Source organism: Juglans microcarpa x Juglans regia, chromosome 8D (genome assembly GCF_004785595.1).
Source record: "Juglans microcarpa x Juglans regia isolate MS1-56 chromosome 8D, Jm3101_v1.0, whole genome shotgun sequence".
Lineage (NCBI taxonomy): Eukaryota > Viridiplantae > Streptophyta > Magnoliopsida > Fagales > Juglandaceae > Juglans > Juglans microcarpa x Juglans regia.
In genome coordinates, this window is record NC_054608.1 from 1,457,518 (window position 1) to 1,740,540 (window position 283,023).

Here is a 283,023-nt window from a genome sequence, read left to right on the forward strand (position 1 = left end):
ATGGTTTGATGTGGTTCGTTAGATTGTAAAATTATTTTTATTGTAAAGTAGATCTGACAATCACATGAAACTACGTCAACTTGTAGAATTACTTTTGTATAATCTCTTTATAATTGTAGGACTCCTCCGTGTTTAATAATTGTTGCACATCCTGATAAATGCATTGACACAATCGTTTGAGAAGTTTTTCTTCGCAAGAATACCAAGCCCTTCTGAAGGGGAAAACAAATGAGTCCAAACATGCAAGACTACTAGACATTAATGGGGTTGAATCATCCATGTGAGGCTAAGCTTCTATAATCTAGACAAGTCTTCATGAAGCCTTGCATGCAAGTAATGTCACCCTTTCAAAGGGTGGAGAAATAAATGTTAGGTTATAGAGTCTGGTTTTTTTTTTTAGCTGAGAAGACATCAAATCGAAAATTTACTCAACTCTCACTCAACAAGGTGCTCGAGCGAAACTCAGACAGTAAGTTTGCCCAAGGTGTGCTCGATGGTTAATTCGAACAAACATTGGACAGAGAGTTCGCTCTAGGTTCGCTCGATAGACCGCTCAAGTCAATATTGGATTGACTGTTTGTTTGCGACCCGCTTAACACCCGCTCGAGCGAAGAACCCTGGTGTAAGGGCATTTTCTCCCCTTTCTGACCTAGCGAGCATGTGAATAAAAACTAAAGGAATTAAGACCAAAGGCCCAATCCAAAACGAACAAAGTCTCCAACCCGGCCTGTGGATAGGGTCATCTGGATGAAACATGTAGGAGAGAGTGTGTTGTAGGGGATAAGACTCGTCGATCTAGAGGCCCCTCGAGTAGCATCTAACTCTTGAGTGCTCATCCGTATAGTGTGCGTAATATACAGGGAACCTTCGATCTTCTAACAGGAAGGATATCGACAGACCACCAAGAATAATGTCTGGGAGAAGAAAATCAGAAAATCACATCGTATTAATGGCACCACTACCTAGGCTACACGCCACATTTATGACTAGGGTGTTAGCCGGTGGGTCCAGATCAGAGAAACAAACCAGACCGGACCAGACTGAACAAAAGTTGGTCCGGTCTGGTTCCGGTCCAAAAAATAGAGGACAGAAGTTGGTCTGGTCTGATCCCGGTTTAGAGGTTTCCCACCCCGAACCGGACCGAATTAAAAAAATATATTATTTTATATATTATTTATATAATAATTATATAATTTATTACGTAATTTTCATCTAACTTGTCACCATTAAAAAATATAAAATTTTAACTATGTTATTGACAAATTAATATTCTATCAATTAACTACTTATTAAAAAAATCTATCAACTAACTAATGTATAATATCAACTAATTAATTATATAGTAATTATATAAGTTAATAATGTAATTTTCATCTAATTTATTATTATTAAACATATAAAATATTTTTTTTATTAATTTAGTTACATAATCTATTTAGTAGTTAAAATAATTTTTTTAATTATTTTATTTAAAACGAAAGAATAAAAAAATAATTGGGCTGGACTGACCGGATCGATAGCTACCGGTCCAATCTGGTCACTAGGGATGTTTGGTCCAGTCCATCACCCCCTGGACCGAACAAGACCAAATTGCACCTATTTATGACTCCGTTATAGAGTCACACTGTATTAAAGGACTCTGACATAGGAAACAGTACGAATGACGCGGACTCCATGGAGGCAGACATTATTCGTCCCCCCAGGCTTACAAGAAAACTCTCTCTGATTCCTAGACTATTTTTACTTATTTACAAACTTCTAAGAATATTTACTAACTTCGGCATTGGAAACTCCCCGGCCTCAATGAAACCATCCCCTGGTTGTCTTCCCCCTTTATTTTTTGCAAACCCATTTCTGAAGGCCTGAGTTGTCGAAACTTGGCCCAAATACATACAAAACACGACATTAACAACCTGGTTTTGCCAGATTAAAATTTTTAGCGCCATTTGTTATATACATGATATGTTTATATTCATAAGGTATCATATTGAACTAAGAGGAACAAAAATAATGTACAACAATATTGTAAGAGAGAAAAAGCCCTAGAGAGAGAGTTGAGATTTGTGTGAGTACAATGAAGCTCTTGTTATTCACTATGTGTGATTTTGATTTCCTCTTAAATAAAGTCTCCTACAGCTTTGTGGATATAAGCACGTTGCTGAACCACGTTAAATATTGTATGTTGTGTTTGTGTGCTTGATTCCTATATTTCCGCACTGATTTCCGTGTTTGTCTCCTTATGTGTGGGTGTGGTGTTTTCACAATAATAAAAACAAATGAAGCAATGAAAAAGTGAATCCGAAGCAACTGCAACCAACATTTCGGATTGACGACAACAGGAAGATTAGACAAGACATTTTATTATCTTCTAACTATTCTTTTGCAGGCATGTTAATCGCAGCCCCCTAAACTTTATGCGAATGGACGCTCACACATGATCCCTCGAGAGCAATAATTTTACAGGCAATTAGAAATCGATTGAATGGACAGCAAGCTCTTGTCTTTCATGCAATGTGCCAAGACAGGCTTGCTGCATTGATGACCCATTTATGTGTCACTCCCTCTCCTAAGACGGCTGATTTGGATCTTTCCGAAGAACCCGTTGGAGTCGAATAACTTCTCGTTGCTGTTCTGGAGGCAATGAACTCAGCTGCTCTGGTGTCAGCTTCTGTTGCAGCAAGACAGACTCCACCTCAGGTGGAAGCTGTGACTGGCGAATATGATAACACAGTCAGAGACCAGGAGCATTATTTCAGTCCAACATGATATGAATTAATACTATCTCAAAATCACTAATAATTTACAGAAAAAAGTATCAGAAATAGTAGAAAAATACTCTCTCCTTCACAATTGGACTTTTAACACTTGCATAAAACAATTGGGATGTTAAAAATTCCCAATATGAGAAAAGCTATGCCAAACAAAAACATCATAATATTGCAATAGGTACACATTATGGGCAAAAATGTGAATGTCTGTGGTTGATATGCAGATAGAACTTCAACACGGCATAATTTACTAGAAAGGCATATTGATTTTCGGGCTTTTCAATTAAAAGAAGAGCTGGATACAATAATCAGACATGGCAAGCCAGCACCTGAGAAAAAAATGCTTTTAAAGTCCTAAAAAACCCCATTATAAGCTCTGAACACTTACTAACAGGTCATCTGACTACCATATGACCAAGTTACTTCAAAAACGTCAACGATGCGGACCTATTGGTATTTTTAACCAAGTTACAGGTTTGATGGTTGCAATTGGAACCAGGAGGGATGAATGCAAGCAACCAAAATCAGCATAGTCTCTCAGTATTTTACCCTAATCAACATAAAAAGGTCTTCCTGTGCAAGATAAAGTAGATGTTGACTTACTAGGGTCGGTGCCATAAAATTATTTCTTCCAGTAGAACTATTTTAATTCAACACAAACTTTGAGAAAATGATCTCCAACTATTTACTCACTTTATACTGATGATCGATGTTTAATATTCTTTTTTTATAAGTCAATGGTTAACACTCTAGAAGGCTGAACATTGATTTTAGTGCTCGGAAATATTATGGTCCAAAGTAATCATCCCCTCCCACCAGAAAATAAGTTCTGTATCAGCTATATTTTTCTTGCTTTTCATCTGCACACATCAAGAACACGACTGAAAATATAAACTAACAGCAAAGAGCAGGAAGCCACAATTGAGGAGCACCATTCCTCCAAAAGCTTTTAATCTTTACATCACCACTATATTGCTAAAGGCGTCCAAATAAAGTCAGCCTAAAATTTCACCAAAATGGTAGATGACAGAAATGAAATACAAAAATCTTTATGCCTAGAAAATCAGTGAATGCATGCAAAACAAACTGTGCTTGAAAACATATGGTTGTGATCAATTCAGATGCACCAACAGAAACTTCTTACCTCGTAAATTTGTTTCTCAGTATATTTCCCTTCTGATTTTGTAACTGGATTCATAGGCAATGAGCCAGCTCCAAAAACTTGAGATGGTCCAGATCCATTGACGTTGGTTGCATTCAAACTTCCTGCTGAGAAAGAGGTGATCCTTCCGTCATCCAATTTCGTCAGCTTTGGAGGGTGACCAATTGGTTCTGATGAATCTTGAAAAATGCTCCCTGAAGGAGCATTAGAATTTGCATTACTTCTGTGGACCCGAGTTCCACTATCAGGAACTTGAGCAGATATATATCAGCATCCTTGTTAATTGCCTGCAAAGTACCTAATGATATCGAGGGGACAGGCTATTGAAGTAAAGTCAGAGAAAACAAAATTATATTAGGAAAAATAACTGCAACCATCTTAGGGGTAAGGGAGGGGGAGCAGTTTCTAGCTGCTAAGTGCTGTCATTCATACAACGGAACTATTTAACCTCGTCAATTATTTAAAAAACAAAAAAAATAGAAAAGCTCGGTACCTGAAAGCCTGCATCCAATAAGGGAGGATGTGATAAAAGAGAACGCAGTATGGCAACATCTGGATTAACCATATGAAAGCTAGGTCATAAACTGGCAGCCCCAACCTGTCCACTGCGTTGTAGCGAAGGGGGCTGTATATGATGGTTCAAAGAAGAGGAATTTGCTGCTAGTATTTGTGGTCTAGAGGATAAACTGACCAAAGATGGGGGTAATACAACAGGAAATACTGAGACTGTAGACTGTGCAGAAATTGTAGACTGCTGTACGTTATGGTTGTTTGTAGGTTGTGGAAACTGGTTTTGAGGTTGTGGGAATGCAGAAAATTGGCTGCGAACCAAAGAATTTTGAGGCACTCCAGCAACTTGATTTTCTTGCACTTTGGCTATCAACCCAGACTGCATCTCGTTTGATCCAGGACGGGGTAGCCTAGGAAGAGTTTGCACTGCTGGTGGCTGGCCCTGCTGGCTATCATGCAATGGAGGCTGAGTGGATTGACCTGAAGTCTGCCTAATATTTGGCATCTACAACTGCAATGTTTTAAAAAAAGAAACCTTCTTGTGACAAGACTACAAGCCTGAGCAAGGAATGAAACAAGCTCAAGTATGAAACCAACCAATTGGGGAGTCACCATTCCTAGCATTATCTGTGCCTGCACGTATTTCTTAATAAAAATAAAGATAAAGACAATTTTTTATTGCAAAAACAATACATAACCTACCAGAACCCAAGCACAAGTAAATAAGATATGGATACATTAACCCTAGATTGTATATAAGAGAGAGCATGGAATCTCATAGGCAGAACAGGCAAATAGCATCCATCTTCTTAATTACAAGAAATATGAAAGAGAAAATGGGAGTAATTCACCTAAATTCTTGAAAATTTCAAAGCTCTGCATACATGCACAATGAATGAAATGAGTGTTTGCTCTTGACTTGAGAATCAACGAACAGAGATGAGGATATCATCTCCTAAGGAATTGAAAATTATCAAATACCGCATGGAATGAAGAACTCTATGTTCTTCAAAGAGTCAATGAGAGCTGTGTTTGAGGCATTTGTTTGCTCTCATATGAGGTTTCACGGAGATGACTACAGAGATTTGAAGAGATGCTCAAAACCTGATAAGAGGAGAATTAGGCTAAGTTTGGGTAGTGAGAATACTTGAGAAGTGTTGAGAATGTTTATGAATAGTAGTGAAAAAGTAATAATAGAATAATGAATAGTAGGTAAAAAGTAATGAATAGTAAAAAAAGTAGGTGAAAAGTAATAATAAAGTAACGAATAGTAGTGAGAGTACTTGAAGTACTCTTGGTACCCAAACGTAGCCTTAATCTTCCTCTAATTTATCAATGCAGATTTGCTTTGAGAATTTAAATCAGTTTTCCGAAGCTTCAGGGGTCATTTGGTTAATTCCTAATGGCATTTTAAGACTATAATTTCGATACTCATCTCCTCATTTAGTACTAAAACAAAATTTATTGGAACTGGTCCCCAAAGATATAAGAAATGTATGGACTACTTCCTTAGGCAAGACATTACCATTGAACCTAAGGAAACAATGGATCATTGTGTTAAACTGTTGTCTGTACAAAAAGAATGGGAAAATCATAGATCATCTACTACTACCTTGCAAGGTAGACTGGACCTTATGGAATGATTCTTTGATAGTGGGTTTAGCATGGGGTGATACTAGAAGATTGTTTAACTTTCTAGCTAGCTGGAGGGGCTTAGAAAGCAATCCACAAATTGCATCATTATGGAAGATGGCTCCCATATACCTATTGCGGTGTATTTGGAGGCAAATGAATAATAGAAGCTTCGAAGATCGCAAGTGGACAATGGATGAACTTAAAGCCTTCTCTTTCAACACTTTGTTCCCCTGCGCAACTGCAATAGGTTTTAAGGGACTAAGTGTTCATGATTTTCTTGTATAGGTAGCTAATCCTGCCTAAAAGTATCTTCTCTATACGTCCTTTGTACATGGGCTATTCCTCATGTTTTCATCAACAAAAAAAAATTCTTGATTACTAGTAAAAAAATATAAAAGAAATGCAAATACGGATGGAACATCTCCCACAGAATATAAACAAGAAAATTAAATAATACATTCTTGGCTTTCAATTATGCAGGCAAAAACAATGATGGCAAGGCTGCAGAAAACGGAGAGAACATATAAATAAAGTATATAAGAAAATTAAAGTTCATAGGTATAGATAGAAACTGTTACAAAATGGAAACCGGAAAACACAAAACTCTATATCATCTATTCTTTCACAGGACCCTTTTAGGACGAGAAACTTACATTGCATGAACACATATATATAGAATCATGCACAAAACAGACAAAGAAGCTACTGTTTTCAAAATATATAAATATCTTGATGAACTAATAGTATAAACAAGAAAAATAGAGTGATACAAGACCTTTGGAATTACATAATCACCTCCTGTTACCCACAAAAAAATAACAAAACTGGATAAATACCTAAAAAAGAGCCTTTGGCAACTGTGGTCTTGCAAGCAATAGCCGGTGAGCTAGTTCCTTGGTTTCTGTAGCCATTACCTGTCACTGGAACAAATACAATAAATAACAAACATAAGAGTTAAATGCTTTCCAGCAAAGTGAGAGAGCATTCATTGAAATGCTTACTTTCAGCTCAGACAATATTTCATTCAGCTGACTCCTAGACATTTTGGCAAGACAGAGTTAAAGGATTGTTGGCTGATGCTGAATGGTTGTACAAACTATTTGGATTTGACTGTATACCAGCCTTAGCACCACCTAGAGTTCCTGCCATGACAGCTGCTACAGTTATAGCTATATGGAGACCAATTGGCTGATGATGAACAGACTACCCTTGGATCACTGAGTTGGCTAACTGCTTCTGAGGGTCTTTCATGTATCCATAAGAAAAATGAACATGAATAGCGACAACTCAAAACACAAAAAAGTTGAAAGAACGAAACTAACCAACATTAGCAGCAAGTCCAGGTCCTCCACGGCCATGCAAGAGAAGGAAAGGCAATTATTGCTGCTATAAGATCAGTAAACAAGAACGAGAATTGTAAGCATCATATATTTACATTCAATATCTCACCTGTTCCTGATTTCTGTCAGCACCTTTGTCATTTTCAGCAAAGTCAATCCGCAATTGCTGGCCATTGATCTCATAACCCTGAAGATTACAACGCGCACTTAGAGCCGTCTCTTCATCCTTATACTCACAGAAACCATAACTTTTTGGTTTCCCAGTTTCTCTATCAATTACTAATCTGAAAGAAAACAAAATTGCTTTAAGCATACAAATTACTACTATTCACTAGTGGGTAAAAATAAGTGAGCTAAAAGCAGATTTTAATAACATTTCTTTATTCCGATAATGTCAGCACTTCAAATTTAGCATACTATTTTGTGATCAATTGAAAAGGAACAACTTGGCATAAGGCTCCTGATGGTCAATGTTATTACATTGCTGAGATTCCTGGGACTACAACACAACCAAAAGATTGACATTAAAAAACAAATCATTCAGTCCAACCAGGTACCTCTTATCACCTAGATACATACTCAAAAACTTTCAAAATCAAATTCCATCATGCTGATTCACCATAATTTTTTTGTTTGATAAGTAAGATGAAGTTTCATTGATATAAAGATGGGCATAGCCCAGTTATACCGGAAGTATACATATGAGTACACCGATTTAAGAACTAGAAACTGTTATAAGAAAATCATAGAAGCTGAGACCATTTAAATCTAAAGCAATGGCCCACATAAATAAAGTCTTCCAGAAAAAAACTCCTAAACTCCTTTGAGGAAAGTTCATGATCCTCAAAATTTCTATCATTTCTTTCGCTCCAAATACACCAAAGAATAAAAATGGGAGCCATCTTCCACATAGCTGCAATCTGTGGTGTCCCTGTGATCCCTCTCCAGCTAGCTAGTAGTTCAACCACCATTCCTGACATTACCCATGCTAATCCCATACAGCTGAAGATATAATTCCATATGTTCCGGGCAAAGTCACAATGTAAGAGTAAATGTTTGCACATACAGCACCGGTCCGTAATTATAAGTCCACGCCTTCTTAGATTATCAATGGTTAGAATCTTCCCTAAAGCTACTATCCAAACAAAGAACGCAACCTTGGGAGGTGCTTTACTCCTCCATATGTTCTTCCAAGGAAAATTGGGCCTAGGTTGAACTGTAAGTGTGTCATAGAAAGAGCATATCAAAAATTTCCTTTTCCTAGAAGGTCTCCATTCCATCTTGTCTTCAGCTGTAACAACAGAAGTGGGGTTATACAGCAGGTTAAAAAAATCCACCAGAGCACTCACTTCCCAATCATGTACCTCCCTAGTGAGGTTGATGTTCCACTCCTGTGAATCATGACTAATTGCCCTCAAGTCATTCACCATAACTTCTTTTTCTCATGTAATTTTGAAAATATTGAGATAAGCAACCTTAAGAGCCGTATATCCCACCCACACATCATGCCAAAAGCTGATTCTACTGCCATCCCCCAAACACATTACTAGAAAAAGCACCCCAACCTTTCGATATATACTTCCGTAACCCCACACCATATGCCCCCCTACCCTCATTAGAACACCAGCCCCCCCCCCCCCCCCCCCCCCCCCCCCCCCCCCCCCCCCCCCCCCCCCCCCTCACTCTCATACTTCGCATCAATCACCCATTTCCATAAGGATTCCCTCTCGTGATTATAATGCCAAAACCATTTACCTAATAGAGCCTTATTAAAAGCCCTCACATTACAGACCCCCAAACCTCCATCTGTCATAGGAGTACACACTTTATTCCATCCAACTAGATGAAATTTAAACTCATCACCTACTCCACTCCACAAAAAATCACGTTGAAATTTCTCAATCCTATATGCAATGCTTGCTGGAAGGGCAAATAGAGACAAGAAATATGTGAGAAGGTTGGATAAAGTGCTCTTAATAAGTGTGGTCTGCCCCTCTTTCGATAAGTACAACATTTTCCACCCGGCCAGCCTACGCTCTAATTTCTCTAACACCTCCTCCCAAATTGTCTTAGCTTTAAAATATGCTCCCAACAGGAGACCAAGGTACTTCAATGGCAGCGAAGAGATCACACATCCCAATATGTTGGCTAGCCCCTTATATTTCTTACATCACCCACCGCAACCATCTCCATTATAGCAAGATTTATCTTTAGCCTAGATACCGCTTCAAAACAAAGTAAGATAGCCTTCAAAGATTGAATATGTTCTGCATAAATTTCACAAAACAGTAACGTATCATCTGCAAACAAGATATGAGAAATAATGGTGGAGCCATGGTGGATAGCCCCCGCTAAAAATCCTGAAAAAAAAAAAAAAACCACCCTCTACGGTAGCCGACACCATTCTACTTAGAGCCTCCATCACAAGGACAAATAAGAGTGGTGATAGTGAATCGCCTTATTGTAGCTCCCACGAACTATTAAAGAAACCCACAGGATCACCATTTACCAAAATAGAGAAGCGAGCCGTTGACACACAATGCCTCATCCACCCCCTCCATCTTTCCCCAAATCCACATCGACGCAAGAAATAGATCAGAAAATTCCAGTTGATGTGGTCATAGGCCTTCTCCATGTCCAGTTTACATAAAATACCCGGTACTCCCAACTTAAGCCTGCTGTCTAAACACTCATTAACAATAAGAACCGAATCCAATATTTGTCTCCGTCTCACAAATGCATTTTGAGACTTAGAAATAATCTTATCCATGACTGTGCTCATTTTATTGGCAAGTACTTTGGAGAGTATCTTGTACACGCTGCCTACAAGACTAATAGGCCTGAAATCTTGCACCTCTATTGCACCAATCTTTTTAGGGACAAGTGCAATAAAAGTAGCATTTGAATTTTTCTCAAATTTTCCAAAAGAGAAAAATTCCTGAAAAACCTGCATGGCATCCTCTCTCACCACCTCCCAACAAGTCTAAAAAAATGCCATAGTAAAACCATCCGGGCCCGGAGCTTTATCTTTATTCATTTTTCTGATTACTAGTCATACCTCTTACTCTTCAAATGGTCTCCCCAACCAAGCCATACTATTTTGATCAATGACCTCAAAAGCTAGACCATCTACTGTAGGCCTCCATGCATAAGGTTCCGACAACAATTGTTCGAAATGTCCAACAACATGACCTTTTATTACTGCTTGATTTGAAGATAAACCGCCATCTATGGTCATGGACTCCATGGCATTAAACCTCCTATGTGAGTTTGCAACTAGATGAAAAAGCTTTTTACATCTGTCCCCCTCCCTAAGCCACAATGCTCTTGACTTTTGCCTCCACAAAATCTCCACCATTAGAATCAACCTTTCTAACTCTGAGACTACTTGACCTTTGCGATCGTTCTCATCATCTACACCCTCGAAGTTTTGTAATTCTTGGAGGAGATTCTTCTTCTGTAATGCTACATTACCAAATACCTGTTCATTCCAAGTCTTCAAATCCATCTTCAAAGCTTTCAATTTTCCGCGGTAGAGTACCCTGTAATTGATATGAGTTCCACCATTGCCTAACCAATTCCACAAACCCCTCCCTTTTTAATCACATATTCTCAAATTTGAAAGGCCTTCTACCCCCTGGAATTCCTCCACAGTCTAACATTATGGGAAAGTGGTTAGAGCATAACCGAAGAAGTCTTTTCTGACATAAATCTGGAAATTGCATCTCCCATGAAGGAGATATGAGGAATCTGTCCAGTCTTGACTAGGCTTGGTTATTAGACCAAGTATATTCACCTCTCATGAGAGGTAAGTCCATGAGTTCCAGCTCGAATATGAGATCCGAGAATTCCAACATAGCATGGTTTTGTAGCCCCTCCCCCGATCTTTCACGGGGAAATCTTGTCATATTAAAATCTCCACCAATACACCATGGAACCTCCAACCAAGTACATAAGCTTGCAAGCTCATCCCAAAGCCACTGCCACTCGCAATCCAAATTAGGGCCACAAACCCTAGCAATGACCCATACAAAATCATCTTCAGAATTTTTAAAAGAACACCCCACCGAATATTCTCCCACAAATTCATCAATATTCTCCACCGCTCTTTTATCCCACATAACCAAAACTCCACCCAAAGCCCCTTTCGAAGGCACGTATGACCATCCTACTTACTAGTAGCTCCATATACTCCATATAGTTCTTCTTGTGACAAGCTTCAACTTAGTTTCTTGCAAATAAATAATGTTCATCTTCTATTGTCTTAACAAAGATCTTATTCGAGGGCGTTTGTTGAGCTCATTCAACCCCCTAACATTCCAAATCAAAATTTTGGGCTTCATTTATCAACTATTCCAGCCCTCCTTTTGTTCCTACTACGGCTTGCACTCCCCTCCTTGCCATCATAGTTGATACACCAATTTAGCCGCTTCAACTCCCTATTTCTTTTTGACCCTGCTCCCTGTTTGTCAATGGCTATTAACAGTTCCTTAAATTGATCTGCAGAGCCCTCACACAAAATCCTCACACAACTCTGCAATTCCTCCACCTTTTTCATTACCCAATAAGGAGGTAGAGGAGGCATAATACTTATTGGAGAAGGGTCCTCCCCTGAAGGCTGCTCACCCTCTGTTCTAAAAGGCTCAAAAAGGATCAAAGATCCTTCCCCTTACACCTCCCCCTTCTCCATCTCATTCCCACTCTCCAAAAATACAATATCTTCAACCACAAGCAACTTCTCTCCCTCCATTGGCATGATCTGAGCCTGCCCCTAGCGTGGCAGCGAGTTCTGTGGCAGCCCAAGACTCACCTACATGTTTTGTGGCTCGCCCTGTGCAACAAAAATCTTTCTTCAACAAGGGGACAGTGTTCCAGCCCTTCACCTCCTACGTCATTCTCCATAATTTTCCCCTCTTCGACTTCCGGTACCTGAAGAGCCGAGCCACCACCAGACCAACAGCTATGTCTCCAGGGACCACCGAATTTTTCTATACCAGATCAGGAGCACTCGGCCCAAGATTCGGCTCCAAAACAGATCTTTCCAACAAGTCCAATATTTAGGGATTCAGGGTATTGGGGATCTGTCCCCCCCATTTCTTTCCATGCCCTTCTCGGGCTTTTGCACAAACCCGGCCCATCCAATTTATTCTTTCCCTTCAGCCCGTCAACATTTATACTACCCATGAGTGCAGGCACCTTCACATTCTAAGGCCCGCTAGACTGGCCCATCGGTGCATGACCACTTGAAGCTCCCCTTATGATTTCTTCACTCAATCCACAACCCAAGCCCAAGCCCACCCTTTTTTTCTCCTATGCCTGCTTTATAAGCCAATTAACTTTATCCTGCATAACATCTAGCTAGCTCTTCAACTCCAACAACACGCGATCCTCCATTTCCATATTCAGACCGACAGCACCCCTGCCATCTCCCTCAAGGCTTTGTACACCTACAAAAACGGAGGCACTACCTTTCCTTAGCAAATCTACAACTCCTCTCGAGCAGGCCGAAGTGTCAGAGCTAGCTCCCACTCTGACACTTTCTTTGGGTTGTTGAAGAGCCTCCCGATATGACCTAGCAAGGGGTTGCTGCGGAGCTAGTGTCGTCGGTGGCGGTGATGGAAGATCAGGACCTCTTCCAACCTCCCTCAATACCTTTGCCAGCTTCCTCTAGCCCCTACCATCCCTATCCTCTGGAATAAAGATGAAGCACCATACTCCACCAATGCCATATAACAACCCTGGGAGTTAGAACATTGTTGCGCAATGTAACCCCTGCCTCCTTCCCGAAGAGCAAAATAAAACTCCTTTCTCCCTGCCTTCAAACAATCCTCCAGTGCTCTAGTGAACCATCGTGCCATGCCTAACCCCAAGCTTATCTCTTTCACCACTTTCCAGCCTCTCTCGGTTATAAGCACATGTCTACCATCCCTTAAAACCTCAAACGCCTTAGACTCAATAACTACAAGTTTCGAATGACCCATTGCTACTCTAAACTCAATCAATAACTCGTCGTGGCAAGCACCAAAACATCACCATAAAGAAAAATGAATACTTTTCATCATCGGAGTTTAGAGTGTATGGAGAGCGAGTGTATGGATTTTTTTTCCTCTGATTCACCATAATTTACACTCAAAAACTTCCTCAGGGAAAGTTTAGGTCAGGTATCCTTCTTGGTTCTGAATGTTGGCAATCCAGAAACGTGTCCATAAAATGAGGATAGCAGAGGTGAGGACAGTAAAGTTGATGGGTGACAACTCTAGGAAACATAGTATAAGGAATGATTTATGACAGAATATGCCCATTTATGAGAGCATCATAACATTGCTATGGCAATACTCACATACAGTGGATTTTAAACCTGAGACCATGTCCTTTGCCATGTACTCGCCGGGAAGGAGGTTTCATTTCGGCTAGAACTCTTTGGCTCTAGCAGCAGATATTCTACCATAGAATTTAAACATATAAGGAGGACCTCATTCAAGCAATATCATACATTCAAGTGTGGCTATGTGTCCGTTTTGGCATTGCAGTAAATCAGATTCTAGCTCCCAAGCCTTTGCAGCCAACCCATAGTACACCCTAAACCAAGCCATCCAAATAAACTCTGCCCACATACAATGTGATACAATCAGTCACAAACTGTAATTGTCTTGTTCTAGGAAGCATCTACACCATCTTAATATTTATGAGTATATACAGGTTCCTAAATCTAAACTAGATGAAACTTGCAAGTTTTAGACTGAATTCACGAGTAATCATCTGTTGTTGACATGACATAACTCCCTCGAACCCCACAAAGAGGATCGAATTTTCTTTCAACCCACCTATAAAGTTTAATTGATTTCAGATAAAGTACGACTCTTCCTTATTACTGTAATTTATGCCAAATTTAAGCAGAAACAAAAACAATTAACTTTTCGAACCAATGCTATTGTTTTAATAATAAACCAATTAACCAAAGCTAAATAAGTTGCCCGATTAGAAAAGCAGAACAATTGATTGCATCACATGGCAGAATCTTTTTTTTTTTTTTTAAGTACACTTGTAATTTGGTAGCTAAAGATTACAATTTCTACGAAGCCTCACCTCGGAAAATTACTCAGCTTCCCAAAGGGATCACAGAAATTTTGAATTATAGCCAAATACATGAAGTTTACGGTTTTTTAACTGACCTGAAAGACACAACTGGACCAACCTCCCGGCAGATATCTATAAGCTGTTCCTCAGTTGCGTCATATGGTATATTCCCAACTGTTAAAGAAATCCCAAAACAACTAATCGATCAAAAAAACACCCAAAACCTCAATTTTACTCAATCCCATTCAACTGCCGCCAAAGCAGAATAAAAAATACTGAAAATGTTAAATCTTGAAAATCGTTTTTAATTGAGTCGCTGTTTAAATATTCCAAGATCTTTTTTTTACGGCGGTTTCTTGGAAACCAAACGGTACATGAATAAAGCTTTTAAAATTATAACTAATCAATAAAGGAGAAGTAGAAGAGAGAGAGAGGACTAAAAACGCGACGATGCTGAGAAGAGGCCATGAATCAACAGCAGAAGAAGAAGGCTTCACCTTATTCCTGCTAAGCATCCTTCTTCTTCTTCTTTTTCTTCTTCTTCTTCTACTAATACTACTACTTGTTTAGCACTACTTGTGCTTCTAACAAATAGACATGAATATGTGTATAAGTTCCAGCCAGCGTTTGAGACTAACTTTGAGTTGCTGTATATCTACGAATCAAAAGGTTGAAATCTGTTTTACATGTTTTAGAAGGCAGAAAGAAAGAGAAGCTGGGTAGAGTGATGAAGATCATGGGCAGAGGCTCGACGCCTACGGGGTGAGACGTCATAGTGAGAGACAGTCTCCTAATTTTTTTCACGATGTCCCTGCCTATACCATGTCCACAATCTGATGCCGAAATCTGTAACAAATCAACTCGATAAATACACTCGTAGATTTTGGTGTGTTATAAAGGAAAACCATACTCATAAATATACCCCAAAATCTTATAATTCTATCTGTATGCCCAAATCCTGCGGGGGTATTAGCCTGAAAAAATTTTCTCAATTCCACATGGCACTCATGTCAAAGTTTGCTTGGATTCTCATTAATGATACTGATAATCTTTGGAAGAAATGCCTTCAAAAAAAAAAAAACTTGAAAAATACCTCCTTTTTCGACACTGGAGTCAAACCAACAGACTCTTGGTTTTGAAAATGTCTCATAAAACAAAGAGATTTTATCAAAGATTCCATCTGCTTTCAAATCAATAATGGCACCACTACGAGGGTTTGGATAGACCCCTTGGTCCCAACCATAAACTCCTTAAAACCACAACCAAACCCGAATAATCCATCAATTGATCTTGATATGAAGGTGTCTGAGCTAACTCTTGAAGAACCTAGACATTGGAGCTCTCTTCTGTTTCAAGCCCTTTCACACCAGAATTAGTGACAGTTATCATGAAAATCCCACTTTCGACTCTTAATTTCAGAGCACACAGTGATAAAACTAAGTAGATCCATCACTCTTCTGGCAACTTTTCTGTTAAATCAGCATATGTAGCCCCTTTAAAGACCAAATGAATCCACTCAAATTCAACAATCATGCACAATCTAGAAAAAACTTTGGCAACTTAAGCTTCAAGACAGACTGAAATTCTTTCTTTAGAAGGTAATGCACAACATTCTTCCCACAAGATCCCTTCTTAAAAGCACTCTTCGCCTAGATGAAAGCCATACTAACTGTCCTCTTTGCACCATAGAGGAAGAAACCCTTCCTCATCTCTTCCTAAGCTGTGCTTTCTCTAGGATTTTATGGAGACATTCTAAATGGCCAATCAACATTTCCCAATTTGCAAAACCAGCCCATTTCCAACTGGATTTCAATCATTCTAAATCCGTGTAATGGTCTGAACATTCCTGAGGAAGAAATACAATCTTTTCAACTGTTTGCTACAATAGGTATGGATAGCTTATTATGCAAGAAATCAGGTCATCTACAAATAATTATCCCCATCTCCAGTTTGGTTTGTCTCCAAGGTCACAGAGTTATTCAATGAACCTAACAAAACCTGAATCACAAAAACAATTCCTCATGAGCAAAAATGGTAGCCACCACCCCAAGGAACATTCTCTCTCTCTCTCTCTTTTGATGTAGCTATTAGACAAAATGGGAGTTCAATTGCATCATTATGTAGAAACAGCCAAGGGGAATCTATCTTCATACAAACAGACTTCATCAACAACACAAACCCAAATGTAGGAGAAGCAATGGCAGCTCTGATGGCAATACAAGAGGCAGTCAAAAGGAAGATTCCAAAAGTTATCATAGAGGGAGACTCAAAGCAAGTCATACAAGTAATATCCAACTCATCAAGGACAGCGGATTGGACCATACAACCCACCATTAGAGACATCAAGTACTTACTCAGACACTTTGAAGAATGGAGGGTGCAAAAAATACATTGTTCCCAGAATCGGTGCGTGCACAATCTTGCGAAATAGACAGCTTCCAAACTAGCTTATGGAAGCATACCCTAGGACTGGATTCCACCTAGCCTTCTCAACTTTCACAGTGGAAAGGATCCCCCTTCTATTGTATAATTAATACTCTAGTCATGTACTATTACTCAGTTTCATTATTAATATATTATTGCTTGCCAAGAAAATATATATATATATATGTATATGACTTATCAATGAAAGATTATAATTATAACAAAATTTACAACAAGTTTTATTTTTTATTTTTTTTTATAAATGTTAGTAAAAATCCTTGTGATCTAAATTTATCCAATATAATTAACCCAAATAATATTTTCGGACAATATAATATGATGAATATTTATTGGAAGAAAAAATTTTAAAGATAGAGAATTACATATAAAGTCCTTCTCATGTGTAGACAAACAAAAACAAACCAACCGTCTTCCAGCTCTCTTCCCTGATGAGCATTTCTTCCATCTCTCAGTAGATCCTTCCTAACCATCCTTGTAGCCCACCAAGACTCCCCAGACCAAAAGTCAATCCTGCCAAATCTCAAACAACCAAAGCTCCACAATTCTCACTTTGATTACACTCGCAACCCTCCTCTAGCAACAACACCACAGAAAAAAAAAAGATGAAAGAAGCAGAACCAGACATTGGCTCTCTCATATCTCAAATTGAAGCACTTCCCTGGGAATGCATTATTCTAGAGCCAGCAACTAAAGCAGCGGAGAAAATATCAAGCCATGCTCTTATTGGTAAGCTTGTTTCATCAAAGCCTCTAAACAAGTTTACATTCCATACGACAATAAAAGCAATTTGGAGCTTCCTCCAGGGCTAACCATTGAAGACCTCGACCAAAATAGCTTCCTATTTACATTCCCAACTGTAAATGTTAAAGTTGGCTAGGATTAGTATTAGATGACTAAATGATAAAGTTTATCTTATCATTATAAGTTTGAATTTGAATGAATGTAAAACAATTGTTGACTTTATCTTTAACAATATTGAGTTTATCTAGAAGTCCTTAAGGTTGTTTAGATAAGTCAGTAATGTGAAAGTCGAATCCACAAGAGATCTGCAATTATCCAGAATAGAATTTGAACACAGATCAGTAACCACAATGAAGAGTTATTGTAAAATGTTAGAAATCCATCGGGAAATGTTCTCGCGACTGTCTCTACCTGTCAGCAGAATCCTACTTCAACTGAGACTCTTTCTAGTTCTAATATTTAGAAGGGATTCGGTTTCATGACTCTCTAATGAGTTTGATCAAGGATCATTGAGATATATTTCGTGTACTTATGAAGGGAAAATCGACTTGAGGATTTTCACTTTGATTTTCATCTCTCCTTAAGTGTGATCGTACTCCAAGTATGGAGGATCGTGTGATTGAACTTAATCCCTAGAGTTATAAGAGAAAATGCAATATTTGAATATTGTCAGAAGTTCTGGCTACTACCGCGATAGAAGACAAAAGGATTATTTGTTTGGGCAAGTAAGAGAGTCAAGTTGTAAAAGTTTTGTAATTGATGAATATTTGTAATTGATTTTCAAATAATAAAATTGACTTTCTTGGATTTGGCTGTCCCGTAGGGTTTTACCTTTAAACAGTTCTTTAAAGGCTTTCCCTTTGAAACCAATCATTGTATTAAACAAAGTATTTAATTTACTTCAAGTATTTGATTTATTTAATAATCCTAATATTGAAATCTAACCAATTTGTTCAAGTAAATTAGTAGGTAAATTAGTGAAATTACAGGGGTACATTGGGAATTTCACTAACCCCACATGATAAAAACATAATATACAGCCAAAGACCATGGAGCTTCAAAGGATGCCACATGGTTCTCAAGGAATGGCTACCAGGACAAAGTCTGTAAGAGATAAACCTCAAGCATTTGGCTTTTTGGGTGCAAATGCACAGATTACCTCTGGAAATGATGACTCAAGAAAATGCAGAAATGATTGGTAAAGTGATGGGTAGTTTGCTGGAAATAGACCGAATTTTTGAAACAAATGTCTTGGTAAAAAGGTTTCTACGAATTAGAGTTGAAATAGACACCACAAAACCCTTCCTTGATGGATTCTCTCTACCACAACTAGACAGAGGACCAGCAAAAATAACCTTCAAGTATGAACGTCTCTCTGAGTTTTGCTATATTTGTAGAAGGCTGGGTCATATCCATATATCTTGCCGATATGACCACGGAAAAGGAAAATATAAAGCCCAATATGGTCAAGGAATGCGTGTTGAAGGACAAGATCAAAGAAAATCCAACTGGGCGAGAACACAGACCATGAAACCTCAAGCACTAGAAAATCGAACCATCATCAAATCCTCAACCCTTCCCCCAATCATCATAAACGAGCCCTTAAATTAAAGGCCTTAAGTTGCAGCAACAACCCAAGAAAAAAAATCAAAATATACCCATGCTACCCAGAACCTAGTAGCACCTCAAAGAAAAAGGAATACTAAGGTTATAGGAAGTGGAGGAATCAAGCTTTCAACATTTCGTTGTCAGCAGTTCCAACAAAGGCAGCAGCAGTGCTTTCAAGCCATACATTCCCGCTCTTCTTCTTACTCCTGAAAGTCAGCCATGCATTTACACTGTATCAGCATGCAGGTCAATCCAGCCATGTGGCACTCCTCTAAAACTACAGACAAAACATTCAAAGGAAATAAATGGTAGCAACAAAGATGATGTGCTGAGTCAATATCACGGAGGAAATATTCAAAGAAAACCCCAAAAGATTGGTCATCTGGGTCATAAAAGTCTCATCGCACACATGGCCACACCAAAAAGCTATAAAACCCACCCAAGCATTCTTCCCCTGCAGCAAGAACCCATCTTCCCGACAACAACATTAATACACCATTTCAGTTTAATCACCCAAAACGCAGCACTTCATGAACCAACTCAAACAAACAAACAACCAGTAGTCCATTTTTCAACAATTCATAGAACAATTCAGAAATATCCAAAACCCAACGAACACTCTAGCCCAAAACCTAAAACTATCCATTTTACTAAGCCCATCTAGAAGAGCATGCCACACACTCAACCCATACCCGACCCAGAAGATCCATCACTACAACCCAACATCCATAACCTAGATAGCCCAATCAAGCCAAGTAAAATGCTCCTCTAACCAAAACCCAAACACAATGAAAAGACCAAGCCCAACAAAAACACAACTGAAACCCATGAAGACTCAACAACACTCAAATTGCTCACAAGCCAGAGCAAAAATCGAAAGGAAAAGGAAGACTTGCTCACTAGGGGATGGAGATCACCTTCACTCTCACAAAAAATACTTTCAGAGTGTAGTTATCCCAGTGGATTCGAAAGAGGATGACGAAGCTTCAAGCAACATCAAAGGCAGTGAACCTGTGGAAGCACAAGACGTACAGAAGCCCTGAACCCAGAAAAGGGAAGACATCCCTCGCGCGAAATGGAAAAAAGAAGGAAAATAGCTGCGTCTCTCCAAGAAAATCTGTTTCTTACCATACCAGCAGCTATACATGGAGCAAATCGGTAACAACCAAATCCCTCAAGAAATGACTCTTTTCCCTTTAAGTATAACAACCTCAGTGCCAGGGTTTAAAATGCCACCAGATCATCCGTGAGAGTTTTATCTTGGAATTGTCGGGAGATTGGTCAACCTCGAGCAATTAGAGATTTAAAGGCCAATATCAGGAATCTGAATCCTAATGCTATATTTCTATCAGAAACTCTTGTGCAAAACTTTAATATGACTACTAATGTAAATAGACTAGGATTCTCTAATTTTGTAGACCACCCATCGACTAGAAAATGGAGTGGTCTTTTGTTTTTGTGGCATCCTGGACTTGTTTCAGAAATTGTACATATTTCTAGTAATGTAATTGCAATGTTAGTGTACTCGGATCCTATACGCACTCCCTGGCTCTTGATCTTAGTTTACTGTCCAGCAAAAAACAATCAAAAATCACATTTTTGGAACCTACTCAAGACAATCATTGAAGCCTACCCGAGCCCTTCAATAACAATTGGAGACTTCAACACTATCTACAAACAATCTGAAAAAAGTGAGGGTAGACCATTTGCAACTCCCTCCAAACCGAAAGATCTTCAGCTTTATATGGACCAACAAGGCCTAATAGACATTAAACATACAGATCCCAATTTCATTTGATCTAATAATAGGCATGGTCATCATAACATCAAAGAGAAGCTTGATCGTGGAGTTGCAAATGTTCATTGGAACAACCTCTTTCCTGATTCAATCATTAAAAATCTCCCCAAAATATCTTCAGACCACTCCTCCATCCTCTTGGATATAACAAATAGCCGCAAAGGAAAAAAAAAATCCTTTAAATTTGAGGAATTTTGGACAAGAGATCATTCTACCTTTGAGGTTGTTAAAAAGGCTTGGCAAAACCAATTTACTGGTACACCAGCATACATCCTAACCTGAAATTAAAAGCAACAAAAGAAGCCTTGAAACATTCGAATGTCACTAGCTTTGGTCACATCCAAACAATCATAAAAAATCTCAACAATACACTCAATGACATTCAAACTAATCTGCCCACTCAAACCTGAACTAGAATGGAAGAAGATATAAAAGAGAACCTTATGGAACAACTTAGAAGAGAGGAGTCTTTATGGAGGCAAAAATCTCAGATAACATGGTTAACCACAACTGACCTTAACACCAAATACTTCCACACCACTACCTCCATAAGGCGCAAGATTCACAGCATTGACAATCTTAGAATTGAGGATAGGCAATGGGCCTCAAATCCAACCATCATCATTTCAAAATTCCAAGATCACTTCCAAAAAATGTACAAAACTTCAAATCCAGAGATCACGGAGGAACTTAAAACACTTTCCTAATAAAATTTATGAATTTCAAAATGAAAAACCTTTGCAAGATTCCAATTGATGAGGAAATTCTAGAAACAATCAAACATATACCTTCAACAAAAGCCCTTGGTCCAGATGGTTTCACTGGCCTCTTCTATAAGCACCATTGGACACTGATAAGAGATGACATGCAAGCTGCTACAAAAAATTTCTTTACCAATGGGAAAATACTGAAAGGGATAAACCACACAAACATATCACTTGTTCCCAAAACTGAAAACCCAAATGCAGTTCATCAATATCGGCCAATCAGTCTCTCCAATGTATGTTATAAAATCATTACAAAAATATTGGCCAACAAACTTAAGACTCTACTTCCAAGTCTCATCTCCCTTTACCAAACAACCTTTGTGCCAAGTAGATTAATTTATGAGAACACCATTTTGGCACAAGAAGTCTTTCACCACTTGAAAAAAAAAAAGGGTATCATGGCTATAAAAATTGATATGGAAAAAGCCTTCAACTTCATGGAATGACATTTCCTCCTTAACATTTTCAAAGCTCTTGGTTTCAACCAGACCTGAATAAGTTGGCTAAAAGAATGTATCACAACAATATCTTACTCCTTACTCATCAATGGAACCCCCACTAACTTTTTTCATCCTTTAAGAGGTCTGAGACAAGGAGATCTAGTGTCATCTTTCTTTTTCATTCTAGGAAGTGAAACACTCTAGAGATTGATTCTTAGAAAAGAGACTAAAAGAAACTTGGAAGACATCTGTCTATCAAGAAGAAGCCCAACTTTATCACACATTCTCTTTGCTAATGATCTCATACTTTTTAGAAAGGTAACAAATCAAACAACCCAAACCTTTGCTCGCTGCCTAGACACATACTCCTTTTGGTCGGGCCAAAAAATCAACAAAGGAAAGTCTTCAATTCACTTAAGCAACAACACCCCCACTAGAAACAAAAGAGAAAAGAGATTCTCAGCTTTAAAGAATCACCTCCAAAGCTCAGATACCTTGGCCTCCCTCTCTACATTGGACCATCAAAGCTAAATATCTTTAAGGACATACTTGAAAAGATTCAAAACAGAATGCAAGGTTGGAAAACACAACTCCTCTCTCAAGTAGGGAGAACCACTCTAATCAGAACAGTTGCTAGCACCACCCCTTCTTATGCAATGACCACAATGCGGATGCCAAAATCTGTCTCAAACGGAATGGATACTATGTTTCAGAAATTCTAGTGGGGAACAAAAGATCAAATTTCTAAAACTTATGCACCAAAATCTTGGATCTCCATCTGTAAGCCAAAATCTTTAGGAGGGCTAGATCTTAAAAATAGCACTATTTTCAATAAAGCTCTCATCTCAAATTTTCTTGGCATCTCATAAGTAATTCCAACAGCATGTGGAAGACACACCTCACTAAAAAAATATCTGAAAAGTTACACTTTCTTTGAACACAATACCAAACCAACAGACGCATGGTTTTGGAAAAGACTACTAAAACAAAGAGACCTGATAAAAAATGATGTCTGCTACCAGATAAATAATGGTACCACATCCAGGATTTGGCTTGACCCTTGGATTCCCACACTTCAAAATTTCAGACCACAACCAAATCTAAACAATCTAATCATGGAACAAAATCTGAAAGCTGTTGAATTGACCCTAGAACAACCAAGAAGATGGAACTCAATTCTCCTCTAGGCTTTTTTCTCTATACAAATAGTCAACGAAATCCAAAAAAGTTTCATCTACTACTACATAGTCGTAGATGATAAGATCAAATGGATACACCAAATAACTGGAAATTTCTCGAAAAAATTAGCTTATGCAGCATTGGTGAACAATCAAGGAAACAACCAAGTTCCAAACACTAGTGATATATGGAAGAAACTCTGGAAATTAAAAATGCAAGATAGACTAAAACTCTTTCTCTGGAAAATCATTCATAACACATTGCCCACCAAAGAAAACTTAAACAGATTCTTAGCCCTTGAAATTGACCAAAACCCTCTATCCTCTATGCAATATTGAAAAGGAGAATCTTACCCATTTGTTCCTAAATTACCAATTCTCAAGAATTTTGTGGAGACAATCAAAATGGCCCGTTAACACAACCCTTTTTGCCTAACAACCCATGACCGCTTGGATCAAAATCATCAGAACCCAGAAACAAAACTGACCATCCAAGAACAAGAAGCTCAACAATTCCAACTCTGGCAATGGACGATCTGTGGTTCTTAAGAAACCAAGTTATTCACAACTCAACCAGCCCTTCCATTGAAATGTTCATAACAAAAGTCTCACAAACATATAAAAAGCATGCAAATGCTTGGACAGTTAAACATCATCAGGAAGAACTCATAACCCTGCAGCCTATAGAAGAATTTTATACATTGGATTTCGATGCAATAGTCTAAAGTCATGAAAGTACAGCAGCAATTTGCAAGTCTGAAAATGGGACTCCAGTGTTTGCTTAAACAACCTTTCTTCAAAGTAATAACCCAAACATTAGAGAAGCCACTGTAGCACTCACAACCATCCATGAAGCCCAAGCATGGAACTTGGGAAAGATCCTCATCCGAGGGCACTCAAAGCAAGTAGTTATGGCAATATCAAAAGCAAAGCAGCCCATAGGCTAGAAAATGAATTCCATCATCAATGACATTGACCATCTATTAAGCAGCTTTGAAGACTGGCAGATTAAAAAACTTCATTGATCTCAAAATTGATATGCGCATAACATTGCGAAATGGGCAACCCCCAATAACCTTTATGGAAGCATACCCCTCATTAGCATCCCTCAATGCTTGTTAGATTTCACCCTCCCACTAGTTCTGATCTTGTGTAATATGTAACTAGACTATGTATTTCCAGTTCATTTCAATGAAACTTAGGAAAAAAAAATCATTCTCATGTTTTATATCTTATGAATTGTAAAATATGTTGATCCAATTAATTGAAATATTAATTTAGTTTTAAACTCTTGTCGTATATGTTAGTTTTCTGTATTAAACTCTTGTATTAATGAAGTTACTTGAGAAAAAAAATATTAATTTAGTCACGATATTTAGGGCTCGTTTGGATAGTGAAATAAGATGAGATGAGATGGTTTTAGATGAGTTGAATAAAATATTGTTAAAATATTATTTTTTTAATATTATCATTATTTTGAGATTTGTAAAAGTTAAATTGTTTATTATATTTTGTATCGAAATTTGAAAAAATTGTAATGATGAGATGAGATGAGATGGGTTGACAGTGCTTTTGCATTCAAACGAGCTAGTTTATAAATAGTCAAATTCGAATTCATTGTATTCAATACCCATCCTCTCTGGAAAAAAAAAACAATATCAATCCTCTCGAGTACGAGGAGAGATTATATATATATATTTATATATATATATATATACACGAGCGCGCGCACACACACATATTTTAGGTCAAGAAATAAAACATTAATTTTGCATTCATTCATCATGATGTGTGCTCTTTTTCTAAGTTCTTCGTCAGCATATGTTGTTTACTCCTAGTTTTGGTGCTTTCGTATCATTTTTTTTTTATAAGTAAGAGTAAATTTTATTGATACGAATGAAATAGGCATAACTGTAAGAGTAAATTTTATTGATACGAATGAAATAGGCATAACTCTTTTACACATGAGGTATAGAAAAAAACAACTAAATACATTCTAAGATCGATTGATTAAGGACAATAAATCATGAGCATTGTATCCATTAAGCACAAGGGCTGAAAACCAAAGTATTAAAGTGTGTACAAAAAAATTCTAAAGTTTCGCCATTGTACGCTCTCTATCTTCAAAGTACCGTTCATTCCTTTTCGACCAAATACACCACATGATGCACAACGAAATCATCTTTCACACTGCTGTCACTTGAGGACAGCCTTAAACCTTTTTCCAACAGGCCAATAAATCTACCACCCTCAATGGCATTACCCAAGTGACGCCGACTCTTCTAATATCGCATCACACAACACTCTTGTCACCTCACAATGCAATAATAGGTTACATATTCCCACTGAGAAATATCACCGATAAAATCTATCGATTGTTTTTTTTTTTATTTAATAGTTAAGGAAGTATTTTTTTAATGAGTTTTTTTATTTTTTTTTTTAAATGTTTAAAGGGTTTAAAAAAATTTAAAAAAAAATTGCACTATAAGTGACTTTTTGTTAGACCCACTCTCAGTGGGTGTAGCAGTGCCCTTATCTAAAATCCATATAGATATGATTGGTGGTGAGGATGAATAATCAAAATGAAACTTATGTCTTTATTTTTATTTTGGCATGAGCAACAATCTGCAACCCATTTCTAGTTATACATACTTGACATTAAAAACTAGTTCCACTTTGGAGCGGTACTATTTGTTTTTGAGGTGAAACCAGCATCCAATAGACAACTGCCACATAAGCAATGTAGTAAAAAGTTTTATGAGAACCATTCCATCAGATTTTCCCCTAAAATACTCTAAACATATTTTCACTCCAACATTTCACCAGCAGCCTGACGCAGAGCCTTATCCACAAACCAAAAGCCATCGTACCCATCCACTGCGACTTATCCACTAGAATTTCTCCACCAGTCGCCACCACCAACTAGACTGTTGCCACCAGCTAGTCTGACGCCAGGCAGCCCAACACAACCACCCAATCCAAAGCCAACCAGTTTCGCGCAGGGCAGTTAGACACTACGCAGTCTGACGCAAGCACCACCGTCGTCCTCCATGGTTTGTTTTTTTTGAAGATGCATTGTTTAACCTTCTCCCAAAATGAGTCTAGGGAAGTTGCTTATAGTGATGAGGTTTATATATTCTTTAGTACATTCATGCTTAAATTTTGGTTACTATCCATGCTTAAATTTGATTAGAGTCACATTTTTTTTTTTTGTCTGTGCCATCTTTAAACTTGTGCCAGCAGCACAAAAAGCTGCAAAACCTTGTGCTAGTCTTTTGTCCCATTTTTTGGAAATCACCTGAAAAAATTGAAGTTCTTTAATAGTGTATTTTACCAGTAATTATTGCTTTTGTTGAATTGTGGAGCCTGAATTTCATACAAGCCTAAAAGACAGTTCTTTGAATTGCTTTGAACAGAACTAAAACATTACGACTATATTAGAAAAGCATCATATCTCAGTTAATAAAATTCGAATGGTTGGCAAGTACTGAAAGTAATTTTATTTTGTATTGAATGATCATATATCGAGTTGGGGTAGTGATGAAATTGGGATAACTATAAGTAGAAATTATCCAGAAGTTGGAGATGTAGGTGTTGAGGACAAAATTGTGGAAAAAGAACGTGATGAAAATAAGACTAAAATTGTGGAAGAAGAATGTGGAAGGACGGGTGAATATGATTTCCTTTTCCAATAATAGTCTTGAAGAGCCATTTATTGGTATGACATTTGATAACGTAGAAGACACCCATGCATTTTACAAGGTGTATGCAAGATGAAGAAGTTTTTTAATGCGAACTAACCATACGAGATTGTCAAAATTAGAGAAAAAATTAATTGCGGTAGACTATGTTTGCTCAAGGAAAAGATTTCGGCGTGAAAGTCGCAAACAAAAGGAACGAACAATTCCTGAACTTACTGAGACAAAAATTGGATGTAAAGCAATAATGGCAATAAGGAAAGACGGTGAACAGTGGACAGTATCCAAGTTTGTGCGTGAACATAACCATGAGTTACTCACACCAAGAAGTACTAGTTTGCTCCATGGATATAGAGGAGTGACACATGCTCAAAAGAAGCTTATTCTCATTTTGAATGAGTCTGGTGTACCGACAATGAAGATAATATCGGTGCTGAGTAAAGAATTAGGTGGTCATTTTAATATTGGTTGCATTGGCAAGGACATGGAAAATTTCTTGTGAAACAAAAGAAGAAAATTATTTGAAGAGTGAGATACACAAAGGTTATATGCTTACTTTCTTGACAGACAATGTAAAAAATATGGGTTTGTGTACTCCTTACAAGTTGATGAGAGTAAGTGTATGGAAAGTTGTTTTTGGGCAGATGCAAGGTCAAGAGTTGCATACCAATACTTTTGGGATATTGTGACTTTTGATGCCACATATTTGACAAACATCTATAAGATGCCATTTATGTCATTTTCTAGAGCTAACCATCACCATAAAACCATAATGTTTGGTTGTGTCTTATTGGTTAATGAAACAGCAGAAACATGATTATTGAGAACATGGCAAGAGACAATACTAAAGAAGACTCCTGAAACTATAATTACCGATGATGACGAGGCGATGGCAAAGGCCATTTCTGAGGTACTTCCAAATACAACTCATGTGTTGTGCTTGTGACATATTTTACAAAACTTTCTAGAACATTTAACCCATGTAAATAACAAATTTTCAAATTTTCAAAAAGATTTTTATCATTGTATCCATCACACGATCACAGTTGATAAGTTGAAGAAGAATGAAGTTCAATATTGGTCAAGTATGGGCTAGTAGATAACACTTGGCTGCAAAATCTTTACAACCGACGGGATATGTGGGTTTCGGCTTACTTGTGAAACACATTTTGTGCCAGTATGTCAACAACTCAAAAGAGTGAAAGCATAAACAAGTTTTTAATGATTATGTTCATTCAAGCACTATATTGAGTGACTTTATTCATCGATATGAGAAAGTCTTATATGCACGTTACTTTAAAGAAAAAGAAAAGAATATGCGAACAAAATCTATAGGATAATTTTGAAAACATGTCATAAAATTGAAGAAGAAGCGGCCTTAGTCTATACAAGAAAGTCTTTTATAATTTTTTAATATGAGTTTTTCAATAGCCAACGATATAAGTCAACCAAATTTTAAAGGGATGATGAAATCAAGACATATGAAGTGGCACCTCATGGTAAAGAAACCCTTATCTATTATGTGACATTCAAAAGTAGACAAGAGAAGGCAACATGCACATGCCACATGTACGAGTTTATGAGAATTATTTGTAGGCATACTCTATATGTTTTTGGCAAGAAATCCAAGTTAGATATGTTGTCACAACATTATATTCTAGAGAGAATGACAGTCAATGCTAAGAGTCAAGCCATTCTCGAAATACCATCTTCTAAAGCACATGTAACAACACAAGATGATCCTATTATGAGAAAAAGTAAGTTAATGATGCAATTTTACGAGATTTCAGAACTTGAATCACAGTCAATACAAAAATTCAACCTCCTCTCTCTTGCCTTAGACAAGGTCCACAAAAAGTTACTCTTAATTAAAGATATTTAGGAAAAAAATTAAGAAAGTGAAGATCAGTCAACCAATGATTCTGAAATGTTAAGAAGTCAGCTTGTATCAAATTTTTCACAAACAATATAGGATTCTTCATGGGTGCCAACAAAAGGACGACCAAAAAAGACTTAACCAGTAAAGAAAAGACATTGTAATATTTGCAAAAATGATGGATATGCTAAGAATAACTACCCTTCAGTGAGGTATACAATCAATACAATTTTTTTTAGTTTTATACATTTTAATCTAAGAACTTATTTCTTGTGTTTTATTTGTATTTTGTTGTAGGGATCTTAGGCATACTAACTACATATCTCAAAACTTAAATTTTTAGTTTTACTTTAGTTGTACATTGTATGTGATATTTGTATTGATTTCATTTTTATGTTACGGTGATAATTTTTTAACAACTATAATTGATTTTATTTTTATATTACAGTGAATGATCATTGGAGTGAAATGGTGAAGCTTTTGCATTCTGGATGAGTTTTGGCTTATGTTACAGTGAATGAAAAATGATGTATTGCTCATCAACTTATTTTGTGATATTGTGGAGTGAATGAGATTTTATGTAACTTATTGGTGATTTTAGGGAACTTGGTATTTTTATGGAGTGAATTCAATTTTATATTATTTATATTGTGTAGTGAATGAGATTTCATGTAACTTTTTAGCAATGACTGGGCTATATTTTCTTTAATAGATTTCAAGGAGTGGATTTGGAGCTTCATTTGGTAGGGATGTGGTGATATTGATAAGGAGCATTTATTGATTGGGCAATGCTTTTTTTTTCTGTTAGTAAAAACTGTATGCCAATTATGTGACGTGATGATGCATAATTCGCCCTCCACGTTCATTGAAATCTTTATTTGTATTAGGTGTTCTATTTTCCATTGAATTATAAGCAAAGGTTTTGAACCTTGTTTTATTTCATTAGTCTGCATCAAATCTTCATTCTGAAATATCAATCATAGCAAATATAAAACACTAAGGATTCATAGAATGTTTGAAAACAACGGCAGATATAGCAGACCCACTCACTAGTTTTCATGCATTTTAAACCTTAAAGCATTGGCATTAGATTATGCAAATCTAAAAAAATGAAGAGTTTGGATAATAGAGTCTAAAAATACACTGCATTGAATTATGCAAAAAAAAAAAAAAAAAGACTTTTAGCTACAGTAAATTAGTGTTGTGAGTCATATTTGGATTTAACCGTAGCTAGACCAAATGGACTAATAAAATACTCTCTCTCTCCCAATTCTCCCTCTCCCTAACTCATTTCTCTCCCACGGATTTTTCCCTCCATTTCTCATTTCTTCCTTTCTAGGTTTCTTTCATTTCTCATCACCAATTCAAATCACTGACTTTTCTTTCGGTTTCTCTCCCGCAGTCTTTTTTTTTTTTTTTTTGATTCCTTCCCGGGTGTTCCAAGTCCATAATATACATTGCCGAACCCAGTGATTTTTAAGGTTTCGTTAAACCCAATCTCATAAACTCACCCTTCCCTATATAAATCACGATTGAACTCAAGCAAATCTTTAAGTACTTACCTTTTCGGCTTTTCCCGATTTCCTCTGTCATTGAGGTTTTCTTTTCTTTTTTGTTAATTGAGTTTGGGCTTGATTAAAATATCCTAAGTTCTTTCAAGTTCTTTTATTAGATTATGCTGGTGATTTTTGTATTTTTTTTTTCGAGTTTTGGGTTTATTTTGCCTTGAGGTAATGCAACCATTTTATTTGGTTGGGTGAAAAAACAAAGGAAAGAGCGGAAAAATATAATTTAGAGTTTCTTTGTTTATAAAGTTATACGTTTTTTTAATTGGAATTGGCTTTTACAGGCCAAATGGTATTTTCTTGCAATTTTTTGAGGACCCAAACTGAGAGATAATGGGTTGACTTTGTATGAAACTTGAATTTTCGTGTGTTTCGTTTATAGTTTACTGAGTTATTGGTGGAAGTGAAAATTTTCTTTTGGTGGAAAGGAAAAAGAAAAGGAAAAGAAAAATGTGGGCAGCAGCTTCATTTGGTTGCAACTTCATTTTAACTGTGAAATTGTCAATGCATCATTATTAGTCAACAGCTAATTGTAAAGGATTAAAATGGAATATCAGTTATGTTATCTTGAATTACATGTTTGTTCCCAAATTTTGAACTCAATGATTTTACTTCGGGCTGCTGGTTTTCTTCTGCCATGTTACATTATGGCCTGGGCCATCAGTATATTGTAGCGGCGAAGGCAAAGACAAGTTACCACTTGGTTATGCTGTTTTGGAAGGAAGAGAATTGCAACCAACATATATAACTTGATAATGGCTAGCTGTAACAATGAGATTTTCTTCTTGATTTTTCTGTTTTGTTGTTTGTGTGCTTCAATTACAACTGTTGTGGTGGCTAAGATACCCTTTTGAGTGGTCTAAAACAAGGTTAATCAGTGACTAAGGTAGTGAGAGTTGAGAAGAAGGAAGGTTGAATATTTTCCTTACTGCTACAACAAGATTTTCTACACTGGTTTGGGAGTCATGTGCATGTTAATCTATTACTGTTTCTATATTTCTGTTTTCTTCAATAACACAATGGTTCAGGTTAAGAATGGTTGTTCATGGTGGCTTGAGCTAAACTAGGTAAAAATTGAAAGCTATTTAAATTGATCACAAGATTGAAGGATATATAAGAAAGACTTAAGAGCTGACTTACAAAACAAAATCCCTCAAAACATAATTAACATACAGGAATCATATTCTCACTTGAATAGCCACAGCACACTCTACTACCCCGCAATATGACACTAGTGTTGAGGATAGTCAAAAGGAACACCACACTGAATCAAAATGGCATAAACTTGAAGGAAAAGGAAAATTGTTTGAGGTGTTCTCATGGCATCCAACTCCTCAAATAATCACGATTTTTCACAAACTGTTTGATCCAGCATATCATTTGCACTGGAAATCTTTGTATCAAGGAAGTTCATGACTACTTGAAGACTCTTTATCCTGACTTGCATATTACCAGAGGTGAATATGATGAAGAAACACGCTATCTAGAGACCAAAACACTAACCATTGGCCAGTTTAAGTTGGGACTTTGTCATGATCATCAGGTATAATGAAAATTAAGTTTAAGAGACTGTCGATTCAACATAAGGATACTTATGACCCATCCACATCTTTATCCAAGTCTCATATTGTATATTATTAATATTTCCATATAGCTTTTAATCTATAAAAAAAAAAATTAATAGAATAAAAAAAATTGAAAAAAAATATATTATTAAATTTATAATATTTTATTATTATTTTGACTAATATATAGATAATCCAATGTAGAAATAAGTTTTAAGTAGAATAGTCAAATACAAAATCATGTCATATTATGCAAATTTTGCATTTGCATTTGCATAATCCAATGCTAATGCTCTTAGTATACCTTTTGCTTTTGGGATGGGATCGGTTAACATTGGCCTTTGCCCTCGTAAACAACATACACATGCACGTAAACATAAACACCAAAAAATAAAATAGAAATATTATTTATAATTCATTACAAACACATAGCAGATAGGAACCTGCCAAATGAATTGCAAAAGAGATTGACATTGTCTTCCAATGAGCTAGAAATTGGCATCACAATAGAAAATGCATCCAACTTGTGGAGCTAGAAAACAACATCTCCATTGTTAAAAACATTACAACTTATAGCAATGACTACATCAAAAGTGCTCTAAACATTAAAAAAAGTAACTTAATGATTACATGAGTCTTAGCAATGACTAACATACACTATTTTTTCTCGGATACATAAAACTTACAGTAAAAATCACAATAAAAAACAACCATGACAAGAACAATGCTTTCAAGGCTCCCTTCTACTTCTTCTCCATGGCTTGTAATTTGGCTTGTTCGATCTTTACATGTTCATCATGTATCCTGTCGTTTCTTCATTGAGGTAACTCCAACGTCATTTTGCAGCATGTGTTTTGTTCAATTTGAAGATCAATCCATTCAAAAAGGCCACATTGTTTGTTGCTCTTATAGTTGGGACAATTATAAAATCTTCTACCAAAACTAGTATCCTTACCAGAAATACGTAGCTTCAATGAAATGCCACAGTAGTAAAAAAGTCTCTCAAAACTAGCCATGTCTTTTCCTCTTGCAGTCCAAGAACTTGAACTGGAATGAGAACTTGAACTATTCATTTACTAAAATATAGATAAAAAAAAATGATATAAGCATGTTACAAATATTCTCAAAACATAGTCATAATTTCCTTTTACCATTGAAATAGAAACTCAAAACATAGTCCAAACCGAAACACATGATAGAATATAAACTTAAAACACGTACGAGTCTTTGAGGAAATTTATCAATCACCTTCCCTGCCTTGCTCTTATTTCATCACCGAATTCTTTCATTACATTTCGTTGGTTCCCTTAATACAATATTGCATCTACATTCCAAATTAGAACCAGATTGTTAACAAGGTTCATAACACATACCATACATCAGGGTTATTTCATGCAAGCGAATTTCAAGCAATAATCCAAGGTCACTTGCCTCCACACCAAAAACAAGCAGAATTAAAACCAACACATAGTCCAAACTGAAACCCATGATAGATATAAAATCCGATGAGATTTCTAGAGTTCCAGGGAAAAATTAAAGTGAAGAAAATCCATGGCAAAACGTACCCCCAAGGCTGGTTTCGATGGGATGTGGGAATCCGGTGTCAATGACCGTAGAACGCAGCGTCAACACCCAATCCGAAGTTCTTGGCGTTGAGGAGGGAGGGAAGTTGACTGCGTTGGCGTCGATGCGTTTACGGTATTTTCATGGCGGCGGATTTGATGAGAGACAGAGACGAGCAAGAGGGATTGCCCTTTGATGAGAGAGAGACGACTCAGGTGAGGGTGAGGAACTAAAGTTTCCAACGAGAGTGAGCAAGCGGCATTGTCTTTGCCCAATCATATTTGCAAATTTGATGAGAGAGAGGAGGGTGAGGAATTGAAGTTTGCTTCAGGAGAGAGAGATGACAAATAGAAAATTGAGAGAGAGACGATTCAAACGAGGGTGAGGAATTGAAGTTGTTTTTTAGGGTGAAATCATTCTGCTTCGGTGCGGTTCGTCCCATTCCTCGTGTAATGGGTGGGCTACGTGACCTTAGTCTATTGAACGCTGTTTTCGGCCCAACATCAGACTTACCACTCGAGATTTTCTCTTAAAAAAAAGTCATTTAGCGTTTTATTTTTCAAATTGCATCAAGATTTCTAAAACAATAACTTGTAACCCTATATATCACCACATTTTTTCAATCCAAACCCTCGTAAAAATCCTAGACTTTTTCAAATAAATTGATAAAAATATCTTCACTATAAAAACAAAACCAGGTACTTAGGAAACGAGAATAAAATTACTAGAAACTATAAGTAATAAATAACAAAGACAATGTGAAAAGTAACAAAAGAGAAAAGAAAACTGGGTGACCACAAGTATCCGCTGTCCTTCTGGGATGTAGAGTATAAAATAAATAAATAAAACGGTGGAATAGTTGAGGATTTTAGTAGCTTGGACGGTAAATTGACAAAAACATGATAATTTGAAGAGTAGATCAATAATTTTGTTAGTTTTGAGATGAAATCCAAAAAAGAATGTATGATGGTTTGGGAACGAGAAATGAGATTTCCACAAAAATTTTAGATATATTTCCTCCCAACATTGGAAGAAAAACTGCACCCTTTACATTAGAAATTCACAGAGATATGAACTCCTCAGTTAATATGTTGAGCATTTCTACTAATTCCGGCAATATTTGGAATAAATACAGCAGAAAACTTCATGTTATTATATATATTCAGGAGGATATACGTGCCCCCAGCACTCTCACAGTACCAATCAACGCCCACAAAATGGCACAGACCACTCCAAAAACTGAAATGTACAACAACCCCTTGCTATTACCTGTTCTCCTTATAGTTTCAGCACCACTTCCAGCAGAAACATTTGTGTTTTTGAGATTCACTCTAACCCGACTAAAGCTAGACATTCGCTCGAAAGCCCGATTTACGAAAGCATTTTCTGCAGCTGATGCAGGAGTAGTAGGTATTGACTCCACAAATGCCCACAGTGCAGAGGAGAACCGACTAGCAGCACCACCATCGTCATAGCCTATTTGATTTTGATTTTCTTGAGTAGGAATGTTTGTAGATTCATGTGCAATGCCTAAACAAGACCGAAAATCACAATATTAACAGATGTCTAAATCATAACAGACACATCCCTTAAAACATGCTTAAACTTCAATTTTTTTCCCGGAAGGAAATAGAAAAAGTTAATCTTGTTCTACTCGTTAGGTTTATGATGCACAACAAAAATACTTGTTTAGAAGAGCCCTTGAAGCTGGCTCGCTATTTCACATCAGTTTCTTGCCATGTGTATGATGGCATCTGAACAAGAGCTCTGCTTGGATGGGTAAATGAAGCCAGCAACTTTGTCCAAATCAAAGACAGTTCCGTAAGAAAAGGAAAAGTGATAGCCAAGCAAAAAAGCGCAGGCACTGAATCCCTTCATGTTTACTTACCGGAGGGTGGTAGAGAAAAGGAACCCAGAGTTGATTCTGCATAAGTATGGAAGTTTCTTCTTTGATCATGTGTCCATGGCTGATTGTCAATCTGACCAGTGCCTTCTAGATTGTATTGAAGCTGAAAATCAGATTGGTTTATTGTGTTATTCTCCATGATATTTATATATGGATCTGCAACTATTTCCTGATTAATTGGCCCCATTTCATGAATAAGCATGGGCGCATCATAGAACAGGTCAAACTCGCTCAATCCATCAGCCTCCTCAAACAGGAAGTTCTCCATAGCTTTGTTGTCAAAAGACTCAAAACGAGGTTGGGGACCACTGAGATCATCAATTTCCAGAAATTCCTCCAGATTATTTAAGAGAGGTTCATCTTGTTGAAGAATAGGAGCTGATGTAACCTCCGATGTCTCGTGCAATTGAAATTGAGAAGTAGCTGACTGTGAGTAGCCAAAGCTGGCCTGGATATCATGCAGCTGACCACTTGGGTGCAATGCTCTGCTATGTTCAGGAGTTATAACTTCCCTGGAGGATGGATCCACCATAGCACTCTGTGTTTCTTCTTCGCCAACCTATATAATGAAATCATAAAAATCAGTATGTGTTCCACAACACATTAGCTCGGACAATACAGTGAAATGATACAATTCACACAAAATTTTAACTAACCCCACGACTAATTCATTGTGTGTTTTGGGGGGGGGGGGGGGGTGTTAAATGCCATTTCCTCGAGAGCAGTTGCCACAGAATACAACAAAATGCAAGAAGGAACATAACAAAGTATGATGTTTCTTGTTCAAAAACTCTATTAGGCAGGTTTATCTAGGAGTTAATAAATACTTTGTTTGTAAATGGAGCAATGAATACTACTAGTGTGTAAAAATTACACAATTTGCTGATACCAAGCAGGCTGCACAGATACATTTACTTCTAGACCCTTATCTCTGAAAAATCAGACGCAGTTCACCTAGTTGTGAAAATATTCCATGTCAGAATACAAAGATTATAACAAGCAGTGATGTCACCTTCGAATAAAAATCCAGAGGGAAAAAAATTATAATGAAGAATACAGCTACAGCAAAGAGAGAATGTCGAAAGAGATAGGACAGCAGAGCATATACCTGGGGTAGGGTGTGAGCATGATCATTGATTTGTGGTTGGTGGAACTCAGTCTCATCTTCAATTTGCTTCATAATCTCCTCAATTTCATCTAATGTAAGCTGGACTTGACCATTGACTCTCACATCAGTGACAGAATTAACCTCGTTTAGTTGCTTTACCGAGATATCCCTAGCAGTAGCAGCAGAGTTGTTAAAATCTGGGCAGTCATCATCAGCCCATTCTTCTTCCTTAAATGGCGCCCCATATTGCTCACCATTTTTAGGACCAGGTCCACTTTTTTTATAAAGCTTGTAGAGTGCATAATACTCCTGAAATATAGAAAGCATCCAATTTCAGTTAACAGCAGTCAAAGAGTAGAAACTTGTTAAGGTTATGTCACTCAAGGTAATACCTGTACATTCTGGCATCTCTTAAGCTCCTCCTCATCCACGGTATACTCATGCATCACCCAGTCGGTGCGCTCCCCATTAGGTGCACGCCCTCCGTAGAAAACTAGGGTCTTCTTCACTCCAACTGTCCGAGAGTTGCATGTAATGTTACGATCCTTTCCTGTTGCTTTCCAATATCCATGTCTGGTTGCCCTATTTGACCTTCCTCCATTTGGGTACTTCCTATCTCTTGGACTGAAAAAGAACCACTGCCTATCTCCAGTTTTCAGTTTACATTGCCCTGCAAATCATGTTCAATCAGAAACCTGAAATTCAATCAACCCAAAGAGACAAAGCTAGAAAGTAGTTAAACCCAACAAAGATAATTTCCATCTAGAACTTTCAAGTCCACTTTCTAGGATCTCGAAAAAGTAGATTCAAGAATCAACAATTACAGACATAAAAAAAAAAAAAACAAAATACCTGTAAACTTCACCAATTCCCTTGCATTGACTATCTACACAACCTAAATCAAATTATTTTAAAACCGAGCTTAGGTTATTCTATTTATTAAAAGAATAATCCTACTTTGCCCTCTCATTTTGACCGCTCATGTATTTAATTTTTTTAATTTTCTTTCTTACTTACTTTAAGGAAGTGACTATATTTAGCTTCATTTGTTTTCGCAGATGAGATGAGATGAGTTGAGATAAAAGTTGAATAAAATATTATTAGAATATATGCCTAACGGCACGCCCAGCGGTCCGCCCAATGGTCACTGCTGGGTGACAACCTAGCATTACTCTTATTAAAAAACAATATTATAGTACACCCAAAAAAAGAACCAAAGAGTAACTCGAAGTATCTAAACGAATTCTGATAAAAAAACAAGATGTTGCCACGGTAAGCAAGACTATAGCACCCCCAAGACAAATTTATCAACAAATCCCTTCTGATACTAATCCTAACAATGAATTAAATTTTCTACATTTAGCTGCAAAAAAAATAATAATAATAATAATAATAAACAAATACAACCCCACTAACGACTTCAAACCCTAGTTGCAAACCAATCAATACATAATGTCAAACAGCCAAAACACAGATATAGATCAGCCCGAATCAGATATTTGCTAACAATCCAGGAAAAGTTTTAATTGATTTATTAGGATTAGTAGCAGATATAAGCAAACTAAAAAGAAATAATTGCATAACAAAACCAGGAAAACAAGATATAGTCAACCAAACAACATTCGTGTCAAACCAAAACCAATAAACCAACGAAACTTCGAACGAAACCCAACCAAAACCAAGCTTCAAAATTGAAGCCAGATAAATTCTAAGCAGCGAACCAGTTTTACAAAAATTATTAAAACCAATGCGAAGCTTTGACCTAAACCCCAACTCACCTCCATCAACTCTAACTCATCAAGCCCAATCAATCAAACCAAACAAGACCTTGACCCGAATCCAATAATCCACACAGTCCAATCGCACAAACGCAATCCAAAACGCACACAAAAAATTAAAAATAAAACCCAAAAAAGATCCAATTCTGCAACATACCAAGTCAACGTTTCAAAAAATCCCAAAAACCCCCAAACAAGATTACAGAAAACAGAAAAATAGAAGCGATACCAGGCAGTTCCTCAGGGTCCCACTTGTAGACATCTATTGCGGCGATGATATCGAGCTTGAGCCTTCTTCCACAGATCTTCCTCTTCAGATAGTACAGGACAAGCTCCTCGTCCGTTGGGTGAAACCGAAACCCCGGTGGCCACACATCGTCCCTCAAACACGACTCCGATTGCATCTTCATCGCTTCCCAGAGAACAAAAACCCTCGCTACTTAAACAGGTACCCAAAGCAAAACCTTAAAAAAAAAAAGGATCTTTATCTTATTTCTGGAAGGAATGAGAATTGGGATCTCGAAAAAGAGAAACAAATTCTAGATAATAGGATTTCGGATGTGAGAGAGAGAGAGAGAGAGAGAGAGTGGTGGCTTGGTCAAAGAAGAATGTGATATGGGAGTGGTGGTGGTGGTGCTCTGGCGGGCGTATTATTATGTGAAGGGGACTCGGAAGTTTCCTTGTAACGCAAGTCATTTGGGAAAATTACTTTTTTTCCCGGATTGATTTTGATGGGTTGAGTATTGGTTCTTCGTGCGACTGTGCGTGAGAGTGTTCTGGACTTTGGGTTTTTGGACTTATTTACAGACACACAACACCTTTTAGGACCATACTTTAAACTCCTTATTTTATAGGAAAAATTCACATTGATGTGTTTGGTTTCAAAGAAAATTTGTGGATTTGTACTGGGTTTAATTATATGAATAAAAAAAATGGTTGAATTTCTATCAAAAGATATATGTCTCTAGTCTAACAGATTAATTCTAATAAAAACTAATTTCAAATTAAACTTAAAATTGAATGTTGAAGTAAGAGGCTAAGATTTTGCTACAGAATAATGACATACTTGAAATCTTTTTTAGAATCTTTTATGATTTTTTATCTTTTATACATTCATGCTTAAATTTACGTTGGATTCATACACATCACAAGTTTAAATGCACGTTTATATGGCTCTGACTGTTAAACAATGTAATTGCTCTTTAACTTGACCTCACTACATCTTAAGACGAGTAAATCCAAATAGATTCAGCAATTAAAAAAAAAATCTTTTTATTAGTAATTGTTTACTACTCCACACCTCACCACATATCTTATGAAAAATACTTATATATTTTATGAAATACACTCACACCTTATAAAAAAATTATAAATATAAAGTGTGATAGTAAATAATAGCTGATGCATAATAAAATTTATTATTTTATTAAAAAATTGCTCCAAATAGAATTCTACTATGTTTTGTGTTTGTCAAAGACTTGCAATCTTTGCTTGGTCTTGAGTTGTTGGGTGAACTGTTTAAACGACACGGCCGCATGGAGAGAAGTGTAAAAGACGGGTCTATCACTCTTTTCATGAACAATTCTAATGGAGAAGAAGGCAAGCCGATGATTACCCTAAGAACCTAGCAGCCCACCCAACAAGAGGTTGGCATCATTCCGGATGAATTAATGCAGTTTACAGAGACAACAGAGTACTTCGAGTTCTAAAATTTAATTTTGGTAACTCTCTTTGATTACCATTTATATTTAGAACCATTCTATACTTTAGCTTACAGTTGCAGCACACTTATGTTATATTTTTTTTTTCTTTTAACCGCAGCATACCATGCAGCATATGATGTGCTGTGGTTATAGGCTTATGTTTATATTTTTACTTATATTTATATAGGAAAGTGATTTGAAATTGAAGAATTCTACTAGATACAAGTCCTAGAGCGGAATTATAAAGTCTCCGAATGAACGAATGATAGGATAAGTGAGTAATGCTAAGTTTTAGGATATACAAGATTGTAAATTCTGCACACTTTTTTATTAAAATAAAAATATAGAATTCATCATTAGAAATATATCTTTTTGTATGTGGGTTTAGATTTACCCACTTTTTTTAACGGGATTGTGCAAAAATTACATATTTTAAGCTTGAAATCATCTCAACAAGTCATTCATCTTGCTAAATTTTGAAATCAAGATATGTAATTTTTCAATGGATTTTCCTTTATTCCACATAATCTCATAATACTTCATCTTCTTCTATTTGTTATAAAAAGGGTTCATGATTAGAACTCACAACCTAACTCTTAGGGTGAGTTTGAATGTTGAAGTGAGTTGAATTGAGATGATAAAATATTGTTAGAATATTATTTTTTAATATTATTATTATTTTAGAATTTAAAAAAGTTGAATTATTTATTATATTTTGTGTTGGAATTTAAAAAAGTTATAATGATGAGTTAAGAGGAGTTCATATTCTAAACGAAGCCTTAATTTTATTTTTAATAAACCATGAAAATATCAGTTGAATCATGTCATCTAAAGACAGAAAATAATCAAAGTAGTGGGTTCAAAACTTCAAACTGATGAAGTAGTGGCTCAAAATTCATTGTTTTCTTTTTCCAATGAATTGGAGGCTCAAGGTTGGATGAACAGTTTAAGAACCTCAGTCATGGTCAATTTAGAAAAATTAGTACATTACCATTGGAAGTACGCTTGACAACTCGGACATATTTTTTCTTTTTCTTTTTTGGTTGGAAAGGGATTAATACAACATAAGATAAAAGCGTCTTAGAATCCTTTTTTCAAACATATACTATGCGATCCATAAGAAAGGACGAACTATTCATTTTTCTTGTCTCTCATTTTGGAAAAAGCTAAACTTTTTATTTTTTAAAATCGGACTATCACCCTTGTGGCCAGCATTTTCGACCGTTTATTCCAATTCAGTCCTAGATCTGAATCCGAAACAAACGCATTTGTACCTTCGCGTGCAAACTTCAGAGGATAACAGCATTTTCGTCGACCCGGGTCTCGGTAAGTCACTACGTGGTTTATAGGTTGGGTTGTTTTTGCTGTATATTATTTTGTGATAAAATTTGATTTGCCTTTTGTTTGGTTGCCGAGAAAACGATAGGGCTAGAAAAAAGAAAATTTTGAAATTTTGGTTCTACATCGTCAACTATGCTAATGCAATTTCTTTTGGGCTTCCGGCCAAACTCAAGTGGCATTTCATTGCGCATTCCTTCTTCTCTTTTTGAAAATTTGTACAGCATAAGATTCAAAATCACAGTTGTACTTTATTTTCCTCCGTTTTCTCGAGAACTAATCATATTAATTTTGGATATTTTAATTGCGCTATGTAATTTTCTTTTTCCGTTCGGTTACAGGGTTTCGAGAGCAGGTGAAATTCTAGATCTTGAGCTGTAATGTATCTTAGGATTCAGATTCCTTGAGTTAATTTAAGCTTGAATTTTACCTGCTTCGCTTGTGAATCCGAGAATCGGCCATGGTTTTCTGGGAAGGATATGTGAGCGACGAGGCGATGGGCACGTTTGCCCCAATCGTGGTGTACTGGTTGTACGCGGGGTTTTATCAGCTGCTGCCGACTCTGGACAACTACCGTTTGCATACAAAGAAAGAGGAGGAATTGAAGAATTCGGTGCCGCTCTCGTCCGTGGTTAAGGGCGTCTTGCTTCAGCAGCTCGTCCAGGCGACCGTTGCTCAGGCGCTCTTCCTGGTTAGTTGTTGAGCTCATTCTATTTATTTGTTTCTCTTTGCAGGATGTGGTGTTTGTAGGACTCTCTGAAAATGTGGCTCCTTTTATGTTTAAATGCATAGAACATGCGTGATTGCTTACTGGAGTTTTCATGTATGGTATAAAGGACTTAGCAATCTGTTTTGGAATCTTAGTTCTTGGCATCAACTTTTTTATCTCTTGCTCTGTATTAACCTGTTTGGGTTATTTGTTGGAGTTCCCCTCCTCTGCTGTATTCTTCATTAGTTAATTTAATTATTATCATTTTATCGTCCACACCATTGTCATCCTTTCCATTGTTGTCATCACTAGTCACTACCTAACAAAAAATAAATAATTACTACCTTCTTTAGAGATATGAAAATGGGAAAAAATATATGCTTAGTTTGAGATCTCCCCTTTGGAATTTACATATGCCAGAGCCTATTATTTGCCTTACCTCTCAAAGCGAGTATAGATATGACAGTTTTTTAATAGGTTTCCTAAGAGAACTGGAATCGCTGAACTGTGTAATTTTAAGCCACTAATGAATTCATATGGGACCTCTTCTTTGCCAAATTCAATGTTGGATTGGACATCACTTCTTTGCATGCAGTCTACACTCTATGTACTAAATTGAGGTCACGGCTATGATATGTTTTCCTAAAATAATGTGTGAATACATATATATGTATAACATGAGATTATGCATATGCTTGTCTTAGAGAGTTGGACGTGCTAAAAAATCCATGCCAACGTTTGAGTATATTGTAATTCTTAAGCAGTGTCTAGTTCGAATTTATAGTCTCCCTGAGTTTTCCTTTGGTAACTCATGATCCATGTCGCATAATTTGCCTTTGGGTGTGGTTCAACCTTGAAGGAGAATTTCTTTATTGCTTTTCCTGATACGGCGCTAATGGAACACTCAGTGTTTGTCGCCTACTAAAATAATTGTTGTTCCCACAGAAATAAGTGTTTTTTTCAAAGGAAATGGGCATTGAGAATTTGCTTGGTGATGCCAAATTATCTCTCCTCTTGCATTGAAAAACTTTGCTTTTCTTATGATTGGACTTGTGCATGTGGTAAAGGTTAAGATCAAGATTCCTGCTTAAGACAGTATCTTGATGCATTGAACCTCTATTAGTATAGATGGTAAACAGGTATAATTGGTTCCATTTTCTGTGAAAATTGAATAGACATAGCAGTGTTGGGGATATTGGAGCTGAACTTAGGTCGATATAAGTTCCACCTGTCACTTATAATTTCAGTAGTTTTCTTGCCTGGAGAAGTGGCCAGCATGTTTATTTAGAGTTGCTTAATGTCCCTACATTGTTAATCATAGACTTCATAGTTTCTACTTCTTTAAACTGATCAGCGTCATTATGCTGACTCAAAATCTCAATTCTCAAATGAAGCTTTATACTTCAGAATCTATTTTAATTTCTGGCACCCTGGACTGTAGTGAACATTCTGTTAAATGGTTGGGAGGAAAAAAAATTTCCGAAGGAACCTGTAATACTATGTTCTTCCCAACAGCAATTGATGTAGGGCAATGCTGGATAATATGGTAAATATGTTGGATCTAGGCTTGAAAAGGTGTACCTTGTGAAAAAGAAGACTATCTAGATTCAATACAATTCCTTTTCTTCATAAAATAAAAGAAAAGGGAATAGTTAATTCCACAAAATACAGTATATTTACCATGTAGGCTCTAAGGACATTTTAGCATAACCGTTGAGGCAAAGTGGGGTACAAGTAATGATTATGGCTTTTGGGGTCAACTATGTGTAGAGTAAGCCAACTGGGGAAGCTGTGAACAATGCTACAGAAGCATGACGCTTAAAATAATTGAGGTTAGGCTTTAGAGTCTTTGGGGTTCTAGGTTAGATTGGTTGATGGAGGAGAAGTCTAGCTTGTCAATTAGATCCTTAAGGCAAGATGCTGACCAGACAGATGTATCTGGCCATTTAGTGCCATAGGTGGAGAGGTCTGATATGCTTTTACAGTCAAGATGGGCATTAGTTATCCAACAAAAAAAAGGTTGACGTGGGCATTGTGGAGATCACATGGATGGCTTAATCTTGATGTGATTTAAGATGGTTCTCTGTTTTTTCTTTTGACACTGAGAGTTGGTACCTTTAATTTTTTTTTTGTATATTAACTGGCATTTATAGGCTTAATATCACTTAGATTTATAGAAGTGTCTCCACAAAAGACTTTGAACGTTGGTGTCATTAGTACTAGTTCCCCCTTTTCAGTATATTTACTTTCTTAAATTTGACTAATGCTCTTAGCATTTTTGCTACAGTTGACCTCAAAGGCAAATGAATCAGGGATCACGATTCAGCCCTCCATTCCTGTCCAAATTGTTCAGATTGCTGTTGCAATGTTTGTCATGGACACATGGCAGTACTTTGTGCATCGTTACATGCATCAGAACAAGTTTCTGTACCGCCATGTCCACTCCCAGCATCACAGGCTGGTTGTCCCCTATGCAATTGGGGCCCTTTATAATCATCCGCTTGAAGGGCTCTTGCTTGACACTTTGGGCGGGGCCATCTCTTTTCTGGTCTCTGGAATGACTGCACGAACAGCTGTAATTTTCTTCTGCTTCGCTGTGGTTAAAACCGTTGATGATCACTGTGGCCTTTGGTTGCCTGGCAATATCTTACATATTATCTTCCAAAACAACAGTGCTTATCATGACATCCATCATCAACTTCAAGGCTTGAAGTATAACTATTCTCAGCCTTTCTTTCCCATATGGGATAAACTACTTGGAACCTACATGCCTTACAATCTAGTAAAGCGACCCGAAGGGGTCTTGAGGCAAGGCCAATGAAAGACTAGATGTTCACTAACAATTTCTGTGTGTAACTTCGAGCTCTCACCCGGATGGAGACCTTTTTTGGTCACGATAGCTGTGCTATTTATGGTGAAGGTGAAAGAGTCATTATTCATTGATTTGAAGCTATATTGCAGGCATCTAGCAACAGTTGATTTGAGTTCATTCCTTTTTTGATTGCTTGAAAGTGTGTTGGCTCGTTTATTGTTGCCTCACCAACCTCTCTTATGAATTGTAATTGTGTTATTTTGAGGTGTCTATTTGTGTACCATACTTAGTTTCCTCATTATGCATCAATTAGGATCTTCAGGACTATTGAGATTGGTGTACTTGGGCTTGTATGTTGCTTTTGGGGGCTAGAAATCATTTGCAAGTTGTGAATTTGTAATGTGAAATGCTCAACAGCCTGAATTCTGGGATTAATTCCCCAGTTGGACTAATGTTTTCTTCTTGTTTTCCCACCATGTGGAAAAGAATTTATTCCATGTCAATGCCATCTCATCATCTCCTGTAACACACACACACATAATCCTTCCCCTTCCTAATGCCAATGTTGAGGAATGAGAAGTGGAAAAATCCTTCTCCTTTCAAAAGCATCAATTTTGATTGGTTGGCGTGACATATTTATGTTATGTGTATGCCAATCGAAGGCTGACACATGAAATTAATAATTTAAGTGGCACTCTTCAATTAGTTCTTTAATTGATGATTGACAAATTGTCACATTTACCTAATTAAGAATTTGACTTACAAGACCAATTGCTTTCTTTTTAAATTCAAATTTTGAAATTTGAATTTAATGATTTTCAACATAATATTTGGAAAAGTAAATTTTTTGCAAGTACCTTTAGTATTTTCTTCAAAAATTTTATAAGTTTAGGGATCGAATTAGTGATCTTGGGATCGAATTAGTGATCTTGTTCATCACTTACAATTTTTTATAACAGTGGATCCCACAAACGATTTTACATAACAGTAGACCCCGCAAACTCCTCTCTCCTGAATCGTGTTTAGATTGCAGGACATATGAATGCTTGCTCAAAAGGCTCAAGTGCCTCGTTTCAATCGCTTTGCATGGCAACTGGCAAACGCCGTGCTCGTGATTATCTGTATAACCAGACACTTTCTTAAGCGCCTATTATTCTTAAGCATCATACACGCTTTTACCAATTAAGTGCATTACAAGCTTGAACGCTCATGCCTAACTTCTCTTCCCTCCCATGACATACTGGTGAATCTTTTCGACTTTCTTTTGTTTCAAACACCTTGAGAGAGAGAGAGAGAGAGAGAGAGAGAGATCCAAGAATAGTGGTTTTATTTGGCTTCGAAGTTTGAACCCTTCACCCTCGTTTTGTTTAGAGTAGCACCGATCGTTACTACCCTTAGTTGCAAAAGAATTTTTTTTTATTCACATCTTTTTAATGTATTTAAATATTTTTAAAAAATAAAAAAAATACACTAATACATTTAAAATCACTTCTATCATCATTTGGTAAAAACAAAAAAAAAACAACGAACAATCAAATCGAGCAGTACGTTTGGGACGACAAAATAGCGTTTTTCTTTTGTTTAAGAAAGCTACAATTTCACTGGGTTTACTTCCCTGAGCCAACCCGTCATTTTCAACCTCTCTGACACTCATTTTATCAAAAGAGCAGTGCTACTCCCACCACTGGGCTCCCGTTAGTGGTTTTGAGATGAGTTTTTTTTTTTTTTTTGTATTTTTTTACATATATTTTTTTAACACATTTAAATATATTTTAAAAAATAAAAAATTTTAAAATATTATTAAAAAATACTTACTTAATCATTAAGTAAAAATAAATAAATAAAAAATTCACAGTGGTAAAAATTATCAGAAGAAACAAATGGTAAGAGTAGTATTTTCCTTTATCAAACCTTCTCCACAACATCAAGGTCGCCGACTTTCACGTTTACGTCCAACGAAAGTGGTCATCAGAAGAACGTCGGTTGTAGAACCCAAAGCGCGCGCACGTCTTGAGAGCAGAGGACAACGAAAGGGCGACAACTCTACGAGATCAAGTAATTTTTTCCATCTTCTGTCACTTTATAATGATGAAGAAATTAAAAGAAGAAACAAAATTCCGAAGGAGTTTCCAACTCAATGAGCATCAATCTTCTCTCAATCACGCAGCACCAATTCCAAACATTTTTTTTTTTTTTTTAAGTCTACTACAGGTTTAAGAATGCTGCACAAATTTATCTAAAATAATACTCAAAATAAATAAAACATGTATGAACTACATAATAATTGCTAGGAAAAACAAACTGCTAAGCAAGTTTGGGAAATATAAAGAATTTTCACTATCCCAATGGTCCATGCCGTAGAATCCTCTGCATCAGCAATCAGGCAGTCTCATCACAATTTCAGATGGTGGTCGTAAGGTGCAAACCATCTCTTTTGTCTTCCCAAAATATACCTGCAATATGTGGATTGTGGGACTCATTGACCCAATAAATTATTTCATGTTTCCTAGTAGTACTTAATAATTCAAACACCAAAAGACCTTCAACAACTACAGGGTACAGTAATGAAAAATATTATCATTGAATATATGTTCGGATCTGTATATCAATATCCAGAGTAAAACTAAGAAAATATTTAAAAGGACTGACGTTACCTGATCCAGTGAATTCCTCAACTTACTCTCCATTTCTTCTATCATCCTTCCCATGTTACAAATATGGCCTTCTGCAACTGAGAGATTCATATCCATCTAGAAGATAAATGGATAGAAAATAAATAAATAAATAAATAAATGTACCCCTCCCAAAGTAGATAGATTCCAAGACACTTGAAAACTACTCGTAGATTTGTACACGAAAGGATATTAAAAGGTCAGATATTAACATTTTGAGTCATAGATTTCAGAGAGTAAAAGCTGCTAAACTTTAAATAAGACTAAAAACAAATTGATCATGCTAAGGCTCTTTCAGGTTTTTCAATTTTTATATGGAGGGTTCCCTATGGTCCCCCACTCCACCTTTCCCCTCTTGGTATGTGGGTGGCAAAAGAAATGTGGAAAGAGGAATTCCTATAAGGAGAAACAGATCTACTAAACTTTAGTCTTCTCAATGGTGATTCCTGTTACTCAAAAAATGGCATTTTATATCCTCATTATTGAACAGAAAGGCTCATTATGGGAGAGCATGCCAATTGTCCAAGCGCAAAACTTTTGAGGAATTATTGTGACAGTAAACTTCTTTATCAAACCCTTTCTTTGGGCCCGGAATCTTCCCCAACACTAGTCCACCTTTTTACCATCTGAGCTAGCAGGAGTACTTATTAGATGGGAGATAAAGCTGATCCCCCTCCTGGAACCACTGTTGCAATCGACTGATTTTGACTCCATGCATAGAATGGTTTTTCTCATCTTAGGATCAGATTACCGGCAAATGGAATAAAAGAAATGTGCAATCACTTATCCATAAGCATAAAGGTGCATTTCTCTTGCATTTGGCTTTAGCAGGCTTCCAAAGAAATGTTTCAACGTGTAAACTCTGAGGTAAGGATTGAACTCCTCAATAAAAAAAAAGAATAAAGTACCTGTCGTCTAATTGATCCAGACAAGCTAAATGTGCCTGATGACTCATTATCCGTAGTCAAAGATAGCATCACAGTACTGGTTAAACGGTAATGAGCCATTCCTTCATCCTCTGGCCCCACCTAGATAAGAATGAGACTCAGCCTGACTATAGGAACGAATGACAAAAATATACAATGAGGAGGAGGGAAAGGAGATGGAGGGAAAATTACAAGGACATCCTACACGGGCATCCCCACATCTACACTGCAGTCAATGGAAAATGAACTTCACCTCAATGACATGTATAGCATCCCATGCTCCCTCCTGCAAGTAACCCCTTCGACCCTGCCCGGTCTTTGAGCCATCTGCACCACAAAAATAGTAGCAAATCAGTAAAAGATACAAAGTCTGCTGACTGCCAGCCCAGGTAAAAAGATTACCTTTCTTTATTAGAAAGCATGCTACAAAACCTTCATTATCATCTTCCCACATATAAACTGACGAAATGCCACCTTCATAATACCTACCAAATTATTGGTTAACCAAACTACAAGATTTTCCAGACGCAGTAATTAAGCAAACAAGAAAATTTGCACAGAAGAAATTGTATAGAAGATACACCTGAATATAGTTTTGTTTAAAATTGAAAAAAAAGCAAGTGGAGAGGTTACCAAGAAGAAGTTTTTTCAAACACATAAATCAAATAAAAAAGAAACTCAAGGACGAGGTGTAAGTAAAGGACCTCACTGGTCACGATAAATTGCAAAGATGTCGTTCGCTTCGACTTCAAGTTTCCTCAACTCCAGTGATGGGAGTGCCCCATCCTCCAAAGGTGGATGGTATTTATTTGTCCAGGGTGATCTACATGGAAATGAAGAAACAAAAAAAAAAAAAAAAAAAATCCTTAAGAGCATTTTTTGGGTCTTCTGATAAAGCAGATTCCCAATAGATTACAAATAATTAAGGGGGTAAAACCAGCTAATCAATCAAATGATATGAAAGCTATTCCCCACAACAGAATATGTAAAATACTTAAAAGCAAGGTTTGCTGAGTATCTGACATGCCTGGTTACCAGAGCACAAGAGAGCAGTTTCATACTTCAATCAAAGGTTCAAAGGACCGGTCAATGCATATAGTTGAAAAACAATAAGCACATCCACTTTAAATAGCTTCTAGGCAAATAAATCTATCATATTAATTGTACGCCCATAAGAACCAAAAAGGTACACATGCATAGAAAAAAAAGTTCTGGTAGTAACAGGTGCTTTAGACTAGAATTCAATAACGTGCTTCTCTCAGTGAAAACCATGCAACTCCTTTCAATGGATTTTTACAATGCCCTGCACGAAAAATATCCAAATCCACAAATTAAGGGCATACATCTTTAAAATTCCAATAGCATGCAAGCATATACAGTCCTGCATGCAGATCCAGATTACTAATCTACTATGCTATAACCTACACCAGAACTTTTTAAAAGTACAAGCACTAGAGCATCTACCTATAAGAGTCAGCATCTCTGTTGTATTCACACAGAATAAACTCCTTACCACTCTCTATGTCACATAAAACCTGTATTACAAAAAAAATTTCCAAAAGAAGCAATGGGTTAGGAAATACTCATAGATGAGGAAGTCAATACATTATTCATCAAAAACTGGCTCCAATAAAGTTGTTCGTGGCAAGTTAGCATGGTACACCATATACTTTGATATAGGGACAATTGAAAAAAGGGAGGACAGAAGAGCAAAATTTCAATTATGGAGAACAATGCAATGCAAAAGCCTGAAAGAACAAGTATTATTTCGCTCAATTGAAGACTTCTCAATTATGGAGCACATATCTTCCGGATCACAAAATACAGATGTAAACCATAGCAATAGCAACACTGAAGCTATTGGATAGAAACAAGCACTTGCACTCGTGCACAGACGCACTGATAAAAAAATTATTGTGTACTGATAAAAAAAAAAAAACATTAACCTTTTCCCAAAAGCCAAGCTGCAAAAGGAGCAGATTTCTAAATAATCTCGAACCAATTAAAACCCACGTACATATAACAAAATCCAAATTTGATCTCCAGCTCCTCCATTATCTCATAAACCAACCACGGATTAACAAAGAAAACGACCCCAAACCCTAACGAAAACACAACAATCCTTTGTTCATGCTCCAAAACAAACTAACAGCTTCAGAAACGCATGTATCGGTCAACAGCAACCGACTCAACCAATCGAAATTCAAACCAAACCAAAAAGAAAAACCTAAATTCAATAAAAAGAATCCTCCGATAGATAAATACAGACACGTAGATAAATACAGAAACGTGTATGCATGTACTGGAATGTGTGTGAGAGAAAGGGGGGAGACCTGGAGGGCTGATCGACTTGAGAGAGGAGATCGGAGGAGTGGTGGGGCAAGAGGCTAAGGAGCGCAGAGAGAGCAGTGTCGGTGTGCTTTGGAGGGATTCTTCTCATCAATCCCATGGCCGCCTCCATTTTTCTTTCCCTATTTGTCCTTAAGACTTGCACAGCTACTGGAAGAAAAAGAAGAAGAAGACGACGATGAAATGAAAAAAAAGAAACAGAAAATGGAATGGACCCTCTATCTTTAGCCTTGTAGATTTCTGTCGACCTGTGTGTGTATTAATGCGAGAGAGAAAAGGCTCCCTCCGCCTAGTTTGATCCGAGTTTCCCTCGCGGGAACCCACTGTCCCCTATTTTGGAATTATATTACGTAACGGTAACGCCACCCTGCTGAGAATATAAAAAATCATAAATATATAATTTACCATTTTGTAGACAAATAGTTTATTAATTATTACATGCCTAAATAGGACACTGACTCGTATAAATCTACGATTTTTGTTAATTTTTACTTCTGTAAATTTATAACCTGAATTAATTTTGTTTAAACTTTTTTACTGACCCTTTCATCTGTCGTGTACTATCAATTTTATTTATTTATTTTTTTCAACTGGGCAGTTGTCGGTTATGCCCTTACTAGTACATACATATATGTATAGTATGGTAATATTATATATAACCTCCTATGATTTTGGTAGGATAAGTTTGTAGATTCATTCATGCCTCTCGCTCTTTGTAGATACCCAATGTAAAAGATATTTCTAGGATTGTGCCCAAATGAGCTTCCCTATTTTTTTTTGCTGAGAAAAGAATGTGCATAGATGGTACCATGTTTCAATAGTTAATACATTCACAAGCTTCAAATGAATAATAATACGCGGACAATCATTTTTACAATCATTTATACAACTATGTTTTAAACTGCAAATCGAAAATTTGCACCTTCTATTACGATTTAATTATCAAGATAATTTAACTATTAAGATTATATTGCATCACTTATTTTCCATCCTTATTAATGGTTAGAATTGTTTGGGTTGTAGCATGATGATTTTCATAGTTTAGATATGAAGAGTAAAATTCATGATAATATAAAGATAAAAGTATATTTTTCCCAATAATAACCGCACACCACTTTTATGAAAGGGATTGCCCACAGTTGCAAGAATTCAAAACATCCCATTGAAGAGAAAATGTACAGATTGCTTTACGCAAAAAACATTGTGTGGGGCCTAGTGCATGGTGAGGCACCTCACAGTCATCATTTGTATGGCATACAATATTCGGAATTGGTTGGAGCGTAATGTTTTGTGATGCATGCATGTTATCTCCACTCATTGCCTCTCATTGACCCCAACGCAGAGAGGGCCGTATAGAAAAGGATGATGTTTGGGACCTTGTGCTTCTACTTTTTCCAAAGCCATGATTGGCAATTAGGGGTGGATTTGAAGGCAATACAAATACATATTACATAGCCGAGTAAAGAGTTTGGGAAATAGCTTTTGTCTGTGTAGTGATCTTGCATAATAGGGACACACACACGGTACCAAATAGTTGGTAAAATGATTGGGGATTGGGAATGTATTGGCCTGCGGCTGTTAGGATAAAAACAGCCTCAGATCTTATGAAATCCAATAACAAAGATTCTCTTTTTTATTTTAAAGAGAAATGATATTTGCAGTAGTCTTGGAGTGTGCAATCCACACGCGCATACTCCTTTTGAAAAAAGTGAAGAAATCTAGACCCACATGAAAAAATTATATTTTTAATGGTGGTCTTCACGTTTTTTTCAAATGGACTTCGTGCGGGGACTGCACACTCCAGGATTATATATAGTATTACCATTATACTTAAAGAGCCTGAACAGATGAAAACAAATTGCCGACCAGCATATGAGAGGAGAAACGTACCTTGCAAGGATAAATATTCTCTCCTATTGAAGAACATCAGCTGCTAACTACTAAAATTCATTGCTTGAAAATTACATCACTTGCAAAAATAACCTTACGCTGCCATAAAGCGTGGTTGATCTGCATGGCAGTGCATACTCTTCAAGAGGATTTTGATAGACCAAATGTTTTGGAGTTCAATTTCAGACGTCGTTCTTCATATGATGCTGCAATTTGTTCAAGTGGTAGGGAGAAACCACACCATGTCAATAAGAATTTGGCAGATAATTGATTTAGAAGGAAAATAGAAATAGTATCTGCAGACTTTTAAACAGTTATCATATATCAGCAGACGCCAAACATTTCAACCATATCTCAAAGCACGGGTGATAAAAGCACTAGTAAGGACTAACTACCAAGTGAAAGATGCATGGCCAATAATTATATGGAACTGATAAAGCTAGAGCTGATGTTTTGTTTTGATTCTATGTGAATTCGTGGCTCTCACATTGCACATCATCTTTCATGTAAAGCTGGAAGAGTCATAACTAAGGGAAAGATTCCTCAGAATTGAAGAAATTGAGCATATTATTTAAATAACCCAGAATCTCAATGAAAGCAAAAGTCAAACATGATAGATGAACAAATTATCTTATCAAGACTGACATTTTAATGTTTTTGGGGGGGGGGGGGGGGAAGACATTGACCATTCAACCGTATTAGAAATAAACAATTCCAAGCCAAAAATTGTGAATGGTTAAGGGACAATGTAACTGACGCTCAGTTGGCCGTGACATAAGCGGTATATAGGAAGCTTTTTTCTTGGTTGTTCCCTTTAATGATCTCTGACCTGAAAGCACAAAGGGCAGTCTCAGCAATACAGATACATAAGTAAACAGTAGAAAGTAATGGTGCCTCGTGGTAATGGACTGAATAATATTTCTTTTCACCGCTTGAAATCGGCAAACAGCTAAGCAGAGCATCATTAAATATTGCGGCCTGAAGCTGGTAATTGCGGCATTGATTTGCCAAATGCATACGCAGGGCTTGTCCGGCATCTACAGAGAATAGCAACTCAAACAAAATTCACAAATGTAGGAAAGTACATGATAAATGATAAAACAGTAAAAGAGATGTAACAGAAGTGCCCGATTGCTACAGATATGCAATTTGTAGAGTTTTCAAAGAGGAATCAAGTGCATTGTACAGAGTCTACATTCATACTTTGTAAATACCTGCTGAACAAATAAACTCGATACTCTCAAATTCACAGGAATGAAGAACCAATGGAAGCTCTGGAGCCATGGTGTACTGAGGTTTCCTTGGTGTCTTCTCAGTATCCAATAATGTATCTACCACCTACATATTTAAGCATTTAAACTGAGTTTCTTTCTGATTGTAAAACAAAAAGATGGAACAGAGTGACAACTTCCGAGAGGAGACCAAATCTAAGCTCCTTTATCCATTGAGGCTCATTTCAGAAGTGCTGCAAATGGTGGTCATAAGCAAGAAGCTGGTTCTTATCCTTGGAACAGGGTGACAACTTCCAAGAGGTTGCAGAAAGAGCAGAAAGAACAAAGCCAAAACAAGACACGAGTAGAAGTTACAAATTATAAGGAAAGACATGAAGAGAGGTAACTAGAAACATGACACAAGGCAGGGCAGAGTGGCATAAAAAGACCCATGTAGTGGATCTTAATCAGTTGGGACTAGGGCCTAGTTGATTCAAGTGCATTGTTGGATAAAATTCAGCCAGATAAGTTTTACAGTAAGATAGATGCAATTCATTAAAAATTGAAGGTGTGTGCACATGCCTTGAAAGATAAGTGTCGTGTATTGGCCAACCATTAATGCTGGTCACCAATCTGGTATGTATGGTACGTACATCGGGGGATTCAAGACCTTGGCCGATCATTAACATTACAGCAACCATGCAACGGACTTGGTGCCACAAGAAAGCACTACCTTTAATTTTAAATGCCCAAAGTTGATTGCCATCATACCTGCAGGGATTCAGAAAACTCTAAGTACTTACTACTAAGAGTAAAATAAAAAGGCTGAGAATGTTGAGTTATGAAAGGCATTCATGCTTTACAGTAATCTCTCTTTCCTTATCTTTCTTCTTTTCAATTCTCTCAGATATTGTTCACACCAACTGTTTGCACCACTTCGAACATCAACCATTTTCTTCCTTTTCATCTCTAAACCACATCCCCTCTTTTATACCTTTTGAACCCTTGAGCCCTAGATAATTCTCAACCTTCTGATGAAAACAACCCTTCCAAACCAACATTGGAAGCCTAATTTGTTGCAACCAGGAAATTTCAAACATCCAGTTTTCTTTAAAACCACAAGCCGCAACCTTGTTATGACAGCTATAAAATGCATGATACATAGGTTGCCCTACATCTCTGTACTCCTATTGCCTTGAAAAGACTACCCCTTCTTACAAGCATGGTTGTATGGCAATAGCCATCATAATAGAACCCAGTTTCATCTATCAGGGAAAGAAAATGTAAAGTAACCAATTCAAAAACATAAAATGGCTAAGAAGATTTCTCTACCAATGATTACCTCACATCAGAAGGACAAATTTCGAACAACGTGATATTCCGCTTATAGTTATGCACATTTACTGCATCCATTTTACAAAAATTTCTGAAGTCGTGTTCCCCAAGAAACTTTTTTCCTGCCTCCTCCATAGCCTGTTCAAACATGGACCAAAGAGAAGGAAGTTTCTCAGTTCTATGAGTAGTACCAAATTCAATTCGCAACATATTGCAAACCTAATCTGCATACCAAGAAATTCAGGTTCTCCCTCCAAAAGAAATATTTATAATCCCTGCTCAAACAACTAAACCTGCAAGGAAAAGAAAACAGATTATTTTAACACATAAGAAGGTGAATATAGTGACTAGAAAAGCAGTTTTTATACGTAGCCACCAAATGAACCCAAAAACCATTGTGAATTGCAAATAAAGCAACATTTATGCTTTTGCAACTGAGGGACTCTACATCCATAAATAATATAAACATGTGCTACAAGCACTTGGTTTCAAACACCATAAAGTAAAAAATGGCTCATCACATCAACAATACTTGAGGCATCACTTCTCACATATGACCCAATTAAGAATCCATATTGCCTGTGGACCCAGGAGTCCATACTGTCATCAAGGAGGCAGCTAATTATAAGAACGATAGGGCCTAATCCAGATTCCTCCCTAAAAGGAACGGGACTCAATTTATTTTTACTTATAAAAAAAAAGGTAATGGGACTCAATCCCGATCTCTAGCTCACTGCACAGCAGACCGCATTCAGAATGTCTTATTAATTAAGCTGATTCACAAAGATTCTTACTGGCCAGAAGATGACATGGCCGATTCCTCTCATCAGCTAGGATGACCTTCAAACAGGCACTTGATTTTTGCAGTACTAACTATAGTTCACTTTAAATAAGGAACACAATAAAATGAACTGACTCCTTTTGCAAACTAGGAAATTTATTGTACACCTACACAATAAAAAGCCAGAGAAACCGTTTCCATGAAGGTATACAAACCTTGCACTGAAGCCAACTGGAACTGGAGACCAGCCTAAAACTCGAATATCATCAGGAAGGACTCGATTCAGCACCCCTACATAATCTATTTCACGTTCTGTAGAAAAGATTAAAAAAATTGAAAAAAAATAATACCACAGTTAAGTTGAAAGAAAGAAATAAATTTATAAAGTTCAGCCATAATTTAAATTCTTTACATGCTAGATCATATGCATCTTGTAAGAGTAGCATAAGAATGAGATGTTTTAGTAGTACTGGTGAACCACACAGTCGTGGTGATGGAATCTTTACAGAGATCATTATGAACTGATTGAATTACTAGCTTAGGCTAATAAATAGCATTACCTCTCATCAACCAAATCAATATGCTTTTTAATAAATTCAGGGTAACATCCTTCAATTAAGAGATTAACTCAGACAAGCAAGGCTGGTCATAGATCAGCTAGCATTCTCAGTTAGCTGACTTTTTTAGGCTACACCTTCTGGTGTGGGAACCAAAAAACAAATATCCACCCATATCTCCAATGAATTTAACGTTGAAAACAAGATGCCATTTATCATTTAAAGAATGCAAGATTTCACCCACCAGAAGCAACATTGTGAAAGGGTAACAAAAAAGGATAGTTTGGCTCACCAATTTGCTCTTTGAAAACAATTTTTTCAGAGTTTTCATTGCTTGCATCAGTTTCCTTGAGGCTTGATCGTAAAAGGAGAGCAATCACCTGCATTGAGCAGTTGCCATCTTTTCAATCATTCACCTAACAGGGTAGTGAAGAATGTTACCGAATACTAGTATAATAAAATCAATCATGAAAAACATGTTCATGGTTTATAGATTTAAGTAGGATGACAGCATCAGAAGCTCAGTCCACTAGCATAGCATTTGGATTTGAGACTCCATGGAAATGACATCGTTCAGTTCTTACATTTTGTTCTATTTTGAACACCAAAGTTCATAATGATTTTTCTTTCTGACAAGTACCAAAGTTCATAATGAAAAGTGGTATCACAAAATCAACATACTGAAATTTTTGGTGTAAAATAAAGGCCTATTCGTTCAAACGTTCATTTGGTGCTCAAGCAACTTATCTGCATAGAAATGGACACCCAAGTATCCAACAGAGTAAAGGAGATTGCAGAACTTTTTGTCATATACAGAGGATGAAAGGAGTTAATATGAGCGGCAGAACTGTCATCAGTAGGACTGACCAAAGTCAAGGAAAGACTTTTCCAAAGCATAAAAAATAAACAAAAATACTTGAATGATTATAACAACTTGAGAAATCCTAAAATATCTCAGCAAAATACACAGAAAATAATCTTTTTGCATAAACTTACTTGTCCAACTGAGGAAACCCCCTTATCTGTCCTACCACACCTCGAGTACCGTAGCTCCTTCTTGTCACCAACTAGTAGCCTTGTTTTCTCGAAAGCACTGAAAATTTCTGACTGGAATAATTTGATACCAGAAAGAAGTTAAAAGTGTGACACTAACTGATCTTCTTATGCCTTTAGAAAAGAAGGGAAAAAAAAAAAAAAAAAAAAAAAAAACACCGATCTTCTTATTCCAAGTAAATATTCATAGCCCAAATACACAGGATGTATACAAACGAGAACACCTACTTACAAGCCAAAGCAGAAAACAACTAAAGCAAAACGTTACAATCATTCCCGTTCCTCACAAGATTCTTCATCCAAAAGCTTAAAGTACTAAGGAAAAACCCCCTAAGTTCCCCTATAGAACATTCACAATTATCAAAGCACCTCCCGTTCCTTTCTAACCATAAACACCAAAGTAAGCACAGGGGATCATCTTCATCACAGCAGTGTTGTTACTTCTCCCCTCAATACCTGGCCATCATGCAAAGAAATCCACCACATGCAAAGGCATCACCCAGAAAATGCCAAGCTTCGAAAAAATCTCATTCCACAACGATGTTGCCACTTCCCAATGAAGGAAAAGATGATCAATAGATTCACCATCCTTCTTACACATGAAACACCATTCAGCCACCTGAAAACCTCTCTTCCTCAAGTTATCAATGGTTAGTATTTTCCCAAGAGACACCAGCCAGCAGAAGAAAGCAACCTTACTAGGCACCTTGGCTCTCCAAATACATTTCCACAATCTTTGACCCCATGACTGGTTAATGCCTTGCAAAAAGAACTCACTGAAAATCTGGAATTAACTGTATATGCACCCACAGCAAACTGTCCTCCCTGTTCTGATCAAGCTTCATTTCGTATAATCTTCCTAATAATTCTGAAACTTCACAAACTTCCCAATCCTGCACATCTCTAATAAATTCCACAATCCAACAAATCATATTGTTAGAAAAGTTATAGGAATCAGCCACTGCAGCCCCTTTATCTCTAGCAATCCTGAAGAGATTACGGAAAACAACCTTAAGAGGTGAATCTCCACACCAAGTGTCATGCAAAAAATAGATCTTTGCCCCATCCCTTGAATTTAGCTTTCTTAACAAAGTCCCCCCATCCCAGCCAAATAGACTTCCACAAACCCACCCCAAACGTCCCTCTTACTTCATTCGTACACCACACCAACTCCCCCACATCCTCCTATGTTTAACATCCACAATATTTCTCCAAAATGCATTACTCTCATTATGATACCTCCAAAGCCATTTCCCAAGGAGAGCTTTACTGAAAAGTCTTAAATTTTGCACTCCCAACCCTCCACAGGAAACCGGAAGACAAACCTTAACTCAACAAATCAAACTTTCTTTCCTCCCCATTAACATCCCACTGGAAATTCCTACAAATCATCTCAATTCTTTTAGCAACCCCAACTGGTAAAGGAAAGAGAGAGAGGAAATAAGTGGGGAGATTGGTCAATGTGCTCTTAATCAGGGTAACTCTTCCACCTTTAGACAAATATAATTTTTTCCAGCCAGCTAAACTCCTATTCATCTCAATTACCCCATCCCAAATAGAAACTGATTTGCAAGGAGCACCAAAAGGTAGTCCAAAGTATCTCATAGATAACAAAGGTACCTTACAACCCAAAATATTGGCCAGATCTGGAATATTTCTGACCGTACCCTCTGGAACAATTTCAGACTTGGAAAGATTAATTCTTAACCCAGAAACAGCTTCGAAACATAACAGTAAGGCTCTCAAAACACGAAGGTGATCCCGATTGTTATCAGATAGAATCAAAGTATCATCTGCAAAAAGCAAATGTGATACTGAAATACTATCCCGAGTCTCATCACCCACCACAAAACCAGACAGAAATCTTCATTCAACAGCCGCTTCAAGCATTCGACTCAGTGCATCCATCACTATTACAAAAAGAAAAGGATATAAGGGGTCTCCTTGCCTTAAACCCCAAGAGCTATTAAAAAAGCCAACTAGATTGCCATTCACTAATATCAAAAAATCAGGCCATCGAAATACAAAATTTAATCCATGAACACCACTTCTCGCTAAAACCAAATCTCCCAAGAATGTAAAAAAATTCCCAATTGACATGATCAAAAGCCTTTTCCATATCCAATTTAATTAAAACTCCAGATTTACCCATTCTTATTCTGCTTTCCAAGCATTCGTTTGCAATTAGAACCGAGTCAAGAATTTGTCTTCCCCTCACAAATGCACTCTGAGGCTTTGATATAATCTTGTCCATAACCACACTAATACGATTGGCTAACACCTTGGCAATGATTTTATACACCCCATTTACCAAGCTAATGGGGCGAAAGTCCCTCATCTCCGCTGCACCCGCCTTTTTAGGAATGAGAGAAATGAAAGTAGTATTGATACTTTTCTCAAATTTCAAGAACGAGTGGAATTCACCAAAAACTTTCATAATGTCATCCTTCACGATGTCCCAACATGCTTGGAAAAATGCCATGGAAAAACCATCCGGGCCCGGAGCCTTGTCGTTAGTCATGCCTCTAACCACATCAAGAACTTCTTCTTCCTCGAAAGTTCTCTCCAACCAATTTGCACTCAATTGATCAATGGGCTCAAACACCAGCCCCATCTAACTTTGGTCTCCATGAGTGTTCTACCCTAAAGAGCTTCTCATAATAACTCACAATGTGATCTTCAATCTCCCCAATATCGGACAGAACATATTTACCATCTTGAAGAGCTTCACAGCATTGGATCTACGATGAAAGCGATGAGAGTTTGGTAAAGTTATTGACTTCCTTCAACCAAAGGTCCGGGATTTTTGCCTCCACGAAATTTCCTCAATAAGAGAGAGCATTACAATTTCTGCATTCACCTCTTTTTTCTTCTCCTTCTCCTCAAAGGAAAGTCCTCCCGAAATATCTTTATCTTCCAGAATTTGCAACTGCTCCATAAGCTGTTTTCTTTTATTAACTACATTACCAAAAATCTCCACATTCCAGCTCTTCAAGTCTTGTTTCAGTGCTTTGAGTTTGACCGCCAGAACAAAACTTGGAGTACCAAAAAAACTATAAGAGGCCCACCACCTCCTAACCCTTTCGACAAAGCCCTCATCCTTCAACCACATATTTTCAAATTTAAAATATCTTCTCCCACTTACAATGCCCCCACAATCCAATAAGATAGGATAGTGATCAGAAACAATTTTGTGTAACCTTTTCTGCCTCACATCCGGAAATAAGACTTCCCAAGAAGTCGAAATAAAAAATCTATCCAACCGGGACCATGCTCTCCCATTTGACCATTTGAATTCCCCTCCCGTCGTGGGTAAATCAATCAACTGTAGCTCAAAAATAAGATCTGAAAATTCAGACATAGCTTTAGTAATCTGAGAATCCCTTCCTCGCTCACAAGGAAACCAAGTAACATTGAAATCCCTACCAAAGCACCAAGGGAGATCCCACCAACTGCAAAGTCCCACCATTTTGTCCCACAAAATACTCCTTCTAGAGTCCAAGTTAGGTCCATATATTCCAGCAAACGACCATTCGATTCCATCATCCACATTCTTAAAATGACAATCCACTAAATAATTTCCCACATAGTGGTCTACTAATTCCACAACCCTCCTATCCCACATAATAATAATACCTCCCGAGCCTCCATTAGAAACTAACTCAACCCAACCCACCCAACAACAGCTCCATGGGCTATTAACCACCAAATGGTTAACTTTCTTCAATTTAGTTTCTTGAAAACAAATAACTTCTACCTTCTACTGACAAACAATATTTTTCACCCGGAGGCGTTTCCTATAGTCATTAGCCCTCGAACATTCCAAGAGACAATATTGGGCTTCATTGGGAACCATTGGCAGCCCTCTCCTTACCTTAATTACTGAAGGCACTCCCTTCCCTGGTGTTATAGTTGATAGTACACTCCAACCTTTTCAATTCCCTCTCTTTTTTGGTAGCTGATCTGGCCAGCGCAAGTTGGCTAGCCTCAATGGCAATAAGTAAAGCTCTAAACTATTCCTCAAAACCATCACAAGAAATCCTCACACAATTCCTAATTTCTTCTACCTTCCTCAACAGCCAGTCAAATGATTTATTTGGCCATTCAATACCATGATTAATAGAACACAGGGGAATAGTGTCAGGATCTTCATCTTCGTCTGAAACAATTAGCTCTCCTGATTCACCATAAATAGAGCCTTCACCTCCACCAATCACCATATATAAATCAGAGAAATTGAACTGAGTACAAGGAACCTCAGAAACAGACTTCTCGACCCCAATCAAACCCTCACAACAGACATCTTCTTCCACACTTGCCTTTCCTAGCGCTATACCTAAGGAAGACACCTCATTCCTGTCAATCGAATAGGAACTCGGCCCCATAGTGCCCCCTAAAGAGCCTCCAGTTTCTATTAAATCCTTCTGAGATACATGCTTTTCCACCATCGCCAAGATGGGTTTGGACCTAACAGTGCCACAATACTGACCCTTGGAAGGCTAGGAATCAGTTTGAGGAGTCGCTTGAGATGAACCTACCGCCTTATTGCTACCGGGAGGATCAACTTCAACCATCGACCTCTTTTGTGTAGTAAGAGCCTTCATCGACGCCGCCACTTGAGTGGCATGTTCCTTAAATGGCATCGTGATTTGAGAAAGCCCTTTCGCCATATTAACCGTATTGAAACTCACCGCTGGTGTACCCCCAGAAGGTTCGCCCATTGTCGTCAGCTCTCTCTGAGAAGACGGACCAGCCGTTGAAGCCGCCATAGAAATGGGTGGAAACTTCACCCTTCTTGGGCTTGTTTTGCTCTAAAGCCCATCGCTGTTTTGGTCTTTCCAAAGCACAGGCCTCTTAAGTGGGCCTCTATCAAGCCCATCTCCTTTGTTATTTTTAGAAACAATAGGCCCATCCAATTCCCCCTTCTTCTTGACAAAAACTTCATTATTGTCTTTAGAAACAAAGCCTAAGCCCAAAGTTAGGCCCAGTCCATCATCAACTATCTTCATCAATGAGTCTAGCCTCTCCTTCCACCTCTGGAGCTCCACCCGAACGTGCCATTGTGACCCTTCGACTTCTCCTAATTTCTGCGACTTCTGGGAATGCCAACCATCAACCCCAGCTACAATAAGCTTCCTATTGATCATATCCATCGCTCTTTCCTACTTATATCTTGTAGTCATCACTGCCTCATTATGCCTGGAATGAACTTTTCTAGATGCTTTGCTAGAACCAAGAATCTCATTCACTGGTACCATCAAAGCTAACAAGAAAGGGGCTTCGTGGGAAGAGGAAGCCCTCTGAGAGGGTTAACATTTCTGTAGAATTATAGAGAGATTTATGTTTAAGGATCTGTTAGCAATATTAGGGGCTAATATCTAGGAGATCTACAGCTAACAGATCAGTTTTTCTTATCCCATGATTTTAGGAGATTTGGTAGTCTGTTACCAAATCTGTAGATATAAGTTTCCTGTTTTATAGCTTTCAGTTTTAGGTAGTTCTGATTTCCTTTCTAGGTTAGCTGTAAATATCCCTAAAATAGATGAGCATTATCATCTATATAAAGAGGGACCTGTAACCTTATTTTCGATATAGTGGAATCTTACTCTTTCCTTCCACAAACAAGATGGTATCAGAGCAATCTCTGAACCCTAATTCCCTCATATGACCAAATACGGGAAAGGTGATTCAAGAGCTACCGTTTCCCAAATCACCTCCAATTAGGAAGCCATGGCTTCCAACAATGATAGTAACCTCATGCCCATTACAGGACACAAACTGAATGGGAACAACTATCTCCAATGGTCCCATTCCGTAATGATGTTCATATGCGGAAAGGGCAAAGATGATTATCTCACCAGAGATGCTGCCAAACCAAACAAGACGGATGAAAAGTTCAAAGTCTGGAATGCCGAGAATAATATGGTCATGTCATGGCTCATTAATTCCATGACAAATGACATTGGAGAAAACTTTCTTCTCTATGGAACAGCAGAGGAGATTTGGGATGCTGCCAAGGAAATATATTCTAACAATGAGAATACATTGGAATTATTCGAGGTGGAAAGTGTTCTTCATGACTTCCGCCAAGGAGAATTAACAGTGACTCAATACTTCAACACTCTCAATCGGTATTGGCAACAGCTAGACTTATTCGAGGAGCACAATTGGAGCTGTCCGAATGATGGAATCAGGTATAGACAAATAATTGAACGGAAAAGAATATACAAATTTTTGATTGGATTAAATAAGAACCTTGATGAAGTACGAGGAAGAATTTTAGGATTCAAACCACTACCAAATATCCGAGAAGCTTTTTCAGAAGTTCGGAGAGAGGAAAGTCGAAAGAAGATCATGATGGGATCTCAAGATTCTGTGACAAATCCTGAGAGTTCAGCACTTGTGGTGAGAGGGAATCCATCCAACAACAACAACGATCACAGACCAAAGAAAGGGCGACCATGGTGTGATCATTGTCGAAGTCCTGGTCACACCAAGGACAACTGCTGGAAGATTCATGGCAAACCAGCAGATTGGAGGCCTTCCCGGTTTGCCAATGACAAAGAAGGACGAGGCAACCTTGCTTCCATGGATGAACAACCTCCACCCAAACCAACTCCCTTCAGCAAGGAACAGATAGAGATCTTGCAGAAAATGTTCAGCCAATCCTTGCCTGCACCAGCTCCCACTGTAGTTGGTACCGGATCCCTGGCACAAAAAGGTAATTTTTTAAGTGCTCTAAATGCTAACAAGCAGAGACTCAGTCCATGGATTATAGACTCAGGAGCTTCTGATCATATGACTGGAGATGAGAAGCTGTTTTCAACTTACACCCCATGCTATAAAAATTTAACTGTGCGAATAGCTGATGGTTCACTCTCAAAGGTGGCTGGTACAAGCTCGGTTCAAATTTCAGAGAACATCACTCTTGATTCTGTTCTACTTGTACCAAAATTAAATTGCAATTTACTGTCCGTTAGTAAACTCACTCGGGATCTCAACTGTGTTACTAAATTTGGCTCAAATCTGTGTGTATTTCAGGTCTTGGACTCGGGGAAGATGATTGGCAGTGCTAAGATGTGTTCGGGGCTCTATCTTCTAGAGTTTAATGATCCTCCTCAAGGAGCAATTCATCAATCAGATTGTTCAGTGTTCAGTAGTCCTGTTTCTTTGTCTGTGAGTCAGTCTAATAATGTAGTGCAATTATGTTATGGCACTATAGGTTAGGTCATCCAAATTTCTTGTATCTTGAGAAGTTGTTTCCTTCATTATTCCATAGTAAAAATCCAAATGAATTTCAATGTGAGATCTGTCAATTCTCTAAACATATTCGCAATTCTTATCCTAACAGATCCTACAAAGCATCTCAACCTTTTTCCATGATTCATAGTGATATATGGGGCCCTTCTAGGATAAAAAATGTTACTGGTTCTCGCTGGTTCATTTCATTTATTGATGATCACACTAGACTCACATGGGTATTCCTCATGAAAGAAAAATCTGAGGCAAACCAGATCTTCAAAACCTTCAATACCATGATCCAAACACAATTCCAAGCAAAAATTCAAATTCTCAAAACTGACAATGCCAAAGAGTATTTCAATTCCAGCCTTAATGATTATCTCATGAGTCATGGTATTGTTCACCAAAGTTCCTGTGTTAACACTCCTCAGCAAAATGGTATTGCCGAAAGAAAAAACCGGCATCTTCTTGATGTGGCTCGGTCTCTTATGTTCTCTACCCATGTACCCAAATATTTCTGGGGTGAAGCCATCCTTACTGCTGCATACCTCATAAATAGGATGCCATCTCGGATTCTTAACTTCCAGACTCCCTGTCAAATTCTCCTTCAGTCCTTTCCCACTACTCGTCTCATCTCCACCATCCCATTCAAAGTTTTCGGGTGTTCAGCTTTTGTCCATGTCCATCAACAACACCGGGACAAACTTGATCCTAGAGCTCATAAATGTATTTTCCTTGGGTACTCTCCAACTCAAAAAGGATATAAATGCTACTCACCGGTCACTAAACAATTCTATCACTCCATGGATGTCACCTTCTTTGAGCAACAACCTTATTTCCCCAAATCTGATATTCAGGGGGAGACTAATTTTATCCTAGAATATCAGCTTTGGGATATTGAAGAATCACCTCATGTCTCTCATAATTTTGACCAAACTTGCCCATCACTAAATCATGAATCACTTCCTCCTCAAAATCTCTCCCTTGAGTCTTCTTACTTCCTAGAACCTCCTACTCAAGATCAAGCCAACAATCCACCTCAAAATCTGGACACACCTCAAAATCTGGACACTATTCAATCAACAAAGAGTGATGAATTGATTACCTACTCAAGGAGGAGAAAGAACCAAAAGGAGATGGAACAACAAGCATCTCTTGAGCAAACCCAAGAGTCTGACTCAAGTCCTAGACCAAGTGAAGATCCACCAGGTAACATTAATCCTGAAACTAATGATGATAGTGGCCTTCCTATTGCTGTGAGAAAAGGGGTAAGATCATGCACAAAACATCTGATATACACATTTGTGTCATATGAAGGATTGTCACCGAAGTTCAAAGTTTTTGTTGCCAACCTCGACAACATCCAAGTTCCTAATAATATACAAGAAGCTCTCGGCTCACCAGATTGGAAATCAGCAGTGTATGAAGAAATTCATGCACTAGAGAAAAATGGAACTTGGGAAATCTCTGACTTACCAACCGGGAAACGCCCAGTAGGCTACAAATGGATCTTCACAGTAAAATATAATGAAGATGGGAGTGTTAATCGGTTCAAGGCACGGCTGGTTGCAAAGGGATTCACCCAATCATATGGAATCGATTATGAGGAGACATTTGCTCCTGTAGCCAAGTTAAACACAGTTCGGGTTTTATTATCTTTGGCTGCAAACCTTGACTGGCCTCTCCACCAACTAGATGTCAAGAATGCCTTTCTAAATGGGGACCTAACTGAAGAAGTGTACATGGAAATTCCCCCCGGATTTGAGACACAAACTACATGCAACAAGGTTTGTAAACTTAGGAGATCTCTATATGGGCTCAAGCAATCTCCAAGAGCTTGGTTTGAAAGATTCACAAAGCTAGTGAAGAAGCATGGCTACTCTCAATGTCAGACGGACCATACACTATTTGTTAAACACTCTTCTGCAGGAAAACTTGCTGTCCTCATAGTGTATGTGGATGACATAATCCAAACAGGAGACTATGAAGAGGAAATCTGCACCATCAAAAGTTTACTAGCTGCAGAATTTGAAATCAAGGACCTTGGGAATCTTAAATATTTCCTAGATATGGAGATTGCAAGGTCAAGAAAGGGAATCTCTGTCTCACAGAGAAAATATGTCCTAGATCTCTTAAAAGAGACTGGAATGCTCGGGTGTAAGCCGGTAGATACTCCTATGGATCCAACTATCAAACCAGGAGCTAAGGAAAATTGTGCACCCGTGGACAAAGGAAGATACCAAAGATTAGTAGGTAAACTAATATACCTATCTCACACACGACCAGACATTGGATTTGCTGTTAGCATGGTAAGTCAGTTCATGAACAATCCAAATGAAGAACACATGGAAGCTGTGTATAGAATCCTGAGATACCTGAAACTATCACCAGGTAGAGGATTATTTTTTGAGAAGAACCAAAGAAGAGATATTGAAGTGTTCAGCGATGCAGATTGGGCAGGATCAGTACAAGACCGAAGATCAACTTCAGGATATTGCACTTTTGTGTGGGGAAATTTGGTCACTTGGAGAAGTAAGAAGCAGTCAGTGGTGTCAAGAAGCAGTGCAGAAGCTGAATTCCGGGCAATGGCACACGGTATTTGTGAGGGAATTTGGTTAAAAAGTATGCTAAAGGAATTAAAAATTTCAGATGAAGAACCTATGAAAATGTTCTGTGATAATCAATCAGCAATCAGCATTGCCAAAAATCCAGTTCATCATGATAGAACAAAACATGTGGAAATTGATCGACATTTTATAAAGGAGAAGATAGAGGAAGGAATAATCAAGATGTTGTACGTGCCTACATGTCTTCAGATAGCAGACATCCTTACCAAGGCTCTATCGAGAAAGGTGTTTATTGATCTGAGTTCCAAGCTGGGGTTAATTAATATTTACCGCCCAGCTTGAGGGAGAGTGTAGAATTATAGAGAGATTTATGTTTAAGGATTTGTTAGCAATATTAGGGGCTAATATCTAGGAGATCTACAGCTAACAGATCAGTTTTTCTTATCCCATGATTTTAGGAGATTTGGTAGTTTGTTACCAAATCTGTAGATATAAGTTTCCTGTTTTATAGCTTTCAGTTTTAGGTAGTTCTGATTTCCTTTCTAGATTAGCTGTAAATATCCCTAAAATAGATGAGCATTATCATCTATATAAAGAGGGACCTGTAACCTTATTTTCGATATAGTGGAATCTTACTCTTTCCTTCCACAAACAAGAATTTCTCACATCTTTTCCTTTGGAAGTCTTATTATTAGCACCATTGAAGAAGACACCTCTGTTTTCAAAGACAAAAATAGAGGAACTTGAGCCGACAAGGTCTCTCAACTTCCTCACAAAACCTTCCCAACCACTACTATTTATACCTTTGGGAATTACAATGATACCCTTTCCTTTGTAGGTGCCCAACTCAGCCAATTTCACAAACCTACCATACGTGTTTTGACTAAGTTGGATCAAGAAAACTCTATTTCCATCCCTTTTAGGCCCCGTTTGAATTTAAAGATGAGTTGAGATGGTTTTAGATGAGTTGAAAAAAATATTGTTATTTTTTTTGGGATTTAAAAAAGTTGAAATTATTTATTATATTTTGTGTGTGAATTTAGGAAAGTTGTAATTATGAGTTGAGATGAGTTTCGAATCTAAATGGAGCTTTAGTCTGATACGGAGCCCTACTACCGAGAATTTCAAGCAATCCTCAACCGCCTTGGCCAACCAAACCACCAACATCTCTATTGATGTATAAAGCCTTCGTGAACTTTCTACATTTCTCAACTATGCAAAATAGATTCCCCCCCCCCCCCCCCCCCCCCCCCCCCCCCCCCCCCCCCCCCCCCCCCCCCCCCCCCCCCCCCCCCCCCCCCAAAATCACGAACAGCTTAGCTTCAATCCAAACACTACACTCCATCAACCCCTTACGCCAAAACTTAAAAGAAGAAAAGAGCAAAAACTAAAACTAAAAGAAGAATGGATCCAGAATGAAAACAAAAAGGAATCATCCATGAAATGAAAAGATTAATTAATTGACCATTCATCTTCTTGTTTCCTTAAAAATGCAAGTTTAAAGTGCAAAAAAAAAAAGTCAAATATTGGTAATTCTCTACCAAATACACCACAAAACATGGAAGACATTAGACATCTATGAAACCAGGAAAAACAGCTGCTATCTTCCATCATGTTTATGTGTTTTTTGCAAGAAGAGTACTTGTGTACCCAATTACATGTACGATACATAGACGATCGCATTGGTTTTGCATATAGCTTAGTTCATAGTATTTAACTTGGCATATATGAGTGGGCTATCTTAGTGGGATTTATATACTGCATACCTGGCAGTGCTAATATTTGTTAATTCATATGCTAGAATGGAAAACAATGTGTCTTATCAAAAGAAGAAAAAGTAATCTGAAAAAAATGTTAGTTAAATCTTTTTCTTCTGGTTTCAAAGAGAGAGTGAAGAGAAAAAAATACAAATTTAGCATCTTTCTTTCCTACATCTAACTTCATTTCCAAATAACGATGCTGATTCTTTTCTTTTCTATCCCTAATGAAGAACCAACACTCAGAAGAAAATGTTTTTTTACTTTTTCTCACATGTTCTCTAGGATGAATAAAAAAAGCTCAAGCGTAGCATGCAGAAGAGAAACTCTATCTAGAATCTAAATTTCAACTGCTACTCTGCTACTGATGCAAAACTTGACAGCACTAATACTACTTTTAGCAACACTATTGTTCAAAGATTTGAAAGCCATCCAAATGCACGATTATGCAAGGTTAATGATCATCTTGAAACTTTCAACCCATGAAGTAATTAAATGATAAAAGTAGCTCAATCACAAATCTTCCGCTGTTTGTATTATCTGGATGCTCAACAATATGGCACATGAACTGATGTACAAGGTAACAGTAATTGTATGACTAAGTATGGAAACCTATCAATCATTTACATTCAATTGCATCACTTAAGACCAGTCAGGCTATGACGAGCTTAATTAAAAATTAAAAAATTTTCTAGAGAAGATTTTGCTCATCAATAATTTCAAACTAACATTATCTATTCAAATGTCTTTTGTGCATTACTAGTTCATAACTCGGAACATGAAAATAATAAAAGTAAAAATGAAAACTATACCTCAATAGTTGGATCCATTTGTGCCTCTGAAGCAAAACCATAGAATCTGTAATGTAGCACATAAGTTACATTTGAATATATAGTCCACTACCATAACAAAGACTGAGTATTTCTAACCTAACAATTATGATCATGTTGAAAATTCACAATGAAGAAGACGCTGCACAAAAGAGGAATATGCTTTAGTTAAAGCCAAACCTTTTCACCTTTACCCAGCTAGCAAGTTTAAAGCCCTAAACCTAAAGATACGGAATATTGTTTAGAAATACAACTTCTATGTTATTATTAGTGCAATTGGAGAATAAACTATACATAATAGTCAGTTCAACAATAATCCAGCAGTATTTCCATGATAACATTTTCATTTTTCTTCCCCATTCATAAAAAAAAATAACATGAGTAAGGATTGTACCTTTTCCCGAAGTACATGATTTTCAGAGCAACATATCTCTTGCAATGGTGATTTATGGCCCGTGTGTTAGAACCTGCACCCAAAGGTTACAATCAACCAAATTTCATATCGTAATCAGTATTCATCAAGGTAGAATTGTTTCTTTTAGTTAAGAGAATCATCAAATGGCATTCTATCCATTTTGTGGTTCAAGTGTTAAACTCTCTTTTCTAATCACATCTTTCTGCTGGTTACAGAAAATCTAAGTCGCAATGGATACAAGCAATGTTTTTTAATCAATGGATCGATAGAGACAATACCTGAAATTTTCTCTACTACTTTCTTCTTTGTGGTCGTATTACCACCTGTTTTTGATTCCCTTCTTTCAGCAAGAAGACTATTACAATCTACAACAACGCTGTCACATGCTTCCTCTATCTGCATAATAATTACTTGGTAAGTTCCAGTGCACATGCTCAGCTTCAGATGCGCTAAAGGGAAATACAACATAAGAACCAAAATACTAAAAGTTTAGACTAGCAAACCTTATGACAGCAACAACTTGAAAGTCGAGACGATAGCTTTGCATTCTCTTCCTCTAATTCCTAATTTATAATTTCCAAATTGGTAACTAAAATCATATAAAGAAAAAATCCGCAGTAACAAGGCAATAAGGATTTAACATTTTGTTTCGTTGCTCATATTATCGAGGACAGAAAAAAGAAATTCAATGAGTCGAGTTTTTGTTTCACTCAGCTCCAGAGAGACTTTCAAGGCTTCTAGTTCAATTAGTTTTCCTAAAACTTAAATGAAAATAGATTTTATGAAGTTCAGTTCCGAGGGCATTGTCACTTGCTTGTGAAAGCAAATACTACGTTTTCAAAATTCCAGCTCGTAGAAGAAATGAAAGCAGTTCCGGAATGATAATCAAAACAGTTCCTTCTTATTTTCTCAACCAGTTTATCGACACGGCAACCAAACTAGTCCAAGTAGAAGGCAGACACAGAGAAAGAGAGAGAGTACCTTAACTCTGTTTTGGAGAGAGTCTACCAGGGATTGAAGACTGGAGATGAGGTTTCTATCGGGCAGGAGAGGATCCCTCACTTCATTCGACATGGTTGAATTTGCTATGGTCTGGTTCTGTGCGAAACTCGCCCGATGCGAATGCGACTGTTACCGGCGGCCTCGAGTCGAGGGTGAAACAAAATGCAGCGTCGAAGAAAACGACGGCGTTTGGGGTTCGAAAACACTTGAAAGGCCCAGACTTCCTACCATTTTTTGAATTAAATCATTTTTACTAGAAATGTTTTAGTGTTACAAAAATAAATTCTTAAACATATATGACTTAATGCGATATTGATAACTTCAATTGTAAAGTAAATATAATATATCATATCAAATTGTGTTATAATTTAATCTCTTTTAAACTGTAACATTTCGCTTCATAAATGCTTCATAGATGCATGCACATGTATATAGATTCAAGGTTATCTAATGCTAAGGCCTCCAACGTATATCGACAACACTAAAGTTGTAAGGTTAAATTAACTAAATTAAGTCTGTCTTGTTTCGAATTATGACAGCAAAAGTATATTTGCAGTCAAAATATTGCAGACGCCGCATACTAATCGACATGGATGGCCACGATGGTTTAGTGAAATGATGCATTTAGGAGCTCTGACCGTAAATGAAATGGAATCAAGCGTGTGGGCAGGAAGGAAACAAAAAACAAAGAAATGAGAGGTGGGAAGTTCAAAGAAATGGGACTAGTCGGTCCGCTTAGGTGCTAATCAAAACACACATTTTGATAGGGAGTTAGTGTTGATCAACTTTCCCATTCACATTCTCAGCTAGGGTTCACCCTCTCCCTTCCCCTTCCCCGTCATTGTCGCTAGGGTTCTCCATTGCTAAAATGTCCCCCTTATCTCAGTCGCTATGGTCTCCCATCCCTTTCGCCATGTCAATTCCCCCTTCCCTTTTCAGTCGCCTACGATGGTTCTCCCTCCCGTTACCCGTCGCTACGGTGGTTCCAACTTCCCCCTACCCTTCCCCGTCTCTACCGTTGCCCTACCTCGTCTCAATCCACTGACGCCTCCATAGGTCGAGCTCAAAATCCTACTTAATCAGAGTTAAGACTAACTCCAGCTTCAATTTGGAATGTTATGGTCAATTTTTTTTGTAGCTGAATCAAATTGCCTGGTCTAATTTTAATCTTTGAGAATTTTAAATCTTTGGGTTGCCTACTTTGAATCAATGGCTCTATTTGTCTAGTCTACTTTATAATCCTACTTCTTTCTTTGTGTGATTTAGTGATGATCTATGATTTGATTAATATGGTTGTTACTGGTTGATTTGATTAATATGGTTGTTTCTATAGACTATTAAATTTGGGAGAGATGATCACGGAATTGATTTGATTAATATGGTTGATTTTACCAGATTACTCGAATTTCAACCATGGCATAAACAATAACAAGCACACACAGGAATTTTAGTCAAATTTTCTTGTTTATGTGTGAATAAAGCTCTGGTCCCTCTCCTTCTTTGTATGACCTCTACATTTGTCCTCTTTACAACTGCTTTCTTAGCCATTTCTTATATGTAAGTGGATTATTTTTGGGTGCCTATGGTGCGAATAAAAACACCCATCGATTTTTGGGTGCCTATGTAAGTAGATTCTAGCCATTTGTTTCTCCCTATAGGTTATTACAGATTTTACCAGATTTAGTGCAAAAATATGAAAAGATGTGATGTTCATTTTACAATAAACTAGCATTTGTATTTTTTCCATTTTACTCAAATCTCATCTGTTGCATAAACAATAACAAGCACATAATTAACTAGCATGCATGTTTGATTGGCTGATTAATTAAACTGGTGGTGGTAGTGAATGATTTACAAACTAGCATGCAATATTATAAGATGATAAGATAAAAAAACTGATCATATTCTAGCTCATAATAGAATCTTCTTGTAATTGTTAGGTTCGTCAAGCTTCTCATGATTTAATTATGCAGACCAAAATTCAAGTTCCTCATGATTTAATTATGCAGGCTAGAACATAAATGTTAGTTTGAGAGTCACTCCATCTTTTTATATTTTGCTACTGAAATGCGTTTAAGAAGTAAATGTAATATGTACCAGAGTAAATTCAGCATGCTATTATACAGATCATAAAATTTATACCATAGTTGTTGCTACTTAAAGTCTATTCATAAAAGTCTACACCATGTTATTCACTAACAAATTTTTTTCTTTATATTGTTGTGGCAGTTCCACAACTAGACATAAGCAATATGAAAGGCACAAAAACTCATTCTAGTTCAAGTTCTTCAACTGTAAGAGCAAATGACTATGTTGGTTTGGATAGACCATTTTGCAACTATGGGATTCCATCCAAGCTAAACATTTTTGGCAAACCTTTGACAGAAAATTTTACAACTGTCCAAACTATAAGATCAACAAACAATGCCATTTTTTGAATGGATTGATCTTGAAATTGAACAAAACACTGGCTACAAGATTTCATTGGAGTTAGCTTAATGAAGGAATGACAGAATAAATGTTGAACGTGTAATGATTGAACAAGCCAAACTTAAAACCATAGAGAATAAGTATAAGGGAATCTTGAAAGCTTTATTATTGTCAAGATTCTGTTTTGTTGTGATTTGTGCTAGAATTATTCTGTATCTGAGATACAATAATATATGTTGGCCAATGCTAGGATATAGTTATTAGGTCATTTGTAATTATCTTTTGTGAATGTTGACCAAGATGTTGTAATGTTATAATGTTTATAAGACAATTTGGAATGTAACCCTTCATCCAACAAATGTCTTTTTTGAAACGTGGACAACTACATTTCAATTAACTATTCATGTAACAAATGTCTTTTTGAAATGTATCTTATGACCCATTAAGTAAATAAAACTTCTAATATAAATCTATCCATATTTACAATAACCAAAATATGTCTAGAATTACAACAACATCCCTAGATCTGTTTGTGAATTACAATAACCAAAACATGTCTATAATTACAAGTCAAAATCTGTATTGAATTACAAGCACAACCTATCCAGAATTACAAAAAGCCAAAATCTGTCCATAATTGCAATTGTCCATAATTACAACAATTCTCATGCACATCTGATACTTCAAATTCGAGGGAATATCAGTTTCAAGCTAATTAACCAGATAACCAAATAAACAATAGGTTTTTTTAAATAATACTATGATTCTTCTTGAACTCCCAACATGTAAGAACAACATCTTCAACATAATACTAAATCTTCTTTAATTCTTGATGCTACTTTCCTTTAACTTTTTAACAAAATAAAGTTATCTTTAGTATGTGTCATAGCAAAATCTATGTCAGCTATCTAGAAAGATAGTAGCAATCGCATTTTTCATTACTCTATCTTGATCTATGATAATAACCTTCAAAACTTTACCATCAATACAATGCAACTATATCTATTTGTCAAATATGTGGTGTCGAATGTTACGATATTACCAAAATATTTATAAGCTGCCCTACTTCGTGCATCCGCCCAAAGAGCATTCCTCAACCTATCATCATCATCTAAATCCATTAGTGCAAAAAAATCATTATTCTTGTATTGCATCCTAACAAAATATTCACAAAGCGCTCTAGTCCCACCTTTCCCAAGTCGTAAGTGTTGTTCCTTATCAATGTAATTACGACAATCTTTTTCTAAAAATGGCAGGTTCTCAAACTCACCCACGTCAACCACAAGAGAGTTGAAACTGTTATTCATTCGGATGTCAGCCTGGTCATTTTTATCTAATACTCTCTTTAATGAGTCGCTCACTTCATCCAAAGAACCTTGATTTTTGTGGACTTAGGTCGTAATTATGTGTATTATGAATCTTTGTCACCCGCAACATCCCATCAATTTTTATAGCATTTATCATTACCTTAAAATCCTTCTTTGTTATCGGACGTGGCTTGGAGAAATTTGACGTCCGATTTCACGCTTTGCCACCACGAGCACAACTAAGCGTGAAGTATCTGACACTTCTATCCTCTTCTCTGACACTCATTTGTAACATTACACTAAAAGTGCATTGTTTAGTGTATATGCTATAATAAGCGATTAATTCTTCCTCAGAAGTAAATGTTATCATCCCTAACTTTGACTCATTAATGCTATCACCCTCATCATTATACACTATCTAAGGTGTCTCAAGATTGTCATCGTCATTCTTGGTTTTACCAGTATTACCCAAAGAGGAATTAGACGGCGCTTCAGCTTACCTAGAATGTAATGTGGTCTTTTTAATTTCTTCCACAAGTCTTGAGCTTGTAGCGTTGAGCCCAATCAGAGGGCTAATTGTATATTAAAATGGGTATGCAATATTTGGATGCAATGAACAAGAACAAAACCATAAATGAGTCAAAGAATTTCATTGTTAAAAACTAAAGCACAATATATAAAATTCCAAAACATCACTTGATTATGGCTTCAATATGGGTTGACATCTGGACGAGGAACAAAATGTGGTAAAGATGATAGCGGTTGAACTTCTCTCAGATCTGTAGCAACGAGCATCATCAGAGGGCTAGGTCCAGCATATAATGGGTACTGTGAGTTTTGCTGCAATTTACCACAAAAAGATTTGTTAAAAAAAAAAATAACAACCATATTATACAAGTTTAAAGCACAATATCTACAAGTCAACGCATCACTTGGTTGTGACTTGGATAGTGGTTAGCATCTGGACGAGGATCACATTTGGACAAGGAACAAAATGTGGTAACCATGTATGTGGCACTAGTTTATAGTAACCATGCATGTAGTTTGCGAAGTCTAAATAAAATAATCCTAATATGTCATGACATATAAACAATAATGATAATTCACCTAAGATTAAGTGCTAAAAATTAGGGGTGGGCAGCGGGGCCCTGCCCTCGCTGCCTCGCCCCACCCCGCCCCGCCCCCCCATGTGTCGAGGCAGATTACCCTATCCGCCAGATGCAGGGGGCGAGTGGCCCTGCCCTCATCTGGCATCCAAGGCAGGGGCAAGGGTGGGATAGGGTGACCCCCGTCCCGCCCCGCTCCACATATTAATATATATAATTATATATATAAATAACCTAGGGCATGAAACGACATCGTTTCATGGTACGTTGTTTCATGCCTGGGTTTTTTTTTTTTACTTAATAACGAAATGACGCCATTTTGTCAATGGAAAAAAGACGTTGTTTCGTTATTTGTTTAGATCCCCCTCCCCCGACAAGCTCAGTACCCTACCCAGTTGAATCTCTCTATCTCTCTCTCTCTCTCTCTCTAAGTCTTGCTTGGTCGTTCCCTCTCTGCAATCTGCATCTCCATCGACATCTCTGTCACCGTCACCGTCACCGTAGCCTTCCGTGACTTCGTCTTCATCTTCGTCCCAAAGGTAAGAAACCCTAAATTAAGGTTTTATTTTTTGTGATTTATATTTTATGAAATGGAGATTAGAGGAAGGATGGGGTTTAATTAGAGATGGAGGATGAAATTTTATGAATTGTGTGTTGTGGAGACTTAATTGTGCATGTGGTTTGAATCATTGATGATTGATGAACGATGTGTAATTGTGTGTGAATTTATCCGTGTGTTCTTTATTTTTTTTATTTTTTGTTTGTATTATGTAATGTATGTGAATTTTGATCAATGATAAGTTGATTTGTGACTAATTAATTTGGATTAGACCTTAAATTAATTTAGGATTTCAGATTGGAATCCTAAATTAAGGTGGATGGCATGGTATTTGGCTTGGGCCTTGCGTACGAGCAAGTATGGGCAGAGCTTATTGCAGCAAGAGTTCTGGAAACTCTTAGTAGATTATTTGATGAGTTTATCATCCTGCGGGGTGATAATATTGCAGCACTTACACCTACCCCCAACAAATTCCAGAAGCCGAGGTTGGAAAAAGACCTAAATTGGACTACGGTGAGAGGTTGGTGCAGACACCCTTCATCCGGAATTCTGTAGAGGCTCAGTCAGAGATGTATAGATACTTAGAAGCAGAGCTTCTACCATTTTCACGAGACTTCGATATATTAAATTGTTGCAAGGTGAATGCCGTGAAGTATCTTATCCTTGGAGAGATAGCCTGTAGTCTTTTGGTCATCCCTATTTGCACCGTAGCCTTAGAGTTGACCTTTAGTGCCGGAGGACATGTGTTAGATTTATTTTAGAGTTCATTAGCTTCTACCACTGTGGAAACTTTGATTTGCATGCAAATTTGGATCAATAGAATTCCAATTCATGTTCCGGATGTTCTTGAGTATGAGGAGACCAATGTCGAGGAGGAAGGTGGTGATCAGCCTAGATCTGGTATTTATTTTAATTTCATTTTCTAATTTCTTATTTTAATTTATTTATTTTAATTTAATTGGTATTCATTAATTTCATTTCAAATTTAATTGTTATAATGATACATGAGACGGTATTTACGGCTACCTCCGATACGGTATACCTTTATGTGTATTGCACACACCATTGCCATGATTTGCATAATTTGTTCCTTAATTATTTTTTACATTTATAATTTTATATAATATTTTAGTATCTAATTATTTTGCTTGTATGCTTTTTAACTTTTATATTCTCAATATACATATGTCGAATCCTAATGATCGATCTATACTCATCTGCCTTAATATTCTCAATATATAGCCACAGCTACGTTTGTTCATGTTTCCATAACACACTAATCTCCCCCCTCTATAAGCAAAGAAACACACACCAATTTAGTTTTTTTGTTCCCTGAAAACTCGATCAAAATCTTCACTCCCCTTTTTTTCTTCAATGCTTATTTGTTTTCCAGTTTTTCCTTTTAAAAATTTTCTTCTGTTTCGAGAGGAACTCCTCGAAACTAATACGCACAAGAAAAGAAGGATAGATTAGAAAGCAAACTAAATTTCTTACCATTTCTCGAATTCCCACGTCCATGTCTTTGTGTAGGCACACCTTACTAAAGGTCATCGTTTTTTGCAACAACGGGTACATTCTTAGTGTTCTATAATTTGTAACCATGTTCATATAGCGAATATGTGTTATATGTGTATTTATATACATACGGGGTGATGCTAATTCTTTTGTCTTTAGATTTCAAGATTGGCAAGACGTGGTTGATGAATTAGTATCCTCTTAGCTTAATTGATTTATTTGTGAGGTACGTATTTCTGATATTCATTTATATATGTGGATATTTCTACATTCATGGATATTTCCCTAGACAAATCCAGCTAATCCAAGGACATTTCCGTATATATTGCTTGGAAAAAATATTGATGCTGATGGTGGGAACAGTCGAGTGGTAAGGATATATAGTTGCAATGTTATCTATGATTCTTTGTTCTGTGAATGTTGTTCTAACTATCATCTGTCCCCATTTTTTAGAAGAAAGCTAGGGGGTGGTGTGCTTCAAAAGACAACCTTCCTTACTTAGAGACATCCATGAAAGAGGATTATAATGTTGACACTTCATTCTTCTGTATTGCCAAGACTGCCCTAGCCAACGAGCGTGAGCAGGACATATATGTTTATTTTGAAGGTTGATAACTTTTATAGATAGCCTTGACATTATACATTTATTTCCATTGTGCTAATTGTCAAATGTTTCAATTTCCTTTCTCTAATCTTTATATTAGTTCATAGTATGTATATTTTAATGCAGTAGAGCATGGGCTTTAGAACTGATACTTTATACTTACTATTGGTGTATTCTAAAACCATTCAAATTTTGGAGTAGTCTATGAGATGCATGAATGACCTTTCTAATGCATTTTTCCATTTCCAATTGCAAATATTTTCAAGGCATACCCGAGATTGTTTAAGAGGCAGAGCCAAGCAGTGATTGTCACTAAAACATATATGATTTTTTTAGCCAAATCTTTTGTGGTGATATAATTTTGGACGCAAAAGCTAATTTTTTTCATGTTCCCATTGTTTCATTTTCAGCAAACCATGTTGCGTCGCTAAAAGTTACTTTTTGCAGCAAAACTCAATCATTGCAAATAATTGTGAAGGAAAAAAGTAATTCCCTTGCATTTTTATCCTTTTTTGATGAAATTAAATTTTCTCAAAATGCCATAAACCAAAAAAATATATTTTCGACGCATTTTCAAATTTTTGCAGTGACATTAAATCGCCACAAAAGTCCACAAATGACAAACGAAAAATTTTAATTATGGCATGTCTTTAGTTTTTTGCGGCGACATTAAACTACAGCAAAAGATCAAAATCAAAATTAAAAAAAAAAAATACCAAAACGGTGTATTTTTCGTTCCCCCTTTATTTCTTCTCCCCCAGCCGATACCTTATTTTTCTCATTTGAGTTTTCTCCCGCTCCTCCCCACTCCATCTGCCCACTAACATACTGTCGCTACTCTCTCTCCCTCTGTGATTAGGCTACCCCACCTTGCACCCCTGCAGCCCAAGGTATTCAGCCACATCCTTCGCTCGGTCTCCATTTAGTAAGCTCTCTCTCTCTCGCACTTTTCCCACTGTTATTCAATCAATTTCTCTCACAAATGATTTCTTCCTCAGGAACATCATCTTGATATCTGGATCTTGTGGTATATCTATAAAAATCTCATATCATTATATTGATGTTCTTACTTCCTTGCTACTTAGATCGAAACCTGATATATTTTTTGCATTTAGATTGAAACCTTTGGTCTCCAGGTATATTTCCTACAACTTCTTTTTTTGTCTCTTGAGGGTAATTCGATGGTTTTGTTTTCTTATGGTAGTGTGTTATTAATTTTCTTTTTGGGTTCTCTGCCAAACTGATATATATGTTGTAATTTAGGGCTAGTACTATATTCTCTAACATTGAGGGCATTTGGCTTGATGGAAACAATGTATATTTGTTTTGGCTCCACAATCAGGAGATAGGAATTTGTATTTCATATGCAAACAACATATGGAAATACATCTCTTATTACCACTAAATTCACTGAGATTAATTAGCTAATTGAGGTTGATGAATCCTTTTAGCTTATGCCACGCACATTTTTTTCCACATACTTTGATTTGGGTGTGTTTAAAACATTTATGTATTGTGTTCCTTGTATGATGGAAAATTTTAACTTGTTTGCAAGGATGCATGATTTGTCGTTGCACATAACATAAGATTTTTGTTGGCCATTGCTCCAACAAAGATTTCCCACAACCTTGCCATAACATTAGCAAATTATGGTGGTTCAGTTCAAGGAGTTGAGCCTAACGATTTTAGAGAAACATGTTCTATCAATCCTAATATTTCCCCTCACCTGTTTCAACAAACCAAAGGTGCAAGAGATGTCATGGACTTGAATGCATTTCTGGAATAGCTCCAGCAAACACACCACCTTTCTTTTCTTCGAACTTTAATTTCATGTGGGGAACAAACAGCTAACACAAATAGATTTAAGGCTTAGATTTGGACTGGAGAGACGTCCATTTGTATTTATGAGGTGATAATTCTATGGAAGAAGATTCTCTAGGTATCAGAAGTATGATCTTTTTCCCTTCTTTTCAATTGAGCTATGTGATTAATAAGAACAATCCTCAAGAGGGGATGAATGTCCATCATGACATTTATTTTTTTCCTATTATTATTATTATTTATATAACATATTGCAATTACATATAAGAGACTATTCTTCTGTATGTTATCTACTTGTTTATTTCTAAAGATAAAATTGTGACCCAACCTGCTATGATTGTTGATCCAATAATTGAAATACAAACATCTAAAAAAAAGTTGATGGTATGCATGATATAGGCTTATGTGCCTACCGATCCTGACATCTCACATAATTAGATAGATCCAATATTTTGTTGTTCTTCATTTTTCTTTTGGTTCTTTTGATTTATCTCATTTTTTCGTTTTGTTTTTGGGTACAGCCAGCTGTATATTGATGAGTTCTTGCAAGTCCATGCTCGACTGTGATATTTGTCCATTTCAAGAAAAAAAAAAGGTATACCTTTTTGTGGTCTTGTAGAAACCTATCTTGAATTGGTTCACCACAAGTTGTTCTAAGTATAGATCAGGAACTGAATGTTTCATTTTGTAGTCATGAGATTGTCTATCTAAATTTTGGGGTGGAACTACTTTTTGTTGCTGGCATGCATTGAATGATGATGGTTGTGACAATTTTATTATATTTTTTTCTTTGTCCTATGGTTTCATAAAAGCAACTTTCAAGATAAGAGGTATGTACTCTTTTCGCCAGTCTCCCTATCAATATTTTTCAAATTTTATTTATGCTTAGTAAAATATTGCCAACTCCTAACTGCAAGATATGGAAAGACAAAAATGAAACATGATGGTGTAACAGATGTAGTAGCTAGCTAGCCACCATTTCTAGCTCTTACCATAAAGACAGTGTTCATACCCCAGCTTAGATGCCAAATGGCAGTGCTATCTATAGCTAGCCATTTTGTAAATCAGCTTTCCAATAATGTACACATAGTTCTATTCTTTTCATGTATGGTTAGCTTGAGATGGACTTCCTCCTTGAGTCCTTTTGTACAGTTCTATTCTTAAGAGGAGCTAGTCGATGCAGCAATTAAGAGGAGCTAGCCACCACATGTGGCAAGCATCTGTCTAAAGTTCCAACATAAGTACTAACGATCTAGTTCTCTTGTTGATCACAAATCCTTTTCTCTTTGCATATTTAGCTTAATTTGATGTGGTCTAGTGTTGTCTCATGCTCTAATATTATAGGTTTATATAATATTTGGTTTTATATAAACTTGGTTTTTGAGTTTTTTTTTTTCAACCCATGCCCAGATGAAAAATGTTGGATGTAACTGCCTAGGGAAATCGCAGGGAAATTGTGCCCCACGTGACATAAGTAAAATGACACCGTTTCTATTTTCTCTCAAAATGATTCGTTACTTAACATCTTCCTATTTTTCTCGAAGACAACCACAAACCTCCTTCATCTTCCCCAAGCACAAAGATCCCCAAGACAGAGAAGCCAAATCCCTTTTCCCCTTCATCTTCCCCAAGCATAGATCTAAAGTCTTTCCCCACTCTTTTCGAAACTGAAATCTTCCCATTCCCACGAAGTCCCAATGTTCATGGGGACCTTTCTTTACTCGGGAAATTTAGATTCCTCTGATGTTCATGCCTCCCACACCCACAATGATGACCAATTTTAGATCTATTTCTCTGGGTTTTTTTTCGCTCAAGACTCTGTTTCTTGTTGGTCTTCCATGAGACCGCATTGGAAATTAGCATATGGGTTTTTGAGAATTCAATCACTGATTTCAATCAATCAAAGTAATCAGGCTCCTGGGTTTGGAACAGCTTCCTCTCTCACAGATCAATGGGTCTTCACAGAGAGAGAGAGAGAGAACGGACGAAAGAAAGCTTCAATGTTCATGGGGACCCACGAGACAACATTTCTTTGCTCAGATGTCATGAAGAGTTGTAAACGACCTTTCTTTTTCACATGTAAATCAAGACCTTTCTTTTTAGCACACTTCAGAAAAATAGTTCATTTGTTGTTTAAGTGATGAGCACTTTACAGAGGAAGAATTTCATTTGTTAATGCTGCGAGCGATGACATATAAAACTGTTAGTTGTCTTAGTGTTTTACTGTAACAAGAGTAAGAAGTGATTGCCATTATCATCTTCACTTCTTTACAGATGACCCTCAGCTTTTTCTCCTACCCATGAAGACAACACAGAGCTCTATATTCTTCATATCGTCTTATTATCACAAGCATCCTAGGTATCCCCAACTTTCATAGTTTTCAATTTTTTTTTAATCCATATTAATATTAGTTGCTGATGTGGCAGACTGCCACATCAGTCGATTCCACGGCAGGGATGCAGGGGCAGTTGTCCCTTGCATTTTTTATGCCAGAAAGCCTTCACAACAGATCATCATCAATTCTCGTTGAGCAGTGCTGTGGTGTAGACTACAAATTTCTTCTTCTTCTTCTTCTTCTCCCGGCCTTTTTTCTAGCCCTTTATATAAACATGACCTAAATTTTCCTATCAAAGTTTTGAGATTATTTCTTTAATTAATCATATGAACGTGACTCTATGAACATTAATGTTAAAATTAAAAACCAGATCACGTCGATCTTGCCTGCTCTTAGTATATATAATAAGTAACCATGCATGCATGCATTAATATTAACGTACGTAGTAGTCTTAAACCAATTAATAGTACTTACATATAATAAACAACTACTTAATCACATCAAACTAACTTATTCTCGCTCGTTCGAGTCGTCAAAATTTAGGAGCCTAATGGGCAATGAACCTTCACAAGAAGGCATGTAAGTAGGGGGTTCGCGGATGCTCGTCTCAGGAGTGTCGCCATTTTTCACTATGAAGACAGTGTTCATTCCCCAACTTAGATGTCGATCCAAATGGCAATGCCATAGCCATACTCCTGAAACAATTTTTCCATTAAAAAAAATCAAACTACTAATTCTTTAATCAATTTAAGAGAAAATTATACTCATTCTGATCCAGACTTATTATCTTTAATAATTCCTATGTTTTTCCTTTAATTTCTTTTTTGTATGGTAATTTGGTCAATCTCAGCTCTTGAAAATGCAGTACCATTGCAATGTAGTTTGGAATTAGAATGTATGTACCTGGATTACTAGCTTTGAATCTAAGGGCAACCCATCCTCTCTTGGGCAGGGAAACGGTATTCATTTTAGGCGGATCGACCAAATTGTAGCTATTTGCAGGGTCAGTCTCATTATCGAAGTTGCCATCTCCTGAGCCAACCACGTAAAAGGTGTAGCCATGCAGGTGCATTGGATGGTCCTCCGATGCATCAAGCACAGTAGTACCCTGAAACACTATCTCCACCTCTTCATTGTAATCAAGCACCTTCACCCTCGTTCCTTGTGAGGTGTCAGTTGTATAATCAGGAGCTGTGTCTGCCGTGAAGTTGTATAAAGTTGGCGGAAAGTCTGGAAAATCTGTGGTGTAAAATCCACTCATGTTCCTGCGCTCATTTATTAAAGGTTTTGGCATGAAGATATGCTTAAGTGGTGTTAGGACGATATAAACTAAATGATTAAATTCATCTCTTCCATCAGCTTAACATTCTATTAAAAGTAAAGATCCTGAGTTCAAACATCTTAATTTCATACATGTAGTAGTTCATCAAATTTCAAACAAATTAAGGCGCTAGCTCTTGTTTCAAAATTATATATATATATATATATATATATATATATATTATATTGATGATCATCATCAGTTGAATACAATATTATTACAGAAACTCATTTCAAATACAAACATCACCTATTGACATTAGAGAAATTTTCAACAAACCACTCATGTTGTATGCTGAAGTTATTTCTTCTTTGAACGTATATAATAAGAAAATATCATGAGAAAGTTGATTGGGAAAAACAAATTACCTGTAGTAGGCCAGTAGTACATCTGTGGTGGGGTTAACCCAACTGACGTTGTTTAAGCTCGAAGAAAGAGAACTTCTAGAGGTTCCCTCATAGTCAAACGTAATACTGTTCATGGCAACTGAAATATACATCATGGTGGTTATGTTTTTGGGGACATTAACCGGGTGGTCTTGATCGGCTAAACTCCTAAGACGATCTGTGAAGTAGATTGCAGACTTGATGTCCTCGTAGGTTGGAAGACTGCTAGGGAAAATGGGGGTAGATGTTGGAGTGTAATTGCCTCTATATTCAAGAATTGCTGTGGCATTTGTTTGGTCATAGTCTGTGTCATCCGGCCTAACACTATCAAACTGTCTTGCAGCCATGTAATAGCGGCCGGGACGTGTCTGGTTTGCTGTCACCAAAATGTCCATGGTCTGTCCTGGGGAGATCATGACATATTCGGTGACAACAGGTTTAAGGTATGATCCATCCAATCCTACCACGGTGAGAACATGTTGAGCAATCGCAAAATAGAGCTCTGCGTTCATGGCTGCATTGACTAACCGAAGAAGGTACGTCTTCCCATAATCCACTTGCCACCTGTATGTATTTTCTGCAACACAACAATGATCAATGAGTACTGCACGCATTAATAAAAGATGCTTGACAATCATTCTTCTATACATATATATATATATATATATATATATATTCGTGTTCTCTCTCCTCCACACGCACATGAAGCTGTAAACATTCAGTAAATAATCAATCTGAGACTGGACAGTACTCTTTCAAATCCTTTCAACTGCATCGCATCTGCCACACATATGAATATGGTACTAAAGCCAATCCGACACATTACGACATAGATCAAACTGAAATGATCCCATCTTCTCTTAAAACATATGCGCGCGCGCTCACACACCACATGCAACGACTTAACTATTGCAGAAAGAAATTAAACTTCTTAAACAAAAGTAACACGATGATATATCTTTACTCTAAGTGTGTATTGAATCCACGTACCGGCAGAGCAAGGGAGGAGATCACCAGGTTGTCCATTGATGATATAAGAATCTGAGCGAGGAGTGTCAGAACCATCTTCGAGGTCCTCAGCAACTTCCGCATTTACGTCACCTTTATACCAAGATCCTGCATCAATACATCAAGGGTAGCTATATGTTGTATATGTCTCGGAAGGATGCATACATGCATGCCAAGTTAATATTAGCTGAAGATCTTTCTAAATCCAATGGACTGATCGATGTAAGTACGTGCGTGCATGACTCATGAGGATTAGAATACAGATTAAATCAATAAGTAGTAGTATTCAAAGCTGGCGTGACTTTAGAACTTCTTAATACTACTTAGGAACATTATAAATAATTTGTAAGAATTAATATTTTGCATATATATATATATATACACATACCGAGTACGAGAATTTCTTCTCCATCAGGCTGGGGAAATGGAAAACCGGTGTCGTTGTTGGGCATAACAACAATAGCACCATGGACGCCAGCTCGTGTCCAGTCACTGTGGGCATGCCACCAAAGTGTTCCTTCCTCATCCGAAAATATGACCTCATATGTGAAGTTTGATCCTGCCTCTATGGGGCACTGTGTAATGTACTCTGGACCATCCGACCATGGATTCCTCGGTTGATGCACTCCATGCCTAATAAAATTTGAATTATCTCCTTTAACAATATTAATCTTATTTTTTGGCAATCACGCTAGCTAGATCGATCGGCCTTAATTATTTTATGATCTGATATTTCTTTGGTTTGGCCTATTAGCTATATATATAGCACTACACTCCAAGGGCAAGTATATATATATATATATATATATATATATATATATATATATAAGGTCAGGCTTTTATTTTGGCTATATATGATGTTCATATCAATAAATAATTCCCATCTTGCTCAAAAAAGAAAAAAAAAAAAACAATACTAGAAAGCTGTGCATGCATGCAGGAAATTGCTTTTAATTTTATAATTAGGGTCGTCCCAGTCCCTCCTACTCTGTTGCTTCAAGTTTCAAAGTAATACTTTTCTTAAAAAACAACATACATGAATTACAGTTAGACCTAATAGTCAAAATATCTCACGAATTTTCAAGTGTTGTTATAATGGACAAATATTGGAGGTGTCGTGTCGCCTGGCCATTGGTACTGGTGTAAATAGTATCTTCGCTATATAATACTAAGAAAGAGAGAAACTACATTGTCGGACAAACCCTTTTACTAGCTAGTTTGATTCCCTAACACTACTCAATATCATTTTGGTCCAATTAATTATTATTTCAAAAATAAAATAGAAACATTTTGGGTTTTTTGGTGTTTGAAGCAATTGTGATACATGCACATGCATTTGTACAGACACAAACAAAGAAGTAAGTACATATATAGATCAATAAATGCATAAAATGATCATCGGGTGAAGATCATGAATATTGTCAGTGAAATGATCATCACTTGTCTCAAAAGTTTAATCTGATGAAAATAAGTAAATTTTATTATTTATTTTATATGATCATACATGCGTACATATGTATCACGTATGATTATCATGTTCCTTTTCAATGAGAGAGAGAGAGTCATTACCAATGAATCGTAACACCATAGTCTCCTTGATTGTGGACGTTTACAAATACAGTATCCCCTTTCGTGACACGAATCACAGGGCCTGGCAAACTTTCATTTACAACCAACATACTCTTGCTGCTGCACAGCCTTGTAAAGCTGGTCTCCTTCAGCTACAAGTACATGATTTAAACGAACAAAAAATTAACCAAAAAAACAAAATGGATGGACTTCAAAGGAAGTTCAATGAGGCAGATCACAAAGAACTTAAAGTACTCTCTTAAAGGCATGCAAGACGAATTTCAGTGGGAATAACGTCCATGAATCATCAACATTGTCCCCTAGCTTCCCTTATTATAGTTATTATGTTTCAAATCAAAGGCATTTCTCACGTCCAAGTACTTGAAATAAGGGCCACAGCCAATGCAAGAATGCCACAATTAATGGTAGTACTGGTCATTCCAGCGGTTAAACACCAACAAAATGAGAGAGAGAGAGAGAGAGAGATCAGAGACTTACGACAAAGTCGTATAAATGGACGTCGCCTTGAGCCAAACCAAAGAGCATCCCGTGGAGAAGAAGAAGCAGAAGCCCAAGAAACCCTGAAGGCAAAGCCATCCCAAACCCCTGCTTTGGTACCTGAACTCCGGAGCTAATTTATCTGTTGTGAGTTTTGGTTTTCTGAACTGTGTTATAACGACATATCTATATGTATATATGAAGGTCTCCTCTCAGACTAGCTATGTAGTCCTTGAATCGTTAGTTGTGGTGATCATGTTGAATGCTTGTTCCAATGTCATTGGCCTAGAATGCTTGTTGTAAGAATTTAGGTGGAGGCTCAACCAAGTTTCTAATTTTCTTTCTCTTGTTTATCGTCATGTATTTGTTGATATAATAATATATTTTAGGCGCGCGACTTCATATGATTGTTTTTACTACTTAAATAGACAATAATTTAAAAGGTGCGACATCGGTATTCTCGATCCATAAATAACGACGCAGTTTAATTTTTTTTTTTTAAATTTTGAAATGCCAAAGTTTTGGGAGAGTTGAAGTAACAAGAAGGAAAATATATAGATGAAAATTTCGTTTTTAAGGCACTTGTTAGCCAGATTCGTATGATAGATTCCTATAATACAATACAATTTTAGTTAGAAAACGATAAATTATGATTTGTAGACTCACAGATAAAACGTGCAAGAAATAAGGTTGGAAGTTGGAATTTTAAGTTGGATTTGAGTAGCGAAGTATTTTGAGATATTCTGTTAATAGTAATAAAAAAATAATAAAAAATAATTATAGAATATTAAATAATAATAAAAAATAAATAAAAAAATAATAAATAATAATGAGATATTGTCTCATTACCTAAACTAAATCTTAGTTGAGGGAATTGTAGGGTTCGGCTTCGGCCGTTGGACAACGACAAGCCCACGTAGGTAAATTTAATAATAATAATTCTGGTTGGGTCGGAATTTGAATCTGGGAGCTGCTGGATAATTGGAATCAATTCTTCTAGGTACAAGCGAATCGGTGGACGAATTGGTGTACGAAGCTCACGTGGAACTGCTGCTGTCAGAGTTATTTAAAAATTAAAAATTAAAATTAAAAAAGAAAGAAAGAAGGAAAACGAACATAAGAAGACTGCCCCTTCCGAAGAAGACTTCCCCTTCGTACAAATCCCAAGATTCGGTGGTGGTGCTCTCTCGTTCCTCCCTCTACTGCAACTTGGCCAGTCTCCTCCGCACGCGACCCGCATTCGAGATTTTTCCTGTCGTCAAATCTTTATCGTCATCTTCAAGAATAACCACAGTCTGCAAAGGTACGTAAGGTGTAGTGTTTTCTTTCTTTGATCACTTATGTTCATTTCCCTCATCTCTACTATTGTCCGCTCCTTTTATCCCTATCACTGGGTGTTCCCCTGCGCAGTTGACTACTTGGGAGTTCTGTTAGTTTTATCACTGGGTGGTGTGTGTCCTTTTTCATGGAAATACACATATAAAGCTTAAATGCACTCTGGATGTTTGATAAAAATTCCAAGACACATGTTGAATAAAATAAGACGGGATTACAAAACTGATTATGGCTGTTGAAAATAAAATTGATTAGAGAGGTTCCAATTGCTATTCCGAAAATGAAGGCCAGCCTTCTTTTATAGCCAGAGTTGGTGTCCAACTAACATAACATGCTTCTAGTTCTTTTTTCTTAAAAAAAAAGTAACAAACAATTGGGGATTCACTTTTCTTTTTCCATGCATAAATACATAACCCAAACTCTAGGGTCAGTCAATGCCCTATCCATTCTTACGCCCATTAATTAGAAGCCCCTTTCTGAATTAATCCACCAAGTTATAAAATAAAATATAAGCACTCATTTGTGAAGCACTCATTTGATTTTTTGTCATATATACCTTCAATAAGCACACATTTCATGTGAAGCGACTTGAAAATAATATATACATGCATCTAGTTGCAAGTTGAAGTTTTAGCTTGATAGTTATTTACTTGTTATCTTCACTAATAAATGCATTATTTTGATGTTGATTAGAATCTCTAAATGGTCTATTCAGCTGATTGGTTGTTGGCGGTGCTTAAAACGATCCATACTTGTTTGGAGCTGCAAAAAGGAATCTTTTCTTTAATCTTCTATATGCTGAAGGCAGTAGCTCAATGTTGCAGTTATGATGAATTTTAGATTGTTAAGAGTTTTTGTTGTTCCTCCATTTAGGTCCTGACTTTTTGGAAGCTGTTTGATGTATCATCATTCGAGTAGTTGTTATGCTCAGTCCACCTCAGCATTGGGTCAGAGTTTGCTCAGGCTGAAAGAGCCTACTGTTTTGCTGCATTGCCGCGAAGATGATCTTCACTTCATCTGTGCTGGATTCAGCCGCACAAGAATATTCTGAGAAAGCAAATGTTCATCCACCTCAGATCATAGTCGACAATATTGTCTATCTCAAGTGTATGGAGTTGATCATTTTTTAATGTTTCAACTGTAATGGTACTTCTTAAGTGTTTTGGTTATGATGTACAAAAGGGATATTTGTTGGTTCATTAAATTAACCTTTCTAATGAAAAGTTGTGTAATGAAAACAGCTTGTACACATGGTTTTGGAGAGATTCCATTGAAATGAGAAACATTAGTTCTTGAATTGAGTTCATAACTGGCAAATATTACAGCAAATGAAACACAAAGTAAGCAAATATTACAGCAAATGAAACACAAAGTAAACAAATATTACAGGTCTCAAAAAGCCTAGTATGACTTTTTTCTAACAAAAAAACAGCTTCCTTCCTTCTGACCCCAAGATTGTGGATTTGGGTGACTGTTGACGAGGTTGAACTTGCTCAAAAATAAAACCTCCAATATGCATCATGTGCAACCTTCACCCAAGTAAGAAACCTGCGAAGTGTATACAAATTCATGTTACAACTGATAATTAATTATATGACAAATTTACAATTTTCACATCAACAATGTCTGAATGGTAAGCAAAATAGACAATCTCATGTCCACTCCAACGTAGATCAGCCATGCACTATGCATATACAATATAAGAGAAGCTAGCTATACAAGAGAAGCTACAATCTATTAGTGGTAAAAGTCTTAGAACTGCATCTTACAAACCACAAGTGGAAAAAATATAACCTGGACTTAATAACCTGCATCTTATACAAAACAAATATGCATTGGAACAGAGAATCATGGTCTGAGTACATCACCACCGATTACACATGAGTGAACACAATTAAAACACAACATTACAAATTTAAATAAATGAGCTTGACAATATGCACAGAAAACACAGAGAAGCAGCCTGTAGTACATATAATACTTTTTATTTAAAAAAAAAATTCTATACATGCAAATTGCCCAGGTCTGCGAGTAATCAGAATTAATGATGTACCAATATTAGTGTTTAGCACAGGTAATACTATTGCAAAGTTACCTTCGAAAAAGAAAGCCATCACCTGTTCTTGAGGACATAAGCTTGCTGGTATAAATGTCTATGCAGACTATGAGCTAAAATTGAAGTTAATAAACCAACTCAATAGATAATTACAAGTATCATGAGCAAGATAGGGCCAACGTGTTGGCTTTATATCGTATATGAGCCAACCTTTACCAAACCTATTTATTTAAATGAATCAGACCCCTCAACTTTAATCTCCTGGTTTATCTTCTTGAGTTGGTTTTAAGTTCACAAATTGTAATACCTCTATCTAATTTCGTGCAACACAAAGTAGATAAGCATTAATTACAACAAAATCAAAAAATAAATAACAGATTGGTTCTGGAATCAAATAAAAATAAATAAAACCAAAAATAAAAAATGAGGGAGACCTATCGATGGTTACTGAACTGGCTTACAGAGTGAGGACGACGGAAAACACGCCAAATCCGCGACTGAGGGGGGAATGGGGAACCGCCTTCAACAATGAAACGAGGATTGAGCGGGGAATGGAGAAGAAGGAGAAGGGTTCGGGAATGGATGAAGGAGAAGGAGAAGGAGCAGTTGACGAGAATAGATAAAGGAGAAGGAGAATGAGCAGTCGACGAAAGGAGAAGGAATTGGTGTGGGGTTGATTGAAACGCACTGAGCTAGAGTTAAAAAAGCAAAACGTGCCGTTTCGGTCTCTTCCCACAAAGCCCTTTAAATTTTGTCTCCCGCCTCACGAGCACGCACCGTTTCATTAACCACGTCAGCTTCGGTGCGCATCGGTGCACAAAAATGCCTGAAAGAAGAGTTTTCCAATTGGAATTGGTTCCTCTGACTAACCCACCCTCGATTTCAAATCCTCAAGATTTGGCGGCAAAATCCAAAAAACCCTCTGCAGATTACAAACGCAAACCAGAGAGAGAGAGAGAGCGAGAGAGCGCACATCTAGGCCAGCAATGTCGACGATCTTCATTGCGGTTCAATGCTGCCAATGCTCCACAATGCAGGCAACTTTCTGTGTCTGTGTCTCTGTCTCTAGATCAAGATATCTATATAGGATATAACTAGGATTGACAATTGATGGAATTTCTCTCAGGTGAAGCAGCAGCACAAGAAGAAGAGCAAGATCGTTAACAAGTGGACGTGCGTGGTGTGCAACCAGAGGCAGTCCATCCGGAAGGTGTTCGCCCAGGGCTTCATGGCCAAGGACCTTCGCCACTTCGTCCAGACCTTCAACATGTCCCGCAAGTCCTCCGATCACCAACCAACTAACCTCCACGGAACTCCTCTTCCGGAATCGCAACAAGTCGAAGAAGAAGATATTACCAACGACGGGTCTCCGTGCCGTCACAGGAAGAGACGAAGCGATTGGAGCGAGTATCTTGACTCGGAGCGCGACGATCGCATCAAAGGAGAATTAGAAGCAACAGAAGAAGAATTAGGTACTTCAATTTATTTGTACCATTTTTGCGAAATTATTTGAAAATAAAATTGGTAAAAACATTTTTTTTTTGGGGGGGGGGGGGGGAGGGATTGTGCAGGTGGTGGTTTTGAGCCAAAGATCGTGACAGAGTTGCCGGAGGGAATGTTCAAGAAACCAAAATTGAAGAACTCCTTTGCAGTGGTTGATGCTGGAGAAGGAGAAAGCGATGTCCTTTACAAGCCGGTTTTCTCGAAGAGAAATTCCAGCAGCAAAAGATTTATCTCCCAAGGTCATTTTAAGCTTATTTTTTTCTTAGCTAAACTTAAAATTTTGTGATTCATTGATATCATCACTCTTGTCATTTCAATTACTAGCAGAACACTGATGAAATTCAAGGATATACGCAGTGCACTACATGAATCATTTCTTTTAAGCTAAGATGTATAAACAATTTTTAGGACGTGTGAACTAATTTTCTACGAATTGCAGACAAAGAGCTGAGTTGTCGGCCATGGATGACTGCCAGTAGCTCTTCTAAGGGGAATGAGTACATGAGACAGGATGAAGACAAGCCAAGGAGAAAGGTTCAGCTGCCGATGGCAACTGCTGCGCGAGTTTCCAAATGGAACGACTACATGACAACTCACGATGACACCGAATTGGAACTCGCCAGTGGTACAAATATAGAAGAACATCATGGAGATCAATGGAGCGATGATATCTTGGAGTTGGAGACCATAACCCATGATCAAAGAGTAGAAGATGATGTCCACCCTGATTTCATGTGCTGAAGCTCTGTTTAATCGCCCATCTTGTGCTTCTTCCTCCATTGTATCTACCCCTTTCTAGATGAACAACCAAAATCGATGGCAGTTGATGTCCACCCTGATTTCATATTATGAAGGAAAACAAAAAAAGTGACCCTGGTAGGGGCCAGGGCCTGGCTATGCAGCTAAACTGCAGATTTATTCATACACTTCATGCAGATACTTTTGAGTGTTCATCACAAAGTTCTTAAACCAAATGGAGATGTAGATTTAAATAAATAGGTTCACTAATACAAATGACAAAGCAAGGAGATTAAAAAAAAAGGTCTGCCAAAATCCCAACTTAACTCCTAAAAGTTCATAACAAGAATAATAATGATAATAATCTAAGTAAACAGGACAATGCTGACAAATCCTAATAAGACCAGGCCCTTGGATACTCTCCACTCCGATCTGTAGCCTTAAAATGCCTTCAATCAAGTTGCCAAATGTAACCCCACAAAATAAAGCAGTAATTTTGGAGACAATCCCAGAAACAATTGAAACCTCATTAAGCCCTGTAAAATATGGGCTCACAAACAGAAAAAAAAAAAAGAAAAAAAAAATTTCCATTTTGCTTCAATCATTCAGCCAATGAGCCTAGCTGATCACTAACACCAGACTCTGATGCAGCTTTAAGGAGGACTTCCATTGCCTCGGCCACCTTCTGTTTCAGAGCGTCTGGAGATTCAAGGAGATGGATTACCTCAGATTGGTCCATCTCCAGCAACATCCCAGTCACCTTTGAGGCATTATTGGACTCGAGCTTCTCAACATGGGGATAAAGTTGTTCACCGAGCATCTGTGATTTTTCAAGAAACATTAAGTACAACAATTGCCTTCCACAGATTATTACTAATATTCTCTCTTTAAGTGATTTCAATATCAAAACTCAATCTAGTTTAATATCTTATTTGTTGTGCCCGATCTAGAAGTAACCATTTCCTCAGAGATAACCTTGTTTGGATATCGGGCCATTATGGCCTTTTTCTATAGAGTGACTAATCAATCTCTCTCACAGTGTTGCTTAAGATGAAAAATCATTGGATTCTCAAGATCTCTTAACCAAAAGAAAGGGCAAATCCTAATACCTACGAACTATACAAAATTAAATACAAGAGAAAAATAACATACTGCTCGCTGATTCTCTGGGGTAGCAGAAGCCAAAGCTGATAAAAGTGCTGAGATATGCACTCGTCCAGGTCTTTGGATATCAGTAGAAGTCACTGGCATCCCTGAACCATCAAAAGGCACTGGCATCACTGGACCCACAACACCTTGAGGAACCACAGATGCATCCATGCCATTTCGAGAATTTCCCATATATCTAGGGCCTTGGTGAGGGTTACGATGCATTAACTGAATTTGAGATGTGAATGAATAATATCAGAGATGAACAATGAATTATTACACCATAAAGCTTCTAAAAACTAGCCTATGGCATAATCTATTTATCCTGGACTACAACATCACCAAGACAAAATAGCAAGTTAAAACTTATATGCAAAACCAACAAAAAGTACATAACAGAAAATCTGGGCAATAAAATAATGAACCCACAAAATAGTTGATCGGGAAAAGATCAATTAAATAATAAATTGAGTCAAGAATCATAATCAAGTCATTTAATTCCTATAGTCATCCATGTAATATAGTCAGAGAGTCATGCAATCTCAAAGCCCCCGTTGAAAAGTTTTGGTATTTGAATGAAAATAAATTGTTTGCTCATAATGGCGACAGCATTAATATTACCCTTAAATTACATGGATAACCATACAATTTGTTGAACCCAAATAATGAGGGAATAATGAAAATGGAAAAAATTAGTCATATCACCTGCTGCGGTAGAAGGTTTCCACCTCGCCTCACACCCATCCGCTGCCCTGGTTGTCCTTGCCGCTGAAGGTGGTATGGCATAATGAAGTTTGGAGAAACACCCGGTCGCATTCCAGGTAAAAGTTGCTGTTGGAAGCCGTAACCCGCAGGCTGAGGGGGTATCAGACCAGGATTACCTTGACCAAAATACAACTGCTGTGAAGCAAATCTAGGCGCCCCAGGATGAAATCCAGGAATTCCCGAAGGCAACGGAGCCATCCCACCATGGGCTTGGATTTGAGAAAAATGTGCCTAGAGGTCGGATAAACAGATTATTGCCCATCAGGTTTGACACATTTGACAGAATGAGAATATAAGCAATGGCACCAACTTCTACCCATCATGATAAAAAATGGTAGGAAAACTGCTGTTCCCCACCTTTCTTCTAGTTCACACAACACCCATTGGTTGGGTCATGCACTTTATGACCTACCCTCCCATTCTTAAGGTTTCTTTTATTGGGGAGAGGGGGGGCATATGAGGCACAATGCCAAGCAGAATTTAAAAGTTTCAAGAAATTACAAATTTGTACCTACAAACATTCAACATGGGAGTCCAGAGGAAACAAATTCCTACAGAGAAAATAATTTGTAAGCATGTAAAAAGCAAAACATGCCGAAATAAATAGGAAAACTTTTGCTGGTGGGATAGCTTTGAAAAAACAATCGCATAATAATTTCGATTCAAAAACTAAAAATTCAAATTTGTTGATTTAGCAAGTATCTGTCCTCATCCAAAACATGATCCAAAAGTTTGGGAAAAATATCTTCACTCCTTAAATCTATGCAGCACTAACAACTTGGCATTTGACATTTACAAAGAAACACATACACACACTTGAAATATAACAAGAAGGCTATCTAAATTACCATATTGCAGGCACTAATGCCATTTGCTCACATGTTCCTTTTTTCTTTTCTTATACTTTTTCTATTTTTCAGAAGAAAATGCTAAAGTGATTACAAACATAATTTTCACAAGTGCTAAAAGATTCCAGTAAGTCCAGCGCTACTTGTGTCATAGTAACAACAAATAGCTTCTAGACATTAACTGCAAAAGTAGGCAATATTTTCAGCTAATAACTAAACTAGATTGGTAAAGACCCTCACTAAAAACATTAAAATCAAATGTTTCCACAAAATTAAGAGAGAAACAGCTGCAATTTCAAAATGAAGAACTAGGTTTCCTATATGACAATCGAAATGCATAGAGATAAATCACCTGGAGCCGAGCCTTTCTCTCTTCTTTCCGCTGGGCAACAGCAACATACAGAGGTTTCCGTCCAATGATCTTTCCATTCATTTCATCCAGCTGAACAACGACGAAAAATATTCAAGCATGCATGAGAGAAAAATGGATGAGCAAAATGTTTAAAAGCAGGGTCTGCCAAGTGGCCCTAGAACAAAGAATTAATAACTTACAGCTTTAGCAGCTTCCTCTGGTGTAGAAAATGCCACAAAGCCAGATCCTTTGCTCTGACCTTGTGGACCAAGCATGATCTACAAGAATCGTACAAAAACATAGCCAAACTAAAGGTCACTACTTCAAAAAAATTATTATAATTGACTCATAGACATGTCCCACTAAGGACCAGCAAAGAAAGAAGGGAAAAATTACTCCACTTGAAGCAGAGTATATATACCTTGCATGACGTTATCGTTCCAAACTCAGAGAATAACTCCTTCAGCTTGTCATCATTGATGCTGTCGTCAAGATTTTTCAGATACAAATTAGCACCTTGTAATTTTTCATATCTACTAATTCTTTCCTGTTCAAATTTGGCCTTCAATTCTGCCTCCCTTTCTGCTTTACTCTGAGCCCTCCCTACAAATAAAACATTGTCATCAATGGCCGCAACCCCATTCAACTTATCAACTGCTGCAGCAGCAGCATCTGGGCTCTGGAAGTTTACAAAACCAAAACATCTGGACTTCCCATTTGAGTCCGTCATAACAACTGCACTGGTGATTGTACCATAGGTGCCAAAAAGTTTCTTGAGGTCTTCATCAGTAGTTTTTTCAGGCAGATTTTTCACATAAACATTAGTAAACTTTGGCGATCCATTTGCTTGAGACCTTTCTTGACGTCGAACAAAAAGTCCAACATAAACCTTTTTATCATTTATCAGCATGCCATTCAATTGTTTGATTGCATTTTGTGCTGATTCCTCATTTTCAAACTGTACATATCCATGACCCCTTGACTGACCATTGCTGTCAACGACCACCTTGGAAGAAAGGACAGTCCCAAAGGCAGCAAAAGTTTCATGCAATGCCTTGTTATCTATTGATGTGTCCAGGTTCTTAATGAAAACATTGGCATATCCACTTTTCCGAACACTAGGATCTCGATGAGAATACATAATCCTGATAGGTTTCCCATTTATAGGAGTATAATTCAAAACCCCCATAGCAAGGGCAGCTGCAATTTAAGTAGATACTTATCAACAAAAAGCTTGGCCAAAAAGTCAATTTTAAAAACAATAAAGAGGAACAAAACAAGTACATACTCGCTGACTCTCTTTTTTCAAATGCATATCAGGATAATTAAAAGGACAAAGGAAAAAGGGAGAAAATAACCACTAGAAAAAATTGCTTGTTGAAAAAAGAAACAGTTAAATTAGAAAATAATATAACTCCTAACTTTTCATAACTCAAACAACTCTACAGGTTTTCACTATGCATAAAAATATAATTATAATATATTTAATCATATAACATACATGAATACACATATGTAGATAATTATACATAGATAAATGTTTTTATATGCATATTCTAAAAGAGGGCACATGATAGTTTGCTCACATCACATTGGAAATTCACAAGCTCAGTGGTCAAATAAGTCTGTTTCACAATTGCAGAAGTAATAGGAAATGGGGAATGTTGGCACTTGACTGAAATTACTACAGGAAACAAAGTGAACATAGAGTACTAATATCACCATCATAGGATCTCAGAAGGTCATTCCAAAGCTCACAAATACTATGTATATACATATTCCGTTTTTAATTTTCACAATCTTAGGCTCATTTCTAAGAGAGGTCCAGAATACCAACATGTTTACAGAAGAACATTCTTCTAAAGAGCTCTTGGTCATAAGAAAGCTATTAAAACAAAAAATGTATTATATGTCTTTCCCTTTCTTAATTTTCAGCAAAAACCAAAGCAGACACAAATTAACTACTCATTTAAAACAAATCACAAACATATAATATTCATATCATCCAGAACCCATCCCCAGAAAATACAAAATAGCCTCCTCAATTCCACCTCCAGAGAGAGAGAGAGAGAGAGTCTTCTTCGTAGGACTAAAACCATCATCCTCTTAAAATGACACAAACATGGAATGTACCCACAAAAGTGACTTTACATGGACACAAAAACTGAAATTTACAAAACTAAAAAAAAAATTGCAATTGAGGCCACACGCAATCTGCTCAGATACTTGCTATAAATATACCTAAAAAAAATAAGAATAAAACCATACAAGAATATAAAATTCATATGATCCAGAACCCTATCCCCAAAAATACAGAATATCCTCCCAACCCCCACAGAGAGAGAGAGAGAGAGAGGTGTTTTCTTCACAAGACTAAAACCATCATTCTCCTAAAATCACACTTTTTTTTTTTTTATAAGTAAAAATCACACTTAAACCATGCAATCATGGAATATCCCAAAAATAGTGACTTTACCCAAACACACAGGAACTCCAAATTTACAAAATCAAAACAAACAGTGATCAAGGCCATAGCACTATGCTCAGATGGCATGCTTGCAATAAATATACCTACAACGGGAGGGAAAAAAAAATTCAAGAACACAAAACCATTCATTGACATTAAAGGCCCTAAATCATAAGGAGCTGTCCCCCGCACGCGCAAAGACACACTCAAACACAGAGCAGAAAAGAAAAATCCACAAACACTCATGCACATACGCACATGCGTATACGTTCTCTTCTCTATGTATGCATGTCTATATCTACGTCTAGTCGTCTACATATACATGAACACACATAATTATATGAACATTACGATTGAAAGCAAAAGAATTGAGTCGGACAACAATGGCGACCAACGGCTCATCGAATAGCGTCGTAGTACGTACCGTCCTGAGCGTTGGCGTAATTGACATAAGCGTAGCCGAGAGAGGACCTCCGGGTCTGATCCCTACAAACCCTAATGGACACGACCTGAGCCACCTGGCCGAACACATCGAGCAGCTGCCCCTCGTCCACGCTCGGGTCGAGATCCCCCACATACAGCGACGGGTTCGCGAGCGCCACAGTCGCCACCTCCGACCCCGTCGTCACATGCTGAGAAGTCACTGACGCTGGAGCTGTCTGAGCCGATATCGCCGCCGCCGCCATTGGTATCTCAGAAAAGAATTTCGAAAAAAAAAAACTTTTGGAAAATAAATCGAGAACTTTGAAGTGAACAAACAGAAACAAAAGCCAAGAAAAAAAACCCCAAAAAAAAGAGAGAAGGATAGCCCTTAGGGATAGGGTCTGTGATCGAATATATGAAGGAAGGATTTTCTTTTTCTTTTTTTGTTTTTTGTTTTTAATTTCTCCGAAAAAATAGAGGGAGGAAGAGGGCTCAGAGAGCGAAGAATGGTGGTGAAGGCTTACATTTTATAGAGCCAGCGAGAGCGAGAGCGATAGCGAGAGGGCATGGGGAGTGTCGAATCGAAACGGTTCGTTTGGAGTTGGTAGCGTTTAAGAAAGCGAACGTGTGGGGGTGATGACGTTGACGCGACCGTTTCGACCAATGTACTTTGTGTCCCAAAGTTGTGGCGATTTAAGAATTATTTTTGGCCCCACTTTTTCTTCTTTTGTTTGCATGCATAACAAAGTGTTCATATATGCTGTCATATGATCTTTCATTTTTATCAAAAAAATGTTATATATTATGGTATTATTTTATTGATATCATACTATTTGTTAATCTCTGTATCTATTATTTTTAAAGGTAAAATAAATATTGATTGAAATATGTAATCACATCACATGATAAGATAATATTATTAATATATTTTTTTATTGTCACCGAATGTCCAAGAACTTAGTCCCGACTAATTCCAAGGTAAATAAGCTCTCGATAATGAGTTTCTCACAAGTTCACATCGATTAATTTAAGGAAAAGTACCCCTAATCCAATGGTCACTGAAGAAGATTCAAATATTAGATTTAGATGAAGCACACCACCAAGATCAAAACTTTTATCGCTTTAGCCAACCCATATATATATATATATATATATATATGTATGTATATATAACTAATGAAGATGCTTTTAAACTTAATGTTGATAGAGCAATATTTCAATAGAGTAAGAGTGTGAGCAATTTTAAGAGATCACAAAGAGGATGTGATTATGACAAAAAACAAAAAAGAAAATGAAGTGTGTGACTCTTTTGAGATTGAATTATTGGCAATGTTCGGTGGCTTGCAACTTTATTTTCACCGAGATATACACGATCTCATCCTAGAAAGTGACTCCCCACTATGTTTAATGAAATTAAAGTTGTTGGGGATTCAATATCCATACAAGGAAACCTCATTGCGGAGATAAAGGAGCTTATGAAAAAGCTTAAGAGCTATCCATAAGCTTGCAAAATATTCTTGGTATGTAGATGATATTTGTGTATAATGAGATTCTTTCTCAGATTGTTTCTCACAAATTATCAGGTCTTATGTAAGGTTTTGATGAAATGAATGTTTGGCTATAAAATAAAATAAAAAATAAAAAATAAAATAAAATAAATTCAAAATCTTAAAAGAGAGATTCGGGATTTTCTATAATATTTTTATTGAAAAAAATTACTTTATCTCTCAATTTTATCCATTTTATTTGACCGCTTGTCAAAAAATTTTATTTTATTTTATTTTTTATTTAATGATTAAAAAATAATTTTAAATATATTGATATATTTTTTTATTTTTTTAAAATATTCAAATATATTAAAAAATATATTAAAAAAAATTTACAGGCCAGCGGTCAAGTTGACCGGCATATAGCCGCACCCATTTTTATTTATGAAAACACCTTATATAATTGGGAGCATAGAGATTCATTGTATTTAATGCAATTAGCAAATAGCATTAAATACAGCATTCAATGCTGTAGACTTCAGGAACTCTTTCTATTTTTCAATCTAAATAGTAAATAGGAAAATCTTAAAAATTATCAATTCAAAAAATAAAAGCACAAAAAATGCCGAACTTCCAATTGTCAAAATGGGGATATTGTTTCTTTTTAATTGCACTTTTAAAAAAAGGAGACACTTCCAATTATTTATTATAAAATTGTAAAAATATGTACTGCTTGTGTTCAGTACTTTGACTTTTCTTTTAGGAAAATATGCATTAAAAAAAAAACAGAGGAGATGGAGCCCAACAAAACCCAAATGCCACTATAATGCAATGAAAAAACATGAAATAGAAACTAGTTTAACGCATACTTGCCAATTTGTTTAAATTGGTATAAACAAATTTAAAACATCAAGTTTTATCATTCAATTATGTTACAAATATCCGTCTTTGGGTATCCGTTGTAGAATCGTCTGACGTGGCCATGCTATGTCAGTTTTATATTAAAAAAAAAAAAAAAGGCGGAAGATCGATTTCAGAAACCTTATCTAGGCGCTAAACTCGATTTCAGAAACTAATTTTTGCGCTCTTAAGAAGAATAGTGAGGACGTTTTCATCGTCTCACCTTGCCTTCATCGTCTTCATGCTATCTTCCTTGGCCATCTGAGCAACGGGCATCAAGTGAGTGACGATATAGATATGCTCTGTTTTACTATCCACTCCCCCACTGACTATGCCGACAAAAGTACCTGCACATGCACACCAAATGTCAATAGCCCAAATGCTGCACAGACCTCACCGATAAGCACCAACCCACGTCCGACTCCTTCTCCCTCATTCGAATTATTCCTCACAACCCACGTCCGCATGCATGCGCAGCAAGCTTCACGCAGTAGCGATCACGGCAAATCCACCATAGACCCCAACCGATCCACAGCACCACTCTTGCATGCACACACCAACAGCTGCTGCCACCCTAGCATCTATCGTAGAGAAGCCCCGAGAACAGCCGCTGCCACCAAACTGAGAACCACCGTAGAGAAGCCCCGTCGCACTGCCCAACCATTATTCCTCTACTTTGGCTCCCGAAAACAGAGCATCGTTCCCTCCACGTGAGCCATTGCCTCGCCACCCCGAATCCAAGCCAACCACTGTCGTTGCTCCTCCCTCAGACGACCACCGAAAGCCACTGCCCAGCCAAAGCGTCGGCAGCACCAGCACCTTTGTTTTTCTCACTCAAAACAGAGATTTTTACCCACCGAACCATCGCACCTCGCCAGCCGCTCCAAGATGTCGCCACCTGCATGAAAAGGGCCGCCGGACAGACCCAAGCCACCCCAGCCCGTCGCAACCCCTTACAGTGGGTACTCCCTCTCTCGACTTACTCTCTTCTTCTCTCACCCAAGATTTACTCGAGCCAATCATCAAGAAATCCAACTCCTAGAGATTCCAGTTTCAACCACATTGATTTTGTACTCCATGGTGAACGGTAAGAACGCGAGCAGTGTGAGCCCGAGGCAGTCCAATTTTGGTAATCTGGGTTTCGACGAGAAGAGCGGGGTAGGCGTGCTCGGGAATCCCACAACGGAGACCAGACGGAATGTTGGGATCAGATGAAGACTACCACAGACGGAATGTTGTGTCTGTTTCACAACAAGCTTAAGTCGTTTTCACGAAGACGAAGACGAAGACGAAGACAAAGGAGAAGATGAGAAGAAAAAGAAGATGAGAGGGACCAAATTTGAACGAAAACTTCCCGTTTTATTTTGTACACGTGGATGGCCGTGTACGCCAGGTTCCCCAACGCGGGTGCAAATAGCTTTTTTCTTTATCATTTTATGCAATTATTTAAATTGCTTTATCAAGTTTAATTGGTATAGCAAGTACTCTCCACATTCTTTTTGTCACAATCTTTTGGAGCCACATTTTCTAATGAAAAGTCAGTGATTTAACTAATTTTATGCAGAAAAATTTTTTAGGGAGTGATATACAGGATCGAGATTTACTCTGCAGGATGGGTCCGAAGGGCCCCTTTCTAACATATAACAAAAAAAAGTTTAATTGTTAATTATTTTGTCATATTAATAATTGGTATGAAGAAATTTATCAATTTTCAAATTGTTTATACTAATTTATAAATAAAAATACTGTTAAAAAATAGCTATTCTATTTACAGTTCTACACCATACATTTTGAAAAAAAAAATAAAAAGATAAAAAATAAGAATAAGAATATAATAAGCTGGTAAATAGAATTTTTCGTTAAAAGATCACTGCCGTCGGATCAAATCACGTACTTGTAATTCCGATGCCCACCATCTAAAAAGCCGAAATCCAAAAGGCGTAACCCAGAAGAACAAAAATGGCGTCGTTGCACTCTCACATAGAGACAGTCCTATGGACCAAGGACGAAATCTCCTGCCGGGTCACCGAGCTCGCCTCCGAAATCTCTACCGATTTCGGCGCCGCCGATTCACCGGTCCTTGTTGGCGTTGCAACCGGCGCCTTCATCTTCTTGGCCGACCTGGTCAGGAACATCCAACTTCCCATTTCCGTCGATTTCGTTCGCGCCGAATCCTACGGCTGCGGCACCCTCTCCAGTGGTGTCCCCAAATTCTCTCTCGACTTGAAGGTTGATGTCAAGGGCAAGCACGTCATTCTGGTACTACTACTATCTCTCTCTCTCTCTCGCTCTCTAGTATAGCAATTGGCAAGCAAGAAATTCGTTTTATTTTAAAATTATATTATTTTAAATTATAATTTTTTACTGATCTTTCTGTTCGTTTAAATTGAAAGAAAATTCGTAATTTACTTGTTTCACAATGATATGTCGAATCTAGAACGAATGTCTGATATTTAAGAGGAGTATTATGTGTAGAACTGAACTTGTTGTCTCAGGTTGAGGACATTGTTGACACGGGAAACACTCTGTCCTGTCTGATTGCGTATTTGGAATCAAAAGGAGCATCCTCTGTATCAGTGTGTGCCTTACTTGACAAACCAACAAGAAGAAAGGTTCATTTTCAGCTCGTGGGTGAAGGGAAGTTTTACCGGGGTTTTGAGGTAACGATCTCAATAACGCAAGATTGTATTATTTGGGTGATTTCTGATTAAAATGGAGAATTGGGTTAAATAAATGAGTGGCCTTTGTTAAATTTGAAATTGTTAATATATAATAGAGGAGTTATAGGAAGAACATGATATTGTTGAGGTTTTGAGCCTGCTTGGGACTTACTCAGTAGGTTTTTTTATCATTTCTCACTTAGTAGTTGATAAATGGGATACTAACATGTTTGAAAGATAGAGGTCCCAAGATGTGTAAACTGAAATAAAATGAAGAATTGAGGAAGATCAAGGAACCTAACTCTTGAGGTTACTTAAGAACACACGAAGGATTATGAGTAGTCGCTTACTAGAGGAATACTTGCATTGAATAAAAAGGAGTGAGTGTGGTTTGATGCATATGGATGATAATACAGCAACCACATTAGTGACTGAATAAAATGCAGTATAATGAGTGGTTCCATTTTTCATGTTTCTGGTCGACCTATAATAATAAAAAAAAATGTTTCTAGTCAGCGGCTCCCTTTTGTAGACAATTCTCATATAACTCAAGTTTTAATAATGGGAATGATAGTGATTGTAGATGCAGTGATCTGCTTCCATGGAAACGATGCATTGCATGTTTAATGACTGACATTTCGAATTTGATGCCTCTGTTAAAATCTTGGACCCTGGATTCAAAATCTTGGAAATGAACAAGATGACTCTCTAATTAGTTAGCGGCACTTGATAATTGCTAATTTTCATCGCGGAACCCCAATAATCAGAGTAATGAAGTTTTAGTGACTGTAGATAGCATACTCTGAAAAAATATTTGATTTTGGCTGCATATTTGTTGCAACTTTAGCTTTGTATTAATTGCCATAAACGTAGGTATTATTCTTGAATTCCATTGTCTGATTGCCTAGCAAAGTAAGCAAACTGATCTGAATATATATATATATTTTTTTTGCAGTGCCCAGATTATTTTGTAGTTGGTTATGGAATGGACTTTGCAGAGTTATATAGGAACCTGCCTTATGTTGGTGTCTTGAAGCCTGAATGTTACAAGTGATTATATAGGGAGCAGAAAATATACAATTTATCAGACTTTAAGTGTCTCAGTCATATTTTCTGAATCATCTTATTCCACAAGATGAACCAAAATAATTTCACATTTTTAGATGATGGCCAAATACAGTTGGATTTTTGATATTATTCAATAGTTGCTTGAAATACTTATTGTTGCACTGAAGTTCAGGAATGCTTACTGCTTACTGCAGCAGAAGTACAGAAATATGGCCACTATATAAATACAATGTTTTTTCCTGTACATTAAGTACAGTATTAATGTTCCTTGAATGTCTTTTCCTTTTCTGCATATAAAGTGTCCCAGCTGATGAGATTAGTTGTGGGATTTTCAGTATTCAAATCAACCTCTTCTTCCATTATCTTGTTGAAGAATCATTCTTTTTAGAGAAGGCATCAGTTTCATTTATTTGGAGGTAATCTGAATAATCCAACGTATCTAAACGATGCAAGGCCTTATACAAAATGCAGACTTGCATGTGAAGTTTAGATCAAGTTTATTTCTATCCTGAAACATGTTACAAACACCCAGTTATGCATAGAAGGAAGCTTCAAAACAACATGGAACATAGGTTCCATTTCCATTTTACCACAGGAATTGCATTTTACATATCCCTATTACTTCCAGGTGAGTAAAGGGCGAGGAGCTTGGGCAGGGACTACATTCCCATTAGAATCATAAATTATGACACCAGAAAAATCTGGTAGCTGGCACTTCCCTCCCATAAGTATGTTCTTCTTCCAGACCGAGAACTCTCCACTAAACATGCTTTCTCCGCTGTTTGATGTTCGGATTGTTGCTTCGGTGTTGAGCTCTATTACAGGGTCATCGACGTCAGGAACATAGCATGCAACCCAACGACTATGCCATTTACGTGAATGAGAAGCACACATGAGCAGAGCAATGGCACACACAAGAAGAGTCATCGCTGCTATGCAGAGTTGAAATGTGCTTGGAAGAGTATGCATCAATAGAAGCTGGCGAGCCATGGGGGGAAACGTCTGATGGTGGGTTATGCCTGAGATAGTGAGAGAAGGGGTTTATGTAGTCTTCATGTTGGCCAAAATGGGGTTGTTTGGATTAGGAAGATTCGTTAAGATTATAGCTTTAGACTTTTGACCAAGTTGTATGGTTTTGGTGATCTCTGATCACTGCTCCATCTGATGTAACTTTTACTACCATGTAACTTTTACTAACTTTTAAACAAACGTTTCCTTTGTTTAAAGATAATGCAACTTCTACCATAATGTTCTTTTGCAAACCAAAATGAATGTTGAATCAGCACTTGATATGTAAACATTGAATTTTAGTATTCTATCCTGACATAACTTATTGTCTTTGACACCCACTTTCCTTTGTGGGTTAGGTGACATTTCTGAAATAATAAGGGCATCACGTAGGCCCTAAGTTGCATCAATAGACCTCGACTCGTTGTTGAGAAATTCCAAGTTATGATACAATCTTAAAGTACTTTCAGAATACTACATCATGATTTGGAAAAACACAGTAATATGAAAAGGTGACCTTTTGTTGTGTATATGCATTGTATTCATTTTTGGGTCCTGGTTATTAATGGTTGTATAGCTTGGGAGAAATTCTGTTGAGGTAGCGAATGCTACGATAGGAATGTTTTTGGAAGGGTCATCTACATTGGGCATTCTTTAGATGCAATGCTGTTGTCTCGGTCCTCAAAATGGATTGAAAAATGGATACGAGCACTAGCATTAGTTTCTTTATATGCATCTTCAAAATCATATCTTTTAAAGATTTATTTTGCATATCAAGAAAAATCTCCACATTAGATTATGCATCTTTGAACCAAATAATAATAAAATATTATTATTTTTAATTATTTTTTCTTAAAATTATTATTATTTATATATTTTACAATTAGCACCATGTGCTCAAAAATACAAATTCCATATATCTAAATATTACCAATTTCATATATTAAAATGACCAATTTTATCAATAAATATTAATATGTACTAAAAAACACTTTATATCATCAACTTAATATAAATTTTATATATCAAAATCATCTTAATATAAATTTCACAAAGTTGATTTTAATGGGAATGAGAGAGAAAAAACATTAAAAATAATGTTTGGAGAATGAATAGTTCATAGCTATGTAAAAATTTAGAGAAACATAAGGCGATGTAGATGAATTTAAAGACATTATGTAAATATAAAGATAAAGATGAATAAGCCATTGCTAATGCTCTCGATCATAATGAAAAGAACGGATTACATGCCCTGAAGTGAAAAACATCCTGTAGATATTGAAACTACCGGAAAAGTATGGATTGTTAAAAATTATACGTATGGATAGATTCCCCATTGGAACCTGCTACAGCCACAGAGGATTCTCAGCACCGAAAGGCAAAAGGTTTTTTTTTTTTTTTTTTTGCTTTTTTTCAATCATTTTTTTAAACACTTTAAATAATTTTTAAAAATAAAAAAAATTATAAATTCATTTAAAAATACTTTCTTAATCATTAAAGAAAAAAAAAATGCAATTCGGTAAAAATTTTGGGTGGAAAGTTTCTGTGGGAATAGAATTTTCCTTTCCCCATTTTCTGATTTCTACTTCCATGTTTTGCCGTGGAAAAAGCTAATTTTCTTGGAAAAACAAAGCCTATGAGAAGAACATTGGAAAGTGAGATGGTATGGCTTTATGTAAAGGTATAATTATGAAAAGGAAGCTTGATAAGAAATGTTTTTTTTTTTTTCCTATCTAATCCGTTTCTTTTGGCATTTTGAGAAAAGAGAGACACAGGATGCAGAGGATGAGACTGCTCTAGGACATCGAATTTATACAAAGACTCGAGTTTTTTTCTCTTTTGGACTAGAAATAGAGCACAAAATGCGAAAAGTGAGACATTTGATGCAGAGGATGAGACTGCTTTGCTAAGGACAGGACAAGGTTCCTTTCTAGAATAAGTGAGACTGAGAAATGTCCAGGCCTTCCCCTTTACAACTACTCCTTTTGGGAACGCTCATTATTGGGAGGCTCAAGAACAAGTTGAATGTTTTCTTGCTTTTAGCTTTAGCTTTTTGTGCCATGATACCATCTACTCTCTGGCCAAGAGGGCAAGGCATATGGTGAAGGGGGAAGGGAGACATGGCCTTTTTCTGTCTGTTCCCTTAAATCCTGCAGAACAGGGCCTACATAAAATATAAACACGAAGGTGTTGCCCAGTATACATGGTGTTAAATTGAAGTCGATTCAAATAGAGCCAGGCTTTTGTCTGAATTTTGGTAAAAAATAAAAATGGTTTCCACATTGAGAAAATGATAATTTTTTTATATTTCCAGAAAGCACCAAAGTAGACTTGGCCAAATTTGGGCAGAAATTCAAGGAACCTTAGAAAAATTGGATTGGACATTCAAATTGTACAAATTAAATGGAAATTCAGTCAAATACTTAGCAGTTAAGAGCAAGTTGGTGGGATAGGCATATAGAAATGCCTGGAAAATTGCACATTAGAGACTGATTATGAAGATTTTAAGAGAACAGGATGTGTGACATGAAACAAAATAAACCACCTTCATGTTTGCTGAACTGTACAATCCCAAGACCATCCAAACTCAATAGAATAGACCCCAAACATCACTAACCTATGCTGCCTCCTCATTTCGCACAATAACATCACTCATTTTTTCTTTCCTTGGGATACGAAAGAGATTCAATCATTGATACCCTTGGATGGAATTGAACCAAAAAAGAGGAAAAATCAACTTTGATTTGAGGACTGCTTTATTAGAGGCTGAGAAGTCTTTCCCCATTCCTCAGGTGGGCTCTTCACCTCCATTAATAGTGCCACCACTTCCTTCATTGTTGGCCGTTCTGCTGGTGAAGAGTTCACACAAAACATTGCAATTCCAAGTGTTTGAAGCATCTCTTGCACCATTTGATCTGGTAAGCCATGCAGCTTTGTATCTAGTACCGATATGGCTGGCTCAAAGCTTCCCATCTTCTTTTTCACCCACTCAACAATATGGAGTCCATCACCCAATCGGCTCTCAACTGCACTACGCCCACTTAAAATTTCCAGCAGCACCACACCATAGCTGTAGACATCACTCTTCTCTGTTATGTTCATGGTGTATCCATATTCTGCATTGAACATTGAAATATCATTAGGAATTAAATCGGAAAGTCACCAAATAAAAGATAAATCTCTAACACTTCTGTGAAGGGTCTATGATGTCTTTCTTCTTTCCAAATGACATACAAGATTAGTTCTGCGCTAAATGTGTTTTGGGTCACATAAGATATCCCATGGTATGGGAAAAATTGACCTCCAAGACCTAAAAGAAACAAGGAATTTTCTATGAAATCGGATGATCAAAGTTGAACAAGATAGATATAATATCTTAAGATGTGCATGATGGTACAGTAATCTTACCAGATTAGCGATTTTAAAAAAAAAAAATCTAAACAAGGACAAATGGTAGTAAATTATAATGAAAGGCAAGCATTACAGATGTAACAGAGAGTGAATATCAAGAATACTTGCCTGGGGCAATATAACCATAAGACCCAGCTACTCTTGACATTGCATGATTGTAATTTGGAGAGTTCATCAATTTCGCGAGGCCAAAATCTGCCAGATAAGCTTCAAACTTGGAATCTAGAAGTATATTATTGCACTTAACATCTCTGTGAAGAATTGCTGGCACACAATCATGATGAAGATAAGCAAGACCCTGAGCTGATCCAACTGCAATCTTGTACCTAGTTTCCCAATCCAAGTTTCTATTCCCCTGTAACAGCTGCTGTAAGTTACCATTTGAAATGTAGTTGTAGAGAAGTAGCTTGACACTCCTATTAGAACAGTAACCTAGCAGCTTCACAATGTTCCTATGCCGAATGTGTCCAAGAATCTGAATTTCTGCAGCAAAAGAGTCCACTGGTTCTTCATCATTTTTACTTTTCCAGAGCTTTTTTACAGCAATCAACTCACCACTGGGCATTTCTGCCCTATAGACAACCCCAGAACAACCTTTTCCAATAACATTTTCATCTTTCAGGCAGTCGAGGATGTTATCAATGCTGAAGTTGAGCTTTTGAAACGGGATGAAAGTCCATGGATAAGAGAAATCTTCAGCCCCTGATGAAGAAGGGGATGTTCCTGAAGATTTTTCCACCATATACTTGTGATTACGCATTACTAGAATCCAGGATGCAAGAACTAGAATGGTTACTGAAGCAAGAATAACGGAAATCAAAGCCACAGTCTTGGAAGATTTTAATCCATTTCTCCTAATCAGACTTTTAGAACACGTAGACCCATCAATGGACTCACAGAGTTTTGGGTTCTCAAGGTATGAGTTCAAAGATAGGGTTCTGAAGAATGGTGTCACCGGGATAGTACCAGAGAAATTGTTGTAGGAAATGTTAAGGGAGGTTAGACTAGTTAAGGAGCCCAAAACTTTTATTTTCCCATAAAGCATATTATGGGAAAGATCAAGTGATTGTAACTGTGTCAAACTGGCCATTGTCTCAGGTATTTCCCCTGTCAAACCATTGGAGCTCAAGTCCAAACTGATTGTCAAGCTTTTTACATAACCAATTTCAGGTGGAATTGCACCAGAAAGGCTGTTGTAGCTCAAATCAAGTAAAGTTAGTTTCTGCAAGTTCCTTATGGACGTCGGAATTGAACCTGTCAGGAGATTATTGCTGAGAATTAGCTTGTTCAAGTAACTGAAGTTACCAAAACTCCAAGGAATTTCTCCCGTGAAGCTGTTTCTGCTGAGATCAAGCAACTCTAAATTCACAAGCTCACCAAGCTGAGATGGGATTTCCCCAGTAATGTGGTTATTGTGCACATCAAACAGCTCGAGAACCATAATGTTAGCAATCTCAATCGGAAGGCCACCAGAGAATTGGTTCATGAACAAGTCAAGAAAGACAAGATTTTGCAGTTGTCCTATCTCCCTAGGAATCTGACCTGAAAGCTGGTTCTCCCCAAGCCTCAACCTCACTAAAGACATACAATTGGCAACACTTCGAGGCAACCCTCCTGATAAAGAGTTCCCCAGAAGCAGAAGCTTGCTCAGCTTCTTCAAACTGAAAATCTCTTCTGGGATAGACCCTGTAAGCTTGTTCCTCGAAAGGTCAAGCGCATAGAGTTCTGTGCAGTTCCCAAATGAGTATGGTACGGTTCCCGTCACCAAATTTCCCCACAAGAAAAAACTTTGCAAGAATTTCAAGTTACCAACCTGCAATGGAATCTCCCCTGATAACTGATTCTTATCGAGCTGAATAGCTGTGAGGCTTGTGCAATTGCATAACCGCGATGGAATTTTTCCAGTCAGTGCATTGTCTGACAGATGAAGCTGTTCAAGAACCATTAGCTTCCCCAAGTCACCGGGGATTTCTCCAGAAAGCTCATTGGCAGAGGCATCAAATATCACAAGCGATGAACAATTGGAAAGCGCGGCTGGGATTGGTCCAGTTAGTGCATTGCCCCAAAGAAGCAAGCTGGTGAGCTTTTGCAACTTACCCAGTTGAGGAGGGATTGAACCAGTGAGCTTGTTCATGTGCAAATACAAGTTCCTTAGTTCCGAACACAGCCCAATTTCAGATGGTATAGAACCAAATACATCAGTATCGTAAAGTGCCAGCGTTTGTAGATTGATCAAGTTCCCAAATGTAGGCGGTATCACACCGGAAAGACCAGTGGCCGCGGCACCAAATGTAGTGAGATTGGTGAGTAGTCCTAATTGAATAGGAATCACTCCAGTTAGATATGGGTTACCCCCTACTCGAAACTGTTGGAGAGAAATCAAAGAGCCTAGCTGTGATGGTATTGACCCATTCAGGAGATTGTCTTGGAGACAAAGAACTTCAAGCGAGGTAAGATTAGCAAGTTGTTGAGGTATCCTACCAGACAGTCTGTTGGAGTTCAAGAAAAGGAACTGTAGGAGAGAGAGAGTGCCGAGTTCTGGAGGAATGGGACCCGAGAGAGAATTGGAGGAGAGGTCAAGGAGGCGAAGATGAGTGAGTTGGCCAAAGGAGGGGGGTATGGTGCCGGAGACATTGGTGGAGGAGAGGTTGAGAAGCTGTAGAGATGATAGGGAGGAGAGCTGTTGGGGTAGAGAGGAAAGATTGAGGAATGTGTTGGGCAGAGAGAGGGAGATGACTCTGTTTTGTGGGGAGCATGTGATGCCTTGCCAGGTACATGGGGTTGGGCTTGATGGGTTCCATGTGGAAAGAATGGAGGAGGAAGATTTGGCAGAAGGGTCAGCAGCAGAAAGGAGGGAGAGAAGGGCCTGTCCATCAGGTGAGAGGGAAGTAACCATCAATATTTTGGTCAGGGTTAGGTAGAAGAAGAACAGGGAAAATGTAACAAAATGGACCGTATTTCCCATTTGGGACATGGAAAATGGCTGGGTGATTGGTGCTATATCAGGGTTAAGAAACGAGGTTGGTGGAGAACTGGTTTCTGCGGTGGTGGTGGTGGTGGTAAAAGTCCACTCAAGGGAGAATGTGTACGTGATGGAGGTCAGTGGTGTTGAGGATGCTTATACTCCACTCCAAGGTGTTGAACCCATGCATGTGAACAAAAAATATATCATTTTCATGCGTCCTTATGGTGGAAGATATGGTTGAACACAATCGAAGTATAATGGGTGAAGAGTGCTTCACTGCTATCTTTCTTACCGGAAAATGCCCATCGTTCCTAGTGTTGCCAGCTCCGAGGCAGGTTGTACTGCCGGTAGTGGCTATAGTACATGCTTGAACTAGTAGTGGTGGCGGTGAAAGCTCAAGGCCAAGCTATTCGAGCACCTGCTAACTCCACCAATGTGGCCATAACAGTGCATAAATGATGATTTCAGTGTGGTGTTGTTGGCGGCGACAGTGTTGGTTTGGTGGCTGGAGCTTTGAGTTACAGGGGTATATGTCGATGAGTTTTTGAAGTCCGTTGAAATATCAACATTTTGTCTTGGTGCAATGATTTGGGCGCCACTGGGTTTTCGCTTGCTGACCCGAATTGTTCTTTTCTTCCACTGGATAAGGAATGAACAGTGAAACCCTTTGCTTTTTGTGGGGGTTAGTGTTGACTGTTTGCAGTGGAGGTGCTCATATTACTTTCCTTCTTGCTCATGTACTTTGTCAGTATATATAACCAGTGAAGTCTCTCAATTATGGTATAGGGGGGCCAACTTTCTTTCCAAAAAAATAAAATGCATATATATTATATACTCCAAGTTCTTATATCATGAATGCATGTAATCCAAACCCAGTGTAAATATCTCTCTGAACTGGATACATTTTGCAGCATAGCTATTAGCTGAGACGTGAATTCATTTACCAACATGTTTAAACAATACCTAGACAAATTTATAAGATTAATTCTCGAAAATTTTAAGGTAATTCAATCATTAATTTTTAGTTAAATGATTAGGTCTTATAAATCACCAAATATATATATATATATGTATGTACATGTATATTTATCAATAATGAGAGGTTCATCAGATGCCTATACATTAAAATTGTAAGTTCTAAATCCAAGAAAACGCAAATTACTCTGATCTAATGAAACGACAAGGCGTACTAGGGTCAGATTTTTCTTGAAAATGAGCTTGATAGTACCAAAGGATTCAGAGCTCCATGTCCATGGAGATGGAGGTGGTGGAAAAGTGAGTGTGTCTGTCTAGCCAGTGTCTACGTTGCCCAAAGTACTGTCTAGGGAGGAGGAAAACTTTGATGACAATATAGCAGTGAGGCAGCTTGGGGGATTGTGAAAGGTTAAAGCTAGGGTTGGAGACTTGGGAGTAAGCAAAACCAATTTAAATGTCCTTTTTCTGCATAAACTATGCTCCCTCAAACATGGCCTCAGAGTTATTATAAAGGGTTAGGGACCTAGGGTTCAAGGGTGGCGTGCATATAGAGAAAGTTTCAATTGGAGCATCTGGTTGTAAGCCTAAATTGGTGTACATTACATGAGAAAATATATTTATAATTGAGAATTATATAATTGTTGTGTAATTATTTTTAAAAAATAAATAAAATATAGAATTTATATGAAAAAAAAATTTAATTTTTTAATAATTAACCTTATTCTTTTTTAAAATGATTATACAGTATTTATGCATTTCACAATTATATGTAAAATTATTAATATTGTATATAACTGGTAACATGCTTATTTTTTATGTTTTTACTGCCTGATTACTCATGTGGTAAGGTGAAGTTTAAAGCAGAGATGGGTGACTTTGGTTACCGAGGAAGAAGTGGTGGGTTTGTTTGGGGAGTGGGGCAAAAGAAAATGTTTAGTCACATGATGAGAGATCATAGATAGAGAGGGTTTTAAATGTTTCTTGAATAATTTAGGGCACAAGTAACGATTAGGGTCTTTTATATATATATATATATATATATATATATATAGTGCTTTAATTTAGGTTTTGACTGTATTCTAACAGTTTAGCACCACGAGACACTTCTCTCATTAATGTCACAAAATTTCTCATTTTTAGCATTGATTTGAACGCTCAAGGTTGTGATCAAATTGATCAGCTATTTTTTTTACTTTCAAAATACCTATTTTACCCCTGTGAAATTTCGGTTTCACAGGCAGAATAAGAAAATTCTATACATCATATTATCATCCTATTTTTATCATACTAAATAAGATGTGACATATTTATCACCATTAAATGATCATTTATTACATGTTTCTTTATCATCTAATAGTAATGAATGTGTCGCATATTACTTAATTTGATCAAAATAAAAAGAATATATGGTATATAGTATTACTCGAACTCATATAATAATGCATGTGCGTATTTTTAGACCAAGTTAAGTTAACCAGTTGTACTAGGAAGTAACTCGCTAGTTTCTTTGAATTCATTCATGGTTTTAAGTAATCTAAGCATGATATGCTATATATATAGAGAAAAATGATAATTGGAGTTATGATAGTATAAGTACGGTACAATCACTTTAAAAAATATGAATAAATATGTAATTCACACGAAAAAATTAATTTTATAATAATAGACTTTACTATTTTTCAAAATGACTGTATGACTATTGCACACTCTATGACTATATGTAACATTACTTTTATATAAATAAATATATATATATTTTTTTTTTTCTGTGCTCCATGATATGATTGGACTCTACTTTCCTCATTTCAAAACTTGATACTTCGCTCGTTTCAAAACTTGAAGCCAAGTACTGAGGCAACAATAAGAATCTCCCGACACTGATCATAACATGCGTATAGCATACGAAGTGGTTTCATGAAAATACAACATTCTGCATAAGCTTGGTCATCAACAAATGAACCACAGAGAGAGAGAACCAAATTGGGTCAAGAAAATGCATGTTCCACTGTTACATGTGAGCCAACTTTATAACCATCCATATGATATATATTTTCTTAAAAAATCAATACAATCAAACCCCCTATCACTTGTTTTTAAGTACCAAGCTGTCATGCAAACGATGAGGTTATCTCAAATCAAAACCAGATCATGCATTTATGAGAAATACTTTTCAATCAAATCAGATCATAATGTACAGATATTTGCAGAAAAGAAGATCATGGTTTTGCATTTCTTAAGGTTGACGTATAATATCCTGCATTAACTCCTGCATGCATTAATATTATAATTATATATGTATATAGTTTCATATATTAACCAGCAATGTGCATAGTAACGTAGCCCGCTCGCATGCGTTTTTGCTGCATTAATAAACAAACATCCACAAAGTTATACGTATATATATATATATATATATAGTTTATTAATAGTGTGATGAACTTGATCATGAATTCGACTTACAGCTGTGTCAGACTAGCTAGTTTTTAAAAGAGATCGTATGATCTGATAATGGTAGGTAGAGAGGTCCAGTTAGCCGTCCAGATCATAGTCCCACTGTCCAAGCAGGGGAGCAAGACTCGTATAATAGGGCTCCCTATTAAAGTTTACGTTATTGCAACGCTACTTGTCTGCTAACTGCATCTACAATAATTATACTTTCGATTATAATATCTCATCAATACCAGGTTTCATGGTATTGACCTACCTCATCACCTAGCTAGCTATATAGTCTTAGGGATTCAACTCTGCAATATATATTTGTCTCATGTCATGCCTCTTTCTCTCTAAATTAAGTTAGATACTTGGCATGCTTTCATTGGTGATCAGGCCATAAGATTAAGATCAGGGAGCTGAATTTAAACGGCTGCGTTTGAATATTAAACTGAGCTCAATTCTTTATGAATAGATATGAATTGAGTGATATAAAGAGTTAAGTTAAAAAAAATTGTGGGTTCTATGTGTAATGAGGTTTTGAGTTGAGATTAGTTTAGTAATTTGAAAATTGAGTATTTGAATATTAGACTCAGCTTAAAATTAGACTAAACTTAACTGAGTCTTACAACTAAATACAACCTCGGACATAAGCATGCAGTTAGCTCTGCACTTTACAGTGCATGCAGTACTAGACATGTATGGAGCAAGAATTATCTTCATCAGGCGCAGCTTAGCCCACAGCGTATAAAATACAGCTGCACGAGCTAACTTTAGCACGTTGTTTGCAGGGGACAATGATAGAGACACTGTTTGTTAGTCATAATAAGGATAGAGAAACCTGCATTTGGAGTCAAACTGAAACATGCAGTGAAGGATTCTGTGTAATCAAGGAGACCATGAAGCACTGATAATATTATCATGTGTTAGTACTACATGTCACGATAATTCTTTCTAATTAGTTCTACATGATGTCACTGGACGAAACAATCAAAACAGATCATCACAAGACAAGCTAGTCACAGAGAAATATGCAAATCTGATCTCTTGTAATTGTTGAGTAATATCCCAAGTAAATGAAGAAGTTAAGAATTAAAGTATTGCACATTTACTCTGAGATTTTGCAGTCATGCTACCATATCACAGATAATACGTATTACCACACACACACACACTTAATTTTTAGGCAAATAATGGTTTTAAGACCACATGGACTGACCTTAGGGTACTTTTCTTGGCTTATATATATATATATATATATATATATATATATATATATATTATGTCTTTAGACTATGTTCATAGAGCCCCAAACCCTATATATATATATATATATATATATATATATATATATGTTGTTACAATATTGTGCCAACTTGACTTGGATTCTAGCTATGATCTTTACATGACTAATTGATATTTCTGGATTAAACAAAGACATTTTCAAGCACTAACGCATAAGAAAACACGAAGATGACAAAAGAGAGGAAGAAAAAGAAGAGAGAGGAGCCATTGCCTCTAAACTAGAGTTGAGCCGCCACAGCGTGGCCTAGTTATTATTAAATGTCTGATAGCAGATGGAAAGGATATGTAGGGATGATCAGTTGGTACGTGAAGGACTCAAACAAAGGTTTCTGCCAATTAGATTCCAAACTAGAAGGCAATGATCTCACCGGAATCCTGCTTTGGAGTCAAGATGATAGAAGATTGTTTGCAGGGCATGAAGACATTTTCCCTAATTTTTCCACGGCTTATTAATTATGACCAAAATAAACATCTCAAGAGTTATTAATGACATCCTCCTCATAAGCTAAATAATAACAAACAACGATAATACACACTTCATTTGAAAAAAGAAAGTATTGATCTTCTGAGATGTATATTTAATTGAAAAATTATTATCTTCAGTCACTATTTACCACACCACACTCTATGAAAAACACCCTCATACCCTATGAAAAACATCCCAACACCCTATGAAAAAGCTATAGGTGTAGGGTATGAGAATGGATAGTAGCTGATGCATAATAAATCTCTTATCTAGCTCGCACATAATTGAAACCAACTATATTGTTGAGAGAGAGAGAGAGAGAGAGATTGATGGAGTCTGTCTCTCCATATGGAAAGACCACCACCATGGTCAAGAAAATGTGACAAAATAATCTGGACTACTAGATTTTAATAGAGTATGCATCATAATTATTTGAAATTTGGGTGGATATATTGCAAAATATGCTCTCTTAAAAATATAAAGCATTAGTGAGTCCTTCGTTTGGCTTAAATCAAAGGATTTGATTGAACTGATGCATGTAGAAATCACATTTACGCACCATTTGCCCTTGAATGACAGTAAACTACTGTATTTTTCATCTCCATTGCGTAGAGCTACAAAGAAACCGTTGCTGACTTGTTTCCATATGCATAATAAACGCATAGCAACGGACTTGACTGTAAATACTCTTGAAGATCAGCAGAAAAAAATATATCAAACAATAATTTCAGTTCGACATAGCCCCATCCCAAGTTGATTAGGGTGAAAAAGAAATTCTGTACGTGTTCAAAAGAATATGTAGAACCTAATTCAAGTAAAAAAGCTTGAAAAAAATCATGCATTGTTTGAGCACAAAAAATGCATTCTTTTCACTGTATATTGCTGATGAAATTTTTCAGCAACAAACTGAATCAAAAGAGAATGAATCAATCATTTCCATAGGGAAAACAAAAACAACAGTAACCAGAAAGTTTGGAACAACATGCAGTTGAGAGTATATTCTAACACATAATATTACACATTTGTAGGGATTAATAGGAGGAAAAACCAATTTGACACTCAGAACATCCCGAGATTTCACATGGCTTGTGATCTAATTGCATACCTGCCAAATGACCTGATGTTGTGAACCCAAAAGGAGAAAATGACCGATTGAAAGTTATTCCCTTTTTTCACGTTTCAAGGTGGGGAGTGTAGTTAGGTGTCATGTCAAGCCCACGGTCTCTTACTATTTGATCATGTCGCATGGAAACCTTAAGGAGCTGGACCATCTTCTCTTTCAAACTTGAACCACTTCCAATTTGCATACATACTTGCTTCGTTGTCAAAAGGTAAAGCATTGGTTGGAGAAAGTTCTGACTTATAAGGGGCTAAACCGGCAGGTAGCTTTTCCCTATACTTCTTTGCCATCACTGCAGCTTCGGCAAATACTTTCTGCAAAAAGGAAGAATTTTCTCAATTCAAGAAACAGGATAGAAGCAATATACACTATACAGGCCACTGAAGAAATTTCAATTCTGAGAAAAATAATAACAATATTGCACCTCCTTGTTTGATACAAATAGCCCAGGCTCACTTTCAAGGTCAGCAATACTGCAAGCCACAAAAGCATAAATTTCCTATCAGAATAATTTATAAGAGAATGAAAAAAAGGGCATTAACTTGTTCATTAGAATGCAATGAGTTATGGAGGTCAGCACTAAAAGGCATTAAACTTTCATCAGGTAACTTGTCTTGAAATTTTCTGGAAGTTCATACTTTTCACAATCATAGGTAAACTCGGTGATCATAAAAATTATAAAGGAAATTGCAAAGTGACAAACAATGAACTTCAGAAGACCAAAACTGGTAGATAAATATTATAAGGACAGTTGTGATATTAATTTCTAGCCTAGTTCACCAAAACTCAATGATGCAACTAGATGCCCCTAAAGCACCACTCAACATTCCTATATCACAATTATCGGTATTAGTATGATGCTGGATATATTGAGCAAATACTAGGAAGTGCAACGTGGTAGAAGTAGTTGTCTACTGTTGATATAAATACAGGTAATTGTCTTCTGCAAAGGGAGCATGCAATTAAGCCGACAGGAAGGCAGGGGATCACGGCTGAAAATTAATAATACTAAGGATTTAGACCACTTACAATGCTAGTAAAAAGCAAGTTTTAGAAAGCAAGTGAAAAAGTAAATAATTATGCCAGTGCATCAAACATGCATGGGTTTCCAACCTGCAACTCAATTTTAATTACCTTAGAGATATTTTGTCAGGAAACATCGACTTTGCAACAAGAACTTTAACCTTCTCATCAACTGCAAGTAAGTCGCTGACAGAAGTAATTCGACCACGGGTGATGTTTGAAATATGCAGTAACCCACTGTGAAATGTGGAGAAAGCTTAGGACAATTCTCAATAATTGATAAACACAACAAGAGAAAATGCACTGTTCACTCTTCAACGAACAAGTGTTTTAAACTTTGATCCCAAACCACCAAGGCAGTGACACTACACTCTCAAACTACCAAAACGTTACAATGTGCACACTCCATTAAGATCCAACCATCAAAATTGTGCTACAACACCTATTTTCACCTACTTTTTTATCCATTTCATAATTGGAGAGTGTTATATGTCAGTTTTTAGTAGTTTCAATGTGTAATGTGTCAATCCCCATATCTCCTGCTCATCTAGGATAGCACATAGAAGACTGTTGTCCTCCTCCATGATTACTGGTGTAATTTTTCCCTGTAGGTCCTGTGAAAATTGGGGGTTGGTAGAGGAGTATATCTGTTTAAAGTGCTCAACCATATATATTATTCCCAATATCCTCTCTTGAATTCAGCCAAACCCCATCTGTGGTTTTTAGAAATTCAATGAAATTACACCGTCAACAGACAATGGTCAATAAGTAAAAATGTTTTGTATTAAGATCCTTCATTGTTAGCCAAGTAACTTTTGATCTGTGCTTCTATCGCATTGCTTCTCGCCTGAGCTCCTCAATTTTGGTAGTTTCAACAAAATCCCTAGGGGTTAGCTTAAGCAAGGAAACTAGTAAGTTTTGCAAAAGTTAACCCCTCCATTCTATATCTACACTCATTGGAACAAAACCCACCATTATTTTTTTTTATTGGCACTTGTTATCCAGAAACAAAGTCCCAACTAATCCCAGGGTTACACAAGTACTTGACAAGAGTTTGCCACAAGTGCACCTTGAGTAATTCAAGAAGTTCCTCCAGTCCAATGGCCCCAACAGTGGATGCGGAGTTTTAAAAGTAGAACGTCCAGTTTATACACTTATCCTAGGACCACCATGCCATCCCCAACCAGTACCTATAAAGACCGCCCGAATTCTTGAGGCCGGGGAGGGGCACCCCCAGTGCAGGGCCAATTTAAGTGCCGGTTGGAGACCTGGTTCGAGATGCATATCTTGAAAGAGAGGCATCACCTCGCCCAACATCCCTTCCTTTTCAATAGTAAATTCGAGAGCCAAATAGAAAAGCTTAAGAAGCAGTTGATCTTGATCCAATGCCCGATGCATGAAAGTTGAACCACCAAAGACAGCCTACCAGACAGCTCATAAAAGAATTCTCTTGCTTTTTTTTTCACCTTTATCTTTCTCTCAGTTTGAAAATTATACTTTCCAGGTCCTTTTGTCATCCAAAAGTTTTTCCTTTTTCTAAGATCCAACTGAACGTGGAAAAAAAACCATGAAAATAACAACTGCACTACAACATTTTGATGCTCATTTCTTTTTTCGATAACCAATAAAATTTCAAAAAAAGCACAAAATGTGCAACCCAAGTAATATACTCATAAACCTCACTTTATCAAAAAAAGACATAATTAAACTGAGTTTTTTTTTTTAAATTAATTTTTTTTTATATAATTAAACTGAGTTTTAAGACAGTAACACAGAGGAAATAAGAATTCAGCTATATGACTAACTAAACATGGCTTCCAACACACTTTTACGGTGTTCTTAATTGTACTGAAATCAGCAACTTTATTCACCAATCACCACGATGTCCTGAATTGTATGAGAAGTATGCCAGCTAGGACATAACAAAAACCACCCACTCTAGTCAGTTCTCAGAACCTTGATAACTTTCTTTTCTTTTCTTTTCATTTTCAAAACCTAGTGTTTACATATATTTGTTTAATATTTTACACATTTATGTTTAAATTCGTTGGAAACTCCACACAAACTTTTTATTTATCTCCCTGTCTTGGTGCTCTAACCCACACTCTCCCCACAGAATCTTATTTCTTTCAACACGGAAAAACAAGGGATATACATAACCAACTTTCTTCCAGGATATGTTTCCAATACAAATCATTCCTTACCTTCTGTTAGTTTCGCCTATCCTTATTTGAGCTCCATATGGGAAGATTTTTTTAACAGTTCCTTCTAAAAGTGTTCCCTCACTAAGGTATAATTTTTCCTGCAAATTATGCATCAAGTTAGACCTTTTTAAATAATAGCGAAAGAGAGAAAGTCAAACAAAAAGAGCAAGATCACACCAAATGCTATAAGGAAAACTAACCCAAGCTTCCCTCTCACTCAATATTAGGTCATTTTTAGTCTCATCTATTCGAGTAATCTGCACATATATCTGTCGTCCAACCTACACCAGCCAGAAGCCAATTTTGTCAAGAAGCATACAAGGATAGCATAGTACATAACTGAAGATAGACACAAAAAGAGAATAGCAGGAGTACATAGGAAGCTCCCAAACTTTGTTTTTGTAAAATCAAGGTGTCAACATCCAATATATTTTCTGTTCTTTTTATTTCTGCCTATTATACATGATATACTAATTGATTGAGGGGCTGAAGGCATCATGCACAGAGAAAGCACAAGCCATGATCTAATAAGTTGATATCTTAACTGAGAAAAAAAAAATGATATCCTGGAAAGACTACTCACATTTTCTTTCAACTCAGAGAAGTTGTTAACTCTATTCAATAACTCAGCTTTGGGAAGAAAAGCTCGTAATCCCTGAGAAGTAATCGTCAAAAGTTATAGACACCAATACAATGCATTGGCACATACACACAAATCACATGCAATTAACGAACAAACCTCAATTCTTGTAAGAAGGCCCCCCGTATTCCACTCTGTTATTTTCACCTCGATAGGTTCATTGAGCTGTTTTATCTGTTCAATAGAAACCAAAAGATTTTATTCTCATTGTAAAATTGATTTTTCTATGACAGATTACAAAATGAAGTAGGAGCCTACATTGGCAGCAACAACATTGCAAAGAAGATGAAAATTTAGCTTTAGTGTGAAATCAATCTTGGGTTATTTTGTAGATCATAAACATCAGGTTCATATTTTTTAATTTTTCTCAGAGTAACATCTTAAAAAGGCTATTATAGTGTTTCGAAAATATAGCACAACATATTTACAAAGAAAATCCCAAATTGCAGTCGCGTGCCAAGCTCTAGATTCTGCATGGAAGTTTCCGTATCAACTAAATAGAAAAGTAAAAAGCTAGAAAAGAACCTGCCTCACTCGGTGCCAAGAAATCCGCCGGAAGAATCGTCTAGTTGAAAGCAATGGCCTACCACTAAGAGTTCTCCCAAGAACCTCTGCAAATAAAACAGTTCCAGTCTCAACAACAGGTCTTCCCGGCGCTGATCCCCTGCCCAATGCTTCATCATTCTTCACAATGCCCATCTTCCCGCGAACCATAAACTCATTGGCATCCCTATCCATATCACATAACAAGTATTCCATCTCCTTGTCATACAAGGGGAGCACCTCCTTTGTCAACATTGTACCCAGCAAGTCTGCTCCCACATTCAAATCAAGCTTATTCTCATTACCAGAAACTACCACCCCCACCACAAAATCACCGGGTTTGGGCTCATAGTACTCAACCCCGACCTTATTAGCCTCCTCATATTTATCATCCACATCAAATTTCTCCTCTAACACACCTGCCTCTTCTTTCACTTCAGCCTCATCATCTCTTCCCTTGAAAAACTTCAAGAAAGGCTCTAAGGCCTCCTCTTTACCAGGTTTTTCACATTCCTTGTCTAATTCAGAGGAAACCCCATTATTTATAGGTATTGGGGAAGGCTTATTTAGCAATTCAAGCTCTTCATTTCCTTTACCATCTTTACTCTCGGGCTTTTGGGGTACCTGGGTACTTGAAAAACCATCAAAAACCTCATTCCTAGAACAAAAAGCAACATGGGTACCTCTCCGGCTTGGAGAATGATTAGTAAACCCCAGATTTTGAAGGGGCCCTAAAGTGGAAAAGGAGTGAAAGTTGGATGGTTTTAGAGCTGGCCATTTCGGTATGCTTGGATATGCTTTGTTTTGGACAGCGTTGCATACAACCGTGAAACTGTTTACCGGTAAACTATAGTTGGGGGAACAAAGGGACTTACAAGGTTGAAGTAGAATTGTCATCTTCTTATCCCGAGCACCTCATGAGCACTCTCTGTTTCATAAAGCTCGGAGTTCGGAACTGATTTTTCTCCCAGGGTCTTCCGGCTTTTCCCGGCTTCTTAGCCTTCTTTTATCCGTTTACTAGTTTTTCATTTTCCCATTTTTTTTTTTCCCCCTTCGGTACAGTACATGTTCAGCGCGTCTATCGTGGACTTGAGGGGGCTGAATACATGTGGATCATAAGCCCCGTAGGGCTGATATATTGGGATGGCCTATTCTCTATTAAACTGGGCTTGGGTTTGGGAAAGGGCAAGAACTTGGGCTTGAACTTCGGTACAGTACACATGATCATACGGAAGCTTTGAAGATAAAGTTGGTAGTGAAGAAAATTAGTGAAAAAAAATATATCATATATTTGTTTTATTTTCCTTTCACTTTATATACTAATTAACCAAACAAGAGAATAATGCAACTGATCTTTTCCCAATTTCTTCTTTTATTTTTTTAAATTATTTTCCCTCACATATAGTAAAAAAATATTATTTTCATATTAGGATTTGGAGTTTTGTTCACTAATTAGTCATAGAAGAAAAATCTATGATTTGGCATTCCTTGAAAGTTTTCAAGCACTATTTGAAATTTGAAAGGGTCCTGCATTTTGTTCTAAAATTTTATAGAAGTGTGATTTTTAGAAAAGAAAAATCATTCTCATCAGTCACTATTTAGTACCCCATACTTTATGAAAAAAGAAAAAAGAAAAAAGAAAAAACTGTAGTTGTGGAGTGTGAGAGTGAATAGTAGCTGATGAGTAGAATTCATCTTTATGAAAATAGTCCATCAATAATGCATTTGGTATATGAACAAATTAGTTTACAAATTGATTTTTTTTTCTATTCATATTGTCTATATTAATTTAACTTTCTTAATTTCTTAATTATTTGGACGTATGGTGATATGGTCAAAAATTACAGCTTGTATAAACACATCATGCTAAATGGAATATTGTAGGTTCGGATACATTGCCTGCATGAACTTTCTAAATCGCATGCATGCATGACCTGAAAAACGTTTAATTAATTTTTCCCCTCCGAAAGGCTATATATTTTTATCCAATTTTGACTTGTAATTTTTTAAATATGCGCATTCTATTATTCTAGTTTGGATTTGTGAGAGTTTGCTTAAATATAAAATTAATTTTTATTAATCTATTTACAACTTAGCATCACATCAAATATATATAGGGTAGTTCTACAGGCCTGCTCGTTCCTCCCGCTCTAACTTCCCGCTTGACGTGGCATTCTATGTGGCAGCCACGTGTTTGTTTTAATTTAAAAAAATAAAAAAGAAAAGGATATCATGTTCATTTCAGAATCTGCATCTCTGCTAACCCCAACCTCGACAGCCAACCCTGCCTCTCATTTCCATCGTCTCCTCTGTCAGACAAGTTTGGCACTGGCATCGAGTCTGCGTGGCAAAGGATTTCATTTCCGGCGTTCCATCTATCCTCCTCCGTCATCTAGAATCCAAAAACCTTTCTGTACTAGTTGCATCGATAGCCCCTCATTTTCGCGCGGCAAAGAATAGGCGAGTCTATGTGGGTTTTTTATTGATTTGCATTTCTATCTCTTATACCAAAAAACAAAGAAGTGTGAAATGACCAATGTCTATTTGTAACCTAGAATGTTACAGATCTACTAAATCCTAGAGGAATATTGATTTTTTTGCTAAGAACATAGATTTTAGAACTATGTTGGTTGGGACCTTTAATGGAGAATCCCTTGTGTGGGTAAGCTGTGGCGCCCCCAATCCCCCTTATAAAAATACACAGGGATCGAGACGCCAGGATGGTGACGACACGGTCACACATCCCAACGAAGTGCCAGTGTGTGTACATGCAACAGTGTTCAAATAAAATAACGCAGCGGATAGTCTACTAAGTACCAGAATTTATTTACAATCAAACATCAGTAAAGATTTAAATAGCAGTTATACAGTCATCCATAAAATAATTTACAATAGTTTTAAAAGTACAAACGAGTGATCCCAGATCACTCCTCAGGCGGAGCCGTCTCCTCAGGCTCGCCCTCCTCCTCCTCATCAGCATCAAAATCTACGATACCACAAAATGGTCTCGCAGGTAAGTATAACCCAAACAACAACGTAATACAAAATGCATTAAATGCAACTAACATGCATGCACATGAAAACATGCATTTTTTCACAAAACATCATTTTCCCCGAAAATGATAAATTTTCCAACACACACCAAAATCTCATTTTGGTCCAAATTATCCGTAAAACATTTTCCCAGAAAATGATTTACTCAAAAATCAACTCGCACTATTTTCCCAGAAAATAGTGCATTAATCCCAAATGCACCATGCATTATTTCCATATGCACCATGGTCTCCCCTATGGACCATCCGCACGTCCTGGCTTCGCAGCGGTGCTCAGTTCCGCGCCCAGCGCGTACATGGCCAAGCACTCACACTACGCAACGAGCGATGCCCAGTTCCGCGCCCAGCGCGTACGTGGCCAGACATCCTCTAGTCCCCGCCAGCAGAAGGACCACGGAGTCGGCACGAGACCATCTCGTCCGATCCCATTGTCGCCCGGCGACAATCCAGGGGACGTTACTCAGTATATTCCGCTCCCGAGTAACCAGAGGAGCTCCACCGAGTTAATGCCCCATCTCGGCTTGGGGTCGTGATACACACGCACCAAAAATATTATCACATAAAATCATAGCTTTTCAAATCACATGAACATGAATGTAATACACGAAAACCCAGTTTTCTTTTACAAACATGATCATGCATGAAATAATGAAATGCACATGTACCAACACAATATCTAACATCCATCAATGAACAATACCAACAAATCCAACCAACCCATCAACAACCAATATCCAATTCAACCAAATCAACCAAACAACTCCAATCACAAATCCATCCGACCCCCGAACTCCTCGGACTCAGTACGGCATGCCAAAAATACAGTGAAATGGGTTAGTGCAAAAATACATTTAAATTAAGAAAGTTCTTTGGAGAAATACTTACAGTGCAATATAATAATTTTTCGAGGATCACGAAGTTGAAAAAGGCGACGTTTGAGCAACACCACAGTGTAAAATACACTGTGGCCGTGGGTCACAAATACCAACTTTTCAACGAGGACAAACGAAGACCCAAGATTGATAGGGTAGGGCCTAGGGAGGTCGGTGAAGCTAGTGGTGGTGGTGGTTTGCCGTGGGTGGCGGCGCAAGGGGTGGTTTTAGGCCAAAAAAGTACAAATCGGAGATGGACTTGGTGGGGCTTCACCGGTGACGGATCGGAGCTGGGGTTGGGTCCAATGGGTTGCCAAGAGGGCGGGGATGAAGTGGTAGGAAGATGGTGGCCAATGGCGGTGCGACGGCGGCGCGACGGCGGCGCAATGGCGGAAAGTGTGCCGCGGCGTCGTGGGTTTCGTGGGCTTCGTGGAGGCTAACGGCGGCACGAACGGCGGTGATATTGGTGGGGTAGGACGGCCGGCGGCTGGGGAATCTAATGGGCTGGGCGGTGTCGACCACCGCCGGCGGACGGCGGCGCAGCTGGTGGGGGGAGAAACGGACGCGGGGAGAGAGAAAAGGAGAGGGAATTCGCGCGCACGGGGGAGAAAGCCAGGGAGAAGAAAAAGAAAAAGAAAAGAAAAAAGAAAAGAAGAAAAGAAAAAAGAAAAGGAAAAGAAAAATAGAGGGAAAAGAAATGAGGTCCAATCCTCATAACTTGGGTCACAAAAATGATCCAACGGAAACGATTTTAAAACCACAAGTTAAATAAAATAATTTAAACGTAATGGTAAAGTCAAATTGAAATAATTAAATTCCACGGTAATTAATTTAATTATTAAAAGCAATTTAAATGCATAACAATAAATAAATATTAAGAAAGCATATAAAAATAATTTCCACCAAATAAAAATCATAGAAATAAACTCACTAAAAATCCAACCAATTTAAAATAAGAGAAATTATTTTAATTACATAAAAATAATTCCTTCAGTAAAAATACACTAAAATACGGGGTGTTACATAAGCAACAGAGCTAGTACATAAAAGTTTTCTTTAAGCAATCCACGTTTATTAATGTGATAATTAGTGATATACAGAACTATAAATAGGTGAATCGTTTTGTGTTGTAGTAGTTTTGCTGCAGAACTCCTTTTAAAAGATTGGTGATGAGATTGTTAACAACTTTTTAGAGAAATTACAATCTCCCTTTGGCACTTTGTGCTTGGAAAGTAGGTAAGAGTCACAAGATACCTGAAGTATGAGTCGTTTCCTCCCCTTTTGTCCTATTCTGTTGGTTTGAAAACTGGAAATTTACACAAAAATCATAGCAGAATCACCTCCTTTTAATCCCATGAAGCTCAACTTTTGATTGGAAAAATCGAGACATAAAGGTAAGGACTTGGAGATATACAAGAAGATAAAGGAAAAGGCAGCTCTGTTCTCAGTTTTCGCTTGAAGAAGACGAACAGTCACAGACTGGGCATCGTCGATTTTCGATTTTTGCTTGAGAAGACGACGGCCACAACTTTATTCAACAACGATAGATTTTACAAGGGCTCAATTTTTGCTTGAAGAAGCAGATCTAATTTTCAATTTCCGCTTGAAGAAGACGAACGACCACAGAGCTTTACTTTATTCAACAAGAGAGTAAATCGAAAGTGTTAGTTTTTAATTTTTTAACTTATTTCATGTGATAGCCACATCAAGCGGGGGTTAGGAGCGGGATGATAGAGCGGTAGACATAGCTTTTTCCATATATATGTGCATGATGACATCACGAGTTAACCAAATAAATTAGGGAAAAAAATATAGTTTACTCCTCCAAGTTATCACTTCTTTTATATCACAACCACCAAACTATCAAAAGTATAAACTAATCCCAATTTGACATATAAATTATAATTCTCCATGTAAAGATTCAGCTATTAAAATTGAAGATTAAGTAACAATGAATTCAATAGTTTGGTCATCATCAAATTACAAGAAATAATGATATAAGTAATTTTACATGAATCTAATTAACGTACCACGTCAACTCACGTCAGTCGGTAAATTTATTTTTATAGAATCTATTTATAGTTAAAATATTTCTCTAAAAGAATTGACTAAAATTTTGCTATAAGTTAAGGTATTACATGATACGCTAGCAATCTCCATGGACTAAAAAGAAAAAGGTGAATGCTATTCTAAAATAGTGTACCAACACAATCACAGCCATTCAGCACATGATCAATCTTAACTCCCAACACATGAAATATTCCCTATCATTCATATCGCTTTTTAGCTCCATTTTTGAATAGTTTGGAAAGAATATCGAAGTACTGTAAACTCCAGTGCTCACGACTTGGGACCACCACCACTTCTACACTAATTTGAAAGCTTTCTCCTCAACCTCCTACTCTCTCCCCACCAAAATTGACAATTGACGAAGAAACCTCTCCTACTTATTGCCGCAATAGAAAATGATAAAGATTACTATATTCTTACTATTTATTTTTTATTTTTTTATATTTATTTTTTTCTTAATTTTTTATTTTACTTAATGATTAAGGAAGTGACTATTAGTGAACTTATATATTTTTTAATTTTTTTTAATGATTATGGATATTAAAAAAATACTTAAAATAAAATGATAAAAAATAAAAATACTATAAGTAGTAAATAGATAGTAGATGGGTAGTAACCCTATCACTACGTCCCTTGCCACAATATATATTTTACAACACTCGAGAGTAAATAACAAAAAATAAAATTAGGCACAAACAAAAGCAAAATGATCGATGAGTTTGTAAAGATTTTAAACATAAGAGAGATAGACAAATAAACTGAACTTTATAATATTTATTGTTGTCTCTGAGTAGTTATTACCCGACCTTGATCAAGAGATCGATCTTAGTCAAGCAGTACTACGTGTAGTCGTTTAGCAAAGACTAGAGTGAGTGCTATATATTAGGAGATGGAGAGAAAGTTGGCAATGTTACAACTGATTGTCCAATGTTAATTGTACGTGGGAAGTTTGATATATATAGACGGATTGATGAGCATTAATATATATATATAGATCATTGCATGGGAGTCATATTCTTTAGGTGTTCGAGATAGCATGTGTATATATAAATATATATATATATATATCCCTTATATCTTAAAAGTGACTATCTGAGATGATCATGAATGAATAGTAATCTGTGTTTAACATTTTTTTTTCCATTTTTTTTCATTTATGCCTCTATTTTGCTTGGTCTTATTACGTTTTCTTTCCGTCTTCTCTTTCATTTTCTGCATATTCTCTTTCGTCTTCTCTCTCTGAAACCAAACTCCTTCTTTCTCTTTTCGTCTTCTCTCTTCTTTACTTCTTCTCTCTTCTCTTCATCTTCGTCTCTGTGTCTTCTCTCTTTAGGTTTTTTTTTTTTTACAGTGTTAGGTTTTTTTTTTTCTTCATGCCATTGAAAGGATTAATCGATGATATAATTATAGTCTCATTGAAATATTATAAAGAGTAAAAACTTCTCATTCTTAAAAAACATGAGATCTCATACACTTCATATCATTATTACTTATTAGAATAGAGTATCACATTAACACGATATCAAGCATTTTCTTTTATATTTCCCTTATGTAATTTTGTATAGACATGAATGAATATATATATATATATATATATATAGAGAGAGAGAGAGAGAGAGAGAATCCTATTATATATATATGGAACAGACCATAGACTTCACATTATTGTTCTGATCACATCACATAGTTAGTTGTTGGTCTGTACGTGGTCCGTCCATGCAAATCATGACATAGATGGATTTCGTTGCCCCGTGATGTTATATATATATATATATATATATATATATATATATATATATATATATATTGATTCTCTCTCTTTTTCTTTTTTTCCTTCTTATATCTCTACAAAATTGGGCAGCAATATTTGACCATCTCATATACTTGTATATGCAAGGGAGACAGCAAAAAACAACCTGCATTAACGTCTAAACATCCTTAATTTGTAGCTTGTAGATCAAGTGCCAATCATTTGTAGATCAATCAGAAACCTTTTTATGCATACGCATATGCGCGATGTTCGTTTTGTATAAACTATATATATTTCATATATAATTATTGGTCTAAGAATCGATACGCATATGCGATATATGATGTTCGTTTTGTATATATAAACTAATATATATTTCATAATCATTGGTCTAAGAATCGAAAAAGAACATGAAGAATAAACATATAAATTAGTAATTACAACCTCAATTTATATATAAACACCAAACATGCATGCATGCATGCATGGTACGTATATACAGGTATTCTTAATATTATTTTTATCAAATTGCCAAATTGGAAACCTGAAGTGATGTGTGAGGCCACACACACATACATATATATGTATGAAAATTAAATATGTCCACTATCCATTATTCCCATGCCACGTTACACTTTTGACTATATGTTGGTGACGATATAGACAAGATTAATACGTGTCAACAATCCACAATAATGTCACTAATAAAATTGCCCTTTATTTGATTCTATGTATCACGCCTTTTTTACATTTGAAGAGGATTAGAGTATTTATTTTACTAAATCAATTAGAGGCTCATCAAATAAAATTAATAAGCCGCTAGGTGTGTGCTTTTAGTTGGAATATATGAATTAATATAAAGAAATTCTATAAAAATAAACTCACAAACTAACATACATGGGTTCATATAATACGTTATATATATAATCTAATTTACATGAATAAAAGAAGTTTTACAATCTAATGTGCTACATCAAACTACGTAACAAGTTTGTAAGTTTATTTTTGTAAAATCTGATTGTGACTAAAGTATTTCTATCTTAAATCCAGGTTAATTAAGCTTCGCCATTACTAATATAAAGTTCTTTTTCATCATTTTTTTTTTGTCCTGTTTTGATCTTCACTATGATGTTACTCGGTTGATAAAAAATTAATTAATGAGTAACGCTAGAGTTATCGTTGGGAGCTCCTGCTAATGTATTTTATGTATTTTTTTTGTTCTTTTTTTACATACATTTTTTCAATACTTTTAAATATTTTTTTTAAATTCACAATATCATTAAAAAAATACTTTATTAATCACGAAGTAAACAAAATCAAAAAATAAAATCCCAGCGGGAAGACTAGTATTGTTCATAATTAATTGGTCAATGGGTCCTATTCAAAAAGTCCACCACATGAAAAACAAATATACAAACCCCCATTTTTTCCACTACAAATTAAGTCGAATCAACTCATGATCATTCTATTAGTTCATATTTATGTCGTGACACAATTAGTAAATTACAATCAAAGCACATTTCAAACATCAACAGCGAAAAAGCACTTGATCAAGCCGATTGATTGATAAAAAAAATAAAGCAAGCATGAATTGTATTTTTTTTAATGGTGGGGACAACATCATTTTCATTCACATGGGTGGCGCCTAAGTTTTACTTTTGTTGCTTTGCAACATTTTTTTTCTTGTTGTTGTTGTTGTTTCTATTTTCATATTAATTTCTTGTTGTTGTATGTATGTATGTATGTGTGGTTTTTTATGTTGCGACAGAATTACTGTCAAAGCACGTGATGGATAGTTAGATAAGAATATAGTATAGCTAGTCGCTAGATAGTTTCAAGAATATAAATGGCATAGTATTTTCGTATAATTATCACGTAATATCATATAATTATTTAAATTATCATTTATTCTATCATGATCATCACTAATTTTTATTGACAAAAGATAAGAAATCGCGTGTTCATATTTAAAAAATACCGAATTATTACTCCATTATATCACAAAATATCAATAAAATAATTTGTATCGTGAAAAAGATTTGTATCAATAAATGGGTATTTTAGTTTTGAATATATTAATAGTAGCTTAGTTAGAATCCTTGAAACCGACACTAAGATCGATCAAGAAATATTGTCAGACGAAATTAATTAATAATTTTGTCTGATGATTTGTTAAAAAATCTGGTTGCAATTAAAGTGATAATTAATGTCTTATAATAGGATATATATATATATAGCAAATATATAGGAAAATACTATAGACATCATTACATAAAAATAAAGTTATAAACTGATATAGTTTGATGTGATATGTCATATTGTAAAGTTATTTTTATTGTAAAGTATATTTAATGAATTTTATAAAATTACATCAATTTATGAATTTACTTTATATAATCTTTTTGTGTGTATGTAACAGTTCTCAAATATATATAAGAAAAATATTAAATGTATTTAAGAAAAATTTACTTATCCACATGTCAGTTATTGATATGTTAAAAATTATAAAATTTAAATTCAAAATTTAAATTTTAAAAGAAAACTAACAAAATGAGTTTGGTAAATAAAATTATAAATATATGATATAAATATATATATATGTATGTATGTATATTTATATGTATATAATAGTACACTTGAAACACGTTGAGGAAAAGTACCCGTGGAATACTAACAAACTGGAAAGGGACCCAGAATATTGATTGTGGAGAGGACCACGTGTAAGGAGGATGTTGGATCAAAGAGTAGTCGAATAAAGGCCAGAGCGCATCTCTGCTTAATTATTTCCAGACACCGGCCAAAACCGGATCAGAGAGACCAGTTTTTACTACTTTGAAAGCAAGATCAGATGCAATTATTCAGCTAGCTGCTTTTCTATATACCAATAGTAGCTGGTTTTGCTTGCTAGCTGGGTGTGTTCTTGTCGTTTTTTCCTATAAAAGCGAGCGAGGTCCTACTTCCTAATTGCTTGCTTGCTTTTCCTACTAGATGGAAATTAAGCTGAAAAAAGGTTGCTTTGAAGCAGATTATATAAGATATCCATGATCATGTTCGTGCAGATCTCTTTGATGGCTGAAGCAGGGCCTGGCCACTGAAGCGCGCACGGCCTACAGACAGATACATAATATATATACATATTCATGTATTTAGACAAAGGTATGTTAATTCCATTCATTTACTCTTTAATTGATCTCCAAGTCATGCATATATATATATATATGGTTGTGTTTTCTTCCTTTTTTTTCACTCTCTCTCTCTCTCTCTCTCTCTCTCTCTCTCTCTCTGTGTTCTGATATTCTTTGTTTTCATAATGAAAGCATCTGTTGAGATATGGATCGAGTTTTACATTTGTTCGTGTCGATTGGTGTTTGGAGAAACTTTTTCTTTCCCACATTTTCCTCAATTTATGATGGATAAGATCACGACTTTAGCTGTCAAAAATGAAGATCAAACTACTGTTAATTCCCAGCTTTTTTGTAAGACTTGCAATATTTTTTTAATTTTTTTTTTTTTTGGGAGGGTGGGAGAATATATGGAAATGAAAATTTTTATCATCAGTCACTGTTCACTATCCCATACTCACAACCTTATAAAAAATACCCCACTTTATAGAGAAAAAAAAAATTATATTGACGTGAGGTGTAAAAGTGAATAGTAATTGATGAGTAAAATTCTTCAGATGAAAATTAGGAAAGAAGAACATCATGTGAAATAAATAAATAATTAGCAAAAAAAAAAAAATACTCGTTCGAGTCGTTCCAGCAAGCATATTATAATAAAGTGGGTGATCGGTACTGAACTCTCTGAACCCTTTTTTTCCATTCAAATTATTTTTCCTTTCTGGATAAGGTGTTTCCTTTGATTCACCGGACCAGAAACTTCATGTTTTGATCCGGCCAATATTTAGGTCTAAGAAGTTGTCAAGAAAAGAAAGGTTTATAAGTTATAATTCACAAGCTAGCATGTGGATTATAAGACTCGCTTGATTATGCAGTTTAAATGAGATGAGATGAGATATTTTATTAAAATTTGAATAAAATATTATTATAATATTATTTTTATTTTAAAATTTAAAATTTAAAAAAATTAAATTATTTATTATATATTATGTAAGAGTTTATAAAAATTATAAGAGACGAAATAATTTAATTTTATCGAGCCAAACCAACCTTAATTATCATATTGTTCTTCCTACATTAATAATGAGGGAAAGAAAAAGAACAAATTATTAAAAATAATAATCGCATTTCACATGATGACCATCATGCATGACATCATTGGCCAGAATCCACCAATTAAATGATAGAAGCTGGCAGTAGGTAAACTTGGATTACCTGGCAGCCTATTATTAATGTTTATCATTTTTTATTATATTTAATTATTACTAATTAGTGCTTTACAAATTATAAAAAAAAAAATTGGTGTAATAATTAATTAATTATTCACCTACCTGGCTTTATATATATATATATATATATATATATATATATATATATATAATTTACTATCATCTAGTTTTTCTGGGAAATTAGGTATATATATATATAGCAATTTCAGCATATGTAGTACTTAGCTAGATCATTAGCAGTACCAGATGCTGATGATCTCAAAGTGGCATGCATGGTTATGGTAAAAACATATATGATATATATACCAAACATGCTAGCTAGCTAGCTGTCGTGATCAATTATCGATGGATCGCAAGCATATTAATTGCAAAAGTCTAGGGTAGGACTATATATATAATTAGAAAGATGAGATTTTGTCTACTCAACTTGTCATTCATTTTCACCTCTTGTATATTTTAATTTTTTTTTAATTTTTTCCATTACTTAATAGTTAAAGAAATAATTATTAATATATTGATATATATTTTTTTATTTTTTAAAAATATTTTAAAATAATAAAAAAATTTGAAAAAAATAAAAAAATATTTTTAATTCAACGATAAGTTTGAGTAGTGTATTTTGAGCGGTAGAGTAATATCACTCATATAATTAAGTTATGAAATTCTAAGTCTGTTTAGATAGTAATGAAATGAGATGATTTTAAATAAAAATTAAAAGTTATATTATTATAATATTATTTATTATTTTTTTTTTTAATTTAAAAAATTAAATTATTTATTATATTTTATATAAAAATTATAATAATAAGATAAAATTAAATTAAATGAGTTGACACGTTTCCTCAAACTAAAGTGAACAAATTTGACGAAAAATCAGTGTATATACATATAGTAACTTCTTATTGGATGGGTGCTGCACATCATGTGGCACTAGTAGTGGGACCAGTTTCACTCCATATTAATCATGATGTCTTGTGGATCGAGGACCATTCATGCGACTTCCCAGAGTTTCTAATCTTCCAAGCCAACTTCCCCACAGGCCCCACCATGCGACAAAAGGCTCTGACACTCATATTGGCTTGTCGATCCCATCCATCCATCCATCAAAAGGCACCAAAACTCCTCACAAATTAAAATACTAAACAAGAACAAACCATCTGGCCACCGACTTATATGTTCCAAACAAGTAGTAATTCACCTTAATTTGCACAAAAAAAAAAAACATAGAAATATTGCATGCATGTTATTATTTAGTAAATATTTGTTTGTATGAGTTTGGATTAAAACAGATCGAAGTTTTTTGGAAAAGAATTTTTTTTTTAAGACCGAATGGGGAAGAAACAAAAGCAAAATAAAATCATCTGGTATTTTGTGCAGCGTTGCCTAGATGTTGTCATGTAGTTGTGGTCCATTTCTTTAGAGTGTACTGTACTTCAGAATGTAGCTGGTCACTGTATTGAAAATGGCATGCACATGAAAAAAAAAAAATTTAATTATAAACGATTTTATATGATTAGTTAGAAAGTGAATTTTATTAAAAATTGTGTTAATTTGAATTTAAAATATAAAAGTAACAATATTAATACGCAGATTGGTATGTAAATTTATTTGTATATAATAAAACTCTATGGAAAAAACAATATATTTTTGGATAGCAACCAATAAAGCAAGTACATATAAAATAAATAATAAAATTTATCTCTTTCTATTAGTTTAAGCTTTTGAGATAAATGATGATTTCATATGGTATCAGAGTAGAGGTTTTGAATTCGAATCCTGACTCTATACTCTATCTCATTTAATTAAATATTTCACGTGTTGGGCTACCCGTTGAAGGGGAGTCTGGCCCACACATGAGGAAAATATTAAGATATAAAATAAATAATAAAATTTATATCTTTTTATCAGTTTAAACTTTTGAGATAAGTGATAATTTTACACTGTCAAAATTAAATATTAGTGCCGCTGCTTATCATCCACATGAGTACTCTTTCTCCCTGTCCCTGTTCTTCTCGTGTTTTTTCTTGCAACTGGATGCAAGTAACAGAAAGCTGAACAGCCACAGTTATAGCTTTAAGGTTTCATGCTGCATGGTTAGCTATGGCCATGAACAAATTAAGATATATAGCCATTTTATAACGCAAGATAATATAATTTATTACATAACTTAACGTAGGCCGGTTAATTCCTTGCTAGTGATTACAGAAAAACAAAAAAACTATGAAATTAAAATAACAAGACTAATTTAAGGATAATGATCATCTTATATATATATATATATAAATATATAAATTGCCTAATGCATGATGCTGCTCATGATCTCTCTCTTTCAAGCATTTGTTAATGAGATATTTCAATATATTCTGAATAATTAAGCTTTATACATACTGATTGATTAATCGTATTGGGTAGTGCATATACATTTCATGTGTTAATGTTGGAAGCTTGTTCAAAGCATCACCAGTGAATTCTAGATAGTCAATGTATATACAATCAACGGTACACGGGACCAAAATTTACTCTACAAAGATGAGCCTGAAGGGTCATGTCTTGGAAAGGTTTCCGATATCTAAACAAATATTTTATATATATATATATATATATATAATGCATTCACCTTGATCATGAGGACCACAATAGCTAGAGGCAATGCATTGGCGTTGGTGGTTGGATATATGGATGTCTTTGTGCATGAATTAGATAGTGATAAAAGGGGAATGATATTTCACGAGGTCTGGTTGGGGTCCAACGGCTGTAGTGGATAATTAATATATATAATGGTAAATTACATGAAGATTATCTCCATGAGTCGACTTCTTATAATTATTATTATATGTTCTTGATCATGGACTTGGAATTGAGGTATTATTAATCGATGCATTTCGACTCGAGATCAGAGCATCTGCAAACCGATCTCACATTAATTTTTGTGACACATGTCACAAATATATTAATATAATAGTATAGTTATAAGTTGGAGAGTTTCCATTCATATGAAAGGGTGAAATTCCAGTTTCTGTCAAAAGAAGCATGATTAACCCTTGCTTTCAGATCAATTTTTCACGCCACTATGGAAGATAATAAAAAATATATATATATAGAAAAATAAAAAATAATTATAATTTTTTTAAATTATTAAACAAAATTAATATTATAAAACTATATTATTACAATATTTTAAGTTTATAATATTTTTTATTTAATTTTTTTCCTCTCATTTTTTAAAACACAAAAATAACAACATTTGGATAATAAAAAATGTTAAAAAATATTGAAAAGAGTTATGAATAGTAATAATAAAATAATAATAAATTAATAATGAAATATTAAATAATAATAAAAAATTAATAAAAATAATAATAAATAATAATAAAATATTTTAAAAATATCTAAGATATTCTTAATATCCAAATTATTACAAATTTTTACAAATTATTTTATTATTATTCATAAAATTTTCATCACATCTCATTATTGCCACTTCCCATACAAGCCTCAATGTCAAAGCACCCAGGGGGGTGGGGGGGAAAAAAAATTAAGTCCCACGAAACCTTCCACTACCGTTATTCTTTCTCCTTTAATTGTTTCCTCTCTGTCTCTCTTGCTCTGTGCTCTCTATTGCAAGCTGCACTTTCATTGTTCTTCTTCTTTTGTTTTGTACCATTTGGTTATCAATCTGTATCTTCACAGATATGAAGCAACGTTCGAAGAACCAACCAGAGGTACTACTGTTACTCTTTCTTGCTCCGTGAATTTTCTTTTGTGAATTCTATTTTATGGGCTTTGGTTTTTGGATAAACAATATTGATGGAAAACTTGCAGAGAAGTAGAGCTGAAATATGTTGTTTGGGTTGGTGGTGCGTACAGCTCTTCTGGCCCAGAGTGGTGATACGCAAATGGCTTAACATCAGCACCAAGGACTCCGATTTCAGCGCTGACGAGGACGACTTCGATATAGATTCCGGTTCCGATTCAGATTCCGAGGCTGAAGGTCACAATCCTCGCGTTAAAGCCTTCAACTTTTTGTTTTCTTTTAAAAAAAAAGTTAATAGTTTTTCTCAATATCTTACTTCTATATTGGAACTTGGTTGGTTTGTGTGGATTTGGTGGTGTTGCCGATAGCCCGATAGTGCAAGAAAGTCTGAGTTTGACGCCTTCAAAAACAAAAAAAAAAAAATTGAGGAACTCATCAAGAATTCTAACTGGGAAATGGGCCTCTGGGGAAACACTGGAACTGGTTGCTTATTAGTTTGTGTGGATATCTTGGAAATATGCTTTTGATGGTTTAATAGCTTGTTTGGAAATAAATCTCATCCCAAAATTCTCGTCTCATCTCATCCCATCTCATTTCCAAACATAATTTAAATACAAAATTTTCAAACTAATGATTACAACTTTCACAAACTTTCAAACAAAAAATAAAAAATAATTCAACCTTTTCAAATCCTCAAACAAAATTAAAATTATAGAACTATATTTTAACAATATTTTAACTCTATAATATTTTTCATGAATTCAACTTTTTATTAAACTATCTCACTCCTATTCATAAATTATTTTACTACTATTCGCAAAATTTTCATTTTATCTCACTCCCCAAACGAGCCTGCATGGATTTCATGGTGTTAATGGGTTTTTTTGAGGACCCATTGAAGTAGGTCCTTGGGCAGATCTGAAGTTTATAATTCTGTTTTTTGGCTTATGCGGATGTTATTGTTAGAACGGGATAGTGTTGTACTCGGATTGTTTTTTTTTTTCTCCTCATGTTTTAAAGAGTCCCTTTCAAGGCTTGAGTCAGACTATCAAATGTATGTTTGCAGGATTTGGTCAACAGGGAAGACAATCGCGGTTGATGGGCAAAAAAGGGGATGATGCTCAGGTTGACCTTGAAGGTAATTTTTCATTTACACAGTTTGCACATTGTGATCAGTGTTTTTAGATATTCATTAGTTTCAGTGGCTTATTGAAATTGTACCAATTCTTGGTTTTGGTGATGGAGGAAGACGTTTGGTATTGAGGCTGCTCTTGACAACATATTTCTTGAATAAACATCAGTAATCCTTTCATTGGTTGGACACAATTGGATTTCATCAGACTATTCAAATTTGGGTAATTTGAAAAGTTTTGTCTCTCAATTGGAATTTCTCCGTGTCCCTAGAAATTGGCTCTCAAATGCTGACCAAATGGAACCTAGAATGATTTAAGATTTGAAGTGAAGATTGCTTGATATAATTAATCACCCCTGTGTCTTGTATTGGCATCAATTTATTTCAGAGAATATGAATAAGAAGGTAGCTATACTAAATTATTACCCGAAGTTAGGTAGTAATGCAATAGCATTTTTCCATCTTAAGTTGGATAATACCTCAAATTATGACTATTCTATTCCGGATGCTTCTTGTGGTTGGCCATTGTTGCCCCTTCCTGTTCATGTATCGAGATATATAATGAGGAGCTTATTGAGAGGGTAGAGGGTGTGGGCTCCACATGAAAATTGAATAATTCTGTAGCAATAGATATTAGTCAGTTCGAAATTAATTGTATTCTTTGGGAAAAAAATCCATTTTATCAACAATAATGCTGCTTAATCTCAAATCTTATGCGTATTTCCAGTTCTAATACTATCCTCTCATGCTTCATTACTTTGTAGGCTGATTTTTTATTTTTTATTTTTGGACTTCAGATGGCCTTCCAATGTTAAGAAGAAGAAGAAAATCAGAAACTTTTAGGGCACAATATATAAACAGCGAGGAAGTCAGGTATAGTGTGCCTAATTTTAGAGTGAACACTTGTTGCACTCATTCTGGAAAGTACAAAAAGCCATGGTATCATTTTGAGTTAGTCAATTATTTTTATTTGGCTCTCCTTTTGTCCTAGAATATGCGTTGGGACTTGGAATGTTGGAGGGAAACTTCCACCTGATGACCTAGATATTGATGATTGGGTAAATATCAACGAGCCAGCTGATATATATGTGCTTGGGTGAGTTTTTTCAGAAGTTTCATGTATATGTGTAGATTATATGTTATGTTAAATTTGGTGCTTTTATATTTGCTTTATGTTGCACTAATCTGTTTTATTATCTCATAATTGTTGATATTCTGCATTTAATTGTGATACATGTCAAAAAATGTGAGCGGTTCTTTCTGTTACAAAAAAATTTGTTCTATACCGCTCTCTCTGATCTTAACCTGTTGTTTATATCCGGTGGAGTCCTTGGAAGCATGACATCTGCTTTTTGTTCACAGTCTTCAAGAGATTGTGCCATTAAATGCCGGGAATATCTTTGGTGCTGAAGATAGTCGCCCAGTTCCAAGGTGGGAAAAGATCATCCGTGAAACACTGAATCGAATCCGGCCCAAGGAAACAAATATAAAATCCTTTAGTGATCCCCCCTCTCCATCAAAGTATAAGCCATCTGATGATATCCCATATATAGAAGAGGAGATGTTTCTTGAAAGTGATAGTGATGTAGGTGATGAAGTTCATCCATTGGATGAAGAATCCAATGATTTTGATGAAGGTAAGGATGGATCAATCACAGAGCAAACCACATATGTGAATTCTGGAGTTTCAGACTGTCCTGGAAGTGCCAAATTAGGCTTTCCAGGAGAAGAAGAATTACAGAGCCAATTTTCTTCTCCAAAGAGGTTGGATAGGTTAAATTGTTTGAGGACAGAACATTCAGAAAATGTGGAAACATCAGTTGCTCGACACTGTGGCAAATTAACCAAAATTCTTAGTGGATCAGAAAGGATTGGTTTGAGCTGGCCAGAGCCTCCATTAAACTTGTTATCTCAGCGTGTATTAGAGAGGCCTAATTCCTTCAGATCAGTTAAATCTTTTAAAGCATCCAAATCTTTCACGACATATAGTTCTTTCAAGTCAACTACAAATGAAGTGCCTCCACAGATAGCACTGCTTGCAGAAATTGACCTCAAATCTCTCTTGAAGAGGAAGCGAAGATCTTCATTTGTAAGGATGGTAAGCAAGCAGATGGTTGGGATTTTCCTCACTATATGGGTCCGTAGGAACTTGCGTAGACATATTCAGAACTTAAAAGTGTCTACAGTTGGTGTTGGTGTTATGGGCTACATTGGTAACAAGGTTTGTTTCTTTCCCTGATGTTTTTTCTTCATTATTGTGAATTCTTTTTGGCCGTAGTGCTTGTTTTTATAATTTCGTTGTGAGGAAAAACATTTTATTTTATTTTTATTGTTATTTGCAGTTCTCCTCTTTACTTGCATTGCTTTCAATCTGATGTTTTAGGTTAGGTGCTGCATGCAGTAGTTGGCATGCATTATACCAAATGTGTCGTATTTTTAAAGCCAAGTATCTCATTCCTCAAGGCATAGGGATTAAAGTAATCAAAGGATCTACTAGCATAACGTAGATATCCATGAATTGAAAAGTGTGAGTTTTCCTGCGATAATAAGAAAGGTGCCCATTGTTTTATGCTAAAAGATGTAGTAGAGTTGATTTAAAATATAAAGTAAAAAGAAGTAACTTCTTATCTAATTCATTCTGAGGAGTAATATTAATTATTTTTTTTTCAATTTTGAAATGCATCTATCACTTCAGTCTTCACTTATTATATAGTAGTCTTTCAGATTTCAAGACAGTTCTTCAATCTTCCAGGGATCAATATCCGTCAGCATGTCCATACATCAGACCTTTTTTTGTTTTATATGTACTCACCTGACATCAGGTGAAAAAGATGGAGATGAACTAAAAAGAAATGCTGATGTGCATGAAATACTTCGGAGAACTCAATTTCAATCGGTTTCTGATACTGGACTTCCCAGGAGCATCCATAATCATGAGTGAGTATATCACATGCTATTGCTGAACCCTGAGACTATATCTCTCCCTCATGTCCCGGAAATGAGGTTTTCTTTTTTCCTTATGGTTTATTTGGTGCTATCATTATTTCTCGTGAGTTATGATGGAACTACAGTTGGTTCTGTAAAGTCTAAAATCTTCATGTGCTTATGTGGTGGTTAGGTTCTATTTGTTCAACTTACTGATTAAAAAAAAAAAAAAAAGGGTTCTATTTGTTCAACTTTTATGCATCAACTTCAACATTTCTTCTGTTATGTTCTGTTACTGAGTATTGTTAGAGCATAGCCCTTGAGTATGGCTTAGGCGGTAAAGGCAGAAGGTGGGGTTATGGTACGTCTTAGGTTCAGATATTTTTTTTTTATAGGTTTCAGATATTATCAAACAAAAAATGTTCTAACAATGGTATATTCTGGATGAATTTACATCCTTTTAGAATTTTGTTATTGTTTGAGTGTGTTTGCATTGTTTTTGTGTTCCCAAGGTATGCCATCCCAATGAATGCATCAGTTTCCATCATGTCTTTGAAGAAAAGTTTCTAACATTTTGTAATGCTTCAACTTGGAAATGGAGAATCCACAAATATAGGAGACTCGCAATACAAACCAATGGACTCAACTACAGCTCATAGCAATAAGTATAAAAAGTGCAAAAGTATTGTGACTCGTAAAACTAAATAAAACCATCTTCTTGCTGACTGTTTCATCTACTGATATATTAAAATCATCTGTATGAACTATTAAATAAATTTTTGGTAATTTGTAATTTCATTTCACTGGTATGTTTGAGGAGCATCTTCCTCCTTCAAAAGGAGTTGGTTTAGTAACATCATTTTACTTTCTTCTGCAGAAGAATAATTTGGTTGGGTGATCTCAATTACCGTATAAACTTGCCTTATGAGAAAACACAAGAACTAATTTCCAAAAAGGAGTGGTCTAAGTTGGTTGAAAAGGACCAGGTATGTAATCAATTTATTGTGATACTCTATCTAAGTTGGGGATTAATATTATTGTAGCGCTGTTCACAGCCTTGTCCATCATACCTTAATGTGAATGGGGCTCACATGACATTTTGAACAAATACTGAGCCAAGAATGTGTTGTAGACATCAAATTTTGAGTTCACTTATATTTATCAAACAATTCAAAAACTCTGGTCATTAGTCTGGTGCAAGATAAGGGAAAGATTTGTTAGATCTACATTTTTTTCCCCATTGACATTAATATACACTTAAACATACAAGCATGGATGTTTATATCAGTAGACTTCTTTTTTTGATAGGTAATCAAGAATTTTTATTCATAAAAAAAGAAGAGATAGCCCAATTACACAGGATGTATACATGAGAAGTACCTAACTAGGGTTTACAAGCAAATATAGAAAATCATGGACATTTAGTCCATTAAAGAAGGCATAGCCCAAGTACACAGGATGTAGAATTACTTCTTATTAGACCTCTTTGTCCAAATCATTAGAATTGATCTTGATTTGATCATAATTGAGAAATTGATCATAGATTTAATATTTTTAACATGAAAATTAAGAAAGCAAAAGGTGCAGCACACTAGAAAATAATGTGCTATAATGCTCATGTAGTCTATGGCCTTACATTTATAATGGTTTGAATTATCTGGATATGGTATTTGAAAACTGAAGTTTGTAGTTAATTCTTTCTCAGTTGCACATTTTGAGATTATTTATCATCCCAAATATGTAATCTATGGCTATTCATATATATGCAATGTGGCTTTACATTAATGGGCTATATAAAGAAGAATGGTCAGATCATGTTTCTTGAACATGGGTATTGGCATTCCACTTGTTACTCTTTACTTCATTGGGAAACACGAAACAAAAGGCAGAAATAATTGAAATGTAAAACTTAGTTTTCATATTCGGTGAATGAGATGCTACATTGAACATTAAGGCATATAGTCGAGCATGGGTCACTGATGACACCAGTACTTATGACTGAGTTCCATCCTTATATAGAGTTGTGCTAGTTGAGTATGGATCACCAATGCACAACATTACATTAAATCTTTATATGTATTTATATTAAGACATGCTTTCTTATCTGTCATTGCAAAGAGAAGGTAATTTTCTTATTTGATTGGGCATAACATTGGAGAAAAGCCAAGTTATAGGAATCCAGTTTGGCTTTCAGTTGTATTGACATCTCATTCTAACAGCTTGTACGAGAACTTAAAAAGGGTCGTGCATTTGATGGATGGTCTGAGGGTACTTTAAGATTCCCACCTACATATAAATATGAGATCAATTCAGAAAAGTACTATGGAGAGGATCCAAAGGCTGGAAAGCGTACACCAGCATGGTATGCTTCTACTTGCCTAGTCCGAGTGCTTGATCCCTGCACCTGCTAATATTATGCTTATTTGGTTGCTAACTCAGCCCCAGAAAATGGTTGTTTCATCATGTTAGAGAAGTTATGATTTAGTTTGTTCTGTTGAAGTAAACCTTTCCAGATAACTTCTAAGTGTTGGTTTGTTTCATTTGGCATTTAGAGTAATGCTACATACAGTCGTGGAGTACGCAAGCGTCGCGCAATCCTTTTCAAAAAGAATTGGGTCCACTATTAAAAAATTAGTTTTTTTTTTTTGTCATGTGGGTCTCGTATTTACTCACTTTTTTCAAAAGGATTGCATGGCGCTTACGCACTCCACGACTGCAAATATCATTTCTCTTATTGGATACAAAGTATTGAAAAGGTCTAACCGGCAAGCATTTTGTTGTCATCTCAGTTGCTTTTCCATTATCTGCCTTGTGATAAATTCTGGAAAAGATTCTAGGAACTGCAATTTCGTGTTCGTAAACTGTGAATGATTGTATTTAGGGAGTGAATCTAATTGAAAGACTAGATTGCTTTGGAATAATTTTAACCCTTTGAGTGAGTACCATGAAAGGAAAGTTTAATGTCTTCAGTAGTTTAACTTTACAACTTTGGCATCGTACCCGCCGGGCTACATTTGCACTATGGATTCAGTGTCTCTTCTTTCTTAGTTCTACCATTACAACTAAGACAAGTTATTCCACATAGCTTTCATTTATAGTAGTTATTAAAACTTTCATTTATAGTGAATATAAATTTAACAAGTTAGTGAACATGTGCTCTGGAAATCCCCAAAGGTGCTTTGTTTAGATCTATATTAGATTTTGACCATTGTTCAAATTTAAACATAATAGGTAGCAACATGTAAATACATATATTTGTTTGTGACAAATCTCAATTATTTCCTTAAAAAATCACTGTAGCTGACACTCTTGTTCCAGGTGTGATCGTGTTCTTTCATATGGCAAGGGACTGAAGCTATTAAGTTACAGGAGGACTGAGCTTAAACTTTCAGATCACCGACCTGTGACTGCCACATATATGGCTGAGGTTGAGGTGTTTTCTCCCAGGAAACTACAGCGGGCACTCACATTCACTGATGCAGAGATTGAAAGGGAAGATGTTATAGCAAATATGGGTATTGATGCTGGAATGAGCAGCTTAATATTGGGAGAGGTGAGTACTTTGCCATGCCGTGTGTGTGATTGCATGAGGTTCTCATCAGAGTAGCTAGGCTGTACTAAAATAACTATTTCTAGGGAAACATTCTGTTAACTCCTTTTTCGGAATATAAAATAAAACAAAGCCCTTTATTTTGAAGTTGACATGCAATCTCCTTTTTACAAGCCTTGGCTGTAGTTCATATAGACATGAACTCTGAATTCTTTTGGAATTTTTAGAGAAACCACTTTGGGTGGCTGGTCCAGTAATCTTTATAAAGCTTTTGAAGCTTTGGGGACATTCTTTGACATGACTATTCAAATTTATAGGATTATTCTAAGGCTGGATCTTAGAGCCTTTATCTGGTTGAATTTTAACAGGCCTGATTCTGGTGTGCTTCATTTGGTGATCTGATGGGTTTGGTCATGCTATGGCAAGATTGGTCATCTTATGTGCAAGCTGAGACCAGAACTAAGCTTGAAAATGAGATTGAGCTATATTCTAGTTCTCCATAGCTAAGGTTGCTGGTCATTTTATTACGTATGTTACTGTATTTTCTTGGGGTCCCAAAGTCTGTGATAAGACAATTAGGGAAGCCCGCTGTCTTTCTATTAAACCCCCTGCTCTGGTGAAGCCAGGATTTGATCATACGTCTATAGGATACCAAGAAGCTTTACCATCATGCTGGTTGACGCCTCCAAGGGTGCCAGTGTTGAAGCAAGCAAACCTATATGTTTATCCTCTCTGTATAGAATGATAAACCTTTCATTGAACCTACTTCGACATACTAACCTTATTTTTTTCCTCTGGCCTAGTTTTTTTCGTTGGAATACCAACCACTTCCCAAGCTTCCATACTTTGTCTCCACTAGCACCCTCCATAAACTCTCTCTCTCTCTCTCTCTCTCTCTCTCTCTCTCTCTCATAACCATAATGCCAAAATAATTTCCCCAGAACAACTTGATTAAAGAGGATTAAAGTTCTAAGCCCTAGCCCACCTTCTTCAATTGCCAATTGTACCTTGGTTCACCTCACCAGATGGGGCTAAGGTTCCACCCCGATACCTTCCATAAGAAATCAGGTTGAAGCTTCTTCAATGGGATATAGTTACATCATACATGCAGTGATCACTTTTACACCAAGAAACCCAATGCAAGAGCATGTCACCATTGGATCACATGCTCCCTCGCATAAGTTAAACTCTCAACTTGGAACCAATGACACTTACTTCTCTGTTCTTCTTTTTTTTTTTTTTTCTTTTTGAGGCCGCCGATTGGGGGGGGGGGGGGGGGGGCATCCATCATATTCATTTATTCTGTTTTTTCTTTGCCACTATCCTACTTTTTTTTCCTTTTTAAATGAAAATCTCTCTCTAATGCAGGAAATACATGATTGAGGGAGGATTTCTCAACACTTAAAGAGTGGATGAGAGATCCGGCAACTTGTGAAATTCTCAATAGCATTACTACATTTCACGTGCATTATTTCAATTTCATTTATTGGTCATTGATATTGTATATTGCAGTTAGTGTGTAAAGGTCTTAGCTGTAGGGGTTTTACCAATAGGTCTCATAGAGCATATTAGTTCTGAAGGCAGGTTCACACAAGTGGATTATTACTGTAAGTAGTGTGTATTGGAGATCACAGCTACGAGTGGAAAGTTCTCTAGTTGCTTAGAAAGTAGACCTTGTAAAAGACGGTTGATCCATATTCTCATGAGATATTGCTGCTATATGCAGATTTGTGCTATTTACCTTCCAACTTTAGTTTCTTTTGAAATTCTATTGGGAAATATATCTTATGTTCCAAGAATTTTTTTTATAGGTAAATTCATGTGTGTGTTTGGCAACAGCTGTACGAAAAAATGAATTCCATCATATGAACATAACAAATTTCACCTCCACCTTCCCATCCCGAAACCATTTTATCCGCCCGAGTTGCTGTATGCACATTTGGAGTCATTACTCATTACTCAATATTGATCTCACACATAAGTGGCATCTTAGAAACTAGGGGTTTGGAATCTGGATACAGTCCTACCCTCCCAACATTTCTTACGTTGTGGCTTCTCTTAAGACTTGAACCCACGAACATGAACTTCACAACCAGATTAACCTTTCCATACATACTTGCATCTTTCCAGATTTATGTGCTTCTTGTGATATTTGTGCAAGAGTAGGAGGGTTAAGTATCCTGTATCTGTTTGTTTTGCTGGAGTTCCAAGATATAACTCATTATTTCCAAAATTATGCAGTAAGTTGTATAGATATCATTTCCATACGTTTTAGAAGCATCTGTCCTTCACCATAAAAAATTAAAATGGTTGCATAGGCCAAGATGGTTTACCTTATCAACTGCTAGACCTGTGATTTAAAGCCTAAACCATTATTACCAAGTTGTAGGCACAGAGTTCCCTTTTGGTAGTTCTTGCACCAATCCAAACCCAAACCTCTTTCAAGGGAAGATATTGAATTAATGCAACTTTGATCCCAGATCCTGCTTATCTCTAAATCCGTAACTTATATCCTGGTCAGTAGTTTACAAACAAATAGTGATTGTCCAGACTCAGAGGAACATATTCTCTCAATCTTTTTATTCTGAGATTTGACGTTTTAATAATCTATTTGCACTAAATGATGGAAGATTGCTTTAGTTTAATATATCACAGTAATATGACAATCCACTCTCCCGCCTCACCTTAAGAATTTTTAACATTTCCCAAAGAATATAACAAAGGAAAAATTCAAGACACTCTGCAAAGGATCCTCTCTAGCTTAGTTAATAAATTTAAAATCGAGTTGATATCTGACCGATACAATTTGAATTAGCTAAATTAGTTTAAGGGCTCGTTTAGATGATAAGGTGAGATGAGATAGTTTTAAATGAGTTGAATAAAATATTATTTTTTAATATTATTATTGTTTTTAGATTTAAAAAAGTTGAATTGTTTATTAAATTTTGTATGTGAATTTAAGAAAATTATAATGATGAGATGAGATGGATTGAGAGTATTTCTGTATTCAAACAGAGCTTAAATTGAGTCCTTTTTGAATGATGGGGACAACTATGGCATATGAGAAGAGAAAAAATAAATAAATCATGTCAAAATATAATTCTTCCTATAAATTAGATCCTATCTTTCTTGCAGATAATACATCTCCTAATCCCTTGAATCATCTCCTTGAAAGCTATCTATCATTTAATTTGCATATATCTATTTGTCCCCAAAAAGAAAAAGAAAATATTTGTTTTGAGTTAATGAGTACTACTAGAAATGTTTTTCTATCTTGGATTTTATCAGAGAATTATAATCATTTATGTGATGCATTTTAAGTAAACATTTGTTAAAATATTTCATCAAAATACACTCAACAAATTAAAGTAGTATTGAAAAAAATACGTGAAGAAAACTTTTTTTTTCAATGGAAAATGATAGGGTTATTATCTTTTTATTACTTATTTTATATTTGATTTTTTTTTATTTTACTTAATGGTTAAATAAGTGACTATTAGTAAAATTAAATATTTTTTAATTTTTTCTTAATGGTTAAGGATGTTAAAAAAATACTTAAAAGAAAATAAAATAAAAAATAAAAAACTTGAAGTGAACTGTAAATAGTAAATGAATAGTAATAAGATAGTAACTCTATCACTCTTTTTTTCTTTTTAAGTTGTATTATACAGAAGCCTCACATTCTATACACCACTTAAAAAATATGTGATTTTATTATTTTATCCTCATATTTTATATTTCATGAAATATGAAAGTAAAAAAATAAATTTATATATTTTTAAGTGATGTGCAATAGCGTGAGATTTATGTATAAAATTTTTCTTTTCAATTACGATCATTTATCAAGCCAAAAACCCACTTTTTTGGTTATTTGTCAATGGTCACGCCAAGCCTTGATGATTTTCTCCGGAGTTCAAACTCCAAACCCGGGACAAGGAGTGGCTGAAACTTCTGCTGCGTGGCAAAACGTCAGGCCATAACCCACACCAATATGCGCACGTTAGCAGCTCCCAGTTTAGAAGTTTAGAACGACTCTTCCAAAAGACATGAAAATCACTGCAACGCTGCAGTTCCAAAGTCACCTCTCCATTGGACTACTCACAATGTTCCTTCTCAAGGTACATATTACTGCTTATGTATATCTTTCATTATGTATATCTACTAATTACTGTATTTTTGTTCTTGATAACGGAACTCATTTGATATTATTATTACTGCGATCACTGAAAACACAAAGCAGACATGGAGATCGACGGCTTTTGGTATATTCGGATACCTCAATTTCACCAAAGCCGGTTTCGTGTAAGCCCAGTTTGTGCTCTTCTCGTTTTCTTTTTGGGTTGTTCTTCATTTTCTTTTTCTTTGTTTTGGGGGCGGTGGGCTTGATGGGTGTGTTTAATATTCGTGTCAATCACGATGAATAAAGTGGTCATGGTTTCGATTGTGATCACCTATCAGTGTTTTAAATTCCAATGCTTCATATAAGAATATAGGTTGCTGAAAGGGAACTCATGTAAATCTTCTATGCTCACATTTCCAGCTGATTGGTGAGTTTTTTTGCTTTGTAGTGAACATTCAAAGAAGTTCAAACCAGAGGATATGGAGACAAGAATGAATGGCAAGAATTGCATAGTTACTGGAGCAAATTCTGGCATTGGTTATGCAACTGCGGAGGGTCTTGCTTCACGGTGATGATTATGATACAACTTTACCTTTATCTTTAAGTATTTTGAGCTTGTGTTTTTAGATGGCTGACCTATATCTCTGTATATATGATGCGCAAATCAGTGGAGCAACCGTCTTTATGTTATGCCGTAATAAGGAGAGAGGAGAAGCCGCACTTTCTAAGATTCAGTCTGCCACAGGCAACACAAATGTACATCTGGAGGTATCTGCTTTCTTTAGATTTAAATGTTTCACTTCTTGCTAATTTTCTTCTTCATCATGGTTATTTTCGAGGGTTTTATGTATGTAATCATATGCGTTAGTGAATCCAAGTATGCTATATTCTTTGAGATTATACAATGGCTAATTGTTCCAAGAACCTCATGTTCTTTTTCTTTCCTTTTTTTTTCTCCTTTTATATAACTGCAATGATCTCTATGAAGTTGGGTTTTGCTTGCAAGCGGCTTATAAAATTTAGCTTGCAGGTCTGTGATCTTTCATCCATCAGTGATATCAAATCATTTGCATCTAGATTTTCATCAAATGATGTACCCATTCACGTACTGGTAAAGCTGTGATTTTTTCCTCCTACACACACACTTATTCACATAAATAGGGTCAATAATTTTGACAGCCAACCCTCGAGATGATATTTAACATGGAAGATTAAACTGCCTCTAGGTCAATAATGCTGGTGTGCTTGAGAATAAACGAGTTACCACTTCAGAAGGGTGTGTCCTTTTCACTCTATGCTAAACTAATCTGTATCCTTTTTCTTGATGCATAGAAATTGATGCATTGTGGCTTTAAAAACTTCTAAAATTCCAGGTTTGAGTTAAGTTTTGCGGTGAATGTGTTGGGTACCTATGCCATCACAGAACTGATGCTGCCACTACTGGAGAAAGCTGCACCTGATGCTCGCGTTATCACAGTGTCCTCTGGTGGAATGTACACATCTCCTTTGACCAAAGACCTACAGGTAACTGCTTTTTTGAATTTTGAGTAAGCTTCAATGCTTCCACTAAATATTTATTTAGTTTCCAATCGATTGTCTTGAGGCAGTTCAGTGACAGCAACTTCAATGGGGTGGAACAGTATGCTCGAAATAAGCGAGTTCAGGTCAGTTGAGTCAAAGATCTGTAAGAATTTTTAATTTCCAATATTGCAATCCTTTTTTGTTGAATAGGTCACTATTTTATGGTTTCCGAGTTCTAGTGGAATTTCTTGCAAGTTTTGGTGCTTGCTAACTGAAAATCTTTAGAATTTAATCTTAATGAGGACACGGTATAAAACAGGTCCTTTACACCGTCCAATAAAAAGCTGACACACCCACAGCTTTTTAGAGGAGAACAAAAGCAACACACCTAAACTGTAAGTAAGCAAAGCTTTGGGGTGGGCAGCCGCCCCTTATATTTTCTGGTTTTTTTCATAATTATTTTATATTAGAATTACATTTTAAGTTTTAGATAAATTTTATTAGATTGATCTGATCTACCCATTATGGAAAGCAAGTCAGCCTTCCATTGGGTAAGTCTTACACCACATCCTGACTGTAGATGCTCTCTTCTCTTTTGTTGCTCCAGTTGCATCTCTTTTTGTGTCTTTATTAAATCTCTTATCAAAGAAAAATATGTTTAGATGGTTGAAGTTGAGGGTTTTGGTACTACCATATTTCTTTTGAACTCTGTTCCCTTGTTGCTTCAGTGAAATGTGGAATCCCAAGTTACACCGAAAGATTTTTGTATGTGTAGCTGTAGTGAAAACGCTGTCACTCAGTGTTACAGAGTGGTAACCTTCTATGGTGCTATATGTTAAAGAGTTGCAAAATCAATTCCTTCTGGAAATCACTTGGGAGTTATCTCTTGTCAGGTAGCACTAACTGAGAAATGGGCTGAAATTTACAAGAATAAAGGGATTGGATTCTATTCAATGCACCCAGGTTGGGCGGACACGCCTGGAGTTGCTACGAGTTTGCCTGGATTCTCTAAATCGTAAGGAGTGTATCCTTCTAATTATATTTTGAGATCACCCCATTCACTTCCTACTATTCATTTCCTTCTTTTTCTTTTCCTATTGATCATAACTTCCTTTTCTTTTTCTTTTTTTATCTTGAATGTATTTCAGGCTTTCAGGAAAACTTAGAACAAGTGAGGAAGGAGCAGACACGGTTCTTTGGTTGGCAGTACAACCAAAAGAAAAATTGGTACCAGGTGCATTTTATTTTGATAGAGCTGAAGCACCTAAACACCTTCTGTTTGCAGCTACTGGTGGCTCTCATTCAATAATCGATTCCATTGTCGACCATCTCCGTTCCATGTCTAATATCTCTTCGCAAAGTTGAAGATGCTTCCATTGAAATATCAGTTGATTATAGAGAAATTTGATGTTAAACTTTACATCCGAACCAGTTTCTAAGTTTTAATGGTGAAGATAGCTTTGAACAAGTTGTTGGGAGGGAGTGCTACCAGAAATTCTGTTTGCCCCCCCCCCATTAGCAGAATCGTCTCACTGCCTCTAATGTTGCGTTTGTACAGATAAAGTTTGTCTTATTATCTTTCCAGCTCAGAACAAAAAGTTATATTGAATGTTTATTGATTCCACATTCAAACATGCACTAGCTCTAACCCAAATTTTGGAAAAAAGATTGTGCCAGAATTTCTGTTTGCCACCCATTAGCATCATCTCCCTTCCACCCACTTCCCCTGATTTGGCTTATTTGCAAAGAAAAAGTTTGTTATTATTTTATATTTGCATCAAAACAAAAAGTGTATGACTTCACTTTAGAAAATACTTCCCAGGTCCCCATCCGGGCAGGGGAATATTATGGAAAATACTTCAGCCACAAAGGGATTACATAAAAGTAAACTCACAATCTAATGTGGCTTAATGTAATACGTCAGATTGTAAAGTTACTTTTATTATAAAGTAGATTTAACGGATTTCATGAAATCACATCAGTTTATAAGTTTACTTCGGTAATCTCTTTGTGTATCTAACATTTCTCTAATATTATACTACTAAACCACCGGCTTGATGTGAATCATTTAAAAACAGAACTTTAGACATTGATATTAACGTAAATAAAATTTAAGGAAAGGACCCAAAATTTGAGGATTTGGCGGGTACTACACTACAAGCATATATTTTGTAAGAGTTTCTTCAGCCATGAAGCAGAGATTGTTATTGAGAGTAATAGCCATCAGATTTTGGGATTCGATTCCTTGTGCTGAAAAGGATGTGCTCTTAGCTAATCTGATTGACATTTCCTCTCAAACTTACCATTTTCACATTCTAAAGATAATTTGAGTTCCCCTCTCAATGAATAAATGGTTATGGAAGAAGAAAAAATGGGGAAGCAGTGGAAACACACTTTATTATTATTATAAGGAGTATTATAATGTTACAAGTGGATCTAACAACAGCTTCTCTGCCGTATGCGGATTACTACATGTTTAGATTCTTACCAATTCCAAATCTAGGAAATCATGAAATTTTATACGAGTTTGCCAAGCACTTCATGAATAGCCCAATAATGCTGGTTTCCTCAGCCAGTACTGATGAAATCTCTGCCTTGCATACTCCATGTAGTCGAAATCAATCTTGTTCACATAATCCTGCAGACAAGCAGATGGTTAAGTTAATCTTACCCTTCCAGTCTCTCATAATTAATAGTGGAACATGTGGGAATGCTTACTGAAATAACTCCCCATAAGCCCCAAAAGAGATGGTTTGCAAGAGTGTATTTCTCCACATCGTGAACTAGCTGCTCCACTTCTGTGTCACTTTGTAGGTTGCCTGTACACCAATGATGGAGTTGCTTTTAAGAATATTAAAATGAGAATCATTATAATTTTCAAAAGATATGCATTTTATTCAGAGAAGCGTGTTGGATTATCTACTGTAGTTTTGGAGAATGGTTTCTAAAAGCTTTCAGTGTATACTTCGCTAGATTAAGAGTCCGTACACCTAACTTTTGCAGAATGCAATACTCACATGAATCCTTCATCTATAAAGGGTTTGAAACAGCTATAGGTGCTCCATCTTCACCAGTAACAAATATAACTGAGTGGAACTTGTTTCAATTAATGCACTCAGAGGATCACACAGCTAAACAAAACACACAAGTCCCAGAACCTTTTTCTCATACAAATCACTAGACTGAATTGGAAACTAATGGCTAACCTGCTGAACTCAGATATATGCTCACAAATCTTTGGCGCTCCTCCAGATCTGATACCAAATGCAATGAAGTAAAAGGAATGACTTAGTCCAAAGAATGCAACCCCAATCTCACCTTACAAGTTTCATTAAGCAGAAGGTAATTTTGGAGGCAGTGACATCCTCAAATATATACATGTCTCTGTGTGTGTGTTTGTGTGTGTGTGTTGAGTGTGTCTATATAAACATACTTGGATATTGACTATAGTCTAAAATATGAGGTGTCTCAGAATGGTAATTTGCAGCCATTTCACAGAAATGATTTGCTATGTCATAAGCAACAGGGTTGTAACTTGCATACTCGTAATCCTGCAAAAAATAACAAAATAAGACGGAGAATATGAATGTGCTCATTAGGTTTCATGCATTTATTCTACCACAAATGTAACCTTATGTTTTTTCTTTCTCAAGAAAGACCACACAATTCTTACTTCATAAAGAAAACCATAAGAGGTAGAAGAATCAATACCATGCCGGAAGAATGTAACTTTGCAATTATAACTAGGAAACAATTGCAATAACAACTGAGAATCGGATGTCAGAATGCAGAGGCCATAGATACAGCTAAAAATAGGGAGTGACAAACTTACGATTATAGTGATTGATCTTGTCTCTTCGTCCATCATTATATTACCATATTGCAGGTCATTGTGACAAAATCCAACCTCTTGATGATCCTGTGACAACTCTTTCTCTAGCATACTAATTTCCTCCCCTAGAGAATTGAAGCAAAATTCCTCGGCGTCTCGAGGAGAGCACAAACTTTTGGCCTCACAGAGCCAGTTTCTGAGGAAGGAACACAAACGGCATTAGATATCTTCCTATTTAAGAGGGAACTTTTGACTAGTTTGAAGTATAATTTAACTTTTTTATTATAGGGAAAAAAGCCTTTTGGTAATAGATATCAATACCTCATTCTGTCCCAGACAAATCCATTCTTTGGACCAGGCACATCAAGATTGTGGAACTCTCTCATCTTAGCAGCTATGAGAGCAGATATTTCAGGATCTCGGAGGTCAGCCGCAGATAATGTCTGAAAATCACAGGAAAATAAAAAAAACTGTTATCTAAAATGGTCTTCTGCAAAGATAAGCAATCGGTGGAGTAATAACACCGAGTCCTCAGTACAAATTTTCCCCAAGTAAAATTTTAACTCTATTGTAGCCATTTTCTTATCTTAATGTTATCTAGATGTATCTTAAATGTGTTCAGGAAGAAAAAAGCATCTAGTGGAAGGGGAAAAAAAGGCAATTCAATAAATACATATAAACAAGAGTTCAGACTCTCAAAAGCCATCACTAAACCACCAGAAAGGATGGCCAAGCCTTTTCAGCCCTGAGCGCTTGAGTATATTTTCCTTCACTGTGCCCCACTAATTCGATTCCAAAGGTGCATTTTTCATACTTTATCAAACAGTCATAATTACCCATCAAAGTAGAAACAAAGTAAGGAAAACTTAAAAAATAGGTAAAAAGAGAAGTTTTCCTGATTAAAGCAGGTATAATGGGTCAACACAAGAAGATAATCATTGAAGCACACCTATTCTAATCCATCCCAATCCATCTTTCATAAACTAAAACTTCATTCAAAATAAGCACCATTTTTCTCAAATAACATGTAATCATAGCACATAGGCATCACAAATAAGACATAATCTCATAAGCATCCAAAATTCACATACCCTAGCATGAATGAACTCCTCAACCCGCCCATCCGGGAAGCGACCGAGAAGGCGAGGCCCCTGGCCGTGCTTTGAAATACACTCAAACGTCCTAATCTCATCGTCCCTGTTAAAGAAAACCTCCACTCCTTCACCATAAATCCTAACCAAGACCTTTCTAACAACCTCACCATTCTTTGTAGGCCAGTTTATCTGGTAAACCTCATTGGTCATTGCACCGCTCAATTGGATCACCTGCAACGCCTGCATATCATCCATCACGTCCCCCCAGTTTGCAGCCACCGATCGAAGCACTTTCTTTAGTTCCTCAGGGAGACAACCTTTGACAAACCCTTTTTCCTTTATGGCCATATCGCTTCCAACACCGTGAGCTAGCTAATTCCTACCAAGTTTAACCTTTTTCTCACCTATAACACAAACAGAGGAAATGATCATTTCTAAGCTTGTTAATATCAAATTTAATCAACAGATTCAACATCTCATATTCTCAAGCAATAGGAAATGGAAGAAAACCTTAAGAACGGTGAAAACATACATAACAAAAAACGAAATTGGAATTGAAACTCACCCAAAAAAAACTGTCCTTTGAATGAACAGAGAGTTTCAAGGGTGATGCTAGACTTGTTGCGAGCTTTTATTTAAACTCAGAAAGCGAATTCAACCGCCTTTGAAAGCTATGCTCTTTAAACAGTAAACAATACCCAGAATAAGATGCAATCTATGATATATATATATATATATATATATTTTTTTTTTTTTCTAATCAGCCATGCATATTATTATAGATAAAATGATACAAAGGGTGGGTCCTTTCCACTGTCAAGAAACAAAATGCATCTAGATAAAAGATATACAATAAAAAATAAGGTTGGTTGCTGCCTGCCATTTGGTGCGCATATCGATTTGCAGATCGATTAATTTTAGCTAGTTCCAGTGAAGAAGGAAGAGACGCTGAATGTCTTCAACAATCTATGATATTATTTGTATGTAATCAGCATAAGACCAAGAACGTGCTTTTGTTTCCTTTCTTTGCAAAAGAAAGAGAAGAGATGGCAATATAATATCTCAAGTGGATTAAAACTACCACGCATCATAGTTGAAACCTTTGAACAAAGCCAATAGGGAGTTACCACGTGTAGGAGACCAAGTACAAGGTGAAGCGTGTCAAAGATTCAAGATTCTTCTTATTATTCTTACTTTCCTCTGGAACTGCGCTTAGAGATTCTGGGGCTGGCAAGATTACTGCGCCCAACTGAAACGGACTGATTCCAAACGGAAAATAAAGTCCTAAACCAATGGAAAAGTGACAACCGTGCTAAGCTTTTGCTTCTTCGACCTTAAGCAACGTAAATAGATCAAGGAAGTGAGAAGCTATATATGTGTGTGTTTGTGTACTGTTGCTTCGTGCGCGTGGAGCTTGAGGACGTGTTCCACATGCGGATACAAAACGCGTTGAAACATACGCATTGAAAGATGCGCAAACAGTCAGTCTGCATTGTCGGCAGAGAAGATTTGTTACGTTCTTTCGTCGATCTTTTCTATTATCTTTTGATATATATTTTTTTAGAATAATGTTATTGTGTCTCATTAATTATTTTTTTTATCCCTTATATATTTAATTTTTTTTAATTTTTTTAATAATTAAGGAAGTAATTATTAATATATCAGTATTTTTTTATTTTTAAAAAATATTTAAATATGTTTAAAAAATATTTAAAATAAAAAATAAAATATATATAATTTGCACTAAGCGACGAGAACAGAATAAACGGCAGAATACACAACTCATTTTTTATTCCAGTCTCTTTAAAGGCCTGTGAGAATGTTTTCTAAAGTGGGAGAGATTTTTGGGGAACTTATTAAAGAGAATGAGATATTAGGGGCCAAATATTTCTTTTGTCTACACTCTCTTAAGTGATATTTTATGTTTGATGGATGCTATGATCAAACTTCAAAGGGATCAACTTTAGAAGTTTAAAAGAAAGTATTTCTCTCGTTAAAAAATTATACCAATTATTTTCTACGCCACGTATCAATATGTTATTTGTTATTTTTATTCTTCTATTTAAACACATATATTTACATATTTAAAAATTTTATTACTCATCATCTCACACATCACGCTTTTTTTTTATTGCTCCTAAATTAATTGAGTTATTCTACTTATCATCTATACATCACTATTTGGTAAGGGAAGAAAAATTAAAAAGTAAAAAAATTATGTATAGTGTGTGGTGTAGAGATGATGAGTAAAATTTTTTCATATTTAAAATTTTAAACACACTTTTGGTGTGTGGTGTGGGATAAGTAGTATTTCTCAACACCATTTCACAATTTAAAAAAAAAAAAAATCATTTCTAGGTTTTCTATTATATCATTAACATTTTTTAATATTGGTATCAATCAAAGGTGTATTATGTTTACGGAAGTGATATCGTGAACAAAAGATTCCATAAGAATAAACTCAAAAACTAATATGACTCCATATGATGTATTAAATCTACTTTACAATAAAAAATAATTTACAGTCTAACATAACATATCAAGTCACGTCAATTTGAGTTTGTTTTTATAAAATCTCTTTGTAATTAAAGCATTTCTTTTATTTTTATTATATATATATATATCTTATTATTCTTTTATACTCACTAAGAAAACATGTCTCAGTTTTCTTTAAATGTAACAAAGACATTGTTTTTCAACTAGAGAATGGAGACAAAGAACCTCACAAAATCCTTGAAACGGGAATGATAGGGATGAGAAGTGGAGGTTGCAATTTGAGGATTTATCTAAAATTATTTGATATTTATTCATACATGAGAAATATTTAATGCGTCACATTAACTGATGCAACTGAAGATGGCAAATTCTACAATATAACAATATAGAAATAGAACTTTGGTTATCTACAGAAGATGCAAAGCATTTAGGACTTCATAGACTTTTAAGAGCATTAATGGAGAAGAGCATTTAATTTCTGTTTCTTTTATGAGGTAAAATATACTTTCATCTTTAACAAAAGTAAAAATATCATGAGTTTGAAACCACAACTGCTCTTTTGGGCCCTACAAGATGTCTATGTTTTGAAAGGTTATTATTTTTCATTCTCCTCCGAAATAAGAAGCAAAGAAATCCTATAATAACAATCAAAATAAAGCAAATTTCCAGATGGCCTTCCCAAAGAAAGCCTAAAAATTCCAGCCTTCTTTTATTGCCAGAGTCACATTCACAGCTACTTCGAAGTAGATTACCCTTAAGTGTGACTTCTGGATCAAGAACAAAATCCAGTGTCATTGCAGCTCCTTCCAACCAGATACGTGTGCTTCTGGATTTGTATCCAGGCACAGTGGCAATAACTGCAGTCAAACTCAATATATCAAAACCACAAACATGGAAATCGAATAAGCTATCTTGGAAGGAAAGGAAACATGAGAAATTTGCTGCTTATTTATATTAAGCAAACTGGCGAAAAGCAAAAACATATAGATGCCAACCCTTTTACTCAAGAAGTACTCAACAGAAGTCCCTTATCTCTCTCTCTCTCTCTCTCTCTCTCTCACACATTTCATTTTAAAATGTAGAGTCTGAAAGTGTGTGATCGTTAGCTCCTATGTAGTGGTCGAGAAGAAAATAGTTGACAACTTAGCGGAATGTTCTTTGACCACTGCAGTTCATTCCATTCATTTTCTCCCTCCAGTCCCCTCAGACTCGCACCAGGTGCATGCAAACAGAAAGGCAAACCCTCATACTCAGTAGAATCCTATCCTCCGATGAGGATGGTGCCACATTGTTTACAACTTCTCTTTGGTAGGAGATGAAAAGACCATAATATATATATATATATGCCTTCATTCCGCATCCCCAATCATGATGAGGCCATGTTGTCAATAACTTATTTCAGTCGACTTTTTAGTCTTTATCATACAAAATGTGGCATTCCCCTTTTTCTAATAGATTATAATATTTCAAAAGTTTTCCATGGGCTTCCTAGATTACCGCATAAATGAACTTTAAATCATGTAGTAAAGTATGATACCTTCATATCGCCCTCCTGGGGCAAGCAAACGATGGTAATCAGCAAAGGTTCTGCCTGCTTTGACCTGTCAATGAAGTTAAGGAGACACCAAAATACATGCTATGAAAAAGGAAGAACCCAACCAATGCTTTGTCAACTAACAAATAAAAGTTCAGTGGATTGACCTATGTTCAACCATAAATGTACAAAAGATCAGATCTTCTGTATTCATAGTTCAAGAAATTGATCGATCAAACTGGTACAAGTGTATGCACAGATGAAGCTGGATAATATATGTGTGTGCGCGCGCGAGCAAGGGCATGTGTGTGCGCGCGCACGTGTGTGGATCTAAGATGTCCCAGAACATAACTCAAGAAACAAACTAGGAATCCATGCAGATCAAACTGTATACATTAATAAGCCTTAATAGTTAATTCTCTTGTAGTTTCATATCAAATGAAGGTATCATTTTTCAGGCCAAAAAATAAATATACCATATTAGTCAGCCGTGACATGAATGTACATTGACAACATTTTACACAAATACATCCACAATCCTTATGACTTACATGATGATAATGCGTGAAGATAAGTTTGACTGTCATACTACAATTAGGTCACCCCACACATAATTTCATAACTGGTCAAATAGCTTGCAAGCACTAGGTCAAGCTGGCAACAAGCATATAATCTTTTTTGCTAACATTATGGAGGTAAGTTACACCACATGAAACAAAACTTAGCATAAACAATTAAGTATGCAATATATTGACCACAGGATACTCAGTGATAAAAACATTGGACATTGAGTTATTGAAGTTGTTTTTTTTACTGTACGTTTTAAATCTTTTAGACATTGCATTCAATAGGGAATCCAGCTGATCCTTAAAAGTGATACTTCAAAGTTTGAAATGATTTCTTGACTGGTAGACTTAATTGCTGTCCCAAAAAGTTTTTACTGCCAATGCCTACAAGAAAGCCATATCCACAAATGAATTTCCACCCCCTAAAAGTACTAGATTTTTTTTTTTTCTTTTTTTTTTTAAAAAAAAAGCAACAACATGAACACACAAAATAGAACTAGATGTATCTGTCCAGTAGTAAACATACAGTGTGATTTATTCCTTTTACTGTAACAGAGCCCAGCAGTGGCCTTCCAGTATCCGATGAAAAAATCCTTCCATGTACTCCTGTCTGAAAGTACGAGCCATACAGACAAACATTGTCAATGCACTATGTCCAATTGCATGCATGTCATGGAATGTGTGTCATCATACTAATATGTCACATAGTCTATTACAGAAACTGCAAGAAGGAAAAATCAGGTCTATATTATGACTTTATATGAGAAAAAAGTTCACAGTCAAACCACAGAAGTACCTTAAAAAGGCTCGCAACAAGATTTAGCATGCTCATTTTGTTGTATTCCCAGAGAGTAGGAAGCTGCATATTAATATAGAGGTAAAGAAGAGAACACTTCAAAACAACTAGATAATAGAGTTTTGACAAGTAAAACAACTAGATAATAGTAAGACCAGAAAAAGAAAGCTGAGAGTTAAAAGTCACTGAAGTCAATTAATTATCCAAAGCACTTGCCAAGTGCTTTAACTAAATGGTAGGAGACTAGAAGTATCGCATGGGGAGAGAGAGAGAGAGAGAGAGAGAGAGAGAGAGAGAACTTTAATGCTTTAATGTAACACAATACCCGCAACACAACGTTGGAAACTACCAATAACAAGATACAAAACCAAATGCATAATGGAATACCGTACCCCTTTTTTTTTTCTTGGCTATGTAGGGAGCACCCATGGAAGTCTCAGACACAAATTGACCATGCCAGACAAGCATAAACCAGAAACATGTATGTCAAGATCTTTTTATGTTTTATTTTTTTACAACTAATAAGATACTACATTTATGATAACATTAACACCTCATCATCATACCTTTTGAACTTCTTTAATAACATTTCTTTCAAACTACCATTTAAAAAAAAAAAAAAAAAAAAAAAACAGTTCTTTCAAACAACCTTGTCATAATTTATGCATGCACTAGATTGCATTTTGTTACAAAATGCACTTTGATTAAGACATCAAATGCTCCTCAATATAAAACTAAGAAATGTAGATAGAAATATGACAATACCAAGTAAAGCATACATCAATAAGAGATCATCACTTATTGCAGTTACAATTTCAAACCTAAAGACTAAAGAAATTGGTGCTACTACTCGTTACTAAATTATAACTAGCAATATTAATACTAAGAGTTTTGGTCATCAACAATCCCCATTCTAGGAGTTAGCAAAGAATCATCAACAGTAACATGCAAGTTTTAACATAACGAGAATACAACTAATAATAAATGTAAAGAGACAAACTGACATCTGACCTCATTAGCACTAGGCCATTTGTTATCACTTATCTCTAAGGTCAATTCAAAACAACCACCATGTATATAGTTCCAGTCTTGCATGCCACCATATATAGGATACCTGCAGCAAATATCTTGTAAAATAACCACCAAATATATATTAAAAGAAAAGGAGAAGACCAATTTTTTGAAAATTTAACAACTCAGAGGACTACAGAAGCAAAAGTGACAAATGTCTTGAATAATCAGCATGCCAATTTGCTTCTTCAATAAATTTAAAAAAAAAAAAAAATCATCAGCATTACTTTTATGCTTTCATACCAAGATGCTCCATTTGTTATTCCTCCTTGAAATTCCTTGCTGGAAGACATGTTATAGTGAGAGCGACTGTATATGCTTGCCATGAACCGGAATGTTTCATCATCAGGACATCCAAAGTAATTTGTTCTAAAATTTATTCACACCAAAAGAAAAGGGTAAGTGCAAAAGGCAAAGCTAAATTGACAAAAATAGCAATGCATAAAAGATAATGTATACTCAGATAACAAGTAGAAACTCAACAAAGTAAGGAGGGGTGAGCAGTATTTCATATAGTATAATAACAAATGCACTGACGTCTAGTATTGGAGCTTCCATTATATGAATGACACTAAAGAAAGCATTGACTGAGCCAAAAATCAGTCAAACACGCGCTTTTCGATTTTAAATTTTCAACTTTTTCATCTAATCATTACAACTTTCTCAAACTTCCAAACAAAAGACAAAAAATAATTCAACTTTTTCAAATCTCAAAAAAAAATTATATTAAAAAAGTATATTCTAACAATATTTTAACTTTATAATATTTTTATTCAACTTTTTCTCTCTTTTTCTCCAAAACCCCATAAAACATCTTAATTCAAATTATTTCACTATTATTCACAAGTTATCTCACTATTATTCACATATTTCTCATCTCATCTCATTTGTGTAACCAAACGAGACCTTAGTGTCAAAAATCCCCTTTTCCATCTTAGGGGAGAGAAGATAATAGCAACAAAATAAAAAGTACAACAAACATAGGTTGACCCAAATTCCAGCAGTGATAAAAAGAACACTCGGAAACCAGATGATGATGAAATGCCTAAGTTACAAGGAAAGCATGCTAGTAAGCATCCAAGATAATTCTTCAATGGAAAAATCAAATATGCAGTTAATTTGAAAATAAGCTGCATCGGTTTGACAAAGCAAAACCAACAGTTGGTAGGCTAACATTCCATAAAATGATGGGAGCATGACCATAAACAGAAGGAAAGGAAAAAAAAAAGGAGCAACAATGAGTTGGAAGGATAGAGCAGAAATGCATGAAAGCGTTGAGCAATTTCAATTTCAAAGTGCTATACTGCAATGCCACCGGCCATCAATGTAAAATCATCACCTTTTATTCTCAGTGCCATCCCATGGATAATTTGCAACAAGTGCACCCTGTGACCAAAAGAAGACACCATTAGATTTATTTCTCTATACACTATCTGACTTAACTAAGTATAAAACCACCACACGTTACCAAGCTCCATGAGACACAACTTCATATCTTTGAAGTTTTTTTTTAAATGAGCCATATCTTTAGACTAGTATATTTGAATGCATGAACCCAGTAGTGGTTGACGAAAACAAGTGGATTTTAATACTGAAAAGCAAGTTCTATATTAGGAGATCTTGCGTTTCTGTCTCCAAAAGTGATGAAGATATCTTTTATTTATTTATTTTTTACCGATTAAAAAAATGGCTTCGATTTGAAAAAGAGAAAAAGGGAAAGAAGTTAAAGAACTAAGCATTTCTAACAATTAGAAAATGACTATGCTTTGAATTTATAAAGTTGGGGCTAGTTTCAGTATTCAGCGATGTAGTTTTTCCACCCTTCTTCCACTGGTTAGATATACACTACTTGGCAACTTTGCAAGTCTTTGCTCTTCTCTAAAAATAAAAGAGGAGCAGGAGGGTAGGGAGAAGTTGTCCTTGATACATAAAGATGCTGCTTTCCCAAAAACAAAAGCATATCTTTCATGATGGAGATAGAACACTTTTGACCAACAGTTGAAAGTAACTATGGGTCCAAGCTTGAAGGTAGTAACATTAACATTTATTATAGAATCAAGATTGATTGAGAGAGTATACCTATCAAAGGGTGATAGTGTAGATATGGCTTTACTAAGGTTAATAGCATGAAAAATCAGGAAGTATTACCCCATGCAAACTGGCAGATGCCATAAAATGTATATCTCTCAGCCAATTCATAATTGCTCTGGTTTCAGGTTGCCGCACATCCACGTCATCATTCAAAGGAAAGAACTGTGATTGCATTCAAGTCAATGTCTTTCATCATTAGAACATCCCACAATGAAAATGAAAGGCAAAAGCATTGTGTTCAAATTATAATATTCTCTTTGATGGTGTGTTCAGGTTATAACAATGAACAGATGCTTTTCAGCATCCCACATTTTGGTCATATGAAACTTAGTGACCTCAATTGAATCTAAGCAGCCGCCATGATTCAAGGTTTGAGCCCTCTTGATTACAACAGGCATCTAAAGATGGAATATAAATCCTAACTTCCAATCATAAAATTCATACAGTTTACATCTTCAATATCAAAATTGATAATCTAGATCTGAAAAACTACTGTTCAAGCTTGACAGTTCATGGTACTGTTTAACCGGGTTATCAAAAACTGCAACAACCTACAAATTAGGATTTGAATTCCAACTTAGAAAATGTCATGGTAACCTACAGTTTTAGAGTTTAATCAAGATCGGCTATGATATATCCTAAAATCTAGGGCTTAAAATCATACATTACATAAAGCCTATGTCGGTTTTATAGCTCAATCTAGACTAAACAACTACCACAAAAGAAATTCGGACGTTACAAAAAATGATACCTGATCAGGAAAATCTCGATTTAGATCGACATTGTTTGCATTACCACGCCTCCTAAGTGAAAAACCATCAGGATTCATGGATGGAAGTATATGAAGGTGAACATTCTCTACAATCGATGTAGCCTGATAAAACCAATGGACATTTCAAGAAAAATTAATTGCATTTTTAATCAGATATAATAATCATGACCTCTTTCCAGTCGCTTTTAACATGGCTGGAAATCAGCAAGCGGTAGTTTCAGATGTACTGTGTTGTACCAATGGGACGGTAACTTGGAACGTCACTTTTACTAGAAATACTCAGGATTGGGAACTTGATGAGATTGCAGCATTTTTTAGCCACTTGTATTCAGCAAAGGTAGGACGAAATAGGGGAGACCGTATGTTGTGGATTCACACGGGGAGAAAAAATTTTACTGTTAAATCTTTTTACAAGGCTTTGACAGTACAACAACCCATCTTTTTTCCATGGATGAGTATTTGGAAAGCACAAGTTCTGCCTAAAGTTGCGTTTTTCACTTGGACAGCCGTGCTTAGAAAGATATTGACGGTTGATAACTTAAGGAAGCGGGGTATGGTGGTCATGGAGTGGTGCTACATGTGCAAAAGGAATGGAGAATCAATAGATTATTTGCTTTTACATCGTGAGGTGGCAGGGGAATTATGGGCTAGTATCCTTGATAGAGCCGGACTGAGTTGGGTAATGCCTAAGAGTGTGGTGGAACTATTAGCATGCTGGAACAGGAGGCATAACAGTGCACAATTGGCAGCAGCGTGGCATATGATACCTTTGTGCTTAATGCGGTGTCTATGGTCAGAAAGGAATGATAGGTTCTTTAACAACAAGGAGCGTGTAGTGGGGGAAATCTGGAATTTTTTTCGTATTCTCTCTTTTACAGTGGTTTTCTGCTATTGTACTGAAGGGTGGGGGTGTCGATGAGTTTCTATCTTCTTTTCAGCTCACTAGAATGTAATTTGGTGTCTCACTTTGTATACTTCCTATGTACTTGGGCATTGCCTAGTTTTATTCTATTCAATAAAGCTATCTATTTACTTATCAAAAAAATAATAATCATGTAATGATACAAGTATCAATATCAATACCACAAACCATGCAAGATTGTGTAGGTTTTGTCTACGTAAGCACAGAAACATCAATCTTAATGCCTGCAAGCAAAGGAATCAAACAGACGGGGAAGGAAGGGTGCTGAAAAATAAAACATATATTACAATTTTAAGCAGGATAAAGATATTCAAAGTGGGCAAAAAATTATCTCAGGACAGGATATAAAATTAGAAATAAACTTTAAACTAGCAATGAGTTTGGCTGAATGTGGTAGAATGATTAGTTCATGTTTCACTTATAAAATGACTAGTTCGGGTTTCAAGGAAAAAAGAAAAAACTAAAATGGCATGATGCTTTTCAGTGTGCAAACTTTGGAGGTATTTTAAATCAGGAACAGAGCTTAGAGTTCATTCTTCAAATTACTAGCCTGGCATTTAAAAAATCATTAATTATGGCATGGTAGTTAAATTACATTGGAGGGAAATAAATTATCGGAATTTTGAGGATTGTGAGAGGATGGTGGTGAATCTAAAGGAACTTATGTTTAGAACCCCTTACAATAGAAAGTTGCTCACTATTGTTTAGTATTTCTAGCTTTCAGGACTTTCTCATTCTTAATGTCATTAGCTAGGTATATATATTGTCTAGCCCATGTAGTTGGGTAGCACCCTTTTTGATGATTACTAAGTTTTTACTTACTCATTAGAAAGGAATTTTTAAAAAATATATATCACCGAACGACCTTTTGGTAATCAAAAGTCTGGAGAATTGAAAATAAGAGAAGAAAGAAACTATAAAAAGCGATACAGGAACCATCGAAAAGAAGTCAGAAACAGGAAATCTTTTATACAACTAAAGAAGATACAGTACAAGGATCTTGTAACAGCACAAAATTGCAACCTCCCAAAAACTATGCACATCGGCAGCAAAAAAAGGAAAGAACAAAAAAAGGAATAAGAAATCCAAAACAACCCAAAGAGTCAAGGAGCTTTAATAAACTTGGCATGTTAAAAGAACCAACAGTAAGGGCAAGCAGAAATGCAAAGATCGAAAAAAAAAAAAAGTAAACAATTACACTTGCGTGTAATAAAAGAAAAGAAAAGTACCAAGGGGTCCTTCAAATGATTATCACATATCCAATTTGCAAGAAATAGTAGAAGCTCACGCCCTACCGGTTCATCTCCATGCACATTCCCAATGTACTGCAATATCAAGAAAATTGGTCCCCAAGTATCTCAGACTAGTATGTACAGGTTCCTCAGAACAGTCGCTAATATAATTACACTTGCAAGAAAAGGTACAAAACTGCTTTCAAGTAATAGATCATTGATTGTGTTCTTGTGCCTGCGTAAATAATAGATCCTTCACCTTAAATGCAGGTTCAGCCTCTTGCTCCCCGGGCTTGTCAGAAATTTCTATAACCCACTGCATGCAATGGAACAGATAAAATCCCACTTAATAAGGTATCACTCATGACTCAAAAGCGAGGTTATCTACAACCGAATTTTATACAAGAAAAAACTTAAGAAATAGATCCAGCTCCTATCAAAAGATTACCAGCGGAATGCCATTCACACTCTTTCCAATACTGATGACCCATTCCAAAAATCCCTCGAAGAGAGAAACAAATAACAAGTCAGCATTACACTACAGGAAACACTAAAAGAAACATTATGTTTATTTTGGTTCATTGATTTGAACAAAACCATCAGCTACAAATATTGTCAGATCTCGCGATTTTCAAGGACATGGTAAAATTTTAGCCCAGTGGCTGTTTGACTTCAAAAAAAAAATAAGTGCGCAAGTCTTAGGAATCACCTGTATATCCTAGAAATGTTACTACATCTTTGCCCAAAAGCCTTAACGGCCTTCTCAAGATCAGAGTTAGTCATGTAACCTCGGGCAACATCATTGCTGTGACACAAATCCGCCACAATCTTATGGACAACTAAAAGCATCGCACAAATAGACAGATATGAGATTTTTAAGCTGACTAGGCAAAGTACTATCAATAAATACCCAATATGAGACCGGCTCTCCTTGAACAAGTGCCGTGTAGAACCCACATAACCACCGTTCTCAAAGCCTACCAAAATCAAGTTACAATTACAATGACAACAGAATTCAATTCCTAACCGATAAAAAAAATCTTCCGTAGAGATTGCAAGTCATTATTCTAATTTCAATATTGCAAGTTTTCCAATTTACGTCAGCCTGGAACCAAATATCTTCCGGTTCGTAAATTTTGGATCTTATTTCTGCAGTTGCTCCCATATCCGAAGGCAAAAAAAAAGTGAAGGAAGTTCAAGCTTAGTTTCTGGAAAGTCAAAATCAAGGAAGAATCCGAGATTCATACTTTCCGTTTCTTTTCTTTTCTTTTCATAAAGTTCCGCGGCTAACAGGCAAAAGTAACATATAAACCTTCACACACACACACGGAGACAGAGAGAGAGACCTGAAGGAAGAGATGAACGTTGGCCGCCTCTGGCGTGGGAAAGGTGAAGACAAGTGGAAAAACTGAGAAAAAGTAGCAGCAGAGAGAAGGGAAGCTCCATTTTTGTAATTATCTTGATGATGATTGACGGATTAATCTTTCATATTGCGGCTTTCTCCTATTACTTTCCAGTTTTCTGTTCGTTTTTTCTACCACGAGAGAGAGTCAGAGAGAGAGAGAGCGAACTGGTGTGGGAGGAAGACGCCGCCGCACCTGATCTCGTCACGTGGGAGGAACGCTGCGGGCAGCTCTAATTGGGCCTGGACTTGATGAGGCCAATCGGCCCAGTATCATGAATGGCCCAGTGTTAGGGATAAGCCCAACTTTCTCACTAATTGATCAGGCAATTTTTCCTTCTTTTATTTGTTTTCTTATACTCAATAAATCCTCTCGTAATTTATATCCATGAAACTTGAAACTTTTTTAAAAGAGTATATAAAATATTATTCATAATAAAAATTTTATTAATTTTAATTAAAAATATGTTACTCTTTTAAGGCATTTATTACTTTTTAAGCTAAAATTACGCTGATTACATCAAGTACAAATTTAATATTATTTTGAACTAATATATACTTATATATATATATATATAGATATAGATATATCATTGTTCATCTAGCATCTAGGTACCTTTCATTGACCATTCCAATGAGTAAATATCTTTATTAAATAAAATTAAAAAAATATATATTAAAGTGACTTTTATGACCATTCCAATGAATAAATAATGTTATTAGATAAAATAAAATTACTATATATTTCTTTTAATAGGAAAATATTATGCTTAAACTTTTCACCAAACTTTTGTACGCAACATTGCAACCTCAACAGTCACCAAAAAGGAGAGCACTGGCCAAATGCCATTGTAGCTATTAATTTAGCTAATTCCTTCGTAATTGAGGCCACATTTTCTGTTTGGATTGAGAGATGAGATGAGTTTAGTTAGTTTGTAAATCATAGTGAAATTTGTGAGCTAAGTCATTTGTTTCTTTATTATCTTCTGAAACCTCTCATTTCTTTCTTGCTGCTCGACTGTTCTCTCCATTTCTTTTGTATTTTTACTCTCTAGCTCCTCCCAGTTGCCATAAACAACTCCGTCGAAGACAAGTGCCCGTCGCCATAAACAACGGCATCGGCAGCTCGTTCCTGTCGGCAGCTCTTTTCCGTAGCTCCTCGAAGCTTTTCTCCATAAACTATCTCCCAAATTTGCTTTCTGTCTTTTTGTAATAGATGAATGAGCTATGGATTGGTGTTGCTTTGAGCTATCTTCGTTGGTGTTATTTTTCGTTTTACTGTGCAATGATTTGGTTAGTGTTGTTTTGCAATGAATGGTGGATCCCTGTTCTTGCCATTGATGTCTAAAAATTGATGCTAGTACTGCCATTTATGCTAGTGCGTATAAACATCAAATGGAGAGAAAAAAGCTGACTGCTTCCACATGCTAGTTTTTGAATCTTCCTTCTATATAATCTTTGCACACAATTCAAGCTTCAAAGTACAATGACTACAGCCCATTTAGATAGTGAGATGAGATTAAATAATTTTAGATAAAAGTTAAATAAAATATTTTTTTAATATTATTATTATTTTAAAAGTTTAAAAAAATTAAATTATTTATTATATTTTATATAAAAAGTTAAAAAAATTATAATAATAAAATAAAAGATATAAAATGAATTGAAACCGTTTTTATATACAAGTAACAGGATATAAGCCTTCCTTTCTAAGAAACATACAAAAATGCCAAGACTTTTTTTTTTTTTTTTTTTTTGGTAATTTTGTCAAAGTTTCTTCTCCGTTTCCTGACCTCTTTTTTACCTACTTTTTTCTTTTCTACCGGATTAAGGGAATGTTTGGCAAGTGAGAATATTTGAATATTCTCACTACTATTCTTTACTTTATTATTATTTTTTATTTATTTATTTATTATTTATTACTTTTTACCTATTTTTTAATATTTTATTATTATTTTTTCATTATTTTTTTACTATTATTTACAAATATTATCAACACTTCTCAAATATTCTCACTATTCAAACCAAGCCTTAGAATCACCCCCAGACAATCAAACGACTTTACCATAGCATACCATGGGACCCAAAATAAGACCAAAAGCAATTCTGAAACGAGTCGTGCTGGCACATGTTGCTTTTTAATTTTTCCTCCCTTTTCTTTTTATATTTTTTTAATATATTTAAATATTTTAAAAAAAATATAAAAAAATATATCAATACATTAAAAATTATTTTCTTAATTATTAAGTAAAAAAATTAAAAAATAAAATAAATACATGAATAATCAAAATAAAAAATAAAAAATAAACTCAAGCAGCATAATAACATTTTTCTCTTGAAATTAGCACTTTTTCCTGAAGTTTTATCTCTTTTTTTTTATCTCAGTTTGCAAGGTAGTGGCATTGAACCCCCACCTGTTGCTGCTACTGTTACGGTAACTCAACCTCCCAAGATAAAATAGATGCCAGTGTTTCTTTTCATTTCTAGACTTTTAAGTACAGCCATTTAAAAATATATTGTATTGTTAAATCTGATAATATTGGCATCAAGAGCATGCATCGAGTGGTATTTTCAAGCCAGAACATCTATATGAGTCCAGATTCTTTGTTGCAGCTCATTACAGTATTTTCATTACACTTCTCATAATTTCTATTGGCTTAAAGAACACTTCTCACTTTGCACCCTTTGTTATTAGTGCGTTTTTACAGCTTAAATGTCAGTACTGTTATAGAATATGTTTATGATGGTATGAGACCTGTTATTTTGTGGTTTTTTCAGATTTTGGGCTGCTTTTGCTGTTGCTTATAAAAAGGAAGTCGTTGCTGTTAACTTGGATGTATAGCTTGATGCCCTTTTCTTAATGATTTAATGGGCTTCTTAAATGTTCTTTTTCATATTTTTATACATCCAAGTTATGCACACATCTGTTGCTGCTGCCTACACATGACTGCCTGCAGATTGGATGCATAAAAAATAAACGTGCATCCAAAATTATTTCTCTAGTTGACTGCATATCGGGTTGTGAACGTGCATAATAATATATATATATATATAGTCAATTAGAGATGCTAATTTTATAAATTATTGGATTTAATTTATGAAAATGAATATGATTATTGGAGACTATTGGAGATTTACGAAAAATAAATAAAAAGTATTTAAAAAATAATAATATATTTTATTATTATAGAGAGTGTGATAATTAATCCAATATAGACTTCAAATTTTAAGTAATTAGTTAAAAGTAAAAAAATTACATATTAATCAAATTTTTAAGATTTTTTTTTTTTTTTTGTCAGAAAATCTCTCCAAGGTAGAGTCATTCGAACTCACCCTTACAAACTAAACTCCGGTCCATGCATCATAGCATCGAAAGTTTCCCTACGTAACTAACTAGGGATGGGATGAGACACAAAATTTTTATTTTATCTCATTTCATTATTACATATTTTTTAAATTTTAAAATAATAATAATATTAAAATATAATATTTTAAACTCTGAAGGAAAATACCGAAACCTTCCCTAGTCATGGGTTTTGACAGTTATGGTGGAAGTTAAGCCAGACAATGCTATCGTGCTAGTAGTAGCTATCTTCAACCGTCCAAACCTCTTTAATATGACATGACCATTGGCTGAGATGCACCGTCTCGTGGCCCACCAACCATGTTTGGGACACGCGTGCGGATGTTAGAATGACACGTTATCCTGTTCTTCTTCTTTGCGATGTTTGATTGGTTTCTTTAATACCAATAATATATGGAAGGATGTGGTTATTTGATTTGGTTGTTGCCACCGACAATTTTGCACATGATTGCTTATTTTAATGTCACTGCGTCGACCTTTCGGCCACTGTCTTTTCAGATTTCAAATTCAATCAGTCATTCTAGATTGTTCCATTTGAGGCTTAATTTCTGTATTGAATCAAATTTACTTTTATACCCTCGTTTTGCCATGTTTTCTGATGGAAAAATTGCACTCTTGTTTGCATTAGCATTGGCTCAACAAAACATTGATTTTGGCAAAATTCTAAATAAAGTTTGGGTATTGGGGCATTTTTTTTTGTTTTGCCTGGCCACTCTAAGTTTGATTACCAAACTCATTTTAATTTATTTTAATTTATTGTTATAATTTTTTTAAATTTTAACATAAAATATAATAAATAATTCAACTTTTTTAAATTTCAAAATAATAATAATATTAAAAAATAATAATCTAACAATATTTTATCATCACAACTCAACTCAACTCACTTCAACATCTAAATATATCCTAAATTTAAATCCAAGATTAGTCATTTCATTCTTTATAATAATCAATTATTATTTTTATTTATTTTATTTTATTTATATATGTTTTATTTAATTTTTTAAAATATCTTTATATTTTTATTTTCATAATTTTTAAAAGAGAAAAAAAAAGTTCTAGTTCAGATGACGAGGAAGTAGAGAAGAGAGAGAAAATAAGATGTAAAATTAAGGGTCTATTTAATTCTTTGATTGCACTCAACCCAGTTGAGTTCGATTCAAATTTAAACATCTTTTAATATTAAACATTCAACTATTAAATCATTAAATTCATATCAACTCAAAACAACCTTAAACTTAAAATTTATAATTTTTTTTAACTAAATATTTATTTACATGTGGAACTCGTAATATTTTTTAATTTTTTACAAATACATCAAAATTCATCTTAATATTTAGACATATTAAAAGATGAGATATGATGAGATGATGTGAGTTGAGATTAAAGTTAAAAAGTTGAATAAAATATTATTATAAAATATTTTTTAATATCATTTCGTTTTAAAATTTTTAAAAAATGAATTATTTATTTATTTTTATATAAGAATTTTAAAAAATTATAATAATAAAATAAAAAATTTATAAAATTTTAAATTTTAATCTTAAGAACAAACCAGCCAATGTTCATGCATAATCAATCATAGCGCCCAAGAGCATGGCATCATGACCATCTTCGTGACAACACGTAGGGGGGTCCCACACCGATCACGAGGGCCAAAGAATCAAAGATATATACATTCCTAACACCGCATCGAGCCATGTGCGCGTTAGGCACGTAGATTATCAAGAGCTGCGCTTTGGTTGGTGGACTGCTCCCCCAGCTGCCGTGTCCTCTTAAAAGACAAAGAAAAAAGGAAATATCTAAAGGAAGGCAAGGGGATGATGCTAAAGGAGTGGTGCGTTTTGCCTTTCAGATATTTATCTGGTCTGAACGTAGCTCTCGCTCCTTTTGTTTCGAGCCACCAAACGCCCACGCGGCGATTCTGTAGTGGAACTTCGCCTTTTCGGGGCACAGCCAGCCACAGCCTGCCCGCTTGCCTTTTGCTTTTGTCCGCGTTTGATTTTGATCCACTTTCGGGGGAATCGGTTTTCCATCAAACTGCCCACGTGGCGTGACGGTACTTTAGCTTTCCCGGCAGAGTCTGCCGGTGCCTTTTGCTTTATTTCCTTTGGATTATAATTGTTATTCCCCATTATAATTTTTCTTTTTGACCGAAGAAAGGGTTCAAAGCATAGAGTGAAATACCACCATTAATGTAGTAAAATAATTTGGAAAATAAAAAAGACAACTCATATTAATTTGTTAAAAGAGTAATGTTATTCTGAAGTATCTACACTATACTGTTTATGTGGCACAATTTAATTTGGAATATAAGTTTTAAAATTTAAATATTATAAATCAAACCTTACTATTTAAATGATATGGATGACGTCTTCTACACATCAACGTGAAAATAGAACAATTATTATTTAAAAAATAAGACAAAATCAAACACTTTGAACTTGTGCTTCTATTATTTCAAGTAATAGAATCTTTTAAGAGTAGTTTGTAGTATATTTTTGAAGTTTTACAATATAAATCAATGAATATGTAGTATATTTTTTAAGTTTTTCCATATTTGTTGCTTTCGTTACCAATTGGGAATGTGATACATTGCCAATTGTTTTAGAACTCGATTGTTTTTTGGATTTGTAACTTTGTGTTTGTGTTTGCATGATCGATTGGTAACTAACGAGTCAATCAGAATCATGTTGAGATCGATATTACTGATTTTCTCTCCCTTAATTGACCCGTTTCGGTTGATTTTTAACATGTATAAAATTAGTTCGTTTTCGGTTAGATCGCATCTATCAGATTTCATCCCTAATTACTTGTACGTGGCATTCTCATTGTTCCCATCATAAACATTAATTAAGAGCAGTTTGTGTAAAATAAAAGGTGGGGTGAGAAGGAACTCATGAAGCTAGTATTGGTGAAAACTATAGAGTTTTGGGTGACATGTGATGGCATTAACTTCGAGCTCCAAAAAGCTCAAATTAACACTTCTAAAGGTGCATAAAAATGTCGATGAAATTACAGCTTTTCCTTATGTTATTGAAAATCGAGATTTAAAAAATGTTTGAAAGTACATAAATCTAAAAAACAAACTTTAAAATGTAGTAAGAGAATTATATCCTATCTACACAAACTAAGATTTCTACAACTATATAGAAAACTCGGCTCGTTTGAAGAGTAAGATAATATAAAAATTTTGTGAATTATAATAAGATAGTTTGAGTTGAGTATTTTTAAAATTTTGAGAAATGAGAGAGGAGAAGTTAAATAAAAAATATTATAAAATTAAAATATTATTAGAATATAGTTTTATAATATCATTTTTGTTTGAGGATTTGAAAAAATTGAATTGTATGTTATTTTTTGTTTGAAAGTTTGAAAAAGTTGTAATGATTAATTTAAAATTTTGATATTTAAATTATGTTTGAAAACCATGCATCATGCAAAAGAAGTGTCAATATTAAAATAGACGAAAAGGTAATATAGGTGAAAATACCTATATTTACTTAACAAGGTGGTGGTTATAAAAAATAAAATAGAACAAGAAAATAAAATTAATATAATTGAAAAGAAAATAGTCAAACACTTTGAATTATAAGATGAAAAGTGATATGCATACAAAAATATTATATAAAAATAAATTTATAAATTGACATGATTTTATGTAATATAATAAATTTATTTTATAATAAAAATAATTTTATAATTTAACATGTTACACTAATCTACTATCATTTTATGAATTTATTAAGACAGATTCCGTTAAGATTGCTACTAGGGTGCTGCCAAGCAATGACTGTTGAGTGTGCCCCGAACTAATTTTTTTTTTAATTTTTTTAATTTTTCTTATTCATATTTTTTTAGTATTTTTAAACATTTTGAAAAAATAAAAAAAATCAATACACTAATAACTAAATCCTTAACTAAGTAAAAGAAAAAATTATAAAAATAAATTAAACATATAAACAGGCAAAACAAAAAAATAAAATTGGACGGAATAGTAAGAGTATTCTTTAGTTCGTATTTACATCACTGGCTGCGTTTGAGAGTTGAATTGAGATGATAAAATATTGTTAGAATATTATTTTTTAATATTATTATTATTTTGAAATTTGAAAAAGTTAAATTATTTATTAAATTTTATGTTAGAATTTAAAAAAGTTGTAATGATGAGTTGAGTTTGGTTTAAGTTACGTTTAGATGTTGAATTGAGTTGAAATGATAAAATATTATTAGAATATTATTTTTTAATATTATTATTATTTTAAAATTTAAAAAAATTGAATTATTTATTATTTTGTGTTAAAATTTAAAAAATTTAAAATAATGAGTTGAAATGGATTGATTAATCAATCCAGTTTCCAGACATAACTAATTTTCACAGTCAATACCACTTCCCTCAACATCGAAAGAAATCATCGAACAGCAGTGAGTACCATACCAAGCGAAACCCCGATGAAAATATCTAGCAAGTAGCCTATCACCGGCTACCACGTAAGAACCCCAACTCGGGAACACCAGAATATAATATTAAGAAACGAGAGGGGATATTTAAGTCATTTCATAAACCTACTGTCGTAAGTGGACCTCGTGCCTGACGAATAGACGGAGTACTAGTTGCAGTACAAATCCATCGTAATGGATGTCTGTATCATGTATGTATCCATGCATGCATGCATGGTCTGGAAATTGGATGGGAAAGCCTGACATGACGTGACAGCCAGCCTCTAATGCGAGCGGAAAATATCATTGCCACGTATGCATCGAAATCTAAGCCTCGCAGCACAGAGGTCCTAAAGATATTCTCTTTCTCTCTCTCACGGTCTCACCACCCAAATTCTTCAACCTCTCGAAAATATTTCAGAAATCTGAAAAAAGAAAAGAACGCGCAGAAAAAGGAAAAAAATATTTACAGGCAGCGTAAAATATCACGAAGATTTTGGTCAGAAATCGGCGTGCGGAGAACTAGCAGGTACTTTGTTCATTTTTAACTCGATTTTTCTTATACATATATATGTATGATAATTAGATAGTTTTCATTGATGCTTCTTGCTTAGTTTAACGTTATTAGTCGCGATTTTGCCATTAAAAAATAGTTTAGGACTTTGAGTTGCAAGATTCTGTGATTTTTAGGATATATTTGCCAAATTTTATCACCTAGAAAAAGCTTAGTTGAGCTGGCTAGCTTCTGGTTGCCAAGTGTTCAGATTATGGTTTTTATTTATTTATTTAAGATTTCATGCTTTTGATTTGAAAATTTTTGGTGCATAATTCTAATCTGTTCTCACTGAAATCAGATTTAGAAAGTGTTCCTACAAGCTACCGAGATTTGGAGCCTGGAGGTCTGAAGCTTTTCAGAGAAAGAGATTTTGAATTCTGTTTCTTGAATTTATTTATTTATCCTAGTTGTCGAGCTCAAATCTTTGGTTGCTAATGGATCTCAGGGAAACGTTAAGGGCGGGATGTTGAATTACGATATTTTGATTCTTGATTGGTAGCGGTTTTGCGGCTACGGTTGCGGCTGCGGCTAAATTTTATTTGTAGGAAGATTATTTTTTTCTATGGCTGGTTCGTGTGGGAGGTGGATTGATGGTCTTCAATTCTCTTCTTTGTTCTGGCCTCCGCCGCAGGATGCACAGCAACGAAAGGTGCGGTAGATTTAATTCTAAGGTCTCGGGGTAGTTGACTATCTTTATTTAAGTTGTTGAATTTTCGTTGCGTTATTTTCATTTCGTTTCGTCGTTTATTTCTCTATGGTCAAGCCCCCGAAAACTTTCCGACTTAAGTAAATATGCTGGAGATAACTGAATATTGAAGGGCTTATGATAATAGGTATGGGTGCATATGAGTGCATGGTTGGAAAGTCGAATATCTTTATTTAAGTTGTTGAATTTTCGTTGCGTTCTTTTCATTTCATTTCGTCGTTCATTTCTCTATGGTGAAGCCCTGAAAGTTTTTCGAGTAAGTAAATATGCTGGACGTAACTGAATATTGAAGGGCTTATGATAATAGGTATGGGTGCATAAGAGTGAACGGTTGGAAAGTTGAATATCTTTATTTAAGTTGTTGAATTTTCGTTGCGTTCTTTTCATTTCATTTCGTCGTTCATTTCTCTATGGTCAAGCCCCTGAAAGTTTTCCGAGTAAGTAAATATGCTGGACATATCTGAATATTGAAGGGCTTATGATAATAGGTATGGGTGCATATGAATGCATGGTTGGAAAGATAATTTGGATTCCCGTAAGTGCCTCAGAACGAGGATGATATGGCAAGAGTGTTCACTGCTAGAAGTTGCTTACATGGAGTTGTTTTTAAATTTTAGTTTCCAGAGTGCTATGCTAGGATTTTTTTTTTTTTTTTTTTTTTTTTTTTTTTTTTTTTTATATGGAGTAAATTTTGTTGTTCCTTGGGCACCGAGAAATTTTATTCTGAAAAAAGTGCGTAAAATCCTGTTTTCATATACCAAAGTTGTTTGCAGTTTTTTGGTATAAAATACGTGGAAGTTACTGATATATGCTATTGGTATCAACTTTGATGTCAAGGAATTTAGATGAATCATAAACTGAAAACGTTTTCATTGAACTTTAGAAATGATTAAGGTCAGTAAAGTTATTTTTCAAAGAGAGAAAGCATAGAGTAACTTAGAAAGATCTGAAACATTCATAGTTCCGATATAGGGTTAAGAGTTTGTTTCTCATCTTTTAATCAATCTTTCATGAATTATTTGTATTTTTGGACAGAAGCTTTTATCTTCTCGCTTTTTATTTTTATTTTTATGTTCCCTACTTGATTGTTTATGGTTATTTGATTTTTGCTTCTTTTAAGTCTATTTTGATACAGGCTTCTTTCTTTCCTTCTTCCACAGGCTCAAATTACTGCTTATGTTGAGTACTTTGGTCAATTTACATCAGAACAGTTTCCAGAGGATATTGCCGAGGTATGTTCTCATTACCGAATTCATTTTTGTTATCCTGAACTGAACTAATACTATTAATATGTTCTTTATGACAGTTGATCCGTAACCGCTATCCATCAAAAGAAAAGCGTCTTTTTGATGATGTATTAGGTACTGATGCTTTACCCATGTTAGTTGTGGCACGAATTGATAATGCCTGAAGTTATTATTTGAAAATATTTTTCTTGTAGCTGGATGATAACTGCTTTGTGTATGTAAATATATTTCCAGCTACGTTCGTCCTTCACCATCCAGAGCATGGGCATGCGGTTGTTCTTCCAATTATTTCATGTATCATTGATGGTACGGTGGTGTATGATAGGACCAGTCCTCCATTTGCTTCTTTCATATCCTTAGTCTGTCCGAGCAGTGAGGTATGACCCTAAGCAGATAAATGTCGCTACTTCCAAGTCTCTTTCACTTCATACTGAAAATTTGCCTTACTCGATGGACTGTTTTTTTTACCTTAAATTCCAAGCTTATATCTTATCTCTTTTATTTTCTTGTTTTCAATAGAGCCTGCAATGTGCTTTACAAATTGTAGAGGGAGTTCATACTAAGTCTTTTCCCCTAGTTTTTGCAGAATGAATACTCTGAACAGTGGGCTTTGGCATGTGGAGAGATCTTGCGAGTTTTAACTCACTACAATCGCCCAATATACAAGATGGAACAACCAAATGGTGATACAGAAAGAAGCAGTAGTGGCTGTGACGCTTCCGCAAGTGACTCTATTGACAGGCAATCTATCCATATTCCTTTGGCACAAAAAGAGAGGAAACCTTTGAGGCCTTTGTCTCCCTGGATTACGGACATACTGCTAGCTGCTCCTCTCGCTATCAGGAGTGACTACTTCCGATGGTGAGTGCATCATTTGAATGTGGCATAGTGCTGCCAATCTAGTTTGGAAGTCATCAAATCAAGCATATTTTGCTGATAATAAGTCATTCGTGGTGGGAAGGCGAACCATTAACTGGTATCTGATCCATTTCTTAGGGAAAAACGAAACAAACAATAATTTGGTTTAATCTATATATTTTTCCTGGTGGTACTTTATCCAGAGATACTTTGTTCAATTCACAAATTCATACATAGCAGTAAAATTAATGAAAAAAAGAGTTAAATTATTATTTTTTGCCTCTTCTTTGTTACAGACAACCTTGTATTCAGTGGTTCCAAACAGCCTTCATTAATTAATTACTCTTCAAACTGCAATTCAACATTTATAACATTTTGTCCTTTTTTCCCGCTCTCTACCAGGACACCTGTTTTTTGCTTAGTAAACTGGAATTTATTATGCTTGTACCATTATCATGATATTCTTGACCAGTCAAGTAGGCGCGATACATTGTGCCAGATTGGGGGAAAATGTTGAGGGCATGCAATTTTTGGTTTATGCCAATGGTATTGAGGTAGACCTGTCCAGCAATTTTTATTGCTGGTCCATATCATACTCTTTGTAACATTCCAAAATTGGCACTGTCTTGATTTCAACTTTCAATATCATGCTGATTTTATTGATGGTTAACAACACCAAGCATGAACTATAAAGTAATATTTGATTATAGGTGTCAATTGGTAGTAAAAATTTCACAGTTGACATTTGAGATATTTAATCATTCTGTTGGTTTGTTTACATATGTCCTTATGTAAGGTTGGAGTTGTTTTTCATGTATTTATAGGTGCAGTGGTGTTATGGGTAAATATGCTGCTGGAGAACTCAAGCCACCCACAACTGGTCAGTTAAATTTCTGTCATCGAATGTGACTTTGCACTCTGTACTTGTTGATATATATATTTCTACATATAATTTGATACTTTCGTTCTGAGATAAATTTGGAATAAATTGTCGTCTGTAGACTTTAGTTTTGCTACACATTTTATGGAATCTGATCATTTATTTCTTCAAGTCATAATATTTTTTTGATAAGTAAAACAGGTTTTTGTTAATACTAATAAATAAAGGAAATAGGCTTAGCCCAAGCACATGGGATGTATACGAGAGAAGGCTTTTCTACTGTAAGTAATAAATAAACAAATATGTGTAGCATATAATTTTAGTTGAATTGATTGGAAAACATACTGAAGTACATCACAAAACATTGAAGCTAGTGAAATTCTTGGTTGATTTGCGCGCCTTTATGTGAAAACCGAATAACAACTTGTACTGACATTGGAGTCCTGGGGTCTTCAAGTAGCAAGGCCAAGAGAAAATAAGTAGGAAAAAGGGACAAAAAATGCATGGATGGTCTAGGTTAAGATTGAGGCTCTGATAACATGTGGTGTTAATAGCTCGAGACATCAAATCAGAAAAAGAAATGGAGAGATCCAAGCCAGAGTGGTTTCTTTCTCTATTTACCTACATTGCTAAAATACTGTAGGCAGTTTCTCCATATCATGCGGATTAGCACTACCACTGCCTACATGTATACCCTCTTCTAATTTTCTTAAATATGATATTTAATGAGAAATTTCACTCCTTGAGACAGACAAGGACCAAAGCCCATCTGACTCTCTTTCTTTCAGCTTCTTCTCGTGGATCTGGAAAGCATCCTCAGCTCATGCCATCAACGCCACGGTGGGCTGTTGCTAATGGTGCTGGTGTCATATTAAGTGTGTGTGATGATGAAGTTGCTCGCTATGAAACTGCTACTTTAACGGCAGTGGCTGTCCCAGCACTTCTGCTTCCTCCTCCAACAACAGCTTTGGATGAGCATTTGGTTGCTGGCCTGCCAGCTCTTGAGCCATATGCACGCCTATTTCATAGGTTAATATCTGAACCTTGCAGCTTCTTGTTTTTTTTTTTTTTTTTTTTTTTATAATAGCGAAAAGGAGAAACAAAAGGAAAATAAAAGAAATGAATTGGTGTACATCTTGACTTTAACTGGATATGTTTACTCAATCTTTTAGTTTGGTCTGTTAGGTATTATGCCATTGCTACTCCGAGTGCCACCCAGAGACTGCTTCTTGGACTTCTAGAAGCACCACCATCGTGGGCTCCAGATGCACTTGATGCTGCTGTCCAGCTTGTGGAACTCCTTCGCGCTGCTGAAGACTATGTATCTGGCATTAGGGTAAGCCAGATATTTGAGGTTGCAAACTTTATATTTGCTGTATTCCATGCTTCTGATAAAGTATTCAACGGAACTCAGTTAAACCCATACCATTTTTTGTCATCCCATTAACAGACTGCTTCAGTAGTATCAGCGATCTGCAGAAAGATTTTTGTTTAGATGGAAAACCTGAAGTGTGTATGCAAATTATTTATTCACTTGACAATTTTGTTTCCCTTGAACTAAGCATTTAGATGTCAATTACAGACCATGCACTTTAACACAAGGTTGATACATGGCATTATGTCACTAATGTTTTCTATTCTCACTTTTATCAATATGGGCCTTGATATTTCAATGGCTGCTTATTAATAGGTTCCATATGATTGATGTTTAAATTATATCGAATTACTTAAATCTAAACATTACATCTTCCTCGATTAAAGCATTGGCTAAATCATCATTCACCAAGCAACTCATTAATAAGTGTTACCGACTTGCGCATGTTACATTGATTTATGGGCACTGCTAGTAGAAATTTGTTCTCTGTTGATTCTCCAAAAGTTGGGCTAGCTTGCTGTACTTTTAATTCTGTCAACCTACTTCTGGCCATAATATTTGCTGGAATGGACCAAAACTCCAATTTCAATCAAAGCTTAGACAAATTATTTCTAACTGAACTTGCTAGCTGTGGGGTGAAAAGTGTGAATTGGATGGCCCTAGGATTAAGTGTAAGAAAGTGAGCAGAAAAGCAATTAGCGTTTGGGAAAAGTGACATATATATAGTTACCATATATCCAGTACTGCATCTCATACTGGGAGTGGAACACATTTGATAAAGGCCAATTAGGAGAATAGTTTGATAACCATATTACCCGGCAGGGCAGTGGATATTTCTCTCATATTTTTGGAACAAAGTAATCTAGTATACAGAATTTATGTTCCTTTCGATAGAGTTATATACCATGGGATGACTTGCTATGGCACTTCTACTTCCTTTTCTGGACAAATTGACTGATTCGTGATAGCTTTCAGAACTGATTGATCTGAAGGCATATATCATTTCTCTTTTTTGCTGTAACAATTCCTTTCCTGTCTGTTCATGTAGCTTCCAAGGAACTGGATGCATCTGCATTTCTTGCGTGCAATTGGGACTGCAATGTCCATGAGAGCAGGAATAGCTGCCGATGCTGCAGCAGCTCTACTTTTCCGCGTACTCTCACAGCCTGCATTACTTTTTCCTCCATTACAACAAGTTGAGGGAGTCGAAGTTCAACCTGAATCTTTTGGAGATTATGGTTCATCCTATAAAAAGCAGGTACAATTGACAATGTTGGCACGTCTTTCCTATCTTTCTCTAGTTTTATGGCTCCAAATGCAGAAAAACACTTTATTATAGTTGGATTGAATATTATTCCCTTTTTTTTTGTTTATCTACCCAACCTAAATATCGTCTCAAATGTATATAATGATCAGAGAGAAGTGCCTGCGGTTGAAGCAACTATTGAAGCTACTGCCCAAGGGATTGCATCAATGCTTTGTGCCCATGGCCCTGAGGTTGAATGGAGGATTTGTACCATATGGGAAGCTGCATACGGCCTGATTCCATTAAGTTCCTCTGCGGTTGATCTTCCAGAAATCATAGTTGCAACTCCTTTGCAACCTCCCATATTATCATGGAATCTGTACATACCTCTCCTAAAGGTCTTGGAATATCTTCCTCGTGGTAGTCCATCAGAAGCATGTCTCATGAAGATATTTGTTGCTACCGTTGAAGCGATTCTTCAGCGAACGTTTCCACCTGAGTCCTCTAAAGAACAAACCAGAAAAACAAGATACCTTTCTGTCATAGGATCTGCCTCCAAAAACCTTGCTGTGGCGGAGCTTCGTACTATGGTCCATTCACTTTTCTTAGAATCATGTGCCTCTGTAGAGCTTGCTTCACGCCTGCTTTTTGTGGTGTTAACTGTGTGCGTTAGTCATGAGGCTCAGTCCAATGGGAACAAGAAGTCAAGTGGAATAGCAACTTATCCCCCTAATGAAGTCATCGAGGACTTACAAGCAATATCTGAAAAGCAAAGAGAGATGAAAACTAGGAAGTTAAAAAAACAAGGGCCTATGGCAGCATTTGATTCATATGTTCTAGCTGCGGTTTGTGCTCTTGCCTGCGAGCTTCAGTTATTTCCTATGATTTCAAGGGCAGGTAATCACTCAAGTTCAAAAGATGTATCACACGTAGCCAAGCCAATGAAAATAAATGGATCTACCGAAGAGTTCCAAAATGGTATTGACTCAGCTGTTCACCATACTCACAGAATCTTGGCAATTTTAGAGGCACTTTTCTCGCTGAAGCCATCTTCTATTGGAACCTCATGGAGTTACAGTTCAAACGAGATAGTTGCTGCAGCCATGGTTGCGGCTCATGTTTCTGAACTATTTAGAAGGTCAAAGGCTTGCATGCATGCTCTTTCGGTCTTGATGCAATGCAAGTGGGACAATGAAATTTACACGAGGGCATCATCACTGTACAACCTCATTGATATTCACAGCAAAGCTGTGGCATCCATCGTCGACAAGGCTGAACCATTAGAAGCACACTTGATACACACACCAGTATGGAGAGATGCCCTAATGGGTTTTGATGGCAAAAAACAAAATCAATGCAAAAATGGTGTTTGCTTTGATTCAGAGCAGCCATCTACCTCACAGTCTTTGTATTCAGATACTAAATTTAATTCTGAAAGAGCACTACACTCGAATGAAGGCTTAGGGAACACCTTGGGTAAAGGTATTGCAAATTTTCCATTAGATGCATCGGATTTGGCCAACTTCCTCACAATGGACAGGCATATAGGATTTAACTGCAGTGCAAAAGTTCTTCTAAGATCTGTGCTAGCAGAGAAACAAGAGTTATGTTTCTCTGTTGTGTCATTGCTGTGGCACAAGTTGATCGCGGCTCCTGAAACCCAACCAAGTGCAGAAAGCACTTCTGCCCATCAAGGTTGGAGGCAGGTAATCTTATTTGTGTCATATCTGTTGTGGATTTCTTTTGTTTCAGTCTTTCATATAATGAGCTCCTGAACAGAGGCAACATACATTGCCGGCTATAATGTGCCCTATGTGGATTTTTATTCCGTCACAATAATTTAATGGTATGATGCAAGTTTGAATGTACCTTGTCAAGATGTGGGAACTGAATTCTTGTCATTTAAAAGGAACCATCGAATTTAAAGGATATGCTCCTGCTACTATTATATATATATATAATACATAATACATAAAATATATGTATTTGTTTTTCGTGAAAAATAAGATAAAAACATTTATTTGCTATTTTCTGTTTGTAATTTATCTTCACTAATAGTTTTTGTAACCTTTAACTTATGCTTGTAGATTGTATTGGGGACTCGAAAGTTTGACTGGTGAACAAAATATTTGCCTTGACTAGTATATGGGATTCTACATTCTTCATTAGAGTAGAAGATTTTTGCTATTATCAATAGGCGCTTTTGGGACAGTTGATTAATCTAATATATTTCTGTTACAGTTCATCTGAATTATTGTTTCTATTATTAATGGAAACATATTTGGATGTATGTAGGTTGTTGATGCGCTATGCAATGTTGTGTCAGCATCACCAACAAAAGCAGCTACAGCAGTTGTTCTTCAGGTCCAAACTTCTGTTCAACTTATAAATTTTAGATTTGCTTTTTGCCTGACCTGAAACCACTAATTTTTTCTTCTTCTAAAGGTAATAAATTTCAGAACTACTTTTGAGATAGGACCTAAACATAGCTTCTGGGCAAAGAGATTGTATACATTTTAACCTTGTATGATAATGAAGAATGGAGTTTGCCTAGCTGGTGTTTTTACCACCCGTGTATTGATTGGTATATCATTATTTGAATTACATAATTTGTTTCTTCACTTTCTGGCCTTTGTGCGCTTGTCAGGCGGAGAGGGAATTGCAGCCTTGGATTGCCAAAGATGATGATCAAGGTCAGAAGATGTGGAGAATCAACCAACGGATTGTAAAATTGATTGTGGAGCTCATGAGGAATCACGATAGGCCAGAATCATTGGTGATTTTGGCAAGTGCATCAGATCTACTTCTGCGTGCAACGGATGGGATGCTCGTTGATGGAGAAGCTTGCACTTTACCACAGCTGGAGGTAAGATCTCATAACATTAATTCATGTTTTTTCAGTTCCAGCAGATATAGTCAGCGACTATGTTTAAATTTGGAGTATGTGGTTCTCTACTCTCCTTTTGCTGTTGCAATAGGTGTTCTGTCTTTTATTCTACAACGTTGCTGATATGATTTAAAACGTCGAAAAGAGTGTGCTCCTTATGGGTTTTAGTTTATTCTTGAACCATAATTTCTCTCTTGATATATCTATTGAAACATGTAAATTGTCAGCTACTGGAAGCCACGGCTAGAGCAATTCAGCCGGTGCTGCAGTGGGGAGAATCTGGGTTGGCAGTTGCAGATGGCCTTTCAAACCTCTTAAAGGTAAACACTGATCCATCATTGATACACTCCATGGAGTTGGGTTCCAGGCTGAATATTGTAAATTTTGCTATCTACTTGGGCATTGGAAACTCCAAATTTCTGATGAACCGGCAACTTCTTATTACTTGATAGAGCAATACTATTATTCATCTTAGATTTTGTTCTATATGTTTGCCACTTCATGTATAGTTTTACTTTATATGAGCATGCGTGACTGAGAGTGATAAAATATAGGATAAAAAACAGTAATTTTCTCTACTCATGAGTGGCAGTGCAATGCTACTATTCTAAGAAACATGATTCCTCGGGTTTTGTGCCCATGAAAACCTTTACTAACATCAGTTGCTTGGTCTAATACTCTGCAGTGTCGGGTACCGGCTACCATCCGATGCCTTTCTCATCTGAGTGCACATGTTCGCGCTTTGAGCACATCCGTTCTTCGAGATATTCTGCACACTGGTTCAATCACATCTAATTCTAAACCTGTCAACATAAATGGCATCCGCGGTGCTGCTTATCAGTATTTCAGTTTAGACGTTATTGACTGGCAAGCAAGCATTGAGAAATGCTTAGCATGGGAAGCTCACAGCAGACTTGCAACCGGAATGCCTATTCAATTTCTTGATACTGCCGCCAAGGAATTAGGCTGTACTATTTCCACATGACTTAAAAGAGTAGCTTTTGCCAGCCCCTTTTAGGTTTATGAGCATCCTTTTTTTCTCTTCTTTCTAGGGAGATTACACATAGAAACAGACACTATTTATTTATTGCCTTGGAGGACATGGATCTGCGGGCAAGTAATTAAGCAGCAGTCTGTTGTTGTAGATATTAAAAAAAAAAAAAAAGGCCCGAGATTGTCAATTACAGTGCTTTCATTGGCCAGACAATATAATCCTTCTGAAACAATTTATGCGTAGATAGTGCCACAATCCACAAGTAAGGCTTTTATCGGTTATGTTGTGGTGCTTTTAACATTTGTTTAGTTCAAGTTGCTTTGAGCTCCCTGTGACTTTTCTAGAGAGATAAGCTCTACTTCTCTCTAGAACTCCTCCCTCCCTTCTCCCAATGTAGTTTTCTCATTGTTTTAATTTTCCGGTTAGTGTTTTTGGTTTTGTTTTTGTTTTTTCTGGTCAAAGCATGGAGAGGGCTTTGCTGTCGCCACGCGTGGCGTCTCTGGGGTCAGCGATCTCGGTAGCTTCAGGATCGACGGTCCGTCAAACTCCTAGTGTGGTGCGCGTCTCTCACGCGCCATTACAGCTTCTTTGCTCATTGTTTTTTCAGTCTTCAGTGTATATCAAGTTTCTGTTTTGTTATGTTTCTATTTTTTCGGTTTTTCCTCTGTTTTTCTGTTCTATTGCTTGTGTTAGGTAAAATTAAAAAGAAATGGGCTATTGGACTTGTTGTCCATAGCAGGAGAACCCACTCTTCCTTTGGAGGATGAAGGTTGGTTATTTTATTTTTACATAGTTGTATTCTCAGACAATTTGGGATTGAAATCTCTGTCCTTACAGAGTCACATCTCAAAATGTTTTGTCATTAGAGAACTTATAGAAGTTAAGAAAATGTCTGTCACAAAGAAATTTTTGTGAGGGGAAGCCCCACATAGATGAGTAGTTTGGCGTGTAATTTGAATTTTTTTCTGTATTTATCAGTCATAGTTGTAACTTCGGTTTCATTGAATGAAATAAAATTTATTTTTCATAAAAAGAAAAAGTACAAGAATGGATGACAAGGCCTAGTTTGGGTAATGAGAATTATGATAATACATCATTACTATTTATTATTACTTTTCATTACTATTCAATATTCTATTATTACTTTTTTATTATTTTTTACTACTATTTACATAATATTTGAAAATACCTTACTATCCAAATGTATACGAAAATAATGAATAGTAGTGGTATTTTCATAATTCTGTTGCCTTTTTTTCTAAAAAAAAAAAAATTTGAGCAATACTTTTTGTTTTTACTAGTGTTGTTCCTTTTAAATGTGTCTTCTACTAAAATAGACAACTACTTAAAAGAGTTCTATGCAAGATGTGTGGAAAAGGTCATCAGTATTTTTGAAACACACATGTTCAAAAGAAAATATAATATCTTACTCTTGCTCCAGTTGCCTTGCTCTATGGCAATTTTAATCCTGTAGCTTGTGTTTTTATTTTTATATATTTGGGAAAGGATATTAATTTATTTAGACTCATTTTGTTCACAATTCGGTGTGAGAAAACACCATCTATATCATTAATTTCACTATCTTCTTGGTCTATCTTCTTGGTTTAGTTGCCAGCTGGCCAAACACAGACAACCTACGAACTTTACGGTGACACGATTTGATTTGGAAGATGTAAATTTATATTTTTTTTAAAAATTTAATCTTGTTACGTTAATAATATTTAAAATTATATTCTCGCTCTAATAATTCTAACTCTAATAATATAGGATGTGAGTGTGGTGCGGTGACTTGTGAATAAAATTGTTAATATGAAAACGTTAATTTGGGCTTAAAATTGACAGTTTTTAACTTTTGGTTAGAAAGTTCTCAAACGGGCCAAAGTTTTGGAATTTTGCCTTTACCTAAAAGCCCAGATAGCCCAAATTCGACGTTCGTGAAATCAATTGGAGGTCAAAATCGTCCAAACAGTGCAAAAGTCACAAAACCCTAGCTTTCTTACGAGTGCCAAGGCAGCTTTAGTTGGTATATATAAAAGGATTTCAGCGGAAAACCTAACTTCAGCTTGCAGCTTCCGATTTGGCACCGCCTGCTTGCTGCCTCCGAATCCTCTCTCTCGTTTCCTTTCTGCGAGTCCAAAATGGTAATGCCCTTGTTTTCTTTGTTTGTGTGCACGCGTGTTTGTGAATTTCGATAGTTATGGATCTGAGTGAAAATTGTGCGCGCAGGCGCTGGTAGCGAACGAGGAATTCCAGCACATTCTGCGTGTCCTGAACACCAACGTCGACGGAAAGCAGAAGATTATGTTCGCCCTCACCTCCATCAAAGGTATCGGTCGCCGCTTAGCCAACATCGTCTGCAAGAAGGCCGACGTCGACATGAACAAGAGGTCTCTCTCGCTCACTCTATGGCCATCGTCTTGAATTTCTTAACTTTTGGAAAATGAATGTATGGATGACGGTAAAAAAAAGTATTAGATAAGTTTATCATTGTAGTTCTAAGGTTCGAATCCTATTGGATGCAAACAATTTCTAGGGAATATTGGACTTGGGAACTTCGCCCTGAATTACCCAAGTTTTTACTTGTGGGAAAATCTTTGGCTAGGGCCTCGGACTCCCGGGATTAACTGAGAATTTTTATTGTACACCCGGTGCCAATAAAAAAAAGTATTAGTTAAATTGAAGTTATTTTCATATTTGGATTGTGTTGCTCTAATGTTTGAATATCTCTCTCTCTCTCTCTCTCGCTCTCTCTCTGTAGAAAATTTAAGCTCAATTGGGCTTTTCTTCATGGACCTATTAGTATTTTGCTTGTTTACAATCCTTAGAATTTCTATTAAATATGGCTCTAAAATGGTGGATTTGTTACATTTCAAGAACCGGCATCTATGTTCAACAGCTGATAGGTGGAGTGACTGAAGATAATCATATCATAATATGGTTGATGATGTCCATATGCGCACAATCCTTAGAATTTCTATTCAATATGGCTCTAAAATGGTGGATTTGTTACATTTTAAGAACCGGCATCTATGTTCAACATCTGATGGGTGGAGTGACTGAAGATAATCATATCATAATATAGTTGATGATGTCCATATGTGCACATTACATTTCAAATTGTCCGTTTTGCATGTTTGAATAAATTGGCGGCATCACACTCAGGGAATCATGTGTTGAATGGTTATTATGGTGTCATACTAAGACTTGTATTGATTTGCTATTGACTTAGTATTTTATATATAGGATTGTTATCTTGTGGTATATCTATGCTTTTGCTAATTACTTCATTTTATGACCAACTAATGTGCCTTTATTATAAGTTCCAATTAGTTAAAATTAGACACCTCTGTCGATTTTTTGTGATATTGTTATTGTCAGAGCGGGTGAATTAACTGCTGCTGAGCTGGACAATCTCATGGTTATTGTTGCCAACCCTCGGCAGTTCAAAATCCCAGATTGGTTTTTGAATAGGAAGAAGGATTACAAGGATGGCAAGTACTCTCAAGTGGTTTCCAATGCACTTGACATGAAGTTGAGGGATGATTTGGAACGATTGAAGAAGATCAGGTGACTATAACGTTTTCAACACTACAAGTGAAAAAGTACTTAATTTGTTTTCATACTTACATTTATAGCCTACATCTGAACTTGAACCATCAGAGTTGCGAACGCAAGTGATCCATTTTTGCAATTACCACATGCTGGCACACACTTGTTATAAGGCCATGAATAAGGCATTTTCAACCACAGCACCCAAGACTCATAGATGCCTGAGACCTAGGATGTTTAATAGTTTTGTTAACTGTTTGCCTTGTGGAATTCATAGGGTATATATTGCTAGAAAATACTTACCATCCCCTGATCCTTAATATAATTAGAATCTGAGATGGTAGCCATCACACATTAGAGGAAGCTCAAGACATTTGCAATTTGTGCCAAATAGTTGATATAGGACTTTGGTGATTCCAAATCTCCAGTTGCTTTCTCAAAACCAGTCTTGAAGATACTATAACTTTTCACTTAAATATGATCATGTGCTGGTTTCTTAAATCAGTTCCCAAAATGTGGTACAGAAATTCTTCAGTCTCTGAATCGGCAACATTGCAGTTAAGCATATTGGCCAGTGAAACATAAAACTGAGCTGACACTGAGACTTATGCAGGAACCACCGTGGTCTGAGGCACTACTGGGGCCTTCGTGTTCGTGGCCAGCACACCAAGACTACAGGCCGCAGGGGGAAGACTGTTGGTGTCTCTAAGAAGCGTTGAGGTTTTTTTCTTTGTTTTATGCAATTAATATATGATTGCTCGACGATGATTTTTGTTATTTAGCATGTTATCAGACATTTTTAGACTTTTGTACTGTGGCCGTGGTTGGGTGGGACATTGTTGTTGGGTTCTTGTCCACTTATCCATATTATCTTATTTGTTCAATTTTGGTTTTTTTAATCCTTCTATCTAAGTGGTGTTCTTATACCTGTGTGGATGTCTAGGAAGCTAATCCGGTGTACTCTGTGGTTTGGAGTTTGATGGATTGCCTACTTTTTTCCTTCAAATTTACTTGGCAAAAAGCTAGATTCTTTTCTTACTGTGATGCTGAGGTATAACACAATTTGTTGTGGATATTGTTTCGAGGCAGAATTATAAGAGCATAAATTGCATCATAATTTGACGCCAATAATCTATCAAGTAACAGGGGAATACAATATCGCAGGTGAAGAGATTAAAGGGTTGTTTGGACGTTGAAGTGAGTTGAGTTGAGATGATAAAATATTATTAGAATATTATTTTTTAATATTATTATTATTTTGAGATTTGAAAAAGTTGAATTGTTTATTATATTTTGTGTTGAAATTTGAAAAAATTGTAATGATGAGTTGAGAGGGGTTGAAGATCCAAACTAAGCTTAACAGTTAAATGTTAACTAAGGTCTTGTTTGGAACTTGGATTGAACTAATTTTAAGTTGAGTCTAACATTCAAATACTTAACTTTCAAATCACTAAACTCATTTCAATTCAAAATTTATTTACATGTGTGAGTTACAATATTTTTTAACTCAATACTACGTGTGATTCACAATATTTTTCAGTTTTTCATAAATATATAAACTTATCTTAACATTTAAATACATATAAATTCAGTTTAATATTTAAACATATTTAAATTTATTTTAGGTGAGTTTCACAAAATTCACTATTATTTTAACTTATTATTTATAAAATTTCAACTCATTTCAACGTGCCTAAATTGACGTGGGCTTTCAGTTTGTTCTATTTCTTGTTGAGTGCGAAGGACTTCCCATTCACTTTTTTTTTTTTTTTTTTAAATTTTTTTATAAAAAATATATAGTTCATTAAATTCTCAAAATTTCATCTAGATTTTGCATATTGTTTGGCTCGAGCTTTTCCCATCAAATTTGGTCCCGAATTTCTAATTATACGTAAAAATGTACACATAATTTTAATGAAAAGCCTCTATTTGACCGCTAGGTCAATTTGGCTTTTTTTTTTTTCCTTATATTCTTTTAATATATTTAAATATTTTAAAAAAATAAAAAAAAATATTAATATATTAAAAATTACTTTTTTAATCATTAAATAAAAAGAAAAAATTAAATGTACAATCGGTCGAAGTGAGTGGACAAAGTCAAAATGAATGAATAAAGTGAGAGGACAAATGAGCATTTTCCTTTAAAATGAAATTTACTCGCGACAGACGATAACTATTTAGCAGCTGAATCTGGTGTGCATTGATGTGCACTTGAATGCGCTAGTGTACGACTAATATGAAGCACCGGAATGATCATAGAATAGATAATGAAAGAAACATTAACCCAATGCTTCCGGTAAAGACTTCCAGAGCAAAAGAAACTGTTGGAAGAAATCAGCATTACCCACCAACTCATCTATCTCCACCATGACCATGTCCATGCAAGAACCATATTATCCTCGTATGTTTGTCTTCCCCTTCTTGATTATTCCCACAAGAACGCGACAGAGCTGCATGAATATTGAAAGTTAAGGAACTCGGAAGAGAGAATGTTCATCTCTCTCTCTATCTCTCTCTTTCTCACACACACACACACACACACACAGCTTGTATACATTGCCAAGAAAGCTGTAGCCGAAGTTTAAATCCATGACCAAACTGTTAGGAGAATCCACTAGTAAATTGGATCATTGGGTAAAGAAATCGCTGTTGTTCTACCTGTGTATGCATGTTTATGATATTAGTTAAAAATATAAGGCATAAAAAAAGAAGATGAGCCAGAATATATTTGAAAAGTGAAAAATGTTATTCATCGTACACATGGTTTGGAAATAAATACCACAAAAAAATTTATCACTATAAATTACAATCATGCAAGGGAAAAATTTTGTAAGAAACGTAAAAGCCTGTCTAGAAACATCCATTCTCTTGAGGTGGAGAAGGGGAACTCGGAACAAAGAAATGAAACTAGGAATCTCATAACGTTTGGAGAATAATTAGAAACGAATGAGTGGAGTGGTTTTCCATCTTGATTAATTAAGATCATCCTGGAATCAGCCACCTGTGTAATGCTCAGTTTTCCTAATTCCTAATGATCTGATTATACTTTCCCATCAAGCTCAGTGGATTCTGATAAACCGCTTTGTTTTGGTTGTCGGGTAGTAGGGAGTGAGTGGCTCCGACGCTCCTTTCCGCCAGGCTTAGATGAGGCGTTGCCATACCAAATCATTCCAACTACAGCTATGACCATTCCCAAAACCACATGCAGATTGAGGCCCTCCTTCCCAAAGAAAAAGAATCCCATAATAAGAACAAGGATTGTCTTCATATGACCAAGTACTTGAAAAGAGACAGCCGTAAATCTGCCGATGCAGATGAATTGGCTGAGGTTGGTCCCCACGGCAATAGTGCATGAAAGAATTATAAACATCTGTTAAGACCAAGTTACAGTTGAAATTGTGAGTTACCATTCTATTAAAATAAAAAAGAATAAGAAAGAAGCCAGAATACATTCATCCCTCTATGCAAGTAGAAGTAGAACAAATGGGTTGCACATTAGTCATGTAAACTAATACCACCACATCGAAATGCACACTACAAGAAGTCGCCATCGTCAATTCTAAACGGGAACTGCTACAAAAAATTCTACAAATGGTTCACTTAAAAATAACTGCATAACACAATATATTAGAAAGTAAATTCATGGATCATTCTGGCACAAAACAATGGAGAGAGAGAGAGAGAGAGAGAGAGAAAGAGAGATTTTGGTTTGGGTTGCAGTTTCATTGGGATGTCATGAACAGAAACTTTTTTAAGTTCCTTCCATGTCCAAGGAAACTGTTTGAGGAAATATATATACCTTTCTAATTGCCTAAAAGCAATTGACACTATATGGACATGCCCACAAATGTTTTGCATATAACATGATAATTTAAAAACTGTTGATGCAATTTTCATTTGCAGATTAAAAGATAAAATTACAATGAACTTTGTGTAAGAATCATAGACCACTAGCAATAAATGGCTGTTGTACTTACCATAGACTCTATGTTATAGTTGTAACTGTCAACTCTTTTGTTTGTCAACCAATAATCTAGAAAGGGGCCTAATAACAGCAATGAAGCAGCCTGCGCTGGAGCCGTATGTCCCAACAGGTTGAAAGAGCTAAGTGAATACTTCCGTTGAAGAAAATGAACATACTGCATACAGAGGTTTGATAAAACAATAAGCCTTTTTGAACAGTAAAGACAGCATATAGGGAGAGAGTGTGTTTTAGACAACACTCTTGATGAGTTTAACAAAAAAAAGTTACTAGATAATGACAGTTTGAATTGTTGAAATCCAAATTGACGGCATATATATCATGCAGGTAAACACATACGCACAAATGAACACAATGTTCAAATCCGGTGGGCCCTAATGTATATGACATATACTAGAGGAATATGGGGGTATGTCTAGAGGAATAGACAGCTTACATATTGTTGCATAGAGGTGCTCCATACTGCAATAGAGGCTGCAATGAAACCTCTGGCATTGACACTCACATCGGTGACAGTGCAAACGCCAACACCAAGTAGAACTACTGCTATGCTTAGCTTCGTGTCTCTAGAGTATCGAATTTTATCCAACACAACTTCCAAAAGGCAGGACACTGGGATCATGCTCAACTTAGCAATCTGCATATAAAGTTGAAAATACATAACGTTCGCAGTCATTTCTAGCATTTATTTATTTATTTTGAAAAAATCATTTGCAAACTACATTTTTTACAAGTCCAACACACGGTTGACACTCTTAAGCTAAATTAAAAAATAATTGGTGCAATATTTCACCAGAATGAAGACCCAACCATGGTCATTGAGAACTTACTTGATAGAATCCAACAGAGTTCCACATCAGACTAACATTCATTCCAACAATAGAGAAGTTAGCAAAGATAACAAATTTTAGAAGCTCCCGGAATGGTAGATGAGACGTTTGAATATATCCCAGGCACCTTAAAACCACAGTCATCAGAGTTGTTGTTGCGAAATGCAAACCAGTTAATGTAGTAGCTGCAAAAGAAGTATAAAAAGCCGGATTATGAGCAGCGTGTCTATATCTATAACAATCCCTCAAACAGTTTTCAAGATGAAAATTTGCATTAGAGTTTTAAAGTGCACAAAGGCATTGCTTAATAAGTAAACAGATTACTATGTAATAGCAGACCATCATGCTGATAAATTTAATGTGAAAAGGCAACATAAAATGTAGAGAAAGAACATCAAAAAGAAAAGAAAAATAAATAAATAAATAAATAAAGAGGAACTTACCAAAACTGAAGCCATACGCAGCCATCAATGCTTTGTTGACAATGATAATCCCAACAGAAGTGACGACATTGAACATCCATGCGGCTGCATCTGCTGCAGCCCTCTCATTAGCCTTGCCAGCCGGAGCCATTATTATATTATATTTCCGAGAATTGACCAATGCAATTTCCTTATCCGGTTATCCCTCAGCTTCAATAAAGAAATCCATCACATCTACATGGAAGTCCAAGATTTCCATCCACTCAGCAACATATATTATTGTACGATGGCATTATGATATTGCATTATTGTACGAACACGCTCTATTTAAATATTTTTTTAGATAAAACAAAAAAATTGAAAATCATCATCTGGTTAACGAAACAGCACGGAAAAACACTCAGCTTTGACGAATCATTAACTGTTAAGTTCCGGGCAGAGAAGTCCAAATCCCAAGGAGAAATAAAAAAAAAACGTTTAAATTTCATTAAGCACATTTCAGAAGGATCACAGATCCATCACCAGAAAATTTTCATCAATCACAAAAAAAAAATCCTAAATGCTTCAGATCACTTGCCGAAATTCCACATCTTCGCAAAACGAAACAGTTCCGAAAACCAGATCCATATTTTATAAACAAAAATGACATTTGGATCCGAAGCATTTTGAAAAATTGGATCCGATTCAGCGACCATAAGAACAGATTGACGAAAAAAAGAGAAGACTAACAACACATACGAAGACTACGGTTCCAAAACGAAGGCATGCAGGGTACTTACGTACCGGCGAAACGGAGGGAGCTAAGGCCGGAGAGCGAGAGAGCGACTTCAGCCAGAGAGTGAGAGAGCTTGCAGAAACGGAATGGAACGTAAGAAGAGAGAAAGTGGTGCCGCGTTGAGGCGCAGCCAGTTAGAAGACCGAAGAGAGCGTTGGGAGTTTGGACGTTATAGTGGCATCCATGTTGGGTTTCTTTCTGCTTTTACAAGGTTTCCTTTCTCGATATTCTGTTAGGAAATGAAGAGCTCATGCAAGATGTTGCCTTGCCGCCACCCAATCATTTTATCAATATATATATATATATATATATATAATTTTAATTTTAAATTTTAAAAAATTTGATATTTTTAATAGTTAATGCATCAGAACGAATAATTCTGGAACTAAAATTATAAGTATAGATAATATTTTTTATATCTATATTTTAAGTTTTTTTAAGAGAAATGATAGTTACAGTTATGAGTGCGTAAACATCGTGCAATCACTTTAAAAAAAGTGAATAAATACGAGACTTATATAAAAAAATAATTTTTTAATAATAGACTTTACTCTTTTTCAAAACGACTGTACGACACTTATGCACTTCATGACTATATGTATCATTACTTTTTTTTTTTTTTTAAATAATGCTATGTACAATTCTAAGGAATATAAATCTTGTGAAAAATAATTAGATACTTTTTTATAATAGGTCTACTATTTTTTTAGAAGACTATATCCGGCATTACTATTTTTTAAAATCATGCTCAATATTATATAGAAACAAGATCCAATACCAAAAATGGATTGCTTGGAAGAGCGATGGTGGTAAGAATAGTACTAGTTGAAGGAACAACTAAATTGAAGGGACATTAACAACAAGTGCAGTGTTGTGTTGTGGTAGTGTACGTAGACATTGGTTCGAGATGGATTGTTGTTGTTCTCTTGTTCAATGGTAGAGAAGTATATTAACATCAGCCTTGGATGAAAATAGTAAGATAGCAACGTATAAGGTAGAATCAAGTATATTGCTTTTGGCAACATTCAAGACGTGTGAGTGACCATATCAATTGATCTAGAAGTACAACAACATAGTGGCGCGTGACATTTCATGATAACATGGATAAAATGGTTATTCCTTACCGTGGGATTCCTTCTTTCTTTGATTTATGTAGAATGAGAACTACTTTGACCATAAAAAGATTTCATAAAAGTAAATTTATAAACTAACGTAATTTGATATAGTTTGTCAGATTGTAAAGTTATTTGTATTGAAAAATAAATCTAATGTATCACATGAAATCATATTAGCTTGTGAATTTATTTTTATAAAATCTCTATGTAGTTGTAGCAGTATTCATGTAGAATAATAATTATAAGCCCATTAATTTGATTGGGTTTCAAATTTCTTAAATAATTACATGGGCTTCTTCTTGGTCAAGACACATGTTGGACTTGTGAATTGAATGTGATTCCTACTTGTTTTGATGAATGCAACATTCCTTACTTAGCTTGACTTGATTATTATGATGAAAATCATGTATTTGGTCATAAGGAGGGTTTATCCGATTTGTGAGTTGATTTCATACATAACCTAAGCTCTAGCTAATACGATCATGATCTATAATACAACGTTGTAATTAGGTGGTTAATTTAGTTGATTTCTCACACACGTCATTGTAATAAGCACTATAGTCTTTACACAATCATATCCTAGATTACAATTGTTTGACTTGATCACTTGATGTTGCTGCCTCAACATGACATAGATCATCAGGTGGTGATCAAGATACTAGACTTGGACTTGAACTCTTGTCATGCAGTGTGGACCATGAACACGATTATTCAATAATCAATCTCATCAAACTCGAGCTGATTGGGTTGATTTTTCGGCATTGATGATCAACCGGCAATCGATATTAGTTGTTCCTGATCGAATCTTCACTCCATCGCTCATTTGGGTTGATTCAAGATTATCTTGCATTAATCCTATCCGGAGAGTTATATGTAAAATTATATCGTTATAAATTTTACGAAAATAATTAAGTAGTCTCGAAATATTAGATATGATAATACTCTAACCACAAAGTGATTATAAAAAAGTAATCTTACAAATTGATGTAATTTAATGTAGTTTGTGAGATTGTAAAGTTACTTTTACTGTATAGCAAATCTGAATCTCTGACATATTATAAGAAGTTACATCAATTTATAAAATTATTTTTATATAATTTATTTGTACTGAGATATCATGACATTAATATTGATTGTGTAAATATTTATTTTTGATAAATTAGTATCTTATGATAGATTACACAAAGATTAGTAATAATTACATAGCCACGATATTTACCATGTGTCTCTTACGTTACTCTCTAACTTTTGCTCCCACTCTCGTAGTACAAAACCCCCTCTTCGGCCATTTTTCCCTTTTACATTGTTCTTCTATCTCTCTGATTCCATAAAAAAAAACCTGCCATATCGTCGCAACATTCGATCGCCGAATCGAAATTGTCTACCGAGCGATGGGGAAGAAGAGGAAGTCCATAGCGACGACCCTGGACGAGGTGGATCGGACCATGTACGCGTCGTTTTGCAGCGCGGCCAACTCCCTCTCTCAGCTCTACACCCAGTCCATGAACCACCACAAGTTCTCCTTTCAAGCCGGTGAACGCCACGGCCTTGTACGTATCACTCTTTTCTCCTTTCTATGCTTGCTGGACTAGAAATGTTTATATATATTGTTCTTTGTTTTTTTGTTTTTTTTTTTTGGTTTTAGATTGTCTCGTTTGTACTTTGATTATTAATTAGATTTTATTACATTAATCGATGGAATATATTGTATCTATATGATTGTCATGTTTTTTTTTCAAGTTTTTATTTTCGTTGGGTGAGCTGTACTTCACTTGCGAGAACGGTTGAGAGGGTGAGAGGGTGTTGAGATAAGAAAAGATTCAATTTTCTCAAAAATACTACCTTTTCATTGACGTAGGGGGATACTTGAGGTGTTAGAATAGTAGTTAGGGAAGAATAAATAGCCAATTTTGTCAAAATCTGGACAAGCATTTGGTGTTGATCACAAGAGTGTGAACCCCTCTATTTTTTTTTTTTTTAAAGCCCACTATATGGGCCTTGTTTGAAATTTCCTATATTTGAAGTGAGCACCTTTAGATTATAGTGCAAATACCCTCAATTGTAAGAAAATACCAGGTGATATCTAAATACTAAATTTAGAAGTGGGAAAGTAGTTTCAAGTTTTTCCAAGGTCTAGCTAGCAATGTGGCACTGCAGCTTGATGCACAAGGGACGTCAGCAATTTAAAGGAGAAAGGCGGCAGTTTAAGTGTATTCTTGTCTGTGAGCAGTATGTGTCCGTGAGAATTGAACCCTATACCTATCGAGTATCCTTTTAAATTTGTAATTTTGAACAACTATATCTAGTTTACACAAATACAATTGAAGGGAGAGTCTTTTATATATGACTGAATCATATCTCAGTATGTATCGTCGATGATATGTACTGTGAAGATTCATCTAGTATAGTTTGCAGTAAGCTTTATCAAAATATGATATGTTAGATAACGGAATGTATATCACAGGCTTGCTGCAAAAGGTCAGCAATGGCTATATACATTACTCATTGAATATGAACAATCTGAAAGAAACTTTTTTACTGAAAGTTAATCAACCATCAAGAGCATCATAGGGGTATCGAGGATGATGATACATGGCATTTTTTCTGTTGTAGAAAATCTCTGGTCATCTGTACTTACTAAATGACTTGGACAGTTACTTGCATAAATGATAAAAGAACTAGATGTCTTGGAATTTGAAGAAGCAAATAATTGGGCATTGAATCTGATAAATTGAAATGCAAAAATTCCCAAAAGTAAAAATGGAGGATGTTGATCAATGGTGGAAGTTGATTTAAGGTTTATTTTTAGTCTTTTAGGAAGTTCTCATTGAAGGGTATTACATTTTGACCTTGCATTTAAACTGAAGATGCTTTAGTCATAAGTCTCATCTTTCTTTAATACACTCTTTTAATGGGCAGTGGCCCAAAACTGTTGCTTTTTGTCTGATTCTACTTCTCTAAACTTCCCAACTCCTTTTCCTTTTTCCAGTTAGGTGGATTTCTTGTATACATTGTCTGTACTGGGGACACTCTTTTTCAATGGGCAGTGGCCCAAAACTGTGTAGCTTTTTGTCTGATTCTACTTCTCTAGGCTTCCCAACTCCTTTTCCTTTTTTTTTTTTTTTCAGTTAGGTGGATTTCCTTTATACATCGTCTGTACTGGGGATTCATGATCTTTGTCGTCTTAATAAAGTCAGTATCATTACTCCTACACATTTGAATGTGTCGAACATTAGGTTCTAGACTTCAATTTAGACTTCAATTTATTTGAAAATTCGAGTCTTGACCCCTTTGATGCACGTTTTTCAGTGCTAGTGCCTTCTTTACTTGCAAAAGCAGGGATGCTTGAGTTTTATTTTATAAGTTAGAACACGGAGTTTATAGAAACTGAATGAACATCATCACACTTGTACTTATAGGATTTGCCATATCAATATATTCTCATTATCCATATCTTGTACTTGCATCTTTGCTTTTCAAGGATAGAGCAATGGGCTGCGTGATGGGGTGCTGTTGTTGTATGGAGGAACTTTTAAACTGAAATCTAGCTTTTCCATAGCATAGAAAAGAAAGGAAAAGGAAAATCGAAATTGAAATGCTTTGCACTGCCTCTGTTTGTTGTTTTGTTTCTTGAACCAAGCTTAGAAGGTGTAACTTCAGTAACTCCAGAGTACTACTTCATTATTCTCTTTTATTTTGTAATGAAGATTCCAGTAGTTGTTTTCTCTGTAATCATCCATGGCAAAGTAGCAATCATGGAATCACTTTCTTTCCTTTTTTCAGGACTGATCTACTTGATGGTCGTATTTTTCTCAGAAATTTGTATGGCTCTCATTAGCAAAGCACCTGTAATTTGCTGGTGCTTCTTAGAGGCCTTACCTTTTTTGTGTTTGCGTTGTGGCTTGAATGTCGCAAACAGACAATTAATTTATCTTCTTAAGGAAACCATGATAAGGTAGCCAAAGTTTTTGTCTTGATGTTATCCTTAAGTTGGTTGGCATTGAACTTAAAAGTGGAAAACCTCTTTTACATTCTGGGGTTTGTATTAAATACTTATCGCTGAAGCATATTCTTCCTTAATTCTTGTGAAATGCGAAGTACAATTGGGAGGGGTTTTTGTGGCTTTGTGCTGTTGGAACATAATTAGAGAGTTGGGAGGTTACGTTTGTTTGCATGAAGTCCCATAAAAGAATTTTCCTATTGGTCATTGGAACATAATCAGGTATTTTTGTGGCTTTGGGCTCTTGTTTGGTTGAATGATGTTTGGCACTTAATCCTTCTAGTTTAGCAGTAATATTTTACATCGCTTTTCAGTCAAGTCTTTTGCCTTAATGGCCTTGACATTCTGTTGATGTAGCCTGGTCATTTATTTTTCAGGAAAAACTCTATCAATGGATCCGGAGACAACAAGAGGAAGGATCTAGGGTTGCAACAGTTGATATTCTTAATTACATTCAGGTATTTTTAACTATTCACTCTGCCCGAGTTGTTTACGGTCTTCTATTGTGATTGTAAGCAGACTCTTATAACATATTCAACAGGTATGAACTCTGAATTGACATTGAGAATTGTGTCATGCAATTTCAAATAATACAATATAGAGTTTAACTTGGTTAGTTAAGAGGCCATTGAGAAAGAGCCTCAGTACTTGACTTTTCTGATTGGGTCTGACATTCCAACCATAAATATCTGCATCATTTCATGTTATTCACATTCTGTCGTTTGCTCCTCTGTATATTGCTTCCATGCCTCATGATTGCATATGTACTTCTTACTTGGTTACATATGACAACCATTTTATTGTAATCTGTTTGCTAAGATATGCGAGATAACTCTATAGATGGTCCTTAAGTATCAGGTGCAATTCAACAACGAAATCAAAAAGAAAAAGAAAAAGAAAAAGAAAAAAGAATTCCTACTCCATTTCAAGATCCTATTCTGCCCACAAAATGTACCTATAATGTAATAGCTTGGATCGAAAGTAGTACTTCAGATTTTGTTTATTCTGAAACATGTACAATGTAGTACGGCCCTTGACCCAAGGCGTACATGTTAATAAATTGTTAATGAGATCCCATTTTTTTAATTCACGTCTGAAGTCGGTGGCATCCTTGTTATTGCATTTCTTTGGACGCCTCAAAATCAGTACACAGCAAATAGTTGAATCTGTATCTGTCATAGACCTTATAGTACACGGGCACACATGTATTTGTATACATAGCACAGATTTTCTTTTCTTATATTGAGAATCTCAACATTTGGTATTAGCTGTTTGTATTGGTTTAACTTTATTTAAAAATTGAAACTTTCTGGTCTCTTAGCAGAATGAGCTGGACTACTGCGGGGAGGAGCCATCGATGTCCCCTAGAGCTCCCGTGCAACAACATCAGCATTCTCAACCTACAATGCATGTCATGAACTCAGGTTTCCCGGTATCTTCAGGGTCATCTGGCCTAACAAGCGCTGGGCACGGAAGTCGCTCCGAGCATTGTGATCATCAATCCAAGAATTCAGTCTTCTCAAATGCTTTATCAAGCCCTCTCCGCCAGAGTCTTCAACACTATCACATTACTCGGGGAGGTTACTCCCCGAGCAGGAACAGTTCAAACGATTCTGCCATGGACATGCATGCAGATAGTCCTGCTAATGATTCCAGTTACTAAAATTGAACATCATACCGGTCTCTGGCCATGCAGTTGGGAAGAAGAACCAAGGTGACTACAAGGCTTCTTCACACCTCCATTAATGAGTAAAAGCACAGGATGGAACTGATACCATAACCATTTATTTTACTTCTATGTGAGTTTGGGTCTATTGTATCTTCTGTAAAGCCCTTGTGTTTGAATACATCTGGAATATCTAAATTGGCTCCTAGGCTTGTCTTTTTTTTTTTTTTTTTTTTAATCCTTCTTGTTTTCATTTCTTTAAACTGATTTGTGTTTTTTGAGTAGGAGTTTTTATTTACCTTGAAGTGTTTTCTTTCAAGTTTGTATGACAAACCACTTAGAGGCTTCTGTAGACCTAAAATGTTAAAAATAATCAAAATTACATCTTTGGATCCATTTATATATTGTGAGTGTAGCACATGTCTTCATTAAATTGAAGCGACATGATAAGATTGGAGTTGACAAAAAAAAACAAAAAAGAAAAAAACTGTATGAAACTTTGGGGCCCCCAGGGTTTGAGAATCTCTACTGTGTTTGTCTTTTAACATGGACTGAAGTTAAGGGGTGGAAGAATCAGATCGTGACTGTGACTCACTGCCAGTACTAGAAACTGTTTTAGCTGCCTCTTTCCAATAGATACAGGGAAGCAACTGTAAAAGAAATGAACTTTCGTTCAATTTCCTCGGGAGCAGTTCGAGATTATGAAACAAATCACTGTTTTTTGTTGATATGCTTTGCTAAATAAAAAGAAGAAAGAAAAAGATCATTACTTCATTGGGAATATATATATATATATATATATATATATATGTTGAGGTCCCGAGGCCACAGAGACAGATTCCATTTTTTTGGAAAAGTCAAAACAATTTACTCCATAAAAGTACATAAAACATTCATGGGCACTGAGGTGCATTTATAATCACCACCACCTCCAAATTCTCAACACTTTCCACGTTAATTTTTTTGATGAAGAGATCTAGCCTCACTATAACTATTTAATTTGACCTCTAGTCAAAATAAATATATATTTTTTTATATGGTAATTAAAAAAATAATTTTAAATATATTGATATATTTTTTTTATTTTTTAAAAATATTTAAAAATATTAAAAAAAATAAAAAAATAAAAAAATAAAACTACTGAACGACACACCAACAATAAAAGTAGAGCGTCATAATAGTCTCACTCTTTTTTTATTTATCATGGGTTGCTTTTCACTATACAAAAAAAGAAGGTTTAGGTTTATTGATCAGATGACATGTTTAGGTGTTGTTTTGTTTCGCAAATGGGATAAAATGAAATGAAATGAGTAAAAATAAAGTTAAGAATTAAATAAAATATTATTAGAATATTTTTTTTAATATTATTTTTATTTAAAAATTTAAAAAAGTTAAATTATTTATTTTATTTTATGTAAAAATTTTAAAAAAATTATAATAATTATATAAAATGAGATGAGTTAAAAATAGTCTGTGAAAACAAACTAAAACTTAGTGTCAATGGCTGTGACCATGGAACTAAATTCATGAAATTGTCCAACTTCCTGCGTACACGATTTCTTATCACAGGTTATAATCATAATCTGAAATTATTATAATTATTTTTTTTTTTACAGCCCAAATCCTCTCATATTAATAGCCTGAAATGTATGTTCTCCACGCCAATTTGCAATATAAATTTGAATTCTCATACACTTATATCATGTCTAGAAAGAGCTTGAACTTCTAGGGTTTCCTCTTATATGTATCGTTATAGATATTAAATTTCCCAAGTCAGATTAGTCCCTTTATTTGGAAATAAAGTTATAGCTAATTTTGGTAGGTGGGATTGGGCATCAAAGAGAGTTGAAGCTCAAACAAAATTTGAACGTAGGAAGGCAGCTTCTTTTGACCCACCACCAACCATCATGCATTTACATACTTCTTTACATACTTCTGATCTCATCCCCCAACGTCACTCATTCATCGAAGGCCAGTCTTTGGGCCATAAATGACAGCATTTACTGATTTCTTGTTCATTGAAATTTGAACATCATTTCTTATTCATTATTATTGTTTAAATTACGATAATTTTAAATGAGTTGAATAAAATATTATTTTAATATTATTATTTTTTTAATATTTAAAAAAATTAAATTATTTATTATATTTTATATAAAAATTTAAAAAAATTATAATTATAAGATAAGATAATATAATTTCTATATCTAAACGAGCCCTAAATTTTACTCTCATATATTTTAGATTTTTTACCTATATTATGAGAATTTAAAATATATAAAAAAAAATAGGCAGACTCTGAAATATTTATTAAATATTTAATATTATATAAAAAGTTTACTTACATGTCTGTCTCTCGAATAACGCAATTTGGGAAAGTTTTATAAGTGATCTTTCTTTTCACTTTCCCATTTTCCCTGTTTTTTTGTTCTTCATTCTTGCTTTTTGTTTGGCTGCAAAAAATGGTCCAAATCTCGAAGAGAAGATGTCTGCAAGAATGTGGTTCCCACCTCAAAAGGGACATAATTACTTGAATGGGTAGTTGATCTATATCCAACTTATTTTATTGAAAAAAAAGAAAAAGAAAAAGTGCAAAGACATTTCCAAGAAAATTACTTGATTCCATGAGAACTTTTTAATATTTCTGGCCCATCCAAAAATTCTTTTAAAAAAAAAAAATTTAAAAAAATCATAGTTCCATCAATAATAATAATAATAATAATAATAATAATAAAAGAAAATGGCTATAACCAGCCAAGAAAAGATTTTGGATTAGGTTAGAAATATTGAAGTTGGTCAATAGCACCATTCTGTTAAAAATAAAAAATTAAAAAAACTCATCATATACCTAAACACCAATTTCCAACAAAGTCAAGCTCTCTTGGAAAAATCATGGATTGATGCAATTTGTACATAAGATGTCATACTTGAGGCCAATCAAAATGATGTCAATTATTAAAATGAGCACGCTAGCCTCTTTGTGCTCTAGGGTGTATACTAAAAAACTATATATATATTTATATATATATATATATATTTCTTTGACTAATATGTGGCAAGAAAAAAGCAAGAATGTTCATAAATATAAAAATAAATAATCAATTTGAATAAATAAGTAAATACAATCTTTTTCATGGACATGACATTCCCCCAATTTTTGAAAGGAAAATTCTATTATCAAATCAGTGTGTAAAGCATACATAATAAAATACTTACATGTCATAATCTGATTTGAAAAATAAATTTTAAAATTTAAATCTTACAAATAAAATATTACCATTTAAGTGATGTGTTCTACACACCAGGTTGAGAATATAATAATTCATCTAAAAAGTCAAGTTTTATAAAAAAAAATAAATAAATAAACTATGTGCTAGAAACTTATAATTCTAAGATTTAAAATAAAATAACATAGAGTGAAGAAAATAAATTTTTTAAGAGATAAATATATTAGTTTTATATAAATAATCATATAATGTTTGAGAAAAAGATAGTGAAATATATCATTATAAAAAAAATACTCCCCATACTTTTTATCCTTTTATACTTAAATATTACTTAACTATCATAGCTTTGAACTCTTTATAATTAAATTAATAAAACGGATTTAAAAAAAAAAGCCATAAGCGATCAAACAAAAGCAAGATACTCCAATTATTATTTAATTTTCAAGTTGGGATATAAAATTAAATAGAATAAGAAATAGTTAAAAAAATTAAATAGGGGACCCGTCGCTATCATGCGCCGTGGAGTCACTATCCCTATCCTCCTTTTAAATAACTCTGTCCAGAAGTTCTCATAAATCCTTTCTTTTTTTTTCCTTTTCTATTTCATTTAATTTTTCCCTCTCCCAAATCCTCGGCGACTTTTTCGTACAAACCAACGATCGGAGATTTCGCAGCCGCCGATTTGACCGCCCGCCGGCGCGAATACTCGCTGGAGATCTCACTTGGATTTTATATCTCTTTGGGGTATTACTCGTTTTTCCTTCTAGTTTGATCTGACTTTCCGATTAGTTCTCGAGAATTTAAGTAAAAAGTTTTGAATCTTATGCTTTGCTGATGCATTTCTTCTTTCTATCTGTCTCTTTTAATTTCAAAAACGTGAAAAATTCAGCACAATGAAATTAACTAGTCGAACTAAGCTCCGCGAAGTCGCGACTTCAGTTATTTTATAAGTTGGATCGTAAAAATTTGAGATTCAGAATTTGAATTTCATCTCCTTTCCTGCATTTTATTTTCAAACTAACAGAGCACTCATCGAAGCGGTGATATTATTTAACTTCTTTTCTTTTCCTCGTTAAATTACTGCTGTAAGTAGATTATATGGCAAGTTCTACATTTTTTTTTTTTTTTTTCAAGTAGAGAAATGCTACAGATATAATGATTCATATAGAGATAATACTTGGAATGCTTATTAAAGTAGTAATTTTTCATATAATTGAAACTTCACCGAGATTGGGTAACGAAGTATGATGTCAAATTTAATTCCTTTATGCTCTTATTGATTGGAAGTTAGGAGATCTACTACGTCTTCCATTATTTTGTGACTTATTATTACCATTAAATTATCAGTTTTCTGCAACTTAACAAAATAAGGTTTTGTGGATCGATATAGCAAATTCTTTTTAGAAGTGATGTGGTGGTTTACGTAGTAATTTTGCTTGTACTGTTGATTAACCTGATGATGGCCAGGAGAAAAATATTAATAATGTTGGTTTTTGTGAAAACTAATTGATGGTTAATTTATATTAATATTCGCCTCAATTCTTTTCGTTTCTGTTTTTCTTTTTTATTAACTTCCTTCTTTCCCCTTTGCCATCGCTAACTTGGTTCTTGGTTGCTCTCTTATGTGACCTCTCTCTCTCTCTCTCTCTCGGCATTTTTTTTTTTACCCTTTTTCTTTTTCTCAATGTTGATATATTCGGAAAAATGGTACTTGCAAAAGCACGTTAGTAATTTAGTAATTTTCCCTAATTCTTATACAAAATCTCATACTTCTCAGCTTCCCTTGATATTTTTTTGATGAGACTCTGTCTATCGTAATCTTTCTGATTTCTGGTACTTGACTTTACAGTGAGAACATTCCTAAATGATTTTGGATTGGCACGTCTTTTTTATTAGAATCATGTGAATTTGGAATTTGTTTATGTGCCACAATGAGTTGTTTGTTATCACTATTGACTATGCTTAAAAAAGTTTAAAACTGGTTTAACTGGACATCTGCACAAGAAAAATTAAAATAGAGAATTTGAGAACAGTATTTATGTTTGGTGTCCTGAGAACATGCCAGTTCTGATACTTTTGATGGTCGTAACAGGTTAATTTTATCCTTCTATGGGGAGGAAGCAGTAAAGAAATTTATCCTGGGTGCCCCGATGTGCAGAACTGATGTTATTGGCTGTAGAAGGTGGAGGTTTCTTTTCTTCTTCAGCTTCTGGTTATAGCAAGGGCCTGGCCCTCCTTCTCTTGGGTCAGAAGAATGAAGATAAACCCATGAGAGTTTCGCCTTGGAATCAGTACCAGTTGGTGGACCAAGAATCTGATCCTAACCTCCAGCTGGCTTCCACGAAGAACTGGCTTTCCCGCGGGTGCGCTTCCTTCGTCTGCTTTGGTCGCGCTTCCCCAGGGCTTGACACCCCCTCGCCTCTTAAAGTGGGCCCTGCCCAACATCAAGATGTCTTGCCAGAGCCTCTTACTTCTGATAATGGCAAGGATTGTACCACTGATCCAGATTATGACAATAATGCAAGAAAGGTAGCTATTAGAAGTAGCTTGAAGAAGCCATTATCAGACAAACCCCCTGTTTCTGTTGAGAACACTAGTGAACGCGAAGCATTGGGTGAAAAAGGTAGTGATATCCCTGGTCATACTGAAAGGAGGAAAGTGCAGTGGACAGATGCCTGTGGGAGTGAGCTCGTTGAGATCAGGGAATTTGAGCCCAGGTATGGAAATTCTTGTACTTCTTATTCAGAAAATGTGATTTATACTCAATTATTTGCATTTTAAGTACTTTTTGGAGTCCTCCCATCTTCCTTTATCTCTCCAATGATGTATGTGGTCATGGACGTCTCCTAAACATGTTAGAAAGTCTAGGTATGTTAATATTTGTGTCATTGATGCTAAGCTAATAAATTGTGTCTAGGAGTTCTCAGTCACCATTAGTTCTCTGAGCTAGTCGTTGATCTTGGCTTCTCAAAATCTTTAGTGATATTTGCCACTACGTGAAAAATCTTGTTCTTTTTGTTTTTCCTATGAGTTACTTGAATGTGCGGGGTTCAGGTTCCCCCTGTTCTGAAAATTATGACCCAGTTTAGAGTGCTATTTGCTGCATTTGGAGGTGGAGGCCACTGTTTTTTAGCTTATAAATTAAAGCCTTTTTCAAGAATCCACCAATTTGTCAAGAACCACCCAAAGTTATTGTCATATTTGAGTTTTTATCTTTCATGCAAGATGGGAAGAAGAAGAGGAAGTGTGATACCCCATATGATATGGATAAGGGTAGGTGGTGTATGGGATCCCACATTGCTTTGAAAGGAGAAGTTCTTACTCTTTATAAGGTTCCAATGGTGCTCCAATAGTATCATTGACTAGTCTTTTTAGAGTATAGGCCATGTGGTTTGGGCCTTCCATTTACCACCTACCCTTATCCATATCATATAGGGTATATCATATAGGGTATCACAGAAAGAGTTGTAGAAATATTGGAAATAATTTATAAAGGAAATGCGAGAATGATTTGGAGATGGGAAAAATTTCCAAAAGATCATAAACATAAGATTTGATAGACAAAGAAGTAGGGAGAAAATTGTAGAGATCTGAGACAATTATGAAAGAGAAGCAGCAGGGTAGAAGAAAAATAATGTGCTTGACATGCTAGATGGTTGCAACTTGAAGGCACATGATAAATGAGCTGGTTAAAAGGATGGATCAAAACTCAGTATTTTTTAGCTATTTAAATTAGGAGGTCTGAATATTATTGTCTGGGAAAATGCACTTGGAAAGTAGTTGATACTAAATGCTTCGAAAAGAATGCTAGCATTATATGCTATTATCCTTTGCTCTTCATCCTTTATGCTTGCTTGTTATGCTATCCATGTTCTGATGGATGTGCCATATGCTGGAAGCAGAATGATTTTCCCCTACCCTCCATTATATTCTTCTCTGTTTTGTTTATTCTGGTTCATTCCCTTGATTCCCTTAATCTATAATTCTTTTGCTGAGATGAAAAACTGATCCAATTGCAGTGAAGTGGATGGATCAGATGACGAATTTGACAACGGGAATGAAAGAAATTGTTCATGCGCAATCATGTAGTGTGGCTCTTACCCTATGTGGGCTCAGCTTCAATTTAAACTTAATGATGCACCTGGTAGCAAAGCTGGTTTGTTTCCTTCTTTTGCTCAACTTAGTCCCGGGCTAAAGAAAATGCAGGTTTTTTGAGCCGCATGGAAAACAGTCACAAAGCAAGGAGTTTTATCTGTGGTTAGTCCGACTGTTAATTTTGTGTCTATATTAGATTGCTGCTGGTTTTAATTTTGGCAACTCTTGGCTTCACTTCATTTTGTGTGACTTCATTGTCTATTGTTTTATTCTAATTAATGTATTATTCTTTTTTTCCCCCCCTCCTTATCTTATTAGATTTAGCTTATCTTTACCCATTTGTGATCAATGTAAGATGCTGTGAAGCTTTGGGGCCATTGCCCACTGGAAAGTGAAAGCCATGAATGACAGGCTTAAATAACTAGTGTGAATCTGGATTTCCTACGATTTGGTTACCCTAGTTTTAGTAGGAGGGAGCTCGCGGGGTCCCATTTGCCTCGAGCAGATGGTACTGCACCCCAAGGCTGCCCATGGCAGGTGGACTTCACAGCTCCCTCTCTTGGTCTGCCATTGAAATTCAGACAGCCTAACTGTAGAGGATGTCAATTCAACTTGTGCATATATATAGAAGGGCAAACATTTGATTTTTACCGCAAATAAAACAGCCCAAAATCGTACTGGATGATGAGAATGGCTTGGATCCAGTTTCTATTGGAATTGAATCCTTTGAATTTAAAAGTCATCAATCTACATGTACAACAAACTAGAGTATATATTCAATACGTAGTGTTACAAATTATACAAAAGCAATATCACAATGCTTTATCTGATCTATTAGATCTACTTTACAATAAAAGTAACTTTATAATCTGACGAATTACATAAAATTACATCAGTTTGTAAGATTGTTTTTGTGTAATCCTTTTGTGGTTAGAATATTTTTCATATTTCAATAGGCTTGTGGGCCTCACACATCGATGTGTCTAAAAAACTTTTAAAATCACACTTGTTGCCTCAATCGATTCTTTGACTTTAGATCTTTAATGAGCAACCGCCTACATTCCACATTGCTGATGCAATATTTTGTGTCTTGAATGTGATCAAAAGTTTTGCTTTATCCAATACTCCATACTTAATTGGCTTATCATTTTTTTCCTGAAGAACGAAATCAACACACTCCTTTATATGGGGAAAAAAGTGTAGCTATTGAGTTAACTTCTCATAATAACCTACAAATATACATTTATGCTCAGCCCGATATCATATTCTTAAAGAGAAATACTTTAACTATAAATGAATCATACAAGAGTAAATCTACAGAATGGTCTATTTTGATGTTGTATGTCAGATTATAAAATTATTTTTATCATAAAGTAGATCTAACTGATTATATGAAGCTATGTCGATTAAGTTTACTTTTGTATGTATAATCATTTTTATCTATTGCACTTCTTATCGCTAAAAGCAAATCAAAATGATCCATAACTTTTTGGTGAACTGTCAAACTAACCCTTCTCATGGTAATTCTTTTAATTGCATGGAACTAAAACATTCATTTAGCACAATTTCACGATTTTAAGAGATAAAAAGCCTTATGAAGTTGTTTGGAATGAAAAAAAATTATGCTTTTCAACGTTTTTGAAAAATTTCATAAATTAATGAGATGAATTGAGATAAAAGTAAAAGGTTAAATAAAATATTATTATAAAATATTTTTTTAATATTATTTTTATTTTAAAATTTGAAAAAATTAAAATGATTATTTTATTTTATATAAAAATTTAAAAAAATTATAATAATTATATGAAACGAGATAAAATGAAAAATTACGAAGGAGAAGAAAAAAAAGGGTAATAGCAATTTCTTTTTTGGACACTTCATCCCCACTTGACACGTTGCTCTCCAACGTACAAGTACAAATAACTTACTAGCCATCTCGCTGTTGAAACTTGGCCATACCTTATCCACACGCGCATGGACATCCCCCCAATCCCTATAACCCGCGACCAAACAAAATCAACCCATAATCCCAAAGAAAAAACCCAAAATTCCTGTCTCTGTGTAAAGAAGGAAAATGTCAGTGACATCCTCAATCCCATGCATCAAAATCAAAATCCCAACTTCCTCACCGTCCTCCTCATCCTCCTCTTTCTCTTTTAGATTCTGTTCAACTAAGCCTCATTCAGTCACCATAAGGAGCTCCCAAACGGAAGGACCTCTAAGAAGACCTGCGGCTCCTTCTGTCAGAGAACCCTCTCCCCCTTCTCCTCCTCTCAAGCCAGCTCCCCCTTCTCCCCCTTCGTCTTCTACGGTGGCTCCACAGCCGAAGCCGGCTGCGGTGGTTGTTGGGGGTGATAAGAATGTGATAACTTTGGAGTTTCAGAGGCAGAAGGCTAAGGAGCTTCAGGATTACTTTAAGCAGAAGAAGCTTGAGGATGCAAATCAAGGTCCGTTCTTTGGGTTCATTGGGAAGAATGAGATTTCCAACGGAAGGTAAAGCTTTCATCTTTTTCCTCCCCCCCCTGGTTTATATCAAAATTACGATACCTTTTGCTTCAATTCGATTCTATTACTATTTTAAAGTGGATTACGAAATTAAATTTACAACAATGGTAAAACTTTGCAATATAGGGAGATGAACACGATGTAATATTCATCGTAATATATATACTTAGGGATCCTATTGTTTGGGTTATACGCTACTGTTACAAAGCAAGAGGTTAGATTAGTGCTGACTTAATGTTAGTTACCTTAGAAAACTATAAGAATTGAACCTAGATAAACATATTTCTGAGAAGTATGATTTTCCCATTAATTAAGTAGGTAAGAAAAACTACGATTCTTCATTTCTTCACATGTTGTCTAGTAATTATACATGAACTCTGATGGTTGTAGTTTAGAACGTGGTTATCCTGGTCCCTGGATATGCATATCCAAAGCAATTCAGTTCTTGGTATGAGTGCACGAGTCCTCCTACTCATTTCAGCCATGTCAATCCTTTATTTAATGTCGTATATATCTATTATAGTGGTGTATACATTTTTTTTTTTTTAAAATTACATGGATTTTGATCCGGGATCTTCTATTTTTCTGTATCTGGGGTTTTGGTCGAACAGATGGGCAATGTTTGGTTTTGCTGTTGGGATGCTAACCGAGTATGCAACAGGCTCGGACTTTGTTGACCAAGTAAAGATCCTTCTCTCCAATTTCGGGATAGTTGATCTGGAATGACTCTTTTGTTAGATGCTCAATGCCATTGATACTTTCTGATTGTTCTGTAGCCACATCCTCTGCTTGATTTGTGACCTTGTTTAGTTATTTGTTTCATTTTCATCTCCTATCATCAAGCTGTATCTTCACTATACAAGTTCATCACTTTTTCTTTCTTTTTTCTTTTTTTCCAGTAAACTCGAGACTAGTATCAGATATACGGGAAGAATACCAATTTTTTTACCGTTCACCGCACTGTAAAAAGTTTGGTATTCTTCGAATAAATCTCAAGCTGTTATTGTGTTTTTTTTTTTCCTTTTTTATTTGTAGAGTTGTGCCTTCCATCAATAAATTTAGGAATACCGTCCATCTTCCTAAAAAAAAAAAGAAGTCCTATCAATGCCTGTGCTGCACACCCCTTTAAAAGGTTGCTCCATTCCTAATTTATTATTATTAATATCTTATTTTTTTTTTCAAGTTTTGGTATCGTTTATTTTGTACTGTTCCCAATGTTGAAATGGCCACTTAAGAGTTTAGACTACTTTGGTGGAAAGATTTGTGTTTTCAACCTCTGAAGTGAGGAGATGTATAAAATGCATTTACTTGTCTATAAATGAATTGGACGCTAATCAATTCTAAGAAAAAATCAGATTGATGTGCGGTTTGGATAGTGAGATGAGATGAGATGATTTTAGATGAAAGATGAAAGTTGAATAAAATATTGTTAGAATATTATATTTTACTATTATTATTATTTTGAGATTTGAAAAAGTTGAATTGTTTAGTATATTTTGTGTGGAAATTTGAGAAAGTTGTAATGATGAGATAAGATGAGATGAGACAATATGAAACACTTTCACCATTCAAACGGGAAATGAAACCAGTTGAGTTATTCATTTTCATGTGTTACACCCCATGGAAAAAAAATGTTGCTTCTTCCAAACCAGCAATGGGGACTCAGGTGAAACGAAAATGAACCAGAGGTTAGTTCTGAAAGTTCTGCGTAGGAAAACTTGTTTCTGACATCTGTATGCCCGCCACTGGGATTGCAAGTGGGATCAATTTGCATGTCCACGCGAGAATTTCAATGAGATCAAACATGGCATCTATACTTCAATGCATGTGCTTTTTCATACCCGATTACTTCTTTAGTAATGTATCTCTAAGAATTACAAATGAGAGGACTGAATTTCACATCCAAACACTCCCTTAAAGATCTATATTTTTGCACTAATAAACTGATGACTGCAGCAGTTCTTTTTTCTTTTTTAAATGTCTGTGAGGGTGCAAACCTGTCTAATTAGTAGTACGAGCCATGAGCAACTAAACCAAAGATCACCAATTTTGCCGTACCAAATCCCCAAGATTATCCCGGCTGTTGTGTTCAGAGCATTTTTTGCAATCTTCTTGATGACAGATTGCAACATTATATGCTGCCCATGGTTTAGACTCTTAAAATGAATAAGTAATGGCTGCTTAAAGCAGGCAGAAAGAATTATTTTCTGCCTACAAGAAAGTTCAAGGTATATGTAATTATGTGATTATAAAGAGGGATGTTATGCATTAGTCACAATGCATCAACCACTTGTGTTTTTTTTTTCTCCCTTCGGGGTTGCTTGAAAGATAGACCAACTCCACCAAAGTAGGTGAAATGCTTGTAATAAGCGCGTTTCTGGTTTCTAAAGTCCGGGGAAGTGCGAGTTTTACAGACTTCTCTCAACAGCCAAACAAAGCCCAACAAGATCAGTAAAGCAAACAGACACCCTTCCATTCTAATCTTGGAACAAAAAAAATAAAAAAGAGAAGAGTAAAGCACACACCTTTGACACACAAAAACATAGCAAACCCAGATTTCTTTCTGCATAAATCCGACGTCCCGACGTCCAAAACTCTCTCTGTTTTACGGGTTTGATCTGGCCCAAGAATTTACGCGAAATAGAGAACGAAAAGATGGGAGCTTTTTGCTTGATTTCGAGAAAACCGAGACAGGGAATGTCAAATGAATAAATAATATCCTTCTTGAAAGTCGATATCCCACCACACCAGAATCAGAATGGAACTCCTGTTTCTGATGGTCTCCTGAAATTACACGTGAATTACCCTCTTGACTTGTTCAATACTAATTAACTGTAATAACAATAAACACTCTTCGGCCGTTATGCATGGCCCTTTCATATATCTTAGCATTAATGTTTTCTTTTTATTTGAGCGTTTAAGAATTAATTATTGGACACATGTTTTAAATTTCATTCATAAATAGAGTTAGTATAATAATTTCAATCTTTTATAAAATTTACATTACTTCAAATAGAAGATGATCTATATGGATATATATGGTGTTTAGTGCACTATTTTATATATTTTTGACAAGCCCATGAACATGTAATTAATGGAGACAAGACAGCTTATATTTCATAAAGAATTAAATATTTGAAAGTAAATTGAGGTTTATGAAGTTTGATTGTAGGTTTCAGAATTGTTGTGACCTTTTTTGTTTTTTAAATCCAATATAAAGTTTACTATTTGAGAGTACTGTTTAGGATTTATTTATGCTTCAACGTCACGTTTTTTATGCAGTTGTACTTCCGGAGAATCCTTTCTTGTTTGCACAAAACTCAAGCGGAGAAATCTAAGAAGTCTCAGAAGAACAAGAAAAGGTCCTTCCACGTTGTATGATTCCCCAAAAAGCCGGCCCAGAACGGCCAAGCCCCTCACTACTCTCTCTCTCTCTCTCTCTCTCTCATACTAGCCCAGATGTCATCTGTTTCTTTCTCCCCTTCTTTCCTTCTTCATCATGATGTTATGTTGATCCCCATTCTATCTTAAGTTTTCGGAAACAAGGAAATACTCGGACTAGACCGAGGCAGGCATGGGCTGTGTTCAGACCAAGCCTCCAGAGAGCTCACAATCTGGAGGCATAGACAAGTTGAAACTAGAAAATGGCTACGTTGGAAGAGATATTGGATTTATGGATAATCATCGACGATCAACAGGTCAAAGGGATATGCATAGGGAGTCAGGTAGGCAGTTTAGGGCTGAGTCCAAAAAGCACAATGCCCCTTATGGTAAAGGGAATATTGGTGTAGCAGACGGTAGTACTAGAGGAGAAGGGAAGTTGATTCATGGAGAGGAAATGAGAAAAGTTGGTGGCAGTAACGATGGGAATAATATTGTTTCACAGAGAATGTCATTTTTTAAGCCAATTGAAGAGGCTGAGTTGGTGGATGGATGGCCAAAATGGCTCATGGATAATGTTCCAAGAGAGGTATTGATGGGGTTGGTTCCAAAGAGTGCTGATTCCTATGTTATGCTTACTAAGGTATGTCTGTATGAGCGTCTGTTCGATTTCACTGTCATTCTTTATAATTTCGAACTGATGTGGTTTAAAGTGATTGTTGGTCTGCAATATGGATACTTTCTTTTCCAAAATGTCAGAAGTAGGAAGTGATTGTTGATCTCACCGGATTCTTCTGATAGTCTTAGAAAGTTCTTGTTTTCATGATTTCAGTTTAGATTCCATTGCTGCTAATGGTGCAACATGAACCTAACTATTTCTTTTAAATCTCAGGTTGATAGTCCCGGTTTTTAAAAAAATATATGACCCGAAACTTGAATTTCTTTCCTTTTACCTCATAATCTTGGCACCCAAACAGAACATATTGTTTTGTTTGAGTTGAGACTGGAAGCAGGGGGGGTAGCCACTTTATTCTTTGTAAGTGTTTGGTATTTTGCAGGTGGGCCAGGGGACTTACAGCAATGTGTATAAAGCTCGAGATAGAGAGAGCAACAAAATCGTTGCTCTAAAGAAGGTCCGTTTCGACACATCAGAACCTGAGAGTATCAAGTTTATGGCACGAGAAATAATGATGTTACAGAAGTTGGATCATCCCAACATAATAAAACTACAAGGATTGGCTACATCAAGATTGCAATACAGTCTGTATCTGGTTTTCGATTTCATGCGGACGGATTTGGCAACAATTATCTCTCGCTCTGAAGGAAGACTTAATGAATCACAGGTCAAATGCTACATGCATCAGCTGCTCTCAGGGCTGCAGCACTGCCATGATAGGGGGATTTTACATCGAGACATTAAAGGAGCAAATCTTTTGATCGATAAACAGGGGATGCTAAAGATTGCAGATTTTGGGCTTGCAAATTCTTACACTGGAAACCACAATCTGCCTCTCACAAACCGAGTTGTGACACTTTGGTACAGAGCCCCTGAACTGTTATTAGGAGCTACCCATTATGGTGTTGGTATTGATCTTTGGAGTGCTGGATGCCTTTTGGCAGAAATGTTTGCTGGACATCCAATTATGCCTGCTAGAACAGAGGTAATAGGTCCAGTCAATTGTTGTAATCAAATCTCTCTTCCCTAAAAATCTTTTCAACATCTCTCTGGATTTTTTTTTTTCCCTTTCGTTCTGTGCACTTTAGGTCGAGCAAATTCACAGGATTTTTACACTATGTGGCACACCATCGGAGGAATACTGGAAAAAGTTGAAACTGTCTTCAAAATTCAAAATTCCACAGTTCAGGCCTAGTATTACAGAGGCTTTCAGCCAATTTCCTGCATCTTCTTTGGGTCTGTTGAACACTCTTCTAGCTCTGGACCCAGCATATAGGGGCTGTGCCTCTTTGGCTCTCCAAAATGAAGTAAGTACGTAGTAGTTGGAAGATTTTCATTATGATCTGAAATTTGTTAGAAAAAAATAAAATAAAAAGAAATCGTGGCAAACATGCTTGAAAGATTAGTTAAGAAGTGCATTCTAACAGGCAAAACATTCTGCTTTTGCAGTTCTTTTACACTAGTCCGTTGGCATGCAACCTTTCAGATCTCCCTTTTGTCTACAACAAAGAAGATGAACTGAAGGAAGCTAATGAAGAGAGAAAGTAAACACATTTCCTCCTTACCAAACAAAGTGCTTTTTCTGACTAGTAATAATGTTTTTAACAGCATAGAATTAAGGCCTAGTTTGTTTTCACAGATGAGATAAGATGAGATGAAATCAGTTGATATAAAAGTTAAAAGTTGAATAACATATTGTTAGAATATTATTTTTTTTTTTGGGATTTGAAAATGTTAAATTATTTATTTTATTTTGTGTGAGAATTAAAAAAATGTTGTAACGATTAGATGAGATGATATGAGATGAAAATAGTTATGAAAACAAACGAGGTCTTGTAAATTGATCTGTGTTTTATTCGTGAGAAAACTGAATATTTTAGGTTGTAGTTCAGGAAATGTTATAGTATTTTCTCAATGAAGTAGAGTGAAAAATTGTGAACCAACACATTAGATATATTAATGTTGCTGTTTTTGTAATTTATAAAGAGAAGAGCTTCATACTCATGTAATTCTGAACTCTCCAGTCTCCATTAACAGCTAACAAAGGCTTTAGGGATGATAATTTTTGCGGCTCAAGATCAAATCCATTTACGATTCTAGTTTTTTTCTCAGGCACAGAAGTTCTAGAATGAAACAGCGATCTAGGACAGTTTTTGAGCGCAGGAGAAAAGATCTAGCAGCCCCTGCAAAGCCCGAGGAAGTTTCTGTATATTATACTACAAAGGTAAAAAAGACAGTTTCCATACAATGTCGTGTACGTATCAATGTTGGTTTCGCATTGCAATTGCAATGGAACCATGCATGGATATATGTCATTCTTTAAAATTTTTTGTAGCAGGAGAAGACTCCTGAGATAAATGTGCAAAGCCAAGAGCCACGTAGCACAACCAGTAACAGTAACACCTACTCTGATCATGTCAAGCCAGCCAGCAGAAAAGAGAGCCCAACCTTGACTACAGGTAGTAGTACTAGTACTTCCTCTGGTGTAAAGCCCTCCAGCCAAACCGAGAGCTCAAATTTCTCTCTATCCCCAGACGTGTTCTCTTTTAATCAAATGATTTCACCAAAGACACAAGATCATCCTAATGCAAGCAACATTAACATGATCAAGAACCTGCCCCCACCACCCACCACCAGATCACACATCGCCAATTACATTAAATTAGATAATGGCAACAGGTTCAGGTCAAATCATGTCCAAAGGTCTGAATCGACTAGAGATTTCAGAAAAACAGGCCGAAAGGAATCATTTTGATGTATATGCAGTTGATGATTAAGACAAGTGAGATGACTGCATATAGCGCAGAAATTTTTTTCCCAAGTTACTGCTGATGATCACTACCTGAGAGTTTCTTAACCATTTTTTTTTGTTCTCCTTTGTGGATCAGAACGAATAATCATATATTGTTTAGCAACATAATATGCTGTAATTGTCTCCTATTATTTGTGATATGCCCTTGACGTCGATATATAATGCATTATTGTAGAATATTGGACTTTCTGTTGTTTTTTTGTTGGTTCGATATATATGTTATAGGCTTCAGCAAGCCAGCCAAGGAAGGATGTTCTATCTAAACTGTGAAGGAATTTCTATTAGTGTCTTTGCCTACAGGCGAGTACGTGGTTGTCTGGTTGTACTTGAGATTAATTAAACTCATGTTGGACCAATTTGCTTATGGCTGCTTTGGTGCCTCCTAATTCTTTGTGTCCTACGCGAAGAAAAAAATGATATACTTCATAGAAAAATATACTGCAGAATTTCTTTTATCAATTTTCTTTTAGGTCGTGCGTTTATGGAAGAACGAGAGTGAAAGTTGGTCGATCTGGACCGGACGGTCTCGGTCCCTGAAATAGAGGATCGAGAATTTTCGGTCCGGTCCCGGTCTAGGGGTTTTCTATACCGGACCGGACTGGACCGACTGAATTTAAAAAAAAAATTTCTATATAATAATTGTATAATTAATTATGTAATTTTCATATAACCTATTACCATTAAAAATATAAAATTTTAAATATGTTATTAACAAATTAATATTCTATCAATTAACTAATGTATAATATCAATTAATTAATTATATATATAAGTTAAGAATGTAATTTTAATCTAATTTATTATCATTGACTATATAAAATAATTTTTTATTGAGTTAGTTACATAATCTAAATTAATAATTCACTTAATTTTAATGTAGTATTTTAAATAAATTTTTTTATTAATTTTTTGTAAAATAAGAAGAAAAAAATAAAAAGATAATTAGATCAGACCAAACGGACCGACCGGATTGGATTGATAGCTACCAGTCCAGTCCGTAGGGATGTTCGGCCTGGAAAAAATGGACTGAAATTCACCCCTTAGACTGGACCGGACAGGATCGATTTACACCCCTAGAATAAACAAACCATTCCTAAGATCAGGTTGGTGGAGTGTGGACGTACGTGTGTGATTTCGGTAGATCCATGACGAAAAGAAGAGGAAAATTATGAGGGATTAACTGAAGGAGATCAGAAAGATAGGAGAGAGCATGGAGAACTAGAAAGGCGGAGAAAAATAAAAAAAGAGAGATCAAGGCATCCGGCCGGAGATATCAGGGAAACATAACAGGTGAGTATTGTAGCTAGGTTTCATCATAGAGTCTTTTTTTTTTTTTTTAATCGAAGTCGTTCAACTTTGCAAACTGATAGACGTATAGTCAGTGGCAGTCCTCCTTTTTAAATATTTCTACTTGATCTGTCTCCATGATCAGAAATATGGAAAAGATGTCTTCGATCGTCGCATGATTTTGCTCTCCTAATATTCATTCATAATATAACCAAATGGAATCATGTCCAGAAAAGAATGCAAGGATCGATCGATCGTTGTTGAAATTCTTTCTTCTTCTTTTTTTGTTTCCTTTTAAATATTTCTACTTAATCCATGCATTATATTAGAGAAGAAGGAGAAGATCAAAAGAACGAAAACATCATCTATATGTCACCAAAAACACATCACACCCGGCCCCAAATAACATTCGTACTACTGTTGATCATCAACATCATGACACTTTTGACATGTGTTTCAAAGAGGGAATAGTACTTTCTCCCAAAGTCTTTTTTTTTTCCCCTCTCTTTTGTGTAGATTTTCCCTCGTCGACCTTGATGATCATCAACAATCAAACAAAACCATGACACAAAATATACAGAGGATCATGATGAGAACTGATGAGAAAGCGACTAAGAACAAGGAGATAGTAGTAGTACTTATGATCAAATTTGAACACTACTCTTGGATAATGATCAGTCACACACCATAACGTACGTCGCTGAACTTGCCCTTGATCCACTTGAGGCTGTTCCTCACATTTGATTTAACCTTACCTTCCATGGTGAACACGTTATAAGATGCAATCCTCTTCTTCCTCTTCAGCTCTGGATCGCTCGAGGTAGCGAACCCATTTCCTTTCTCGCACGGCCCGTTAAAGTTGTACGAGTTTGAGCGTTCCCGGAATTCAAATTCCCCGGAATAAGATGAGGAATACTCGGGGAATGACTTGCTCTTTTCCATGACTCAAAAATAAACTTTTCTAGCTATGAAAAATATAATATTCTTCGTGTTAGTTATGTTTGTATACTGCATGTGTGTGTATTTATATATATAGAGTAGAGAGGAGGAGATCATCAGAGAAATTAATGCATGCTAGAGAAAGTGTAGTAGCGAAGCATCATTGATTCGGTGTGGTGGCAGCCCATGCGTGGTGTTGGGAGGCTGCTTTTGGTCTTGCGACTGTTGGGAATCAATAATCATGAAGGCCAGTGGTGGTACTGATACATGGTGGTTGTGGGGTCTACATGTAGAAGATGCCATGCATGCATTAACAAAACTGAGATCACAAATTGTGGGTGGGGGACCCACTTAAGAGGGGTAGTACTGCGTGTGGGGCCTATTTGGCCGGCCGGAGTACATATCTTTGAACTGTTTTTTCTTGGGATAAACTTTGACAAGACGAGATATATGTTATATGCAAATCCAATTAAGCATTTTCATGTATTAATGTTGTGTCAATTTGTAGAATAGTGACAGTACTTTGGTGAGTTATAAGCTAGCCATGCTAGCTTGCTAATAACCATCATTATGAAAAGCTAGCAATGGAGAGTACTCATCTCCCACTTGATGCTACTTTTGCCGGCTTAATGCTCTATGGGCCATCCTTGTTTCATATATGCATACATTAGGCATTAATATCACGCTCAGTACTCTACTACTTTCTCTCGCATATATCTAGCTAGCATATGCTAGCTCGTGGTAGTCATGAAATCCTAGTGCATGCTAAGTACTACGTACGTATAATAATCTTGATTGTTTGGAACAGCCACGACCGTTGATATTGCTGTATCTATATTACACACACACACATATATATATATATGCATGAAATCATGTGCTCTCAAATCTTGAGAAGATCCTCATGCCTTGTGCCTAAGTAAGTCCCTAAAATCCCGGCCCGCATCTTCTGTGTACATATATACATATACATATATAAATATATATATATATATATATATATATATATATGATCCCTAGATATGATCTTTCGTGCTAAAAGTCAACATGATTTCCATGCAGAAAGTAATTAATCGGAATGGATCCTGCTGATTTTGCTTCACTTAGCATGCCAAGTGCTGCTAGCAATTAAGCAGTGCTGCGTGCTTGTGCTTGCGCATGCAGTACTGCGCGCTAGCTCAGTTAATGGAAAAACCAAAACATCATCATGTCATTTGTGACACGGGAAGAACTATTTGCACTTTGCATACATGATTCATAATGATTTGAGTTTCAAAGCTTTGGACTATCAATTATATAACTGATCAGTTGAGTTTGGCAGAGAGTGAGTTTAGTTTTGTTGATTTACTTTTTGTTCAAACATATGCATATAGGCCGTGGAGGCCGTGGAGGATTAGAATTTATCATCAATTAAGTTATATTATATGTTCACAAAGAGTTTATTTATTTTATGAACAAGATTGAACTTGTTCGCGAGCTACTTGATTTTTAAAAATAAAATTATTATTGTATCTTACAACTTTAATAAAATCTTAATGAGAAATCATTTTTAAATTTCTGTAAATATCTTTATATATAGTCATTCGAGTATTAATGGGCTTCAAGGATCTAAGGACTTTTAACCTTGCTCTTCTTGCAAAACAAGGTTGGAGGTTATTACAGGATGAGAATTCATTGATTTACAAACTGTTAAAGGCTAGATATTTCTCTAAATCTAGTTTTTTGGATGCTACTTTGGGGTATAGTCCATCTTATACATGGATGAGCATTTGAGAGGCTAAGAAGTGGTTAATGGAGGGTTGTAGATAGCGTATTGGGGATGGTAAATCAGCACATTTATGGACTGATCGGTGGTTACCAGGGTACAGTTCATTGGTTAAGGAAAATGCTTTTGATGTTCAGAACATGGAAGAGTTATAGTGGCCTCTATTATTGATGAGTCGACAGGGTGGTGGAACATAGATAAAATTAGAACTCTCTTCAATCCTAGAGTTGTGTCTGAAATTCTTAAAATGGTCATTTGTCCTGGCAGTATAGCAGATAAATGGACTTGAAAATATGAGAGAAATGGTTAGTTTTCTGTCAAGACCTGCTATAGGAATATCTGTTTACAACAAGAGAAAGACAAAGGGGTTTATGTGCAGAATCCTCAGATATGGGTAGACAACAGAGGGTGTGGAAGGCTTTGTGAAAAATGCAGGTTCCTAACAAGATTAGAGTGTTTGCCTGGCGTGTTTGTAGATAGGGTCTTCCAACTAAGACAAATCTGGTTCAGAAACAGGTAATTGATGATGGTGTATACTGTCTATGCTCTAATTCTCAGGAAGACTTGCATCATGCTTTAATTAGTTGCCCTCCGATTAAAGAGTATTGGCAAGATTTTTTACCTTCTGTTTCTGCATATAATGGCTACAAAGTGTTTGATATAACACTTAAACTGTAGAAGGGGGGGAGAGGGACAACTTAGAGTTATTCTTTTGTCTAGCTTGGGGATTCTGGTACATGAGGAATAAATGGAAGTTTGAGCAGATTAGATTAAGTTCTAGGCATGTGATTAATCATGCTATAGGTATTATGCACAGTTATAAAGCAGTGAAAGTAAAGAATCTGGCGTAGCTTCGACTTCGAGCTCATTTTGGTTGGAAACCACCCCTAGAGGCAAGTCTGAAGCTTAATACTGATGGGGCAATATTCATGGATCTTTAGAAAGCTGGAATTGGAGTTATTTTGAGAGATGAATATGGAAAGGTATTAATGGCAACTAGAAAAGTTGAATCTAAAGTTGAACATCTTGAAGTGATAGAGCTCCTGACAGTATTTTGGGTCCTTCAACTGTGTTACACAATGGATATCTCTAATATTATTGTTGAAAGTGATTGTTTGTTGTTGATACAATCTCTTCAACAAAATAATACGGTGGACTCGATCTATTTTAGGTGCTCTGTACGATGAAGTTTATAAGCTTAAGAGTTATTTTAACTTTTGTATTTTTAATCATGTGTATAGGGAGGGGAATATGACAGCTTATCAGCTTGCCCGTTGTGCTTGGAGTGTTGAGAGTATTCAAATGTAGTAAGATTGTATTCCAGACTTCCTTTCTCAAGCCCTTTGACTTGATAAATGTCTGTAATTATTATCTCTAATGAAGTTGATTGATTTCTTATAATAAACAAAAAGAGTATTATATAGATCGTATTATGTAATAATCGATCATAATTATGTATTCATGAACCGCTCATTTGATAAGTGAATTTAGCCAAATTGATCTAGTTTTGTTGATCGCGATCCAATCTTGAGTGGCTTGTTGAGTAGTCTATTAATCTAAAACAATCCGAGTCGATGAGTTTAAAAAATTGGTATAACTTATATTATAATTATTATAGCTGTATATATGGCCATGCTATTAGTCAATTCTAGATAAAAGGTGGATTCAAAGAAGAGAAAATGGTACTTAAATGTTCTCTTATATACACATATATAGATCCACAGAAGTCTCCATGGAAGGAAAAAAAAAAAAAAGGAAAAGAAGTAAAATGGAATGAAGAAATCATTGGTAATCTTGAAAGAAAAAGAAAAGGATAGCTAGAGGGAAGGGATTAAATTGTTGTGGACCACATTGGCACAGGCCGTAAAGAACAACATTACTTATGCCCAAGATCATGGGCAGGGGCTCCATCAGAATAGTACTACAAATTTTAGAGGCCATAAAGAGATCGAAAGTCGAGGCCCGATCGATCATATATAAAAGTACCGCACCAACATGAGATCATACACTACTGAGCAAGCTGCGCATGTTTACCTAAATTCATCATGATCGGGCGAGTTTTACACATGGCTTCCAATGGCATGGCTTTGGGCATGCATGTCATGCAGTTTCTTCTGCACTAATATTCCTTTAATTTCCCTCTCAAAGCATTGAATTATCAATCATGATCCTTAAGTTACGCCAGGCCACCATATACTGGCCGGGCAAGACCTGCCCCAGGGCCGGCCGGCAAGCTCGATCTACGCCCCATCCCAAATGGCATCAAGTACTTGTGTGCATGCATGATCACCCATCTCTCCATAATCGGCCTAGCTAGCTAGGAATAACATTCTAATTATGCATGCATGCCTTGTGAAGCGAAGGTTATTGATTTGATCATGTCAACTGTGAACCGTATGATCAATTGGACGTACGAATGGTCTATACGTCTTTAAAAATGGTACTTATAATTGGAGTGCTGGATTTCAGGCACAAGCTGTATGCTGAGTTTTCTTAGCTAGGCCACTTCAATTATTTAAGCTAGCTTGAATGTAGCCAGACCAGTAAAATATGGCTTTAAAAACACATGCATGACATTATATATATGTGCATATATATATATATATATATAGTTAGCTAGATTGGACAAAAAATCAGCTGCTTGGAGTATAACATGTTGGTGGGATACTTCACTAATAATCTGTTCATATATCAATGCATATAAGGAGTAGATTTTTTAAATATACCCCTCTTCATTCACATGGTAGATCACTATTTCATGAATGAATGATTGTATATATAATGAGATGGAAAAAGGTTTCTTTCTGTTGCGAAATGATATTTTTAGACTGTTTGGAAGTTGAAGAAAGTACGACGATCTTGTTCAAGTGTTGTCAATTAAAACATCAATCTGATACCCAATTCAGTTGCATATTGTCAATTGAGCATAAATAACAATGTGTTATATTTTGGCGCCCCCCCCCCCCCCCCCCCCCCGGTCTCTCTCTCTATATATATATCATGAGCTTTGTTACTTATCATTCCCACACATACACATCACACTGTACTTATTTAACTAAATTAATTGAACTTTTCTATTCATTATCCATGCATCACATATTTGGTAAGAGAAAAAAAAAAACTTAAAAAATTATGTGAGGTACTCTGTGGTTTGATGAAGATGATGAGTAGAATTTATATATATATATATATATATATATATATATATTATATAGAACACCATAAATTTGAACACGTTGCTCAATTACGTCCATGCATGGATACCATAAGCCAGAAGGATTTGATCATAAATCTCATGCATATATCTCATCAGAAGCAGTGAGATCCATGAAATATGGACACGTCCAAATCAGACAAGACTGGACATGCAGATAATGATATATATAACATGAAATTAGTGCTGCAATGTGTGTGGGTATATATATATTGTTTTTTCATATATATATATATAGTCATTCCCAATATGGGGAATTGCAGCGATATCGAACAATAATCACACGCAGTAGTTTCTTGTAAATTTTTCTAAAATAGTCCCAAGATATTGATCTTGAAAAATCACAATTCTCACATATCAGACTATCAGTAACGTACGTGGAAATAAAAATACACGAGTGCCTATTAGGATTAAATAAAGACATTATTCTTTAAAGCGCTTGCATTACTTGATTGTGGACAACAAAACAGGTTTCTCTCACTTTACCCTCTAGATCGTGTTACATGCAAAATGGATCAAAACTGACTGGTTTCCGTGTTCCGTTATGATTCAACTAATTTCCCTCCCAAGATATAGGAAACTATTATGATCTTAAATCATGCATATTTACTATTAGAAGAATACTTTAGTCATAAATTAGGAGATTACATAAAGTAAACTCACAAATTGACGTGACTTGATGCGGTACGTAAGATTATAAAGTTACTTTTATGATAAAGTAAATCTAATAAATCAAATAAAGTTACCTCACTTTATTGCTGGTTTTTCCTCGCGCCTTTCTTGGTGTTGGTACTTATGCTGAACTGTCTGCACTAAAGTTGGGCCTTACCTTATGTTATCAACTGAGTATTAATGATATTATTGTAGAGTCAGACTCTCTTCTTATTGTTAATTGGTACATGAACAATTTCCTGCTAATTCCTTGGTCCTATTTCAATGCTTGGGATGAGATGATTCCTCATTTCAAAAGTGCTTTCTAATTTGATATATTCCATGTATACAGAGAAGGAAATGCCTTAGCATATACCCTTGATTCCTTTGGCGCAATATATGGGCAATACTACAAGTTTTTCATTCCTTTATGAATTACCTGAATACATGATTGATATATTTTCTTTGGATCGTGTTGCGTCATTAATTTTCTTTTATCTCATTATTGATTATAACTAGATTTTATTAATGATGATATTTTTTTTTTATAGGATCCTGATTTTGGAATTTTTGTAACTCCCTTGCTCCACTTTATATAAGTTATTCTTTCACCATAAATAAGGGCTAAACAATAAATTAATTGAGCTATCGTCCTATTCTTTAAAAGAAAAAAAAGTCATTTCATTTTATAAATTTATTTTTATCTTATCAGTAAAAGCTATTATATATATTCTATAAGATTAGACAGCCTTATTCTATAATACCAACAATAATAATTATTGAAACAGACACGTGGCCGGGCAGTACTGTATTTATATAGCTGCATGCCAAGCTAATAGTTTTGACATGTTCTGGGCGGGCTCCCCAACTGAAAGGATCGATCCGATTAGTCGCCTGCATCTCATATAGCTATATATTAGCTAGCTATAGCTAGTTTGGGGGTGCAGGCGCAGCATCTCATCAACATCTGACCCGCCCAGGACATGCCATGCATGCAGGGTACTGCATGCTTGGTCACATAGTAGTACTCATGCTGCAGGGTACGTACCTCAAGTGGCCAAATATCTAAAAACATGTCTGGCCTGCGTGAGCTGCTTCCCAGTCCCAACATGTCTGATCAGAACACTAGTCCATTATACCGTGATTCAATTGATCGATCAGCTAGTTCTTCGCCATGCAAAGAAATTATCAAACCACCAATGCCCTCGATCGCTGTCTCTCTCAAAAAGAGTTGTATATATCCAGAGGTTCCCAAGTTATATATCTTTGCAATTAATACGTATGTACAGAAGTTGTTTTGCTGGCATAATGCCGTGGCCACTTTTCTATCGCAAATATAAATTATAACAAAATTTCATATATATATATATATAATATCACACATGCATTGAGAATTATGTGAATGGTATGTATAATTAATGAATAACTAATTAATATATGTTGGTGTTTGGATCAAAATGCTGACAATCCCTTGTGGGTACTGTTTGTCGGCCACTGGTTGGTGTATGATAGAGGAATTGAGTGAGTGCAAATTATTCATATTGGTCGTATTTATATATAGACCACACGTAGCAGTTGGCAAGAGGCACAATCAAACTGTACGTTGTCTCTTGACACTTCCTCAACCGACACCGATCCCATGAGAACCATCGCCATGGGAATTAGGATGTAAATCCGTTGGGTTACACGGTTTGGTGTGGTCAACCCATGAAACTACAATATATATCTTGATCGTCATATCTACCTATATAAACGAGAAAGTTGGGGAATAAGCTGCATAGCTTAATAATTTCTACGGTATAAAATGAAGATAGCTGCAACGCGTAGGGTTGTAGCAGTGGCGTTTTTCTTTCTCTGCTTCTTTTCTCTTCTCTGCATCGAAGGTACGTACTTAAATCCCTACTAAAATGTGGTTTCTGTTAATAGTAATGCATATAGAATCAAATTTCGACATAAAAGAGGTACGATCTAGTTCTTTAAATCCGAATAGTAGCTAGTTTTTATATAGAATATAACCATGCATCTTCTGTATGTCTTTGGCCGGCAGCTCGGAGCATCAGACAAGCTGACTCCTGTGGTACTATTGATGGCTCTGATATGAGTCGTGGAAATCATTTTGTGGGAAGAGAAGAGGGGTGCATTAATGATGAAGGAGAGTTGATGGCAATGGACTACACTCCACCCCGGAAGAAAACTCCAATTCATAACTTGTAGTAATGGCGTAAACATTATTAATTACTTTGTAACTAGAGCTAGCCGGAAAGACCTTTTATTAGTACCGTACATGCATGGCAGATATAAACCATTTTGATGATCTAATTACTTTTCTTTTATCTTTATTTATAGGCCAGAATTTAACATTTCTCATCGTCTTAAATCAAGCTTTTAGGATGCTTAATTAGTTACTTAATGAAGTGATTTTATGGGGTCATTTGGATCTTCAAGGCCATTCTGAAACTGTTTCTCATGTGTTTCATGATTGCTCTCTGGCTACGGGTGCTGGCTCTTTCTTTGCAGGCTCTGGCCAGTTTAGTCTTCTTGCTCAGACGTTGGTTCCATATATCGATCCCTTATATTGTGGCAACTCTGCCTTGCAAGAAATTAATGCGGCAAGAATTGAAGCCAATATTACTCGATCTGCAGACGGTATCTCGTTAAGAGAAATATGACACGGTTGCAGCTGGAGCTTTACTTTTAAATAAGCCTTGCCTGTTGCCTGTTGGTTTCTAAGACTAAATCCTCTTGTTTTTAAAAGCTATCATGATAGCTTTTCTCTCAAAACTCCAACCAGTGCCAACCCTCCTCCACAGAAGTCCAACGGGATACAAGGAGGAACCCCGGCTCCTCCCTTCCTCCCCTTTTGTAAAGCAAGTTTTATATAAACTCCAATCTTCAGCCCTCTGTTCACCACCTTCCAGCACACACCTTTTGTACTTCTTCCTCTCTATCCACTTTTCGAAAAGATAGCCACTGCCTTCATATGATCGGCGTATCATGAGCTGCAGCTAGCACCGATTACAGCACGCATGCATGGATCTCACGTGTGCTAATTTTGAACTGAAAAATCACCGTTCACCCAACCCTTTGGTCCCAAACACTCCCATGTTTTCTTCTCCACATGAACAGCCCTTCACCACCCCACATTGATCAGCGCACATGACCACCACTGCACCACCAGTACCCGAACTTCACTAGAAAAACCCCACATTCCTGCTTTTTAATTCTCTCTCACTCAAACACCTGCATCTCTATATGATCAGCATATCTATGCCTTTTTTTTTGTTTTTTGAAGGACGTTCTTGGAAGTGATCAACAACCATCTTCAGGGGGCCTAATTCACCTGCTTTTTGAGAGAACTTTGATACTTTATTTGTAACTAAGAAGTGTTTTTCTCCACATACTCTATCTGAGAATGCAAAGAAAGCTGAATTGGAGATCTTTAATTAACCACTATCTCGTTACATGATGCATATATAAGACAAAGTGCGTGCTCATCTTCTTCTTGCGGGTATCACTTGAAATAGATGATTCCAAGCAATGACTCATAGAATTATGCTCTCAAATGACTTTAGTAGAGGTAAATTATGGAACTTGACTAATTATTTGGTACCATTTCCAAATTTGTTTTACCTTCGATCTGCACTAGTATATTTACTGATTCGGGGCGATTGTTGGGAGCTTCACTCCCCTCATGCTGGAATTCCTTTTTTTAGTAATGAAATCATCTTGACAAAAAAAAAAAAAAAAAAAAAAAAGGTGTAAGCTACGAAACATTTTTCTTGTTAGGTGGATTACTGTCCCATTTGGTATGCTCAAATAAATACAGGCCAGCTCCCAAAGGGAACTTGGGCCGGCCTAGTGGTTGTGGAGGGAATTGAATAACCCATATTAGCTTGTTTATCTTTTTTTTTTTCTTCCAGTTTTTCGATCATGGCACACAATATGATTTTTTTTTTATTTAAGAAAATAACGGTACTCCAATTTTAATGATAGCCCTCACTTATGGAAGAAAAAAACCATAGTTACAACTAGAAACCTGAGAGTTTACAGATATTCAAGAAAGACCAAAGCCCAAGCCTAAATAATCATAGACATGAAACCAAAATTACAAAATGCCAAAAACAACATAAAGACCAGAAAAAATAAACCTTAAAAAACAACCTGCAAGAAAAACGAGCGCAAGCAGATAGTAAAATAATAATGAAAACAAAAGCAAATAAAACATACCTCACTAAGATATCCTCAAATAAGGAAGACCAAGTCTATCAATCCATAGAACACCTCTTAACTTACTGGATAGAGAAGCTCTATCTTTAGTCCAATCCATATTCAGACCCCCAGTTTCCTGTTTCACAAGAAAATCTGCCACCACATTTCCTTCACGAAAAACATAACTCCCACTATACTCCAAGCAATCAAGACAAACTTGAAACTCATCCCAATAATCTTCAAGATACCAAATATTGCACTCTCCATTTTTTTTATCTAATTAGCAAGAATTTGAGAATTTGTCTCAATCTGAACCCGATGAAAACCCAGATGATAGCACCTTCTGACACCTTTCAGCAAACTCCTTAATTCAGCAAAAGTATTAGATCCTTGGCCTAAGGAGATAGAAAAAGTAGCATACATCTTACCTCAGACATCACGAATGACACCCCCAGCCCCAACCGGACCAGGATTTCCCAAACTGCTCTCATCAATATTAAGTTTAACCTAGTTTTGCCGGGGCGGGATCCAATTCATCACAGAAACCTTCTTCGCTTTAGGAATCAAAATCAAAATATCCAGTCTCTTAAGAATGGAAACATCCTGGCTAGGAAGCCTCAAAGCTTTCATATTTAATTGCATAATGCTACGAATTCAAAAATTAATAACATGCCAAAAAGACTCAATCGTATCAAGCTTACCTTTATACCTAGCTTTGCAATGCATTTTCCACAATTTCCAAGAGATAATGGCGGGAAGGAGGCCAAAAATAGTTCGAACCTGAGGCGATTTACTAGCACGACGAAACCAAAAATTGATTTGCTCCTTCCAAGTTCGAAACTCACCCATATGCACACTTAACTGAATAGAAGCCATATCCCAAATTTTTCTAGCAAAATCACTAGTACAAAGAACACGATTAAGGTCCTCAATCTGACCCAAAGAACAACAATTACATTAAGAGACCATAGGTATCCCAGCCATTTTAATCTTTTCATCCACATTCAAGCAATTATTAGAAGCCTTCCATATCATAATGGAGATTTTCTTAGGATGGTTATTGTGCCAAATCCAATGGGCCCAAGGTAAAGGGGGCGCCCGAACTCTAATACAATCCCAGACACTTTCAGTACTAAAAATACCATCATTCTTCTTCCTCCCAACTAACACATCCTGCCCCTCTTTACGCCTAGCCAAGAATTGAAGCAATTCTGTAGCTTTTTGTTGACCCACAAGCCTTTTTTAGGAGAGGAACGTCCCAACCATTATCAATGTACAACTCTTTAATCTTAATCAAAGGTTGCTCAGTTACTGAAAATTGGGCATTAAGAGGACCACCCTCCTCCCAATTATCATACCAAAAAGAGAAATTACCCTTTCTCACACGCCACTTAGAGTTATTAAGAATATTGAAAATACTCTTAACAATAGACTTCGAAAAATGAGTGCCCTTATTTAGCGCCAAAATGGATGAATGGTTGCCCCTAACATAGTTACCTATGAAAAAATCCACCCACAATGATTGACCCGAAATCAAATGCCAGACAAGTTTCATGTGTAAAACTTGCTGAATATCCCCAAAATCCCTAATACCCATTCCACCTTCTTCAGTAGGCCGACAAATCTTATTCCAAGCCACCCACTTTCTTTTATCTTTCCCTTCATATTCACCCCAAAAGAAAGAACTCAAAAGCTGATTCAACTCCATGATCACAAGTACCTTAGGAACTTGTAAAACAGTAAAGAGATGAGTGGCCATACTCGATAGAACATGATGCAAAAGAATAATTCTCCCACCTGTAGAAAGCAATTTCATCTTCCAACTAGCAATTTTCTTTTTAACTTTTCCTAACAAATCAAAAAAAGTCAGAAGCCTTCAATTTACCAACCACAATAGGCACACCCAAATACTTGAAAGGAAAAGAGCTCTCAGAAAAACCGGTAATACGAAGAATACATCTCTTTCTAGGGATAGGAATGTGCTTAGAGAAGAAATCACAAAATCCACTCAAACATTTTAATCTACTACTATTCACATATAAACTCGGATTAATTGAGATCACTTCAACACCCAAATGCAGCCTAATTCGATTTCCTTTAAAGAGATGACGTTATTTCAATTTTATTGATAAATCCTCACTTACAATGGAGAAATCATTTTTACAAAAAAAGAACAAAGAAGATTACAACATTTGAAATCTCAAAAGTAGACTTTTATAAGAAAAAAAAAAACCATCATTAAGAACGAACAAGAATGAAAATTAATATAATTTAAATGGATGAGTATTTAGAAAAATACAAACACTAAAATGAGGCACTCTTAGAATTAAAAATAAAAAATAAAAGCTCATGCAGATCAAGCTGTTTATAGCATTGTTAAGTTGGTCAAAGTATTTTCTTTTTTTCTTTTTCAGGTATAGTAGTACTACAGCAACTGAGAGATTCTCCCGATGAATGCAATTTTATGTTTTATATTTTTTCATATATGTTTTAATCATATTTAACATTTTTTTTAAAATTAAAAAATTCATAACATCATTAAGAAATACTTTCTTAATCATTAAATAAAAAAAAAATGTTATCAAGACCCACCATCGGATGCTTATCCGGAGATAAAGCATTTTCAGATGAGACTGTGATATGTGACAGCTCTAAAAAATGGACAATGCTAGGTGGCCGCCTAATTGTTACCGCTGGGCGTGACATTTAGTAGTGTATTTTAATTTTTTTTTCATTTTAATTTAAGTATTTTTTTTTTTACATCCTTAATCATTAAGAACAAATTAAAAAATATATATATAATTTCACTAATAGTTAATTTCTTAATCGTTAAGAAAAAAAGGAAAACAAAATTAAAATGCTTGAGCGATAACATTGAGAGAGTTAAATAGCATTTTCCCTTAAAAATTAGGGCAAGGCACTTCTTGTGGATGATGGTCTTCATCTGGATGCTTCTTTTCTTGGTAGCTAGCTTGTCCACTCATTACGACACAGATTTTCTAAGCCATTTTTTGTATCAGAAAATTATTGACAAACTCTAAAAACAATTTTTTATATAGATTTTGTCTGAAAATAATAATTAATTTATAGATGAAGGCTCGCAATTAATTGGCCTCTTGGTTCTAGGGCATTCTCAATGTTTGGAGTTTTAACATCCAATCAAAAAACATTACTTAACTTGATGGGTTTTCTCCGTTTCAAAGCTAGTCTCCAACATTACAAACTTAGTGCTATACGATCATTAACCAAACTACTAGCTAGCTAGTCCTTTTGATGATCATTTCCCATTTAAAATTAGCTTGATCTAAAAGAAAATGTAATTAAAGTGAAAGGGAGGAAAAAAATAGGAATGAATAATTGCATGCAGATTAAGAAGGTGGAATGTGAATTGAGTAGCCTTTATATTTCTTTCCTGCAACTCAAAGCTCAAACCCTAGCTAGTACTTGTCCATGAATTGCCGCATGCTAGATCTCTAGTTACTTCGTTTTTAGAGTTTTAGAGATTGAGCAAAGCCCAACACATGTCCATGAAATGGGGTACCTTCCAATTCAAGGGAAATTTCATTCCCCCCTTATTGGAGGATGGGCATTTTACGTAAGACTATGGTTGGCAGGGGCTAGCTTTTGATCATGCATGGCCAAAAAGAAAATGAAGTTGAATAATTTTATTTTATTATATAAGATATGACACATTTATTATTATTGGACGATCTTTTATTGAATGATTTTTTATCATCTAATGGTGATAAATATGTCACATCTTATATAGTGAGATGAGTTTATAGTATATAACATTACTCATCCTTGTGACAAATGATACAGATTGGATGAGAAGAATATTTACAAGCCTGCGTAGGATAATTCCAGAGGAATTTGAAGATATTACTCCAATTAAGAATTTTGTTTCCTAACAAGATTAGGGTATATTTGGGTGCTAAGCTTATTTCGGTCTATCCTAAACCAATCATTGATAGGGTTTATTACTTTTTCAACTTCTCATAAAAAGTTATAATATATCTCAACTCATTTCATACATCCAAATACACTTCAATGAAATCACAAAATCCACTCAAACATTTTAATCTACTACTATTTACATATCAACTCAGATCAACTGAGATCACCTCAACACCAAATTTGCAGCCTAATATGATTTAATTTCTTTTTAAAGAGATGACTTTATTTCAATTTTATTAATAAATCCTCACTTACAATGGAGAAATATATTTTACAAAAAAGGACAAAGAAGATTACAACATCTGAAATCTCAAAAGCAGACTTTTATAAGGAAAAAAAACATCATTAAGAACGAACAAGAATGAAAATTAATATAATTTAAATGGATGAGTATTTAGAAAAATGCAAATGCTAAAATGAGGCACGCTTAGAATTAAAAATAAAAAATAAAAGCTCATCCAGATCAAACTGTTTATAGCATTGCTAAGTCGGTCAAAGTATTTTGTTTTTTATTTTTCGGGTAGTACTTCAGCTATTTTGTGGATGATGGTCTTCATCTGGATGCTTCTTTTCTTGGTAGCTAGCCTGTCCACTCATTACGACACAGATTTTCTAAGCCATTTTCTGTATCAGAAAATTATTGACAAACTCTAAAAACAATTTTTTATATAGATTTTGTCTGCAAATAACAATTAATTTATAGATGAAGGCTTGCAATTAATTGGCCTCTTGGTTCTAGGGCATTCTCAATGTTTGGAGTTTTAACATCCAATCAAAAAACATTACTTAACTTGATGGGTTTTCTCCGTTTCAAAGCTAGTCAATCTCCAACATTACAAACTTAGTGCTATACGATCATTAACGAAACTACTAGCTAGCTAGTCCTTTTGATGATCATTTTCCATTTAAATTAAATTAGCTTGATCTAAAAGAAAATGTAATTAAAGTGAAAGGGAGGGGAAAAAAAAGGAATGAATAATTGCATGCAAATTAAGAAGGTGGAATGGTGAATTGAGTAGCTTTTATATTTCTTTGCTGCAACTCAAAGCTCAAACCCTAGCTAGTACTTGTCCATGAACTACCGCATGCATGCTAGATCTCTAGCTACTTCTTTTTTAGAGTTTTAGAGATTGAGCAAAGCCTAACACATGTCCATGAAATGGGGGGTACCTTCCAATTCAAGGGAAATTTCATTCCCCCTATTGGAGGATGGGCATTTTACGTAGTACTATGGTTGGCAGGGGCTAGCTTTTGATCATGGCCAAAAAGGAAATGGAGTTGCATAATTTTCATTGTTTTTGCCATGAACATTAATCAATTAGTGCCTGCATGCCTTTGCTCCGATCGAACTCCATGTTGCAATTCTAAGTCATTGGGTAACGTACGTTTTGATCATCTCAACCAAAAACTATCAATTAAGTAACAAAACGACAAAAAATAAAAAAGCACATATTTGTAACAACTACTTATATAGATATATGCAAATTCCTTGTCGGCTGCCATACTTGTTGGCCAATTGGAAAGTCATGAATCCAAGAGTGGGCACGTGGAGACTATCTAGCTAATGTGTGCCTATATATTGTATAGAGTAATGTGAGATACAGTTTTAAAATATATAATGTGCATTTTCTTTGAAAAATAAATGTATTATAGCTAGTTTAAGTAAGAAAAAGACCAAAAAAAAAAAAAAAATACACTTATTTGTAACAACTACTATATATAGATATATGCAATGTTGATTTAATGATAATACTTAATTTTCTTTTCTTAATGTAGTTTGATTCACAAATTACATGAATTAGCTAAAGAGCGTGAGTTTTTTTTTCCTTTTTCTTTGAAAAAAAAAAAAGAGCGTGAGACTTGTATCCATTATCTTATTCACTTATTCAAATAATTATAGTTGACACTATTCTAATACCATTCCAAATAGGGCTTGTGATCAGCTCTATGTTGATTGTAATTGATATGCTCTTTAAATTTTTGTCGAATTAGATGGTTAAGTATATAAAGAGATGGACATTATTGAATGCATAAGCGAAATTATTCTATCTGAAAATTCTATAATGACAACATTAAAAGCTTTAAGACTCGTTTTATGTATCTATCTTTCTCAATAATTGAATCATCCAACTCAATTAAATAATTGGAGAAAATTTAAATTTCATTATTTGTGTTGATGCTCCAACAAAAAGGATGCTGTGGGAACATTAATGCTTTAATGGAGAGCACCAAGTTCTACTTACCCAATCTTATTAAGAGTTTTGCTATACAACTTCCACCACACTCCACACTCTACACTCCACACTTTTTTAAATTTTTAAATTTTTTAATATTAAATTTTTTTTTTGAATTTATTCTTTTTAAATTATTTCAAATTTTCTATTCATTAATCATATAATAAATATTTGATAAAATAAAAAAATAATAAAAATTAAGAAAAAATGTGGAGTGTAGAGTGTGAGGAGGTTGTGAAGATTTATTCTCTTATTAATAAGTGCATGTTCGAGATTGCGGTGACAAATATAACTTATAACTTTAGAGTTTATAGTTTAAGTAATAAGTTATACTATTAAAAACTTATTTACTATTTAGTAACCATGAGTTTAAACCACTTTCAGATATGTTATATTTATTTCAAAAAAATTAAAAAATTACTTTATGATCTAGAAAAACGATCATTTGATTTTTTAAAGATTATGAACATATCCTTAAAAATTTAAAAATTATAATTATTTTAAAATTATATGGGTATTTTCGCCCATTGACAATATTTTAAAATTCAAATTACATTCTGTATCATCCGAAAAAACACTAAAATGATTTTTTCTTTAAACGTATTTTTTAGCTTATTTGAGATTAAAAAGTACTTTAATATGTAACACATAAACAATCTAATTTTTCTATTAAAGAACTTTTAAAATTATTTAAATACTTTTTAAACCTCTTAATGCAATCCTAAACAGGCTCTAAACTTGATGAAGAGCAGTGTTAATCATGTCGAGATTTAAGGATGTTAAATTAATAGGAAGAATACATTATTCATAATATTGATTAGTGGTGTAGAACCGGGCCAAATTTTTTTCCAGTCCGGTCCAAAACTCTGAATCTGGATGTATCCAAACGGTTATCCGTTAGGATTATACTCGGGTAGTTGAGAGAAACCCGGATCCGGTTTTATGACCCAGTTATCCATAATTGGGTCCCTTTTATTTTTTTTTAAAAAAATAAAAAATCCTGCTAATTTCAATTAGTTATGATGTGAAGAGTAGTAGTATTGTATTAGTCTAATTAGTTATGATGTATTATTATTTATTTTGTTCTTTGTAAACTATCTAATATTAATAATCTAAAATGAAACCATATTCATATTCAAATCCATGACCTAGTACATGCTAAATCACATGAGAGTAATCCAAGGACCATTGAACCATCACTCTTAGTAGTTGTTTTTTTAATAAAACGTATATATTTAAAACCTCACTTTTGGTGAAGGAAATCCATGACTACACCGAAAGAAAAAATACTTTGAAAAGGACAAGGTGCATATACGCACAATAGACTATGTCGACAAAAATCATTTACAATGTAAACAAGGCAGTCTCGCGCGCTACAAGAAAAATAAGTATTTGTGACGATAACGACTATTTACAATAAAAATTCGTTTTGGTAGGAAATAATCAATTTTACTAAAAATAACTTATCACAAATAAATAATTTTCTTATAGCAGCTGGTTATGAGCATATTTCTAATTAAAAGAAGTATCATAAGCAGCATTTGATGGGCATCTTTGTGATTGACAAAGCTGGAATCCCTTGTCAATTACAAATTAATTATAACAATAGCAAGATATATAGTTTTGGCTTTTTTCACGTGTTGTTTATAGTTTTACTGTTTTATATATACTTATTGCTTTTGTCTAGTAATTATTAATCTGCCTCATATATAGTACGGTTTTCTTCCACAAATAAATCATGTGGGGGTAATCGATAAAGTTCCTGGTTTCTTTGAAAAAGAAAAAGTGACGTGAATGAATTTTTGCTGACCAAATAACTATATATGCATGCATTGGCATACCCCCAAAAAAGTACTTTAATTTTCGAATTTCCTTAATTGACACTCCATATATATATATATATATATGTGTGTGTGTGTGTGTTTGTATGTATGTATGTATTTATATCTGCCGGAGGGTCAGAAGAGATCACTACTGTTGAGGCATGAACATGCATGGGAATGAAGGTACGTACGTAGTAAAGAGGAGATGGAACGATTGATCGAGTAAGCTCTACCCGCCATACAAAAGCAACATGACGTACTTTGTTTATAGGCAGATTAATTAAGTCGTCGTATATTAAGGATAGTCTGTTTGCTACCTCATCAAGAACAATTAAAATTAATCGTGTGCGCTCGGATGTGTAAACATCCAAAGTACCCTTTGATACACAAATAAAAATGTCAGTAATTTCCTATGAAAATAACAGCACAAGATGCAAATTAAGAAGCGAAGCTAGACGGGGGGGCTGATATGCTGATGATATTCTGACGAGAAATAATAGTACAAGGAAAGCTACCAATCGTACAATCTTCATCGATTCTAATCTGACAATAGAGTCAATATATTCAGAACTGGCCGCAAAAGCATTAGCTTTCTTTTATGTTTTATGTTTGTTGGTAAAGATGATCACAGTGATGGTCGGTTCAGGCCAACTTCCAACTGGAATAGCTGCCCGGCCATGCATTTAATCTTTACCCAGCAACTACTAGAAAAGAAATAATAAAGTAAAAAGAATAATTCAAAATGAAATCAATCGAACATAATTGCGGTATACTTAAGTAAAACAGTATACTATTAGACAAGTAATAAACTGATCCCATACAATTCGGAAACAAGAACACCCAGATCGAATGGAATTACAAAATGCAATACCATGAATTAATTAAGCTGATCTTATAATTCAGAATGAGCCTCTTGATCTTCTTCTTCCACTACAGAAGTCAAGTTTACATTATCAGAATTCCTCACAGAGCAATTGGCACGAATTTCCCCTTCCCCGCCCGTCAACACAGTGAGTTGCCCCATCTTAATCATGGATGTCACAAACTGCTGAAAGAAGAGATCCTCGTCAAGAGCAAAGCTAGTGACAATGTCCCTTGTCCTGCTATCCGTGTACAAATCTTGGTCTGATGTGAACAAGCCTTGTCGATTCATAAGGTCAACATAGTACTTGTTGTCAAACTTGTTGGGCGACCGGATGTCCAACACGGTGGTGGCGTTGGAATCTGATGTGGGACAGATTTCTTTGAGGTTTTTGGCGAAAGTTTGGTCCATGGTAGAGTCTTGAGTCGGGTAGAGCCGAGAAGCGAAAGAAGTGCAGTGGCCAATACCAATGGTGTGGCCACCAGAGAGGGCGACAACATCGGTGGCATCGAGGTTTTTGGTAGCCAGCTCGGTGAGAAGGACACTAGTGTTGCTTGTGGGTGCGGGGAGATTGTCCAATGTTGTTTCTCTTGTTGCAAAGTTTAGCCCGTCCCGCCTTCCCAATGGCACATCATATTCGGGGCCTCCTGACTGTGGTGAGCAATTTTCATGGAAAAAGAGGTTTAATGCAGATGTGAAAAAAGAATTATTATTCTCTAAAGGCTGTGCAATTTGTGGAGGATGCATGTTGACATGATGACATGAGTGTTTCAAAATAGAAAGACTCGGGTGGTGGTTCCAAAAGTCATAACTTTGAAACCGTATAAGCTAATGATCTAGTCTAATTTTGTCGTTCATTTCTTCCATGCCAGCAAAAAAAAAAAAAAAAAAAAGGTAAAAGGAGACAGGAACAACTACCAATACTGTAATTTCTGCATATATATATATATATATATATATATATATGCAGTCTAGTGTACGTGCAAATACCTAACCTTCATAACCACCAGTATTATAATTTGTAACGTAAATGATATTACGTTCCAAGTGAAATTTGTGCCGAAGGCAGAACTCAATTACCAGGTAGACAGAGTCACGAGCAGCGAGAGCAACGATGTCAGCGCAAGAGACGACACATCCGCACTTCTTGTGGACGCGCTCACGGAGGTTGTCGATGATCTCAAAGGCCTGAGATCTCAAGCTGAGGTTCGGAGGCGCATCCTGCTCACTCGGACCACTAGCTGATCCATCAAGCAAGACTGAAGCATCACATCCCTGCATCGAAAATTTCATCCATCCATTTTTAAGTAAATTAGTTGCAACCAAATTTAAAAAAGCTCAGAAACAGCTCGCTCGTCAGAAATCCAATAACTAGTTTAGTCCTAGAAAAGGCAATCACGATAAAAGCTCAGAAAAATTAGTTTTCTTCTTCTTCTTGCTTTTTATTTTTTATTTTTTTTTGCTGGGCAATTAGCATCTAAACGTGATTTTTTTTAGCTAGCTTCTATATATGCTTTGAACCCTTTTTCAACACAGTTTTTCGCTAGCTAGATTTGTGTTACCTGGACAAAGCAGTCATGGAAATGGAGGCGCAGCAAGCCTGCGGCTTGGCCAATGTCCTTCTTGAAAACCTTGGCGAGCTCCTTTCTGATGATGGATTCAAGCTTAGGGCAACTAGATTCGTAGAATGACCATGAGAGTCCGTTCACTAAAGGAACCGAATAATATCCTGCCTCTGATGCACAAGCATAAGAAGCCAGCAAGAGAGAAGAAATCCAAATTAGCACCAAGGCCGAGGGAAAAGAAGTAAAACCAGCCATGGTGGGTTTGTTGTGCAAAGAAAAGAGCAAGCTGCAAGGCTTTATAAAAAGGCAGACAACGTACAAATTAAGCTTTGATGGAAATTGGAAAGCTTTACAAGACAACTCTTACCAGCTTGGACTTTTCGTGGAAACAGGAAACAGGTACCTCCGAAGTCTTCAAAATATCAAAACAGTTTATATATATATATATATATATATATATATATATATATATATATTTATATATATGTTGGATTGATAATGTCGGATCGAATCGTTTGAACAGGAACATCAAATATTAATAAATATATCGAAAAGATTCCTATATATAAACTTCATGTGTTTGATACTTTACATGATACCAATATTGTATATGATATTTTACTAAATGAACTTGAAAAAATGATTTTTTCTTAAACTTATGAGATCAGATTTGTTTTGATCACGTTACAACTTGGAAGGGATAGCTTGAAGTTCCACAGATTGACATCTTTTATGAGTTGGACTAGCAATAGATCGAGGAACAGAGTACAAGAAATTAGAGCATCTTTTTCAGATCGGTATGTTTATACCCTATATTGTGTCATATATGTATTGATCAATATACGATCGATAATTGACCAATCACTTTAATTAATCATTGGACAGCTTATTAATACATATTAGTCTCTTGTGTCAAAGCAAGTACCACCCAATGGCCCAATTGTAGTTGGGACCTCCTGACTGCAACAATTAATTAATTAACAAATATAATGTACAGAAAGAACACAAACCATATTAATTATTTGATTTATACCGATCAATCGAACAACTGATCAATGGCCATCCATGTGCTCATATGCTTAATTTGAAAAAGTAAACTAACTTTCATAAACAATGTCGGAGGCTTTATTTATATATATACTAAGAATTAATTGATTAATTTAATGATCAGACAGTAATATTAATTTTGTACTGAGTTGATCCAAGAATATTCTTTAGGCCTCGTTTGGTTGCAAGACTCAGCTGAGATCAACTCAGTTCAGTCTAATTTTAAGTTAAGTCTAACATCCAAATACCAAACTTTCCAATTACTAAACTCATCTTAACTTAAAATTTTCTTACACGTGAGACCCACAACCTTTTTCAACTCAACACATCTTTATACGTGAGACCCACAACCTTTTTCAATATGTCATAAATAATACTAAACTCATCTTAACATCTAAACACATCTAAACTCATTTTAGATGGGCCCCGCATAACTCACTCCACCTACTTAACTCACTTCTATTCATAAAGAACTTAGTTCAGCTCAACAACCAAACGCATTAGAGATATGTACTTTCAGATTCTTTCTCTTATTCAAAGATGAACGTTCCAAAACTCTCATCACAAGTTTCATTTTTCTTTTTATAAACATGATAGTGCTTGTGCATGCATCCTCGAAAGCAAGAAATGAGAAGGGATTCGGATTGATAAACCAATTAATTAATGACATGGAAGTAAAACTCTAGAAGTCCATTTTACAGTATAATAATTCTAAATACAATTTTAGGGGTGTGTAAATCTTGTGCACTCATTTGAAAAAAATGAGGTCGGCCACTAAGAAAAAAACTTTTTCAAGTGAGTTCCATATTTCCTTTACCTTTTTCAAAGAAAGTGTATGAGGCTTGCACACTCCAGAACAATATAAATCATTTTCCGTTATCACAATATTAAATTGGACTAAGTGTTAAGATAGTCTCGTTACATATACCAGATCAGTAGAGTTTTGGACAAAATTAGAGGAAAATAAAGTACTATTTACCAGTGAAACTACATCACGTGCTGCAATGGCAGTTATATCAGCGCAAGAGACGACTCTTCCACACCACTCATGAACAAGGCCGCACAGATCATTGATAATCTAAAACGACTCGACCCTCAAGTTAAGGTTGGGAGGAGCATCTGCTCACTTGGTCTGCTCGCCGATCCATCAAGCAGCAATGAACCATCACATCCCTGCATATACACCAGATATTAGTCTTTGTCACATGCATGCATGCATGCACAAGTAAAGGCTCCATTATTAAAGTTGTGAAGAAAAAACAATGGGAGAAAGAGGTATATTATAAGAGCAAAATGTCACACGGTAGTTGAAGGCTATCACATCTGATAGCGAAGTTTAGACTACGAGCTACTTCCTGGGAATTCAAATATTGTCGTCATTCATTAAATATTATATTTCATCTAGGTGAAGCATGTATTTGTTTTTTACATGCTCAAATTATCGAATATGGGTACTTTATTTTTTTTTCCTCTCTTGGGCTTTCTGCCTCTGAGTAGAGGTGATCACACTACCTACGTGCAGACCTGAATCGATCAGTGTTCATGCAAGTTTTGGAGTGGTTGACGTAGGGAGATTGGACAAGAAACTGAATGAGTTGTACAAGCGACTATCTCTGACTGAGCAAGATAATGAAGAGGTGGTGGTGGAGACGGGAAATTAGCTAGAAGATGTAGTTTTATGTGGTGGGAAGTGTTTGATTATGATGTTTTTCAATGAGAAGCATTATAATAGAGAAGCTTTTAAAATGACGATGAAAAAGGCATAGAGACCGGTGGGGGGTGTTCATTTCAAGGATCTTAATTCCTCTCTAATTCTCATTGAATTTGATGATCAGCGTGATAAGGAGCAAGTCATTAGGGAGGGACCAAGATCTTTCGACAAACACCTGGTGTTGGTTAAGGAGGTAGATGGTAGACAACAAGTTGTACACCAAATTAAACTCACGGAAGTAATGATCTGGGTGAGAATTCATGATTTTCCTCTTATGGAAAGAAACGACTATGTGGGGAATCTGATTGGACATAAAATTGGAAGGGTTGAAGAATTGGATCTTGAGAAAGGGGAGATGGCTTGGGTGGAATATATGCATGTAAGAGTTGTTATCAATGTTACTAAGCCTCTGTTAAGGGGCACAAAGATTTCAATGGGCGATGGTGATCCAATCTGGGTTAGGTTCTCTTATGAGAGGCTTCCCAATTTCTACTACTGGTGTGGGCAACTAGGGCACAGTGATAAGGAATGTGGATTGAGGCAGCAAGATCAGATGTTACACGAGACATGGGACTTCCTTTATGAATCTTGGTTGCGTGCTACCAGTTACGACGATAGGGTCAAAGAAGGGCGATCATGGGAACGTAGGCAACCTCCAAAAGCAACAAGAAGATCCTTTCCGGTGAAGGTTCTAGTATCGATGACAACGGTGGAGGAAACATCGGTAGGGAGAGGTGTGATGCCAGGTACTCAGTTTGAATTCCAAAGGGTAACAGAAGCGAATACTACAACAACATTGAATGAGGCAGTATTGAAGGAAGCAGACGTTTTGGCGAGATCTGAGGGAGATTTCTTGGAGAAGATTGAGAAACGGATAACTGTTGGAGGCGATGTTTCAAGGGATGTTGCAGAAGGATTTAAAAATGGGAGAGAAGCGGTGCAACAGGAGACAAAATGTGATAATGAAGCAGTGTCATTTAAAGGGATGAAGGAATGTGGTTTGGATGGATTTAGTGGGCCGGTATCTAATACACGGGCTAATGTGATGGGCCAAGCTATAACGGAAAATCCTGATGGCTTTACAAGTCGTAAATGGAAAAGAATGTCATTTTTAATAGAAATGACAGGTTCCCATCTTTTGAATGCTCAACGGTTACCTAGCAACAAAAACAAGAAGAGAAAGGAGCTGAGTAGGAATGAAGATGTCAATGGAAAGTCTGCAAAGAGGGGAAATCTTGGAAGGGATGTTGTGGGTGAAGACAATTTGACAAAGATGAATTTATCGGCGGTGGCTATTGCTCAGCCCCTCCGGGAGCAATGAAAACCGTTAGCTGGAATGCCCTTGGGCTTGGAAACCCACAAGACATTCGAACCCTTTATGTATGATCTGGCAAAAAGGGAAGCGCTTGACATTTTATTCTTGTAGGAGACTAGACTCAACGCCCGTGAGTTTGAGGCCTGTAAGTACAAACTTGGTTTTTCAAATTGTTTAGCCGTTGATTGTTGTGGTAGAAAGGGGGGCTTGCATTGCTTTGGGGACGAGATACTTAATTGTCCATCATCAATTATTCTAATTGTCATGTTGATGTTGTTATTGAGGATGATAATCCTATGAAGAGACAATGATTTTTTACTGGGGTTTATAGGTCTCTAGAAACCAATATTAGATATAACACTTGGAGTTTGTTAAGATCTTTGTGCAGAAAGAATGGGGAGGCATGGATGGTTATGGGGGATTTTAACGAGGTGTTACATCATCATGAAAAGTGGGGAGGTAGGCTTCGGCCTGAAAGGCATATTACCAACTTCAGGAAGATTGTTAATAAGTGTGCTTTGTAAAGGTTAAAAATACACTTGGAGTAATCAAAGGGAAGGGACTCATTGTATTAGTGAGAGACTTGATAGGTTTCTGGTTAATTCTCAGTGGTGGAGCAGGTTCCCTAATGCAAGTGTCATTCATGGTCTAGTTGCTTTCTTAGATCAGAACAAAAAGGTTGTTTAAATTTGAAGCTATGTGGGTGGGGGAAAAGGTTTGTGAGGATATTATAAAGGCTACTTGGGAGAGGGGATTTGAACATGGTAATATGGGAGATGTGATAGATTTGACACATGAGTATGGGAAACAATTGGATAGGTGGAATAGACACTCTTTTGGTAATGTGCAAAAATAGCTAAATCTAGCAAGACATAATATGGAGCTGCTGAATGAGAGGGATCCTGTGGTGGAAATAGAGAAGCTCATGATAGGGCTGGAGAGAGGTTAAAAAATGGATGGAAATGGATGAGATCATGTGGAGACCGAGATCCAAAGCTCTGTGGCTAGACGAAGGTGATCAGAACTCTACGTATTTTCATATGAAGGCTTCTCAAAGGAGGAAAAAGAATAGATTGTTGAGGATTCAGGATGATAGTGGGCTATGGCAGGTAGGAGATCAAAGAGACAAGGTTATCCTTAATTATTTTATGAACCTGTTTGAAAGCTCAAATCCGAGGGGTTCTACTGCTTTTTTGGAGAACCTAGCTGGCAGAGTTACAAGTTCAATGAATGAGGAACTGGTTAAGGCATATATTGAAGCTGAAGTGGTGGGAGCCCTAAAACAAATGAATCCATCAAAAGCACTAGGGCCAGATGGAATGTCACCAATTTTTTTCCAAAGGTATTGGCATGTGGTGGGCAAATCAGTCATTTTAGCAGTGTTGAAGCATTTAATTCAGGTTAATTCCTATTTTCTCTTAATCATACACATATTACTCTCATTCCCAAGAAGAAGTCTCTTGCAACAATAGCAGGTTATAGATCCACTAGTATGTGTAATGTGGCTTATAAGCTGATTGCAAAAGTTATTTCTAATATATTGAAAGTTGTGCTACCTTGTATTATTAGTAAGAGTCAAAGTACTTTTGTCCCTGGTCGTTTAATCACAGATAATGTTTTAATTACTTATAAGTTGGTGCATTATCTCAAACATAAGAAAAAAGGGAAAAATGGATATATGTCTTTGAAATTAGATATGAGTAAAGCATATGATAGAGTTGATGGGGGTTTTATCCAAACTGTGATGGAAGTTATGGGGTTTCAATAGGCTTTGATTAATTTTATCATGTATTGTGTTAGTTCTGGTTCTTTTTCTGTCATGATCAATGGGGAACCAAAGGGACCTATTAGACCAAGTAAGGGACTGAGACAAGGGGATCATCTGTCCCCTTATCTTTTTCTAATCTGTACTTAAGGGTTGACAACACTGTTGAAGGTAGCAGGTTTGAGAAAGGAGATTTCAGGTATTAAAATATATAGGGGAGCTCCTAACATTAATCCTCTGCTTTTTTGCAGATGATAGTGTTATATTTTGTAAGGTTGAGGTGGAGGAGAACATGAGGGTGCAGGCTGTGTTGGAAAATTATGAGAGGGTCTCGGGTCAGAGAATAAATAAGAAGAAGACAACTATAGTTTTTAGTAGTAATGTGGGTAGGGAAGCTAGGGAGGAGATTATGCAGTTGTGGGGAAATAGTGAGATCCAACAGTATGAGAAATACCTCCGGCTTCCTCCAGTCAGTGGTAGGTCCAAAGCTAGAGTTTTTCAATCTATAAGGCAAAAGGTGTGGTAGAAGCTTCAATGTTGAAAAGAAAAACTGTTGTCTCAAGGTGGTAAGGAGGTGTTATTAAAGGTTGTTGCACTCTCCATTCCAATGTATTCAACGAGCTATTTTCTACTACCTACCAATTTGTGTTATGAGTTTGAAAGGTTGATGTCTAAGTTCTGGTGGGGCCAAAAGGATGATGAGAAAAGAATTCATTGGAGTAGCTGGACCAGAATGTGTGAGAGAAAATCTAGATGGGGGCTGAGATCAAAGTTTTGAATTCCGTTCCGGTTGAAGTACTGGAACGGAATATTTCCATACTGGTATGTTTTGATGTATTGTTTCGGGATAGTCGATATATATAGAAAAATTATATTCTAAAATAAAATCAATACAAGTCTTAAAAATATACATATTTAAAAAACTCAATAATATTTATAAGTTGTAATTAGTTCTCAATCACACCGCTAAAAACATCGATGTAAAAAAAAAAAAAAAACTGCTAGAAAAATATCAAATATCTTCATAAAAAAAAACTTAGTGCATATACTCTAGCATGGGCCCCTTCTGACAATCCATTGTTTCTGATTACCTTGAAAAGATCATTAGGTCTAATTGCCTCTTTCGCCCATTTACTTTACTTCAATTCATGTATTAATATTTTTTGAGTATTTATTTCTTTTCTGTTGGGTTTTAAGGGCATTATCAACTTGCTTGTACGGGAAATGGTGCATATATATGTGATGAAAAAGGTCGAGGCTTTTACAAGTTTGTCCTTTTCTTCTCAAGATATTTTCCAAATTGCCATTTAGCCCAATTCCAGACCAGAATACGTGTTCCGACCGAAACACCGAAATTCGATTGGAATGGGCTGAAATGGCCGGAATTTGAGCCGAAATAGAACAACCCATCACACATTGCTGGTTACTGTTTCGGCACGGAAAGTTCAAGCCATTCCGGCTGGAACGGGACGATTTTTAAATTCTAGGCTGTGATTCAAAGATCTGAGGACTTTTAACATTGCTTTTCTAGCTAAGCAAGGTTGGAGACATTTACAAAATGACTGTTCATTACTGCACATGCTTTTCAAGGTAAGGTATTTCTCAAAAACAAATTTCTTAGAAGTTGGATTGGGTACTTGTCCTTCTTACACATGGGGGAAAATTTGGGAAATCAAGAAGTGGCTTAAAGCAGGGTGTACATGGTGGATTGGGGATGGAAAATCTTCTAAATTGTGGCTTGATCAGTGATTTCTAGGTCATAAGTCATTGGAGAGGGAATGAGTTTTTATTAGTGAGGGAAACAGAGAAGAATCAGTGGCTTCTATCATTGATGAATCTACAAGATGGTGGAATATTGGAAAAATTAGATCTCTCTTCAATCCAAATGTAGCAACAGACATTATGAAAGTGATGATATATCCTGGTGACATTGCAAATAAGTGGGTTTGGTCTCATGAAAGAAGTGGAAGGTTTACTGTTAGAAGCTGTTACAGTTTTATCGCAAATCATATGAGGACCCTCACAGCAGAATCTTCTAATGTTAACAGATAACAGGTTTTGTGGAAGCATTTGTGGAAGATGCCAGTTCCTAATAAAATAAAACTCTTTGCTTGGCGTGCTTGTAAAGAAGGGCTTCCAACTTAAGAGAATTTGTTGAAGAAACAGGTGATATCAGAGGTGAATTTCCAATTTCTGCTCTCATCAAGTTGAAGACTCCATCATGCACTTATCAGCTGTAGTCAAATTATAGGGTTATGGCGAGAATTTTTTCCTGATCTAGACAGCAATGCAAGTCTCGAAGTCTTTGATGTAGCTTTAAAAATCATTGAGGGGAAATAGAAGGAAAAGTTGACGTTATTCCTTACTTTGGCTTGGGGATTGTGGTATAGAAAGAATAAGATGGAGTATAAGAAGGTCTGTTTGAGTCCAAGATAGGTTGTAGGAAATGTTTTGGTTCTTATGTGTAGTCACAAGGAAGTTAAGTTGAAACCACAAGTTCAACTTAAACATCATTTCACTTGGAAACCACCTCTAGTTGATATGCTGAAGCTTAATACAGATGGAGCTACTTTTTGTGATCTTCGTAAGGCAAGGATAAGTGTGATTCTAAGAGATGACAAGGGCAATGTAGTTATGGCAGTAAGTAAGGTTGAACATGAAGTCAAGGCTCCAGAGGCTATTGAGCTTTTAGCCATTTTCATAGGGCTACAATTGTGTGCAAGTATGAGTATCCCAAAGCTAATAATGGAGAGTGATTGTTTGATGCTTGCAGAAGCTTTACAGCAAAACAATATGGAAGATTCCATTCTTGGAGCACTATTTAGAGAGATCCAAAATCTTAAGAAATGTTAGTGAATGTTCTTTTAATCACGTCCATAGGGAGGGTAATATGGCAGCCCATAGGCTTACCCGTAATACTTGAAATGTTGAGAGCATTGAGATGTGGTGAGATTGTATTTTAGACTTTCTTTCTCAAGCTGTTTGGCTTGATAAATGTCTGTAATCTTCTTATTATTAATGAATTTGATATTTCCTATAATATATATATATATATATATATATATATAGATATTCTTATATGGTGTATAGTGTATGGTGTGAAGAATTTTCCTATATACATTTTGTCTGGGTCAGTTTCTACAAGAAAGAAGGACCTGATGAGAGAGAGAGAGATAGAGAAAATATTTTATACAGTTCTGCAATTGTTTTTTTTTTTTTTTTTGTTAAGAGGTGAAAATAGACGAAATTATCATATGAAATTATATTCTAAATTATTAAATTCACTATTTATTATCGGTTTAAGTTATTTGGACAATTGGTGATTTAAGCGGATATCGCAGCAAAATATTATATATTCTAATCACCTTTTCTATATATCCGCATATTGTTTCTCAATGTATATGATCTTTTTTCTAAATATGTAAAAACATAAGTAATAATGATCATTAAACAAAATTTACTATACAAAGGGGCATCAAAGTTCCATAAATGAGTATAGAATTTTAATGGAAAGTTCAGGGAGTAGCTAAAACTGTGGATCAATTTCAATTAGCCGAGCAAAACAAAATGGACTTTGATTTAATTGAGACAGGAAAATTCGTAGTTCATAACTAAGTGGTCATAACCTAAAGCAAAATAACGTCCATGACAGCTAGAAATGCCAGAAGGCCTGAGATTTTCTTCACCTGAACAAAGCAGTCGTGGAAATGGAGGCGAATTAAGCAAGGCGGCAGCTAGGCCAATGTTCTCTTTGAATACCTTCTTGAGGTGGTTTCTGATGATGGATTCAAGCTCAGGACAGCTCGATTCATAGAAAAGTCCATGACAGTCCATTTGCCAGAGGGGCAGAGGACTCTGTGTTTAAGGCACAAACATCATGGGAAGCTAGCAAAAGAGAAGAGATGAAAACAAGAGAGGTAAAACAAGCAGCACCAGGCCTGAGGTTTATTTATAATAAGATTAAGTCATAAATTATTAAGGATTTCCTTTATTTATAGGAAAATTTTCATACTAAGGTTTTAGGAGGGTAGAAAGTACTCTGCCTGCTACCTCATCAAGAACAGTTAAAATAAAGTATGGCCTTAGACTTGCATGCAGGGGATATTTGATCATGTCTTGAAACATATAAAACATGATCAATTACTTGTTGCACGAATCTCAAAGCGGCTGGTTCTCATTGTTTTACATTGCAACTTGGCTTAAAGATCTACATGCATAGAGATCGATCGAGATACTGAAGCATGCAGCCAGTTATTATAAGTTATTTAGACAAGCAACGTCGTACTACTACTCCGGTTCCTCTAAAGTCTGAATTAAACAGCTAAACATTGAAACAGTACTGATCACCCAAAATACCTTACAATAATTACTTAGACAGCATAAGCTCCCGCCTCCTTTTGATCTCCTACCGCAGATGTCAATTTTACAGTACCATCGGAATTCGCCACCGAGCAATTGGCACGAATTTCCCCTTCCTCGCCCGTCAACACGCTCAGCTGCCCCATCTTGATCATGGCATCCACAAACTTGTCAAAGAAGAGCTCCTCGTCGAGAGCAAAGCTAGTGACTATGTCACTTGTAACGTTATACATGTAAAGATCTTGGTCTGATGTGAATAAGCCTTGGCGGTTCACGAGGTTAATGTAGTACTTGTTATCAAATTTATTTGGCGTCCTGATATCAAGCACGGTGGTGCCGTTGGAATCTGCAGTGGGACAGATTTCCAGGAGTTCGTCGGCGAAAGTGTCGTCCAGGGTAGAGTCTAGAGTTGGGTAGAGCCGAGAAGTTAGAGAAGTGCAGTGGCCGATGCCAATGGTGTGGGCACCAGAGAGGGCAACTAGGTCTGTGGCATTAAGGTTAAAGTTGGCTAGCCCGGCGACAAGCTCACTGGCGTTGTTTGTGGATGAGGGGAGGCTGTTCACCGTCGTTTCTTGTGAAGCAAAGGTTAGCCCGTCCCTCCTTCCTAATGGCAGACTGTACTCGGGGCCTCCTGCCTGCAGCAATCGAGGAAATTAAAGGCATGGAAATTCATACTGAAAAGTCTAAAAATACGTAATTTCACCGTTTCTTTGCAGCAGAGAATTTAGATAAAGACGGAGGAGGCATTGGAACTATATTAATTGTTGTCACTGCCGTAATGACAAGCAATATATATTGTGATTTGATCTAATCATGTTTAGAAAAACATAAAATTTGTGTTGATCGAGGTCGATTTCAAAGAGACATGTCTGTAAAATGAGAGCATGCATGCAGTGCAACATGAACAAAGTAAAGAGGCTGTAGAATCTTGTACAGCGTTACCAAGTAAACAGAATCACGCGCAGCAACAGCAACAATGTCTGCACAGGAGACAACCCTTCCGCACGTATTGTGGACGAGCTCTCGGAGGTCCTCGATGATCTGAAATGCCTTAGCTCTCAAAGTGAGGTTCGGAGACGCATCCTTCTCACTCGGATCACTGTCTGTTCCATCAATCAAGATCGAACCGTCGCATCCCTGCATTGAAATTAACACAAATAATTAACCAAGGGATCGACATTTCAATCAAACTTCCAAAGCAGTGGTGTTTAGACCTAAATATTTTGAGAACCCAACCAATAATTTAGACCATTAGTTTCCTAGCTAGTACTTGTTTATACTTTTTTTGGAGGTTGTGTTGATTGTACTGGACTGGGTTTATACTTTCTTGATCTATTTTGGGCACTTAATTGATTAAACTGATGAGTACTACTCCATCCCTTTGTATCACATACATAAATTAATATGTTAGATCTTTTTGTGACCTGAACAAAGCAGTCATGGAAATGGAGGCGCAGTAAGCCTGCGGCTTGGCCAATGTCCTCCTCAAACACAGTCTTGAGGTGGGTTCTGACGATGGATTCAAGCTCAGGGCAGCTAGAATTGTAGAATGTCCATGAGAGTCCGTCCACTATAGAGACGGAGGATTGTACCCTTGAGGCACAAACGGCGCCATAGGAAGCCAGTAAAAGAGAAGAAATCAAAAGCAGAGAGGGAAAAGAAGTAAACCCAGCCATGGTAGAACTCATGGGACGTTTGTTCTGCAAAAAAAAAAAAAACAGGTCGCTTTATATAGAGCCAGATGAAGATTTGATGACACAGTTTACAGACAATTATTAAATAATACTGCCAATAAAGATTGCATCCTCCAAAATTTTCTGGAAGTTTGCCCCATGCAGCATGATGTACTTCATGTTTTTCCCTTTCACTGATTGCCGTCTGATTTGATCTACCTCAATAAATATTATTTTAAGAAATTTTTAAATTTTTTAGATCAATATTATTTTTTTATCAAATTTTATTTGAATTTAAATAATAATGATTAATTTTTTTGAGGAGGCCATGGCCCCCTCTAGCCTCAACGTGGTTCAGCCACTGACTATGTTGTATTTATTCACTTCCTTATTTCACTTGGCATTTTTCCTTGCAAATAGGCTCTCTTCCCTTACGTAATGCTAATTAATCAATTCAATCATAGAAGTCCTTTTCAAATTCTATTTAATTTTATAGTAATTCTAGATACATATGAGGATGTTAAAATCTCGTACACTCTCTTCGAAAAAAATAAGATCTACTATGAAACGAGTATGAGAGACTTGCACATAATCTAAAACTGTAAATATTATTTATATTTTAATTGGTGATAAAGAAACATATAATAAATGATCATTTAATGATGATAAATGTACATCTTATTTAATGGGATGAAAGTAAGATGATAGTATAGTGTATAGAATTTTCCATCCATTATAGAACCTCACATGTTTGTTTGTTTATCCCGTGACACACCCCATATTGAATTTTTATTACATTTTCTTTTCCGTTGTGACTAAACTCTTGTCCATCTCTCTCTCTCTCTCTCTCTCTCTCTCTCTCTCTATATATATATATATATATATATATATTATTGGAGAGAAAAATTATATTTGTAAGAAGTGTGGATAACAGTACAATTGGTAAAATATATACACGATATAATCTGATGTAAAAGATAAATTTTAAATTTAAATCTTATGAGTCAAATTATTTATCCTTTAAATGATGTGGATAGTGTGACCTACACACTGATTTGATAATTGAATAACTCGGATAGGTTCTCTTAAACAATTATCATGTACTAAAGATAATATTAAATTTTTAGGTGGAGGAGATAGATATATAAATAGTACGTAGTATAATTATAATTAACCTATAATTAAATTTCCCGAGGCTTCGATCAATATATTAAGAAACAACAACCTATAATTATGATCAGAAAGTTCTAGTATAATAGAATTGAGGGAAGAAACTGATCATATAAAAATTGATAGGTCCCCAAATAAATCAACCCAAAACCAAAAAAACAAAACAAAACAAAAAAGAGGTTGAAACGGAATTGAAATATAATGTGGGGGTGGGTTGGTGTGGTGGGGTGGGGTGGGGTGATATAATGCACGTTTATTCTTCACCACATTTGCTCTGAATCATTAAGATCAATATCAGGATATTGTCGGTGTCGGTGAGATCATTGTCCAAAGAAAAGAAAAGAAAAGAAAATCACGTTAATTCAGGAATGGATGAATTTATATATATACATACAACACATTTTACAACAATGTCATAAGAATGTTTTTGTAAAATGATATTATTTTTATAAGATATTTTATAAAAATACCTCTCATTTAAAATATAGTTGTGTAAAATATTGTAAAAAATGTTATAGCCTCATTAGCGACCTCTTTTCAATATGCAATTGTCCATTATTAAGGGTTTATTCAACTTTCTTCCAAAAATCATGGAATGCTTAGAGCTTCCATCTACTCTCATTTGTATGATCTTGTAAACAAAAGTACGAAACTATCAATTTCACCAACAAATTGAATAAAGGAGATGGAAACTGTGTGATCATTAGCATATCTAATTCATCAAATTTGTATTGAAAATACCAAAATACATAAATTTGGAAATATCTCCCCTATACATAATTTAAATCATCGAGTGGATCAAACTTCTACTTGTACGTGGTTGGCCAGTCACTTTTTTATGTTCAAATATAAATAAGTAAAGAAAAATGTTTTAGGTATCGTTTAGATTCGAAGATGAATTGAGATGAATTGTGAATAGTAATGAGATGGATTGTAAATAGTAGTAAGATTTATGAGTTAAAATTGTTGAATAGTAGTGAGATGAGTTGAGATGAATTGAGATAAGTTATAAATACAAACCAGGCCTTAGTAATAAGAGATTTCATAAAAATAAAATTACAAATTGTCGGGATTTGATATAATAAGTTAAATTGAAAATTTATTTTTATCATAAAATAAATAGAATCATATAAAAATTTTCAGAAAAAACCATACAATGATATTAAACAGATGGGTTGTTGTCTGCTCAAAAAAGAAAGAAACAAACAAAACAAGGAAGGACTCGTGGACCAATAATCAATAATGCATCATATTTTTACCGGAAGAATCCATGCATTCGAGAGGTCGACTTCGCAATCAATGTTGGATGCAGAAATGGAGAGGATATCAACGATGGGAAATCGATTATACTATATATAGATGTTTAATAAATTATGTGAAAGAGGACAAAAATAATTCATACATTTATTTACTACAATCATTTTGACGTTGCAACTATTTCAGTTTCTATTTCTTCATCATTCTTCTATCGTCCTATCATGTGATATTAGATGATTAAAAACTATTTATTATATTTCATTTGTGAACCTATCATCTAATATCACATCATAAAATTATGAGAAGATTATGAAAAAATAGATGATAAATAGATTTACTCCTCTTGAAATATAATCTATTGAAATTATTTATAAAAAAAAAATGGCACAATTATTTTTAAATACAATAATAGAGATAATGTCACGTCAGTATTTATTATTATCAAACTCGACCCAAACAAATATATATAAAATATGGAAATTAATGTATCATTATTCATATAATATCTATATCTTTCAAATAATCATATCTAAAATACGTACGTTTGAAGATCAATAGAAGATTTTCACTTTGTTGGCAACGACTTCTTCACTTTAATTTGTAGGGACTTATCCCTAAATAAATGCCTATATTTAATATATATATACACACACACACACACTATATATATATATATATATATATATATATATATATTATATTGTCCCTAAAACATTTAGCAACGGTGATCATACAAGGTCAATGGGTACAAGAAAAATAAGCATTTGTGATAGATTATTTGCGACGATAACAACTATTTACGATAAAAACACTCATTTTAATAAAAAATAATCATTTTTATTGAAAATAACTGGTTACAAATAAACAGTTTTCTTATAGCATCCGTACGATCGATCGATATTAGACATGAACATTGCATATTTAAGATAAGGAGATCCAGAGATTAGTTGGGTTTTGAAAATTACATACAAAATAAACATACTTGGAACAATTATTCAAGTACCATCAAATTTAAAAAACCATGTGAACAGGCAGGCCTATTATCTTTTATCAAGACTAACTTTGATAAAACTTTAGAATATTGGACATGTGACTTTACTGTTCTTCGTTCAAATCTCTCCTAAAAGATCACGTGCATGCAAGAAAATGACAATTAATATAAGAGGCCCCAGTGGCCTGTTAGTTGGCATGTCACTTTCTGATGTTCAGATGATCATCAGAGAGCTTGCATGCTATGGAAAGTTGTCCAGCCAATAAGTTCTAAACCATTGTGATTTATGAAATAGGGGCCTACCTTAGAATTATACAACCAAAAAAAAAAATAGGTGCAATATTGCCCTAGCTAAGTGATCTGTACCTTTTCCTAAAGACTTTTGGACAAGCTCAGATCATGAACAAAAACAAAAAGATCTGTCCTTGAATAGTAATCAATAGCTCATCTTGTTTTTCATGGAAATTAAGTCGCTATGGGAATCATAATGGCAGGATAGTGACGTACCATTCAAAAGACAGACATTAATTTGTTAAATGCATGATTCCATTTTCGCTGTCTCCTTCCGAAGGTTCTGCTTGGGTAATTGGCCTTCGGCGTGTGCAGACAATGTTTCTAACAATCGAGGAATGAAGATCAAATTCTGCCTTCAATTCTAAGCAACAAGCGGCTATCCACTTCTCTGCTACACTGGTAGCTACATTGTCTTGGTTGTCCCTCTCATGTTCTTCAATGGCAGGTCGTATTTCATTGTATAAGGAATCAAGCTCGGAGTTGGCATCGTTCTTTATTGCCTGCATGGAACCTTATCTATGTGAGAATAGAAAAATAACCTTCTCATGAAACGACTTGAGAACAAAATGTTTTGGTGCAGTGGGGGATAAAGCATCCATCCATCATCACTGTGAGAATATGCTATTTAGTCCTCTAGGTAACACATCAAACGAAAAATAATAATAAGATCATTCTACCTCACCGATTTCCATATATGACATGCAATGAAAGCGGAACAAAACTGCATTTAGATGAAGCATCCAGAAGTTGAATCGCATTGCCAAAATAAGTCATTTAGTTTCATGCTACATTTTTATTTTTTTGACAATATGCAGAGCTTCAGATGCTAGTGGCAAATCTATCAATTCAATTGCTGAATCTACATTTCCACGTTACCAAGCACATCAACACCAAATTACTGTCGCAAACAACCCAAAGCCTTATAACTTTCCCCATGATTCTGAAGTAAAGAACCTAAAGCCAAAATGATTCACAGATCAGCTTGCAAAAACCAGTGTAAAAACATGAAAATCAGTTCTTACCTCATTTCTTAGGATTTCCTCTTGTGCTTCCTTTGATGCAAAAAGTAGGGCAGCAGCTTTTGCATCAACTTGTTTTTGTGCAAGTTGTTTCGGCCTTCCATTAAAATACTGTTTTGACCTTTTGTTTGACAAGGACCCCGGACCTATGTGATAATTCCGGCATGCACTATTACTTCGAATACGAGATATCATTGCATTTTTTTGTGAAAAGGCCTGTTGAGTATCTTGTGAATACAATTTAATCCCCTCACTCGCTTCAGCTTTTATTTCTTTCACAACATCTAGCATGGGAACCAAATCAGGTGGCTGGACAACAAGAGCAGCGTATTCAAATTGGTTCTGAGATCCTCCACTAACAGCCCTTGTCAGGGAATATTTATTTTCCCCATCAACATTATGTTCAGAATTTGATGAGTTCATGCTTTTCAGGAGCTTAGAGGAAGGTTCATCCTCTGCAGAATCGTAAAGCGGGATTTTCTCAACTGAATACCTGTAACCAAAATAAATGTGGTAACACATAAAAAGAGAAGGAAAATAGAAATCACAAAGATTCAACACACAAGAAACAAAAGGAAACACAGTATATCAGTTTACTGAATTCTTGAAGTTGGGAAGATATAGTCACTATGGTCAAACCACCTTTACTGCCCATCAAATCAACCTTTAAAAATGAAGAAGGCAACAAACAAATGAAAGAATCCAACACAAGTGATCAGGACACAGGGCTGACATCTATACAGGATAATAACCAGAAATAGTTAATGATGCCATTGCTATAAGTTTTAGCTGAATTCATGGTCTATGAGTTTCAGATTTTCAATGAAGTTATCAAATTTTTGGTTCAACTCTGACCAAGTCATTCATTGAACTGATGGCCTGTTCCTTTCTTTCAACATCATCTTCACAGGATCCTATAGTGATGACTGTTGTGGGTTGTCATGACCTTTGGTGATAGAGGTGGGAGGTTGAGCTGGAGAAAGATATTTTTTAATAAATTAGGGGTTTTGCTAGGTTTTTTGTATTTAACTTTTTATTATTAGAAGAATATATTGATAAGCATAAAAATGGAGGTGATCTGACATATGCCATGTCAGCTTTATGTCATATTAAGAAACAGATCGGAGGACCGGCTAGCACTAAGTTCAACTAAGGGCCCAATTGAAAAAGGGTCACGTTTTAGGAACTAAAATAGCAGTTAAGCCAAATACAAAAACTAAATAAGGAGAAACAAAGAAACACGATCACACCAACACACACACAAGAAGACCAGTTGAGCAAGGCCCAATGACTACAATCCAGACTGTAAAAAGGAATTGACTTGCTATATATGAATAATTTCAACAGTCATCACTTGTAAATAATTCATTATTCACAGCACCCAGTACTTGGGACTGAACAAAAAAAATATGCATCATAAAATATGAAAAGTTCCTTGCCTCTCATCGTCATCTTCCCAAACATAAGTATCCTCCTGTTGAAGAAGTCACACAAAGCGTAGATATAAATATATTAATTATCATGAAAAATGGCAACAAAAGAAAACTGGTTCCCGCTTAAATAAGTAAAGAAAACAGTAAGCCATCAGAAGAACAACAATTGGAAAATGCCAAAACAGTTCAAACAACATGAAATCATTGGGAAACAGTGATGATGCGACCTTTAGTTACTATTGCTCTTTCTGGCATTAAGAAAACTTTATTCGTGGGTATTATGATATTTCCTATGCTTGTATTAGTAGTTTACTCAGCACTTCTTCCAAGTGTTCCTCATTTCTATACTCTTTCTTTTTTATTTTAGTTTTTTTAATTTCTACCAAGTTGCTTCATTGTCTGTTTGATACAACAGAATGAAATTGGTCAATTTCCAACTTGACCAATCTCCAAATATATGACCTAAAGTGAATGTGCACCTTCACTTTTCTACCAATTAAGGTATCTTTAAAATCTCAATTCAGCACTTCAGTTACTTCATACAAATTTACCAGAAAACCACGAGATTTTGCCCCAAGAAATCCACAACAGCTTGCTGCACCACAGAGGCAGCGAACCTTGGCACCACCATACCATTCAAAATTGTAGTCATATCCTAATTCCGTTCCTTTGGATATATCTTCTTTTGCAAATATTCCAACCCTTACTTCCCCCAACACGGTCCATTTCCTTGTCTCACAATTCGGTTGGCTATAAACATGAAGAAAGAACTTAGTCAATATGAAATCCAAGCATAACAAGCCATATTTTTCTATTTACATATTTTATGAACTTAAACTTGTCTCATAAGAAAAAAACTTGGTCTCAAGTGGCTAACCATGAATGATTAATAAACCTAGCAAGGCTTCCCTTTCTAGTAGCATCAATAGATTCAGAAGCATTTAGAGAAATGATAAATGCATCCTTGAGACCTGCATCAATCCACATGATGGTAAAATGGGATTTCAGATAGAAGTAATATAGGCTTGTATAAGATAAATTTATGCTCTACCCTGAATTTCATAAGCTTGGGATCTTTGCTTGGCTTCTTTCCATGATATTACTTCTCCACAGTATTCAATAATAAACTGTCCAGCCTGAATTTGATTAAAAAGAAAAGTTAACAAAAAATTATAATCACAAATCTACTCTATCAATCCCATGCTAACGAGTTAACAATGCAGATAATGCTTTTTAATATTTGTAAGATCAGTCACAAATGAGGTAAAAAAAGTGCCAGATGAACAATATGTTTTTTAACAAGATATACTAAGCAGGAAAAAAAGGTCACATCTTTGCGAATAATATAGGTAGACTAATATGAAATGAATGTTAGAATAGCAGATATCAGGCAACTGATGAATGCCTATTATGTGATTGCAAAAGCTTGCATGAGGTTAGCAAACTACTACCTTTATATCCTCATCAGCTAGAAGACCCCACCCTCGGCCTTGAGTTTTAAACAACCTTGTTTGAGCATATTCACATTTCTGAAATCTCTGTAAAATGAAAATAAAAGACATAAAAAGGATCAAATATCAGAATCATCATAATTAAAAAGGAAACTCGAAGAATACTTACTTTGAGCGTGTTATTCTCCTAAAGTTTGCAATAAAAAGAAGACATTACCACAATTAAATTATTAAGAACATAAAGCATGTGGGAACAAAAAAAAAAAGTTAACAAACATTTGTGTTTTGATAAGTTAAATGGTACATTGTTAGTATATTGCACTAATTTTAACACTAAGGGAAATTATGTCATAGTTATACATTTTAACTAATATAAGAAAAAAGCTAGGAGAAGAATTCATAATTTTTTGGGGGTCCTCTTTTTCCAACGGCCATCTCTCTCTCTCTCTTTCAACTCTTCTTGGTGCTCCCATGGAGTGGTCAAGGTTCAAGTCTGAAGAGGGGCTTGTAAGTGGGATGGCTAGGGGCTATATTCAATCCAATGGTAAAAGTTTCCGCTGCCAAGCACAAGTGTTCCGGTTTGAGTCTTGACAAATACAACTTCATCTTGGGAAACACTGCAGAAAGGAACCATATCAAAGTCATCCTTTCCAAGACCCTTCATATATAAGACTGGCATTAGGTAATGACCCTTGCTGGTTTTCATAAGTATGTCCATGTGTCTTTAATTGACTTGTAATAAATACATGTACACAGTGCGTTTGAACCCACAACTACAACCTCCACCATTTACTTAGAGATGAAGAATATGCCACGAGAACAAGAGCTCATTGGCTGTGTATTTGTGCATACCATATATGTATATACATAAAACAACTTTTTCTGCTTTTTTCTTTCTTGTCAGAAATAAACTTGTTTTGAAAATAGTAAAATAGTAGAATCATTGGAAGTAAATAAAAAAATCTAGAGGATAACAAATGGCAAGTAAAATAACATCTGGATGGTGAAATGTCAAATCAATTCAAATTTAGAAAAGGGAAGTAATAGCATGACCAAATCACAAAGACAAATGAACGTTTAGAAAAGTGGGTATAAGAAAAAATGGAGCGTACGATGTACATAGACATGAAAGGCATCCCATAATTACCTGATTCCTGCAGAAGACACCACAAGGGCAGTAACCAGGAGTGCATTCTGTGCTGGTTAGCACATTCCAGCACCTCTCCCCACATGCACTATCAAGATAATGAGTATTATATTTGCATTCACAGATAGCAATATCCTCCTCCTTTTGCTTCTTGTGCCTAGGAAAAAAAAAACTCAGCATCCTATAATTATTACCTAGACAAGTGACTAGTCTTTAGATTATCATTGAATTAATAATATTTTTTTTGTAAGTATCATTGAATTAATAACATTAATTTTTTGTAAATAAATTTATAACATTAATAAATATATTAAAAACTAACATTCACCACTCATGATCCTCCTCCACTTTCTCTTTTTCAAGTATTTGTACAAATTCACAGAAATCTGCAGTATAGTTGTTTAAGAAGATAGGTTGCTGCTGATAACACAAGAATACCTTCTGAAACTCCTATTCTTAACCGGTAAACGTATGTTTCTTCATAATTATAATTGCTGTTATTTGCTTAGCTAGATATGAGAATTGAGGTGAGATTTTCTTCCTAACAATGAACGTGCTGTTAGCAGACACATCCATTCATGTGCAAATACATACATGTAAAGAGACTCAACCATTGATTATATTACTAGACCAATCCAGAAATTAACTAGGACTCATTTGCCATACACTTTGATTGAGTGTGTGGTTCACAAAGGATTGAAGCTTAATTTTCAAGCATCCTACATTTAGTGCTCCCCTGGATATATTTTCCTTTGCAAAAGGAACTCAATTTAGAAATCTCATATCAAGATATATGTATAAATATATAAATATATATAAAAGAATCCATTTTCTCAAGAAAACACAAGCTGCAGGTAGAAAATAGATGATATCATCTAAAACAACTCAGCATCTATTAATCACTTGACCACAGAGTAAGACATGCTAAAGTGACAATATGTTCACTTCTTTTATTAGTTATAAGTTACAGGAGAACCCCATAATATGTCCTCACAGTTAACAAAGCCTTTATGTATAACTCAATACTCCATAGAGCATCCCAAAACTTCCATGATGATTCCCTAGTAAGAAGGGGAAACTGTGAAGTATATCGCAACAATCCCAAAAAGATGCCATGGCGTCCTAGAACCATTTTAAGCCAAGACTGACCCCTCAAACAACCATGAATGGTCCACAAACATCTTATTATGAATGCTCCGAAAAATCCTTTTAGGAGGGAACAGAGATTACATCTCAAAATGCAAAATTAAAATGTAAATCATCCAAAAGCAGCCAGTTCACCAGGAAAGAACCAGTTGTAGGTGGAAATCAAGTAAATCAAAATAATTATGCTAAAATCTCACCTAGCCCCTAAAACATCAAGTTCGAACCATGTTTATACCCTACTTCTCTCAAAAGCTCTAAGTTATTAGCTAATTTTTGGGACAAGTAACAAATTTTATTAGAGTTTTAAAGGGGTGTAAACTTTTTTTAAAAAAAAGTAATGCAATTTTTTTGAATGCACAGAGGGACGCAACCCTAGAGAGTTAGGAGCTATTTTCAGCAGACCTCCAATCATCAAGAGTGCTGAACACTAGCTTTTAGTTCTGTTGTCGTCCTCTCACAGACCTTCAAAAGGATTGCAGCCTAGTACATAGAAAATATTAAAAATAAATAAATGATGCCCTAATAAATCTCTAGTACTTCCTTTTGAATCATCCATGGATATATGTCATTTCCCCTCCCTCTCAGTCTCATACAAATATGTATTTATATGATTTCTCAAATAGATAACTATGCCTGACTTGGAAGGAAATAAGAAGTAAGTAAATAATAGGTCAACACATATTCAGCAAAGTAAACCTTAAGAAGAAAGGAAACCAAAAACAAAAAATGAAATCTTACTTTCGATATGAGAAATCATTTTGATTGATTTCAATATATTCTGGCAGATCTTCAGTGTGTTGGTCCTTCAAGCAAACATAGTCCATGTTATTTACGTAAGTTATGAAAATAGGAATAAATAAGGGGAAAAAGGCCTCTACTTGGAGCTAGAAACTAAAAAAAATTATTTAGTGAAGTGGAACTGAGAGAATGAACAAAGACAGACTGACATTAAGTTCAATGATAGCCACACAATATCAATAAGAAGTGCATACATTGTACTTTATAAAATAAATGAATAAATTAAGATGTATGAAACCTTATATTCACAAGTTAAACTTAGAAAGTGTGACAAAATCAAACACAACATGTTTCAGCAACATTACAAAAACAAAAAAGAAAAAGAACGGGCGGAAAACTAAAAAAGTTTCAAGCATATAGCAAAAAGGAGGAGCATACCATTGAGATTCCAAACGTTAGACAAAGAGCATCATGTCGGCTGTTAAGAAAATACAGAACTACAACCCCTTACTGCCTTACAAGCACCACCGATACCTACTAAATATCTGACACATCAAAATCAAGAAACACATGATTAACATTCAAGTTCTTCATACTTTAAATTTTAAAATCGAAACACATGCAGTTCTCGTATCTTCTCTAGATGATGAATGATCATTCTCCAGTAAAATCAAATACTGAAAATAATTGGATAAATGTAGAGTCATCACTAGCAAAAATTAGCCAGTTTTATGCTATTTGATAGGTTTTATAACATACTCTCTAAAAACAAAAACAAAAGGAAAAAGTTACGCAATGTAATTAAGACTGAAAGAAGAATAGCTAAATGATTGGAATTTCGATGATTTTAAGATCAGAAAATGTAATGGAGATGAGAAACTTGCGTGCCCGTAAAGCTGAATTGCATAAGCAAGGGTTTATGGGATTCCCAATTCGCCTGCGCAGAGAGAGCGAGGGGGAAGGAAAAGTTCTCAAACGACGCCGTAGAGAAGTTTGAAGAACGACTCGCCGTTAGTAACTTTAGTCTAGTCTTTTTTTTTAAATGAATAATCTTCACATCAGCCAACTAAGCGCATCAGCTTACTGTGCGCATCAGCAATAATACCTAACATGTGGACCAGGTTCACTAACTAGTGGATCAGTTTTTCCAATTTTTGCCTTCGCATTCAATGGATTCGAATTCAACCCCCAAATTCGAATTCTAATTCTTTGTTCTCTCTCCTGAACCTCCTCACACTTCGTCTTCTTTGATCTCCTCTCTCGAAGCCAAGCAATCATAGACCTCAACCCTTCCCACCATGACCTCAACCCTCCCGAGGAGATCAATCCCCAAGCCCTCGGTCCCTAAGTTCACCAACCTGAAGCCCTACGTCCATTTGACACGAAGGGAGCCCTCAGTCCACCGATGAAAGCTGCCCTTAGTCCGACGCGAGCCCACCCTCAGTCCACTGACGCAAAGCCCTCAAATCTGCAGGAGGATAAATAATCTGTGATTCTAGTGTTTGGGCCTACATTTTTTATGCTCTGTTTACTCCATTCTTTTTTCTCTCTGTATTTGTTAGAAACTAATGGTGCGGGGTTGTAGATGTTGCCAAAGATTGATTGTTCTGAATGATTATTGTTGATTGTTGATTGGGTTGTAGATGTTGCCAAAGATTGATTGTTCTGAATGATTATTGTTGATTGTTGATTGCAAATGATTGAAATGATGAGGTCATATTAGGTGGGAGCTTTACCTTAAGAAGGTTGCAAACCAAGATTAATTCAGGCTTTAAGTAAAACAAACAAAAAAAACAATTTTTTTAAAAAAAACTGAGATATCTTTAATAAGTTTTAGAAACTACTTCAAAAATGATTGATTAGGTGGGGCCATCAAAAGATGTCGCTACCGACCGCTTGCTAACAATTATTTTCTTTTTTCTTTCTTTCTTTTTTTTTTTTTTTAAAAAAAATCCTATTATTAGGCATTTTTATTTTTATGATGTAGGATCATCCATTTTTCACATGTTTATCTATTTAATATCAAAGTTATCTACTTGATTGATTAGTGGAAGTTGGAACCCACAACATACATAAAAACTCATTATTACTTAAATTTTTCTAGAATTAGTGTGACAGGGGAAGAGGAAGATGGAATGGCACCCGGCCTTCAATTTGGACTTCACAGTCATTAATGACGCCTCAAAATACATTTAGAGATGAAAACGATTACCATGTGAGTAGGCAGGTTGATCTCTCTTATTTTTTTAAAAAGATTGTTTGACGTGCTCATTAATCTAAATAATTGCATAATTGCAACATAATTTTGATGTAAATATGCCCTACCCTTCGCCGCTAAGTAATCCGGATGACTTTAGGCAAGAATTTTCTGAATTTGAAGAATTTGAAGAAAATGTTGGAAGTACATTTTCTGATGCTGCAGATAGTATTAAACTTGTTTTTGCTTTCACTTTAATGACACTAATATTGAATTGATACTAATTCATCCCTATGTTTCCATGTTTAGAAATGTTACTCGACATAGATGAAGATTTATAGGGTACCACTGTTATCCCGGATGATGAGGTACAGGTTAAAGCACCAAGATCCGGTATGGAATTTGAGAGTGAGAATGAACTTACGGCCTACTATAAACAATAAGCCAAGCAAGAGGGATTTGGTGTAAAGACACAGAGGACTAAGAGAGATGATGATGAGAGGCCTGTGTATGTGACTATTGGTTGTGCCCATGGTGGAAAATACTAGCCTAAGAACGTTAATATCTCGAAGCCACATGCAACAACTAAAACGGATTGTAAAGTGAAGGTAAATGCAACGTTGGACAAGAATGACAAATGGGTTATCACCACTGTTGATAATGCGCACAACCACATTACTGTCAGCCCCAAGAATACAAGACTCTTGCAATCTTACAAGCGTCTAGATGAGTACAGTCAATAGATCATTGACCTTAATGATAGAGCCGGTATTCGAATGAACTTGCTGGAACATCATATTCATTTTTGCAAAGATTAGGGACAGTATTGGTAAGAATCACTTTTTGGGTTTTGCGGAGTTATTGCTTAATTGGACCACTACTTAATTGAACCATTACTTATTTTGAGCTCTTTAATCTTATTAAAAAAAATGTGTTTCTCACATGCTCAAGAAACACATGGACATATAATCTTCTCATTTGAGATGTAATTGTGCCATAGGTTGTGGATGTGGGTAGCTCACAACTAGTTATGACCTAGTAGAACAAACACATAATGAGATCCACTTTAAAATTTTATTCTTTACGTTTTTTTCCTGTAACTGGTAATGATTTGTTTGATAGTATACTAAATTCTCACCATATTTATCAATAGCATCTTACCAATTTGAACATACTAATAGCTAGGCTGGATGATTTCTTTCGTTGCATTCTAAATCAATTTTATAGTTATGCAAGTGGTACTTGCATTTTCTTGGGTGTGCATGCTGCTTCAAACCATTTAGTTATGCATTTCTCCATGTGCTTTAGGCAGTCTTAGGTTCGAGGGAAGTTGTATGAGCTATTTGTTAATTGTATCCCTCCAAAGATCATCCTGAAGGTAAAGACTCCTTTCATGTTGTTATTGTAATTTTTACGTTTTCTATTTGAATTGAATTCTTATTACTTATTTTTTGATGGGTCAAAGGCTGCTTTATGAATTGTTGAAGAAATTGGATGTGGAACTAAAACACGAGGTTTGCCATTGGGCTACATGGGTTCTGCAAGCAATATTTATGGAGGAGTTTTGTTGTATATTGTTATTACAATTTATATCAGACCATGTTATTAGTGTTAGTACAGTATATATTACATTAAAGTGTATATTTCTGGTGACATATTATTTATGAAAGGTTTATAGAAAAAAATTTTAAACTAGTGTTGCCAAAGAAATACAAGGATAATAGAAGTTGGAGAAAGATTATGGAACCAATGTGATGTTGTAATGTTAATAAGCATTGAGTTATTTCTGGTGATTGAATTGTTGATCTCTCAAACAGAATATAAAAGTTTTTTATACATGTTATTGCTTCTCAAAAACCCAACTCTTTTGATTCTCTATACTTTGGCTCATTTGTAGAATCATAGAAAAAAAAAATCCATTCAGATTTTAATAAAACTATGACATCCGAATATATATAGAATAAGCTACTCAAAAAATAAAAAAACATATAATAAGCACAAGCTGTTTTTTGGTAGCCAGGTTGATCTATCAAAAAAATATTTACATATTTGGTTTTCATCAAACCATGTGCATAAGCTATTTCCATTCAAAAATGAAGTAATACAAACGAAATGCTTTTTACATGGAATTTATCCGAACCAAGCAAAACATATTACAAAGGCAACAATTTAATACAAACACAATAACTTTTGCTTTTTCTTTTTAAGATTCTTTGCTATCTCTCTAACTTTATCTTCCCTTTGACGAATGGCATATGTAATACATCATCTCACGTCTTCCAAGCCTTATTCTCACTTAATAAAATATTCTCTTTTAGTAACTGAAATATATCCGCCCATACGAAAAATTCACATCTCGCATCTCCTTGCACACAGTACGGACTCCGAATTAACATGATAAAGTATACCCCGCAACCAGGAAATTGAATTGCAAATATAACCAAATATAAAGTTGCTTTACCGTATTATACTTTGGGCAAACAAAGAATCTCCTTCCAGGATTTTTCTCAGTGTAAGACGTCTTTAGTGGTGTTTTCAAACCACAACAACATGTTGGTGATTCCATCACAAAATCATTAATTAAAGATAATGATTGAGATGATGTCATGCGTGATTTTAAAAAATCACAGACAAGTTCAAACACGAGTCTGTCTGATTTATATAATAACTATTTTTTATATAATTTTTTAACATGTCATTTAATGGTGGTTGACTGGTCTGAAGATGACATGAGAATGAGAATCATATAATATCTGATGGAAGATCAAAGGAAATAAATAGATAGAGATTTGTGTGGTTTAACATTAGAATCTATGTCAACAAGCTGTTAGAGAGGACAAGACAAAGATAGAATATATGGTGAAATCCTTAAACTCGTTTCAATGTATTTTCCTCCAAATAAAAATCTTCTATATTCTTCTCTTTATTTTACATACTCTATATATTTTGTAGGTTCATCCTCATGATTGTTTTGGTAGATGTAATTTCTTTTTGTTAAGATTGGTTATGCAGACTTACCTAAAAAAAATTGGTTAGAAAGGCTTGCACAAGATCATAGAGTTGAATTGTTCATGCTTCATATGCAAATAATCCATATATCATAGTGTTGCATGCATGAATCTAAACACCCTAATCTAATCTTACCAAAAAGGACCAACCATTTGATCAATTTCTCCTCTCCCCCCACATGAAGTAGTTCCCAAAACTTGTTAAAGATATCTCAGTTTTTTTTAAAAAGAGGTTTTTTTTTTTAATTAAAACCTAAATTAATCTTGGTTTGCAATCTTACGTAAAGCCCTCACCTAATATTACCTCATCATTTCAATCATTTGCAATCAACAATCAACAATAATCATTCAGAACAATCAATCTTCTGCAACATCTACAGCCCCACACCATTAGTTTCTAGCAAATACAGAGAGAAAAAATAATGAAGTAAACAGAGCATAAAAAATGTAGGTCCAAAACCTAAAATCACAGATTATTTATTCTCCTGCAGATTTGAGGGCTTCGCGTTGATGGACTGAGGGCGGCTTCTGTCAATGGATTGAGGGCTCCTTTCGCGTTGAATGGACTTAGGACTTTGGGTTGGTGGACTTAGGGACCGAGGGCTTGGGGACTGATCTCCTCGAGAGGGCTGAGGTCGTGGCGGGGAGGGCTGAGGTTGGTGGTTGCTTGGCTTCGAAGGAAGAGATCGAAAAAAATGAAGTGTGAGGAGGTTCGGGAGGGGGAACCAAGAATTGGAATTCGAATCTGTCGAATGCGAAGCCAAAAACTGGGAAAACTGGTCCACACGTTAGGTGTGCTATGGCTGATGTGTACAGTAGGTTGGTGCGAAGATTATTCCTTTGAAAATGTCGTTAGTCGAATGTTGGTAGACCAAACAGTGGGATTCGAATCGTGCAAGTCCCTTTTAATCAAGAGTTGGACCTCATTTTATTATCTTGGACCTTGGTCGTCATCCTTCAAATTCAATTAGAGAATCTTAAAATCTTGAATTTGAAATTTGAGTATAATCTTTATATTTATTGATTGATCGCCGGTGAGATAATGAAAATAGCGTTGGTGATAAAGTGACGGCCAACTGAAATATTAAATTTAGAGTTGTGACCAATAGTGAATTGATAATAAACAAAAGCCAACAAAGGTCTAACAATAGGTTGAAAGATTGAGCTACAATGGACTACATATGACCTTTGCCAACTATAAGACCACAATCAAAAGGACAAAAATTGGTTTGGAGCTTCAAATAATGCTCACAACAAACAAAAATTCAATAAAAAAAAAAAAAGACTCAACTAATAAAAGAATACTCCAAATGCATGAATTTGAGATAAAATATAATTAAACAGTGATGAAAGTTTTGCCTGATATAAAGCTAATGGAAGAAGTTAGGAACTTTAAAATAAATAATCTACATGATCAAAACTAGTATTAGCCAAAAACTCTGATACATTTATTTTAATAGAAAATAATATCAATAAGAAAGAATGTGGGAGAGAGAATTTGAAAGTTACTTATTTGCCATTCTCAAATGTGACAAGTGTGATAGAATATAAAAAAAATTATATCCGATTTACAGCGAAATTACATAAAATTAAGATAAATATATTTAAAAATCAAATATTTTTGATTTGATAATTATGAAAATTAAATCAGTATATTTGATCATTATGTAATCAAATCCAGATAATAATCCAAATCAATTGATTTGATTTATGTAATCAAATGAGGATAATAACCAAAATCAAATTGTTGATTTGATTAAAAAAAGTTATGTAATCAGCCAACCAAATATCAAACGTAATGCATCCTAGAGCTATGATTCTCGAAAGCAATGCTGCATAAAGTCTATGGTATTGATATTATTTTCTAATTAACAAGTAATCAAGAAACAAGTGACAATTGTTTAATTACATCATGATTTTTTTTTTCCAAACATTGCAATTGTTGCCTCATGAAATCATCATAGATCATAGAAACTTTATTTGCCTAATCATATTTTTAAGCTCATCTGGTGCATTTCATTAATACTGATATTTGGCAAGACAAAATACACAAATTATACTAAGGTATGATTTGGATTCATAAAGTGTTTCATTTCATCATTATAATTTTTTTAAATTTTTACACAAAATATAATAAATAATTCAACTTTTTTAAATTTCAAAATGATAATAATATTAAAAAAATATTCTAATAATATTTTTTTCAACTTTCATCTAAAATTATCTTATTTTATTTCTAAATCCAAACTAGCCGTTAAGATGACTCATGCAACACATGTAAAATGCCTAGTTGATGGTATTTCAAAGAATCTAAGGCCCCATTTGGATAGTTGAGAAGTGATGAGTTGAGTTGAGTTAAGTTGAGAAGAGATGAGTTGAGATGAGATGAGATGAGTTGAAAATTAAATAAAATATTATTAGAATATTATTTTTTAATATTCTTATTGTTTTCAAATTTAAAAGAATTTAATTATTTATTATATTTTATATAAAAATTTAAAAAACTATAATAATTATGTAAGATAAGTTGAGATGAATTAAAATTAACTCAAAATCCAAATAACCTAACAATTGGGCTGAGCTGTTTTTTTTCCCCCTTTATTTTTTGGCCTTTTTTGTTTATTTTGTTTTTCTCTTCATCGGAAACTACAAAAAGAAAAAAAAGAAAAAAGAAAAAAAAAAAAACAACAGCTAGGCTGTCTTTTTATCTCCCAAATGTTTTGGCCCCGTTGGTGGACCAAAATACTCACATATTCCCCTGCATACCCAATTGAGTCCCAGTGGGACAGTACTTGCAAGAACCAATTCGATCTTGCCACGTCACTAAGAACACCAGTTTTGATGACGTGGCAGGATCAGAGCCGAAAAGAGAAATTTAAAATGGGGGGTACATTAGACATTTCAAGCAGTTAATCAAATTTCACTTTTAAGGACCTGAGGAAAAGTGGGGGAATTTCGTTTCCCCATATATCAGAGTGTACAACATTTTCCCTACAAACTACAAAGGCATCTCTCTCTCTCTCTCTCTCTCTATCTCACGCGAAGGGAAAAAGAGAAGGGACGCTTCTGAAAATTCCAAACTTTCAAACCGCCATCTCAGTCTCAGATATCACCCTCTCTTCCTCTCTGTGAAATCTCAAAGGAAACCCTCGAAGAAGAGGGCCCTGGTCTGAGCCCCAATATTATATTAACACCTCAAAAGCACGGCAAATCGAGTGTGGTTTCACAGTGATTTGGGGGAGGGGGGTCCAAATGCGAGTGAGATGAACAACCACAAGTTCCAAGTCTTCGACTCTGTGCCCGCGTGAGTGTGACTAAGAGCGTGCGATTCTCTCATGGCAAAGCGCGTGTACGAAACTTGGAAAGGACGTAATGTAAGACACTTGTTGCTTTTTTTTCCGTTTGCATTTGAAACTTAAGCTTGTTTTTTGCTATCTGGGTGTGCTTTAGATTTGTTGGGTTTGTGAAAAAATTAGTGGGTCTTCATTGATTCGGTTATTTGTTTGGTGAATGTGCGGAACTAGGTTTGTTAATTTTGATGAATTAATCTGCGGAATTGGGTTATTAGGTCGCTTCTACTTAATTCCCTTTTTTTTTGCTGATAAATGGAAGTTTGACCGTATGTATTAGCTATCATCATTACGTTTTCTTGTCGGTTTCCGTATTCAAGAAGATGAACTCGACGTGTTATGCTTAGTTTAGTGGATTTGGGTTGGCGGTTATGGAAATTTTAAGCTTAGAATCAGAACTCCTTTCTGAAAAATTTCTTTTATTTTCAACACCCTTAGCAACTAATGGAGGTACCAGAGCTGGTTTGGAGGAAGAGTTCAGTGAACAAGAAAATCGATGAAGATACTTCATTATGGACTGATTTTCTTTTCTTAATTTTTTTTACAGTTTGACTTGGGATCAACTTGGGTTCGGTGGTCAAAGGACGCATCATATAAATCATCTTTGCTTGGTTAAAAAAATGGAGGAGAAAAAGAGTCATCTTTTCAATTTTTAAGTATCTTGTTATCTCACCTGATTCAAAAGGGTTGTATGTTAGGCTCAATTTCAAGACACGCGGATGCTTATGTTTAGGTTTGCAGAGATGTCTAGTGAGTCCATCGTGCTAACTATTCAAAACAAACTTTCTATTTTTGCACTGGTGGTTATACTTCCCCTAACCCCTAACTTCGAGCTGTAATGTTATTCTTGATTTTGGGTGTTTATGAAATTATGAGTACTATATGGGTAAAGGGCATTGCGCATGAAGCTCCCAACGCGTTAATTGTTGCACAAATGTATTTTTGAGTGGTTGCGATATTGCTTTGTTTCACATCAAGGCAGAAAGTCGAGGGTGAGTGCATCAGTCCAATCCTCTGATACCTTGACTTTCATCTTCCTTGAACCTTTGTAGTTTCATACTAAACAATGTTTAATAGCTTCTGAAGGTTTCATATTGGTTAATGCAGTTTCCACCTGCTATTCATTGTAAATAAGTGAAATTGTCATCTAAAAGGGGAAAAAAGTGGAGGTTGCTTGAAATTGGGTAATATACCCAGGTAAGGCTCATGGGTTGAAAAACTAGAGAATTTTTTATTGGAAATCCTGGGTTAGTAATATAATTGAAAGGCTATTTGTTTTGTGGGTATACTTATGTGAGATAATTTACCCACTCAGTGGGATGATATGCCCAGGTAAGTTCTCTCTCACTCATCTGTCTCTCTAAATGTTCTGTTGCATTTGTTTCAAAAGATATGGCTTTATGAATATTATGTTTCCATTTAATTTTGTATGTAAGTATTTGTCGTCTACCTTTTGCAGAAGTTCATCCTTGGTGGGAGGTTGATATTTGGACCTGATGCTAGATCACTGCTTGTTACGATTTTGCTTATTCTTGTACCAGTTATCATATTTTGTGTGTTTGTTGCAAGGCATCTTTGGCATGAATTTTTGCAGCATAATGTGGGATATGTGATTCTTGTGGTAGCGATTGTCTTCACTATCTACGTAAGTCTGCTTAATCTTTTATTTACTTGCCACTGAACATTGTCATGATATGATGTGAATTTGTTTGATTGCATGCTTTGGTATATGTTCATGTTCAGATGGATGACCAATGCTTGTGCAGTCATTAACAGGCACATAATACTCAAGTTTTGCATTGCAATCTTATGATCAAGACAAGTAACAAATTTCATTCAAAATCTCTTCTTGCCAAGTCATTTTTCCTTAAATTCTGACCAAAAAAGAGAAAAATATGTAGGTCCTAAGTCAGCTGTCGCAAGACTTTGGAGTGTAAATATGACAATTAGTGGTTGAAACCAGATTTTACTGGTTTAACCTTCTAATCACAAATTGCTTATTCATATTAGTTGTTTTTCCTTTGGGGAGAGTTGGGTGTTGTTGTATAACTTTAAGTTTAATATTAAGGTACCAATTGTATTTTCCCTTTAAAGAGTTAGAACAAACTACCTGTCATCATGCAACCTAGTAGTCAAAAGGAGGGCTTTGGATGAGCTGTAGTCTCAAACATCCTGGGTTTGATTCCGCACTAGGAGTTCCTCTGATTATTTGATACACGGTTATGGAGGATGGTTTCTGGGGTTTTGCTCTCCAGGGGTGGGTTTGACGAGCCCAGATTTGGAAAGGAGTTATAACAAATCTCTTCATCCACTGAGATGTTTTTTTCTTCATTTTACCCTCATTATTCTTATTTCTAGGTTTGAACTATCTCTTGGATAGGTTCTAAAAGTAATTTCCTCATTATCGATCTGTTAGGTTTTGACATTGCTTTAATATTCTTTGTTGATCTTGATAGGTCTTGGTACTTCTTTTTCTTACTTCAGCCCGGGACCCGGGTATTATTCCACGTAATTTACATCCACCAGAGGAAGAATTTCGGTACGACTCTTCTTATGACATTGGGGGACGACAAACGCCAAGCCTTCAGTTCCCTCGAACAAAAGAAGTAACGGTCAATGATCATACTGTGAAGGTGAAGTATTGTGATACCTGCATGCTATATAGACCTCCCCGTTGCTCCCATTGCTCCATTTGCAATAACTGTGTGGAGCGTTTTGACCACCATTGCCCATGGGTTGGCCAATGCATTGGTCTGGTATGTTGTTTAACATTAAAATCAAATTTATTTCACTTATGAGATCTGTACTGACGCTGCTATTTTTGTCATAATGTTGTGTTCCTGGCCCCTGTTTGTGCAGCGCAACTATCGCTACTTCTTTATGTTTGTTTCTTCAGCAACTCTTCTTTGCATCTACGTGTTTGCCATGTCAGCTTTGTACATCAAGGTTCTGATGGATGATGTTGATGGCACAGTTTGGAAAGCGATGAAACAATCTCCTGCATCTGTGATACTAATGGCCTATTGTTTCATTTCTCTGTGGTTTGTCGGTGGACTTACTGGCTTCCATTTGTACCTTATTGGCACAAACCAGGTTGGTTATTATCTTTTTGTAAATTTGTGCTTTTAGCATGATACTCTCTGAGCAGTTCAAGTTCCATGTAAGGCTCAAGCTCATTCAATGAAGGATTGGAAAAGGTGTAGGTACACCAAAAAATAGAAGAAACAGTGTAGAAAAGAGAGGAAATTGATTAGCTCATTTTATGTATGATCTGAAAAGGTGTGTACACTGAAAAGGCAAAGTGTATAGAAAAGAGAGGACGTATCATCCTATCTGAGTATATAACTTGTTAAGACCTTGTTTTTAACTTTTTTTTGGGCGGGAAACATTTAAGTGTGAACTTTATGAGTTTGTGGCCAATGTACAAGAAATTTGCATATATACTTCCAAGTAGCTTTTGATAATTATTATCAACCTTTTCTTTCGTCAAAATGAAAGATTGGCAGCATTGTTTACCATGTGCGTTTTACCAGCTTGATTAATCTCGGTTGATGTTGTTCAGACTACCTATGAAAATTTCCGGTACAGAGCAGAAAACAGGATCAATGTCTTTGACCAGGGTTGTTTGAATAACTTTCTCGAGGCATTTTGCACAAAAGTGAAGCCCTCAAGGAACAACTTCCGGGCTTTTGTTCAAGAGGAGGTAGAAAGGCCTACCCCTTCGCCTGCCCCTCGGGAGGGAGTAACAGCAGAGGATTTAAGTGTGGATGCTCGTTCAAAGGTAGAAGATGATCTAGATATTGGTGAAGACCTACTGAAGATCTCCCAACGTCGCAATATTGATGAAATTGATGAAGACATACGCAGCAGAGGGAGCAATGGACCTCCAAATAATACCTTGGATGCTGATTCAGTTTTGGGTTCGGATCATCGAGCTCCTACCATTCGGTCTGATGCTCGTCGCTCGAGTTGGGGAAGAAGAAGTGGGAGCTGGGAAATTTCCCCAGAAGTCTTTGCAAACTCCAATGTCACTGAAAGTAGAAGTTATGTCGCCGCAAAGGAAGCACGTCAGTGATGGGGTAATTTGTTTATTTGAGTGTTAGCATGACCGCCACTTGGGTGATGTGTGATTACTTTGATGTTCTTTTCCTTGTTTGGGAGGGAGCTGAGATTGATGAGAGGTTTACAATTATGCCAAGGGGACTCCAATTTACCCACCTTTCAGGTATAGGACTTCTATTTCTTAGCGTGGGAATGCTAGCAGCTTTACTATTTTTCAGAAAGCATATAAATGTGTGTAATTGTTTGAGAGATGAGGAGAAAGTGTCTTTTGCCATTGTTCCTTTTATTCTTTTTCTTATCCATGGATATTGTGTATTTTGCTCTTTTTGATCAATTCTCTAGTTCTGGCTTTATTCTTTTGTGTAAATAAAACCCACAGCATTGAACTTGAAAGTAATTCCCCATTTCAAGCCGTTCAGTTTATAACGAAGATTCAGTACCTGCATTCTTGAATTTTCATTGCAGACATTGAACCGTACGTTGGGAATTATGATTGGCTTAGGCTCAGCCAATTGAATTAGCCATGCTAGCTGCTTGTATGCTTCGAATATTAACGAACAATTCAGAGTCGAAATTGGTCTATGAAGTTGAAAAACGTATTTTCGCTAAAATATGAACTTGATGGTTACTTTTTTTGGGCAAAAGGAAAATGCTAGTACGACTCTCAAATGTGTCTATTTATATATTTTTATTTTTTTAATGGTTAAAAAAATGAGTATTAGTGAATTTTTGTTTTTATTTTTTATTTTTTTAATAGTTAAATATGCTTAAAAAATGCTTAAAAGAAAAAGAAAATAACTATTTACACTTGTGTGCATATTTGCAGTGTCCGCTTACAAAATTATACATCGACCACGTTAATCAGCAACATGCATGTACTGAATATCGCCGCAATAGTTGATTATTTGTGACGATTTTGATCTCTCCGCAAGTAGTTTTGCGGCAATAACCTCTCTCTCTCTCTCTCTCTCTCTCTCTCTCTCTCTATATATATATATATATATGTTGCAATGGAGGCTTAAGGTCTTCTTTGGGAAGAAATATTTTATTTTATTTTCACCTTCAGTCCAAATATCTGTAATTAACACAAAAAAGTTCTCTTAAAACCAATTTCCACGTATGTTAACTTAGTTATTTGTAATATTTTTTCTTAATAAATTAAATTATTTCTGCACATATTCGACTAGCTAGTAGTAAATATGTAAGAAGGTGCACATCCTAGCTAGCTTGAATCTGGAATGTAATGACGTAGGGATCCATATGTAAACATAGAGTATGTATAGTTTGTAAAATGTCACAATATTTTCAACCTAGCTAGTAAGATCAGACGGTGAAGTTGGAAGAGATCAATTATCATGCAAGATTAATACCCGAAATTGGGTGATAATTAAATGCTGATAAAATTGAAATTAAATATAATAATTCAAATTTTAAAAATTCAGTAGAGGAAGTATAATATCTTAAAAGGATCATGACCTTAACCCTGGACTAGTTTGTTTTCACAGTTCATTTCAATTCATCTCATCTAATTATTATAACTTTTCTAAATTTCTACACAAAATAAAATAAACAATTCAAATTTTCAAATCTAAAAATAAAAATAATATTAAAAAAAATATATTCTAACAATATTTTATTCAATTTTTTAATTTTAATCTCAACTCAACTCATCTCATAATCCCATCTGCGAAAACAAACGAGGCAAGCTAGCTCATACAATTACAGCTATCCTACATACACAGCAATGAACAACTTTTTGGCATGAACAAAGAGATCAAGAAATTAGACACGAATGATCAAATAATGGCAATTGAGCTTTGACAGATGATTGTCCTAAACTGGCTATGAACTGCTTCAACTATTTAATGAACTATTCACCTACCCTAATAAATGAACCTTCCTAATACGAACCCAAGATTTTCCAAATTCTTGCTTAATTTTGACTATAAAAAGAGCCAGCCACATGAGCCATTCTTGCTCGCCAAAACCCTCTGATCGATCCATCAACCTCAGGTGCAACAATCTCCATTGCAAGATGCCATTAATGGTTTCCCAAGGTCGTTTGGTATTAGGATTAGCCCTAATTTCCATACTCAGCTTATTTTTCTACTCTCCTTTAGGAACGAATGCAGCAACTCATGAATTAGTCGAAGGTGTTTGCAAGGAAGCTGTAGAACGTGCCACCAAAGGAAATATTGTAACCTATGAAAACTGCTTGGAAGCTTTGGAATCTGATTCCCGAACTCGAACAACATCGAATCTCAAAGCTCTTGCTAAAATTGCTCTGGAATTAGCTCTAGCCAATGCAACAGAAAGCGAAGCGTACGTTGATGATTTGCTCAAGAAAAACCGCACTAGTGCACCCCTCGAAGCGTGCTCCTCTTGGTACGACTCAGCGGTTGGATCATTCCGAAGTGCACTCGGAGAGTTAGACGATGACGTTGAGGTTGCGAGCTATGACGTGAGAATCGCCGCCGACGATGCCAATTACTGTGAGGATGCTTTGGCTTCCGGTGGGGTTAAAGTTCCATCGATTTCGACAAGAAACGATTACATAAAGTTATACAGTTTCATTGGGTATGTAATCATAGATAAGCTCTGATGAGTTTTTCTAGTTGGAATAATAAGCTGGCCAATATATAGCCTACTCTAGATCATCTATATAAGACGAAAAACTCCCTTTATACTTCATTACAAAGCGATTTTCATCCATTATATATTATGTTATGTTATTCTTATTTTTTTGGGTTTTGCATATCATGGTGATCATGCCCGGCAAAACTTGGTTACCAGCTTCCTAGTGGTTGAAAGCTAGCTAGGCTATGATCATATGGCGAGTTGGGATATTGGAGAAAGGTATTAAAACAGGGAGAGATCATAAACGGCTCACGTACAAATCCTACAACATTTGCAGT

The 283,023-nt window shown here is 35.7% G+C and overlaps 28 protein-coding genes and 1 long non-coding RNA gene across 52 annotated transcripts; 15 read left to right on the forward strand and 14 right to left on the reverse strand.

Annotated features, from left to right (window-relative positions):
- Nucleotides 1-2,344: 2,344 nt before the first annotated feature.
- Nucleotides 2,345-17,407, reverse strand: LOC121243086 (cleavage stimulating factor 64-like). The gene is given in 12 exon segments (XM_041141146.1): nt 2,345-2,710; nt 3,913-4,197; nt 4,424-4,431; nt 4,510-4,931; nt 4,976-5,073; nt 6,912-6,989; nt 7,077-7,128; nt 7,130-7,263; nt 7,398-7,421; nt 7,525-7,699; nt 14,588-14,666; nt 17,344-17,407. Coding segments are annotated over 12 exon segments (1,563 nt in total). The 3' UTR covers nt 2,345-2,566.
- Nucleotides 17,408-34,766: 17,359 nt separating this feature from the next.
- Nucleotides 34,767-39,303, reverse strand: LOC121242127 (NAC domain-containing protein 17-like). The gene is made up of 5 exons (XM_041140034.1): nt 38,758-39,303; nt 37,143-37,420; nt 36,751-37,059; nt 35,625-36,201; nt 34,767-35,266 (listed from the first exon to the last, which is right to left on the reverse strand). Exons 1-5 carry the CDS (start codon nt 38,936-38,938, stop codon nt 34,899-34,901), a joined length of 1,713 nt encoding a protein of 570 aa, XP_040995968.1. The 5' UTR covers nt 38,939-39,303; the 3' UTR covers nt 34,767-34,898.
- A 1,957-nt stretch (nt 39,304-41,260) lies between these two features.
- Nucleotides 41,261-45,542, forward strand: LOC121243286 (very-long-chain aldehyde decarbonylase GL1-9-like). The gene is made up of 3 exons (XM_041141383.1): nt 41,261-41,557; nt 41,911-42,260; nt 44,566-45,542. Exons 2-3 carry the CDS (start codon nt 42,030-42,032, stop codon nt 45,097-45,099), a joined length of 765 nt encoding a protein of 254 aa, XP_040997317.1. The 5' UTR covers nt 41,261-41,557; nt 41,911-42,029; the 3' UTR covers nt 45,100-45,542.
- Nucleotides 45,543-47,187: 1,645 nt separating this feature from the next.
- LOC121241989 (probable F-actin-capping protein subunit beta) lies at nt 47,188-53,048 on the reverse strand. The gene is made up of 9 exons (XM_041139860.1): nt 52,928-53,048; nt 51,026-51,404; nt 50,153-50,228; nt 49,398-49,511; nt 49,091-49,173; nt 48,942-49,015; nt 48,671-48,790; nt 47,745-47,840; nt 47,188-47,543 (listed from the first exon to the last, which is right to left on the reverse strand). The coding sequence occupies exons 2-9, from the start codon at nt 51,147-51,149 to the stop codon at nt 47,463-47,465; spliced, it is 768 nt and encodes a 255-aa protein (XP_040995794.1). The 5' UTR covers nt 51,150-51,404; nt 52,928-53,048; the 3' UTR covers nt 47,188-47,462.
- On the reverse strand, nt 52,427-71,885 carry LOC121241987 (tRNA pseudouridine(38/39) synthase). The gene is made up of 15 exons (XM_041139858.1): nt 71,657-71,885; nt 71,179-71,238; nt 70,954-71,071; nt 70,655-70,727; nt 70,243-70,288; nt 57,808-57,918; nt 57,104-57,191; nt 56,470-56,566; nt 55,706-55,766; nt 55,481-55,611; nt 54,792-54,909; nt 54,142-54,265; nt 53,857-53,964; nt 53,685-53,756; nt 52,427-53,133 (listed from the first exon to the last, which is right to left on the reverse strand). Exons 1-15 carry the CDS (start codon nt 71,747-71,749, stop codon nt 53,069-53,071), a joined length of 1,365 nt encoding a protein of 454 aa, XP_040995792.1. The 5' UTR covers nt 71,750-71,885; the 3' UTR covers nt 52,427-53,068.
- Nucleotides 71,886-83,736: 11,851 nt separating this feature from the next.
- LOC121241986 (putative laccase-9) lies at nt 83,737-88,258 on the reverse strand. Its single transcript, XM_041139857.1, has 7 exons — nt 88,138-88,258; nt 87,640-87,791; nt 86,459-86,703; nt 86,053-86,178; nt 85,045-85,639; nt 84,259-84,620; nt 83,737-84,050 (listed from the first exon to the last, which is right to left on the reverse strand). The coding sequence occupies exons 1-7, from the start codon at nt 88,234-88,236 to the stop codon at nt 83,866-83,868; spliced, it is 1,764 nt and encodes a 587-aa protein (XP_040995791.1). The 5' UTR covers nt 88,237-88,258; the 3' UTR covers nt 83,737-83,865.
- Nucleotides 88,259-89,129: 871 nt separating this feature from the next.
- LOC121241990 lies at nt 89,130-90,966 on the forward strand. Its single transcript, XR_005935864.1, has 2 exons — nt 89,130-89,449; nt 90,166-90,966. It is a non-coding gene; the product is annotated as an uncharacterized LOC121241990 (long non-coding RNA).
- Nucleotides 90,967-92,399: 1,433 nt separating this feature from the next.
- LOC121241988 (MRN complex-interacting protein) lies at nt 92,400-93,839 on the forward strand. Its single transcript, XM_041139859.1, has 4 exons — nt 92,400-92,565; nt 92,655-93,000; nt 93,100-93,270; nt 93,471-93,839. Exons 1-4 carry the CDS (start codon nt 92,515-92,517, stop codon nt 93,770-93,772), a joined length of 870 nt encoding a protein of 289 aa, XP_040995793.1. The 5' UTR covers nt 92,400-92,514; the 3' UTR covers nt 93,773-93,839.
- A 205-nt stretch (nt 93,840-94,044) lies between these two features.
- Nucleotides 94,045-100,284, reverse strand: LOC121241985 (polyadenylate-binding protein 3). Its single transcript, XM_041139856.1, has 7 exons — nt 99,775-100,284; nt 97,305-98,083; nt 97,084-97,161; nt 96,884-96,973; nt 95,624-95,914; nt 94,922-95,146; nt 94,045-94,589 (listed from the first exon to the last, which is right to left on the reverse strand). The coding sequence occupies exons 1-7, from the start codon at nt 100,034-100,036 to the stop codon at nt 94,371-94,373; spliced, it is 1,944 nt and encodes a 647-aa protein (XP_040995790.1). The 5' UTR covers nt 100,037-100,284; the 3' UTR covers nt 94,045-94,370.
- A 3,796-nt stretch (nt 100,285-104,080) lies between these two features.
- On the forward strand, nt 104,081-107,131 carry LOC121243234 (hypoxanthine-guanine phosphoribosyltransferase). Of its 4 annotated transcripts, none has more exons than XM_041141327.1 (4): nt 104,081-104,419; nt 104,656-104,820; nt 106,517-106,616; nt 106,713-107,131. In XM_041141327.1, the coding sequence occupies exons 1-3, from the start codon at nt 104,120-104,122 to the stop codon at nt 106,568-106,570; spliced, it is 519 nt and encodes a 172-aa protein (XP_040997261.1). In that variant the 5' UTR covers nt 104,081-104,119; the 3' UTR covers nt 106,571-106,616; nt 106,713-107,131. The 4 variants fall into 4 exon arrangements, 3 of the variants coding, with proteins under 3 accessions (XP_040997261.1, XP_040997260.1, XP_040997259.1); XR_005936080.1 differs by having other exon boundaries at nt 104,083-104,419; nt 105,776-106,616; XM_041141326.1 differs by having other exon boundaries at nt 106,517-107,131.
- Nucleotides 107,132-109,308: 2,177 nt separating this feature from the next.
- On the reverse strand, nt 109,309-113,950 carry LOC121243637 (LRR receptor-like serine/threonine-protein kinase RGI5). The gene is made up of 2 exons (XM_041141756.1): nt 110,416-113,950; nt 109,309-110,012 (listed from the first exon to the last, which is right to left on the reverse strand). The coding sequence occupies exons 1-2, from the start codon at nt 113,279-113,281 to the stop codon at nt 109,630-109,632; spliced, it is 3,249 nt and encodes a 1,082-aa protein (XP_040997690.1). The 5' UTR covers nt 113,282-113,950; the 3' UTR covers nt 109,309-109,629.
- A 5,405-nt stretch (nt 113,951-119,355) lies between these two features.
- LOC121243032 (protein PIGMENT DEFECTIVE 338, chloroplastic) lies at nt 119,356-125,056 on the reverse strand. 2 transcript variants are annotated; one of them, XM_041141089.1, is made up of 8 exons: nt 123,961-125,055; nt 123,535-123,609; nt 123,379-123,450; nt 122,996-123,076; nt 122,796-122,893; nt 120,703-120,828; nt 119,993-120,041; nt 119,356-119,882 (listed from the first exon to the last, which is right to left on the reverse strand). In XM_041141089.1, the coding sequence occupies exons 1-8, from the start codon at nt 124,873-124,875 to the stop codon at nt 119,703-119,705; spliced, it is 1,596 nt and encodes a 531-aa protein (XP_040997023.1). In that variant the 5' UTR covers nt 124,876-125,055; the 3' UTR covers nt 119,356-119,702. The 2 variants fall into 2 exon arrangements, with proteins under 2 accessions (XP_040997023.1, XP_040997024.1); XM_041141090.1 differs by lacking the exon at nt 122,996-123,076 and having other exon boundaries at nt 123,961-125,056.
- Nucleotides 125,057-134,398: 9,342 nt separating this feature from the next.
- On the forward strand, nt 134,399-149,168 carry LOC121242721 (type IV inositol polyphosphate 5-phosphatase 3). 4 transcript variants are annotated; one of them, XR_005935949.1, is made up of 13 exons: nt 134,399-134,829; nt 139,756-139,793; nt 139,894-140,062; nt 140,892-140,963; nt 141,755-141,830; nt 141,949-142,053; nt 142,320-143,178; nt 143,710-143,894; nt 144,760-144,868; nt 146,102-146,244; nt 147,201-147,435; nt 147,801-147,940; nt 148,801-149,168. XR_005935949.1 is itself a non-coding variant. In XM_041140662.1 (13 exons), the coding sequence occupies exons 3-13, from the start codon at nt 139,764-139,766 to the stop codon at nt 148,813-148,815; spliced, it is 1,998 nt and encodes a 665-aa protein (XP_040996596.1). In that variant the 5' UTR covers nt 134,399-134,673; nt 134,783-134,829; nt 139,756-139,763; the 3' UTR covers nt 148,816-149,168. The 4 variants fall into 4 exon arrangements, 3 of the variants coding, with proteins under 3 accessions (XP_040996596.1, XP_040996595.1, XP_040996597.1); XM_041140662.1 differs by lacking the exon at nt 147,801-147,940 and having other exon boundaries at nt 134,399-134,673; nt 134,783-134,829; XM_041140663.1 differs by lacking the exon at nt 147,801-147,940 and having other exon boundaries at nt 134,401-134,673; nt 134,783-134,829; nt 139,939-140,062.
- Nucleotides 149,169-151,365: 2,197 nt separating this feature from the next.
- LOC121242568 (dehydrogenase/reductase SDR family member 12) lies at nt 151,366-154,707 on the forward strand. Its single transcript, XM_041140457.1, has 10 exons — nt 151,366-151,550; nt 151,673-151,734; nt 152,001-152,120; nt 152,221-152,320; nt 152,583-152,663; nt 152,779-152,828; nt 152,926-153,076; nt 153,160-153,216; nt 153,967-154,088; nt 154,222-154,707. The coding sequence occupies exons 1-10, from the start codon at nt 151,479-151,481 to the stop codon at nt 154,436-154,438; spliced, it is 1,032 nt and encodes a 343-aa protein (XP_040996391.1). The 5' UTR covers nt 151,366-151,478; the 3' UTR covers nt 154,439-154,707.
- A 744-nt stretch (nt 154,708-155,451) lies between these two features.
- Nucleotides 155,452-159,357, reverse strand: LOC121242567 (probable choline kinase 1). 4 transcript variants are annotated; one of them, XM_041140452.1, is made up of 8 exons: nt 159,127-159,357; nt 157,997-158,403; nt 157,227-157,348; nt 156,906-157,101; nt 156,507-156,624; nt 156,280-156,327; nt 155,792-155,892; nt 155,452-155,711 (listed from the first exon to the last, which is right to left on the reverse strand). In XM_041140452.1, the coding sequence occupies exons 2-8, from the start codon at nt 158,345-158,347 to the stop codon at nt 155,613-155,615; spliced, it is 1,035 nt and encodes a 344-aa protein (XP_040996386.1). In that variant the 5' UTR covers nt 158,348-158,403; nt 159,127-159,357; the 3' UTR covers nt 155,452-155,612. The 4 variants fall into 4 exon arrangements, with proteins under 4 accessions (XP_040996386.1, XP_040996388.1, XP_040996390.1 ...); XM_041140454.1 differs by having other exon boundaries at nt 157,997-158,398; nt 158,561-159,357; XM_041140456.1 differs by having other exon boundaries at nt 158,532-159,357.
- A 1,592-nt stretch (nt 159,358-160,949) lies between these two features.
- Nucleotides 160,950-171,104, reverse strand: LOC121242566 (carboxypeptidase SOL1). Of its 2 annotated transcripts, none has more exons than XM_041140451.1 (15): nt 170,826-171,104; nt 170,390-170,456; nt 170,189-170,284; nt 169,928-169,958; nt 169,739-169,795; nt 169,477-169,572; nt 167,305-167,427; nt 166,611-166,715; nt 165,802-165,848; nt 164,706-164,831; nt 164,403-164,505; nt 163,392-163,454; nt 163,122-163,205; nt 162,033-162,096; nt 160,950-161,352 (listed from the first exon to the last, which is right to left on the reverse strand). In XM_041140451.1, exons 1-15 carry the CDS (start codon nt 170,923-170,925, stop codon nt 161,027-161,029), a joined length of 1,488 nt encoding a protein of 495 aa, XP_040996385.1. In that variant the 5' UTR covers nt 170,926-171,104; the 3' UTR covers nt 160,950-161,026. The 2 variants fall into 2 exon arrangements, with proteins under 2 accessions (XP_040996385.1, XP_040996384.1); XM_041140450.1 differs by having other exon boundaries at nt 170,390-170,459.
- A 7,903-nt stretch (nt 171,105-179,007) lies between these two features.
- LOC121241945 (protein GIGANTEA-like) lies at nt 179,008-189,451 on the forward strand. 4 transcript variants are annotated; one of them, XR_005935852.1, is made up of 16 exons: nt 179,009-179,214; nt 179,540-179,584; nt 179,687-179,890; nt 181,108-181,179; nt 181,254-181,308; nt 181,429-181,571; nt 181,772-182,055; nt 182,877-182,932; nt 183,721-183,961; nt 184,118-184,268; nt 185,356-185,565; nt 185,724-187,259; nt 187,849-187,917; nt 188,201-188,419; nt 188,586-188,760; nt 189,126-189,306. XR_005935852.1 is itself a non-coding variant. In XM_041139803.1 (16 exons), the coding sequence occupies exons 3-16, from the start codon at nt 179,804-179,806 to the stop codon at nt 189,423-189,425; spliced, it is 3,516 nt and encodes a 1,171-aa protein (XP_040995737.1). In that variant the 5' UTR covers nt 179,010-179,214; nt 179,540-179,584; nt 179,687-179,803; the 3' UTR covers nt 189,426-189,451. The 4 variants fall into 4 exon arrangements, 3 of the variants coding, with proteins under 3 accessions (XP_040995739.1, XP_040995737.1, XP_040995738.1); XM_041139803.1 differs by having other exon boundaries at nt 179,010-179,214; nt 188,668-188,760; nt 189,126-189,451; XM_041139804.1 differs by having other exon boundaries at nt 179,011-179,214; nt 181,781-182,055; nt 188,668-188,760; nt 189,126-189,451.
- A 1,966-nt stretch (nt 189,452-191,417) lies between these two features.
- LOC121243226 (40S ribosomal protein S18-like) lies at nt 191,418-193,867 on the forward strand. The gene is made up of 4 exons (XM_041141319.1): nt 191,418-191,575; nt 191,661-191,821; nt 192,813-193,001; nt 193,597-193,867. Exons 1-4 carry the CDS (start codon nt 191,573-191,575, stop codon nt 193,700-193,702), a joined length of 459 nt encoding a protein of 152 aa, XP_040997253.1. The 5' UTR covers nt 191,418-191,572; the 3' UTR covers nt 193,703-193,867.
- Nucleotides 193,868-195,747: 1,880 nt separating this feature from the next.
- Nucleotides 195,748-199,257, reverse strand: LOC121241973 (UDP-rhamnose/UDP-galactose transporter 6-like). 3 transcript variants are annotated; one of them, XM_041139836.1, is made up of 6 exons: nt 199,001-199,257; nt 198,239-198,451; nt 197,796-197,980; nt 197,402-197,602; nt 196,961-197,122; nt 195,748-196,353 (listed from the first exon to the last, which is right to left on the reverse strand). In XM_041139836.1, exons 2-6 carry the CDS (start codon nt 198,366-198,368, stop codon nt 196,024-196,026), a joined length of 1,008 nt encoding a protein of 335 aa, XP_040995770.1. In that variant the 5' UTR covers nt 198,369-198,451; nt 199,001-199,257; the 3' UTR covers nt 195,748-196,023. The 3 variants fall into 3 exon arrangements, with proteins under 3 accessions (XP_040995770.1, XP_040995771.1, XP_040995772.1); XM_041139837.1 differs by having other exon boundaries at nt 198,997-199,257; XM_041139838.1 differs by lacking the exon at nt 197,402-197,602.
- A 2,076-nt stretch (nt 199,258-201,333) lies between these two features.
- On the forward strand, nt 201,334-205,979 carry LOC121243404. Of its 2 annotated transcripts, none has more exons than XM_041141525.1 (3): nt 201,334-201,657; nt 204,485-204,565; nt 205,429-205,979. In XM_041141525.1, exons 1-3 carry the CDS (start codon nt 201,499-201,501, stop codon nt 205,768-205,770), a joined length of 582 nt encoding a protein of 193 aa, XP_040997459.1. In that variant the 5' UTR covers nt 201,334-201,498; the 3' UTR covers nt 205,771-205,979. The 2 variants fall into 2 exon arrangements, with proteins under 2 accessions (XP_040997459.1, XP_040997460.1); XM_041141526.1 differs by having other exon boundaries at nt 201,339-201,657; nt 205,432-205,979.
- Nucleotides 205,980-209,577: 3,598 nt separating this feature from the next.
- LOC121243521 lies at nt 209,578-213,394 on the forward strand. 3 transcript variants are annotated; one of them, XM_041141647.1, is made up of 4 exons: nt 209,578-209,744; nt 211,084-211,717; nt 213,020-213,119; nt 213,157-213,394. In XM_041141647.1, exons 2-3 carry the CDS (start codon nt 211,164-211,166, stop codon nt 213,087-213,089), a joined length of 624 nt encoding a protein of 207 aa, XP_040997581.1. In that variant the 5' UTR covers nt 209,578-209,744; nt 211,084-211,163; the 3' UTR covers nt 213,090-213,119; nt 213,157-213,394. The 3 variants fall into 3 exon arrangements, with proteins under 3 accessions (XP_040997581.1, XP_040997582.1, XP_040997583.1); XM_041141648.1 differs by having other exon boundaries at nt 211,094-211,717; XM_041141649.1 differs by having other exon boundaries at nt 211,159-211,717.
- A 1,655-nt stretch (nt 213,395-215,049) lies between these two features.
- Nucleotides 215,050-216,484, forward strand: LOC121243535 (light-harvesting complex-like protein OHP2, chloroplastic). Its single transcript, XM_041141662.1, has 2 exons — nt 215,050-215,588; nt 216,212-216,484. Exons 1-2 carry the CDS (start codon nt 215,170-215,172, stop codon nt 216,324-216,326), a joined length of 534 nt encoding a protein of 177 aa, XP_040997596.1. The 5' UTR covers nt 215,050-215,169; the 3' UTR covers nt 216,327-216,484.
- A 2,406-nt stretch (nt 216,485-218,890) lies between these two features.
- On the forward strand, nt 218,891-221,788 carry LOC121243756 (probable serine/threonine-protein kinase At1g54610). Of its 2 annotated transcripts, none has more exons than XR_005936248.1 (4): nt 218,891-219,624; nt 220,040-220,642; nt 220,746-221,201; nt 221,770-221,788. XR_005936248.1 is itself a non-coding variant. In XM_041141885.1 (4 exons), the coding sequence occupies exons 1-4, from the start codon at nt 219,175-219,177 to the stop codon at nt 221,203-221,205; spliced, it is 1,371 nt and encodes a 456-aa protein (XP_040997819.1). In that variant the 5' UTR covers nt 218,891-219,174; the 3' UTR covers nt 221,206-221,272. The 2 variants fall into 2 exon arrangements, 1 of the variants encoding a protein (XP_040997819.1); XM_041141885.1 differs by lacking the exon at nt 221,770-221,788 and having other exon boundaries at nt 220,746-220,964; nt 221,107-221,272.
- LOC121243087 lies at nt 221,375-222,412 on the forward strand. The gene is made up of 2 exons (XM_041141147.1): nt 221,375-221,881; nt 221,996-222,412. The coding sequence occupies exons 1-2, from the start codon at nt 221,786-221,788 to the stop codon at nt 222,410-222,412; spliced, it is 513 nt and encodes a 170-aa protein (XP_040997081.1). The 5' UTR covers nt 221,375-221,785.
- Nucleotides 222,413-243,321: 20,909 nt separating this feature from the next.
- On the reverse strand, nt 243,322-245,272 carry LOC121243734 (peroxidase 12-like). The gene is made up of 3 exons (XM_041141868.1): nt 244,973-245,272; nt 244,491-244,685; nt 243,322-244,061 (listed from the first exon to the last, which is right to left on the reverse strand). The coding sequence occupies exons 1-3, from the start codon at nt 245,228-245,230 to the stop codon at nt 243,441-243,443; spliced, it is 1,074 nt and encodes a 357-aa protein (XP_040997802.1). The 5' UTR covers nt 245,231-245,272; the 3' UTR covers nt 243,322-243,440.
- Nucleotides 245,273-255,183: 9,911 nt separating this feature from the next.
- LOC121243089 (peroxidase 12-like) lies at nt 255,184-256,860 on the reverse strand. Its single transcript, XM_041141150.1, has 3 exons — nt 256,597-256,860; nt 256,115-256,309; nt 255,184-255,807 (listed from the first exon to the last, which is right to left on the reverse strand). The coding sequence occupies exons 1-3, from the start codon at nt 256,858-256,860 to the stop codon at nt 255,184-255,186; spliced, it is 1,083 nt and encodes a 360-aa protein (XP_040997084.1).
- Nucleotides 256,861-260,526: 3,666 nt separating this feature from the next.
- On the reverse strand, nt 260,527-268,481 carry LOC121243193 (histone-lysine N-methyltransferase ASHH1). 3 transcript variants are annotated; one of them, XM_041141272.1, is made up of 11 exons: nt 268,376-268,481; nt 267,930-268,036; nt 267,492-267,556; nt 265,608-265,764; nt 264,461-264,547; nt 264,061-264,145; nt 263,887-263,980; nt 263,561-263,759; nt 263,016-263,050; nt 261,580-262,069; nt 260,527-261,057 (listed from the first exon to the last, which is right to left on the reverse strand). In XM_041141272.1, the coding sequence occupies exons 2-11, from the start codon at nt 267,930-267,932 to the stop codon at nt 260,788-260,790; spliced, it is 1,485 nt and encodes a 494-aa protein (XP_040997206.1). In that variant the 5' UTR covers nt 267,933-268,036; nt 268,376-268,481; the 3' UTR covers nt 260,527-260,787. The 3 variants fall into 3 exon arrangements, with proteins under 3 accessions (XP_040997206.1, XP_040997205.1, XP_040997207.1); XM_041141271.1 differs by lacking the exon at nt 268,376-268,481 and having other exon boundaries at nt 267,492-267,593; nt 267,930-268,039; XM_041141273.1 differs by lacking the exons at nt 260,527-261,057; nt 268,376-268,481 and adding an exon at nt 261,156-261,511 and having other exon boundaries at nt 267,492-267,593; nt 267,930-268,035.
- Nucleotides 268,482-275,651: 7,170 nt separating this feature from the next.
- LOC121242915 (protein S-acyltransferase 8-like) lies at nt 275,652-280,461 on the forward strand. Of its 2 annotated transcripts, XM_041140922.1 has the most exons (6): nt 275,652-276,070; nt 277,506-277,525; nt 277,616-277,691; nt 278,503-278,802; nt 278,906-279,139; nt 279,609-280,461. In XM_041140922.1, exons 1-6 carry the CDS (start codon nt 276,032-276,034, stop codon nt 280,119-280,121), a joined length of 1,182 nt encoding a protein of 393 aa, XP_040996856.1. In that variant the 5' UTR covers nt 275,652-276,031; the 3' UTR covers nt 280,122-280,461. The 2 variants fall into 2 exon arrangements, with proteins under 2 accessions (XP_040996856.1, XP_040996855.1); XM_041140921.1 differs by having other exon boundaries at nt 275,653-276,070; nt 277,506-277,691.
- A 1,691-nt stretch (nt 280,462-282,152) lies between these two features.
- Nucleotides 282,153-282,710, forward strand: LOC121243090. Its single transcript, XM_041141151.1, has one exon. It carries the CDS (start codon nt 282,153-282,155, stop codon nt 282,708-282,710), a length of 558 nt encoding a protein of 185 aa, XP_040997085.1.
- The last annotated feature ends 313 nt before the right edge of the window (nt 282,711-283,023 follow it).

Excerpts from the sequence above, each read along its gene's own strand:
- LOC121242127 (XM_041140034.1), bottom strand. The coding sequence starts at position 38,938 with ATGAAGATGCAATCGGAGTCGTGTTTGAGGGACGATGTGTGGCCACCG. Across the intron at positions 37,421-38,757 it reads GGACCCTGAGGAACTGCCTG|GGCAATGTAAACTGAAAACT; the intron begins GTATCGCTTCTA and ends CATGATTTGCAG. Across the intron at positions 36,202-36,750 it reads ATGCTCACACCCTACCCCAG|GTTGGCGAAGAAGAAACACA; the intron begins GTATATGCTCTG and ends TTCATTATATAG.
- LOC121243286 (XM_041141383.1), top strand. The coding sequence starts at position 42,030 with ATGGTTTTCTGGGAAGGATATGTGAGCGACGAGGCGATGGGCACGTTT. Across the intron at positions 42,261-44,565 it reads TTGCTCAGGCGCTCTTCCTG|TTGACCTCAAAGGCAAATGA; the intron begins GTTAGTTGTTGA and ends TTTTTGCTACAG.
- LOC121241989 (XM_041139860.1), bottom strand. The coding sequence starts at position 51,149 with ATGGAGGCGGCCATGGGATTGATGAGAAGAATCCCTCCAAAGCACACC. Across the intron at positions 50,229-51,025 it reads CTCTCAAGTCGATCAGCCCT|TACAGGTTTTATGTGACATA; the intron begins CCAGGTCTCCCC and ends TTTTTTTTGTAA. Across the intron at positions 49,174-49,397 it reads TTTGCAATTTATCGTGACCA|GTATTATGAAGGTGGCATTT; the intron begins GTGAGGTCCTTT and ends ATAATTTGGTAG.
- LOC121241987 (XM_041139858.1), bottom strand. The coding sequence starts at position 71,749 with ATGTCGAATGAAGTGAGGGATCCTCTCCTGCCCGATAGAAACCTCATC. Across the intron at positions 71,239-71,656 it reads CTCTCCAAAACAGAGTTAAG|GAATTAGAGGAAGAGAATGC; the intron begins GTACTCTCTCTC and ends ATTATAAATTAG. Across the intron at positions 54,910-55,480 it reads ATTTGTCCTTCTGATGTGAG|GTATGATGGCAATCAACTTT; the intron begins GTAATCATTGGT and ends GAATCCCTGCAG.
- LOC121241986 (XM_041139857.1), bottom strand. The coding sequence starts at position 88,236 with ATGGCTTTGCCTTCAGGGTTTCTTGGGCTTCTGCTTCTTCTTCTCCAC. Across the intron at positions 87,792-88,137 it reads TCCATTTATACGACTTTGTC|CTGAAGGAGACCAGCTTTAC; the intron begins GTAAGTCTCTGA and ends ATGTACTTGTAG. Across the intron at positions 86,179-86,458 it reads AGAAGAAATTCTCGTACTCG|GATCTTGGTATAAAGGTGAC; the intron begins GTATGTGTATAT and ends GTATTGATGCAG.
- LOC121241988 (XM_041139859.1), top strand. The coding sequence starts at position 92,515 with ATGTCGACGATCTTCATTGCGGTTCAATGCTGCCAATGCTCCACAATG. Across the intron at positions 93,001-93,099 it reads AGCAACAGAAGAAGAATTAG|GTGGTGGTTTTGAGCCAAAG; the intron begins GTACTTCAATTT and ends GGGATTGTGCAG. Across the intron at positions 93,271-93,470 it reads CAAAAGATTTATCTCCCAAG|ACAAAGAGCTGAGTTGTCGG; the intron begins GTCATTTTAAGC and ends TACGAATTGCAG.
- LOC121241985 (XM_041139856.1), bottom strand. The coding sequence starts at position 100,036 with ATGGCGGCGGCGGCGATATCGGCTCAGACAGCTCCAGCGTCAGTGACT. Across the intron at positions 98,084-99,774 it reads TTACGCCAACGCTCAGGACG|CTGCCCTTGCTATGGGGGTT; the intron begins GTACGTACTACG and ends CTTAAATTGCAG. Across the intron at positions 96,974-97,083 it reads CAGAGGAAGCTGCTAAAGCT|CTGGATGAAATGAATGGAAA; the intron begins GTAAGTTATTAA and ends GTCGTTGTTCAG.
- LOC121243234 (XM_041141325.1), top strand. The coding sequence starts at position 104,120 with ATGGCGTCGTTGCACTCTCACATAGAGACAGTCCTATGGACCAAGGAC. Across the intron at positions 104,420-104,655 it reads AGGGCAAGCACGTCATTCTG|GTTGAGGACATTGTTGACAC; the intron begins GTACTACTACTA and ends TTGTTGTCTCAG. Across the intron at positions 104,821-105,775 it reads AGTTTTACCGGGGTTTTGAG|TGCCCAGATTATTTTGTAGT; the intron begins GTAACGATCTCA and ends TTTTTTTTGCAG.
- LOC121243637 (XM_041141756.1), bottom strand. The coding sequence starts at position 113,281 with ATGTCCCAAATGGGAAATACGGTCCATTTTGTTACATTTTCCCTGTTC. Across the intron at positions 110,013-110,415 it reads TTATGGTTATATTGCCCCAG|AATATGGATACACCATGAAC; the intron begins GCAAGTATTCTT and ends TGTTCAATGCAG.
- LOC121243032 (XM_041141089.1), bottom strand. The coding sequence starts at position 124,875 with ATGACAATTCTACTTCAACCTTGTAAGTCCCTTTGTTCCCCCAACTAT. Across the intron at positions 122,894-122,995 it reads TGAGTGAGAGGGAAGCTTGG|GAAAAATTATACCTTAGTGA; the intron begins GTTAGTTTTCCT and ends CATAATTTGCAG. Across the intron at positions 120,829-122,795 it reads ATAGGCGAAACTAACAGAAG|TGGGTTACTGCATATTTCAA; the intron begins GTAAGGAATGAT and ends CACATTTCACAG.
- LOC121242721 (XM_041140661.1), top strand. The coding sequence starts at position 139,764 with ATGAAGCAACGTTCGAAGAACCAACCAGAG. Across the intron at positions 143,179-143,709 it reads TGGGCTACATTGGTAACAAG|GGATCAATATCCGTCAGCAT; the intron begins GTTTGTTTCTTT and ends TCAATCTTCCAG. Across the intron at positions 143,895-144,759 it reads AGGAGCATCCATAATCATGA|AAGAATAATTTGGTTGGGTG; the intron begins GTGAGTATATCA and ends TTTCTTCTGCAG.
- LOC121242568 (XM_041140457.1), top strand. The coding sequence starts at position 151,479 with ATGAAAATCACTGCAACGCTGCAGTTCCAAAGTCACCTCTCCATTGGA. Across the intron at positions 152,321-152,582 it reads ACACAAATGTACATCTGGAG|GTCTGTGATCTTTCATCCAT; the intron begins GTATCTGCTTTC and ends TTTAGCTTGCAG. Across the intron at positions 152,664-152,778 it reads ATGTACCCATTCACGTACTG|GTCAATAATGCTGGTGTGCT; the intron begins GTAAAGCTGTGA and ends AACTGCCTCTAG.
- LOC121242567 (XM_041140452.1), bottom strand. The coding sequence starts at position 158,347 with ATGGCCATAAAGGAAAAAGGGTTTGTCAAAGGTTGTCTCCCTGAGGAA. Across the intron at positions 157,349-157,996 it reads AGGAGTTCATTCATGCTAGG|ACATTATCTGCGGCTGACCT; the intron begins GTATGTGAATTT and ends TGTGATTTTCAG. Across the intron at positions 156,625-156,905 it reads CAAGATCAATCACTATAATC|GATTACGAGTATGCAAGTTA; the intron begins GTAAGTTTGTCA and ends TATTTTTTGCAG.
- LOC121242566 (XM_041140450.1), bottom strand. The coding sequence starts at position 170,925 with ATGGAGCTTCCCTTCTCTCTGCTGCTACTTTTTCTCAGTTTTTCCACT. Across the intron at positions 169,796-169,927 it reads GTGTGAATGGCATTCCGCTG|TGGGTTATAGAAATTTCTGA; the intron begins GTAATCTTTTGA and ends CATTGCATGCAG. Across the intron at positions 167,428-169,476 it reads ATCATTTGAAGGACCCCTTG|GCTACATCGATTGTAGAGAA; the intron begins GTACTTTTCTTT and ends TGGTTTTATCAG.
- LOC121241945 (XM_041139803.1), top strand. The coding sequence starts at position 179,804 with ATGGCTGGTTCGTGTGGGAGGTGGATTGATGGTCTTCAATTCTCTTCT. Across the intron at positions 188,420-188,667 it reads GCACTTTACCACAGCTGGAG|CTACTGGAAGCCACGGCTAG; the intron begins GTAAGATCTCAT and ends GTAAATTGTCAG. Across the intron at positions 188,761-189,125 it reads GCCTTTCAAACCTCTTAAAG|TGTCGGGTACCGGCTACCAT; the intron begins GTAAACACTGAT and ends AATACTCTGCAG.
- LOC121243226 (XM_041141319.1), top strand. Across the intron at positions 191,822-192,812 it reads GACGTCGACATGAACAAGAG|AGCGGGTGAATTAACTGCTG; the intron begins GTCTCTCTCGCT and ends TGTTATTGTCAG. Across the intron at positions 193,002-193,596 it reads GAACGATTGAAGAAGATCAG|GAACCACCGTGGTCTGAGGC; the intron begins GTGACTATAACG and ends AGACTTATGCAG.
- LOC121241973 (XM_041139836.1), bottom strand. The coding sequence starts at position 198,368 with ATGGCTCCGGCTGGCAAGGCTAATGAGAGGGCTGCAGCAGATGCAGCC. Across the intron at positions 197,603-197,795 it reads ACTCTGTTGGATTCTATCAA|ATTGCTAAGTTGAGCATGAT; the intron begins GTAAGTTCTCAA and ends CTTTATATGCAG. Across the intron at positions 197,123-197,401 it reads GCACCTCTATGCAACAATAT|TATGTTCATTTTCTTCAACG; the intron begins GTAAGCTGTCTA and ends CTCTGTATGCAG.
- LOC121243404 (XM_041141525.1), top strand. The coding sequence starts at position 201,499 with ATGGGGAAGAAGAGGAAGTCCATAGCGACGACCCTGGACGAGGTGGAT. Across the intron at positions 201,658-204,484 it reads CCGGTGAACGCCACGGCCTT|GAAAAACTCTATCAATGGAT; the intron begins GTACGTATCACT and ends TTTATTTTTCAG. Across the intron at positions 204,566-205,428 it reads ATATTCTTAATTACATTCAG|CAGAATGAGCTGGACTACTG; the intron begins GTATTTTTAACT and ends CTGGTCTCTTAG.
- LOC121243521 (XM_041141647.1), top strand. The coding sequence starts at position 211,164 with ATGTTATTGGCTGTAGAAGGTGGAGGTTTCTTTTCTTCTTCAGCTTCT. Across the intron at positions 211,718-213,019 it reads ATCAGGGAATTTGAGCCCAG|TGAAGTGGATGGATCAGATG; the intron begins GTATGGAAATTC and ends ATCCAATTGCAG.
- LOC121243535 (XM_041141662.1), top strand. The coding sequence starts at position 215,170 with ATGTCAGTGACATCCTCAATCCCATGCATCAAAATCAAAATCCCAACT. Across the intron at positions 215,589-216,211 it reads AATGAGATTTCCAACGGAAG|ATGGGCAATGTTTGGTTTTG; the intron begins GTAAAGCTTTCA and ends TTGGTCGAACAG.
- LOC121243756 (XM_041141885.1), top strand. The coding sequence starts at position 219,175 with ATGGGCTGTGTTCAGACCAAGCCTCCAGAGAGCTCACAATCTGGAGGC. Across the intron at positions 219,625-220,039 it reads CCTATGTTATGCTTACTAAG|GTGGGCCAGGGGACTTACAG; the intron begins GTATGTCTGTAT and ends GGTATTTTGCAG. Across the intron at positions 220,643-220,745 it reads TTATGCCTGCTAGAACAGAG|GTCGAGCAAATTCACAGGAT; the intron begins GTAATAGGTCCA and ends TGTGCACTTTAG.
- LOC121243087 (XM_041141147.1), top strand. The coding sequence starts at position 221,786 with ATGAAACAGCGATCTAGGACAGTTTTTGAGCGCAGGAGAAAAGATCTA. Across the intron at positions 221,882-221,995 it reads CTGTATATTATACTACAAAG|GAGAAGACTCCTGAGATAAA; the intron begins GTAAAAAAGACA and ends TTTTTGTAGCAG.
- LOC121243734 (XM_041141868.1), bottom strand. The coding sequence starts at position 245,230 with ATGGCTGGTTTTACTTCTTTTCCCTCGGCCTTGGTGCTAATTTGGATT. Across the intron at positions 244,686-244,972 it reads TCCATGACTGCTTTGTCCAG|GGATGTGATGCTTCAGTCTT; the intron begins GTAACACAAATC and ends TTTTCGATGCAG. Across the intron at positions 244,062-244,490 it reads CTCGTGACTCTGTCTACCTG|TCAGGAGGCCCCGAATATGA; the intron begins GTAATTGAGTTC and ends TGCTCACCACAG.
- LOC121243089 (XM_041141150.1), bottom strand. The coding sequence starts at position 256,860 with ATGAGTTCTACCATGGCTGGGTTTACTTCTTTTCCCTCTCTGCTTTTG. Across the intron at positions 256,310-256,596 it reads TCCATGACTGCTTTGTTCAG|GGATGCGACGGTTCGATCTT; the intron begins GTCACAAAAAGA and ends ATTTCAATGCAG. Across the intron at positions 255,808-256,114 it reads CGCGTGATTCTGTTTACTTG|GCAGGAGGCCCCGAGTACAG; the intron begins GTAACGCTGTAC and ends CGATTGCTGCAG.
- LOC121243193 (XM_041141271.1), bottom strand. The coding sequence starts at position 267,577 with ATGGACTATGTTTGCTTGAAGGACCAACACACTGAAGATCTGCCAGAA. Across the intron at positions 263,981-264,060 it reads CCAAGCTTATGAAATTCAGG|GTCTCAAGGATGCATTTATC; the intron begins GTAGAGCATAAA and ends GGATTGATGCAG. Across the intron at positions 263,760-263,886 it reads AGGTTTATTAATCATTCATG|CCAACCGAATTGTGAGACAA; the intron begins GTTAGCCACTTG and ends TCATGTTTATAG.
- LOC121242915 (XM_041140921.1), top strand. The coding sequence starts at position 276,032 with ATGGCAAAGCGCGTGTACGAAACTTGGAAAGGACGTAAT. Across the intron at positions 276,071-277,505 it reads AAACTTGGAAAGGACGTAAT|AAGTTCATCCTTGGTGGGAG; the intron begins GTAAGACACTTG and ends TACCTTTTGCAG. Across the intron at positions 278,803-278,905 it reads TTGGCCAATGCATTGGTCTG|CGCAACTATCGCTACTTCTT; the intron begins GTATGTTGTTTA and ends CTGTTTGTGCAG.
- LOC121243090 (XM_041141151.1), top strand. The coding sequence starts at position 282,153 with ATGGTTTCCCAAGGTCGTTTGGTATTAGGATTAGCCCTAATTTCCATA.